The 288,358-nt window shown below is 39.0% G+C and overlaps 3 protein-coding genes and 1 long non-coding RNA gene across 9 annotated transcripts in view; 2 read left to right on the forward strand and 2 right to left on the reverse strand.

Annotated features, from left to right (window-relative positions):
• The window catches only part of atf2 (activating transcription factor 2), a 101,945-nt gene extending 31,250 nt beyond the window's left edge, over window positions 1–70,695 (reverse strand). For 2 of the 6 annotated variants that reach the window (XM_052024422.1, XM_052024453.1), the window contains exons 1-9: window positions 70,623–70,695; window positions 61,110–61,149; window positions 43,150–43,219; window positions 42,362–42,458; window positions 37,452–37,570; window positions 35,369–35,497; window positions 11,701–11,876; window positions 6,799–6,910; window positions 4,560–4,667 (exon numbers count right to left, since the gene is read on the reverse strand). In XM_052024422.1, the coding sequence (XP_051880382.1) occupies window positions 4,560–4,667; window positions 6,799–6,910; window positions 11,701–11,876; window positions 35,369–35,497; window positions 37,452–37,570; window positions 42,362–42,458; window positions 43,150–43,197 (789 nt within the window). In that variant the 5' untranslated portion in view covers window positions 43,198–43,219; window positions 61,110–61,149; window positions 70,623–70,695. The other 4 variants (XM_052024428.1, XM_052024438.1, XM_052024413.1 and 1 more) reach the window with 4 other exon arrangements.
• A 2,214-nt stretch (window positions 70,696–72,909) lies between these two features.
• On the reverse strand, window positions 72,910–85,377 carry LOC127572237 (ATP synthase F(0) complex subunit C3, mitochondrial-like). The gene is made up of 4 exons (XM_052019193.1): window positions 85,100–85,377; window positions 79,939–80,016; window positions 77,408–77,607; window positions 72,910–73,156 (listed from the first exon to the last, which is right to left on the reverse strand). The coding sequence occupies exons 1-4, from the start codon at window positions 85,139–85,141 to the stop codon at window positions 73,042–73,044; spliced, it is 435 nt and encodes a 144-aa protein (XP_051875153.1). The 5' UTR covers window positions 85,142–85,377; the 3' UTR covers window positions 72,910–73,041.
• Window positions 85,378–93,585: 8,208 nt separating this feature from the next.
• On the forward strand, window positions 93,586–211,541 carry LOC127572227 (juxtaposed with another zinc finger protein 1-like). The gene is made up of 5 exons (XM_052019183.1): window positions 93,586–93,786; window positions 190,547–190,619; window positions 203,725–203,921; window positions 207,358–207,527; window positions 210,692–211,541. Exons 1-5 carry the CDS (start codon window positions 93,672–93,674, stop codon window positions 210,866–210,868), a joined length of 732 nt encoding a protein of 243 aa, XP_051875143.1. The 5' UTR covers window positions 93,586–93,671; the 3' UTR covers window positions 210,869–211,541.
• LOC127572245 (uncharacterized) lies at window positions 116,525–119,825 on the forward strand. Its single transcript, XR_007956612.1, has 3 exons — window positions 116,525–116,604; window positions 116,800–116,852; window positions 119,541–119,825. It is a non-coding gene; the product is annotated as an uncharacterized LOC127572245 (long non-coding RNA).
• Window positions 211,542–288,358: the final 76,817 nt, after the last annotated feature.

Consider the following 288,358-nt stretch of genomic DNA (forward strand, 5'->3'; position numbering starts at 1 on the left):
TCTCATCTTTGGTACTATTTTAACAATTATTTTTACATCCACTCCAAGTCCTTTTTAAAGTCTGCTTGGTACCCAGAATACAACATGATCCTCAAAATTTTTAAATGATGTCCTGCAGAACCAAGACTGGGATATTAAATGACAACAAAAGCAGTTGTGGTCCTAATACAGATCCCAACAGAATATCACAGTATACTTTACTCCAGACTAAGAAACAATTGCTCCCTGCTTTCTATTCCTTAGCCAATTTTCCTTTCCACATAGGCAAAGCCCCTTTGATCACGTGGCCTTTAATTTTGATATCAAATCTATTGCATGACTATAAATTGATTAGAAGGGACAGAATGGGGATAAAAGAAATACAACAGTTTGGTGGGATTTGACAAGTGGGGTTCCCCAGTTTTAAGCCCTCAAGCTTTTACACCGTTATTAATGACTGAGAAAGGGAAGATTGCATACACAAATCTGCAGAAGGCACCAGGTTAGGATGGATGGCAAACTGTTCATATGGAGCCACGAAGCTGCTAAGAGGCACAGACAGATTAAGTGAACAAATAGAGTTCAGTGTGGACAAGTGCTTGGTTATCTACCTTGGACCTAGGTTAGTACCTTGAAACTGTCATTTGAGAGGGAAGGGTGAGAAAAGAAAATATTTGTCTGACACTTTCATCTCATACTGCTCTTCTTCTCAGTACCTCAATTGAAAATTGACTTAACTCAGAGTATATTGAATTTGTAATAACTTCTTGGTCAAATCACACTACATCATGCACTCAAGCATCATGAAGTGCTTCAAGAGGCTGGCCATGGCACGCATTAACTCTAGCCTCCCAGACAACCGTAACCCACTGCAATTCGCCTACTGCCAAAACATGTCTACAGCGGATGCCATCTCCCTGGCCCTACACTCATCTCTGGAGCAGATGGACAGTAAAGACTCCTATGTTAGACTACAGTTCATCGACTACAGCTCCACCTTTGATACTATAATTCCAAGCAAACTCATGACCAAACTCCTACACCTGGGAGTCTACACCTGGGAGTCAACACCTCCCTCTGCAGTTGGATCCTCGACTTCCTGACCAACAGACCGCAATGTAAGGATAGGCAGCAACACCTCTGCCACAATTATTCTCAACACTGGTGCTCCACAAGGCTGTGTCCTCAGCCCACTACTCTACTCTCTACACAATCATGACTGCATCTACAAGTCTGCAGATGATACCATCGTTGTGGGCCATATCTCAAATAACAATGAGTCAGGAGTACAGGGAGGAGATAGCTTAGTAACATGGTGTCAATGACAACTTTTCCTTCAATGTCAGCAAAACAAAAGAGCTGGTCATTGACTTCAGGAAGGGGATGGTGCACATGCTCCTGTTTACATCAACAGTGCTGAGGTCGAGAGGGTTGAGTGTTTCAAGTTCCTTGGCCTGAACATCACCAATAGCCTATCCTGGTCCAACCACAAAAATGCCACGGCCAAGAAAGCTCACCAACGCCTCTACTTCCTCAGGAGGCTAACAAAATTTGGCATGTCCCTGTCGACCCTAACCAACTTTTATCGATGCACCATAGAAAGCATCCTATCTGGATGCATCACGGCTTGGTATGGCAACTGCTCTGCCATGAATGCAAGAAACTGCAGAGTTGTGGACACAGCTCAGCACATCACGGAAACCTCCCCTCCATGGACTCTGTCTATACTTCTCACCGCCTCAGTAAAGCAGCCAGCATAATCCAAGATCCTACCCACCCCGGACATTCTCTGTTCTCCCATCGGGCAAAAGATACAAAAGCCTGAAAGCATGTACCACCAGCCTCTAGGAGAGTTTCCACCCCACTGTTATAAGACTATTGAATGGTTCCCTAGTGTGATAAGATGGACTCTTGACTTCACAATCTACCTCGTTATGACCTTGCATCTTATTGTCTACCTGTCCTGCACTTTCTCTGTAGCTGATACACTTTATTCTGCATTCTGTTATTGTTTTTCCTGGTACCACCTCAATGCACTGTGTAATGAATTGATCTGTATGAACGGTATGCAACAGAAGCTTTTCACTGTACCTCAGTACATGTGACAATAATGAATCAATTCCAATTACACTAACTGGGAAATCTGACAGAGTTGCTCCTCCATGAGTCATCCTTGGAACCCCACATGATTTCTGTGCCAGGAATGCTTGGGCTGACATCATTCCAAATTTAAGACTTCTTTTGGAGTAGTGCAGGAGAATTTGAAAAACATTGTTCCTGAGATTGTCCCTGAGGGCACCTGCCACAGGGCATCCCCTGGAAAAAGCATGGTGATAATTCCACAGCGTTTACATGGGAGACCAGCAGATAGCTGAGAAATTTACCTAAATTATCCCCCTCACACTTGAAAAACTCCCACAGCAACACTACAGACCACCCATTCACTGACTCTCCCCCCTTCCCACTTTGGAGCTATTTTTGGATGTTGGTGTTCCCATTTAACACCTCCCCCATTTCACTAGGAATGATGGCCTCCCCGATCTTCCTTCCCCTGATGACTCAAGCCTCCCTCACAACCCCAATGCATCCAGGTTTTCATCTTCTTTTTATGTTTCTAGGCTTTTTCCCCTCTTGTCTCTAGTCAGCCTGATCCCAATTAAGCTATCCATGTGCTGTGGTCCATGTCACTCCCTCACCTCGTGAACTCTGCAGTCATTGGCAGCAAGGGAAGTTTGATCCACTGGACAGTAGCCAAAATGATGCAGGGTGCACGGGAGTTTGTACAGGTACACCCACATTGCTGCTGGACAGGGAATTCCAGATTTTTGACACAACAATAATGAAAAAAAGGCAAAAAATTTCCAAGCCAAGATGGTGTGTGACTTGGGAGGGGAACTTGTAGGTGGTAGTACAGGTCATGGTTTTGGGAAGTGCCGTTGGAGTAGCCGAGGTCTCTAACCATAGTGTATTTGTAGATGGTACACTCTGCTGCCAGTGTGCATAGCTGCTGGGGGAAAGGAATGTTTAGAATGATGGATGGGGCACCGATTAAGTTGCTGCTTTGTCCTGGAGGGTGTCGAGCTTCTTCAGAGTTGTTGAAGCTTCACTCATCCGGGCAAGGGTAGACTGTTCCATCATGCTCCTGACTTGTGCCCTGTAGATAGTGAAAAGGCTTTGGGACATCAAAACGCAAGTCATTAGTTGCAGGATACTGAGCCTCTTATATGCTCTTGTAGGTACAATACTCATGTGGCTAGTCAAGTTAAATGATGACCCTACGATACTAAAGGTGAAGGACTCAGCTATGGTAATGCCACTGAATGTTAAGGATTGGTGATTAAATTCTTTCTTGTTGCCTGAACATTGTTTAGAACTTGCTACGTGCAGATGTGGACTGCTTCCCATGCTGAGGTATTATGAATGGAATTGCACATTGTGTAATCATCAGCAAATATCCTAACTTCTGACCTGAAGCTAGAAGGAAGGTCACAGATGCCCTGAGATGACTGACATCCATCAACCACTTCTATCTTGCCTGAGAGATCTAAAAGTTTTTTGTGTTTAAGGAGGTTACAGAGATTGGGAGTATTGAAGCTACTGAGATGTTGAAAAACATCAATTAGGTACTTAAAGATCAGACATAGTTGAACCAGGAGCCAGTATAGCTCAGCAAGCAATGTGGGTGAATAAGACTTGGTGCAAGATAAGAGATTTACCTTTGCTCCCTCAACCTATTTCCAATTAAAATGCCATGCGCTTTCCGTCCTGAGCCAAAAGTCATCTGATATTGTCAATGTTTGTTACTGCTCAGCTACAGTCTCTATCCTCTGCAATCATCACCTCCCTCCTCAAAAACTCACATTTGACCCCTCTGTCCTTGCAACCTACCATTTCATTTCAAACCACCCCATCCTCACTTTCTATCACATTCTTGGTCAATTCTTAAATCCATGCCAACTTTCAAACCATTCCAACTCTGAATGCACCTTATCGGTTTTCCGTTTCACTATGACAGTGAAGCAACCCATATCAAAGTCTCAAATTATATTCTACGTGGCTGTAACTATGATAAGCAACCCTTTCTCAAACTTTTCAGTAGATAACCAAGCTGTTGTTTTGACACAGTTGACCAAAGCACCTTCCTTGGTCTAGATCTAACTGGTCATTTAAAAAAAATACAAATATTAACTGCCACTATTTTTGTCAAATGGAATTCCAGTATACAATAAGTAAAACACTTTTCAAGTTTAGGACCAGTTTCATACCAGATGCCTACACTAACAGTCTGAAAATTAATGTGGAGAAAGTATGGTCAAATAAAAAATATGGAACATAACCAGAAAATAGTTAAAAGTGACCAATAAATATTTCACAACCAACCACAGAAATTAGTGTCCACTTATGCTGAGATTTTATCAGAGAGAGAGGATTGAGAAAAGTTGTTGATTAAAGATCGCGCTCTTTCTGGGTTTCTTTCTGTTTTTTAAAGCACTATTGATTTTATACTGAAATATAGGGAAAGGGTATTTATGTTAATACAAATAGCAACAGAATTATTTGTAGATTTTTTTTGCTTTTACCAGTTTGGCTTCTGACTGTAGAGGTTGTGGTGAAGGAGGTTCAATGTTGTTGACTGGAGGACCTGGAATACCAGGAATATTAGGCACCATGGTGACAGGCCTGATAATCTAACAAGACAAGATGAACCAATATGAATACAAGAGGCAAAAAAACATTAACAACAACTTGCATTTATATATTGCTTTATGGTAAACAATACATTCCAAAATACTTCACCTTCAGAAAAAATTGCCATCATGTCAAAGCTGGAGATTTCAGTAGCGAGAACTACAGTAGGGTGATTGAGATGGGTTTTAATGGTGAACCAAATGGGAGAAGGAGGAAATGGTAGGGAAGGAAATGGAGAGGCAAAGAAATTTAGGGAGGAACTTAAAGGGAATGGACGTGAAAAGAGAAGAATGGCTATCAGTGATGGGATGAGGTCTGTAAAGGTCGAGTGGAATGGACAGGAAGCCACAATCACTGGAAGGAAGATGTTGGAAGGTTATGTTTGCATATATAATGAGGCCACGTGGAGATCAAACACAAAATGTAAATTTTAAATGTGAGGTATAGGGGAACAGGAAGCCTGGAAATAAGAATCCCACCATCTGCTCAGAATCCCAATACTATTCTTGCATCTCTCCACTTATCTTTACATTAGCATTCATAGCAGTTCATTAGATACTATATGCAAGATTCTAAAACTTTCCATAGAACCATAGAACAATACAGCACAATACAGGCCCTTCGGTCCACCACGTTGTGCCGCCCTTCAAACCACACCTAAGACTATCTAACCCCTTCCTCCCACATATCCCTCTATCTTAAATTCCTCCATATGCTTATCTAACAGTCCCTTGAACTTGTTCAATGTATCAGCTTCCACCACCACCCCAGGCAGCGCATTCCATGCACCAACCACTCTCTGGGTGAAAAACCTCCCTCTGACATCTCCCTTGAACTTCCCACCCACCACCTCAAAGCCATGTCCTCTTGTTTTGAGCATTGGTGCCCTGGGAAAGAGGCGCTGGCTATCTATTCCTCTCAATATCTTGTATATCTCTATCATGTCTCCCCTCATCCTCTTCCTCCTCTCCAATGAGAACAGCCCTAGCTCCTTTAGTCTCTCCTCATAATTCATACTCTCTAATCCAGGCAGCATCCTGGTAAATCTCCTCTGCACCCTTTCCAATGCCTCCACATCCCTCTTATAATAAGGCGAACAGAACTGGACACAATACTCTAAGTGTGGCCTAACCAGACTTTTGTAAAGCTGCATCATCACTTTGCGGCTCTTAAACTTGATCCCCCGACTTATGAAAGCTAACATCCCATAAGCTTTCTTAACCACCCTATCTACTTGTGAGGTGACGTTCAGTGATCTGTGGATATAAACCCCCAGATACCTCTGCTCCTCCACACTGCCCAGAATCCTGCCATTTACCTTGTACTCCGCCTTGGAGTTTGTCCTTCCAAAGTGTCTTATCTGGATTGAACTCCATCTGCCACTTGTCAGCCCAGCTCTGCATCCTATCAATATCCCTCTGCAAGCTTCGACAGCCCTCCACACTATCCACAACACCACCAATCTTTGTGTCATCTGCAAACTTGCTAACCCAGCCTTCCACCCCCTCATCTAAGTCGTTAATAAATATCACAAAAAGTAGAGGTCCCAGAACCAATCCCTGTGGGATACCACTAGTCACAGCCCTCCAATTCCAATGCACTCCCTCCACCACAACCCTCTGCTTTCTACAGGCAAGCCAATTCTGAATCCACACGGCCAAGCCTCCCTGGATCCCTTGGCCTCTGACCTTCTGAAGAAGCCCACCATGCGGAACCTTGTCAAACGCCTTACTAAAATCCATGTAGACCACATCCACTGCACTACCCTCATCAATCTTCTTGGTCACCTCCTCAAAGAACCCTCTCCTTGCTCCAATATCTACCTTTCCACACAAACCTTAAACATTTTTTTCTAATCTCTCATTTCCCTGCTTTGTCTTCAGTTCTAATGTCTTTCAAAAGATATCTTGAGTCACTTCGTGTCTAAAGACAATCAAAGTATTTGTACATCCTACTACTAATAACTCATGAAATAGCTTTTGCTAACATGCTACCAATGCTAGGTTCTGATTGTGCGTAGAAAACATCTCTTAATTAAGCAAACTTAACTAGGTTAATAAATGTCATGAAATAAATAGCAAAAATATATAAGATTTAAACAAGGTTCCTAATGCATTTTTGTCCACTTACGGGAACTGTTGTATGAATACGGACGGGATTTGTGATTGATGCAGGAATGGTGACAGGCATCGTCTGTCCATTAGGTAGCTGTAATAAGAGAGGAACTGAACCAGATACTGGTCTAAAAATAAGCAAAATTTTAGAATTACTGTAACTATATTTCGAATACATATTACAACAATTGCTAAAAAAACATGAATTTAAATATAAAACGATGCAGATAAAGCATTTCAATTCTGACTGCAATCAGTAGTATAAACACATGTATCATACACTCACACGATTCAAAATTGGTTTGTGAATAAATATATATTCAGAACCATGCATATTCTCTCACATCTTTAGCTTCTTCTTGTACTATAACCATAAATTAATTAACAGCCTTATTAGCAAAACTACAATTTGTATCTTTATTGTTCTTTCTTGGGACGTGGATTTTAATGGAAAAGCAACTATTTATTGCATGTCCCGAATTCCCATCAAGAAGGTGATGATATCCATCTTCTTAAACCACCCACAGCATTCGATCTGTTGAAGGTACTCCCACACAACTAATGGGGAGGGAGTTCCAGACCCAACAATAATGAAAGTTTAGGGATATATTTCCAAGTCAGAATTAAGTGGAACTTTAAGGGGTAAATGCAGGTGGCGGTGTTCCTTTATTCCAGGTAAAATTGCCCTCCTGGGGGTAAATGGTAAGGTTGCAAGTTTTGGAGGTACTGTTGAAGAAGCATGTTGTGATGCACAATGTGATTGATCACTGTATACTGGTGGTGGAAGGACTAAATGTTTAAGTTGGTGGACAAAGTGTCAATATAGCAGATTGCCTTTTCCTGAATAACAATGAGCTTCTTGAATGTTGTTGCAGTTGCATTCATTCATTCGAGTGAACAGGATTCCATCACACTTGCCTTGAGAATAATGGAAAGGTTTGGGGGTATTAGGAAGGGATTTAGTCACTGCAGGGTATTCAGTCCCTGAACTGTTCTATCCACAGCATTTTGTAACTGGTCCAGTTCAGTTTCTGATCAACTGTGACCACCAGGGTTGGGTGGTGGGAGAGTGGGTAACAGAAGATTCAGTGTTGGAGGTGAGAAAACACCTTCCTCATGGGGACAGCTATTGTCTGGCAAATGTATGGCATAAGTATTCATTGCCACTTATTGGCCCCAACCCTAGATGTTGTTCAGGCCTTGCAGGATGCACGTAAGAACTGTTTCATTACCTACAGATTTGGGAAAGAATTGAACACTAGAACAATCAGCAAACATTTCCACAAGATGAAAGGAAAGTCACTGATGAAGCAACTGAAGATAATTTGACCTCAGACATTATCCCCCAATTCCCACTAACTTCAATTCTACCAAACCCCCTTGATGCGACGCTCAAGCATGAACTGCCTGAGCAATCATAAGGGAAGTTACTCACCTTGCCTCCAAAATTTAGCTTTTTTATCTATGTTTGGACTAAGATTTTAATGCAGGCTAGAGTAGAGTGGCCTTGGAAGATGCCATGCGGAGGATGAGTAAGAAGGTTCTTCTTTGAGTAAGTGTCATTTGATCTCGAAGATATGCTGGTAGGTTAATTGGATACTGTAAATTACCCGTTTTGTAGGTAAGTAGTAAAACAATCAAAGGTTATTTTGAGGTGTATAAGAGAGAAAATAAGGAGAGGGGAATGAGACCAATGGGATTGCTCTGCTGGCAGCTAGCATGGACTCAATGGGTTTAGTGGTCTTCTTCTGCAGAATAATGAGTAAGCACTATTAATGGCACCTTTTATCACTGAGCTGGTGGACTACAGATACCAAAACTGGTCAGGTTATATTTGTCCTACTCTTTGTGAACAGAACATGCCTGGGAAGTGAGACATTGATGGGTTTGCATTTGGAGTACTGCATACAGTTTTGATCTTCATTTTTAAGGAAGGCGACAGGTGAGAGAAGGTATATTAGGTTAATTCATGGAATAAACGGGTTGATTTACAAAGGGAGGTTGAGCATATTGCACTTATATTTATTGAAGTATGGAAAATGAGAAATTATCCTATTGAACCACATAAGATTCTGAGGGGGATTGACAGGGTAGATGAGGAGAGGATGTTTCTCCTCATGGGGGTGTCTACATTTAGGGGACATACATTCAGAGTAAGAAAGTTGTTTGTTTAAAATGGAAATGAGGAAGAATTTTTTCTCTTAGAGGGCCATGAATCTTTAGAATTCTTTACACCAGACAACTGTGGAGAGGAAATCAGTGAATATATTCGAGGTGGAGATTATAGACACAGGAGTCAGAGGGTATGGGGAGAAAGCGAGAAAGTATATTGCAACCAGACTGGATCAGTCATGATCTGACTGAATGGCAGATTAGGCTCTGGGGGCTAATTGGCCTACTCCTGCAACTATTTCTTCTGTTCTAATGAAGGTAGGACTTCATTACCATAAGAACTGTGCAGTGATCGCTAACTTTGCTAGTTATGCAGCATCTGCTGAAAAGGATTATCAACTTTTCAGATTAATGACCTTTCATCACCAGGGCATCAACCTGAAACAATAACTTTGTTTCTCTCTCCAAAGGTGCTGCCTGAACTGTGGAGTGTTGCTAGATTTTCCTGTTTTTAATCTCAGATTGCGAACATCTGTTGTGTTTTACATTGGGATTATATTCTTTGGGATTTGACCAGCTCAGTGAAAGGTGGTGCTAGCAAGCAATTGCTGACAATGGATGAAGTTCCCCACCCAGACTACAGTTTTGCTTTTTGATTTTTCCAGGTGGCTTTAAACATGGAAAAATACTAATTCTTCAGCTGAGGGGAGGTGGAAGTTGGTAATCGTCGGATTTACTTCCCCAGGTCTGGCCTGACGTTAGGAGATTTCAATGATTGGGCAGTCTATGTTGAGGACTCCCAGAGCCACTCTCAATGATACCATTGTGCAATCACCTCTGTCTTGCAGGTGGACAGGATGTAACTAGGAATGGTGATGGAGCAGTCTGGGAAGTCATGTTTTTGTGAGTTCGATAGGCTGTGGGGCAGTCCCAATGCCAATGAGAAGCATTTTGCAGAATCAATGGGGCTGGTTGTGCCACCGTCTTTAGCATACCTAGTGTATGTGATTTTATTGATTAAAAATGATGTTGGAACTATTCGTTGAATCTTATTGCATCTTTGAAAAGGGAAACATTCATTTAATTTCTCAGTTTAGATACCTCCAGTATTTTCAGTTTTGGAATCCAAACTTTCAGCATCTGCAGCATTTTGCTTTTATGCAATTATTATTACTGAATATTGAAACGGTTGGGTACAACTAGGTGGCTTGCAAGGCTACTTCAGACACCAGTTGAGACTCAACCAGATTTCTATCAGTCAGGAGTAACACCCTGGACAAATTGTGTAATGGTGTTGGTTTCCTTTCTTGAAGGACATGAGTGAATGAGATAAATATTTATGACAATCTGATTACAATTACTGATATCAGTTTTTTTATTTTACATTTAATTAAGTGAATTTGAAGGCCCCATCTAGTATGTTGGGATCCAAATATGTCTCTGAATCATTAGTCCAGGCCTCAGGATTACTAATCTAATAACATATCCATAATACTACAGTACCCAGAAATTCAATAAGAATACTATTAATACATTCTCAAGATACAGATTTCACAACTATGTTTAATGCTTAAAACATGGCAGCCATGGCCAGGTTTTCCATTTCTTTATGAGCAACTTTCTTTGCCATCAGTGTTGCTGATCTCAAAGTAAGTTACTCATAAAGATATTGAGATCTTTGATGAGGCTCCTTCTTTTCTGTTGTGTATTAATTCAAAGGGAACCCATGTGGTCAGCAATGGTGATGTCATTCATGTTAGAGAATTCTCACAGATAGTGAACGAGGATGGAAAAAGCAATTTTTTAGCAAATATTTCAGACATTGTTAAAAGATTGGAGCATATGTATAGGTTTAAGGTAGATGCTGAAATATCAATATTTAAAAATACAATAAAAGATCTTTTGTGTTAATACATATATGTGTGGGATTGGCAAATAACATACTTAGCTTTTTTAGGAAGAGCAAGGTTAACAATAATTATGTCTTAAAGCTTACAGACTTCAGTAGCAAAACATATCATACAATGCAATTCATAAACACTTAAAATTTTCCTAATTTCAACTGACATCTTTTTGATTATGGTGAAATGGGTCTGTGCATGAGGCCTGAATCACTGGCACCAAATTCATGATTTCTATAAACTAAGTATGAGAGGAAACTCTACAGTGGTTGTCACTTCTATGGTGTAATGATGGCAAATGCTTCCAGCTTCATTATCACTGAAACCACACAATTCAGACCAAAATACACCAAGTAGTCAAATTCAACATAACAAGATCCCATAAGTGGCAAATGAGATGAATGACCACCTTTTGGCATGTTAGATTAAAGATTGTTGGTGGATACCAAGACAATCCCTACCTTTCGAAAATTAGTGCCACATGTTTCATATCCACTTCAACAAGCAGGTAAGATAGTGCATTAAGGATTCATCAAAATGTCAAATGTCTGGCAATGCAGCATCTTTTTACACTGAACTGACGTGTCAGTCTAGATTATATATGTAAGTCTGAAATGAGGACTAAATCCAAAAGTTTCTGACTGGAAAGAAACATTCTACTTACTGATTTTACCTGACAGATTTCTATTTTTATATCAAATTTCCAACATTTGCATTTTTTAAAATCTCATTTAATTTGTGAGGTCCACATTTGATCAATTTGTTTCACTATAATTAAGAAGCATTCTAGGATGGCTTTATTTTTTGGACAATCAGATGTTGAAGTCACAATTAACCAGTGTCTTATCGAGCTATTATTTATGCATCTAAAACAATGTAATAAAATAGGTCATCTCAATACTTACACTATGTTTCTGTTTGTTGGTGGAGTCTGTGTGATGACAGAAGTAGAGGTTGGAGAGGGCAAAGCTTGTTGTATGACAGCACCAGTTTCTGAATTTGCAAGGAGCACATTGGGGACTTGCAATGATGCTGGACGAATTGTTGATACAGTTTGTGTTGTCTGTTGTAATGGGACATCCTGTACCAAAATGCCAAAATGACATTAACTTGATATTTACAAGTACTAGAAGAGTTGAATTTAATAACCATAGCAACTCTCTGTGCTGTTTTTAATGGCTTGATACAGGATGGGAGGTTTCATCTCCTGTAACACTTAATGTGTTATCAGATCCACTAATTCCTAATAATTGACATCAGAAAAGGGTGCAGGGCATAGGACAGTGAATGGTAGCAAGAGGGTATAGAATGAGACAAGCGTACAGGATAAAGGGTGGGGACGAGGGCTAAGAATAAAAATAGGGATGGCAGAATGAGAAAGAAACAACATAGAATGGAGATGGGCAGGATGAGGAGGGAGAAGAGAGAAGGCTGGAGATAGGGAATTAAGGTTTTCTTGTAGGTTTGTAAGGCTGGGGTGGGGTGGTGCGTGACAGTGCAAATTTCCCTTCTAACCTCCACCAACCATGGCTCAGTTTACCAATGCTCTTTTTGTTCACTCCATCAGGGTTTGAACATTAATTACAGTTACAACACCAAAGCTGTCCATGGTTTGGTGAATGTTTACATAGGCCAAATCTTATTTACTGTATGATCCCTAAACTAAGAAAGGAATTAAGTACTGGAGTGGGGTCCTTTGAGAAGGCTACTAGAGGATCCTCTGCTCTGCTCATGGGATCTTTTTAGATATACCATTTTTCAGCATCACCCATTTTATTAACTTGTGAGTAAAGAACTTTGAAGTTTGTACTAAGATGATTTTTGTTTTTAGATAACTGAAGAACTTATTCAACAAATAGTCCTTTTATTGTAACAAATGAAACAGTCATTCTCAGGAGTATGGACACTGAGTTCCAGAAGTAGACTATAGGATTTCAGGTAGATTTTAAAGACCATTTTTGACAAAAAGGCAAATCAGTTGAGGGAGGGAATTCTAAAGACCAGGTCCAGGTAGCTCAAGGCATGACCACAAATGATGGAGTCACTAATACCAAGAATATGAGAGGTCAGAAGTGAAGAAGTGCAAGATCTCAGTGGGCTTTCAGGATGAGGTTTGTTACAGAAATGGGGATGGGCAAGGTTACTGTAAAGGAGAATGAAAATTCTCACTGAGACGTTGTCAGAACTGATATCATTTTAGTTCAAGTTTATCATAATTTCAAAATTTATTTTTTCTATAAAAATGTATTGCTGCAGAGCCAGAAAAAGTAGTTATGTGACTAGTTTGTGGTTTTACTTCCCAACTAATAACATCTATTTTTAACTTTGCATAGTTCTATCACATTTATAGTTGAATCTCATTCTACATCCAATGTTGACATACTTAGTGGATTTTACTGATATAGAGCCTGATATAGGAGTCTTTTGCATGATGAGCATGAATGTATAATATCAGCATAAATTTACATAAGTGGTTTCTAAATGTGTGCATAGAAATTTATATAAAAAAAGACAGAATTAATGGCTTTAAAACAGGAACAGAAATAGGTGCCAAATATAAGATTTACAGCCCAGATTTGAGAAGCAATTCTGTCCAATACCCTGATGTACTCCACCTCTGGACTCCCCATTGACTCTGGGTCCAGAGGTGGAGCAGGATCTTGTTGAGATTCCCCAGCATCTGTTCTCAGATCTTGTGCCAGGAAGATCTGGTTCTTGATTTATTTAAATATGGATTTTAGGTCTGTTGGAGAGAACAGGAAGAATACTGAAACTTTAATACTCCAGAAATATTGAGAAGGCTTGTCTTCTTTGACAGGCGGCAAAGCTGAAGGAGGGGCTTTGCTGGCTATTAAAGCCTTCCAAAGGAACTTTGTAGGTGGGACCTGTTTTTGGCCACCTATGTAACTCCAATTTGTTGTTCAAGTTCACGCTGCACCTCAGAGCCTGAACCTAGATCTGTACTGGCAAGACATGTTGACCTCCCCAATCCATTAAAGATGAATTTGGAAGAACAGGGAATGTAGTCTACAAGTGCAGCAGCTGACCCTATTCAGGAACATCCAAATCACAATATATTATCAGTATTAAACAGCCTGGTGCATTACCCACAATCAGCTGATATATTAGATATCTTTTACATATTCTTAATTTCACAGGGCTTGGGAGACTTATGAAATGATTTCCATTGAGCAATGATGATGATCAAGGCTGGCAATTACTTCTTGATAATTTATGCTGCAAAATCAGCTGAACAAAAAAAACTCATCAGAAATTTACAATAATTCTGTTGAAGTGAGTGTGAATATTGAGAGTAGAAATATGGTTGACAGGAAGTAAGGTTTGTGGACAGGACCTGATGTTGTTTATGACTGAGTTGCTTATGAGGCCAGTTCAGAGGATATTATAAAAACTGAGATGCTTATTAGGCAAATTAAGAACATACGAAATAGAAACAGGAGTGGCCACTGGCCTCTTATGCCTGCTCCAGGATTCAGTAAGATCATGGCTGGTTTTTTACTTCAGCACCATTTTCCTGCACCAGCCCCAAATCTCTTGATTCAATCTTCTGAGGGCATTTCAGTGAACGTATTTATCGTGGGATCAGTGGTATGTGCAGCCCAGACTAGACAAAGGTAGATTATTCCCTTTCCCGAAGGACATTTTTGAATCAGTTGGGTTTTTACATTAATCGAGCTTCAGTGGGAGTAATTTTTCTTGGTGCTAGTCCATAAATTACCAGATTTATTAAATTCAATTTCAGAACTTTCTGTAATGGGATTTGAATTCACAATGTCTAATGCACATCCCATGCAAGGCTGTTAATATATTACCATAGATGGTAACACTGAACAGATTTTTGAAGAAGTCAATGGAGACCATGAGTTTAACTTGTTAATAGGATACAATGATCAATTTTAATATATATTCCACATATATTCAAAGATTTATAGCATCGTTTTGCTGAACCAAGGTTTGTGGTCCATCCATTTTAAAGCCATTAAAATCATACAATAAATGCATCTCAGTCTCATTACCATAAATTTCAGGAGAATCTAGTCAAACCTGATGACAACAGCACTGTAAATGTACATTGCATATTTTCTACATGAAGTATTGATTTATTTACTGAAAATTCATTAAATAATATGCAATAAAACATGTGGAAAGCATGCATGCATGGTAGAATGTAGTACATGTTTTCAACAACTTGGGGACAATATGTACTGTGCACCCAAAAATCTTTTCAAAAATGTCAAATTTGACTGAATATTGTTGTAACTATTAAATATTGTAGATTATGTATAATTATACAGTCAGAGACAAGGTCTTAAATGCTTTCAGAATCCTGATCTATTCCCTAAATTGTATAACTGAGTGGCAAACTCCCACTGTGCCCTCCAAACTCTCAATCTAATTTCCTCACTCGATTGGATATACAGTGCTGTGCTCATTATTTCTTGCTATTCATTCATGGGATTTTGGCCTTGCTGCTATAGCCAATAATTGATACCCACCCTTTATTGTTTGAGAATGTGGTAATGAGCATTTTTAAATTGCCAGTGTCAGATGGCAAAGGCACGACCAGAGTGCTGATGGATAGGGAGCTCCACAATTTTCACTCAGGGACAGTACATTTTCAGGATATTGACAGTGGGAGATACAGTGATGGCAATGCCACCGAAGGCCAAAGGGACATTTTTAACCTCTCTCTTGTCGAAGTATGATTACTTGGCACTTGTATGATACAGACTTGCCACGTATCATTCCATGTTTAAATCTCATCCAAGTCTTCCTGCATTTGGGAATGGACTACTTCGTTATTGGTGGAGATGCAAATCGAATTGAACATAAGAATCACCAGTAGTCATCTCCTCTTCTGGGTTTATAACAAGGGGCAGGAACTGAAAATAAGTGGGTCTGGGATACTGCAATGGAAAACTTAGGCAGTGATATCCTGGAGCTATGATGATTGGTCACCAAAAATCACAACCATCTTTTTTATGACTTCAATCAACTGAGAGTTTTCTAGCAACTGAAAAGCCAGGATATTGATGGAAAAGGTGATGCGATGAATATCAAGAGAGGATGGTTAGGCTTTTTCTAGTTAGCAATGTCATTGCCAAGAACAACACGAGAAAATAGGAGCGGGGGGGGGGGGGGGGGGGGGGTAGGGCATCTGGATCCTCAAGCCTGCCCTGTCATTCAATGTGATCATGCCCAATTTACTCCAGGTACCATCTCCTCTGTGCCAGATCCCCATAGCTCTCAATTCCCTGATCTTTTAATAAATTACCTAACCAAGGTCATGGTCATTGTGTAAGGTATAAGAGCAACAACTGGAATGTTGTGCCTGAATGCTCAATGGCTCCTTCATGCCACAGACAGTCAAGTGCTGCCTTGATATTAAGGACAATCACCCAAATTTCACCTCTGGAATTCAGCCCTTTGGTCGGTGTTTCAGCCCAGGCTGCGATGAACTTCAGAGCCTGGTGAAACACAAATTAGCGAGGGGGTTATTAGAATTAGTGCTGCCTTTTAAGCAATGCTGAGAACACCTTCCATCACTATGCTGACCGAGGGTAGACCATTTGGACAGTGATTGTCTTCACTGGTTTTGTCCTGGTTTGTTTTGCAGGTAAAGTAGGCAATTTTCCACCTTCTCAGGATGCAAATTTACTGGACAGCTTGGCAAGAAAATACAGCTGGTTTTGGAGTGTATGTTATCTGGTTTCGTAGCCTTTGTTATATCCATTGCTCTCAGTCATCTCTTTGTATCACATATTTGCATTGGTAAAGTTCTTAGGAGGAAGCCAAGACGAATCATCCATTCAGCACTTCAGGCTGAACACAGTGAATACTTCAGCAGTTGTCAATACACTGAGGACCCACAGTCACTGAGGAAAGAGGAGTTCATTGTACCTCCTCCTCCTATTAGCTGTTTAATTGTCAATTACTATTCACAACCAGGTGTGGTATGACTGTTGGGTTTTAACTTACTGAGATCTCTCTAATGCAAGTTGTTAATATGTTTGGCACACACATATACTGCAGCAGCTTCACCAGATTGGCACCCCATTTTTAGGTAATATATTAGCTCCCAACATGCTTGCCTATTTGCATTAAGCCAAGATTGATCACCTGGATTAACTAACGTTGAGTGAAGGAATATGTTACCCTACAAGGTTGCAGATTGTGATGGTATGCATTTCTGTTGCTGCTGATGATCCACAGCATTTCAAGGATGCTCAGTTTGAACTGCCAGATTTGTTCCAAGTCTACCCCTTTTGGGATGATTGTAGTGCTACACAACATGATGGAGAGTATCCTTTGCTCACTCCAATCAAAGCTGTGATGAAAAATGCATCTGCAACAGGTATGATGAGTAATTGATGAGATTCTTCCAAATGGTGTTCAACATGGGAGAGCAGTGATTCACTAGATGAATGAGGACAGCAGGTGATAATCAGGAAGAGATTTCCTTGTCCATTGAGGACTCTCAGGATTTTGCCATCACACCTGCACATCAATGTGTGAGCACTGTTTGCACTGTTCTGTCACTGGGACAGGTCATAATCCAAAACTGTGGAGGAGTCTGGCAGGTTGCCTACAAGGTATAATTCAAGTATGACTATATGAGACTGCTCAACTAATTTAAAATTTAGATCTCCAACATCTGCAACTTTTTTAATTTTCTACTAATTTTGACTCCAGCCCATTTGACTTGACTGGATATAGTGCCCCATTGGATTCTTTTTGTGTTTTGAAGTAGTGGTTATGATAACATTGAGTGGTTTGCTAAGCCACTGCATGGGTTAATAGTCAGCACACTGCAACAGGTTAAGAGTCATATATAGGCCAGACTAGGTAAGGATACAGATTTCCTCCCCTGAAGGACATTAGAGAATTAAGTGGATTTTTATTAGAGAACTAAATGGATTTTTATGACAATTAGTTTCATAGTTATCATTACTAAACTTAGTTATTTTTTTAAAATTCCATATCATTATTAAGGGAATTTAAATTTTTGACATAAATTGTCTTAGATGAAGGAGGGTACAGTCACTAAATTTGCTAGTAACACACAAGTAGGAAAGTACACGGTAAAGAGGACAACAAAGTAGCTGCAATGGGATACAGATAGCTTGAGCAGATTAAGATCTGGCCAATGAAGTATAAAAGGGAAAAATGAAATTGTTCATTTTGGCAAGAAAACTTTTTAAAAATCTAAAAGGCGCGAGATTGCAGAGCTCTGAGCTGCAGAAGGATCGGTACATTCTAATACATTTATGCAAAAGGCTAACGTGAACATATAATGTACCATTGAAGTTCAGAAGTTGATTTCCATCATTGTAACTCAAATTTAACACCACAATGCAAGCCAAGTTCTGAGAATTCACAGTAAATCTCAACACAGCTCAATGCTGATGGTCAAACATCTTTAACAAATCTATCTCCTTGGTTAGGAAGAAAACAATATGCAGGTACATATACACTGAGCATGACAAAAGTAACTACATTGCAGTATCTTCTGAATCACTGAGCACATACCTAATTATGAATGTGCATGCACAAGTCACCTGGTATTATGCATGATCTGTAGGCACCAGGATGGAAATAGATCAAATATATATACTTGTAGAATTAACTGTAAAATTGTCATTTTTATATATATATACTGAAGGAATTAATAGGTGGGGGAAGGCTGGAAGTTTGATTTGTGAGAGCCATCTCCGAAGTACTTTAAAAGTTCAGTATAAAATTATTTACTGCAAACTAAATCAAAAGCATTGGAAGTTTATATGATTCATCATATATTATATTAATACAACACAATCAAATCTTGGAAATGAGCAACTTTTTACATGAAACTGAAACTTAGTTTGTGTCTGCTGTTATGCCATTTTGTAAATGGTGAAGTCATTCAAATAGCAATGAGATGAATCCCTAGTTAATCATTTTGATGGTGATATGTGGAGAGGAACTGTAGATCAAGATATCCTTACTATTCATATATTGCTACAATTTTCTTTAAATTGTTGATTTGATCAACACAAATTGTTGCATCTCAGTTGAAAAGCAATTTGCTACTATACTGAACGTTTAATTATAGAAACTGGTTAATGACATCTTTACGGAATCGCAAATACAATGTTAAGCAAAAGCAGCAGACTTTAGTATGGGGAACAAACGTCTGACCAACAAAAGTGCATCTTAAAGCCGAAGAGGAAATTATTGGCCAGGATCAGACTGTGGGTTGGGAAGTGAAAGGGGTAGCAAGAGGGTGGTGGAATGTCATAGAAGTTGGTGTTGATTGGGCTTTTGGGAGTTGCAGAAGACAAGGCAATGATTCAATTTCAAGACCAGGATCAAATGTTTCAATGATTGGAAGCCACTTTAGGTCAGCATGACAGGAATCCTAAGTGAGCAAGGTGTGATATGGGCAAGTGTTAGATGAGTGAATGTTTACAAAAAGTGAAAGATAGGAGATCAGCCAGGAAAGCATAGGTATAATTGGAGAATACCATCTCTGATGGTCAATAAATATTAATCAAAGTTTCAGTTTACAATGTGCTGAAGTCGCAGAATTTGGATTGGAACCAAGCTTGAATACAAGAAGGTTAAGATAGTTTTATTTTTCATTGCTGCTGGAACCAACTCCTGTAAGATCCTACCCAACACCACAGTGGGAGCATCTTCATCAGAAGGATTGCCATGGTTCATCACGGTAGCTCACCACCACCCTCCTGAGGGCAACGAATGCTGGCCTTGCCATCGATGCATGCATACCAAAAATAAATTAAATAAACATGCATTTGACTTTGTATAACAGCATGATTTACAAGTATTGCTGTAATTTTTAACAAAAGCTTGCACTTTGTATATTACATGGCAAACTTATTTCCCTTACAAAGATCAATGATAAAAACAAAAGCCAAATTATTTAAAAGGTAACTTGAATCTTACAGTAGTTCGCTCACTTTCTCCTTCGGTGATCTAGCAGCATTTCAATCTACTTTAAACTTTTATCTCTACTGTTCAACTTCAATGGAAATGATCCCAAATATTTGATATACAATGCACAATAAATAGATGGCAAAAGCTAACTGTGAACAGAGGCACAACAATATCAAAAGGGATCACTGGCAGTGGATAGTGCCGAGAGCTAGGAAGGTACACAAAACCTAGTGGGAGCACTAGGCAGATTTATTTAATTCATTTTCTGGCAGTAGAAATCTTGTGTTTAGGAGATGGACACAGTAGCTATAGTGAACAAGTGACTTTTGCAGATGTTTACAGTGTAGTCAAAGCACACCTGTGGTGGATGGGATACTAATTCCTGGATGGTGTCAAACATTTTAAGTGTCATTGGAGTTGCAACAACATTCAGGCAAATAAAGAATTCCACCACATTCCTGATTCAAAGGTTTGGTTGGGTGGTGGTGGTGGTGGGGGGGTGCGGTGTTACAGATCAGTCACTTGCCATGGGGAACACTGATTCGGATGGGGTCACAGTATGTGTGTAGGCTGGGTCCAGTTGAGATTTTGGTCAATGGTGAATACCAGGATGTTGATGTGAGGAACTCTGCAATGGCAATGCTGTTGCATTGCAAATACAGGTGATTAGACCCGCTCTTGCTGGAGATGGTCATTCCTGGCACTTTTGTAGCAGAAATGTTTATCAGCCCATTCCTGAAAGCCTTGCTGCAAGAAGAAATGGATTGCCTCATTTTGCTGAAGAGTTGCAAACTGAACTATTATGCAATCAGAGAGCATCCCAAAATTTGACCTTCTGATGGAAGGTTATTGATAAAGCAACTGAAGGTGACTGCTTCTAATACACTATCCTGAGGAACTTTCCAGTGATGTTCTGGGGCTGAGATGACTGACCTCCAACAATCACAGTCAATGGAATGATTTCCCCTTGATGCCTATTAACTTCAGTTTTATCAGATGCCTTGATGCCACAGTCAAATACTCCCTTCATATCAGTAGTAGTCACTCTCACCTTAGTGTCTTTGTTCCACATTTGAACCAAGACTGTGATGAGGGCTGGACCCTGGCAAATATAGGACCCTGGTCAGACCCCAATTGGAGTATTGTGCTCAGTTCTGGTCACCTCACTACAGGAAGGATGTGGAAGCCATAGAAAGGATGCAGAGGAGATTTACAAGGATGTTGCCTGGATTGGGGAGCATGCCTTATGAAAACAGGTTGAGTGAACTCGGCCTTTTCTCCTTGGAGCGATGGAGGCTGAGGGGGTGACCTGATAGAGGTGTACAAGATGAGAAGCATTGAAAGTGTGGATAGTCAGAGACTTTTTCCCAGGGCTAAAACGGTTGCCACAAGAGGACACAGGTTTAAGGTGCTGGGGAGAACATGTAGAGGAGATGACAGGGGTAAGTTTTTCCACTCAGAGAGCGGTGAGCGCGTGGAATGGGCTGCCAGCAACGGTGGTGGAGGCGGATACGATAGGGTCTTTTAAGAGACTTTTGGATAGGTACATGAAGCCTAGAAAAATAGAGGGCCATGGGTAAGCCTAGTAATTTCTAAGGTAGGGACATGTTCAGCACAGCTTTGTGGGCCGAAGGGCCTGAATTGTGCTGTAGGTTATCTATGTTTCTAAATGCCAACAGGCATTAATAAGAATATTATTATGGTAGAATAGGCGAGGCTTGATAACACTGTTGGTAATGCCTTTCAACATTCTGCTAAATAATGAGAGCAGGTGGTTTTGGCATTAACTAGCTGGGTTGAGTTTACAGAACATGCCTGAGCAATTCTCCACTAGATACAAAACTAGTTACATTTCAAATAAATAGGAAGAGGCAAGCTAAAAATCAAAGATTGCTTTGAGAGGCAAATTTAATAAAGTCAAATGACAATGTGGGTGAAATGTAGGATAATGAGATTAATAAAGGAAAATAAAGAGTGGGGAATGGAAACAAAATAGGTATGGGCTGTGTAATACCTTGCTGCTGGTAACTTAAAGGTAAGAGCACGTAGCAGCTAACTTGATCTTGGGGTGTATACTCAGAATGCAAACTAAAGGAAGAAATTTAGTCCACACAAGCCACTGGGCAATCATATTTTGAATAAATGTGAAATATTCTGTTGCTGTACAACTACAGGTATATTGAGCTGGTGGAGCAAGAATCAAAAGTGGTACACAGCTGAACTTTTGAGCAGCCGGGATTGTTTATGCTGAGGATACTAATAAAATGTCCCATTAAAGTACTCAAGATATGTAAAATAATAAATTGAATTCCAATGTTTCAGCTTGCTATGAACTGATGCAAATGGAATTGACCTGTAAGAGCTAGACTGCTTAGATATAATTATTTTGATACAGATACACATTCATATGTGTATTATCTATTGTACAGGAAGACAGCATGGATTTTCTCAAGAGAAAATACAGAAGAAACGTAAACCGAATAAAATTCATTTTGGGGAATAACAAAGATACTACAAAATATCTTACTTTATACTCACTAAGAACCTGAATAAAATGACTCCAACTATGTAATTCTGATTCTTCAGGGCTTATAATTGATATAAAAAATAAAACCTGTTGCACCTATGCAATAAGAAATAGAGCCTGAATTAATATTTCAGGTTAATGACCTTAAATCAAAACTGGTAATTATTAACCTTATTTTGAGATGCAGAGAATAGATTTGAGAACAAGACGAAAAGTCTACGTTCAGGTGAAATGCAGATAGGAATAAATTACTAAGGGAGTGAAAGCACAAGTTGTACAGAAAGGTGCTGTTGGGAAAGGGAATTCTTTAAGATGGAACCAGAGCATCTCCAAAAAAAAATACTAGAGAAACAAAGGAATCTAAATGAAAAAACAACAAGATGCTGGAAAAACTCAGCAGGCCAGGCAGCATCCATGGAGAAAAGCAGGCAGTCAGTGTTTCGGGTCAGGACTCTTCTTCAGGACTGAAGATAGGAAAAGGGGAAGCTCAATATATAGGGGGGGAAAAACAAAGCAGTGATAGGTGGACAAAAGAGGGGAGGTGAGGGTGGGCACAAGGTGGTGATAAGTAGATGCAGGTAAAAGATAGTGATAGGCAGGTGCGAGAAAGGAGGGGAGAGCAGATCCACCAGGGGAGGAGGGGGAGAGCAGATTCACCGGGAGATGGGTTAAAGGTATGGAGGCAGGCAGCATGGGGGGAGGTGAGGAGAGGAAAAGGAGAGAGAAAAAAAATGGTGAGGAGAAAAAAAAATAGGCTAGGAAAGGGAAGAAAAGAGGCAAGGTAGGGTGGGGGGTGGGGTTGGTTTACTTAAAGTGGGAGAATTCAATGTTCATCCTGCTAGGCTGCAAGGTCTCAAGACAGAAAATGAGGTGTTGTTCCTCCAGTTTGTGTTTGAATTTCTCCTGGCAGTGGAGGAGGCAGAGGACTGACATATCAGTGATAGTGTGGGAGGGAGAGTTGAAGTGACTGGCAGCGGGGAGATGCAGATCGCAGTAACGGATGGAGCGTAGGTGTTCTACGAAACAGTCACCTCATCTGCATTTGGTCTCGCCAATGTAGAGGAGGCCACACTTGGAGCACCTAATGCAGTAGATGATATTAGGGGAGATGCAGGTAAATCTCACCTGAAGGGACCATTTGGGTCCCTGGATGGAGGCAATGGTGGTGGTGTAGGGGCAGGTGTTACACCTATGGCGGGGGCAGTGGAATGTCCCTGGGGGTAGGAGCGGGATGGGTGGGGAAGGAGGAGTGAAATAGGGAGTTGCGGAGAGAGCTGTCCCTACGAAAGGCTGAAAGGGGAGGGGAATGTACGCTTGGTGGTGGAGTCCCATTGGAGATAGCGGAAATGGCGGAGAATGATATGTTGGATACGTAGGCTGGTGGGATGAAATGCAAGGACAGGGAGGACCCTATCCCTGTTGGGTCTGGGAGGGGTGGCGGTAAGAGCAGAGGTGCAGGAAATGGCAGAGATGTGGGTGTGAGCTCTCTCGACCACAGTAGGAAAGGAGACATGGTTAGTAAAGAAGTTGAACATCTCTGATGTCCTGGAGTGGAAAGCCTCTTCATGGGAGCAGATGCAGCAGAGGCAGAGAAATTGAGAGATAGGGATAACATCCTCGCAAGAGACAGGGTGAGAGAAGCTGTATTCAAGGTAGCTGTTGGCATCAGTGGGTTTCTAGAAGATGTTGGTGGATAATGGACCTCCTGAGATAGAGAAAGGAGAGAGAGGTATCAGAGATAGTCCAAGTGAATTGAAGCACTAGGTGAAAATTAGTGGCGAAATTTATGAAACTGTCGAGTTCCGCACGGGTGCGAGAGGTGGTACCAATGTAGTTGTCAATACAGCAGAGAAAGTTGAGAAGTGGGGCCAGATTAGGCTTGGAACAGAGACTGTTTAATGTAGCCAACGAAAAGACAGGCGTAGCTGGGGCCCATGTGAGTGCCCATGGCTACACCCTTGGTCTGTAAAAAGTGAGAGGAATTGAAAGAAAAATTGTTTAGAGAGAGGACAAGTTCAGGCAGGCAGAGGAGCGTGATAGTGGAAGGGGACTGGTTGTGTCTGTGGTCGAGAAAGAAGCGGATGGTGGTGAGGCTGTCATGATGGGGAATGGTGGTTTGCAGGGACTCGATGTCCATGGTGAAGATGAAGTTGTGCGTGCCAGAAAACTTAAAGTTATGGAAAAGTTGAAGAGATGGAGAGCGTGTGAGGTGTCATGGATGTAAGTGGGAAGGGACTAGACTGGGGGTTGGGTGGGGGAGTTGTACACAGAATAGTGTCCAGGTACAAGGATACGAGCTCAGTGGGGCAAGGGCACACAGACATAAAAGGTCTGCTGGGACAGTCCTCCTTGTGGATTTTGGGGAGCAGATAGAAGTGGGCAGTCCTAAATTGCAGGAGTATCATGTTAGAAGCTGTGGAATGGGGGGGGAGGGGGGGGGGGGGGGGGGGAAGGTGATGAGGTCAGTGATGGTGCGGGAGATAATGTCCTGGTGGTCCTCGGTGGGGTCATGGTCCAGGTGTAGGCAGGAGGAAGTGTCCGAGAGTTGGCATCTGGCCTCTGCAAGGTTAGAAGTCACTGTGCTAGATTACCACGGCACCACCTTTGTTGGCTGGTTCATTCAGTGCTCCAAGTGTGGCCTCCTCTACATTGACGAGGCCAAACACACACTAGGTGACTGTTTCATCGAGTACCTACGCTCCGCCCGTAACAGTGATCTGCATCTCCCCATTGCCAGTCACTTCAACTCCCCCTCCCACACTATCACTGATATGTCAGTCCTTGGCCTCCTCCACTGCCAGGAGAATTCCAAATGCAAACTGGAGAAATAACACCTCATTTTCTGTCTTGAGACCTTAAAGCCTAGCAGGATGAACATCGAATTCTCCCGCTTTAAGTAAACCAACCCCAGCCCCCCCACCTTGCTTCTTTTCTTCCCTTGCCTCTTCCTCTTCTTTCTCCTCACCAGTTTTTCCTCCTCACCAGTTTTTCCTCTCTCCTCCCCTCCCCCCATGCCACCTGCCTCCATACCTTTGGCCCACTTCCTGGTGGATCTGCTCTCCTCTTTTCCCTTGCATCTGCCTATCACTAGCTCTTACCTGCCTCTATCTTTCACCACCTTGTACCCACCCCACCTCCCCTCTTTTGTCCACCTATAACTGCTCTGTTTTCCCCCCTATATATTGAGCTTCCCCTTTTCCTACCTTCAGTCCTGAAGAAGGGTCCTGGCCCGAAAGGTTGACCATCTGCTTTTCTCCACGGATACTGCCTGGCCTGCTGAGTTTTTCCAGCGTCTTGTTGTTTTTTCATCTTTGAAGAAAGGCTCCTTTGGAATGCTGAGAGGAGAGGGGATGATGTAGCAAGTGTGATTTTAAAGTTGCAGGTGATGGATAATACAGAGGGGAATTTGTTGAATGTGAAGACTACTAGGCTATATAGCGAGGACAAAGGGAATACTATCTCACTTTTGGGAGTTGAAAGAAGAGGCAGGAACAGAAATGTGGGAAATGGAACAAACACTCAAGAGCCCTATCAATCATGTTGTAGGGGTATCCATGGACAAGGGAAAGTCATACTGTATGCACTGGTATTGGTGATTAAAAAGCAGATTCAATTGAGAAACTGGTAGAATGAAATGGAATCCTTATAGGAGGCAGGATGGGAGGAAATTACTCAAGATAGCTGTGGGAGCCAGTGAGCTTGGAATAGATACCAGTTGCTCACCTATCCCTTGAAATGGAGAAAAAGGAATTGAGGATGAAAGGGAAGAATCAGAGATGGAGGTGTAATGGTGCGAATAGAGTGGAAAGTGGCAGCAATGGTGATGGAATTTTTTGGTCAAATAGGCACATTACAGCCTTCTGAACAACATCTGAGTTCAACAATTTCAGACAATTAGCAGTTCCAGCATATTTATTCAGATTTCAAGCCTTCTCTCCAATTTCAGGTAATTATTCATCATTGCCTTTCACCATCTTGCCATATCACCCTGCCTTCCACTCTATCACAGACTTTTCATATTTCTTCCCCACTTTCCAAACAACTTAATACATGCTTAATCCCAGTTCTGATGAAAGGTCGTCAAGCTGAAATATTAATTGCTTTTCTTTCCACGGATGTAGCTTGTCCTGCTGAGTATTTCCAGCACTGTTTTGTCAGATGTCTAGCATTTGCAATGTTTTGATTTTTATTACAATAAATGTGAACCGAGTTGGCAATGTAGAAGTTGAATATTTACATTATTTAGCACAACATGAGCTAATATACTCAAGATTCCTGGAAATATAATTGAGCCAGCTCATCTTCTATTTGTCCTGCTACTCTCACTTACCTCTTGTGCTATTCCCAAGGCAATACTTTCTATTTGTGGCCCCGCCTAGGTCTGAGCGTTATGGAGGCCTGGCTGCCAAAGCCATCCCATGGAGTCGAGCAATCTGCAAGCAGCGACCAGACCTCTGAGGTGGACCCTGAAGCCCCAATTCCCAGATTGCCCTGATGGTTTTTTGACAGCTCGCTGACAATCAGAGACATTTTAAAAACTGTTCAAATTAATTTAATTAAACTTATTAAAAAATATAAATTTACTTTCAAACTAAAGAGATAGAAACTAAACATCAAGTAAACAAACAACAAAAAAAAAGCATTTATCTGCACTAGCTCTTCAATAATGCTAAGTGACCCCCATATGCCACCCAATCCTGGTGTAATGTTGAAAAGCTGGATACAAAATACATCCATCTCCTCAGCTGCAAACATTTTTATGCTCTGCCCTAGACTCAGCAGCGAGTGCAGTGGCAGAGGAGGTGGTCAGATACCCCAGCACCTGACCTCCACTTGTTTCTGACTTACTGTATTTCTGACTATTTGTCTTGTTTCTGACATATTGCCAAATGAAGGCACAGAAATCTGAAACTAGTTGACCCATGTACTGCAGATAGATGGAAATTGTCCACCGATTGGGCCAACAGAAGATCCATCCATCAAGTTCTCAGTAATACTTGTTCTTACATTTCCTTTCTAGGACCCTTAATCCAATCTATTTCCCTTTCTGTACCTAATACGATACTGATACATACCGGCAATCTCTCCTATTCCCTCTCAGTCATGATGCAGGATCTTGACCTGAAATGTCAGCTTCCACCTTTTGCCTCCACAGATGCTGATTGACCTGTTGAGTTCTCCCAGCAGCCTGTTTTTGTTCTGGATTTCAGCATCTGCAGTTTCTTTTGTTTCCACCTTTTCTGTCACTTGCTGTGCTTCCACCTATATCTTTTCATCAGATGACATCGACCATTGACCCAAATGTTCAATGGTCCAAGAAGCTGCATTGGCATTGCTGACACATTATTAATGTGCTTTTCCAATAACATGCAGCATTGAACTAATTATGTTAGGGATGATTAGAAAACACAATTCACAGTTCTCACCACAAGGTGAGCTACTCCATCAATTTCTGCACCATTATTCTACATCTGCCATAAAAGCAGTTGAAGCATTTACAGTATTTTAAAGTGTGTTTTCCATATAAATGCTTACTTCTACACAAGTTGAACAGGACCTAATGATTCATCAGCAATCTGGTCAAGTTAAATCTGTTACTTGGGTTGGGTCTTACTTGGTTTCTACTGTGGTATTTTTCCAAGAAAAAGATTGAATCTCTATTCAATTTCATGATATATTAGAAACATTTTTTTTCCCAACATTTCTTTCTCCTCATCTGCAGAGTATTTCGTAATTCACCCATTAACATCTGTTTATGGTTTAATTTTCTCTCTATTCCTATGGAGGAAATTTTAACCCAATAAGAACAGATAGAAATAAATAGGTGCCAAAAATCAGTTTTTTGGAATGGGATCTTAACCCTGTCTGATGTGTTGTCTTCTTAGTTTAAGAGGCATAGCTAGGTCCCAGCAAGAATCCAATTCACCAAAATTAGGGATGCCCTAAACTTGATTGTGAGCAAGCACTTATTGACACATTTACTGTCTGTGTGAGAAGTTATGAGGCACTTTAAATTTGTTTATAACTTGACTCCATCATTTTCTTGTGCAAGATTTCCCAGGGCTCAGTAAACTGAGCAGAGAATCAGACAACTTTAAGTAGCAGTTCAGGTGGGGCTTTAAATTTGTACCATCCCATTTACTTATGGCTGGTCCTTTAGTTTCCTTTGACAGATTTTTGTTGAATGTGCTTATGTGAATACAACTTTTTTTCCTGGCTGCTGGCGATTTCAAATTGACAAGGATTGGGGAACAGTAGAAGAGATGAAAAATGGTTTGTCTTGAACCTGCTGGAGAACACATCAAAAAGGGGAACACCTCCAATGATTGTTCTACCCGAGGGGCTGATTTTGGACCTCGGGAACAAGGCAGGACATCAGGGAAAAAGTTGAGAAGGGGGGAGCAGAGTGCAAGTAGATTTCTCGCCCCCATGTGCCTCTTCATCCCTTTGCTTCTTCTGGACCAGACCACATCACTTCAGTCACTTGTTTTGCAGACCACAGTATTGTGTCACAGGTCATCTCTAATAAGTATAGAAGTGAATGAGTTGGTATTCAAAACCAGAACAGTTGGTTTGTGATCTCTACAGCTTAATCTGGGAGGTATGCGTGGAACTTCACGCAGGCAGACTCTTGCAGTTTCCTTAGGACCCTTCCATCCTTTCCACTACCATGTGAAGAGCACATGTTGATCAGTACATGTCTAGATTACATTCATTAGTGATGCATGTGAATGTACACATGCTGCAAAATATAAAATAGCTGTAAACGTTATTAATTGCACAGCTGCATTGTAAACTATCTTACTACGAAAACTTAAGTTACCTTCTTGAAGACCTAACAGATTTTTAAAAAAACTAGTTGTATTTAATAATTTTATTTTCTGATTACAATGGTTGATGTTGTTCTAAATACAACTCACTGTAAGATTTCTAAATTTTTCCAAAGATTTAAGTTGTATTTAATCTCAGTTTTATGAAAAAAGTTAGCTGTAGAACTTATCATTTAATTTCTATAAACATCAACACATTAATACTTAACAGTGAATGCAGAAATATTTTCTACAATAAAAAGTGCATTTTCTTCCCTAAAGGAAAATTGCATGCCTTCCTACCTTTTGGTTGATGTTTCCGACTCATCCACTATATCAGCTGAAAATTACAAGTGAATTGTTTCACAAGGTAAACACGTAATGTGTAGCAATTCAGTAAATGAAGTAAAATTAGTCACCCTCCAACTCTATCAAGAGCTGGTTGCTTTAACATTGTGTGAGAGTAGAGTACAAAAAAAATCCCAGATTCACACCTTCAATTATCCAAAAGATAAGTGGAGATTGAACTCAATATGAAAAGTGAAAAATTCTCTTTCCCTTCCTGCTTTTTTGGAAATCCAAATACTGGTTCTAGGATGGAATCAGCAAATGTCTAGGAGTAGGTTCTTTTGGTCAGGATGTGGAATGTGTTTTATTTGCTGTCCTACCCAGCAAATGTTCAACTATGTTATTACTAAGTCACAAATACATGTGGCTAGAAGTTGCTGGAAAATGCCAAAAGTCCCATAATAAATTGCTGGCATAATTGTCAGAAAGTTCAGGATCCCCACATGAATGCATAACTTACAAAACTGCTGACTGCTCTTTGCCAGTATTTTGCTGACTGCTCAAAAATACTGGACCCCTCATGAAACTCAAAGGAGCACAAATTTTTAATAATTCCCCTGCAATTACACCAGGGAATCTTCTTGTTGAACTTTTGTTGGAACTGCAATCTTTTTTCTTGCAATGGAGAAAAATGGTTATGAGAAAGAAGAGCACGTATTAAATCATTAACAATTTTGAATCACATTTGGTCATATGTTCATAGTTGTTTACAATTGTGTTAAGTATTTTATTTTTTGAATTCTCTAACTGATTTTTCTTTAAATTATTTTATTGTTCCTGAATGACAGATGTTGAAGTATCAATATTGCATGATAGGTCAGATAACTGGTAAAGCTTGTGGTGTGCAGCTGAGCTAAAACAGACAGAATTTTTTGGTTTTGTGGGTGGAGGCTGCCCATGCCTCCCAACATAACAGTATTAAACCACATAATGCCCTGCCACCCATCAAAGTTCCTTTCACTTGTTTTGTGCACAAGTTTCACCTGACCTTCTGATGTGATGGCATTACATTTCACAAAGTCTCCACTGCTCAGGGCCTTGCTACTTAGCATAGGGATGGCTTTGTACAGCAAGTTGACATCAACTGATCCGAGAAGACAACTTTCATAACTGTTGTAGGCGAGCAGCAGGCATGGCTGACTCAGTGTTGGAAGCAAGTTCTGGCTCATTATATTACACAAAGGTCGATCTCTTTAAAGTATCGTGCATTTCTATAAATGATGCTTTTGCTGGAAGGATTAGTAAGTGAATAATAAATTACGGAATATAAAGTCAGGTTTGTTCTATCAGGAAAAAAAAAGTCAAACCCTTGACCATCTTCTTGAAATGAATAAAACACACTCAAAGCTGACACAAAGACAAAGTTTCATTTTCTATACTGAATATCCATTACAAAATGTTGCTTATCAAAGACGTTGAAATACTCCTAACCCTCATTTGGAACTTTTTTCAACACTAGATTTGATCATTCTCACCAGCATTCAATATTCTACTGTCCATAAGCTCAACGTTATCCAAAACTCAGCATTCTACTTTCTATAGCATACAGAGTTCTGTTCACCCTTCATTCCTCCACTTCCATCTTACACTGGCTTCCAGTTAAACTACACCCTGGTTTTAAAATTCTTGTATTTGTTTTCAATTCAATGGCATCATATTCCCCATGCATTTTAACCTCCTCACAGAACCTTTATTAATCTAAACTTGTTTAAATCTGGCTTCTTGATCATTTTCATACTGAATTGCTTCATAAATTTCAACATTACTTTCTAGGTGGCATGATCTTTACAATTCTCTTCCTAAATAGCTCTTTTACTCTTCCTCTTTCCCCAAAAACCTTTCAGATTCTCCTCAAAACACACCCCTTTAACCAAGTTTTTCATCATTTGCTGCAATATCTCCTTAACTGACTTGGTGTCAAATTTTATTTAATAATGCCCCTGTGAAGTGCCTTGACTTTGTGCTACATTAGCTCCTGTTGTAATAGCCAATCAATTATATTTCATGCTTATGGTATCCATAAGTCATAAATTTTGTAAGCTGTCTTTTACAGAAATACAGAATGTTCACCTGGACCAGGCAACATTCAATTGATACTTCTCATGTTTGGAGAAGTTTTCCATTGTTCATTCTTCTACAGAGAAGTGTTAAATGTACTAAAATAAAGACTCTCAATGGCTGTCATCAATGCATTCTAATCAGCTCCAAGGAGCTTAAATTGAAAACAACTTTGGTCATTCCCTCATTTCTGAAAATAGTGAATATCAGTCTTCAGCTAAACTGGCCTTCTGAGAATGAGGAAAAATAAATCAGAGTCTGAGTGACAGCCTCAAGGGTCTTGGTTCTGACTAAAGCCCTCGTCCTACATCAGCTGCCAAAACATTTAACTGGAAATCCAACAATATAAAAGCAGATAATATTAAATAAAATAATTAAAATGAAAACCTCTTCTGAACTTGGTTTCCGTCAAAATTATTTCTTCTGACAAATCCTTCCTGAGGCACATTTTCATGTGGCAAACATGCAGTTTATTCCACAACTAATATCTGCAGCATTGTAAAGTACATAATTTTATCCCTAAGGAGTTCAATCATGTTGTTTTTTCTAATGAAAAAGAACACATTTGGAAATTAAGTTGTTGCAATCTGTTGCATGTAATAATTGTGAAGATTTTGCAGTTATTTTCCTTATAAATTTACTCACTTCATAAAACAATTTAATTGTAGAAGCATTTATTACTTATTCTTACTTGTATCAGTTTTATTTACGCTATCTTCTTATTACTTAATCTCTATTACTTAATCTTCACTTTCTTCATAAAGTTTCAACCTACAACTCAAGAAATTTCTTAATATAGACCTAAAGGGAGCAAGGCGACCCTTAGGAGTTCAAGGATTACAACAAGTGATTAATTATAATACAGGTAACACATCTACATTGTTCTATGTGCACCATCCAGCTGGACCCCACATAACAACTGCTAGACACTCAACAAGAAGTCAATATCTTCAATGGTTCTCTCCAATGCTTAAAGGAACCAAGTGAAGGAGAGGCAAAGTGTGACTACAGCACAAGTTCATCAGACCTGAGAAAAATCGAATGGCAGAACGTGTACCCTGTGGTTTTTGGACACTTAAGTAAAGGAGGTACAAAGTAAGAGACATCCTGCATCTTCAAAAGGCCCAAACATGCACTCAAAAGGCAGTGAAAGCAGATCGCTTTGGACTTCAGTATCACAAGTAGTCTCCAAGGACCAATGCTGCAAGTAGTTCAATGACTGCAAATCAATAGTCAAGCTTTTTGAGACATATTTTCACATATCATATACTACCAACTGCTCTACTAGTGTCAGGCACTGTTCAATTCACCATATTTGGATCACTCACCTGATAATAATCAGGACCTTCAGCTGAAGTTAAGATACTTAATTGACTTTCACATTTAGCACTGTTGCAAGTTTCATACCCAAATTTTGCAGCTTGTACCCTATTTACCATGATAGTCACATCACTCAAATAGATTGAATTACTCATTTAAATTCTTCTCCCTCTCTTGCAGGGCAAGATGGAACGTAATCAGAGCCAGTAGGGGAACACCTGTATCTGCATTTCTCAATCCGCATGGAATAAATATTATTGGGACAGCAGCCAGTGGCAGTTTTAAAATCAAAGACCACAGTATCCTCAAACCAAGCATAATCCTCCACTTCACATCCTATTTTCCCCTCAACTTACACTCTTTCTGAGTGACAACACTGCAGGTGGTGCAAGTTTCCATCTTAGTTTCCCTACTCCCCACACCGCAGCGTACATTCGCTTCTTTTTACTTCAGATACCCAAGCAATTGAGAGATAGCAAGAATCCTGTGACACAATCAGACCATCAATAAATTTCACAATTGCAGACATCAGCTCAGGAACTGGCATTGACTCCAATTTAGAAGATGGTATGGGAGGCACGGTCTGCACATAGCAGATCATTGAGCAAAAGCGTGCTGCAGCCAGGGAAAGAGCAAGGCGCCAGCTTGCCAGAGACCAAAGCTGTACAAGATGTCCGTTGCAGATTCTCAGATGAGTTTAGTGGGATGAACTAGAGAAGATAGAAGGCAAGAAACAGAAGCAGAATGCCATTTGGTCCCTTATGTCTGATTTGAAATTCAAACAGCTCATTATCATTTTTTTACCCCAGCACCATTTTCCTCCACTAACCTATCTCATGAGTCAAATCCCTCTCTTGTCCTGAATATACTGAGTGACTGAACCTCCACAACCCCCGGGGAAGAGAATTCCAAAGATTCGCAACCCTCTCGGTGAAGAAATTTTTTCTCTCAGTCCAGAATGGCCGACCCATTACTTTGACACTATGACTGCTGCTTCTAGGCACTCCAGCTGGGAAAAGCATCAACCCTGTTAATTCCATAAGAACTTCCTATGTTTCAATGAGACAACTTTTCATTCTTCCAAACTGTGGGCCGTATAAGCCCAATTAACTTAATATCTCCTCATAAGACAAACCCCAGGTATCAATCTGGTGAATATCTGTTGCATTCCTTCTGTTGCCAGGTTATCCTTCCTCAAATAAGGTTTTCCTGAGGATAAAACTGTACACAACATTCCAGATGCATCTCACCAAGGCTCTATACATTTCCAGAACAACACTTTCACTCTTGCTCACAAATAATGCAATGAAGGCTAAAATTCCATATGCCTTCCTAATTGCTTGCTGTGCCTGTATGTTAAGTTTCAGTGATTTGTGCACAAAGCAACCCAAGTCCCTCTGTATACCAATACCTTTCAATATCTCACCATTTAAAATTTACTGCGTTTCTATTTTTTTTCCTACCAAAGTGGATGATGTAACATGCCCCACATTATATTCTATCTACTATACCTTCCATTTTCACTTAGACCATCTGTTTCTCATGTTGCCCTTCTGCATCATCCTCATAACCCACACTGCCATCCAGCTTTGTATTAAAGGGGAATGTATAATAAAGTGCTTTGTGCAATGAGAATTTTGTGTGCAGGGTGTCTGGGAACACATTGGAGTCTGGAATGAACTGGCCTCAAGGCTTTGCAGAAGAATTTAGAGGTCATCCGTTCCAATGCTGAAATGGTGGCCAATCCACTGACATTCTCTTGGACCTGATTAAGATGCTGCATCCTTCAATGTAGTAAGAACAGAACCCACCCAACATATTAGAAGTGCTGGTAGGTTCAAACTTCTGTCACACAAGGCAAGATGCAGCCTTCAAGGATTTAGATTACAATGAACAAAGATGTTTACAGAATCTCATAGCAGTCTTGGAGTCCGATTCCAATATATCACTCGGAACTGCTGATGAGAGATTAGTGGTGGCTCCAAGGAGCATGAACCCTTTGACCTATCTGACAAAGAAAGTATGTCATCCCATCCTTGCCACACCCTTATTGTCTTTCCCATCATCTGTTAGCCAGCCTACCCTTACTGATGGAACCACATCAAAATGGTGTTCTCTGTAGCCAAGCTTCTCAGACCAAAGCTGATTGAGGTCACCCTCTATGTCCATCTGCTTCATAAAGTTGAAACAACTATGTAATATACCAAATACTTGCAGAACCCAAACAAATAGACAGAAGCAATTAATCAGAAACTGACTGCTAGTTAATGGATAACCCCATCAAATAGTGCTGGTAGGGTGTCCAACCCACAGCAGGTTTTTAAATAGGCATTATCCAGAGCATTCAGCATGCCAGTGAGAAATCAGTATTTCAAGCTGATTAAGTCACAATCCATTGATGCCACATACTTTCAATGAATGTTCACTGTGCATGCTACCATCTTTTTTTAATGTGGCATTTTATCCGATTTTTCACATATATGTGCACCTATGGTGCAGAAGTTGTAGTACCCAAATTTTATGCACCAACAATCCTAATTTCTCACAGAGTACCTTTTCATCGCTGGTAGTTGACTCTGGGTGAGGCAGGGGACTGTTTTGATGGCTGCTTTCCACAGTTGGTGTTTCTTCTACTTTAGTCCTAACTGCTGGTAATGCAAGTGGTGACATGTCTAATGGTATCTGTGAAATTAGACCAAATTAAAACTTCAGGTGAGAACTAAAACCACTAATAATTAGACATTTAACTTGATTGAATTTGCAAATCTCATATTCAGTTATATTATAAATATATTAGCTGTGCTCCAACATTGAATCAAGCAAGAATTCCTTATCATAATGCCTGACTTATTGAGTCTAGGCAACTGTACTAAAAAATACACTAATGTTGCAATTAAGAATGAAAAGCCTTTATAAATTAGTACACAGATGCCAAAGATGTAAGTCTAGGAAATTGATGGTGCTGCACCTGATCAACAACTGCGAAACCTAGATGCACCTTCCACCACATTGATAATAGCTGCTCAGTTGGTGTGGTACTGAAATTCTCTCTTTTTCAATCTTTTTATTAGTTTTCAAATTAATACAGATTAATATACAACATCAATGTTTGTACATGTAATGCAAAGAGATCAGGAGAACAATCATGGCCTAGATAATCATAAAGAACAATAAAATAAAAAAATCTGTAGATCCCATGATCTCTGAGTAAATGAATATAATAAAAGGAAAAAGATTTATTATATATATATAAAAAAATATATATATATAAAAATAAAAGTAAGAAAAAAATCCCCAAATCAATAAGATAAATTATAAACAATATATCAAACCAAACTAAACTAAACAGAAAAATTTCAAAAAAAAACAAGAAAGAAAAGGCTGGACTGAAATTTCTCAGTAGAAACAGAGAAATATTATGTCGTCAACTCAGTTCCTCTAAATTGGAAAGTTATTGAAAGGGGATCTATATCATGTGAAAATATTGAATAAATGGACTCCAAAGTGTGGTACTGAAATTGGCTTCAGGTTCACTACATATGCAGATTATTTTCAGGTGCTTTTACTTAACTGGAGTACAAGTAATCATAGCAGGCACCATGTAATCAGTTTCTTCAGGCACTCAAAAAACCAAACTAATGATTTTTAAACACATTACATTTTAAAAAAAAACTTATTTTTTGTGGATCCAGGCAGAAGAATACTCATAGCTCATTAGCAGATTGCTATTCTGCCAACAGCCTCATTAGGTGGCTGCAGCACATGCTGTACCGGGGTTGTGCCAAAAACAGCCACCACGTAATTACTAGACCATGATTTCTAAATCATTGGTTTCTTGGGTGAAATTATGAAATTCACTTAAAATATTCAGTTATCGGTGTATTGTAGATTTGAATAGGAGTAGAAAATGTTAGGTCTGGATTTGATTGGTATTACAGTGATACAATTAGATGAAGAAAAGGTTACCTTTAGTTTAGAATTGCAGAGATTCTCTAATATTTTCCAATTAAACAATTTGTACACATTTTAACCATGTCCCAGCCATAAGAATTTTGTCTAGTCATTGCAAAAACTATCATCAATGAAAATTCATTGATAGGCAACTACAAGGAGGAGATGTAATATTTAATATATCGTTAAAGCACCAGTAGCTTTAAACAGAGATTTACAACTCAAAAAAAACAATCACAAAATATCATTTTCCACATTTCCTTTGGACATAAAGGGAGGTATAGAAGTCTATACCAATTCACAGAGTAACCCTATTGCTTCATAGATTTTCCCTGTAACCTATTCTCACCACATTCCCATCCACTCCCCCTTAGTCATTGACACACTTGGGGCAATTTACAGTAGCCAATTAACCTACTAAACCACGCATCTTTGTGAGTCCTTGGTTTCCCCCAGATGCTCAGAGAGAGCATACAAACTTCATAAAGACAGCAGCAGAAGTCAGGATTCAACCTGGGTCTCTGGAACCATAAGCTGGCAGCTCTACTAGATGTACCTCTGTGCCACCCACTCCATTAAACGAGCACTAACAGTGATCAGATGTCTTCTGAAAATGAGAATCAACTGTAGCTTTGAAATCATGTTTCAATCTTGAAAAATCCACAACACAAATATATTTAATCACCTTTTTGATGTCATCTTCTGAAGCCTTCTTAAATTCATTTTCAAACGGACTTGCTAGTTCATTAAATAACCCGACCTCTTCACAATTCTTTAGAAAACGAGTTGGAGTTGGAGTTTGGTCTAAAAGGTTTCAAAATGATAAAATCATGGCACTTTTAGAAACAACTTTGTTAGAATCAACTCCATTAACTTGCATACTAGTTATTGCAAAAAGAATTAACACAGTAATAATTTATCTTGGGTAATAATCTATTCTCCAGACTCTAGAATTTAGATGCAAAGAATAAGACAAAGAAAAACAACAATTATGCTTCAAATAATTCAAGACATATGGCAGCTCATAATGCTATTGGGAGATAAGGTTCCACTGGTAAATTATTTACTTAGAAAACTAGTGGTTATTTGAGTTTATTAATCTTTTGAATGGCTACTTTCACTACTGCCCCTAATCTTGAATACAACCTGATTATTGCTCAGTAGATTTACAGCAGTTAATTTTTTTCATTAAATGAGAAATTATAATTCAAAAGGTGACAGTTTTCATGTGCAAAGATATTAACAACTGAATGCTTTGTGAGAACCTATTTCTGAAGTATCAATGTAAAACAACAAAAATAATTCCAAAGATGAAATATACACTTTACATGAAAAATGCTCTTAAATTATGATATGGTCAGTTAACGTATGTCTTGCATATGAGAGCCTTGCATATGAAGAAATTAATTAAAAGCAGGAGGCCATTGAGTCACTCAATCCTGCTCCATTTAATAATCAAGTAAGAGCCAAGTGTAAACTCGTCAGCAATCCAATCTATCTGCAGTAACTTTTCACTACCTTAGAGTTTCTATCTACCTCTGCTAAAAGATATTGAAACTCTGTTGCTTATTTTCTACCTCTGCTAAAACATATTGAAACTCCGTTGCTACCATGCTTTGAGAGTTGCAAAGACACAAGAATCTCAGAAAAAAAATTCTGCCTTGTGACTCATCTCCATTTTAAATAGACAGCTCCTCATTCCAGATTCTTCTACATGAAGAAAAACTCTGCATATCCACCCTGTCTATGGCTCAATCAAGTCAGCTCTCAAGCTTTCTTAACTCCAATGGACACAATCCCAGTTATTAGTGTAGTAAGCCTCCTCTGAACTTCCAACAGATAGACATCCTTCTTTAAATGTACACAATGCACCAGCTGTGGTCACACTAGTGTCCTATATAAATAAAGCATAACCTCCCTACGTTTTTATTCTATTCCTTAGTAATAAATAATATCATTGTTAGCTCCTCTACTGTTGCTTTTTCTGCATACACACCTTCTGCAAAACTAGAACACCCAAGTTCCCCTGCATTTCAGAACTCTGAAATCATTTAGATATTATTCTGACAACCTTTTCTTGTCATGGAAATGTGTCTGCTCTACAGCCACTCTATCTTCTGTTTGAAGATCTCAATTTATTATTTTGCCTAACAATGTTTGATTTAAATCCACCTCAACCAGATCCTTTTGCAACTCACTTTGGTTCTTTTCCAATTAAGTGTTCTTAAACTTGACTGTTCCCTGACCTATTATAAATATGTTAATACGATCACTGCATCTAAAGTTTTTCCAACTAAAACATGCTCCAGTGCAAAGCTCTGTTGAGATTCAATTCAATATCTCATCAACAAACATTTACCCCTGATTATCATCAACCTAGTATTTAGTGTGGGTACCGAGCAGAAATTTCACTGATGGGAAAAGGAAGGTCAACTGAAGACTGAATCTGCAAATGAATGAAGTTCAGTGGGGTCTAAATGTTCCATTGCATGAATCACAAGAAGTTAGCAGGCAAGTCTAACAGATAGTTAGGAAGGCAAATGGCACTTTGGCTTTTATTGTGAAGGGGTTGGAGTTAGAATATAAGAAACAGATTCAGAAAAGAAAATAGAATGGCAAAGATTATAAGCTAACATAAAATATAACTAGTATTATTATATAAACACATAAATTGGGTAGTCAAAAAGGGGGAAGGGTAGGGCCAACTAGGGGCAAAAAAATTAATGTGGAAGCAGAGAGCATGACTCAGGTACTAAATGAATATTTATGTTTTAACCTGAGGAAGTTGTCAACAGTAAAGGAGGAATTAGTGTTGGATAAACGGAGGCAATAAAAGATCTGTGGTCCTTAAATTCACCTGGTGTAAATGGGACTCATTCCACATTACTGAGAAAAGCAAAAAGGAAAAATCAGGAAGACTATGGCCAAAATCTTCACACCTTCCTTGGGAACAAAGGTGAATATTAGAGGACTGCATATTTTTACCTCATCTCTAAGATTTGCAAGTCTTTGGAACACTTCTTAAAGGATGGTGGAATAGAGTCTTCTGAGTTTTTTTTAAAAAAGTAAATGCAGAATGATTGATGATTAGGGGATGAAAGGTTATTTCAGGTAGACGGGGATGTGGATTTGAGATTGTAATCAGACCATGGTGGAGCTTAAGTGGCCTACCCATCCTAACTTGTTTATTTGCATTAAACCAGGCTTCACATGGACATTGATAAATTAGTAAAATTGCAGTCACAAAGCAGATGAAGTGAATGCAGAGAACTGCATACTGGTGGGATGACTAAAGATGGGCAATGAGAACTAAGCCATTTCATGTTAAAATATTTGCAGGAACAGAAATTTTGTAGTTGTAAAAATAACTTTGAAGGTAGCTGGACAGGTTGAAGAGGCTTGGGTTTATAACTTTATTAATAATAAGGAATCAACTTAAAACTAGTTCATTTCTGGGCACCACAATAATGTGCAGTATGACAAAGCTCTAGAGAGGATGCAAATGGCATCCACAAATGGCAGCTGGGTTGGAAGACTTTTCTCATGTGGAAAGACAAAAGTTGGAGTTGTACTCTTTATAGGACAATTGAAGTGCAGATTTGGTAAGGGTATTCAAAAATCACAATCTGTGACTGTTCACTGTGGCAAAAAGATTGGTAACTGGTGACAGAAATTTAAGGCAACTGGCAAAAGAAACCAGAGATGCTTCCTTGGGCAGAGAATTCCACAGATTCACTACTATCTGGGAAAAGCAGTTCTTCCTCATCTGTGTCTTAAAGGTACTCCCCCTAATCTTGAGGCCATGTCTCCTAGTTCTAGTCTCACCTACCAATGGAAACAACTTTCCTACCTCTCTTATCTATCCCTTTCATAATTTTATGTTTCTATAAGATCCCCTCTCATTCTTCTGAATTCCAGTGAGTATAGTCCCAGGTGACTTAATCTCTTCTCATAAGCTAACCCCCTCATCTCCGGAATCAACCTGGTGAATGCCCTCTGCACCACCTCCAAAGCCAAAGCCAGTATATATATTCTCAAGTAAGGAGACCAGAACTGCATGTAGTACTCCAGGTGCGGCCTCACCAGTACTATGTACAGTTGCAGGTTAATCTCCCTGCTCTTAAATTCAATCCCTCCAGCAATGAAGGCCAACATTCCACTTGCCCAAGTCCCTCTGAACAACAGCATGCTGCAATCTTTCATCATTTAAATAATAATCTGATCTTTTACTTTTCCTTTCAAAGTGGATGACCTCACATTAACCAACATTGTACTCCATCTGCCAGACCCTTGCCCACTCACTTAACTTGTCTAGATCTCTCTGCAGACTCTCTGCATCCTCTGCGCAATTTGCTTTTCCACTCAATTTAGTGTCATCAGCAAACTTAGATATGCTACACTCAGTCCCCTCTTCCAAATCGTTGATCTATCATGAACAGTTGCAGGCCCAGCAACGACCCCTGCGGCACCCTGCTCAGCACTGATTTCCAACCAGGAAAACACCCATTTATCCCAACTCTCTGCCTTTTATTGGTTAACCAATCCGTAACCCATGCTAATACATTACCCCAACTCCAGGCTTCCTTATCTTATAGATAAGTCTTTTCGCGGCACCTTATCGAACGCCTTCTGGAAATCCAAGTATACAACATCCAGCTGTTCCCCTCTATCCACTGCCTCATTATATCCTCAAGGAATTCCAGTAAGTTTGTCAAACAGGACCTGCCCTTCCTGAATCCATGCTGTGCCAGCCTGATGGAACCATTTCTATCCAGATGTCTCACAATTTCTGTTTAATGATAGCTTCAAGCATTTTCCCCGACTACAGACGTTAAGCTAACTGGCCTATAGTTACCTGCCTTTTGCCTACATCCTTTCTTAAACAGCAGCGTGACATTTCAATCCACTTGGACTTACCCAGAATCTAGAGAATTTTGGTAAATTATCACAAACGCCTCTACTATAACTTCTGCCATTTCTTTCAGTACCCTGAGTGATTGTATTGAGGTCCTCACCTCCCATCACATCCATAACATCTCTCTTTGGCATATTAGCTGTGTCCTTCACCACGAAGACAGACACAAAATAGTCATTCAAAGCTTTGGTCATTTCCGCATTACCCAATATTAATTCCCCCTTCTATCTTCCAAGGGACCTATGTTCACTTTAGCCACCCTTTTCTGCTTTATATCATTAGAAAAACTTTTACCATCTGTTTTTAAATTTTGTGCTAGTTTACTTTCATAATCTATCTTCCCTTTCTTTATTGCTTGCTTAGTGGTTCTTTGTTGCTTTTTAAAGTTTTCCCAATCTTCCAGTTTCCCCACTGCCCTTGGCAACTTTGTAGCATTTAGAAAAGCTTTTAAATTCAATATATTTTATTATTGTGCGTAATGAACCAAGCATAGTAAGCCATCAGTAAAATAGGTTTTTCTATCTGTTTGGTCATTAAATCTTTTATTGTACCAAAGTATTATATACTGTAATATCTTTAATATGAAAGGGTCCCTCATTAAAATAAATATTTGATCAATATTTCATTAACTTTCTGAAGTTTGGATTATTTTATATGGGTGAAGAGAAACAGATACTAACCAGCCACTATGACACTGTCATTACGTGCTGGACCAAACTTTAATGTCATCTCATGTTTGTGCTTGTGAACAGCCAAGTGATCCTCATTTGTGAAGCGCTGCAAAAACATTTTAAATAAATTAGTTTGCAATTCACACTTAGCAATAATAACTTCTAGATATGCAAAACAACCACAGGTTTTCTCTTTCATATTTTTCTTCAAAATGTTTCCATGACTGAGTTTTCATAAACCATGGAAAGGTCATGGAAGAAAGTATTCCAACACAGAAGTAAGGCTCAAATGTTCCCATTTTCTACTTCAGGCATGCTGTGACATCTCCGAGCAGGTCTACCAATTAAGTTGAACAATGTGGGTAGTGTATGCAATTAAATTTGGTTAATTAAAAATTGGATAACACTACTCAAAAGTTACATCTTCCAGTATCCTGTAATTATGAGATATAAAAAAAATTCTATTCCAACTGTAGGACTGTACTCAAAACAATATGAAAGACCAGGATTTTATTTGCAAAAAATTATAAAAGTCACTGCCAGCACAAGCAAGCAAAGTCATAGATTGAGTTACAATGATGCAGCCCCAATTCTGCAAAAGAAAAATCTGTCAATTATACTTAGAGGTTTCACACCAGAATGAAAAACTATTTGTCTCTACATATCCCACTTAACATGGTACCATGCATGTAAGGATAAAATATGCTGTTGTATTGCTTTTTAAACCTTGCAAATGAATCTATATACTTTTATATACAGTTGAACATCAAAACAAAATTGAATAAAATTTGTGTTACCTGACCACAACCAGGAGCAGTACAAACAAAAGGTTTGTCATCACTCATGTTCAGTAGATCCTTGCTTCACCTGTATCAACAATCAAATATGTAATAAAAAATACAATAAAAGTACTCAATCCAATTATTATCAAGTCATGGACACTTTGTTGTTGACTCAGACCAAATGGATAAATAGATCAAAACTAGGAAATCTTAATTCCAACAATCTACACCTGATTTAAAACTAGACATTCAAGAATGAAAATATAATTTTTTTTTGAACACACTGTATTCCTCAAGTCTTTGCTCCCAGAATTGCTATTCCCCCCACCCCCCAAAATAGATGTCTAATTTTCCTCAAGTTGTGATGTATAAAATGGTAGAGTACAAATTACACATGATTAAACTATCAAGAGGCAAAGAATAAAATTACATTCAGTGCACATTTTTATTTCCCTTTAACTTGAATATACTACATATTAAAACAATTAAAACATTATTTGTTGAATTTTCTTTTAAAGTTTTTCTCAAAGTTATCCCAGAAGATTTATATACCAGTTTATAAACTGAATTTTAAACCCGAGATGAGACTCTGATTTCAACGCTCGGTGGAAAACTTAACAGGAGCAGTGTTGAAATGGAGAATAAACTTGCTACCTGTTATTGCTCCATCTCTATTACTTGCAAACCTTCAGCTGAGTGCACAAGACATTCAAGTGAATCTGGTGGAACTCTGATTAATCCATGCAAATTTGGGATTCTATGACAGATACAGGATCCAGACGTCATCTTATCTGTGCATTGGGCAGAACAAGCATCGTGCATAAACCACTCAGACCCCAAATGAATTATTCTTAAACTATTTGAAGGGTAGGAGTGCTTCTCTGGGCATTATAATATTAATCTACTCTGCTGACACCCCAGGCTTTTCCCTATCGTATTTTATCCTGTCCTTTCACTCATGATCTCCATACTTCCACTGTACTCTTTCTCTTCCCTCAGCATAGCCATCCACCCAAGGCTGAGGTTTTCTGAGTAGATTTGAGCTCTAAGCCAATGGTTCCCAACCTTGGGCATACACCCTCACCTCAGGAGGGTGCACAAGGATTCTAGGAGTGTGCAAGACATTAACGATAGAGATGACATAATTAGAAAGTTTACCAAAAAAAATTAAAAATGGACTGCACACAAGTTGCCCTGCCATAGGAGAACAATACTAATTCCTTAGGAGGAGCGGCATGTGATGTCATCAGGCATGGTGGATGGGGGGGGGGGGGGGGGGGGGGGGGGGGGAAAGAGGGAGAGAGTTGTTTTTTTTAAAAAACAAGAGTGAACGAGTCATGCTTTCATTCAAAAAGAGTGAACACCATATTTTGTCAGTTGAGCAAGCATCTTCAAAATGCTGATTAGGTATCTACATATGTCAATGAAGTCCAATCCTCAGCCTAGATTGGCTGCTGGCTTTGTCATACAACTGAGTAATATGGCTGTGGCATTCATTTACAGGATGCCAACGTTGTTGGCAAGGTCAATATTTATGACTGATCTACCCATGTTTGTGCATGAAATGTGACTAGTCAAATGCGACAAAATTAAACCAAGTAAACACACACATAGGAATTAATATTACAAAGTGACTAATTGTCTCCCAAATCTTTTCTTTCCCTGAAAATACTTGCCAGTACATCTAAAAACAATCACTCCTCTGGGAATTCCTGAAAATATCAGCATGCACCTTGGGATCAGTCTGCACAGAATTATGTGCTACATACACAGTAAACTACAGAGAAATAATTTCAATCCATTGATGGGCAGCACAGAGGTGGAGCAGCCAGTACTGCTGCCTCACTGCTCTAGGGATCCAAGTTTGATCCTGACCTTAGGTATTGTCTGGATGGAATTTGCATGTTCTCTCAGTGACTGCGTGGGTTTCTTTTGAATAGTTTGGTTTCCACCCACATCTAAAAGATGAACTTGTAGGTTAACCAGTACAGTAATTCAGACCTTAGTGTTGAGGAATTGATGGGCATATGCGAGAGAGAAATAATCTGTGAGGCACAGGGAAATAAGCAGAGGGGATGGAACAGCCCCCGAACCTGATGGACTGGGTGGTCATCACCTGTATAGATGAGTAAAATGCAGATGTTGTGTAGATAGGGACCACCAGTCCCTTTTTCATTACCAATCAACCCTTTTAATGCTTCTCTGGGATTGATGGCAAGCCTGGCACAGGACCCAAGGAGTGGGCCCAAAAGGGAGGCAGCTCTGCTTTTTCATTGCCCTAGTGCAAATGTGAACTCTGCATCAGAAAAATATTACATTCAGAAATGCAGTTGTTATTTATGAAAGTGTAGACTTTGAGATGGTGTGCTTTTACAAAAGCTAATTTTTGTTTTAAAAAAGCCTAATGTAACCACTGTATTCTCTAGTTTTGAATGAGAGAAGATCTCATGAAACTTACAAAATTATTACAGGTTTTGGTGGATTGGATGCAGGGTGGACGATTGCCCAAGCTATGGCATCTAGAACCAATGGTCACAGTTTTAGAATAAGAGTTAAGCAATTTAGGACTGTGATGAGGAGAAATTTCATCACAAAGAGGGTAGTGAACTGTTTGGCATTCTCTGCCTTGGAAGCTGTGAAGATTCCATCAGCCAATCATTGAATTCATACAAAATAGAGATCAATAAATTTCTGGATATTAAGGGACTCAAGGTAATTGGTTTATTATTGTCCCATGTACTGAGATACATGTGACACGAGTATATCAAGGTAAAACAAAAGGAAAAGCAGTAACAGAATGCAGAAAACAGTGTAACAGTTACAGAGAAAGTGCAGCAGGTCAACAAATAAAGTGCAAGGGCCATGATGAGGTATATTGAAAGATCAAGAGCTCATATTTATTGTGCAGGAGGTCCATTCAAGAGTCTTCTAACAGTGGGATAGAAGCTATCTTTGAGCCTGGTGATGCATGTTTTTAAGCTGTTGTATCTTCTGCTCAATGGAAGGGGGAAGAAGAGAGAATGAATGGGGTGGGAGGGGGTCTTTGATTACGTTGGCTGCTTTCCCCGAGGCAGTGGGAAGTGTAGACAGAGACAATGGAAGGGACGCTTGTTTTCAGTGCAGATCAATGGACCACGATCTTGATGAATGCCAGAGCAGATTTCAAGGACCAAATGGTCTACTTCAACTTTTATTTCTTATGTTCTTGCTCTACCCTAATCTCCAAAAGGTTGCTGGAACAAAAAAAAATTCCAGATAGTGGAAATCTAAAATAAAAAAAAGAATGCTGGAAGCACTCGTCAGGAAAGGCTAGATCAGCAGGGAGAGAAACAGTTGATATTTCGTTCATGGGCCTTTCATCAGAACAGGAAAAGTGAGAAGTCAAGCATGCTTTAAGCTGCAGAGAGAGCGAGAGCGAGAGAGAGCGAAAGGTGGAAAGAAGAAAAGGAATACATGATAGGATGGATTCTACCACCAGAAAACACTTGCCTTCTCTTTCTGACATCACTATCACCACCCCTGAAATACGTTAGCTACCAACATCCACTATAAAACACAACAGCTCCCTCAGCTACCTCGAATGCATCTTCTCCCATCCTGCTTCCCACAGAGACTATTCTATTCCTCCATTTTCTTTGTCTCCATCATATCTGCTCTGATGAGACTTTCCACAGTGCTGCCCATGTCTTTTCTTTTCCTTAATTGTTTCATGCCCTCTTCCAAAACATGACAAGGCTCTCAACCCCTTTATCTTCATTTCAGCATTCCTCACCAACCTCCACATTCACAGATCATCCTTCATAATTTCAACCATCTCCAAAGGCATACTACCACCTGACACACATTCTCTTTCCATCCCAGAATTCCAAAGTAACTGTTCCCTCTGTAACATCCTAGTCTACCCTTCCATCAATCAAACATTCCCTTTCTCACAGTACTTTCCCATGGAACTGTGGAAGGTGCAATATCAGCCCTTTTGCCTCTCCCCTTCCAACCATCCAAAGATCAACAGAATCCATCCAGATGGAGCAGCAATTCACTTGCAATTGAGGAATTGCAATTCAGTGCACCATATTTTGTGCTCATGATATGACCTCCTCCAGACCGAAGAAAATGAAGGCTGCTTTGCACAACACCTCCATTCAGTCCTCAAGAGCAATCTTGAGTTTCCAGTTACCTGTTACTTTAGCTCTCCCACTCTGACCCCTTTGTCTATATAGCTTCCGTGACGCTAAGGGGAACCTCTAGGAACACCTCATTTTCCAAATAAGAGCATTACAGTCCTCAGGATTTAAAATTGACCTTAATAATTTCAGATAACTCTCCTTTAATTCCCCCACAGATATGCTTCTTTCTATGTTTTTTTTGTTTCAAATTATTTCTTCATCATTTTTGTTGCATTTGGCCATTTTTCTGAACCAATTACAACCATGACAAATTTCTTCTGCACCATCACAGATATTTACTCTCTCTCCCCTCTCTGTAACTTGAAACATGCTAGACTTCCCACTTTCCCAGTTCGTGCCCAAAACATCAACTCTGTTTCTCTCCTACCAATGCTGCCTGACCTGCTCAGCTTTTCCAGTAATATCTAATTTTTGTGCATGATCACAGGGAGTAGGTCCAGGGTCATGCCTGGTTTGATCCAAGTTAGTGATCAGGGATCTGGGAATCAGTAGTGATAGCGGGGTTGAGTAGTGGGGGTAATAGTGGTCATTAATTGCCTTAACATGGAGTCTGGTAAGATTGGTTAGCATATGTGGCAACGACTGATCATTTCCAGATGAGCTTCATGCCCTTTATGCATACTTTGATAGGGAGAACTATGACACATCCACACTAGGCTCCACATCTGCGGATGACCCTGTAATCTCAGTCTTTGAGGTCGACGTCCAGGCATCCTTCAAATGGGTGAATCCATGAAAGGTGTCTGGTTCAGACGGTGTACCTGGCCGAGTAATAAAGATCCATGCGGATCAACTGGCTGGAGTATTTATGGATATATTTAACCTCTCCGTTCTGCAGTCTGAGGTTCCCACCTGCTTCAAAATGGCATCTATTGTACTCGAGCCCAAGCAGAGTGTGGTGAACTGCCTCAATGACTACCATCTGGTAGCGCTTACATCAACTATAATGAACTGTTGAGAGGTTGGTTATGGCGCGAATCAATTCCTGCCTCAGAGATGACCTGGATCTGCTTCAATTTGCCTACAGCCACAACAGGTCAACAGCAGATGCAATTTGTCTGGACTCTTCACTCTGCTCAGGACCATCTGGACAACGGGAACACATGTCAGGCTGCTGTTCAGTGACCACAGCTCAGTGTTCAATACATTCATCCCATCCAAACTTATCATCAAGACCAAGGCCTCAGTCCCTCCCTCTGCAACTAGATCTTTGACTTCCTTATCAGCAGACCTCAATCAGTGAGGATTGGTAACAACATCTCCTTCTCAGTGACCATCAACACAGTTGCATATCAAGGTGCTTAACCCACTGCTCTATTCTCTATACACACGATTGTGTGGCTAAGCACAGCTCCAATGCCATATACAAATTCACCGATAACAGCACTGTTGGACGAATCACAAATGGTGACGAGTCAGCGTACAGGAGCGAGGTAGGACACCTGGTTGAGTGGTGCCGCAACAACAACCTCTCGCTAAAAGTTAGTAAAACTAAAGAATTGACTGTTGACTTCAGGAAGGAGAATGAACACAAACATGCTCCAGTCTCCATTGGTGGACCAGCAGTGGAGAGAGTCAGCAGCTTTAAATTCGGATATATATCGAATTTATCGATAACATATCGGATGACCTCTCCTAGGCCCAGCACGTAGATGCAAGCGCAAGGAAGTTGCACCAGCGTCTTTACTTTCTTAGAAGGCCAAGGAGGTTCGGCATGACATTGAACACTAACAAACTTCTTCAGATGTACTGTTGAAAGTGCCCTGAGTGGTTGCATCATGGCTGGTACATAATTTGAATGTGCAGGAACGCAAGAAACTGCAGAGAGTAGTGGACTCTGCCCAATACATCACAGGCACATCCTCCCCACCATTGGAAGTATCTACACAAGGCACTGACTCAAGAAGACAACATCTATCATCAAAGATCCCCCAGCATCCAGGCCATGCCATCTTCGTGCAGCAACCATACAGAAGGTACAGAAGCGTGAAATCCCACACCACCAGGTTCAAAAACAGCTACTTCCATTCAGTTCTTCAACCAACCTGCACAATCCTAATCACAACCTCAGTATAGCAACACTATGACCACTTTGACAACTTTGTACTACAGATGACTTTTTTTGTTCTAATTGCATTCTTTCTTGTATAATTTATGTTTATTTGTTTTTCTTGTGAATGTTGCATCTATAATGCTATGTGCCTGTGATGCTGCTGCAAGTAAGTCTTTCATTGCACCTGTGCATATATGTACTTGTGCATATGGCAAAAAACTCAACTTTCACCTTGACTTTGATGGACCATTCCTGTAAAAATTAGCAGGAGTAGGCCTGCTCCAAAATTCACAGAGATCATTGTGGATCTTATGCTTCATCCATTTTCCCTGCACATTCCTCCAATGCTTTAATTCACTTAGTCCATCAATTTCAGCCTTGAATATACTTGGTGACTAATTATGCACAGTTCCAAGGTCAAGAATTTCGAAGATTTGTATCCTCTGAGCAGAAAAAAATCTCTCCTCCTATTAGTCGGAAATGGTCAACCCATTAATCTGACACTATCCTACCTACTTCTCAATTCTCCAGCAAAAGGAAACAGCCTCTCAGCATCAATTTTCCTCAGAATCTTGTATGACTTCATTAAGTAACCTCATACTCTTCTGAACTTCTTTAATTATAGGCCAATCCTACCCAATTCACCTCATAACAATCCCCTCACCCCTGGAGAAAATTTAGTGAATCTAAACAGCACTGACTCCAAGACAAGAATATTCATTGGATACCATTAACTCAGGATCACAATCAGGTTTATCGTCACTGACATATGTCATGAAATTTGTTGTTTTGCAATGGTAGTACAGTGCAAGACATAAAAATTACTATAAGTTACAAAAATAAATAAATAGTGCAGAAGAGGAATAATTAGATAGCATTCATGAACCACTCAGAAATCTGATGGCAGAGGGGAAGAAGCTGTTCCTAAAATGTTGAGTCCGGGTCTTCTGTACCTCCTCCCCGATGGTAGTAACATGAATAGGACATGTCCCCGATGGTGAGGGTCCTTAATGACGGATGCTGCCTTCTTGAGGCACCGCCTCTTGAAGATGTCCTTGGTGGCGGGGAGGATTGTGCCCATGATGGAGGTGGCTGAGTCTACAACCCTCTGCAGCCTCTTCTGATCCTGTGCATTGCAGCCTCCATACTAGGTGGTGATGCAACCAGTCAGAATGCTCTCCACAGCACATCTGTAGAAATTTGCAGGAGTCTTCGGTCACATACCAACTCTCCTCAAACTCCTAATGAAGTAGAGCCGCTGGCATGCCTTCTTCGTGATTGCATCAATGTGTTGGGCCCATGATAGGTCCTTTAAGATGTTGACACCCAGGAACTTGAAGCTGCTCCCCCTTTCCACCGCTGACCCCTTAATGAAGACTGGTGTGTATTCTCCTGACCTCCCCTTCCTGAATTCCACAATCAGTTCTTTGGTTTTGCGGACATTGAGTGCACGGTTGTTGTTGCGACACCAGCCAATCTATCTCACTCCTGTACGCCTCCTCATTGCCATCTGAGATTCTGCCAACAGTGGTGTCATCAGCGAATTTATAGATGGCATTTGAGCTGTGCCTAGCCACACAGTCATGAGTGTAGAGAGAGTAGAACAGTGGGCTAAGCACGCATCCTTGAGATGCGCCTGTGCTGATTGTCAACGTGGAGATGTTACTACCGATCTGCACTGATAAGGAAGTAGAGGATCCAATTGCAGAGGGAGGTATGGAGGCTCAGGTTTTAAAGCTTGTTGATTAGTACTGAGGGGATGATGGTGTTGAATGCTCTGTAATCGATAAAGAGCAGCATGACATATGTTTTGCTGTTGTCCAGGTGTTCCAAAGCCGAGTGGAGTGCTAGTGAGATTGCATTCGGTGTAGACCTGTGTGGTGGTAGGCAAATTGCAGTGAGTCCAGGTCCTTGCTCAGGCAGGAGTTAATTCTAGCCATGACCAACCTCTCAAAGCACTTCATCATAGTAGATGAGAGAGCTACTGGGGGATAGTCGTTGAGGCAGATCACCCTGCTCTTCTTGGGCACTGGTATGACTGATGCCCTTTTGAAGCAGGTGGGAACCTCCGACTGCAGCCATGAGAGGTTGTAGATGTCCTTGAACACTCCAGCTAGTTTATCGGCACAGATTTTCAGTACCCTGCCAGGTACACCGTCAGGGCCTGATGCCTTGCAAGGGTTCACCCTCTCGAAGCATGTTCCGACATCGGTCTCTGAGACAGAGATCACAGGGTCGCCAGGTGCTGTGGGGATTCGCACATGTGTAGTGTTATTCTCCCTTTTAAATCGTGCATAAAAGGCGTTGAGCTCATCAGGGAGTGAAGCATCACTGCCATTTATGCTGTTAGGTTTCACCTCATAGGAAGTAGTTGCATGCAGAGCCTGCCACAGCTGTTGTGTATCCGATTGTCTCTCTAACTGCACACGAAATTGCCTTTTCGCTCTCATGATGGCTTTCCGTAGGTTGCATCTAGCCTTCTTGTAGGGTTCTGGATCACCGGTCTTGAATGCCTCAGATCTAGCCCTCAACAGACTGTGAATCTCCTGGTTCATCCAGAGGTTCTGGTTTGGGAAAACTCAATAGGTTCTCGACGGCACACACTCATCCACGCAGGTCTTGATGAAGTCAGTGACGGTCGTGACATATTCATTCAGATCCAAAGATGAATCCCTGAATATGGTCCGGTCCACCAATTCAAAGCAGTCCTGTAAGCGCTCCTCCACCTCCCTTGACCATAACTTCATGGTCCTCACCACTGGTGCTGCAGTCTTCAGTCTTTGCCTATATGCTGGGAGTAGAAGTACAGCTAGATGATCGGACTTGACAAAGTGCGGGCACAGGATGGCACGGTAAGTGTTCACAATGGTGGTGTAACAGTGATCGAGTGTGTTGGCTCCTCCGGTTCCACAGGTGACATGTTGGTGGTAGATGGTCAGAGACTTCAAGCTGGCCTGGTTGAAGTCCCCACGATGATTGGGAAGGCATCAGGGTGTGCTGTCTCATGATCACTGATCATGGCTCTCAGCTCCTCCAGTGCCAGCTTGACATTTGCAAGGGGTGGAATGTACACCGCTACCAGGATGATGGCGGAGAACTCCCTCAGCAGATAAAACATACAACCGCCAGATGTTCCAGGTTGGGGGAAACAGGACTGAGACAGAAGTGCCACGTCTGTGCACCACAATGAGTTAATCATGAAGCAAACTCCGCTGCCTCTGCCTTTACCTGATGTCACTGCCTGGTCCATGCGGTATACTGTATACAGTATTCCAAATGATGTCTCACTAAATCCCTGCACAGCCATAGGAAGATTTCTTTCTTTCCTTACTGAGCTTCTTTATAAAGCCTGCCAGGTGATTGCCAGAGCTAGTTTGTTCAAGTACAACCACTAGTGTGCAGGTTCCTCCAGAGCAAACCAGTCTTACAAGGGGTAACTTTAACAACCATTAAATCCACTTAGAAAGGGCCAAATATTTAAAGTTAATTGGATATATGAAGGAGCATCTCCTTTACAGATAAAATGTACAGTTCTGATTTTTAAAAAAAGTGAAGCCAATCATTGTGGTTCTGGTCCACAGTGGCTCTTATGTATTTCTTGACGGTTTAATTTATTTTTAGCTGGTTTTAATTAATCACAAGATAACATTCCACTGTGGGTAAATGTGCCTTCTTTCATAATACTGTATTTATAAATGGTTTTCTGCAGCTGGATACCAGTAGGTCAGAGCCCTGAAATGTGGAAACAGTTTCCATGCTAACCTCAGCTGCTGTGTCCCATTGTTTGAAATACCCTACTCATTTGGGTTCTAAAGTTCGCTACCCAAGTATGACCAGTTGTGCTTTTTCCAAATCTGACATATCAATAGCATAGAATCTGATGGATTTTGAAGATAGTTTTGCATGGAATTTCTGCCATTTCTCTCTGACGTCAGCAAGCTTAAGGATTCCATGCAAATGCAGCAGTCCTGAACTTACTGACTGCATTCAATCACAAGCAAGTGCCTTTTCTAAAAAAGTTAGGTTTAATGTTTTTGAACCATATAAGTATTCTGAAGTGTTTGTCCTTAATTTTACTTTTGATGATACATCATTAAAATTTTACATCTGTAGTAGTTTTTGAATGTTTCTAAATGTTAGAGACATTGATATTTTGGAAAACTTAATGGCTTTTACAGATGATAAAGCTGGGGCTCCACTTTGCCAGCTGTCAAATGCTTCCATAGGTGTTTCATGGGTTGTGCTTTTTCTGGCCCACCCACATAACCAGTTACATTGCTCAAGGCCCTATTGATACTCAGAGCTCTAAGGCCTGGCTCCAAGATGATCTGGCCTTCCAGATGCAGAGGAGTTTGGAATGCAAGCAGGGAATAATAGCACAGGGCCCCACTCAAAAAAAATCCAGGCCACTCTTCTTCAAACTGTAAAGTGTAATTAGCTAGTTTGACCTCAACATTGCAGAGTTCCATTTTGCTCCTCTAGACTATGGAAATATAATCAACAACACAGCAATAATGTCAGAAATCTTTAAGTAGTATTCTGAAATATTCATTACATTGTACCAGCCTGAGAAAGCACCTGGCATTCAACACAGTTCTACTTGTGGAACATTTCTGACTGTTTGGATGCAAAGAATATTTATCTCATTTATATAAAAATGAAAGTATATGTGTGTCCAATTATAGTTAAATCCATTCTATTTGTCTTCTGGATCCACTGCACATACTAGTTCAATTTGAGACAGTGGAACAACTTCATTTAAACCTTCCAATCAACATTACCATCCGTTTCATTTGAAGTGCACAGGAAATAATTACAGATCTGTCAACTCAGAGATGCAAGTTGGTTTAATGGGCAATGGTCCCAGAAAAATCATGCTGGATGATTACCACAGTTCAGGTTGCCTGTGCAGGCAGCAAGGTTAAAGATGCACAACATCTGAGATATTTGGGGACTGCTGATAAGGAAATCAATCCTGCGAAGAAAAATATCTCAAATTTAAATTCAAGAGTTCACCTGCTTAGGAGAATTCTTTGGTCAGAAGACTGGATCTTGCTGACTGATATGTTCACTTTAGGTGTATAGTTAACTTACAAGGAAAACAGAGCAAATAAATCAACATTTATGATAAACATCACTAATTCTTTCATTTTTCATGGCAAAAGAAACCATGATGTATTAGACCTCATCTCCCTAAAATATTATTACAAACTGTTAAACATTATTAGTCTATTGTTCAAAAAACTGTCCAAATGCACATAGCAAGTTTACAGTATCCTGGTTACATAACAATTGAACAGTGCTACAGCTCTTCTAAAATCATGCTCAGAAAACTAGACACAAGTCAGTAATGATAAACGGTGGACCATGTGGCACACGAAGTCTGCTCGTGAGAAAGATCTGACACTGAACGGGAGAGGATATCTAATAAAGGCTTGAAATTTGCTGTTCAACAGTTGTGAACATAAATTTAGTTTAACATGATTTTCAAATTTTAATTGGTTCTGTTGTGTGTATCCAGGGGATCATTTACCATATTTAGATGGTCAAGTACTGTGGGTGACATCAGAGAAAGCACTGTCCAGATATGCCATGCATGAATTAAAAATTGGATAAGTCACTAAATTACACAGCAAGATATTACATAGTCCATAGTAATAGAAAAGGGAGAAATCCTTAGCTCGAGTCAAGTGAGCCTGTTAGGTTGTGCTTGATTTGTCAATATCCAGAAATTAGGTTTTATGTGCTAATTGCTCAACATTCTGAACACTCCAAGACTAAATATTTGTTCAGTCAAGTCTTGTGTTTTTAATTTCTTTCAGGTTCTTCTCTGGACACCGAGTCTGTGGTCACAAAAATGCCCAGGGCTTTTTGAATGATTGAATGATATCATAATAATTTTTGTGTTTTGTCCTATAAGACTGAATGGCAGTTTTGTATTGATCCCTCTCCGTGGGAAACCCTAAAAGGCATTCATTATACTTCCATATCTGTTGCTTCCATCCTTGGTGGGGAGAAAAAATATCTCCCCTGCAATAGAATTTATGGTTTATGCATTTGGGTAAACACAGCCAAAATACTTAAGTGACTACTAACTGTGTCAGGGACATCGGCAATCCTCAGAATGTTCACATGTCTGTTGTTGTAAATCCATTACTCATTATCTACACTTCTAATGACAAATAACTAGTACTCTATAATTAGCAATTTACTGTGGACTTCAGTATACAAATATGTCTTTTCTAAAGGTCTAGGATGCTTAAGAAACTAATAATTATCTTCTGAACTGGCTATTGCACAGCACAGAAACAGGGCATTGAATCCTTGGACCATTCTTTTTTTAGCTACTACTTTCTATAACATTATTTGGACAATTTAATTTGTTTCTCTCTTGTCCAAATTTAATCTTGCAAACCATGTTCCATTGGTAAAATTACCCTTGAAGGCCAAAGAAAGGGGAAGTCCTATCTTTTCCTCACATTCTATCATCTTATCCAGATGATAATGTTTTCTTATCAAGAAAACATTGAGGTCTCCACTTCTTATCCTACCCGGTACATAAATCTGAGTGACCAGAAATTATTGCCATGGCCAATGCTTTTTTTCTAGCAGTCTAGTAAGCAGAATACATGCCTTTACAAATAGAGGCTTAGAATACCAAAGCAAGGATATTAAGCTAAACCTTAATAAAACACAGGATAGGACTTATTGATGCATTCAGGGTGCCACAGCTTAGGAAGAACATCAACCCTTAGAAGATGTGAGCATATTTAATAGAATGCTACCAAGGATGAATGTTATGTGAAGGAGCTAGGGAATGTGAACAATTAAAATTCTCAATGAAGCTTAATATAAAGATCAACCAATCAGTTGTGTGGTGACTTTAAGGTCTCTGTCAAAGCTACATTTGAATTTCAAACCCAAACAGCTAAGATTCAAGGCAACTTAAAAAGGGATAACTCTCCTGGTCTCTCTGCCAAGCAGTTTGGCTGAATGTATAACATTATTGAACACAGTGTACATTAAATCAAACAATATCATTTTTCAGCTTGCGCTCTCCTAATATTTTCAAACATAATCCTATTTTGTTTTTAAAAAGAATGGTGACCAATTAAAAAAAGAATCCTCAAATGTTAAATATGCAAAACAGTTAACTGAAGAATTTAGTATTCCAGACAAATTTAAATGCAAGGAAGCAGCTCAAGGTTCATTTTGCTGATGTTCATGGACACTACTCAAGTTGGGAAAGCTATCCCAATTACTAATCACGTAACACAGTGATTTCACAGAATTTGATCCAACCAACAGTATGTCCCAGATACTTAACCACAAGCCCTGGGTACGTCTTATTCCACAACCAAGGCAAACCCAAGAGGTGTGTGAGTTTACAGTGGTGTAAAGTCATGCAAAATGGCCCAAGGATTCTCAATATGAAATTTCATATCTTCAGGTTGAAATAAGGCTGAGGAAGCTTCCTGTTGATTGTCAACTCCCACCCTGTCAACTGACTCCTTCTCAGCCTCCTCCTGAAATTCCCACCAAAGCTGCCAAGCTTCAGCCAATTCAATTCATTACAAGTGAAGTTAAAAGAGACTCTGTGTGACAACACAGCAGACACAACTGGCCCCAGCAAGATTATAGGTTTAAACACTGAAAACCCAATCTGCAAAACTGGCCCTAGCCAAGCTATTTCAGTACAGTTACAAAACTAACATCTGTTTACCATTATGGGACACCATAGAATATTCTGTCCATAAAAGAAAGTATTAAGTACAACCAATCAATTCCCCAAACATCTGAAGATGCATTGAGTATTTGGCAGATCGGGCAACATCAATGTAGAGAGAAACAGAATTAACACTTCAAGTTGATGGCCTTAATCAGAAGGTCAGTAATGTGAAATATTAACACGACTTGTCCATCCACTGATGCTGGATGACCTGCTGAATATTTTCATTATTTACTGTTCTTATTTTAGATTTTCTGCATCTATAGCATTTTGCTTTGTATTAAGAATTAACATGCTACTTCCTAAGAACTGAAAGATAACATGACAGTCTAGCAGCACTTACACACCAACAACCTGCTCCCTCAAGCTTACTTGGGGCTTTGCCAGTAATATTTGGCTCAAGTCTTCATTACGGCTATAACTAAACATTGATTTTCAGAATTTCAGCTCAATTTCAGAAGCAAGGTGTATATGATGACCTTCGACAGCCATGCTGCCTTGATGAATATTCCTTACTAGCTTGCCTTGTCAATGCCCACATTCCAAGAATAAATAAGAAACTCTAGCACCAGAATTATTGATCCCTTGATTTTAATTGAGACAATAATTCCCTCTCTTCTTCATAAGCTGGCAAACAGCTTGACCAGATACTACCTACCAACAGAAAACTGGCAACCTTTCTCCCCAATGACAAAGATGTTATTGTTTGGGCATCAACTTCAAAAACGCTCATTAAGATTAAAAATTGGATTTTTTTCAATTCTTCCATATAACATTCTCAAAAAAAGAAAGTGCAATCATAAGTGTGTAATTATCTATTAACATTGATACAATTTACAAATTCCAACTACATTTGCTTTATGTCTCAGTTACTTGCTTGTTTTTAAACTTGTTCTGGAATCTGTTATTTTAAACATTCAAGGTCTCTATCATTACCTAAACATGGGAGAACACAAAACACAATTCCACAGTGCAGGTGGCCATTCTGGCCATCTTTCTCATGCTGGCTCTTTGCTACAACAATCTAGTTTAGGCTATGAGGAAGATACAAAAAGATTGACAAGGAATATAAACTGATAATGGAAGCAAGAATGTGGCAGATGGAACACAATGCAAATAAATCCAAAGCTACCCAACTTGGTTTAAACAAAATCAAAAAATAATGTAACTCAGAAACAATGGTATTCTAGTAGATCTGAGATTCATTGTACATGAATAACAAAAATAACTTCTACATACAAAAAAATTAAATCAATATTTTTAAGACTTTATTTCAAACTTAGAATAAAGTTATGGTACTACAATTACAAAAGATCTTGGTGAGACAACATTTGGAGTACCATGTACATTTTTAGGATTTTTGCCCAAGAAAGGAGGCATTTGCCTTAAAAAGGAGCGCAAGAAGGGTTTACTGGACTGACTTCTGAGGTGAGGTGACAATACTGTACAAAGAGATTAAGCAGACTAACCCCAAATCTGTTAAAGTTCACAAAAAATAGAAATCCTACACAATTTGAAGAGATCACAACTAAGAGCCCTGGAATTATCCCCAGGGCTCTTAGAAATTCCAGGTTTGAATGAGTCTTATATAAAGCAGTTTTTCCTGATTAGCCCTCCCATTGCTGGCTGTACTTTTTTAATGAAATTTAAAATGAGAACAGTACTTCTAAAACAGGAAATGTCCAGTGTAGACAATAAAAACAAAGATAAGGAAGACCAGAGAAGTTTAAAGAATATAAGTTTAGAATCCAAGCATGACTTAAAAATTTATATAAAGAATAGAAGCACAGGAAGGGACAGCAATGCGTGTGTTTTTTTTCAGGATATGGGAGCTGGCAGCAGATGTTGTAATGGATTGACACATCTGTGGGAACTTTCTGAAATGACTTAACCTCAATCTCAGAAAACAGAACAGGGTTGGAGGCTATCTAAAATTCCAAAGTGGTGTGGCTACTCCAAATTTTCATGGCAAAACTTTAGAAGGTAGTTATTTGCTGATAGATAAGGTGTGGGCAATGACAGGGGAGAGGGTTGAATATGCACATTCTAAACCAGGAACCCAAGATTACAATATTCTTTCTAATGGATTTAAAACTCGGGCTACCTTTGGGTTGGATAGGATTCCAGAGATATAATGGCAGCAAAAATATAGGACAATTAGGGATGATGGAAGAATATTAGCAATTCAAATATGAATGCAGTACGATTTTAAGTCCTGATATGGTCCTACGTGCTTTGCTGGCTCCCTTAGGCTGGGTATAGGGAATTTCAGAAAGAACAGGAAATACTACAGAAAAAGAACTTTTACTTTCCAAAATGCAGCCAATGAAGCACTTTATGGTAAATGTCACTGTTAAATAGCCTAGAGTGATTAGCAGTTTTGTTGGCTTTCAGGTGGTCCACAATGACTGACATTTTTCCCCTTCCGAGTCACTCATTGGCCATGATTTGATTTGGCATCAGTCTCGGTTCACTCTCACTTCTGAGATCAAGATTACTGAAAGAGATTAGTCTATCATTCATTTTGCTTCTGTTTGTGGAAATTTAGTGTGAACAAGTTAGCTGACATATATTTCTTACATGATAACAATGACCACACTCCAATGACTTACAGCACTTTGGAATGCGTTGAGAACATGAAAATCCCTACATAAATAAAAAAATGCCAATTCATTATCTTTTCCCCTAATTTCAACTATTTTTTGGGTTCCAATTTACCTCATCTTTTACCAAAACCTAGCATGTGCAACAAAACACTAAATTAGATTTACCAAAGTGAATATATGAATTGGATATTAAGCACATATAGATGGGAGAGACCTGGTTTTGGCTTTGTTAAATGGATTGCTCACAAAATTTGGCAAGAAATACATACATGTTGGAAAGTGGAAACAAACCAGGTAGTTAACCAAACGTGCTCCAGCATTAACCATCAATATAAACCACCCTACTTTATTACCTCACCAGTTTAGCTAATTAAACTCTTATCGCACTACCTTTTAAGGTAAATGCATCCTTTCTTGGGCAAATATCCCAACAATGTACACATTATGGGGAGAGATTGGATAGGCTGGGCTTCTCCCCCTAGAGCAGAAGAGGCTAAGGAGCAACCTGATTAAAAAAAACTATGAGAGGCAGAAAATAAGGGCTCATATGCTATTAAAAACTCACAACTAATGATTTATGGATGTTTATTGTAGCTTCGTTCTTTTTGTATTCCATACCCTAAAGTCCAGGACTCCATATCCTCTTTGCTGGGGCAGAAAATCTTTTCAATTTTAATGCAATCACTTTGCCTGTACCATATACCCCCAAACCCCACAATTCTTGTGCTCCTACATCTTTATGAAAATGCTCATTTATGTTGCCTGTTATTCATCTGATCAAAATTTATCATTTCATATTTCTGTGTAGTAAGCTCCATCTGATTTTGTCTGCCTATTTAAAGAGTCTGCATCTTCCTGGTCTGCTACTAACATTTTCATAGAAAAAAAAATTAAGTGCTGTCTACAGATTTAAGTTCTACCCAGTCCTGTCCTTCAAAAGAGCAATAGGTTGGGGTGGGGTGTTAGGCTGCCGAATACTTCCATGCAGAATAAAGAAAAATATCACTACTCCTTTCAGTTTTGGACCCATGTTGTCATTTCCTAATTGGTATCATGCCATATTCTCTTTTCAAAAATCAATCACTCGTAGAACATCCCATGATAGTGCTTCAAAAGAAAATATTTCTATTTTTTCTCTTTATTCTAGATCTGACAATTTCACATTCATTTCACCTTGCTACAAATTCAATACAAATCAATGGAAAGTATTTACTATGATGGCCCAGATGAACAATGCATCGTCAATTTGGAGAAAAACTTGAGCCTAGAATTCTGTGAGAAGATGGCCCTCTCAGGAGAGGCACCCATTTCCCACATGATTTGCACATTTGTACAGATTTGTTTAATTTCACTGAGTATTTCAGTTTTATTTATGTGAATACTAGATATTGTGTCTTTACCTTTATAGAGTACCAGATGGTTGAAGAATCAACATGATAGCTGAAAGAAAATGGGAAATATTTCAGTGATTTGACTGATTTGCTTTGCTGCATCTGTCAATTCCAAATTGGTTTTGAAAACATTTAAGCGATTTGTGTGTCTTTATGTGTCAATTCACCTACTTTCGAAAGAAAAAGTAAATATGGCTAACTTAACAAAGGATAGCTCATATGAATCAACTTTATGCACTTGTGGAACTTCAAAGTTTGCTTAATTTATTCATTCATGGGATGCAGTCATCACTAGCTTTTATTATCTATCCCTCCCTAATTATCCTGGACTGAAGAGACATTCAAGAGTCAACCACATTGGTGGGCCTGGAATCACAAATACACCAGACCAGGCAAAGATAGCAGATTTCCTTTCCAGTGAACTAGGCAGGTCTTAACAACAATCCAGTAGTTTTTTTTTGCTGTTATTGACATGATTTTGTTCCCCCAAACTTCAGGACTTACTTAACCATTCAAATTCCCCAGCTTGTATAATGGGATTCAAACTCATATTTTCAGATCTATGGTCCAGAATTCAGACTTCTTGACCTGTAATTTATACCACTTTCCCACCACATCTAAAAATTTAGTATATTATCTCCTGACATGTCTTTGATGCAAGATTTGTGCCTTATAGGGTACCAGAGCATATATTGCTCTCCTCATATTACCTGTAGATAGCCAGTGGCATTTTGCATGGAATGTGCCATACATAGTCAAGAAGTGACAGTCAAGCAAGAAATGCAACACAAGGCCAAGATTATAATGCAGCATAGTTCCGCTAATTAGAATTAGAATGGATATAAAACGAGTCAAAGCAGGGCAAGTGCTGTTTTATGTCTCATTGGAAGCTCTAAGAACTAGGCCTTCGGTGGATTCATATCTTGGTGCAAAAATTATTAGCAAAGATACTTTTAAGCCCAAACCAGGGAGTACTTAAATTGTACAGTTTTTGGTTCTACACAATATCGAGTACTTGCTATTACTGCATAATGAAAAGATTCCATGGATTTAGGTATTATCCGTTCTTTTCCATTGCCAAGCATGGGATTAGGGCAAGTCATAGCAATAGTGCAAAACATACAAACAACAATTCCCAACATACTCTAATTAGATCTGCAGTCAATAAGATGAGTTATGTCATTCCCTTATAACAAACATAGCTATCCATTAAACTCAGAAGAGGTCTTCACCCCGGCTTGACAACAGCTAGAGGACCCTGGTGCATTCTACCAGTGGTGTATCCAAAGGAGTTCTTCTACCTCAAATGGGATTTAAGTCCCAAATGCAATAGGGAAATATTAATTGAGGGGGTTCAAAAACCAAAAGCAGATATTTTTCTTACTTATTTGTTAGAATTCTTCAGGAGAATTTCATTTAATGCTCACCAAATTACACTTTTGTGTAAAAATTAAACTGCTGGAAGAATTCAGTGGGTCAAGCAACATCTATGGAGGCCATAAGATAGTCAACATTTCTGGTCAAGACCCTGGATCAGGACTGAGAGTGTAGAGGGAAGATGGAAAATGTATTGATGTGAGAGGTATGGGTGAGACAGAGAGGCTAGTAGGTATTAGGTGGAAACAGATGGGGTGGGGAGATGATGAACGGATGGGACCAGGATTGCTGAGTCAGAGGCTGAAAGATAATCGATGCAAACAATACAAAAGATACAAATTAGGCAGGTGTAGCTGGGTAGGGGAGAGAAGGGGGAAGGGTAAAGGGTAAAAACCGAGGCTGGTAGGTGATAGGTGGAACCAGATAAAGGAGGTATGATGCACAGATGGAACCAGGTGGGGGAGGAGATAGGAAAGGTGAATCAAGGCAGAAGAAACCCAGGTTGATAAGTATGTGGGTGATGGGCAGATGGGGGAGGGTAAATAGTCTAGGTAATGACGGGTTGAAATGGAATAGGAGAACAAATGTAGAGAGACTCTGGGTGGACTGCTGACATGAGAAAGGAACACAGGAAGTGGGTTACATGAAACTGGAAAATTCAAACGTTCATAACATTGGTCTGAAGGCTACCCAAATGGAAATCAAGGTACTGTTCTTCTAGTCTGCGTTTGCCTTCACCATGGCAGTGGAGAAGGCTGAGAAGAGACAGGTCATTGTGGGAATGGGAAGGGGAATTGAAGTGACATGCAACCGGAAGCTCAAGATGGCCATTGTGGACAGAGTACAGGTGTTCTGCAAAATGGTTGCTTTATCTACACTTGGTCTTGACAAACATATCTTGAGGCCATTTCATGAGCATTGAATGCAATAGACCAGGTTGGGGGAGGTGCAGGTGAATCTCTGCCTCACCTGGAAGGGCTGTTTAGGTCCCTGGATGTTGTGAGGTAGGTAGTGGAGGGACCAAGTGTTGCAGGGAGATGTGCCAGGGCACTGGGAAGAGATGACTGGACCAGGGGATCAATGAGAAAGTGGTCCCTGCAGAAAGCAGGAAGGGTGGGGGGAGGGATTAAAGATGTGGCTGGCAGTGGGATCCCATTAGCAAAGGATAATATTCTGGATGAAGAGGCTAGTGGGGCGAAAGGTAAAGACCAGGAAAACTTTCTGTGTTCTGTCTTGGAGGGTTATTCAAGAAAGGATGTGCAGGAAATGGAGGAAAATGTGGTGTGAAACATTGTTTCTGCATCTAATCACTATTTCAAACTTATGCTTGCAATGTGAGAGAATATCTGGGAAAAATAAGGGTTATCAACAAACTAGATGGCAGCAAAAAGCACTGTAAATTGTTTTACCAACTTCCTTTGTCCTTGCCAGATAATAACAAAGGTTTGCTGACTTCTGATTGTCAAATGGAATGTCTGTACCCTTTTATTATTTATACAGCTTTAAGTTCTGCACCTGCTAAACTGCAAATTTTATTCAATTCCAGCCACTGTATACAACCGCTTTCATAAGACGCAAGTGTTCTTGTCCCATGTAAGTGTGACATTTTAACTTGTGGCACATGCTAGCTTCAAGAATTTTTTATTTTTGTATTGCCACTTACAGGTATCACACTATCAGAAAACAGCAGCATACTCGGTAAGTGACATTGTATTACAGAATCCTGCTCCTTTAGTTCTCTATCTCTGATCATAGCATGTTAGTTGTGGTGTAAAAGCAGAAGAAAAATTGTTAAATGACTGGCATTGCAAAACGGTAGCAGAATTCAGTCAGGGATATTGGACCAAAACTGGCACAGACAAAATTTCTTACAAATAATTAAAGCAAGCAATGACATTTGGATTCAAGCTAAGAAAAATACAATAGTTACCCCTAGAACATCTGAATTCTAAACCAGATTCATCAAAATAAAAGACAAATATTGTCAATTTGAATTTAAAAAATTCTCCCTTGCTATAAACACGACAATAACTTATCAACTGAATGCATTTCCCATTACAAGAGAAGATATTTATTTATAAGTCACATGTACATTAAAACACAGTGAAATGCATCTTTTTGCATTACTGAGAATGTGCTGGGGGCAGCCCACAAGTGTCGCCACTCTTCCAGCGCCAACATAGCATGCCCACAACTCCTAACCTATACATCTTTGGAATGTGGGAGGAAACTGGAGCACCCGGAGGAAATCCACACAGACACGGCGAGAATGTACAAACTCCTTACAGACAGTGGCGGGAATTGAACCCGAGTTGCTGGCGCTGTAATAACGTTATTTTGGTTCGTTACTGACCATCACGAGGATACAAATTTGTAATACTATGAACATCTCATTTTGATGCCAAAAGACTAACATTTGATTCCAGTTGATACTTTGACTCGAATTCTACAAATTGCACCCAAATAAACCTAGATGGTTCTGATAAACACAATGCACAACCTATCTGCTGACTTAAGAATACAACTCCAACTATTTTAAGAACATAAACTTAACTGGCAAAGAAACATTTCATGGGAGTTTTTTCATATTTATTTTGTAATTTTTTTTAAAGCCTTCTTTGTTCTGTATCAAAGCTTACAAAGCAACTCTGACCAAGAGGTGGTAGTTTACAAGTTTGAAGGACATTCATACATACTATTAAGATTAGATTGGTATTAAAGTATAAGAGTTGGGATATCATATAGCAGTTGTAATTGAGCATTAAAGTTGGGACATCACATTGCACCTGTACAAAACATTGGTTAGACCACACTTGGAGTATTGTTTATAAATCTAGTCACCACATTACAGGAAGGATGTGGAGCAGAATAGATTCACCAGGATGTTGCCTGGAATGGACAGGTGTAGTTATAAGGAGATTGGATAGATTGGCTTTATTCTCACCTGGAACATAGGAGGCAGATAGGCGACCTTTTGGAGGTTTATAAAATTATGAGGTGCCTAGATAGGAAAGATTATCAGAATCTTTTTCCTCAGGGCAGGGGAGCTTTGAACCAGAGGGCATAGATTTAAGGTGAGAAGGAAGAAATTTAAAGAAGATCCCAGGGCCAAGTTTTACCAGAGAGTGGTGAATAACTGGAACGGGCTGCCAGAGGATGTAGTGTAGGCGAATACACTTACAACGTTTAAGAGGCAGGTACTTGGATAGAAAAGACAGAGGGATGCAGGCCTAATGGGATTAGTGTAGATAAGCATCATGGTTGGCATGGACAAGGTTGGTTTCTGTGCTGTACGTTACTATGATTTCTTTTTTAAATCTAAAAATATTTATCTAGTTTGAATATTTTAGTTTTTATTTTTGATTTCCATTATTTTTCAGTTTATATCTTTTGATCATTTTTTAAAAAAATTAGGAGCTGTATCTACTAGGTACAATTGTATTGAAATTGGTAATAATGGCAACACTTCAAAGATTTATTAAACAGTATCATTTAACATCATTTACCACATCACTACCAATCTACCACTGATCAGCATCTCCCAGATACTTACAATAAGTAGGCTTTGGTAACAAGTGGCAACTTTGAAGCAATATGAATGAAAATTTAAATACTGTAATGACTGACAGGTATTGCATGCATGGATTTTTATTGGTGAATAATTTTTCCACTTAGGCCCTAGGAAGTGTTTATTTTTATTTAAAACAGATTTAAAATCCAAATTTTCAAACCCTAATAATCTTCTGGATTTACAAACAAAATTTTCACCAAACCTGCGTAAAGTTTGTAAAATTTAATGATCTTACATACTACTTTCAGCACAAGATTTCTAAACAAGACAAATCTAAACAGTCTACAACTCTTGCATTTAACTCCAAATGGCTATTTCCCACGAGAGAGTTAGACAGCAAAACTGGTAAGGTATTAGACAAGTCTAATCACATTTTCACCTTGAATCTAGTCAGGAAATTTTAAGGGGAAAATCATTGGACAGCAATCAAAGAAAGGGAGACAGACTTACATTTATCAATGCAGCTTGAAATTTTTAGTGTTTATTTTTTATTATATTTTCATGAGCAAAATTGGCTATCTTTTGAGTTTAGCTATTTCAACACATCCCTTCAATGAATTGGTTTGAAATAAGTTATTCTGGTCAAGGAAAACCTGATTGATTCTGCCTTATCTCATCCAGAGATACTAAGTACAATTCTAAATACTTGTGGAATCAGTTAATTGAATGAAGATTGGGGAATAAATCCCAGACTCTCTCATTTATGTAACTCAGTATTGAGTCACAAATAAGAAAGCAATTGTTCACTAACCTATAAACCAAACTATGGTAAAACAAGTTTATTTTCCCCATGAGTTAAACAGAATATAGTTTGTGATGCATTTCTCCCCCAACCCTCACAGAGAGTATGAGAGAAGTGCATAAATGTTTTGGTATACAATTTTATAGAAGTATGTACCTTCTTACAGCACACAAAATTATAGATTTCATAACTGTAATTCTCTTGTACTCACTGGATATTATGCAGATTTAAAGAATGTTAAAGTACAAGACCCAGCTATTAAGTAGAAAACATTATTATACCTCCCCAATTTCTCTCAAGGTGTTGATCCTCTGAGTTCAGTTCCACGGCCCCAGCATGCTATTAGTTCATTTATGTCATCATTCAGTTGTGAATTTCAACAGACACATATCCTAATTGTATTCTCCTTTATCATAACTCCAAATTATACCAGATAACTCTACAACATTTGAGATGTAGAACTGAAACATCCCAGATCTGCACAGCATTATTATCTTTTAGATAACCATATGATCACACATTAGAGTAAGATATAGTCCAATCCATCTGCTAAGGTTACTACCATCTTCACGTCAAAGTCCTGTTTCATTAACGTGATGTCTCATTACAAAGTATCTGATCTCACCAATCTCCATCCCTCATTACTCATTGGAAAAACAGAGCAAAACTGGGTGATGGGTCATTGCACACTGGAACCCAAAGCTGCAGAACTGCAATAAAAGATGGATTCTGCAACAAGATTATGGAGTTTTATAAAACCAAACTACTGTGTAGTGATGCATTTCATATGATGCAACATCTTTTTCTTAATATTTTGTTATGGCTACTTTTGATTAAATATGTACAAAAATCATACATTAATATTCTCTATCTTAAATATATCTATCTTCCTACAATCGTATTTATCCAAGATCTGCATTTTACAAGGCCTTTATTAGCCTAGAATTTTGGGATGCTGGTAAAACACTGGTCAACGATGTTACCAACTGTAAGTAGAAGAAATAAGAATATATTTTAGGGCAAGGTATGTTAGTTACATTTTCCAGCATTCCTGTTGTCCAGACTGATGAATATGAAGAGCAATCGAAAAACAAAACCTGCAGATGCTGGAACTCTGAAATAAAAACAGAAAATGCTGGAAATACTCAGGAGATCAGGCAGCATTGAAGAAAGAAAGAGGGTTAACACTTCAGGTCACTGACCTTTCACCACATGTGAAAAAGGTTAATTTTCATTAAAAGATATCTACATGCCAGGCAATGATATTTCATAAAAAATAAAATACTCATGTGAAAATATCCCAGATCTGCCTTCTGCATACAGGAATGCCTGCACATGGTCACTAAAGTGGATAAGACAGATCCCAAAGTCACATACTTGGGAGCTGTTTTCTTTCTGAAATGCCAAAAGTACCTCTTCAAAAGAGATACAGCTTTATACATGTAAAAAGTATGTTTTTTTGCCAATAAATGGTTTATTTTGGTACATCGTCACAAATATGGCAGATAAACACTTTCTTCTCTTCAACCTATTCCATCCCCATCTTAAGCAATTTTCCTACTTTGGATTATTGTTAATTCAATACAATATGATGTAAGTTATTGCAAATACCAAAGAACTAAAAATTATTGACACAAAAAATGTATTTAAATGGTTATATTCATTGCACTTAGCTCCACAAAACAAATTTCCATATAGATTTTTTTTAATAGGTGCAAAATGCACATATCTTGTATTTATTATACTTTTTGCCAATTGTTAAGCTTATGACTTGAACTGAATCAAGAAACAGCAACTGCAAGCAGTAGAGCAATTAGAATTTAGAAGAACATAGAAGGTTATGTAGCACTTTGATTACATTTACAAGATATTCATGGGAACCGATAGAGTACTGAGAAACAATTTTTGTTGGGATTAGTGAACATAGTCTAAATATTCAGGCCTTTCAGGACTGAAATTAGGAAACATTTCAAAACATTAAGTGTGATACAAATGTTTAAACTTTCTTCTGCAACTATCATTTGATATTGGGTCAATCGTTAATTTAAAATCCAAGGCCAATTCACGTTTGTTACCTAAAGGTAGGAAGGGTTATGGGATAGGCCAATGGAGTTGGGTTACAGGTCAGCCATGACCTCAATGAACATGCTCTATAGGTTAATGGTTCACTCCTATAAAGTCAAATGAAAGACAAACATTTTGGTTAATTATCCATCCTTAGATTTCTAAAGCTTTTGACAAAATCTGGCACCTTTCATTTCAAAATTATACATCATTAGGCCTCTTTTCAAAATATATTTTCTGTCTCTCTTGTTCCCTCTCAATCACCATTTTCGATGTAATAGATAATTCTCCTTTAACTTTTCATTAAAGCAAGAGTTTCCCTGGGCTTTTCTTTCTCCCATTTTAAACCTTCAAAACTTCTATTCATAACCCAACCCAATGGTTGCTATGATGACTCCATTTTATATTTTCCTTTAGAAAATGCACTTGGTGCTTGCAACCAGACCTCTTTTAGTTATGTTATGATCTGCTCAAAGGCCTTCCAATGGGGCAACAGAAATATTTTTAATTTTTCAATACTCTCCTGTTACTCCAGCAATTATAATTTAGAGTTAGAACATTTTTGCACCTAATGCCTTCACCTACTGCTCTCGTCTTTTCATGAATATTCTTGAACTTTACTACCTTTTAGACCTTAAACTACAGTTCCCATTTTATTTCAACAATAGAAATGTGGTTTCTTTCATAAGTTTTTCACTTCAAACCAAAAACATACAAAATCCACATACACTTAAATCTCCAATATTGCTCTCATATTTTATTACCTCTCCTACACACCAATCAGAAAAATTGTTTGTCAATTTTTCCCTTTACTTCGTATTATGATACCTGCTCCTTGTTGTGCCAAAGTTTTTTTCCTTGTTTAATCTTAGTTCCAAATACACTGTCCTTATTTATCTTGCCTCCTCTTCGTAACCATTCTTCTGCAGTTTCTGTGAAAGTTTTCAACTTGTTCCTCTGCGTTTGCTTCCTTCTACTGTCTACATAATTTTAGACACGAAGCTGGTTGTCACCTAGGATTCTTTCAATTTCCCTTTTCCCCAGCTTCTTTAAGGCTGGCCTATGGAACTTTGTCTGAGCTTCCCAGTAATAAAAACATTTAGCTTACAGATTGAAAAATCTGCAAAGTTAAAAAATACATTTCATAAAGCAAAAGAAATAGATGCCAGTGGCCCCACTTATCTTTTCCTCATGTTCCCAATCTAGCTATAACATTACCAGCAATCATTTTGTCTTAGGCGAAGCAGGTTTTTATTTCGAACGTTGTTAGGCACGAAACATATAACCTGAAATGCTTTAACATCACCAATGACTGGCTTAGTTTGCTGTACAGCAGTACTGATGAGAGGTACTAACAGCCTGTTATGAAATTATATAGGCCGGATGATCAACATCACAGACCATTCAACTCATACAAACGTGTCCGCCGTGAGCACCACCACGATCAAAAACCAGACCAAGGTCACTCCCTGCTGATCAAAACTGGGTACTTCTGATCGTGTGCGGCACAAATTCACAGAACGGGAGTGAGCTCGACCGCGAACCCGATGCAGCTGACGGCATCGCGAATCCCACCCCAGGACACGGCGGCCGGGGAGCGTCGCCATATTAACGAATAAGGTCTGCGAACACACCCACCCGCAAAACACCCGAGCACCGCCGGCACGCCCGCAACCACAACTCATTCCCAAAGTAAACGGCATTCCGATCATTCCCGCCGGCAGCACAAGCCGTCGCAATCACCGTTTAACGTTGTTTACAAACTTACCACAAGGGCTAATTCCTACTGACAACCAGTCGTGCGAGATCGGGCCAGAAATCGCGAGGCTCGGCGCCCTGCGTCGCGGGGGTCACGTGACGGCAGCTTTCGGCGCGGCCTCTGCGCAGAATCCGCTCTCGCTGCTTTTCAGCGGCCGTTCTCCCCGCCGCATCAAAGCAAGGTGCGTGTGTGTGCTTTAGCTTTCAAACAAACCGGCAACAGGCTGAGCGGGCAGCAAAGGTGACGACAGAGATTTAACACAAGACCATGGGCTGGGTGGTGGGGAACCACTTCACACCGGCTTTGAATAGACTTCTCCTGACTTTCAGTGGCAAGAAGTGCACCGGCGGAGATGGTACAGATATCGAGAGTAGGCAGCTTTCTGAGGAGGGAGAGGTCAATGGTGTTGAAAATTGTTTCTTTTTGATGATGAGTTGGGAAAATAATGATGCAGGATTTGAAAGGAAGTTGGCATCAGTACGCAAGGGGATATATTTTGTTTAAATCCTTTTTTTTAATTGTTAGATCTTATCTTTTTCCATCAACTTGCATCTGGGTCAGGAAGTTGAGGAGTCTGCAGTTTGGAGCCGGGTGGGTGGAGACAGAAGATCAGGAGAGTAGGATCTGTTAAGTGATGGCAGGGAAATGAAAGATGCAGGGTTAGAATAATGGCAGCAATGGATTTTGGGATAAGTGACTTGATGACAAAAGATCATCCTCTCTTAGAGGAACTCAGTAGGTCAAGCAGCATCTGTGGAGGCAAAGGGATGGTTGACGTTTCGAGTCGAGACCTTGCAGCAGTCCTGCTGCTTGACCCACTGAGCTCCTCCAGCAGGTTTTTTTGCTCCGGATTCCAGCAACTGCAGTCTCATTTATCTGCGTTATCTTTTATCTGATGGTAGAAGAGTGACTTTTGCAGTTACACTTCAGATTGGTTATTAAACCAAGATAAACCTTTCAGAATCAATTAGATATTTTCCCTTACTCTGTTCTGATTAATTTGTTGGAGTAGGCCCCTTTTTTGCCCAAATTTGTTTTGTTTTTGACAGTATAAGCTTAAGCTGACCCTTGGTCAAAGGAATTTTCCTGAACCTTTTTTGTCACATAATTCAGCTCCAGTTTTGATGAAGTGTCATCAACTTGTTTTTCTTTGCAGCTGTTATCTAATCTACTTGGAGTTTAGTGTGCACTTCTGGTTGCTGCATTACAGGAAGGATGTGGAGGCTTTGGAGAGAGTGCAGAAGAGGTTCAGCAGGATGTTGCCTGGATTAGAGAGTATTAGCTATAAGGAGAAGTTGGACAAACTTGGATTGCTTTCTGTGGACCGTAGGAGGCAGAAGGGGCGGCCTGATAGAACTATATAAAATTATGAGATGCATAGATAGGGTGGATGGTCAGAGTCTTTTCCCCAGGATGGAAATGTAAAATACTAGAAGACATAGGTTTAAGATGAAAAGGGGATATTTTAATGGAGATTTGAGGCTTTTTGTTATTCAAAAACAAAACACAGAGGGTGGCAAGTGCCCTGGAACACCACTGCCAGGGTAAGTGGTAGAAGCAGATACCTTGGGCAATGTTTAAGCAGCATTTAGACAGACACACGAAGAGGCAGGGGATAGAGGGATATAGGATTAGTTTAGATTGGCATCATGGACTGAAGGGCATGTTCCTGTGCTCTGTTGTTCTTTGTCTCTGGTTTATTATCCATTTCCAGTGATTTCTGATTACTTCATTTTTTTTAGCATCCATTGTTTTCATTTTTCTTGTTGCTTTTGCAAAATATTTAGGTACTTGAGCACAGAGCCTATTAAAACACTCTACCCCTCACAGCTAATTTGAACATGATTCGTGGAAGATCCATCTTTGTATTTTGTATTAAATTTAGTCTCTGATTGTTGCACCACCCCTCCCCCCATTCCTTTCATGAGATCTGCACAGATAAAACGAGGGAGGAAGTTGGAAGCTGATTAATTTGCACTGTTTGTAAAATGCATGACTGTGGAAACTTAAGAATACTGATTCTAATACCATTCTCTGGAATTTACCTACACTGAATTTTACATATTTGCTTTTGTAAGCACCCCAACAGTTTTAGCACCGTGGTTACCTACAGTCCGCCTGGAATCTCATTTCTTCAACACATCAAGGAAAGTCAGGCAGCTAGCCCCATTTTAAATCCATTATAACAGATTATTGCACCTTCAAATTGCTCCATTAAATAAGTACTATTTCCACAAAAATCAGCTAGACTGTCATGCATTTGCACTTTCAAGCAAAAAAAAAATCACATTTTTACTTGTATCTGTATTTATTGGAACATATGACAAAAGACATGAAACATACACTTTAACAACTCCAACATAAATGAGAGCCAATGAAATAATTACATTTTCACATGATTAGACTATTCTACTCATTCATTAAATTTTTACATAGCAAATAAAATTAGAAAAGCAACCATTAAACAGAAGAGTCCCATAGCTTCAGACAGGGCAAATCCAAGGATAGCATACGAGAACAACTGCTGTTTCAGAGAAGGATTTCTAGAAAAAAAACAAAGTATTATTGATATGTTAATATCGAATACAATCTCAACTTAATACCCTCTAATTGAAAGTAGAAAAGTTAGTTAGTTTATTTTGGACTGCCAATGATCACATTAAAAATATTTTACAGAGATGGCAGGATATTATTTTAAACAGCTGGACAAAAAAAAGTCCCAAATTCAGGTGTTCTATCATGATCTTAGCCTGTTTTCATACAGCTAATTGCACAAAACAATGATATTAACAAAATATTGTGTAGCCTCAAGATCTAAGAATAATAATGGGAAGGGTTAGAAATCAAAAACTTTATAAAATAACTGCAATTTTTTAGTAAATGGTCTTCAAAAGGCAAAACTAGCACACTAAGAGTAAATTAAGGTAGATATTGGTTTTACCTGTGTTACATTCAAGAAAATAAGGGTGCTGATTTAATAATGGGAGGGCTTGAAAGAGTGCATACCGTGAATTTTCCAATTATACAACTGTGTTTGTATAAAACACCTTGAAATAAAATGTTTAGATTTGCCTTAAGGGAAGTTAAATGCAACACTACACAATTATTTCATTTTGAGCAGAATTTCATAATGAGAATAAATTCCTTTGTAACACAAGTACATGCTTTGCTGACGTGGCATCACAGGTAAACAGGGTTGTGAAGAAGGTGTTTGAGCACGCTGGCCTTCATCAGTCAGGGCATTGAGTTTTGGGGTTGGGACGTTACGTTGCAGTTGTATAAGATGCTGGTGAGACCCCACTTGGAGTACTGTGTACAGTTCTTGTCGCCATATTATGGGAAAGACATCATTGAACTTGAAAGGGTGCAGAGATTTATGAACCTGCTGCCAGGTCTCTAGGGTCTCAATCACAGGGAGAGGCTGGGCAGGCTAGGACTATATTCCTTGGAATGCAGGAAATTGAAGGGTGACCTTATAGAGGCATATAAAATCGTGAAGGGTATAGATAGGGTAAACACATATAGTCTTTTTCCCAGGGAAGTGGAACTAAAACTCGAGGGCATAGGTTTAAGGTGAGAGGTGAAAGATTTAAAAGGGACCTTAGGGGCAAGTTCTTCACATAGAGGGTGATGTGTATATGGAATGATCTGCCAGAGGAAGTGGTTGAGGTGGGTACAAAACCATTTAAAAGTTATTCGGATAAGTACATGGATGGGAGGGTTTAGAGGGATATAGGCCAAATGCGGGCAAATGGTACTAACTTGGTTAACATGGATGAGTTGGGCCTAAGGGCCTGTTTCCGTGCTGTATTATTCTATGACTCCACGTTTCAAATCCATTGTTCAAATTATTTTCCCAGCTTACATTATAGCATTCCCTCCATATGGAACAATAAAATATAGGGCAGCATGGTAGTGTAGTGGTTACTGTGACGCTATTACAGCGCCAGCGTTCGGGGTTCAATTCCCGTTGCTGTCTGTAAGGAGTTTGTACGTTCTTCCCGTGTCTGCATGGGTTTCCTCCGGGTGCTCGGGTTTCCTCCCACATTCCAAAGACTTACGGGTAGGTTAACATGGGTTTAAATGGGCGGCGCGGACTCATAGGCCGGAAGGGCCTGTTACCGCTGCTGTAAATGAGTTTTAGAAAAATAATTTGCCTTGGGGCTGAGGTGGAAAAGAGTTAATAATTGAATATAAAGATGGGAAAATGGAGAGGGGTGGAGCATATAAACCATGGGAATGATTTAAAAATGCTTTTTGGAAATGAAAGTGGTTTTGCTAGAATGATGCCCTAGAGCATGGTATTTAAAGTGATTGAAAAACTGGCTTATTAATGTCAGAATGAGAAGAGAGCAGAGAATGAAAAGTGAAAAATGTACATTGGGATGAGAGATAAGGATAAAAGTTGTTCAGATTTTCATTTTCAGTTTCTTCATTTATCTTTCAATATTCTGGCAGAGGATGCCAGTGCAATTGATATGGTGGAGACTGTTTCAGCTTCTTTCAGCCCTATTCAGAAGTTTTTTTTTTAAAAGGAGTTAATTGGAAAAAGCCTATTCTCAATAATTTCAACTTTTTCTAATAAAATAATATGTTTGGATGAATGAGGATAGCTTTCACTGCTCATTATCTACAATTGACCTTCAAATGCTTCATCCCTTCTTATGATATAAAGCCTTTCAAAAATAAATTTATAAAAAGCATTTATCACTTGCCAGCTGATTTCTTAAAGTGAGTAAGAAGATATTTTTTCTGTCAGTGGTCAATAAATTATGCTACAGATATTTATGATGCTTCTGCAATCTCAAAACTATATCTATGTCAATTAATATAACATCTCAAAGAGGTGGAATTTTGAAAGGAGGTAATTGTGACAGAAGATAATCAGATGAATCACTGTAAAATCAACCTTTGTGAAAATGATCACCTTATCATTTCCACGTTACTGCAAATATGGTTTCTGATCTTCAGTTACTTTTTAAACTCAGCTGCTGTGAATCATTTTCAATATCTTCAATTTCTAAATATTTTACTTTCTTTCTTCCCCGATCTGACGTACCAGTTGGGTGTCTTGAATTTGATGATATCCTCACAATCCATGATCACTAAGACTAGTATATAGTATAAGTAGCAAAAGTAGTATAAATGTTATTTGTGTTAGGGAAGGGAAAAAATGGCAATCACTCATGATTCACATCCTGAGTGCCCTCTGTGCAGAAATTGATGAAGAAAGTATTGGTTGCAGTGTCCAGTGGTTATCACCAAATACGGTCTTAGTGCCATCAGGAGTGAAGGAAAAACTTTCAAAATAAAAAGTGCAATTATAGAACATCTTTACTTAAAAAAGTATATTTCCCACATAATGCAGTAAGTGTTAAATGGTTAATTGCAACAGTTATTTCTCACAAAAAAATTCCACGGGCCTTTAATTATCAGTTCATCAATTTTCAGTGATGCTTGTTTAGGAAGAAATTTTATCCATGTTACCAAAATAATATTTTGCACCTCAAGTAGTGAGATGAGACTCTTAGTCTAATTGGACCGAGGAACAGATAACTGGGTCCTCAGTTTAACAGCTTAATGCAAGATCTGCATCTTTCATATTGAATAAATACGGCACTTGGGAGTCTGTTTAATTTATAGGTTAAAATTCAGTGGCATGCATTTGAACCATAACTTTCCAACTCAAGCACTGAAGTGTTGTTAACAAATAAAGTGAAATAAAGTTGACAATGCGAATTCCAGAACTGAAAACTTAATTTTTTTTAAAAAATGTCCTAATAGAACATACAGATTGCTTTGGGGGCACTGCTCTGAAAAACAACATTATTACAAGATCATAATACAGATAAGGGCATTGTTATTGTATTTTAATACTTTATTTATTCTTGAAACTCTACAGGGAGCATTGTTAGGTTAGGTCAGGTAAATTTTCTGTAAAGATCTTACAGTTCAACACAGTGAAACCAAATGATCGTTCAACCAAAATTACAAGTTCACTGAATATTTGTTTTTTCAAAAGAAAATATGGATTGGTCAATACAGCACTAATTAACCCGTTGCTTGGTTATTAAAAGTATATCCATTTGTTGCAATACAAATGAGTGGTCATATTCATTACTGTAATTTATATCCTTATTAATTGTATTTTACTCTTTTTACCTACATGACTTTTGCTTCTTGTCAGCTCTGCATTACTGATAACACTTCCACAGTTAAATTAAATGATTAAAATTGCAATGCTTTACCAATTGCTTGAGCCTGTAATCTAAGCAAATGCCCCAATAGTAATGCAAGAATGGTTCGCTGCTCGACATATCAGTTAGTTATTTTTAAACAAGTTAGTAATCAGAAACTTGAAGTACCTTAGTGTGGGATACAGTGTCTTGGTAACATTCCAGCCCAAAATCTTGTAATATTTCCTCATATTACTTTTAAATTAGATACTTTAAGTGGGTCAGTTATTATGTTTTAAAGTTATATTCATAGATAGCACTGAAGCAAATCCTTCATCAGAAGAAATACTGCAGTTTGTTATAATCTCCTGTATTGTTCAGCAGTGCAATAAACTAGCAATACACCAGCACTCTTGGACACCGATATTCAACAGCATTTTGGAACTCAAAATATAGAACCTGTTTTGGTGTTGTCTGTTTTGTAACATCATTATTTGAATATTATACACATTAGAGTCAGTTTTTTAAAAACACATTAGTAGTATGCTTAAAAGGTTATATGCAGGTTTTCTTCACAATGATCTTCTGGAGTCCAAGCATTTTGTTAATTAAGATTACCTGGCATAGCCAATGATAAGGCTACCAAAAACCGTTCCAATACCAGCTCCAGAACCAGCCACTCCGACTGTGGCAGCTCCAGCACCAATAAACTTTGCAGCAGTGTCAATGTCCTGGCTTGTAGAACTTGTCTGAAAATCTCTGAGTACTTCTTGAGTAAATGAATTTTTGCCTTGACTCCTCAAAAGTGCAGTGTTTCCCTGGAATTAATTCAGAAATAAACATTTTAATGAAATTTATAGTTTTTTTCCCTCTGAGTTTTAAAATAGTATATTTGTTTTGAGTATTAATCTGAGTAGCACATCCATATCTACATCTATGACTTCTGATTTCTGAACTTTTAATATAAGGATAGTCATTGAAGCAACAGCAAAGGGTGATTGGACCTAGGAAATTACTCAGAGGAACTACACCCCTCTAACCTAGAGCAAAGTACATCAACTAGTAGAGTATTTTGCCCCTAAAGCCCAATTGATTTCAGCTTTACCAAGGCTCCTTTATGTTATGTTCTGTCCAATCCTACCTTGACTTGAGCAAAATTGACTAAAGACTGGCTTCTCTAATAATGGAGACCTCAAGAGGAAGCCGAGATTAAACATCCACTCAGAATAGTACTGAACTGTCTGATCCAGAGTTCATCGCATTTAGTTTGGCGTTAGTTTTTCCGCAATTTAATGAAGGTGTTGTTGGTGTGAATAGGACTTTGTGTCCAGGACAGTATATTAATCACTTGTATCAAATTTGTCATGGACAGATATATCTGCAACTGTTACGTTTACCCTGTGTTGGTTCATTCACAGAGTCAGCCAACTTAATTAGCAGAGTTTCTATCTAGCCACTCTTGACAATGGGCATTAAACTCTTCTACCCAGAGTACATTCCATGCACTTGCCACTTACAAGTCTGCTTCTATGTATTATTCATCATAGAAAACTACCGGTTCATTACACAAGGGAGGACAGAAGATGGTAATAATCAGATGTTATTATCCTTGTTCTACCCAAAGCCATGAGACCTCATAGGGTCTGGAAACAATGCCGTGTACTCCCAAGGGCATGCACCCCCCACAGGTAAACTACTGTGTCTTCACCTCTGATATGTCTTGTGGGTGGGACAGGAAATTTAGACAAAAGTAAGATATTTTTCAGTACAATTTGGCAGGTTCAACTGAGCAGGGACCATCTTTGCCATCTCCAAATCCAGTGCCTAGGTTAATGCTGGTAGTCCCTCTGGTTTCATTCTTAATTTGTTTCCAGCACAGTGATTTTCATTGAACTAGTTAGAAATTTTCAACAATGTGTCAGTTCTTCCGATGCATTTACTGATGCCAAATCCTGTATTTCATTCAAATCCAAACAGAACGATATTAGACTCTTCAAGGTATATCACAGAATTACTATTACACAAGATATCATGACAGATGACCTAAAATGTACCTCTTATGACCAAGGTTTAAGGAATGTCTTGAAAAAGGAAAGGGGTTTAGGACCCAGGCAACAAAGGTTGTGGTTAATGGTAAAGCAATCAAACTCAGGGATTAGCAATTGGCCAGAAATGGAGGCCCACAAAGATGCAAGAGGGCCACAGGGTTAAAGAAAGTTACAGAGATAGAGAGGATCAAAGCCAAGGTGCAAGTTTTAATAATCGTAATGCTGCCAGACTAGAAACCAACAGTGGTTGCTAAACACAAGGAACGATGGGTGAATGGAACTTTGTACAAGTTAAGGTGCAGATAACTGAATGTTGGATCGGCTCATTTATAAGACAGTGGTGCAAAGTGGAAAATCAATCGGGAAAGCATTGGAATAATTTAATCTTAAGGAATACCTTTAGCTAAAGAAAACAAGGTTGTTTTTGAGGGTTTGAGCAACAATTAAGTGCTGGAGGAACTTTGTGGGTCAGGCAGCACCTGAGGAGGGAAATGGATAGTTGACGTTTCAGGTTAAGACCCTTCATCTGGATTGAAAGAGTGGAGGGGAGATGGACAGTATGAAGAGGTGAAGGAGTGGAAGTAGAGTTGGCAAGCAGTAGGTGGATCCAGGTAAGGAGGGAAGAGTGGAAATAGCGATAGAGGGTGGGAAGTGATCAGTGGAGGCCACAAAGGGCTGCTGTTGATGGAATCTGATTGGAAGGAGCATGGTATGGCATCGATAAGCAAATTTACAGAGCTGGAATTCATGGCCTCAGGGATGGAGAGAAAATGAGATTAATAGCTCAGTTTTGGGCCAGCTTTGCATATGGTCTGGTTTAACCTCAGAATAGCTGGTTACAAATGGAATACTTTTCAGTATTGAACAGTTTTGCACAGGTTGGATGTCAGAGATATTCATAGTATAAGACAGTGCAACCAGTGGATACAGTTAGTTAAGATATGAGAAATTAAACTAGAAAGTTGGTGAGTGGGGGTTAAAAGTGAGAATCATGTGATGCTTAAATTAAAAAAAAATCATACGAGTCATAAACATATCATTTCAGGTCATAAAATCATACAGATAAAAAAAACATACACATCATGAAGTTTCTTAACCTACTTTTCCAGACTGGGCCTCTGGTTTGTGCATTACTGACACAAAAAGTGGTCTACAAAGAGGTGCAGCTCCATTGCGAACCTAGTTAAGAAAAGACAAAAATTTCTGAATGTCTTTGTCAAGATTTTTTAGATGACCCAGCAAGGTCATACATTTGTTTCTTAGCATGAATATGTAGATTACTCGAATGAAAGTTGTATTCAACAAATGCTCATTTTGTCAAACTGAAGGTGCCAAATCCAATAATTTCTCTGACTATCGAAACAAAAGTGGAGGCCAAGTAATTAATTCAGAAAGAAGAGCAACTAGAAAGGAAGTCAGCCATTTACCATATTATCAGTATATTACAAAATAAAAGTGTTTGTGGAATATGGGATGAAAGTGCACAATTTTATTTTCAGAGACAATAATCACATCAAAATGATAACTTCAAAAATCTGGGGTTGGCATACAAGCTCAAAGAAGTAAATAGAGAGAAGAACATGGGCTAGTGAAATGGGCAGACTGTGCAGAAATGAGATATAGTTCAATGAAAAATAATTGGCAGCAACATAAATGGCACCAGATACAAATTAAATGGCACAAAAGGCAACACTCATCTACACGCAATTTAAATTGGTCAATTAACGTACCAACCATTACTTCTCTGGCACGTAGGAGAAAACCCAGAGTACCCAGTCACAGGGAGAATGTGCAACCTCCACAAAGACAGAACTGCAAATCAGCATTGAACCCAGGTTGCTGGAGCTGTGAGATAGCTGCCCAAATTCAGAGAATTTAGTGCTTCTTATAGGAGTAAGGCTTCAGTAATCAGCTAGACAACCCAGGCATATTTCAGGGTCATTGATCAACACAACATTACCCAGGAGATTAAGCCGTAGATCCATCAGCTGAGGGGCCAGTCGGAGACTGCAACCTAGCTCAAACACAGCATGAGTGGCTGTCCTCTGTGCTGTTATTTACTTCATGGTAGACCAAAAGGGCATGGGGATCTTATATAAAGTAGCGTGTAACTACTAATTTTCCACAAGTCCCCTTGCTGTGTCATTTTGAAAAGTTTTTCTATTATTGATTGTACATTGCATGGGTTTAAGTTGGTGCTAGTGAAATTGAGAAATATGTTTGCAGTTTGCCAATGTACTCAGCACCAAGAGTTTTGTAATAAACAATCACCAAGTGTTTTGCAAAGTTATTTAAATGTGATCACTTAGATGGAGCTTTTCAGTTTAGACAAAAGTGAAATACCACAAATACTGGAAATCTAAAATAAAAACTGAAAATAGTAAGATCATGCAGCATCTATTCTGATGGTGTCAACCGCCTGAAACTTATATTCGTTCCAATACAAGTGCCTGAAATATATACACATGAATTAGGAGCACTAGGCCACTCAATCCCTTGTGCCAGATCCACCATTCAATACGATCATGACTGATTGTAACCTCAATTCTGCATTCCTATCTGCCCGAGTAACCTTTTGTCCCCTTGCTTATCAAGAATCTATTTACCCCAGCCTTAAAAATATTCAAAGACTCTACTTCCACCACCCTTTGAGGTGAAGTATTTCAAATACTCATTACCCTCTGAAAAAAAATTGCATCATTTGTCTTAAATGGGGTCTTCTTTATTTCTAAATAGTGATTACTCCATTTCCACATGTATCCCAAGACCCCTCAGGGTCTCATATATTTCAATAAAGTCACCTTTCAATCTTCTAAACTCAGTGGATAAATCTAACTTGTCCAACCTTTTCTCAAAAGACAACCTGTCTACTTCAAGTATCAATCTAGTAAACCACCTATAAACTGCTTCCAATGCATTTACATCTGTCACAGTCATAGTCATACAGCATGGAAAAAGGCCCTTTGGACCAACTCATCTATGCCAACCATTGTGCCCACAAAGCAAGTCCCATTTGCCTGCATTTGGCCCATCTCCCTCTAAACCCTTCTTATCCATGTACTTATCCAAATGTCTTTTGAATGTTGTTATTGTACCTACCTCAACCACTTTCTCTCACAGCTCATTTCATACACACACCACCCTCTGCATGAAGAAGTTGCCCCTCAGATCCCTTTTAAATTTTTTCACCTCTCACCTTAAACCTATGCCCTCTAGTTTTTAGTTCCTCTTCCCTGGGAAAATGACTGTGCGTGCACCCTATCTATGCCCCTCATGATTTTATACAACTCTATAAGGTCACCCCTTAATCTCCTACACTCCAAGGAATAAAAGTCCTAGCCTGCCCAACCTCTCCCTACAACCGAGATCCAGGAGATCTGGCAGCATCCTCGTAAATCTTCTCTGCACTCTTTCTAGTTTAATTATGTCATTCCTGTAACAGTGCAACCAAAACTGTACACAATACTCCAAGTGCAGTCTCACCAATGTTCTTAAATAAGGAGATCAACACTGTACTCAATACTCAAGATGTGGCTTCATCAATGACCTATATAACTGAAGCACAACTTCCCAACTTTTGTATTCAATTCCCTCACAGTAAACAAAAACAGTTAGCTTTCCTAATTACTTGCTGTACCTGCTACTAGACCTATTGAACATATCTCTATCATTTTGTCAGAAAATGTACCTGGTTCTGTACCTTGGGACTCTACTAACATAACTCCCTTGTACTATTATGACAATAATCATTGTTCTCTTCACTCTGCCTTTGCTCTATTTTTGCCCACTCAACCCTACAGGAAGAAAGATGGGTATTCTGAGTTTCACTCATAGTATGCTTCCATGACCAGAAAATATTCTAGTTTGTCACCCATGAGCCTTTTATTATACTATCACAACCAATCCGATGAAGGTCAAGGCTGAAAAACATAAAACGGAGAAATGAGAGTTATAATAAGGATGCAGAGAGGAGTCAAGAGGATATAGACAAGCTGAGTGAGTGGGTACCAACATGACAGATAAGAGTACAATATAGAAAAGGTGACATTATCAGTTCAGTGGAAAAAATGGAAATACTTAATTGTTTTTAAGTGAGGGATTGGGAAATGTTGATGCTCAAAGCATCCTGGGTATCCTTGTTACCATTGTCCTGACTCCTGATAGCTAACATGCAGGTGCAGCAGGCAATTCAGAAGGTAAATAATACATTTCTTGCCTTTTGTGCTAGATAGTTTGAGTACGAAAGTAAAGACATCTTCCAACAATTATAAAGGGTCTTGGTGAAGCCACAGTTGGAGTAATGTGTATAACTTTGGTCTTCTCCCCTGAAAAAGTACTTGTTCTAGCGGGAGTGCAGCAAAAACTCACCAGATTGGTTCCTGGGATGGTGGGTGTCAGTCATACAAGAAGAAATTCAATAGGCTAGAAGGTGGGAGAATGAAAGGTGACCTCACTGAAACACACAAAATTCTCAGAGCCAGTACTGGGTATATATGGGGATGTTGTCTCCCCTGGCTAAGGAGTCTAGAACTTGGAGTCACAGTCTCAACACAAGGTGGCTGCCCTTTAGGACTGAAATTAGGAGAAATTTCTTCATTTCAAAGGGTGGTGAATCTTTGGAATTCTCTACCCAAGGCAGCAAGGCAGTCATTGATTGCATTCAGAACCAAGACCGATAGATTTATGTCAATCTCTGCCTCAAATACATCTCTATCTCATCCACTTGCAGTTCTGTAGACTAGAGAGTTCCAAAAATACCCCCACTAGGGCCAACATTTTCTCAGCATCACCCTCAGAACCTTTGTGTTTCAATAAGATTATTTTAAATTATTCCAAATGCCAATGAGTAGAGGCCAAACCTTTCATCACACCAATCCCGTCATCGCCTTCACTGCTTCCAGTGCAAAAACATTCTTCCTTATATACAGACCAAAACTGCACATAATGCTTCAGCAGCCATCTCATTAATTCCTTGTAAATTTGCATTAAAACTTTATACTCTTTACCCCAGCAATAAAAGTCAACATTCCATTAGCCACCTTACTTGCTCTCACCAAATGCTAACTTTTAGTATTTCATATACTAGAACCCCCAGATCCCTTTGTACTGCAACATTTGCAGTTTCACTCTGTTTAAATACTAATTTGCCTTCCATTCTTCCTTCTAAAGTGGATAACCTCACAACAATACTGCCAACTTCTTTCCCCACTTACTTAACCTATCTTTATCCCTTTTCAGGCCCTCTTTACAACCCACCTATTTTTGTACAATCAGCAAATGTGGCTACAGTACACTCAGTCATTTCATCCAAGTCATTATTATACTACAAAATATTAATCTGATCAATTTAAAAAGGAAAACTCCCATAATCTGCAGAAATCCCAATCGTTCAGCATCTGGCTCACCAGGTGATGTTTGCCATGCTCCCTTCCATCCTGGTGGTGCCCCAGTTCCCACACACTCTCAATTTACCAGGACCCCGTTTCCTTTAAACTTACGAAGTTCAATGCATAATGTATATTCTGTAACATCTAAAAAAATCAAATTAAATATGTGTTAGGGTATGAATTGGAATAATATCCAATAGTCCCGAAAATTTGCTAGTCTGACATCAAAGTCCCAGGTATGCTGGATTATTTGAGTTTTACTGTAAATTATACTGAGGTAAAATATCAACCGAATGGCCTACTCCTGCTTCTATTTCTCATGGAGTGCTGAATCGAAAGATGAGGTAGTGTTGCAAGTTTATAAGTGTAGGTCTAATTAAACCCATGTTCAGTGCATGTATGATTTAAAAAGAAACACTTCTAGGTTCTAATATTTTAGATCTGCTAAATATGTTGGAAGTCATAATACGCTGCAAAATACTTAAAATTCACATTACGTTTCCAACCATTTACAAGGACGGACGAATGTTGAGTCCCAGTTTAATGTACTAATCCAGATGACCTACAAGCGGCCAAACTTAGTTTATGACAGGACAGTTAACCTCCCTCAAACTCTCGGTCATGCGGAAACCTATCTAGTATTAATAAATATTGACTGAATAATGTGTTTCAATTATTAGACCAAATTCCTGCTCTAAAGATTAAAGCGATAAATTCAAATCCCCGGCCCAAGTAGTTCGCTCATACAGAGCGAAGAGGTGAGGGGCGGGGCAGAGCTCGCCAATCGGAATCATCTGCAAAACAGACGGACTGGGACCGGGCACCCGCAGCCGGTCAGGGGCAGGGCGATGGCCTTCAGCTCGATCACCACTTACCTCCGCTGCGGCCGACCACGCTACTCTTGAGCAGGCAAACATCGTAATGGCCGAATCCAGATATACGGGCGATCACCAGCCAAGATCTGTCGGCGAAGCCTGGCGTCACCTTCTTCTTTCGAAAGTTACCCACACAAATGGCAGTCAGACTCGTTCTTACTTGGTGCACAGCCGCGCAGGCGTGTTAGTGCACTCCGGCTATCACCCGGATCGGACAAAGACCATCCAAGGTCATGTTCGGGACGTGATCTTGCCCCAGATCTTATCTCTGCGGTATTCGGAGGCCAAATGCTGAGGTGTTTAGAGTCTTAAAATTAAAAAAATACTCAATGTTACGAAATGGTTTTAATTAAAAAAAATAAATTAAATGCCTTCCTCAGTTCAATCTGTGCTGTATGGTTTAGGTAGTCTTGTGGCAAAGATAAACTACTTAAAATATGTTTTTGCAGATTAACGATAAACATGTTCATCAAAATTTATGGGCAAGTGCCTTCAAAAGATCTTGTAAAAACTCGAATGAATGTTTTGATTTGTCGTATTTCTAGTCTGCAAAATTCGCGTGGAATATTGAAATGTGAAGCGTTTTCGGAAGTTTTTATTTATAAAAGTTTAATTATTGCTAAAATACTGAAAAAGATTGCAAAAAAGAATTAGAAGGACAATGCAGCTACCTAGAACGATTGAGCGGCCTTGCAGGTTTAATAGAGGTCTTTAAAAGTAGGAAGGTATTCAATTCTCTAACAAGGTGGATATGATGAAGCCCTTTCCATATCTAGGTGAGCACAAAATAAAAGGACTTGTCCAGCAGTGGAGGCTGACTTTACTTAATCTGTAGAAACTCGACAAAAACAACTTGTTGAAAGGAACGACTTAGTGTGAGTCAAATGATCCTAGTTTGTATCTGATTTTAGTTCTCTTACGTTTTGCATAGTCAGTACAGCTGAATATTGGACAGGGTCTCAGAGCACCAGGGGTTAGGGGCAAATCCTGGCAACATACTGAGATTGTAGTGGTTTGTCTGCCATTTGGATTGAGACTTTAGACTCTAAATTTACCTGTCCTTGTGATATGATGGCCTTGAAAAAGATTCTTACTTATGAAAACATATTAGGAGGCCATTCAGCTCATCAAATCCAAGTTGGCTCCTAGCAGAACAATCCCATAACCATTGCAGGTAATGGTATTTTTATGTGCTTGCTTTTCAGGTTTGGAGGAAGCAGCTGAAGAGGCCTCAGTGATTTTGTAGCTAGTACACACTACAGAAATAGTGCAATGATGCTGAAGGGTGTGAACATTAAGGATGGAAGCTTGGTGCCAGTTAAGTGAGCTGCTTTGTTTTGGATGATGTCACACTTGAGTGCCATCAGTACCACACTCATCCAGGCAAGAGAAGAGTTTTCCAAAACATACCTCAAGTGTTTTTATAGATATGGAAAAGCTTGATGAATCGGAGGTGAGTCACCAGCCTCTGACCTGCTCTTGGGGTCCCTTAATTTATACTGTCCAATGAAGTTTCTGACCAACAGTGACTCTTGTACGTTTGATGGCATTGAAGTTAATAATTGTAATCTCATTGAATGTGAAGGGTAGATGATTAGACCTTTTCTTGTTAGAGATGGTCATTGCACTTGAGTGCCACAAAGGTTACTTGTCTCTCATAAAATGTTAACAGAAAATGTTGGAAAGTACTGGAGAGTAGATCAATGGGATATTATTTGGCTGAATATTTATTACTTAGCAGGAGTGAACATCACCAATCGTCTGTCCCGGTCCAACTACATAGATGCCACAGCCAAAAAAGCTCATCAGTGCCTCTACTTCCTCAGGAGGCTAAAGAAGTTTGGCATGTCCCCTTTGACCATCACCAATTTTTATCGATGCACCATAGAAAACATCCTATCTGGATGCATCATGGCTTGGTATGGCAACTGCTCTGCCTGTGATCACAAGAAACTGTGCATACAGCTCAGCACATCATGGAAACCAGCCTCTCCTCCATGGACTATCTATACTTCTTGCTGCCTTGGTAAAGCAACCCACCTGGACATTCTCTCTTCTCCCCTCTTCTATTGGGCAGGAGATACAAAAGCCTGAAAGCACATACCACCAGGCTCAAGGACAGCTTCTATCCTGCTGTTATAAGATGATTGAACGGTTCCTAGTACAATAAAATGGACTCTTGACCTTTCAATCTACCTCGTTATGACCTTGCACTTTATCATCTACCTGCACTGCACTTTCTCGGTAGCTGTTACATGTTATTCTGCATTGTCTTACCTTGTACTACCTCAAAGCACCGTGTAATGAATTGATCTGTATGAACAGTATGCAAGACAAGTTTTTCACTGCACCTCAGTACAAGTGACAATAATAAACCAATTCCAATAATATTTCAATTCCAATTTGTCCTGTTTTTTATGACCAGGCCATACCTGGGTAATTTTGGATGTTATTGGGTAGATGCCAGTATTGAGTTGCACTCAAACAACCTGACTAGAATTGGGTCTTTTAACTGCTGCACATCTTCAGCATTACAACCAAATATTGGCAGGAACTTAACTTTTTCTTTATAACCAATGTTCTCAGCCAATCCTTAATACTACATGGATGAAATGAATTCCTGGGAAATTGATCTTAGTGAGGGCAGAGTCCCCAGGAGGAAGCCACAATGGATCACTTTGTATTTTTGGATGAAGATAACTGCAAACATTCTTGTAGGTTTTGAAACCTCCTCCTTCCATTGATCCATTGGACCATTCATGACTTTGTGGCAGGATGGTAGAGCTGTGATCAGTTTCATTGATTGGGGGATTACTTAACTCTGTCCAATGTACATTGCCTTCACTATTTATCATGGATAGAGTTCAACGCTGAACATTGTTCCAATCTGACACCTCATTTTTAGATACTCCTATTGCAGCTCCTGGTATCTGTACTTCTCAATGAACTAAGGTTGATTCCCTGCCCTAATTATAATGATAGATAATGCTTTTGCTGATGTGATGCTACATAGATGCCTAAATTTGTGCTGCTGGATTTGTTTTCAATGTATTCCATTTGGTATAATGGTAGTGCACAACAACACAATACTTACTTGCATATTACGACACAGATGTAGGATAACAGTCCACCTAGTTGATGCTAACTCCAAGCACAGCTATCCCATCAATCTCATTCTCCCTTGAATTATTCCCCTGAAACCTATTCTCTCTCACCTGCCCACCAACATTGCCCTTTTTACAATAAGGCGCAATTTATAGTATCCAATCAACATACAAGCACATTTTTGGAATAGATAGAACAATATAGCACAGTACAGGCTGTTTGGCCCACGATGTTGTGCCAACCTATATAAACCTACTCTATGATCAATCTAACCCTTTCCTCCTACACAGCCTATACCCCTCCATTTTTCTTACATCCATGTGCCTATCTAAGTGTCTTTTAAATTTCCCTATTGTATCAGCCTCTACCACCAGACCCGGCAGTGCATTCCAGGCACCCACCACTGTCGGTAAAAAAAACTCTTACATCCCCCCTAAACTTTCCTCTTTTGACCTTAAGCTGGCGTCCTCTGGTATTGGCTATTGCCGCCCTGGGGAAAGGGTGCTGGCTGTCCACTCTATCTATGCCTCTCATAATCTTATACACCTCTATGAAGTTGTGTCTCATCCTGCATCACTCCAAAGAGAAAAGCCCTAGCTTGCTCAACCTTTCCTCATAAGACATGTTCTCTAATCTAGGCAGCATCCTGGTAAATCTCCTCTGCACCCTCTCTAAAACTTCCACATCCTCTCTACAATGAGGCGACCAGAACTGAACACAATACTCTAAGTGTGGTCTAACCAGAGTTTTATAGAGCTGCAACATTACCTCGCAGCTCTTGAACTCAATCCCCTATGACTAATGAAGGCCAGCACACCATACGCCATCTTAACCACCCTATCAACTTGTGTGGTAACTTTGAGGGATCTGTTCCTCCACACTGTTAAGAATCCTGCCATTAACCCTGTACTCTGCCTTCAAGTTCAATCTTCCAAAGTGTATCACTTCACACTTGTCTGAATTGAACTCCATCTGCCACTTCTCTGCCTAAATCTGCATCCTGCCTATATCCCTTGTAACCTACAACAACCTTCTACATTATCCACAATACCTCCAACCTTTGAGTTATCTGAAAACTTAGCGAGCCATCCCTCCACTTCCTCATCTAAGTCATTTACAAAATTCACAAAGAGTAGGGGTCTCAGAACAGATCCCTGCTGAACACCACTAGTCACTGACCTCCAGGCAGAACACTCTTCACTTACTACTACCTGTGGGCAAGTCCATTTTGAAGCCACGCAGCCAAGTCTCCATGGATCCCATGCATCCTATCTTTCTGGATGAGCCTACCGTGGAGAACCTTGTCAAATGCCATACTGAAGTCCATATATACCACATCCACTGCTCTACCTTCATCAATTTGCTTTGTCACCTCCTCAGAAAACTCAATTAGGCTCGTGGGGCATGACCTGCCCCCTCACAAAGCCATGATAAGACTCCCTAATAAGACTTTGCTTCCCCAAATGCTCATAAATCCTGTCCCTCAGAATCCCCTCCACTAACTTCCCCACCACTGATGCAAGACTCACTGGTCTATAATTCTCAGGGTTATCCCTTTTACCTCTCTTGAACAATGGAATGACGTTTGCCATCCTCCAATCCTCTGGTACCACTCCTGTGGCCAGGGAGGATGCAAATATCATCGCCAATGCCCCAGCAATCTCTTCCCTCACTTCTCGTAGTAACCTGGGGTATATTCCGTCCAGTCCCAGGGACTTATAGAATCATAGAACAGTACAGCACAATACAGGCTCTTCGGTCCGCAATATTGTGCCGACCTTTAAACCTTGCCTAAGACTATCTAACCCCTTCCTCCCACATATCCCTCTATTTTAAATTCCTCCATATGCTTATCTAGCAATCTCTTGAATTTGACCAATGTACCTGCCTCCACCACCACCTAGGCAGCACATTCCATGCCCCAACCACTCTCTGGGTAAAAAACCTTCCTCTGATTTCTCCCTTGAACTTCCCACCCATTACTTTAAAGCCATGCCCTTTTGTATTGAGCATCGGTGCCCTGGGAAAGAGGCGCTGGCAGTCTACCCTATCTATTCCTCTTAACATTTTGTACACCTCTATCATGTCTCCTCTCATCCTCCTTCTCTCCAAAGAGTAAAGCCCTGGCTCCCTTAGTCTCCCCTCATAATGTATACTCTCTAAACCAGGCAGCATCCTGGTAAATCTCCTCTGCACCCTTTCCAAAGCTTCCACATCCTTCCTATAATGAGGCGATCAGAACTGGACACAGTACTCTGTGTGGTCTAACCAGAGTTTTGTAGAGCTGCATCATTACCTCGCGATCTATCCTAATGTTTTTCAGAAGCTCCAACATTGCCTTTCTTAACCTCAGCATGCTCCAGCACATTAGACTGTTCTACACTGACCTCACATTCATCAAAGTCCCTCGCCCTAGTGAACACTGAAACAAAGTATTCATTAAGGACCTCCCCTACCTGCTCACCCTCCAGGCAAATATTTCCCCCTTTATCCCTGAGCAGTCGTAGCCTCACTAATCATCCTCCTGTTCCTCACGAATGTGCAGAATGCCTTGGGTTTTTCTTTAATTCTACTCAGTAAGGCCTTCTCATGTCCCCTTCTAGCTCTCCTGAGTCCCTTCTTAAGCTCCTTCCTGGCTACCTTATAATTCTCAAGAGCCTTGACTAATTTTTGCTTCCTAAAGCTTAAGTCTGCTTCCTTCTTCCTCTTGACTAAGTATTTCACTGCACTTGTCAACCATGGTTCCTTTACCCTACCATCCTTTCCCTGTCTCAGTGGGACAAAAATCTATCAAGAACCCTGTGTAAGTGTTCCCTTAACAGCCTCCATACTTCTTCTGTACATTTCCCTGAGAACATCTGTTCCCAATTTACCTTCCCAAGATCCTGCCTAATACCATCATAATTAGCCCTCCCCCAATTAAAAACTTCCCTATATCATCTGCTCCTACCTCTGTCCATGGCTATGCTAAATGTCAGGGAGTTGTGGTCACTATCTCTGAAATGTTCAGCCACTGAGAGGTCTGTCACCTGACCAGGTTCATTACCTAATATTAGATCCAGTATGGCCTCTCCACTAGTCGACCTGTCCACATACTGTGTCAGGAATCCTTTCTGTACACACCTAACAAAATGGGAGGAAATGGATGTGGGAGGAAACCAGACTTCCCCAGAAGAAACCCATGTAGTCACAGGAAGAATGTGTAAACTTCACACAGTGGGCACCCAAGGTCGGGAGCAAACCTTGGTCTCTGCAGTCAAGGTCATGTAGTTTTATTCCTTGTACTGATTTGCTCACTATCTGTCACACACCAGGTCTGGTAACTGGAGAGACAAAGGACTGCCGATGCTGGAATCTAGATGAAAAACACGGTGATGCTGGAGGAACTCAGCAGGCCAGGCAGCATCCGTGGAGAAAAGCAGGTGGTCAATGTTTCGGGTCAGGACCCTTCTTCAGGACTGAAGATAGGAAAAGGGGAAGCCCAATATATAGATGCAGGTAAGAGACAGTGATGGGCAGATGCAGGGGAAGAGGGAAGAGCAGATCTATGGGGGGATGGGTCAAAGGTAAGGGGAGAGAGAGGGGAAAAAAGTTGGAAAAAAGAGGCTAGGAGAGAAGAAGCATGGTGGGGGAGGAGGGTGGATGTTGTGGGAAAGGGGGGTGGGGTGGGGTGGGGTATACTTAAAGTGGGAGAATTCAATGTTCATGCTGTTAGGCTGTAAGGTTCCAAGATGGAAAATGAGGAGCTGTTCCTCCAGTTTGCACTTGGAATTCTCCTGGCAGTGGAGGTCCCATCCAGGGACCCAAACAGTCCTTTCAGGTGAGACAGAGATTCACCTGCACCTCCCTTAATATCATCTACTGCATTCGGTGCTCCAAGTATGGCCTCTTCTACATTGGTGAGACCAAATGCAGACTAGGTGACCATTTCACAGAACACCTGCACTCTGTCTGTAACCGTGATCTGCATCTCTCCATTGCCAGTCACTTCAACTCCCCCTCCCACATTATCACTGATATGTCAGTCCTCGGCCTCCTTCGCTACCAGGTGCAAACTGGAGGAAGAGCACCTCAATTGCTGTCTTGGAACCTTGCAGCCTAATGGCATTAATATTGAATTCTCCCACTTTAAGTAATCTCCACACGCACCCCCACCATGCTTCTTCTCTTCTTCCCTTTCCTAGCCTCTTTTTTTCCAACCTTTTTTTCCCTTTCCTTATCTTTGACCCATCCCCAGTGGATCTGCTCTTCCCTCTTCCCCCGCCTATCACTATCTCTTACCTGCATCTACCTATCAGCACCATGTTCCTACCCCGCCTCCCCTCTTTCATCTACCTATCACTGCTCTGCTTTTGCCTCCTATATATTGGGCTTCTCCTTTTCCTATCTTCAGTCTTGAAGAAGGGTTCTGACTGGAAATGTTGATCACCTGCTTTTCTCAATGGATGCTGCCTGGCCTGCTGAGTTCCTCCAGTATCATCGTGTTTTAGGTCTGGTAACTACATCAGTACACAGCCAGCTTGGACAGTGATGGTCCTAATGAGACCCACCCACAATCCAATTCTTTGTCTTTGTACTGCTGCTTCCAAGTAGTTTACAACATGGATATGAATGTCTTCTGAAGGAAGTAGTAAGCAGCAGGACTTTTTTTCATAGATTGGTAAAGGTAAATTTTGTGTCAATTCTTTGAGGTGATACTAATGTGGTAGATAAACAAATATCATTTAACGTTATTTATATGGATTCTCATGGCATTCAACAATTTCTATATAAGAAAGTGTTAGCAACATTTAGAATGTATGGAGTTGGAAACCACCAATTAACTTGATTAGGAATTTGGTTAGCTGGGAAATGACCAAAAACATTAGGAATTTTAGCTACATACTTAAACTGGCGGGAGGTATCTGGTGTTATCATCAGGATTTCTATACTGGGGATGCAGCTTCTCATCATTTTTATGAATAACTTAGAGGAAGGGATGGAGCCGTGTCCCTCATTTTGTTGCCAGTGGTAAGTTATGAAGCAAAGTACTGCTGGGAATGAAATCTGCAGAGGGACGTTGATGGATTCAGCAAGTGGGCAAGAACATATTAGATGGAGTCCTGTGCAGGAAATTGTTTGAGGTGATGCACTTTCAGTCTATATATAAAATGTAGCCCGAACGCCAGAGGCTCGCGCTCGACAGCCCCTGAGCCCCGAGCCGTTTCTATAGTGAGCGCACATGCTTATTGTGGTCACGTGGGCAGCGGAGCGAACCTGGGTTAAATGAAGGCGGCTTCGGGCAGCTCCTGACGCCGGCGATGGGCCGAGCCGGTTTAACGGCGCGGGAGTGAGGGCGAGAACCGGGGGGGGGGGGGGGGGGAAGGAAGGGCGTGTGTGCGCGCGCGCCCAGCTCGGCGGCCTGGCAGCCGCGGAGTCGAGCGGCGGTCGGCGTGAGCGGGGCCGGAGCGCCCAGGCGCCGGGTATCATGACAGCGTTAGCCGCCGCCTCCTTCTTCTCCAACATCTGTAATTTCGGTGGATGCGGCCTCACCTTCAACACCCTGGCAGAACTTATCGAGCACATTGAAGACATCCATATAGGTAGGTGGCAGCGGCGCTGGTTGGCACCGCAGCCTGCACTTGAGCTGTCAGCGCGGAGCGGCCGAGGCCTGGCCTGGCCTGTGATGGGTTCGCGGGAAGCTGAGCGCAAGAGGTCTCCGCACTCTAGTTATTAGTGACACTTCATGCCTGGTTAAATGCACCGACAAAAGCTGCAGCTGTGAGCAGGTGGCGCCGGGAGGGAAGCATTGTCTCTGGGTGGCCTCAGGGCGCGGAAGTGAGAATAAATTGCAGAAGGGGAACTGCCCAACCTTTGAGTCTTATCTTGAAACATACCTTTCTCACCTGATGCAGGACGGTCGTAGGTGAGGATCCTTTTAAGGAAGGGGCAAGGAGAAAGGGTGTGCACGCAGAAACCGTGTTTAAACCTCCAATTTGTTCTCTTTTTCTTTCCACTTAAAGGGCTAGTGTGCTTATTACACATCTATTGCAAGGACACGAGGTTAGCCTTTCTGGATGTTTTCTTATGGTTATATTCAGCAGCGATTGCTTTGGTTAATTGGGACTCCCGCTCCTCTTTTTGAAGACATTCCAAAAATATCTTCATGCTGTTAAAACGGATTTTGTTTAATACACTAAAATAATTATTTATATTGCTGGTATATTAAATGAGCTGGACCCTCATCTGTTTTCATCCTAACTGAAGATTGGCTTGAACCATAAAAATCAAACAAATCTTTGATCTGTTTTGAAAAGCTATCTTGCTTTTAAATATGCTGGGAACTTGCAGACCTCCTTGCCTTAATGTTATTTGAATTTCATAAAGTTACTCAGGCACCTTGCCTTGGTCACCTTTAAAATGATTAACTTGGTGTTGACAGTAATGGGATCAATGTTATTAGTGTTATAAAAAAACTAATTGATACTTGGTTAGTCTTTGTTGGCCTGATAGTTTTTCATCCTGTAAAAAAAATACTAAAGGTTTTGACAACATATTTATTTCAGGACCTCTTTTAAAAGTTATTGCAAAGTTTTGAACAATTGTTTTTGTGATGGTGCAAGAGTGCAATTTCTTGTGGATAAAAGTTTCTTTCCTGATTGTCAATTTATCTGTCTGAATTTTTCAAAAGTAATGTTTGTTACTTCACCAGAAAATGTGATAATTTTGTACAAACTAATTTGTAAACAAGAAAGTACTTCAGTTGTTTGGATACAGTGTTGCCTATATAAACTATGTTGAATTCATTCATCTTGGAATGTAATGAAGATGTCAAAGTCAAGTTTATTGTCATATGCACAAGTACCTGTATGCACAGGTGCAATGAAAAACTTATTTGCAGCAACATAACAAGCACATAGCACCATGTGAGCAGCATTCACAAGAAAAACATAAATTAAACATTAATTATACACAATTTTTGCAAGAAAGAATAAAATTAGAACAATAAAAGTCAATTTTAATGCAAAGTAATCGAAGTGGTCATACTGTTGCTAAACTAAGGTTTTGCCAGTTGGTTCAAGAGAAGTAGTTGTTTTTGATAAATCTGGTGGTGTGAGACTTCAGGCTTCTGTACCTCCTGCCCGATCGTAGCTGTGAAAAGATGGCATGGTCCGGATGGTGAGGATCTTTGATAGATGTTGCCTTCTTGAGGCAGTGCCTCCTGTAGATACTACCAATGGTGGGAAGGGATGTGCTTGTGATACACTGGGCAGATGTCCTTGGCTGTTAAACTGCTGAGTACAACAAGATGTTTAGTTTCTTTCTACATTGCTCTGGGGCTGCAGACAGATCAGAGTTTTAGGTTTAATTGAGAACAAATTAGATTCATAGAGCCCACTGAGTCAGCACTGAACATCAATTACCTATTCACATTAATCCTAAACTAATCCCATTTTTATTCTCCTCACATCCTTGTCAATCCACCCCCCCCCCCCTCCCAGATTCTACCACTACACACAAGAGGCAATTTAGAATGGCCAATTAACCTACCAACCCGCATGGAAACTGGAGCACCCAGACTCAGAATTGAACCTAGGTCCTTGGTGTGTGAGGCAGCAGCTCCAATAGCTGCACAGTTGTGCTGCCCATAAAATTAGTAGTTTTGTTCATGCAGTTGTATATGATTGCAGTGGGATAGGGATGGTCTTTTCAGGTCAAGTCGCATGGTTAAAGAATGAAAGGGATTCTGTGCTGCCATACTTTGTGGGTATTTTTTGACATTGGGTAATAAAATACTTGTATCATTCTGTTATTCGCTTGCCTCTTTTTCCTCTTGTGCTTTTTGAGTTCAGTTCTAAAGCAGTATTCTCCACACATCCTTGTGTGTGCACCTAGTCAACTATTGATTATAAGCCAATTCTGTAACTAGGGGAGGGTACTGGAGGTAGGTAAACCAATGTGGTCCATAGAGGGACATTTCCTTAACATGATTACTTGATATATAAGTATTAGGCATGTATCTTCTCCTTATTCCTCTTATTAGTTGTCTTATTTTCCAGAACAATGGGTTCACAGAGTACTGTAAGCTGATGACAGATGTAGTCAATTCATTATCACCTGGGGGGGGGGGGGGGTAAAAAAGACATTTCTCTGATTCTTTTAGTTTTAAATGTATGAACAACAAATAAAACTAGAAAGTCATACATTTTCTCTCGCTGTTTTCTCCTTTCTTTGGAAAACCACAATAGGGTTCCCCTTGTCCCTGCCTTCCAGCCCATCAGCTTCCGTGCTCAGTGACTAATCCTCTGTGGTTCTTGGCTCATTGAGCATGATTCTACCATAAAATACATCTTCCCCCTTCTTTTCCTTCCTTTTTCTAACATCCTGAAGAAATTGTTTGCTCCATGAAGTTCTGGCCCACTTTTCAGTCACCATCAATACCCTACCTCTTTCCCTAAAAAGCCTTTCCATGCATGCACAGGAGATATGATCCTTGGCCTTGTATCTCCCAATTATCACCACTCCAGCCTTTTTAAATTCAGTATATTGCTCCCAATGTTGTCTTCTTCTGAAGGCATCAAACACAAAATTTTGTGATTGCATTGTAGAACACATTCATTCAGTCTGAAGTGCAATTCCAAGCTTGCTTTATTTTGCTGTCCCACTCCCATTCCACCTGTCTTCAGCCTTCACCCAATGAAGGTGAAAGGTTTCTGTTCAAGGAGCAGCAATTTTTTTTTAAACAAAGCACAATACCATCTTGAAAACACATTAGGTTCAACAATTTTAGTTTATGATACAGCTCTTCCTATCCACTTCTGCTTAACTCATTTTTGCACCTCCTTTTGACTTGCACCATTGTCTCTTCTGTCAGTTAACCTCTACAGGTTTCCAATTATTTAATCCTTCCATTCCCTATGCTTTTCCTCTGCACTTCAAAATATGACAATAAATTTGACTTTATTTATAACTTTTCCCTTCTGATGCTGCCTTGCGTTGAGTATTTCCTGCATTTGCAAATGTAGGATACAGATGAATTTCTGAGGGCAGTAGATTTGAGAAGAACTCTGCCAGGTGAGTAACTGCAGTATATTTTATGGACATGGAAATTAGGAGCAGTAGTAGGCTGTCCAGGCCTTCAAGCCTTTTCTGGCATTCAAGATTATCATAGCTGATCATCCAAATTCAGCTTTCTTCCCCATGTCCCTTGATCTCTTTAGCCATAGGTACTTGAATATATTTAGTGATTTGGCTGTAAATCGTCTTCTGTAAGAGAGAATTCCATAGATGTGCTACTCTTCAGGTAAAGAAATCTGTCCTCATCTGGATCCTAAATGGCCTGTTCTGTATACCCCTGGTTCTAGACTTGCGGAACTTCATGCCTATATCCGGTTTGTCTTGTCCTGTCAGAATTTCTATAAGTTTCACTTTTCTAAGCTCCCAGTGAAAACAAGATGAATTGTCTCAAACTTTCTTCATCTGTTAATACCATCAACCCAGGAATCAATCTGATGAACCTTTTGTTGTACTCCCTCATTACAAGAACATCTTTTCTCAGATGAGGAGATCAAAGTTGCACAACCAAGGCCCAATAAAATTGCAGTAAGACATCTTTGCTCCTGTACTTCAATCCCTCTTAGTATGAAGGCCAACACATCATCCACCTTAAGCACCTGCTGCACATCATGCTGACTTTTGTAAACTGGTGAACAAGGATGCCCAGGGCTTGCTGCACCACTCCATTTCCTAACCAATCACAATTTGGATAATAATCTGCCTCTAGTTTTTGTCACCCAAAGTGGATAACCCCACAATTATCATCATTGTAGTGCATCTGCCATGCACTTGTCCACTGACTCAACCTATCCAAATGACTCTGAAGCCCCTGCATTCTCCTTACAGCTGAGTTCCCACCCACCTTTTGTGTTGGCTGCAAACTTGAGATGCTACATTTAATTCTCTCAACTAAATCATATGTATGTGTACTACATATTTATATATGGGACCTTGTGAGGAAGTAAAAGGTTAAGGAATTGTTACTGTACATATAACTAATGAAAAAAGTACCATGCACGCAAGCCCCTGACTCAAGACCAGGTGGTTGTCTTAAAGTAATGAGCTTGATGGTTGTCTTTGTATCTTAGGCTCCCCAATTGAAATTGGTGTAGCCGCATTGTTTAAGTGTGTGACAAGGACTGTATAAATTAATGCCTGCCCCTCTGTATTGTGGAGACCTCCAATAAAGACTCTGCATGAGTTAGAGGAGAATTCTCCCTGGCAGTATACTGCTAATAAACACGTTTTAACAGAATTAATCCCTGGCACTATGTGATTTTTTTTTGCAGCAGGCAGGAGTGGGAACTTAAATTGGGATGACACTTGTTAAAAGCCTTCTGAAAGTCCAACAACATCCCATCTACTGGATCTCTCTCACCCATCTTCAAAACATTCCACTAATGTTGTCATGCATGATTTCCTTTTGCTCTGCCATTACACCTTTAATAATGGACTCTAGCACTTTATTCACAACCAGGTGCAGACTATAGGCCTTATGGATTTATCAGCCTTCAATCCCATTAATTTCCCTAATGCTATTTCCCTACTAATATTGAAATCCCTTCAGTGCCTCCCTTTAATATAGATCCTGAGTTCCCAACGTTTTTGGGAGTTTATTCGGGCCCTCCTTTGTGAAGATAAACCCAAAGTATTTTTTCAATTGGCCTGCCATTTCTTTAGAGACATACAGCATGGAAAAAGGCCATTTGGTCCAGCTGACCAATGGGCACCTATCCGTATTAATCCCATCTTCCAGTGCTTGGACCAAACCCTTCAATATCTAGGCGATTCAAGTGCTTGTTTAGACACTTCAATGATATCAATGACTCTGCTTCTGTCACTCCCTTGGGCAGTAGATTCCAGGTACTCTCCTCTCTGGGTGGAAAAAAGTCCCTCTCAGATTCCCTCCAAATCTCTTGCCCTGTACCTGAAATCTGCATCTTCTTCCTATATCTACCTCTCAGGGGAAAAGTTTTTTGTAGTCTACCTTGTCTATACCCCTCAATTTTACATGCCTCAGTCATGTCCTCATCTGATGCATGGAAAAAAAGATGTAGCCTCTACAGTCTGTCCTCATAATTGAAATGCTCCATCTCAGGCAACATCCTGATGAATCTCCTTTGCACCTGCTCCAGCACTTTCACATCCTTCTTACAATTGTGACCAGAACTGCAGGCAGTATCCCAGCTGAGGTCTGACCAAAGTCGGAGCATAACCTCCCTGCTCTTGTATTCCATGTCTGAAGTAAAGAAGGCTTTGTTCCCCATTATAAATTCTCTTTATGACTAAAGGGCTTACATTTATCTTTCATCTTTTTGCATATATGTAATATATGTATCCTGTCAATCCTTTCTCCAGTCTAAGGTGTCTTGCACTCCAGTTGGTTCCTTAATGTATTGGTCCTGAAAAGCATCCCATGTACACTCCACGTTTTCCATTTTGTTGGGTAGAATTCCAAGACACAGTAATGTTAACAATTTGGCTAGCCTATTCTACATGTAAATTGAAGTCACCCACAATTACAACTGTATTCTTATTAGACACTTCTCTAACTTTCCATTTAATGCCAACATCACTGTTTGGGAGCTTGTGTACATATCCCACAAATGTTTCCTGCCCTTTGGTATCTCTTTGCTCTACCCCAACAGATTCCACTGTACTCAGTCTAATATCCTTCCTCAATTTTGCAAACATTTCTTCTAAGTAGCAACACTAATCTACTTCCTTTTCCTGTTTGCCTGTCCTTTCTAAAGATACCATCCTGGAGTCACATTTGTGACTGCAGACATGCTGTCTGTTTCTCTTGCAGTTGAATCCTCCATTGTAGCTCTATCAGTATGTACTGTAGTCACTGTGTGCTGGTAGAAGGGATAAATATTTAAGGTGGTGGATGGGGTACTGATCAAGTAGGTTACTTTGTCCTGGATGGTGTTGAGTTTCTTGAGTTGTTGGAGGCATGTGCAGAGTATGCAATCACATTCATGGCTTGTATCTTGTAGATGGTGGAAAGGTTTTGGCATATTAGGTGGTGAGTGATTCATTTGTTGAATTTATGTGGCTGAGGTTCTTGTAGTGACCACCAGAATGTTCACCGTGGGGGAACTCTGTGATGGTAATGCTACTGAATGCCAAATGTAGGTGGTTAATTCTCCTGTTGGAGATACCTGGCATTTTAGTGATGTGAACGGAACTGAACATTGTTCAATCACAAATGGTTATTTCCAATTCTAACCTTCTCATGGAAGGTCATTGAAGCAGCTAAAGATGATTGGGCATAGGACATTGCCCTGAGCAACTCTTGCAGTGTTGTCCAGGGGCTGGATGGTTGACCTTCTAACAAGCACAACAGTCTTCCTTTGCATGAGGTATGATGCCATCCATTGGAGTGTTTTACCTTTTGTGCTCATTGACTTCAGTTTTACCTTTATATCTGGTCTATTTCTGCCTTAATTGGCAAGTGCAGTCACTCTCATATCAACTGTTGGAGTTTAGCTCTTAGTCTGTGTTTGGACTAAGGCTGTGGTGATACCTTGAGCCAAGCAGCGCTGGCAAAAACAAAACTGAGCATCAGTGAGCAAGTTATTGAAGAGTAAATGCATCTTGATGTCGTGTGAATGACATGTTCCACCATTTTGCTGATGATTGAAATTGGACTGATTGCATGGTAATTAGCTGCATTGGATTTGAACTACACTTTGAGAAGAAGACATACTAAAGCCATTTCTCATGTTGTCAGATAGATGCCAGAGTTGTATCTGTTCTCGGAAAAGATTGACTAGAGGCCTGGGTGGTCCTAGACTACAAGTCTTCAGTTCTAGAGATTGGATGTTGTCTGGTTCCATAGCTTCTATGGCCAATGCTGTCAGCTGTTTCTTGGAGTCACGTGAAATGAATTGAATTTTCTGAAGACTGGTTTCTGTGGTGGGGATCTCAAGGGGGAAGCCTAGGTAGATTATATACATGGCACCTCCTGGCTGAATATGCTAGGGAAGTTGGGGGGGAATCTGAGGGACAAGATCAACACATGGAAAGGAAAGGATTAATCAAAGATGGTCAGTGTGGCTTTAAGGGGTGATCTGTTCATCCAATTTGATTGAATTTTTGAGGTAACAGAATGCATTGGTGAAGGCAGTGTAGTTGATGTTCTTCAGAACATGATGGATTTCAGAAAGGCCTTTGACAGTGTCCAGCATAGCAGACAGGTTGGAACCCACCGGATCAAAGATGTTGGCAAATTGGATTGAAAATTGGTTATGAAATAGGAGGCTGAGGTGGTGGTGAAGAGTTGTGGAAGCCTGTGGCCAGTGGTTGTGCCACAGGGATCAGTGCTAAGACCCTTGATGTTTGTAATATCTATTAACAACTTGGATGTGAATATGAGATATGATTAGTAAGTTTGTAGCTGATATGAAAATAGTGCAGTTAATAGTGGGAAGAATAGTTGAAAGTTACAGGATGATATTGATCAGTTGGTAAAATAGGCAGAGCAATGGCAGATGGCACTTAATCCTGATAAGTATGAGGTGATGCACTTTGGGGAAAGCTAAGGCTAGGATATGCAAAATGTATGGTAGGGCCCAAGGGAGTATTGATGAACAGAGGGACCCAGGGGTGTACAAACCCAAGGATTCTTTAAGATGGCAGTGCAGGTAGAAAAGGTGGTGAAGAAAGCATAAGGGAAATTTGCCTTCATTAGCTGGGGCATAGAATATAAAAGTGTAAAGGTAATGGTACATGTTTATAAAATATTGGTTAGGCCAAATGCAGTTCTGATCATTACACAATAGGAAGAACATGTTGAACTGGAGAGAGTGTGGAGGAGATTCATCAGGATGTTGTCTAGGATAGAGCACTTCAGTTATGATGAGAGACTAGATTGGCTGGATTTGTTTTTCTTTGGGTGGACAAGGCTGATGGTGCCTTGATAGAGGCATACGAAGGGGGAAAGAGGCTTTGAGGAGATCTGAGGACGATCTTTTTCATCCAGAGGATGATTGGAATCTGGAATACACTACTGAGTGGGTGGTGGAGACAGGTACAGTTACAACTTTCAAGAAGTATCCTGATGAGTTCTTGCAAAGTGCTGGTAAATTGGATCAGTAGAGATGGGTTCTTGATGTTTGGCATGTGCACAGTGGGCCAAAGGACCTGTTTCTGCTCTGTATGACTCTATGATCATACAGCACAGAAATGCCCTGTCTTGAATTGCTATATGCTGAGCAGTATCATCATTCAGGATGCTGTTGAAGCGTCCTCCTTCCATGATTAATTGTTCACCATGATACGCAACTAGATGTGGTGGTAGTGCAGATCTTTGTTCTGATCCAAACTTAACTCTTTTATTGCATGCTACTTTTGCAATTTAGCACTGTTGCAGTTTCACCAGGTTGGGACCTTAATTTTAGGTGTATATTTTTGGGAAAGAAGATTTAGAAAGCTTCCTGAAAATAGTGGAGGAAGCCTAGAGTGAATGAGGAACTAAAAGAAATTGGAGATATTTACTAAAACATAATTGGAGAAATTTAATGGGATTAGAAGCTGGTAAATCCACAGGTAATGATCTGTGTCCCAGGATTTTGAAGGAGGTGGTGAAAGCAATAGTGGAAGCACTGTTTGTTATCTTCTGAAATTCCACAGATCCTAGAACGATACTCACATATTGGATACCCAAATGTAACTTCACTATCTAAGAAAAGAGGAAAAGAAAAGTATATGTCAATTAGCTTGACATCAGTAGTAAGAAAAATGCTCAGGTTAGAAGACTAAGTACAAGAGTAAAGAATTCCTTATTAGAATTACATGGGGCCTTGATGAGACTGTACCTGGAATATAGTGCACAGATCTGGTCTTCCTTCTGAAGAAAGGATATACTTGCGATTAGGAGTGCAGCAAAAGATCACCAGATGATTGGAGGTGGGGAAGAGGTTGTCCTGCAAGGGGAAATCATGTAGATGGGGATTAAAAACAGAAAATGCTGGAAATACTCAGCAGGTCAGGCAGCATCTGTGGAAAGAGAAACAGTTAATGTTTCAGGTTTATGATCTTTCTTCAGATCCTAATCAGACTAGGTCTGTACTCTGGAAGAATGAGAGTTGATCTTGATGCAACATGTATAATTCTTACTGGGCTTGATAGGATAGATTCAGGAATGGTGTTTCCCTCGGCTGGGGTGTCTAGAATCAGCTTCCTCGGTCCCAAAATGAAGAGTTGGCCTTTCTGAATTGAGATGAAAAGAAACTTCTACACGCAGAGGGTAATGAACCTTTCGAACTCTCTGCCCAAGAGGGCTGTAAAGACTCTGTTGCTGAAAATGTTCAAGACAAAGATCAGTAGATTTATGCACAAAGGCAATCAAGATAATTGGGGGTCAGTGCAAGAAAGTAACTCTGAGGTGGAAGATGAACCATGATTTTATTCAGTGGCACATCTGACATGAGAGGCTGAATGGCCTGCTTCTGCTTCTATTTTTTTTTGTTGATTTATTGAAGTTCAGCTTTGACTTCTGACTTGCCTTTTCGGTAGCTTTCAAACTTGCAATCTTCTGATCAATAAGAATGTAACCAACTGTGTTCCAACGAGCTAACAAATATGAAAGGATGGCTGATCATTGAGTTAAATTCTTTTGAGTTGAAAAACCTGCATCGATCCCTTTTTATGCAGCTTGTGTAATGTAATTTTGCCCCATTTTTAGCAATAATTCCAGTCTATATAAAGAATTATTTTATTGCTTGTAAGGTAGTTTTCAGTAGAAATACATTTTTCTTCATAATGCTGTCTCCAGTTCCCTATTTAAGCTTGTTGCAATTGTCACATGTTGCTACATCTTGCTGGGATAGCTTCCATATTTTAGTGTTTACTTGTAAATGATAAATCAAAATATAGTGGAAAGTAAGGGCAGAATGTATAATCTTAAAAGTCAGATTTTGTCACATCTCTCTCTGCTCTTTCTATTTTTGGGAAGACTATATTTAATTTTAACTAGAATATTGAAAAATTTTGGATGTGGTGTACTCTGCCTGTAACACCTTTTAGTCAAGATCATCTTCTCAATTACTGAACACAATCTTAATACCTCTACATGTTGGAATGATAAACAGTGTGTAAATATTTGGTGTTTGTTGGTGGATCAGTTCAATCCCCTAAGTTTTTGGCTATTTTTTTTATTTCTCAGTATCTAGTTTTGGACCAGAATTTACTTTCAGAATAACAGTGAAGCATATGGTGCTCACTTTTATTTATGCACAACTTGTACAGCCAGTTCAGGTGAGGGAAGTTGTGTGATTAAATGGTAAAATCTGGAAGTTGTCTGAGACGTTGCATTTCCTGACTCCTTTGTAAAAGTGGCATCTTATTGTCTGAGTTGCCAGTCAAAAGCATTGAGTGACATGAAGATCCCAAATCTGTATAGTAGATATTAACAGAAAATTTAGTGCTTGCCTATTAAGGACACTTAATTTTATGGTAAATCATAATTGCTGAAAGTGGTCTCTCTCAAGCTTTTAATTATTATCCTTTGTTCAGACTCTGAATTGTTCATTTCACAAAGCTTTAATCTAATTGGGTAAGGTGATGCAGAAGCACTAAATGCCTTTCAGACCATACTGCACAGTTTCATCCTTCTAATTGCAGCATCTTCAAAGTTTTGTGCTTGTCCTGCTGTTTGATTAAGAAATGTTGGGTGCCATTTTGTGTATTGGGTTTAGTAAGCTTGGAGTCAAAATTCAAGTTTTGAACAGATTGAAAATTCTAAAATGGTTGGTCAATGCTGAGACCACTGATTATAATTTGATTCACAATTAGGGCTCAAGAATTAGACATACAACTTCAGAACTACAGAGCACTCGACTTGGGTTGGTACAGTAATTATTGCAGTTGACAGTGCAGTCATATGAATTTGTAAAATCCTTGTGTAATTGCTAAATTAATTTTAATACAGATAAGTGTGAAGCCATGTATGCCAAGTGGATGATCCATCTTGGATTCCCCGAGTTCCCCAGCATCAGATGCCAGTCTTCTGAAAATTAAATTCACTCCACATGACATCAACAGATTGCCAAGAGTGCTGGATAGCAAAGGCTATGGGACCAGACAATATCTCAGCTGTAGTACTGAAGAACTTCAGTCCAGATCTGACTAAGTCTTTAGCCAGGCTGTTGTAGTACTTACAACCCTGGCATCTACCCAACGATGTGAAAAATTACCGAAGTACCTGTATGTGTTGTTCAAAAAAGCAGGACAAGTCCAATCCAATCTAAGTTGCCATCCAATTAGCTTACACTCAATCATCAGGAAAGTGATGAAAGTCATGTCTGAACCAGCATTTGCTCACTGATGCCCAGTTTGAGTTTTGCCAAGATCACTCTGCTCCAAATGTGGACCATTGAGCTGAATTCCAGAGGTGAGGTTAAAGTCACTGCCTTTGACATCAAAGCATTATTTGACCAAGTGTGGCAAGATGAAGTTCCAGTGAAATTGAAGTCAATGGGCATCAAGGGACAACTATCTCAATGTTTGGATCGTACCTTGAACAAAAGAAAATGGTTGTTGGAGGTCAGTCATCCAAGTCCCAGAACATTACTGCAGGAGTCGCGGAGAAGGACCATCTCCAATAAGAGAGTCTAACCAGCTGCCCTTGACCTTAATTTCCATTATCTGTCACATTATGGGAATGAATTGATTACCTGTGTTGCTGCTTTGCATATAAAATGTATGTGCTTATGTTTAAGAAGAAAGTTTTCCTCAATCCAGTTTAAGGTTTCAAAAGAAAACCTCAAGATTATAAGAAACAGAAAATGCTGGAAACACTCAGCAGATCAGACACCATCTGTAGAAAGGGTTGATATTTCAGGTCAAGGACCCTTTGTCAGAACTGGGAAAGAGAAACAACAAATTAGCTTTAAGTTGCAGAGCGAGGGAGGGATAGATAAGATAAAGAGAATGTCTGTGATGAGGTGGGGCCAGGATTGCCATGGTGATAAATTTTAATGTAGCAGTCCAGTTGCCCTCCTCAATCTTTGAACCAATAGTTTATCGTCACAACAATCCTGGCCTTGTCCTATCAGAGAGATTCCCTTTTGTTCCTGTCCATCCCTTTTCCCACCATCTGTAACTTAAAACTAATTTGTTCTTTCACTTTTCCAGATCTGATCAAGAGGTTTCAACTTGAAGCATTAACTCTGTTTCTCTTTTCACAGATGCTGCCTGACATGCCAAGTGTTTTCAGCATTTATTTCAGTTTTACAGCACTTGCAGTTTTTTCTTGATTTTCATTCATCTTGTTATCTGTGGATTCTGATGTCCTAAATTTTAAATACTGGCCTTGGTGTTTCTCTCTTTTTTTCTGACCCACTGGAAAGTTTGATCTTCATTGACTACAGCTTTTTATAAATTCCCTACTCTCTTTTGTGTTATCGTAAAAAGCTCTGCCTTAAAACTCATAGGCTTAGTGGCTTGAAACTTCCTGCTTTAAACCACACAACATTTAAAGCTCTCCTTTAGACCCATCTTCCTACAAAGCTCTCAAATGCTCCAACTATTATCATCACTTTCTTAATGTCCATTTTTGTGAAGCACCTAGGAATGGCTTCCTTAATGTTCTTTATAAAATTTTTGCTGTTCCACAGACAGGCATGTCATAGACTTTTGGGACCTAAGCAGTACTTGGTCTCAATTTTTGTGAGAATGGACCATGAGCGGCTCTTTAAGTACAGAATACTGATGAGCAGAGAAGATTTCATTGAGAATATTCTCGCTATGGCTATGTGTTTTTGAGAACAACGATGTAGCACCTAGGTGGGAGTTTAAGCTTGAAAGCTTGACCTAGAAACTAGCCTTGAAGCATTGGAAGGTTTAAAAATAAATATAATTGTAATCAAAACTGTCTAAAATACAAGGTGGTTTGGAAAGTCTTGTCTTGAGACTAATAAGATTAATGAAAAGGATGTTGAAGGAAAGAATGACAGGATGAAGAGGGAGTACAAAGAAACACATGTTTGAGTTGCTGTTAATACAAATGATTATAATTTAAATTAAGAATTTAGAGGCACTAATATGATGTGGCTTAGTGGAGTGAACTGCAAACTAAATATTGGCTATAAAATTTCCAGCAAAGAAGAGAAGAAAGGGACCTGATGTGGCTTTATAAATCAAGAGCCTAATTATGTATTAAAGAATTTCTTTTGCATGTAGCTTGTGTCATTATGTTAGAAATGCAGTGAAGAGGATCAAATAATGGAGAAACAAAGGTGATTTGGCAATGTTGATACATTTATTGCAGGGAAAAAAAATGTAATGGAGTTTGTCTACCAAAGTAAACTGGCACATTTTAAAATGAAGATGCATTGGAATTAGAAAAATGTATGTGGACAAAATAGGAAAGGGCTTCTTGACTCACTGTTTCCATAAATTGTTGGCACTTGTGCTGGCTAATCATGCAAGGTGCAATTGGGATCTGCCATTTTGGCCATATGCATTAATTTTATAGAAAATATCTTGGGTACAATACAGGTAAATTTCATTTAACAAATCTTTCCCACCATTTAGTAGAAAACTTATCATCCACCAAGTTTGGAATTTGAGGGTAATTTTATCAGCTACAGAATATCCTTGTACTGGCTTTAGATATTTGTCCAGTGACACAAACGTTACTTTGTTCAGTTGAAGGGAGTCAAGAATGATACCTAGCACTAAGGCAGTGTGTAGGGACTGTGAGGGCTTGTGTTAGGCTAGTTAGGGCAAGCTGTGCAACTACTCATTGCTGCAGTGCAAAGCTCAGGGGCTGTGCCATGGCCAGCACGGTGAGTGCTTGCAATGCTGTGGTTATCGATGGCTGGTGTCGATTGACAGACTGGATCCTACATTCTCTCTTGTCACTTCCTATTGGATGTGATAAAAGCTGCTCTATGTTGGATGGCCAACAACCACTAATGTAGCATAAAGCAGCAGCAGGGAAGGCAGACTTGTTCTGGATTCAGAGCACCACAGTGCAATGACTGAGCAGATGGCATCCATGCAGTGTGCAATTGTGAGCATTCAGACTGGACAATCAAGTGCACTATAACTAATCAGCCCACTAAATCAGTGCACTGCTGTCCATCCAATTTGTAGTTTGAGGCTGCTTTTTTTTGATTTTTGCTTTGTGTTGGTCTGAAGTAGTTTACTGATTGGTCAGAATGAAAATAATGACAATTCCTATATAAATACAATATTGGTGGTATTTTCCTGATGCTGAAGTTAAGCATTTTCAATTATGTAAAGCATTGTATCAGGTAATAAGCAGCAATCTCAAAACAATGACTTTCATTCTGAGTTTACCAACAATTCATTTGAATCATATGCAAGGCAAGTTTGAGTTATGATTCATTAGGCTTGAGTTGCTAATAGTGCAAAGAATTGTAACTAGTCACTCGACTAATTTTGGTGGAGCATGGACCCAAGTTAAATGTTTTAAAAATAAAAATAACTGATCAAGCTTGGGAGAAATGTTTTCAGATTTTTGAAATTAATAAAATGCAGATTAAGTATATTCTGACCAGGAATGAAGGCAATGAGAAACACTCTGATGTTGGAGGAACCCAGGCCAGGCAGCATCTGTGGAGAAAAGCAGGCAGTGAACATTTTGAGTTAGAACTCTACTTCAGGACTGCCTGGATGCTGCCTGGCCTGCTGAGTTCCTCCAGCATCAGTGTTTTTCATCTAGATTCCAGCATCTGCAATCTAGGGGTGAAGGCATATATGGGAGAGTTAGGCTCTGTTGTTTGAGTGAACAGAATAGCATTTTGCCTTGGATTTTAAAGTGAGAAGTTTGTAAAGTTATTAAGTAGGAAGTTAGTTAGCACCTTTCTATGCCATGTGCAGAAATATGCAGAAATCAGCAAATTAATGTTTGTTGTCCGACTGTTTGAGAAATTGGGCAATGTTGCACTCACACAAAAAATTTCTTTTAAATTTATATGTAGGTAGATTCTTGCAAGATGCACCAGAAAAAGTTGCTTTTTCTATTGTGGGTATTTTTTTATATATGACATAGTAAGTCTGAATTGTTCTTTGTTGCTTAAATCAGTTTTAATTTCTAATAGTTTGTCTTTGTAGACTAGCAGATGTCAAAAGATTTTATTAATGTTAAATTTCTGTTTTTCAGAATGTTTCTGGGGGAAAAGATGATACTATTTTAATATATTGACTCCTATGAAAATTGCAAATGACAAGTTGCCCTGGCCTTACACGTGCTAGTCAGGGCAGGAATCGGAAGATGGAACAGATGAATGACTGGCTGAGGAACTGGTGTGGGGGCAGGGTTTCAGGCTCTTCTGGGGCAGGGGTAACCTGTACAAGAGGGACAAATTGCACCTCAACTGGTAGGGAACCAATATCCTGGCTGGGAGATTTGCTAGTGCTACTTTGGAGAGTTTAAGCTAGTTTGGCAGGGGGATGGGAACCAGAGCATTAGGTCAGAAAGTGGAGGGATTAAGAGGAAGGTAGATGTCATGACCAGTAATAACAGGCAGGAGCAAAGTAATAGACACAATGGGATGGATGGGCTGAAGTGTGTGTATTTTAATGCTAGGAGTATTATGGGTAAGGGTGATGAACTTAAAGCATGGATCGGTACATGGAACTATGATGTTGTAGCCATAATAGAGACTTGGTTGAGAGAGGGACAGGAATGGGTGCTTAATGTTCTAGAATTTCTACTTTTTTTTAAAGAAAAGATCTATAGAGGAGGTGGGGGGTGGTTGCTACTAATCAAACAATATCACAGCTGCACACAGTGGGGACATAATGGAGGGCTCATTCACTGACTCTACATGGGTAAAACTTAAAAATAAGAAAGGTACAATTACTCTGATGGGATTATACTACAGACCCCCCAATAGCCACCGGGACATTGAGGAACAGATATGCAGACTGACTATGAAAAGGTGTAAAAACAACAAGGATGTTGAAGTGGATGACTTCAACTTCCCTAATATAAACTGGGACCTCTTTAGTGCAAAAGGTTTAGATGGGGCAGAATTTGTTAGATGCATCCAGGAGGGTTTCTTAAATCAATATATAGATAGTCTAACAAGAGGAGGGGCCTTACTGGACCTGGTTTTGGGTAATGAGCCTAGCCAGGTGACTACCTTTCAGTGGGAGAACAGCTGGGGAACAGTGATCACAACTCAAGTCTGAGATAGCTTTTGATAAGGATAAGTATGGACCTTGCAGGAGAGTATTAAATTGGAGCAAGGCAAATTACGAGAGCATTAGGCAGGAACTGTTGTATTTGGGCAAGTCCACATGTGATATCTGGAGGGTGTTTAAAGACCACTGCACAGAGTATGGGACAGGTATGTTCCAGTAAAAAGTAAGGACAAGGATGGCAAGGTTAGGGAACTTTGGATGATGAGAGAGATGGTGGATTTAGCCAAGAAGAAAAAGGAAAGGTATGTAAAGCTTAGGAAGCTAAGAGCAAGCAGAGTCCTTGAGGATTATAAGGAAGCCAGAGAAGAACTCAAAGAGAATTAGGAAATCCAGGAGGGGCCACGAAAAGGCCTTGGCAAGTAGGATTAAAGAGAACCCCGAGGCATTCTATACATATATCAAGAGCAAGAGAATAACTAGGGAGTGGGTAGGACTACTCAAGGATAAAGGAGGGAACATGTGCTTGAAGGCAGAGGATGTGATTGAGGTTGTATATGAGTACTTCCCATCAATATTTACTAAGGAGAAGGATGGTGAGATCAGTGTGGAACATACTAATTTGCTAGGGCATTTTGAGATAAAGAAGGATGTAATGTTTGGTCTCTTAACATTAAGGTGGATAAGTCACCAGGGCCTGATGGTATATACACCAGGTTATTGAGAGAGGCAAAAGAGGAGATTGCTGGGGCCTTGACCAAGATCTTTGTGTCCTATCTAGCCACAGGCAAGGTCCCGGAGGACTAGTGAGTAGCTGATGTTGTTCCATTATTGAAGAAGGGAAATAGGAATAATCTTGGAAAATATAAACTGGTGTGTCTCGAGTTAGTGGTAGGGAAGTTACTGGAGAGGATTCTTAGGAATAGGATTTATGAGCATTTGGAAAACAATGGCCTAATTAGGGGCAGTCGGCATGGATTTGTGCGGGGCAAGTCGTGTCTTACTAACTTGATTGAGTTTTTTGAGGAGGTGAAGAAGATCTGTGGATGTTGTCCACATGGATTTTATTAAGGTGTTTGACAAGGTCCCTTATGGGAGGCTCATCCAGAAGATTAAGATGCGTGGGATCCATGGTGCATTGGCTGTTTGGATTCAGAATTGGCTTGCCCATAGAAGACAGTTTAGTAGTTGATGGGACTTATTCTGGCTGGAGGTCTGTGACTAGTGGCATTCCTCAGGGATCCGTACTGGGACCTCTGCTGTTTGTGATGTATATAACTGACCTGGATGAAAATGTAGATGGGTGGGTTAGTAAGTTTGCAGATGATACGAAGATTGATGCTGTGACTATTGTAGAGAACTGGCAAAAGATGCAGCGCGATATAGATCAGTTGCAGATATGGGCAGAAAAATGGCAGGTGGAGTTTAACCTGGCCAAATGTGAAGTGTTGCACCATGGGGGACCAAATGTAAAGAAACAGTACACTGTTAATGGCAAGACCCTTAACAGTGTTGATGAGCAGAGGGATCTTGGGGTCCAAGTCCATAGCTCCCTGAAAGTGGCTACACAGGTTGATAGGGTGGTAAAGAAGGCATATGGCATGCTTGCCTTTCATTAATCGAGGCATTGAGTCCAAGAGTCAGGAAGTTATTCTGCAGCTTTATAAAACTAGTTAGGCCACATCTGGGGTATTGCATTCAATTCTGGTTGCCCCATTATAGGAAGGATGTTGAGGCTTTGGTGCAGAAAAGGTTTACCAGGGTGCTGTCTGGATTAGAGGGCATGTGCTATAAGGAAAGGTCGAACAAACTTGGGTTGTTTTCTCTGGAGTGGCAGAGGCTGAGTGAAGATCTGATAGAGGTTTATAAGATTGAGAGGCATAGATAGAATAGACAGCCGGTATCTGTTCCCAGGGTTGAAATGCCTAATATCATAGGGCATGCATGAGTTTTAAAGAGATGTGTGGGGCAAGTTTTTTTTTACATGGAGAGTAGTGGGTGCCTGGAATGTGCTGCCTGGGGTGGTGGTGGAGGCAAATATGATAGGGGTGTTCAAGAGGCTCTTAGATGGGCACATGAATGTGCAGGAAATGGAAGAAAATGGACATTGTGTAAACAGAAGGGGTTAGTTTAGTTGGGCATTTGATTACTAATTTAGTTTGGCACATCAACTGTTCCTGTGCTGTACTGTTCTATGAATTTAAGTCATGGGTTTGAGAGAGAGCAGTATACCAGATATGAGAGAAGATTTGCTTGGTCGAAGAAGCAAAGATGAGGGTGGAGAGCAAGTAATTGGGTTAACTAGCAGGTTAGATAGAAAAACAGCAACATGAAAATGGTAAATAAGGATTCAAAATGGATCTTCTACCAAATGAGCTATCTTGAGGATTAACAAGAAAATATATGAAGCTTGAATTTCAGCAAGAAGCAGCAATATTTTTTTGAGATTGGGGTCATGTTAAGACTAAGTTTGTATTGAAAGAGAAGTAAATTGATTGTTATAAAAACATGATTGCCATTTAGTTAGCTGGTAATATTGGACAGGAAATGTACATTCTATACTTGAAAGCAAGATTAAGAAGCCAATAATGTGCTTAATTGAAATTGGCGTATATCGATTACACTTGAGGTGATCTAATAGACTGCTGTTTTGACGTATAAATATCAATTTATGGGTCTACTTGTATATTGGCTGTAATAGTTCTACAATAAATGAAGTATTGTTCTTGAATTTGTTAAAGGCAGGATTAGAAATCCTGTGGTAATTTTTGTAACGTAGATCCTAGAAAATAGATAGTCTTCTGGTAGGTCTTAAATAAACAGAACTGTGCAAGATTTTTAATTATTGGAATTATTTTGAAGATATTCAATTTGTAATGGATTTCAGGGAAATTTCATTGCAACTGGAACCCAAGACACATTGAGAATGATTACATTAAAGAAATCCTTCTGGCATTCTGACCGACTTAACAACATTTACCTGATTCGTACTGTTAACAGCAGCAAAGCATTTCGTAGTATAACTCTAATGTTGTCGAGAACTCTGCCATCAAGGTTCTGATATAGATACATATTGGCTTTCTACTCTTATTCTTCTTGAGCCTGGTAACCATCAGCACTGTCAATCTTTTAACAATTGAAACGCAACAAAACTACAGATCCTGGTAGTCAGCAGATCAGGGAGCAAGTATGGAGAAAGAAATGATCAGTATTTCAGGTTGATGTGTTTCCTCAAAACTGGGGAAAATTGGCAAAACTTGTAGAGAAGGGAGTTGGAGAGAACAAAGGGAATATCTATGACAGCGTGTTGACTGAAGGGGTACTGAAGCCTTGCTGCTGATGATTAATTTGGCTGGAGGAGGTGTAACTAGAGGGGGGAAATGAGGGGGAAAGTCTATTAGTTGCTGGAAATCTGAACATGAAGGAGAACGCTGGGAAAGTGCAGCAGGCCAGATAGTGCCTGTGGAGAAAAAACTAAGTTACATCAGAATTATCCAGTGATTTTGGGGGAGGGAGGGGGTGGGAAACTACACATACTACAAAACAGATACTATAAAACTTATACACAAACAAAAAGTGCTAGGAAACCCTCAGAAGGCTGAGCAGCATTCGTGGAGATGAAAACCAAGCTAAAATCCAGGCTGACACCACCCCGCCCACCCCACTCCCCATGAGAGAGAATCAACCCTGACCACAACTACAACCCACACCCAGCCCCCAGCTCTCTTATAAACATAAGCTCTGTTTTTCTCACTCTGCTTCCTGGTCCTTTTATTGGGTTTGTCTTGCTCTTTGGAACAGGATATACCTGATCAATTTTCCATATTATCAGTGGATGCCAGTTTTGTTACACTACTGGGACATGTTTGGTTTGAAGCATTATTTCTGGACTGCAAGTCTTTAAATACCACAGATGCAATGTTGTCTAGTCCCATTGCTCTTGCAATATTCAATATTCTTAATCATTTCTTGATATCACCAGGAATGAATCAATTTGGCTGATGAATGGGATATGGGAAATGCCAAGATGGATCATCCTCTGGGAGATTTTGACTGAATATGATTACAAGTTCTTCAACTTTGGTATCACATACTGGCCCCAGCTATTAAGGATGGGGATATTCTTGGAGCCGCCTCATTTCATCACTTATTTATCACCATTCATGACTGGATGTGACAGGACTACAGAGCTTTGATTTATTGGTTGTATGGTCATTGTCTATTGCATGGTGTCTTTTTTTTCTGTTTGGCTCAAATCTTGTTGCAGTTTCACCAGCTGGGACTCTTTCTTTTTTGGAAGTGATGAATCACATCTTTCTTGAACTTGTGCTGTTTCTGATGTATTCCATGCATCTCATAAGGTTTCTAATTTGATCTCAGATTTGGATTGTAAGAAATTTTATGCACAGTATACAATTATAGATAAATCACTTATCCTTCAGTTGTTTCTTGAGTAGAGATGTTCTGTAGCGTGTCCTTTGTGGTTTGCTGATTGACCTACCTTCTTAATGAACATTGACAGATTGTGATCGGATTCTTACCACCTTTCGACAGCCAAAATTGCATGCCATTGGGACATAATGGTTTGTCTAGTTTTAATTCCTGTTACTTGTTTCAAAAACTTTCCTACTTCAAAAATCATCCCATATCCCCTAGTGTCCTCATTTCCTCAATGATTTTGTTCACTGCCATTCACTTATTTACTCTTATTTGCCATTGGTTGGTCCTTCTTTTTCTTTCTTGCTCTTGTCATGCCTCAGCAGCTTGGGTCTTAATACTATTCAAAACTCCTTTTCCTTGTTTTGAAAAGTCACTCTTGGATATCTGTGTCTAAGTTGTTAGCTTGCATTCCTCATTATTTCCATTAGTTCAACATTCATTTTTGTTTTGGTTTTGTGGAGTTAAGAACCTAGAAAGTGAAAGCAAGCGTGTAGGCCATTTGGTCCCTTGTACCTGCTCTGCCACTCAATTGCATCATGACTGATACTTTACCTCGCACTTCTCCCGTATTGATCCTGAATCCCTTGATTTCCTTAATACCCATAAATCCATCAATCTGCCTTAAATATACTCAGTTCCTGAGTCTCCACAGACCTTCTAGGCAGAGAAGTCCAAAGATTCAGCTCCCTACTGGTGAAGAAGCTTTCCTTCATCCTGTACCAAGTGGCCAACTACCACCAGCCCAGCCCCTTTTTAAAAAAGAGACTAACTTCCAGTTCCAGACAACCAAAACGCTCTTTAATTCCTCTGCTTCTTAGCACTTTTTTCTTTTTTTTTCCTTATCCTACACTGCTTATCCACTTATGCTATTCCTTTGCCTTCCTGTTTCTCTTTGCCTTGCCATGATATCAGAATAAAACTCCTCCCAGAGAGTGATATTGGTTTATAGCGCAGGGAATAGTCTTGCCCAGAGTTGTTTCCATATCCCAGGAATCTGAATTCGTTCCTGCTCCACTCTCCCGAGGTCAGGCTTTGTCTTCCATTGTTCTGCTGTTATACAAAGGTCCATGTGATTTTGAGTGATCTCATTTTTAGCACCATGTTTCAAGAGTCAATTTTTTTTCCTATGATTCTTCCCTAAAGTCTAGCACAACAGTACAGTTATAAACCAGTGGGGCAAATCTAACTAGCTGAAGTTGGTTCCCAGTGGCTCAGGGCTGAGTGCTACATTTGTAGTTGTGCTTAATCGCTGGATTGCACCTGAAGTTCAATGGTGGAGCCTAGTCTGAGACACTTTTGCCTTCAAAGCTGCTTCTTTGTACAGATGAACTCAACCAGGTTAATTTCTTTTAAAAGAATAAGTGAGCTGTGCATAACAAATTTTATGCAGTCCAATTTTAAAGTACAGTGACGTTTGTTTTCCTCCCACCCTCCCCACCTCAAAATGTGTATTGTGTATACACCTAAGTGCATTTCACATGCAGGAAGGCAATCACCTCCTCAATCTTATCCACTGGAAGGTTTATTGAAGGGGTTTTGTTGAATTCTTTCTCAATTGTTTCTTATGGGTAGATATCAGAGATCTACTTGTCAAATTAAGTTCAAATCTCTGAAGTTAATAGGGTACAGGGAAGACTGCAAGCATGGGAACAGCAAAAACAAAAAGTTCAGTTTAATAAAACATTCCATTCAAAATTCCCAGCCATTGCCAAAAAAAAGGTGGAAATTGAGCTAGGGCTGAATTGAGGGTGGTCCAGAGACTCAGAAGATGGAACAAGGACCATCATTCATCAATAATTGCGGTAAGTTCTTGTTGATTTGATTTCTCTTTTTAATCTTCATGTAGTGCAGCCCTAAAATTTTCGGTGTTTATAAAGTGTATGCAAAAGTATGTAATTGGTTAAGTTTAAGATGATCAGCTTGTATTGTTCAAGTCTCTGTAAAAGTGTTTGTGAGTTGCATCATTAATTAAGACAGCCTTCCTCTTATCTCAACAGATAAATTAGCCAAATCTTGTTCTGGAACTGAAAAAACAGCAAAGAATTTGGAGGTAAAACCTGTGCCTGAAGAAGCCTGTATGACCAAAGTGTCCATAATAAAACAAGGGAAAGGGAGGCAATCCTGTATTGGGAGGGAGCAGACATAATAGGGATTACTGAAAGATGACTATAGACAAACAGAGACTGGGAATTAAATTAAACATTCCAGAGTATAACAGATGGAAATGTAAAGCATAGCTGGAGTCAGGAAATTAGGATAACACAAGACCAGTAAGAAAAAGGGACATGTCTGTGAAGGAGACAAAATAAAAATCCTTTTGAATTGAAGTCAATCGTATTAATAGTGGAAGAGTGGTAGAGAAAAAATATGCAGACAAATTAGGGAAATGATTGTGGGGGAGAAACATGAGATTCCCACATGATTATTATTCCAACCTCTCCAGAAGATTGAACAGGTAAGTAAGGTGAATAAGGCAAGGGCTTCTTTCTAACTTGATACAATTTTTTTTAAAGAACCAGAAAGAAAAAGAAAGTAAAAGTCAAGGAACATCTAGCCAATGGTGTCGTAATGTTAAATGCTCTAAGATGACAATAGAGCTTGACAAGAACCAGGTTAATTAATTAGAGAAAAGTTGATTTTTGAGGGACTAAAAATAGAATGGGTGGATGAAATGTATGATCATATTTGTGAACAACAATGGGAAACATTTAAAATGGTTCAGTTGACTGCAGGAAAAGTATATTCTGCTGAAAGAACAAATTAAACACTTGTGAAACTCCATGGTTGAATAAAGGTACAAGTGAACAACTGAGGGGATGGAAAAAGTCAGATATTAAATACAAAGACAGCAGAAAAGTCCTTGGTGAGAAAGAGAATATAAAGGGATTAAAAATGAGGAAAGGCAGAATTAAATTTATATATTTTTTGGGGGTGGGTTAGGAAGTGAAACACAATTTTTAAAATAATTAACAGGGACATCAAAATAAGGTTGGGTTAGGAATAGGGCCACTGAGGGATAGACAGGATGACACCACGAGTAATGACATGGAGATGGCAGCAATTAAATCATCATTTCATTTTTTACAAAGATACAAAAGGTGGGTGTGATTTTGAATGATGAGATGAGGATTGAGATACATGCATTTAAAATGGAGGAAAGAGATTATTAAATAAAAGGAATATGAAATGTACAAATCAACCTCAATTGGATAAAACACCTGGTCTGAATGGATTACTTCCATGCATTTTAATGAGATCTTTGAAAGAAATGGCAGAGGCATTACTGTACACATTTAATAATTAGAAAAGGATGCACTGCTAGAGGTCTGATGGTAGAGGGTAGGTAATGTAATAACTATATTTAAGGAGGAGGATAGTACGTGTCCTGGGAACTACAACTAGCCAGTTTAACTGATAGGAAAAATAACAGTATTTCTACAAAGGGAATGATTAGAGAAACATCTAGAAACAAAATATAATGATAAATATTTGGCTTGGATTTTATAGGGAAAGGTCATCTTGACCAAACTTTATTGAATATCTTGAAGTAACAGAAAGAGTAGACAGTGGTAATGCGATAGATGTAATTTATCAAGCTTTTGATAAGGCCTTTGCTAAGTGACCCCATAATAAACCAATGTAGAATACAAGAGAATGTGTTCTGGGAATATGTTGCAGAATATAAGCTTGCTTTTAGAACAGAAAGCACAGAATATTAATTTTGGAAGAAGTTGTGATGTGGTATTCCACAGTGGTCATCGCTGGGGCCACTGCTGTTCACTATTTGTATCTACAATTTAGAACTTTGGAATCAAGAACACAATTTCTGAATATTTGGGAAATAAATATAAATGGGAGAAAGTCAATACCAAGAAGATCTACAACAGGTTATAAAGGGCAGATATTTTGATAGGAAAAGAGAGATTACTTAACACTTGGATTAAAGGAATAGAAGATCTTGGAGTACAAAGTTGTGCTGCAGGTTAGCAAGGTCATAAAGCAAACAAAGTTCTAAGGTTTATTTCTGGAGAGAGAACTGAAAAATATGAATGTTTTGCTAAATCTATATCAAACACAAACAGTTCAGGTTGCCCTATTAATAAAAAAATGTGAAGATTTGCAAGGATGCTGCTGGAAATGTGCAGCAATATGTATCAAGAAAAAAATGAACAGAGTGGGTCTTTTTCTCTCTTGAGTAAAGAGACTGAGAGGTGACCTAACAGATCTTTAAAATTACAAAAGGTTTTGATGGAGTGGATGCAGAGAGACTGTTTCCAATGAGAAAAAGAACAAAACTGGAGGTTGTCAATAGGAGATTGTTACTATGAAATTCCTCATGGAATTCAGAAATTACTTCACTTGGGTGTAGTGAGAATATGAAACTTGTTACCACAGAGTGTGGTTAAAGTGAATGATATAGAAACTTTTCAGGTGAGGCTGAACAAGCATATGAGAGAGAAGGAAATAGTGATGTAGACAGATTAAGATGAGGAAAGACAGAAAAAGGCTTGATTAAAGCAGAAATACTAGCTTATTGGGCTGAATGACCTCTCCCTCTGCCATATCCTATGTAATCCTTTTGAAATCACAAGTATTCAATAAAGTGATTTGAGGGAACAAATGTTTGAATGTGTTTTGGAAGGGTGGGGAAGATATTTTCAGTCATATGAAGTAATGTTTCACAACACCTTTGCAATTGAAGTTTATTCACAAACAATATCTATTTTTATATTTCTAGAATTGACAGGATTTGACACTTCACCCCAAGTGCACTAGCTAGATACACTGATTTTCACTATAATTTGTCTTCCATCAATTAAATATGCTTAGTGTTGTATGTCTTTTGTAATGAGGAACCTAGTTGTTTGTCATTGACAATGCATGCACATGTGAGGAATCAACATGCAACCATTCAAATCTGGAGTCAGATGTGAAATGTCAGTTTAACACTTGGGAGCAGTGTGCCTAATGGGAAAAGGCATATGGAGGTTGTTCCGGAGTGTATTCATTAAGGATTCCTTTGAAGTTCTTCATCTAATATGTGCAGTCAACAGACTTCTAATAAATTGTCTACTTTAGAAGTTTACTGTATTTGGTACTTCATTTTGTGTTGTCTTGAATTACATTAGCATTTTACTACGTTGTGGACTGACATTTTTAAATTGTTATTACCCATTTTGAAATAAACTTGGTGCAAATTCAGTTTCCTGACATTAACCCATGGCACAAAAATGCTCTTGATTTGGCAACAATAATATAAAATTGGCTTTTCATACAGGGTGCTAAAGGGATGGGGGAAATGAAGTGTGTTTTGGTAGGGGCAGACTTCTAAGATTGAACTATATCAATATGCAATAATTCTATAATCTACTCTTGATATTTCTCAGGGTCCAGCACCACTGATTACAGTGTAAGCCAATTTTATATGCTTTCTTTGGTTGTTTACCTTGCTTGCCTAGTTATCTAATATGAGTTGAAGCTGCATCAGTTAGTAGTATGCAGTATTTTTAATCCAATGTGCATGGGTTTCCATAATCTCCAAGAGGTGGAGCTGTTGAGTACTTTGAGAAAAGGACATCAGAAGTTACGGAAGTTGGTGCATCTTGTAGGTTAATTTGTATGATTTCAAAAAGTAGCCTTTCCATTTTCTGTCCTAGCATTGGCCATCAGCTGGAAGAGTTGTTAGTTACACAATTACCATAACAACACCTCTTTGCCACTCTCCCCACAAAGGTTAAAGATCCTAAAAATAATCCCTGCCATTACTAATTAATGGTTTTGAATAGGTTTATCTAGACACAATATTTTGGATTGTCAAAAGAGGGTCTTGATGGTTTAAGCTGAATGTGATCAAAGTATGTTTGTACAATGAGTAAAAAATCTCCTTTTACTCTTCCAGCCCTGTGGTTGCAGTGAGGATTTCAAACCAGTGTGAGCAAAATTTAACTAACCAGTAGCTCTTCAATATTAATCATGTCCAGACTATAACATACATTTCAGAACTGCTGAGGCAATTTCAAGGGAACTTGATTTGCCATCTAATTTAATCCTGTACCTTTCCTGGGGCTGTTACTTTTTTTTATTGTTGCTCCCTTAAATCATTTGAAGAGAAATTTTTGGCTTTTAACACAGTACACTGAGTATTGGCTGTCTTGCTCTGGTATTGTGCAACTTCCAAACAAAACAGCCAGTGGAGATGTTGTTACCAACACAATATCCTGTGTATGAGGAAAGTAATCAATTGAATTAACATTTTTTTAACATCTTTTCTTTTTTTTTTTCTCTCTTGTAGCCCCTGATCTTTGTCACACATCCTTTGTGCAAGTGTTAACATTTTATTACAACTGATAGTTATTTTATTATCCAAATGAAGGAAGTATCAGAGTCCTTGAAGCACATGGCTGGGATATTTAATATTCTAGTTATTTGATTCTCCTGCAACAGACATGGAGATCACAGTCATAAAATGGTCACAGCACAGAAGTGGACTATTCGTGAGAAACTCACTAAATCCCTGGCCTGATCTTTGTACCTGCAACATTTTCTTCATGTATTTATTCAATTCTCATTTGAACACTATAATGCAATCCCTCTTCACCATATCTGCAGGCATTGCACTCCAGATTTCAACCATGCACTGCATAATAAATAAGTTTTTCCTAATGCTGCTGTCCTCCTTTTATGCCTGTAGGCTTTAATCCTTAACCAACTGTATCAAAGAGAACAGCTCCCTTGATATTTTGTATATTTTTATCAAATATCCTGTCAGCCTTCTGTCCAGTCTCTCATCCCAGAATCATTTAAATTTCCTCTAGATCCTCTCTAATATTTTCACATAATTCCTATAAAGTGGCAATCAGAATTGATTACGATACTCCAATTAAGACCAGACCAGTGATTTATAAAGATCAAGCACTACTTTTACATTTTTTGTATCCTATGCTTCTATTGTGTCTTTTTTAATTCCTTTCTCAACCTTTTCTGCACTCAGTTGATCTGTGTGCACATGCCCCCAGGTCTGTCCATACAAAACAGGAGCAGAATTAGGCCATTCAGCCCTTCTAGTCTGCTCTGCCTTTTGATCTTGGCTGATTTATTTTTTTTCCCCCTCAACCCCATTCTCCTGCCTTCTCCCTGTAACCTTTGACGCCTTTACTAATCAAGAACCTATCAACCTCTGCTTTAAATATACCCAATGAATTGGCCTCTGCAGCTGTCTGTAGCAATGAATTCCACAGATTCACCACCCACTGGCTACAGAAATTCCTCCTCCTATCTGTTCTAAAGGAATGTCCTATTCTGAGGCTGTGCCCTCTGGTTCTAGACTCTTCCACCACTGGAAACATCCTCTCCACATCCACTCTCTCCAGGCCTTTTAATATTTGGTAGGTTTCAATAAGATTCCCCCTGTCCTTCTAAACTCCAGCGAGTACGGGCCCAAAGCCATCAAATGCTCCTCACATGTTAACCCTTTCATTCCTGGGATCATTCTTGCAAACTTCCTCTGGACCCCCTCCAATGCCACCACATCCTTCCTTTAGTTATGGGGCCCAAAACTGCTCTCAATACTCCAAATGTGGTCTGACCATCACCTTATAAAGCCTCAGCATTGCATCTTTGTTTTTGTATTCTAGTCCTCTTGAAATGAATGCTAACGTCGCATTTGCCTTCCTTACTACCAACTCAACCTGCAAGTTAGCCTTTAAGGAATCCTGCACGAGGACTCCCAAGTCCTTTTGCACCTCCAATTTCTGAATTCACTCCCCATTTAGAAAATAGTCTTCGCCTTTCTTCCTCTATAAAAGTGCATGACCGTGCACTTCCCTACACTGTATTCCATCTGCCATTTCTCCCAACCTGTCCAAGTCCTCTGCAGACTCCTCAACACTACCTGCCCCTCCACCTATTTTTGTATCATCCGCAAATGTGGCCGCAAAGCCATCAATTCTGTCATCCAGATCATTAAGATATAACGTGAACAGTAATGGACTTGACACCAACCCCTGGGGAACGTCACTAGTCACTGGCAGCCAATCAGAAAAGGCCCCCTTTATTCCCACTCTTTGCCTTCTGCCAGTCAACCAGTCTTCTATGCTCATGCCTTTCCTGTAATACCATGGGCTCCTATCTTGTTTAGCAGCCTCGTGTGGCACCTTGTCAAAGGCCTTCTGAAAATCCAAGTAAACAACATCCACTGACTCACTTGTCTATCTATCCTGCCTGTTACTTCCTCAAAGAATTCCAACTGATTTGTCAGGCAGGACTTCTCCTTAAGGAAACCATGCTGACTTTGGCCTATTTTATCATGAGCTTCCAAGTACCCTGAAACCTCATCCTTAATAATGGACTCTTAACACCTTACCAACCACTGAAGTCAGGCGAACTGGCCTATAATTTCTTGTCTCTTGCCTCCCTCCCTTAAAGAGTAGAGTGACATTTGTGATGTTCTAGTCCTCTGGAACCATTACTGACTCTAGTAATTCCTGAAAGATCACTACTTAATGCCTCCACAATCTCTTCAGCTACCTCCTTCAGAACCATGAGGTGTAGTCCATCCAGTCCAGGTGACTTATCTACCTTTATACCTTTCAGCTTCCCAAGCACCTTCTCCTTAATAATAGTGACTACACTCACTTCTGCCCCCTGACTCTTCTGAATTTCTGGCACATTGCAGGTGTCTTCCACAGTGAAGACTGACACAAAATACTTATTCAGTTCATCCCCATTTCTTTGTTCCCCATTACTACCTCTCCAACGTCATTTCCAGCAGTCCGATGTCCACTCTTGCCTCTTTTACTCTTTATATATCTGAAAAATCTTTTGGTATCCTCTTTTATTGGCTAGCTTACCTTCATATTTCATCTTTTCTCTATTGCTTTTTTAGTTGCCTCCTGTTGGTTTTTAAAGCTTTCCAAACTTCCAAACTAGCTTCCCACTAATTTTTGCAATATTGTATGCCATCTCTTTTGTTTTTATGCTGTTTTTGACTTCCCTTGTCAGCCACCGTTGCCTCATCCTCCCTTTAGAATGCTGCTACTTCTTTTTGATGACCTGATCTTGCATTTTCTGAATTACTCCCAGAAGCTCCTGCCATTGCTGCTCTACCATCCTCCCTGCTGGGGTCCACTTCCAATCAACTTTGGCCAGCTCCACTCTCATGCCTCTGTAGTTACCTCTACTCAACTGTAACACTAATACATCTGATTTTTAGCTTCTCCCTCTCAAACTGCAGGGTGAATTCTATCATGTTATGATCACTGCCTCCTAAGGGTTCCTTTACCTTAAGCTCCCTAATCAAATCTGGTTCATTGCACAGCACCAAATCCCGAATTGCCTTTTCCTTAGTGGGCTCAACCACAAGCTACTCTTGAAAAGCCATCTCATAGGCATTCTACAAATTCCTTCTCTTAGGATCCAGTACCAACCTGATTTTCCCAACCTACCTGCATATTGAAATCTTCCATGATTGCTCCTATATCCCTTTTTGATTGGTAAACATTATTCTTTAGTGTCTTTCTTCATTCTTCCTACCAAAATGCATCATCTCACATTTCCCTGCGTTAAACTTCATCTGCAATGCCTTTGCCAATTCCACCAACCTGTTCATCTCTTGCAAAGAAAAATCGTGATAAATTGCAACATTTTACAATATTGCTAGGCATTGTGAGACTCAGATTTAGGAATTGTTGCTCATGCCCCCAAGTTTGTCATTAATATACTGTAGATTAAAAAAGCAATGGTCTTAACACCAGTTTTCAGGGGAATACCACTATTCACCTTCCTCTAGTCCAAAGTAACAACCAGTTAACAATGACCCTCTGTTACTTGGCCTATTTCGTGTATGCATTACTGTTACTTGAAAAGCAATTCAAGAGTTCAACTGAATGGAATGACTATAAAACTATAGTCAAGTTTTATTTTACTTACACGGAAAGAAGTTTTTAGAAAATTCTGTTTTCTTTTAAGAAGTTGCATTTGCTCAGGATACCTTGAGGGAAGGGTACCTATTCCCAGTCCAGACCTAGTCAGAATCAAAGGTTGACCGGGGGGGGGGGGGGAAAGTGAACCAAACAATAAGGATAGTGTAATCTATTTTGGAGTGTTCTTTGAGTTTTTGTAATTAGTGATATAAAAATTCACACCAGTTTCTTTTCTCTTTGTACAATAAAACAGTTTAACAATTTGTATTGGGCTTTGTCTCAAATAAAAACAAATGCTAGAAATATTCAGCAGGTCAGGCAGCATCTGTGGAAAGAGCAACAGAGTTAACATTTAGGGCTAAAGATCCTTCAACAAAGTTTGAGCTTTGTCTCGTTTGGTTTAGCAGTCCACTTTCAGAAAAAATTGGGAAGTATGTGAAAGCTCCATTCAGTTCTGATTTCATGTCTTTGTTTATTGTTCCATTTTGTCCAAGAAAATACTTCCAAGTGATTGTAGCATGTTATTTAGATAATGTGCTTCACTTGGTAGTTTGATATATTGTAATTGTCTTGCTTCATACTTGGACTCAAAGTATGTGCATATCTCCTTCACAGACTGATCCTTTCATGTTTCAAATGACAGATCAGTTACTATCATCCATGAATTCCCAACTAAATTCAGAAGAGTTTCTGTAAATTGCACAATACAGGAGCTTCTTATGGAAATGACAGTCCTGGGAGAATACCTAATTTTGTTATGGCTGCATAAAATTAGGAATAAGCTTTTTAGTCTTTTGAGACTGTTCCACTGTTCACTGAGATACTAGTTGACTTGTGACCTACCTCTATGATCCCTTAATCCCTCTTAGTTAACTGAAGAATATTAGTATCTGATTTAAAATTAATTATTAATCTGGCATCAGTTGTGGAAGGCTTTCAAAATTTTCCCACCCACTGTATATAGAAATGTTTCCAAGCCGTTGGCTGTAAATTTTTAGACCATGTCCCCTTCTCCCAAATATTCCAACCAATGGAAATACTTTCTCTCAGACTACCTTTCTCATTCTCTTAATTTTATTTAACTTGGAGGTATTATTTCTCAACCTTCCAACTTCCAGGGAATAAAATCCTAGTTTGTGTAAATTATGAGATGAAATTATAAGTCATGGTATTGTTCTGAAAAACCAATACACCATTCCCCCAAGGCCAATTTAATCTTTATAAAGGTGTGGTGCCCCAAAGTAGACAGCACTGATGCACTGTGAACAGATGACGTTTACTATAACTACAGAGTATCTTCATATGATTATTTTCTGTTGTGGATTCAGCTGCCACTGGAAGAGGGGAGCTATAGTTGTTGATTGCCTTGATCCATACGAGCATGCAGAGGAGTTCTGATGATAATCCACCCCGGAATCAGAATACATGGTAGTTGTGTAATTTGAAACAAAGATGATGATTAACAATCAGTCATGTACAGGTTTGACCATTTATGGTTCTATGAGGTAAAAAAAAACTTGGCTTATCTCATTTCCTCCAAGTGGGTCTGAGAGATTCACATGCATCATCTCCAACCTTGTTTAATGGTCTTGGTTTATTATTGTCACATGTACCTAGATACTGTGAAAAGGTTTTGTTTACATGCCACCCAGAGAGATCACTCCACACAAGTATGTCAAGGTAGGAGAAAGGAAAACAATGCGGAATATAGTGTTGGAGAAAGTTCAGTGCAGGTAAACAGTGCAAGGGCCACAACAAGGTCAACTGAGGTATTAAGAGTTCATCTTTTAGTGTAGGTCAGTTCAAGAGTCTGATAACAGTGAGATAGAAACCTTGAGCCTGGTGGTACGTGCCCTCAAGCTTTTGTATCTTCCGCTCAGCAGGGGAGTGGAGAAGAGAAAATGACAAGGGTGGGAGGGGTCCTTGGTTATTTTAGCTGCTTTCCCAAAGCAGTGGGAACTGTGGACAGTCAGTGGAGGGGAGGCTGGCTTTTGCATTTGGTGCTCTCAGTGTGGCCTCCTCTACAGCAGTGAGAGCAAGTGTAGACTAGGCAACTGCTTTGCTGAACACCTGTACTCAGTCTGCCATTCCTTTCTGGATCTCCTGGTTGCCAGCCATTTTAGTTCCCCTCTCCATTCCCACACCTTGTCTGTCCTTGGCCGCCTCCACTGCCAGGGTGAGGCTAAATGCAAACTAGAGGAACAGCACCTCTTATTCCACCTAGGTAGCCTATAACCCAGCGGCATGAATGTTTAATTCCTGAATTTCAGGTAACCTCCTCTTCCTCCTCTTTCCCCTCTTCTCTCTCTTCCTAATCTACTTAGTTCCTTCTACACCTACCCTAGCCCCCTTTCAACTGGTTTCTTTCCCATCCTCTACCCACTCCATCTGTGCATCATCCACGCATTCACCACTGGGTCCCCTCCCCCTACTGTCCCCATCTGCCCACCCCACCTCCCTTATTTGGTTCCACCTTCCACCTTCCTTTCATATCAGATTTCATCTGCAGCCTTTGTTGTCTCCATCTTTCACCTCCCAGCCTCTGTCACTATTTCCACTCTTTCTTCCACCCCCCCCCCCCCCCATCTGCCTATCAACCTTCACCTGGATCCACCTATCACTTGCCATGTCTTGTTCCACCCCTTCCTCTCACCTCTTTACTTCTTTTATACTAGCTATTTCACCTCCACCTTTCAGTCCAGATGAAGGGTCTGGACCCAAAATGTTGGCTGTCCATTTCCCTCCACAGATGCTGCCTGAGCTACTGAGTTCTGTGGTCTGTTTTGGTCCTTCATATTATCCCAATTGGAGAAGTACCAGGTACCTTCACTTCTTCATGATTGTAAGTTTGCTGCTGAGCTGATTTTACCTAATTTGGCTAGACTAATCAGACTGCGTTTTTTTTCAGTACATCTGTTTACTGTTAATGGCTCTTTCACCTGTATATATTGTTTCTCATCCTTATTATATTCTTGGTTCTCAAAGCTTCATTCTGATGTTGACTGATGTTTTAAACCCTGTTGAGGATTGAGCTGGCAGAATCCTCTCTCATTTTGGCTTGATCAGTATCTCCACATAACAAAAACTGAAAATACTGGAAGCACTCTACAGTTCAGATATCATGTGTAGAAGGAGAAAGAATTAATGTTTCAAGTCTGAGACCCTCCTCCAGAATGGAGAAAGAAAACAAGTTAGTTTTCAGTTGTAGAGAAGCTGGGGGAGGGATGTGTACAACAAGGGTAATATCTCCAATAAGGTGAGGCCAAATGGGTTAATGTGGCAGTTAGAAGTGCTTTACGTTGCTTTTTCTGTGTTATATTTTGCTAATAGCAGGACTGTGGGATATTGCCAGCAGGCCAAACTCTACTAATCAAGAGGAAAAAATGAGCTACAATCGCAGATGGGTGACTGACAGAAATGACCATGTGATAGAGACAAAGAGACACAGTTGCCTAAATTTGAAGAATTCAATATAGATTCTGGTGTACTGCAACATGTCCAGATGGAAGTTGAGTTGTTCCTCAAACTTGCATTGGGTCATGTTTTAACAGTGTAGGAGGCCACAGACAGAGTGGGATGGAGAATTAAAATAGCAGGCACTCGGAAGCTTCAGAACACTGTTGCAGACTGAACGGAGGATCATTTTACAGTTGGCCAAGTATCCCATTAGGCCTCTAGATCTGTTTACATTCACAGTTCATTATCATGCAAGTTTGTATATAAGATCAGAATTTTATTACCATTTCACGTTTGCATATAATTTTCAGTGATCCTGAGAGTAGATTGCATGCTGATGTTTTCTAGTTAGCATTGATGTAGCACCTCTCCTGCTAAACTATATTCATAAATTGCATCTCTCTACCTGCACTTTCTGCCCCTATCATTGGCATTTAATAATTTTTGCACATGGACCTCCAAGTCTCTTTGGATATACACTGCTTTTGCCTCTTCACAAGGTAAAATCACTTCAAAAGTAGAGAATATATTGCTCTGTCCCTTTTTGGATAGTTTCATATTTGCCTGCAGTGAAATGCACTTTCCACAGTTTGCCCCATTTGCTTAATCTGCTGCAGTGTTGGTTTTCTTTGTGACATTGGTAAAATCAGAAATGTGGCTTAACATCCATCATCTAAATAATTTGTAAACAGAGTGAATAGTTAGGTTTCAACACAGGTCATTGCAGGACATTTACTAGTATCTTCTGAGTATCTTCCCATCACTTGTCTCCTGGCGTTCAGCCAATTTCATAGCCATATGAATAATTTACCTTCAATTGCATGAGTGTCCACAGGAATGACAGTCTCTAATGCCTACAATGCCATCTGAACTTCCATATAAGTAACATCTATAAGCATTTTAATGTCCACTACTATAGTTGGTTCTTCAATAATTCAATCAAATTCCTCAAGTGTTATTGAGATAAATGAATAGTCATAATCATACTGAATGGCTTATTCCTGATCCTATTTTCTTTGTCTCTAATGACACCCCCTTGATAAATTCATTCAAGCAATGAAAAATTTCAAGCAGATCCTATTAATTTGTTGAACCCAGGTGTTAAGCCAACTAGTCTATAATTCTAGTGGAGAAATGTGCACAATTTTCCAGTTCAAAAGAACTGTTCCCAAGTCGAGATGTCAAAATTGGTTGTATTTCAGTGTGTGTGTATGTATGTATGTGTGTGTGTGTGTGTATATATATATATATATATATATATATATACACACACAACTCTTTGTAATTCAGTTAGCAATTCTTGTGAAGTGAGAAAGCGTAGTGGAAGTGTGTGTAAAAGCAGGTCACAAACAAAAGCAAACAAGAAATCTGAAATAAAAAAAACTCTGGAGAGCATCCTTGGAGTTGGTTGATATTTCAGTGAGTAGGACTTCTGCTTACCCATGGTCCAATCTTGGAAAAAATTTTGGTTTGCATCCCAGATCCTCCTAGGCAGTTTCAGTGCTGGCATGGGAATAGATACAACCCTATTTTTGGGCGTATGATGGGCAAGGAAAGAAAAGGGCAGACTAATGGAATATTTCTCGTGATAAAATGTTTGGAACATATTGATAACCTTAACCAACACCCTGTTTCAGCAGACGGTCAAACAAAAGATTTCATGCAGCAACCCCAGTCCAAGCACTGGAACATGTTAGATTATATCATTGTCTTGAAGGAGGAACCATAAAAATGTCTGTCACCTGCATTATGACAGGTACCAATGACAACTGGATCGATCACCACCTAATCCACTCTATTATCTCTATCAATCTAGTCCCAAAATATCATCATCAACAGAAATTTTATAGAAAGAAGATCAATATCAAAGATCCTTTTTCAAAAAAAAACCATAAAAGTAGCACTCTCAGCAGTGACTTGCAGATAACATATACAGTGGCAGATAACATATACAGTACACCTGGTTAAAATTTGTTACTGTGAATAGCTAATTGAGTAAAAGATGACCTGATTTCCAAAAGGCAAAGTTAAACATGACACATATCTTTAATATTTTAAGCAAGATTACTTTTTTGTTTCCACCTTTTACAGTTTCAAAATAACAAAAAAGGAAAAGGGCCTGAAGCGAAAGTTTGGGCACCCTGCATGGTCAGTACTTAGTAACACCCTCTTTGCCAAGTATCACATCTTGTAAAATGCTTTCAATAGCCAGCTAAGAGTCTTTTAATTCTTGTTTGGGGGATTTTCGCCCATTCTTCCTTGCAAAAGGCTTCTAGTTCTGTGAGATTCTTGGGCTGTCTTGCATGCACTGCTGTTTTGAGGTCTATCCACAGATTTTCGATGATGTTTAGGTAAGGGGACTGTGAGAACCATGGCAAAACCTTCAGCTTGTGCCTCTTGAGGTAGTCCATTATGGATTTTGAGGTGTGTTTAGGATCGTTATCCTGTTGTAGAAGCCATCCTCTTTTCATCTTCAGCTTTTTTTTTACAGACAGTGTGAGGTTTGCTTCCAGAATTTGCTGTTATTTAATTGAATTCATTCTTCCCTCTACCAGTGAAATGTTTCCTGTGCCACTGGCTGCAACAGAAGCCCAAAGCATGATCGATCCACCCCCATGCTTAACAATTGGAGAAGTGTTCTTTTCATGAAATTCTGTACCCTTTTTTCTCCAAACATACCTTTGCTCATTGCGGCCAAAAAGTTCTATTTTAACTTCATCAGTCCACAGGACTTGTTTCCAAAATACATCAGGCTCGCTTAGATGTTCCTTTGCAAACTTCTGATGCTGAATTTTGTGGTGAGGATGCAGGAAAGGTTTTCTTCTGATGACTCTTCCATGAAGGTCATATTTGTGCAGGTGTCACTGCACAGTAGAACAGTGCACCACCACTCCAGAGTCTGCTAAATCTTCCTGAAGGTCTTTTGCAGTCAAATGGGGGTTTTGTTTTGCCTTTCTAGCAATCCTACCAGCAGTTCTCTTGGAAAGCTTTCTTGGTCTTCCAGACCTTAACTTGACCTCCACTGTTCCTGTTAACTGCCATTTCTTAATTACATTACGAACTGAGGAAACGGCTACCTGAAAAGGCTTTGCTATCTTCTTATAGCCTTGTCTTGCTCTGTGGGCATCATTTATTTTAATTTTCAGAGAGCTAGGCAACTGCTTAGAGGAGCCCATGGCTACTGATTGTTGGGACAAGGTTTGAGGAGTCAGGGTATTTAAAAAGCTTTGAAATTTGCATTACCTGACCTTTTTCTAATGATGACTATGAACAAGCTATAGCCCTAACAAGCTAATGAAGGTCTGAGACCTTGGTAAAAGTTATCTGAGATCTCACATCTCTTGGGGTGCCCAAACTTTTGCATGGTGCACCTTTCCTTTTTACACTCTAAAATTGTACAAAACAAAAATAATACACTAATCTTGCTTAAAATGTTGAGAAGAATGTTTCATCTTTAACTTTGACTTTTGGAGATTAGTTCATCTTCTACTCACTTAACTGTTCACAGTAACAGAAATTTTGACCAGGGTGCCCAAATTTTTGCATGCCACTGTATACTCCCAGCCAGCAGGAGCTGCAGAATGTACACAGTATGTGGGCTTCTCTGCTGCCCAACATAACTGGTAGCTGTGAACAGACTCTGGGTCTCTCCACCAATAAGAACAAGGACTGGTTTGATTTAAAAAAATGTTTGAGGTTGGGGAGCTAATTAGCTGCAAATATAAGCATTCCTGGATTGGAAGTTTCACTTTTTCTTAAGGGAAAATAAACTCTTCTATAGGCACCTGAAGGCAGAGGCCTGCAGAAATCCTGTGGACTAAAGAATAGATGGTGGTTAGAAAGAGCACATGAATCTCAGCAACTCACCTGATGGCCACGAGGTGTACATTTCTTTAATTCCTTCCAAGACTATTTGCAGCATAGGTACCTAAGACTTCATCCCACTGAGAACCAGGATAGCAACAGAGATGCACTCAGTTTCACTGGAAGTAACACTTTGAAAACCTTCTCAACAGTGACTCTGTCATTGACATGAGTGCCCTTGACTCCATCCCACAGCAGCATATTCAATCCAGCCTTGTCACCACTCCTGATTGACAAGGTGTTGAAAAGGCTATATTCCAGCTTAAAAAAAGAAACAACAAAGCCTTTACCACAGTTGATATCCTGCTGAAGATCTAAATCTTGGCAATGAAGAACATCTGTCATGTCCCATATATGGGGGAATAAAGGAAATGCCAGGCATCTCAGAGATGCCAAAATTGTGACCATCTTCAAGAAAAATAATCTGACCGATAATACTGAGAGATCTCCCTGCTGTCTGCCACAAGTCAACACCAGAGCCCTTCTAAACTGCCTTCTCCAGTAGCCAAAGAACTGCTTCCAAAATTGCATTGTAGATTCAATACACTTAGAGGTACAGTGGATGTGATCTTAACTCCAAAAGAAATCTAGGAAGCAGTACCAACCACCATAAGGCTGTGGAGCACTCTCTTCACATTTGACTGCCCATAAAAGTTAGCCCTCATCTAATATTTTGCTTCCTGATGGCATGCAAGCCATGATCCTAACCAATGGGTCTATAGCAGAGACGAGCTCAATGCCACGCCATTGCCCCAACACGGTTTTTCAATCTTGCAGCAGGGCTGCACTTCCTCTCTGCCAAGCTTCCCATAAGAATGGAGCTAATAAGATAAGACATCTTTATTAGTCACATGTACATCGAAACACAGTGAAATGCATCTTTTGCGTTGTGTGTTCTGGGGGGCAGCCTGCAAGTGTTGCCACGCTTCTGGCGCCACATAGCATGCCCACAACTTCCTAACCCATACGTCTTTGGAGTGTGGGAAGAAACTGAGGAAACCCATGCAGTCACAGAGAATGTACAAACTCCTTACAGACAGCAGCTGGAATTGAACCTGGGTCGCTGGCGCTGTAATAGTGTTACGCTAACCGCTACACTACTGTGCCTGCCCACACTTCCGATGGGAAACTGTTCAACATACAGTGCGCACACTCCAAAATAAAGGTTACACCTACCTCAACTTACTACTACAATTGATACTTACAGTTGCATAGGCTTAGAGGCCAAGCTATTATCAACTCGTTCACTGAAGCATATAGAGGCAACATCTGTTAGAGAAATTTTCTCTACCATCTAGCCCCCACTGTACAACATCATCCTCTGATAATTATTGGTCATGGATGAGGCCCTGGAAAACAAGGACCATTCCTCATATCCCAGGAGCTACCTCTCAGCAAAGGTCAACATTGATGACATTCACCATTGCTTTTGTCAATGTAACTGTATAGCTTTTTAGTAGATTGAGCAAAAGGGTGTTTGAATGTCAAGACCTCTCTTTTGGCATAAGACCTTTTGTGTACCAAGCAGTAATGATCCCTGTTCTATGTGCTTCTGAAATGCGGCATGTATGCAGCAGCTACCTGAAGGCACTAGAAAGATACCATCAATGCTGTGTCCACATTCACTAGAAGAGTAAGTAACATCTCCCAGGCCAGCATCACCAGCATTGAGGCCCTAATTACACTGGTTCTGCTCTGATGGTGAGGTCACATCAGTCATATGCCTGACATGAGACATCTAAAGCAGACACTCTATTGCAAGCTCTGTCACAGGAAAAGATTACCAAATGGCCAGAGAAAAAGATCCAAGGACGTGCTCAAACACTCCCTGGGGGAAAAAAATGCAATATCCCCATCGACTCTTGGGAATCCCTGGTCCATGAATGCTCAAAGTGGAAAAGATGCATTTGGGTTGGTGTCGAGTGCCTTGAGTCCATGCATGGGGAGCACACTAAAGCCCTAAATAAACAATGGGAGGTGCAGACTTCCTCACAAGCATGTCTTTCCCATCAGGCTTTCCTATCGCCAAAGTCTATGGTTCCCACATTGGCCTCATCAGCCTCCTCACCAAAACACAAAACCACAGTGGAAGTGGGTGATCCATGATCCCAGAGGACTGCCTAAGAAGAAGAAGATAAAGAAAAGCAGACTGGAAATATGAAGTAAAAAAAACACTGAAGAACATGCAAGAGAGAGAGTTGATATTTCAGGTTGACAGCTTTTCAAAAAGCTGGTCATCTATTCAAGCTAGGGTATTCTAAAATGTTTTGTGCATTCCAACTGTGAAAAGATCCTACGTATGTAAATTAACTTTTTGTTTTGGTTTGAGAAAGCACCTGGTAAGAATATTATCACTGGGTGCCCAGAATGGCGAAAGCTCTCATCTCCTCTAGCACAAACAGCTTTCAGTGTGATTAACACAATTTACAAAGTCGTGTTCAGAATTAAATTTAAGTCATTCATGTGTGAATACACTGCTCTTCTTTTGCAATTTGTTGCTGTAGATTTTTAGAGAAAGTTACAGCAATGATAGACTCCATTCAGCCTGCAATTCCTGTGCTGGAGCTCTTGAAAACAGAATTGTGCTGCTCCTCCTCCTTTTTGTGCAGGAGTCTTAAGAGCTTCATTCTCGAGTGCTTGTCCAACTCTGTTATCAAGTTACTTCTGGAATCTGTTTCCACCAGCCATCCAGATCCCCACAGCTTTAGGTATTTGCCAAAGACTAATGAATCCATGACCTTTAGCCAGTTAACCACTCACCAGAGGAGAGATTGGCCCAGATTTTCCAATAAATTGGTTGACTTTGCTTATTCACTTGTCAAATTCACTCTTACCTTGAGCAGTCAGAATGTTTATAACATACACAAATGTTCAGAAAATCAGAACTATTTAAAAATTAAACATACCATTTGAGATTATTGCATTTAAAAATAAATAAAGTATTTTGATGAGAGTAAGAGACCAAAGGCAAATCTGTTGTAAACTATGCAACTGACGTTAGAAGAAAAAGACAAATGTTGAGCTAAAAATATGCAATCACTTGTATGTATTTATATCCTTTGGTTAGAAGAGGTTTAAATTTTGGAATATGTGATCCTTACGGTAATAGAAACAGATTTGCTTACTTAGATATTAATATTATCCATGTGGAGAGTGTAACAATTCATTTTAGGAACTTTATTTGCTTGATTTATTACATTGCAACTCTGCAAGCAGAAAGCCAAAGGGGTATGAGTAATTAACTATGAGAAATATTACATATAGAACTGACTTCTCCATGAGGAGTACAGATTAATTTTTTCCAAAATTTGAGTCAAAGCAGATGCAGCATCAAAATAACTTCTGTTATGGACTAGGTTACTATTGGTGAATGTCCCTTTAAGATAGAGCATAGTGGTGTGTGTGTGTGTGTGTGTGTGTGGTGTGCTTATGTCAACAGAAGATAAAGGACGTAATGACGTTTTTGAAGCAGTCAGTCTGAAGGAGAGAGAGAGAGAGACAGCAGCCTGCTAGTCTCTATCGATGGATGAAAAACAGTAACTGTGTCTGTCACTACAATCCACGTATGGATTTTTGTAGTAATCCGGTGGAGTCCACTTTGTTGTTAACCTGTAGAGGGAAACAGGTATTTGTGTGGACAGCCACATCTCGGATGCCTTTTGGGGTGGTAGATGCTTCGGAACAAAGCAGTGGAGTTCACTTTGTTGTTGACCTGTAGAAGGAAACAGGTATTTGTGTGGACTGCCACGATTCAAGAGCCTTTCAGGGTGAGGCAGATGCGGTGGAGTAGTCACTGCTGAGTAGACACTGAAGTGTCGTGTGGGTTCCAGAGTGGAACATTTGGATTTCATAATTACTGTCTATTTTCTCTCTACATCTACGTTTTGTCTACAGTCAACGGTGGTTTTGAAGAAGCCCTTGCTCACGTTTTACCTTACAGCTTGCTGAACTGAACTTTAAGAACCATTCCTGGACGTGGAGTTTGGGAATTTGCCACACACAAACACTACGAGTTTAGTTTTTGGGGTTAATGTTTAAGATTTAACATTTTTACTTCTAACGTTCTAACATTTTTACTTTTACTTTTCTTATTATCATAAGTAGTTATTAATAAAGTAGGTTTTAACACTTATACATGACTCGGTGCATTTCCTTTGTTGCTGGTTTGTAACACTTTCTTTTTGATACTGTACTTTTGATTCTCCTTTTCTACCATAATTACATGTGGGTGAATTTACCATTTTGAAAAGACACAACAAATATGAGATTTATGTTACGAGTAACTAACTTTTTTTTTAAATGATCAGTTTTGTGTGTTGAAAATTGTTTCTTCCTTACTGTTTTGCAGGAGCAATGTGTAATTCTATATAGAATATATGCATTAATAAATACCTGATACGAAGAGTCTTCTCTGATTAGAAAGTGCAATAATCTGAAAGAAATTAATGAACAAATTATACTTAAAAATTCACAGTATGGAGTGGGCTGGGCTCTCACTTTTCTCATTATTAGCTAAGTTTGGGCAGCTTCAACTCAATTTCATTTGACAAAGCCAACAGTCTAACATCAGCACTTCGTGTACTTGTGTTATTGAACTAGTAATGCAGAAGTTAGAACATAGAACAAGGCAGTGCAGGAACAGGCCATTTGGCCCACCATGTCTGTGCCAACCATGATGCCAATCTAAACTAATCCCATCTGCCCTGCACATTGTCTGCATCTCTCTATTCCCTGCCTGTTCACGTGTCTGTCTAAATGCCTCTTAAACATCTCTATCTATCTGCTTTTACCAATTCCCCGGCAGTGCATTCCAGGCACCTACCACTCTTTTTTTTAAAAAACAAAAAACAAACTACTCCTAGCAGGTCACCCCTAAGCTTCCAATATTATATTGAAAACAATCCAAGTTTGTCCAACTTCTCGTAGCTAATGCAGTCCAGCCCAGGCAACATCCTGGTAAATCTCTTCTGAACCCTCTCTAAAGTCTCCACATCCTTCCTTAAGTGTAGCAACCAGAACTGCATACAATACTCCAAATGTGGCCTAACTAAAGTTTTATATAGCTGCAACATGACTTCTCAACTTTTATATTCAACGTCCCGACCAATGAAGGTAAGCATGCCTTTTGCCGCCTTTACCACCCTATACACTTGTGTTGCCACTTTCAGGGAGTTATGGACCTGCACCCCAAGATCTCTCTGTACATCAGTGCTCCTAAGGGTCCTGCCATTTACTGTATACTACTTGCATTTGACTTCCCAAAATGCAATACCTCACACTTAGTCCAGATTAAACTCCATTTGCCATTCCTCTACCTAAATTTCCAACTGGTCTATATCCTGCTGTATCATTTGACATTCTTTCTCACCATCCACAACTACACCAATTTTCGTGTCATCTGTAAATTTGCTAATCAGACCCCATACATTTTCATCCAGATTATTTATCTGCATATCGCAAACAATATTCATCTCAGCAATGAATCTTGCGAAACACCACCGGTCATGGACCTCCAGAGAGACACTGCACCACCGCTACCCTCTGTCTTCTATGACCAAGTCAATTTTGTTTCTAGCTTACCAACTCACTATGGATCCCATGTGACTTAATCTTCTGGACCAGCCAACCATGAGGGACCATATCAAATGTTTTACTAAAGTTGGAATTTTTAAAAAACTGCATATGCTAGTAATCGGAAACAAAAATAAAAAATCCTGGAAGCACTCAGTAGTTGAGCAGCATCAGCAGCAAGAAAACAGTCAAGATTTCAGATCAAGGACACAAGGATCTGGAAAAGGTAAGATGACAACCATGTGTTAAGTTACAGAGAGGGACAGAAGTGGAGAAGAACACAGGGAATATCTGTAATAGAGTGCCGACCTAAATTGCCAAAGTAACAAGTACTTAAAAACATTGAAGTGCGTTGGCTGTCCTGTCATCTTGGTATCCAGGTCTGAGCCCAGTCCAGACTAATACCATCTTTCTGTACAGGCTAAATTTGGGCACTTATGCTCTTATACTTTTTTCCAATTTAGTGTATTGCATTCTGTTCTAATGATGAGGTCTCCTTTACACTGGAGAAACCAATTTGGTGACTGCTTTGCAGAATACCCCATTCAGTCCACAAGGGTGCCCCCGAGCTTTCACTTTCCTATTACTTTAATTATCTGCCCCACTCCCAATATGATCTGTCTTTTGCTTCCTACGTTGACACCCATTGTAAACTCAAGGACAGCACCTCGTCTTTCATCTTGGTACGTTGCAGCCATCGTGACTTAATATTGAATTTAACAATTGCATTTAGCTGTGCCCCTCTTTTTTTCTCTCTTTTGGGTTTCAATTTGTTTCAGTTTTCTGTGTACAACTGCCTGTTTTTAAAGTATTTATTGCCTTGAGAACTCTTGTGCTCCATCATAGACATTTCTGCCCTCTCTTTGCAACTTGCAATTCAAGTTTTCAGTTCTGATGAGGGGTCCTTGACCCAAAAAGTGGATTCTGTTTCTCTTCCCACTGATGCTGCTTGACCTCCTGAGGGCTTCCAGCGTTCTCTACTTTTGTTAGTAATACAGAAGCTTGGATAATAACCCAGAGACTCCAGGTTCACATGCTGCAATGTATGTTTGTGTCTGAAAAACACTATGATGCTGGAGGAGCTCAGCAGGCCAGGCAGCATCCATGGAGAAAAGCAGGTGGTCAACATTTCGGGTCAGGACCCTTCTTCTGGACTGAAGACAGGTAAAGGGGAAGCCCAATATATATGAGGGAAAAGCAGAGCAGTGATAGGTGGACAAAAGAGAGGAGGCGGGGTGGACACAAGGTGGTGATAGGTAGATGCAGGTAAGAGATGGTGTAGAGGAGGAGGGGAGAGCAGATCCGCTGTGGGACGGGTCAAAGGTAAGGAGAGAAAGGTTTAAAAAAAAGGTAGAAAAAAAGAGGCTAGAGAAGGGAAGAAGAGAAGAAGCATGATTTGGGGAGGGGCAGGGTGGGGGGTCGGAATCCTCAACTGCGATCTGCATCTCCCCATTGCCAAACACTTCAACTCCCTCCTTCCACACTATTACTGATATGTCAGTCCTTGGTCTCCTCCACTGCCAGGAGAATTCCAAGCACAAACTGGAGGAATGCACCTTGCAGCCTAACGGCATGAACATCGAATTCTCCCACTTTATGCAATCCCTATCCACCCCCACACCCCCCCCCCCCCCACACCATGCTTCTTCTTTTCTATCCTTTCTTAGCCTATCTCTTTTTTTCATCTAGATTCCGGCATCTGCAGTCCTTTGTTTCTCTATGTTTGTGTCTGAATTTGGTAAGCAAATTGTAAAAGTTGTTTAAGTAGTCACATAAGTCTAGATAGCTCGTAATGACCTAGTTCAGATCAGACAGTATTGTAAATGTGACTTCATTCCCAAACTGTTAACTGACTTTTCTCTCTGAAGTTGCCTATACCTCTTCAATTCCATCTCCAGCAGTTTAAGGCATATCATCTTCACAGGCCAACTAGAAATGGCAATAAATGCTCAACCCTTGGAGTCTGTTGGTGGCGCTCCATGGACTAAGTCATAATTTGGCTTTGGTCCAGGCACTTTTCAATCTATTATTTACCACCCTTTAATAAGTCTTTTACAATACTGGCACCAGTTTAATCTTGATTTTTAACTGTGAAAATGACCACCAGATCTAAAGCCTCTGCTAATGGTAAAGGTAGTGGAGAACAACCTACTTTGGAAGCTATTTCTAATCTGGACAGAAAGTTTGATCGGAGCTTTGCCGAATTGAAGTCTATTTTAAAAGACTTTGAAGAAAAGCAAAATAGACTTATCCAGGAAAACTCCAAACAAAGGCAATTAATTGCTGAACTCGACCAAGCTGGTAAAGAGAGAGATGCCAAACTCCACTCACTTGAAAAAGCCTTAATTATGACCAAGCAAAACCTGGAAAAGCAACAACAGAGGATCATCGACCTGGAAGGACACAGCAGGAGGAAAAATTTAAGGATCATCAATTTTCCAGAAAATACCAAGACCGGTAACCCTATGGAATTCTTCTCTAATCTTTTGGTCGATGTTTTTGGTTCCGAAATGTTCCCTCGTCAGCCCATTTTGGATAGGACTCACAGAGCATTAAGATCCAAACCTGCTCCGGATCGAAAACCTCGGCCAGTAATACTGAGATTTCATTTTGTCAGCATCAAGGAGCTCCTGATTCGTACTGCTCGTAGACGTGGAATGATTCAATTTAAACAATGGAAGTTTCGAATAGTTGAAGATTACACCCCAGAAGTTATGAAAGAAAGGCTGACCTACAAACCAATTATGGCTCGTCTTTATCAAAGCAATTATCATCCTGCATTATTATTCCCAGCAAGGCTGCGAATTACACTGCCTGATAAATCTCGTAAATGGTTTAAATCTATTCAAGAAGCCGAGAATTTTCTTTTGAATTAGCTTTTAATTTTAGAAGCTAAGAAATTGCGGAAGAGACACAGTGTTTTTCCTTTGATTTACTAACTACTTGTTTTATTATCTAATTAATTTTTAGATTTAAACCTTTCTTTTTTCTTCTTTTAATATTTTTAATGTCTTGTTTTAATAACAATTAAGAATTTAACAAAATAACTGATCGTTTGCTTTCTTTTCGAAATAATTATTAAACCATATTTTTTAACTGTCGGCTGTTAATGCCCTTTGGCTCTGTTTCAATCTCACAACTATGTTGTGAGTTCGTTATCTCTGTTTGTATTATGTTGTTCATTTTAAGACAAAACATGGGTGGTTTATATATTTTTTCAATTTGGACTGTTGCCACCAATAGAACAGTTCAATTAGAGGGTAGCATACTGGCTGCCTATTGGCCAGTTTTCGGGCTGTTGGGGGAGGGGGATGGGTTTTTACGGTTTTTTTCTTCTGGGCTAAACTACAAATTTTTCTAAATTGTCATCACATCCGTTTCCTCTTTGAATATTTTTTTTACTTCTTCCTGTTGGTAAGACTTGGAAATATTAAGATTAACCCTTTACATACCATATTTTTTTAACCTGTTAAAATGGATAAGACTATTAATTTTATTTCATGGAATGTTAATGGCTTAAATAATCCACTTAAACGTAAGAAGATCTTTAAAGTTTTTCATAGACTAAATGCTCAGATTATTTTCCATTCAGTAGACTCACATCAGGAAGAAAGATAATCAATGTTTTTTTTAGATTTTGGAGGGGTTAACAGTTCCATTCGAATTCACAAGCAAAGGTGAAAGGAGCTTCTATTTTTATAGACTCCTCAATTTTGTTTGTTCATCATGAGACAATATCAGACCCAAATGGTAGATTTTTATTAATCACTGGTCTGCTTCATAATAAAAAAGTTGTTATGGTTAATGTTTATGCACCCAATGTAGATCACCCTGAATTTTTTAAACATCTATTTGCATTTTTTCCTAATTTAAATGAATACACTTTGATTATGGGTGGAGATTTTAACTGTTGTCTAAACCCTTCCATGGATAGATCTGTATCAAATCCTGCACTTCCAAACAAATCCGCTGTCTTTATTAATTCCTTTTTAGTTGAATCTGGAATTTTAGATGCTTGGAGATTTCTACATCCATATGATAAAGAATTTTCATTCTTTTCTCATGTTTACCATAACTACTCGAGGATTGATTATTTTTTTATTGATGCTAGATTAGCTCCACTTACTATGGACTGTAAATACGATGCAATTGCCATCTCTGATCATGCACCATTGATTTTATCAATTAAATTACCAGATATATCCTTTGATGTCAGACAATGGTGATTTAATCCTTCTCTATTACAAGACTCAGATTTCATCCAATTTATCAAAGAACAGATTTCATTTTTCTTTTTAACTAATTTTACTGAAGAAATTTCCAGTGGGATAATATGGGATACTTTTAAAGCATATATCCGTGGTCAAACTATTTCATATTCCGCTGGCTTGAAAAAACGAACTAATAATGAAATACATATATTGGTTGACAAGATTAAAGAAATCGATAAAAAATATTCTGATACTCCGAATCTGGAGCTTTTTAAAAAGAGAACAGAACTCCAATTACAACATAGTTTATTATTAACATTTTCAATTGAAAATCTACTACTTAAAAACAAAAGTCAATTTTATATACATGGTGACAAATCCGGTAAATTATTGGCCAACCAATTGAAAGCTACTTTATCTAAACGTCAGATTAATAAAATTTGTAAACCAGGTGGTACTTACACGATAGATCCTGTTCAAATCAACAAATCCCTTCAAGAATTTTATTCTTCTTTATACCAATCAGAATCCCCTGAGGATCTTACATCAATGTATGAATTTTTAAGAGATCTGAAGATTCCCCAACTATCTTTAAATGAATGTTCTACATTAGATGCTCCCATTTCGGAGGAAGAAATAAAGAAAGTAATATTTTCAATGAGCTCGGGTAAAGCACCCGGCCCTGACGGATATACAGCTGAATTTTTTAAATCCTTTTTTGATATTCTTGTTCCCTGGTTAGCCAAAATTTTTAAAGATGCCTTATCAGTGGGTAAACTACCACAATCTTTCTATGAAGCAACTATTTCTTTAATTCTTAAAAAGGATAAAGATCCCACTGATTGTGCATCTTATAGACCTATTTCTTTATTAAATGTAGATTCAAAAATATTTTCCAAAATATTGGCCTTTAGACCGGAAAAGGTTCTCCCGCAAATTATCTCTGAAGACCAGACAGGATTTATTCAGAATCGTTATTTACATTTTAATATCAGGAGATTAATGAATATTATATATACTCCTTCATCCCAAATTCCAGAATGTGTTGTTTCACTAGATGCTGAAAAGGCGTTTGACAGAGTCGAATGGGAATATCTATTCACTACACTTCAAAAATTTAATTTTAGCCCTAAATTTATATCTGCGATTAAAATGATTTATTATATACCTATGGCTTCAATACTTGCTAATAATCAAAGATCTCCTTTGTTTAGGCTTTTTCGAGGTACTAGACAAGGTTGCCCGTTAAGCCCTTTATTATTTGATATTGCTTTAGAACCCTTGGCTATTGCACTTCGGGACTCTTCAAATGTATGTGGCACTACTCGCGGACAGATGATTCATAAGATATCTCTCTAAGCCGATGACCTGTTACTTTATATTTCTAATCCAGATGAATCTATCCCCGCAGTACTATCACTACTAGATCAGCTTAGTGTTTTTTCTGGCTATAGATTAAATCTTAATAAGAGCGAACTTTTTCCATTGAATATGCAAACCCCAATTTATAGCCAATTACCTTTTAGATTGGTAACTGACTATTTTATGTATTTAGGTGTTAAAATTACCAAGAAACATAAGGACTTATTTAAAGCTAATCTATTGCCTTTAATTGACCATGTTAAACAATTATTTACTAAGTGGTCTCCACTGTCGTTATCATTGGTAGGCTGAATTAATGCGATTAAGATGAATATTTTACCAAAATTTTTATATTTATTTCAAGCGATTCCAATTTTTGTCCCGAAATCTTTTTTTGACACAATTGATTCTAAAATTCTTTCATATATTTGGCAGAATAAAAACCCAAGGTTAAGTAAGAAATATTTACAAAAAATTAAAAAAGGATGGTGGTTTGGCCTTGCCTAACTTTAGATTATACTATCGGGCAATTAATATTAGATATTTACTTTTTTGGATACAAGATTCTGATGTAATTCAATGCCCCAAATGGGTATGCCTTGAGAACCGATCAGTTCCTGACTTTTCATTAGTTTCTATTTTAGGTGCTTCTCTCCCTTTTGTACTTACCAAGTTAAGTAAACATACGACTAACCCAATTGTTAAACATACAATACGAATATGGTTTCAATTTCGTAAATTTTTTGGATTGAATAAATTTAATTTGTCAAGTCCCATTCAATCTAATTTTTTCTTTCATCCATCTGGAGCTGACTCAGCTTTTTCCATATGGAAAAGGAAGGGAATAGTATGTTTTCGGGATCTATTTATTGATAACTTTTTCATCTTTTGAACAATTGTCTAATAAATATAATTTGCCTAGATCACACTTTTTTCCATATTTGCAGATTAGAAATTTTTTAAAAACTATACCCTCTTTTCCGACACCTTACAAAATTGAAACTATGGAAAAAATTTTAGGTCTTAATCCTTATCAGAAGGGCTTGATAGCAATAATTTATGATTCAATTATGAAAATACGTCTAGAATCGTTAGACCAAATTAAGAATGAATGGGAAAGTGAACTCCAGACATCTGTACCTATAGAGACTTGGAAGAAAATTCTTCATTTAGTCAATACATCTTCAATGTGTGCCAGACACTCGTTGATACAGTTTAAGGTAGTCCACAGGACCCATATGTCCAAAGATAAGTTAGCTCGTTTCTATAACCATATAAATCGTATATGTGATAGATGTAAATCGAATGTGGCTTCTTTGACACATATGTTTTGGTCCTGTCCTCTTCTGGAAAAATATTGGAAAGATTTTTAACATTATTTCAAACGTATTGAAGATTGATTTACAACCTCACTCTATCACTGCAATTTTTGGGTTACCAAGGATAGAGTCTGGCCATTTATCTCCTTCTGCTAACCGTATGATTGCTTTTGTTACATTAATGGCCAAACGATCCATTTTGCTTAAATGGAAGGATCCAATACCCCCTACTACTTTTCAATGGTTTTCTCAAACTATATCATGTTTAAACTTGGAAAAAAATTAGGAGTGGTACTGTTGATCCTTCGCTTAAATTTGAATATTTGGAGTCCATTTATTCAATATTTTCACATGATGTAGATCCCCTTTCAATAACTTTCCAACTTGGAGGAACGGACTTGACGACATAATATTGCTCTGTTTCTACTGAGAAAATGTAGCCCAGTTTTTTTTCCCCTTTTTTTGTTGTTTGCTTTTCTTTTGAAAAGTTTTTGTTTAGTTTATATTGTGTATAATTTTTTTTATTGATTTGTTTTTTTAAATTTATATAATAAATCTTTTTCTTTCCTTTTTTTTATATTATATTCTGTTACGGACTCAGTGAAAGTCCCTTTAAGATAGAGAGTGTGTGTGTGTATGTGTGTGTGGGGCGTGCTTACGTCAATAGAAGATAAAGGACGTAATGACGTTGTTGAAGAAGTTAGAAGAAGAAGAAGGAGAGAGAGAGAGAAGGGAGAGAGACACCAGCCTGCTTGTTTTCTCTATCGATGGATGAGAAACAATATCTGTGTTTGCCACTGAAATCCATGTATGGAAGTTGGAAGTAATCCGGTGGAGTTCACTTTGTTGCTGACCTGTAGAAGGAAACAGGTATTTATGTGTGGACGACCACGGTTCGGATGCTTTTCGGGGTGAGGAAGTCACTACCGAGTAAACACTGAAGTGTCGTTTGGGTTCCATCGTGGAACATTTGGATTTCATATGTACTCTCTCTATGTTTCTCTATGTCTACGTCTTATCTTCAGACAACGGTGGTTGTTGAAGAAGCCCTTACTCATGTTTCACCTTATGGCTTGCGGAACTGAACTTTAAGAACCATTCCGGAACTGGGAATTTTGGACTTTGCCACACACACACACGACGAGTTTAGTTTTGGGGTTAACGTTCGAGGTTTAACATTTTTGAATTCTAACATACTAACATTTTTACTTTTATTTTACGTATTATCATAAGTAGTGATTAATAAAATAGTTTTTAACACTAAATCATGCTCAGTGTGTTTCTTTTGTTGCTGGTTCGTGACAATTCATTTACTAAGAGATCGTTGGATCTACAGTTTTAAAAAATATTTTATTGTTCTTTATGATTATATATGCTATGATTGTTATCCTGATCTCTTTGTATTACATGTATAAATATTGATGCTATATATCAGTCTGTGCTAGATTGAAAAAGAAAGAAATGCTCAACTCTCAAGAATGAATGATAACATTCAATTTGTGTATTCGGCATTTTCATTCTAAACTTAAAAGTTTGCTTGATGTGGGTAAAAGAAATGTCACACTGAAACAGTAGAGCAGTTGTTCTTTTGAGATTAAGCCCACACTTATGGCAGAGCATCTGTCTGATATGATGTGGATGATCACTTTCTTGGTGTAGATCTTCATACATCTGTTCAAGGGAGACTGATGGGATCTAGCTATATTTTAGGGACCTATAGTAATGCTGGAGTTTAATCGATAAAAATTGTGAAGTTTAAGCATGCGGAGTACTGGTAAGCTTTCTGATACCAGTTAACAATAAGACAAAGCAGCAATTAGAAAATATCTGGGAAAATTTCTTCAGTGCTGAGGTATTGGTTTATATTCTGCACTCTTGGCCCAGAATGGAGTTTGATCTCTGTGTGACAGAAGACCCACCATTTTCAGAGCAATTTCAATGTGAGATAGCCTTCACCAAACATATTGGGATATGATCTGCAAAAATCTATTGTTCTCCTTCACTTCTGGTGCTGGCTCTTCTCCAAAAACTTTCAAATGGTTAGTTGTTGATAGTGTAAAGATATACAGTGGGTCCCCCTGCTCCTGGATTATTGAATTGGACTGACTTAATTCTGTTATTGCTTGGGATCTTGAAGTAAATTTGCCTTCAGTTTTGGTTAGAAATTGCTAACCAGTTCTTTTCCTTGCTATGTGGATAGCTTGCACTGGAGACGACTTCTATCCAGCATTTTACTTTGAAGTGCTCGTACATTCACTGCATGGACAAATACTGTGCCCCTTTTGAATGAAGATTGGACAACTACTTAAAGCTCTCTGGTAATTGATTCAAAGAGATTTAAATTTAATAAAGTTCATATTAATTATTTGAAAATTTTATAAATTTAGTTAAAACACATTAAAATACTGGTATCACTAAACACATTAAAATGAAGTAAAATAACTAACTTGAGCACAAACCTACACTTACCTGTTTCCAGGGTCAGCAAGTAGGGTTGTTCTTTGTAGGCCAGCACTTCCTGCTGTAAAACTAAGGGGCTGAATGTGGAGCATCTTTCCCCCTCTCCAGTGTGCTGGTTCTCTGCCACTGGTGAACTGCCAGTCAGTTCAATTTGGGTCATTATATTGCCACATTCTTTGCTTCTATTAGGACTCAGAAGAGCATTGATTAAGATCAAAGTCTTCTTTGTTCCTCATTCGAACCTGCTTCAAAGAACATATCCAAGCAAAAGTAAAAAATTTGGACAAAAAAATGTCACTTTTACCTTCCAGATATCTTTTGAATCATGCTATCTGTATCTGACTTTCATGGATATAAAAGTTCACAAAATACATTTTGTGAAATAGAACAACTAACCTACTCTTTATATTTTCCTGCTGAATGGTGTTTTATGTTGCAGACTATTGTGCCTAATTTAAAGCAATGAACGCAAAATGCTGGAGGAACTCAGCAGGTCAGGCAACATCTATGGAGGGAAATGAACAGTCAACATTTTGGGCCAAGACCATCCTGATGAAGAGTCTCAGCCCAAAATGTCGACTGTTCATTTCCCTCCATATATGCTGCCTGGCCTGCTGAGTTCCTCCAGCATTTTGTGTTCATTGCTCCAGATTTTCAGCATCTGCAGTCTCTCTTGTGTGCCTAATTTAACTTGGTTTCCTTGCCATTGACAATAGATTTAAACGAGAAGTTAAGTTGGTTTTAATATTCTGCTGGAATTGGGAATGTACCTGCATTTATCAAAGTAGAGCTCCTTAAGGAATTTTGCTTTATCATAGGATAAAGTTGTCATTGCAATTTATGGAAAAGGAGAGACCACTTATTTCCATCGTTCAATATTCTTGAAATTGCTGAACTTGAGTATATCAAGGGTTTTGAACATTTGAATACACGATTAAAATTTGACATCTTTACAGTAGAAGCTAATGTACATAAAGATAATTGCAAAATAACATGCCATCATTTGTTTCAGCTATGGTTGGGAGCAGCACACTTCCCTGAGCCTGTGCACCATTGCCTCAAGCTTTGGTCCAGGACATAAACATATAATTTTGGCTGATACTTCACTATGTACTGAAGAAGGCCTTATGGGCCCTTTTGGATAGAAGTAAAATAAAACTTGATTTTACGATTTGAAAAAGAGCAGAGGAGTTTTCCCATGGTTTTGCAATTTAAAAAAAAAATTAACGGATGCTCATGACAAAATAAAATCCATTTTTAATCATTTATTGCTGATGACAAAAATTTCCTATACTCAAATTGGCTGCCATGTTTTGTTTAAAAGCAATAATTCATTAGCGGTTGATGTATTTTGGAATATGCTTGAGGTTATGGAAAGTGCAATATAAATTCAAGTTAATTTTCTAGATTATTCCATCCTTGTGGAACTCTGGGTTAAACAGACCAGCATGACTCTATTTGAGATTTGATTTATGACTAAAATTTCAAATCCAACTTTATGAAGTTTTTTCTCAAGCTTTTAAATGAATACAGATGCCACAAAATAAAACACTAAAATTCAGATTTTCTGTGCAGTATATGTTAATGTTTGTGAAGACCTGGGGTTCTTTATTAACATAATAAATGTAATTGTTCAGGTGTCAGTAATCTTTGCTATTGTACGTTAATATTGCCAACACATACTACTGTAAAATAGATTTCGGCACCAAACCACATGTTATACAGGTACATCATTATTCAAAATGGATACATTTTACTGTAAGGAGTATTCCATAATGAGGTATTTTTTAGGATTATGAATTAAATTAAAGCTGATGTTTCCAATTTTAGATTTGAAATTTCTAACGTGTGCTCTTCCATTTGGAGAGTACATGTTCAAGACTATTGAGTTGCTTTACTCTAACACATTGTCAATTCCCAGCTGCTTGCTTGCTTCTGGAAGATAATTACCCAGATCATTTTTGCTTTAATCACTTATTTTGGGAAATCTATGAAGTGAGATGCAAGTTCATATTTTTGTCTCTTGCACCATTGTTTATGTGATCTACTCACTCTGAATCTTTGAAATATCTTCATTTTGTAAACAAACCATGTGAATGATATATAAAAATACAAATCTTTGACATTTTTAAAGATTACTTGAGGTTAATTATTTTTAAGAGGGCATGATTGACTTTGGTTCTGTGCACAATCCTTGTAAACTGAGGGCAAAGGTAAACTGTGATTGTTGGCTTTCCTTTTGCTTATTCTCACCTGAAAGGGAAAAAAACAGGTCACTCATAGTTCCTTTCAGTTTAATGGTTTAAAAACTCCTTCCAATTGTTTTTAGTTTTGAGCTGCCATTTTTCTGTTGCTTCACTTATACTAATGTGGATGATAAATCGGCTTTAGCTGAAAAATATATGCCCAGAAGTAATTAACCAGATAATGACTCTATGTACTAAGTATAGGGTATTTACATTTTCTTTTTCTCTTTCCAGCAAAGCCTTTATTGGTTTCCATCTTGATCATTCTGTATGGAATGACATTCGTTTTCACATCCTCATGTTTTGAACAATTCATGTTTGATTTATATTTGGTGTACAAGAGGCTTAGCAATCCACTTTCAGAGCTGTCTAGATTATATTAAGCACAGCTGCGTCTGTATTCACTAATCAAGAGTCATCTTTGGAGAATAAGGTAGCTTCCAGTCTCTATTCTCTTTATGGATTATTTTGTTTTAATTTACTCCTTTTTGTTTCTTGAATCCAACAGCAGGTGTGAGAAGCTTACAGACCAACTTTGGCACCAAGATGAAGACTGTCCATTCAGCTGTATCTGCAGCATCGCAATTCCTCTCCCACCCCCTCCCCCCACCGTTCCTCACCTAAACAGACTAAGCCCCATTTTCTTGGTCATCCCTTGCACTCTAGCATTGAAATTGCATCAGCCTTGTGTCCCTCCCCTCATTATTCTCTCTATAAGATTACTTATTCTCTACAACCATCTACAACCATTTTCACAAAACTGGCGACCATTAATTTTGCCTTCCTGGTTATTTTGTTAACATGTATAGCACATGGTTTCCTTCGCTCAGCAACTGATTTCCCCCCCTTTTAAATATGAGAGAACTAACCCTTACCACAGTCATAGACCATGGTTTCTGTTACTGACTGTTATCCAATATCCTTTCATGTTCTTGACCATATTGCTGCCTGTGATTGTTCTAACACCATTTCCATTACCTCATTTGCTGTTTAATTTGATGGGGTTTCCCTCTATCAGTAACCTCCCCCCAACCCACAACCTGTCGATTTTTAGTTAAACCATATCAATCTATTGCTTTTCTTCCAGCTCTTCACAATTCCATCCAGAGTTCCCCATGAAACCATGCTTAGTGTTCCTCCTTTCTGTCATTTTCATTTTCATGTTTCATCCTGACAACAACAAAGCTGCCATCAGCTATAATCTACAAGTTTAATTACATTTTGCTCCCTCTTTCCATCACTATTCTTAGCCCATCAGTGCCACATTTTATCCTTTCAATCTTATGATTGAGTTCCTTCAAGGTGCCATTCCTGCATATTTCTATAACACCTTGCTTTCATACAGACTTCTCTGCTGCTATGATTCTGGCTTCTGTTGTATCATCATCTCCCTGTTCCCAGTCTTAAATGAATACATCTCATCTATAATAACCAAGGAGAAAGACATTGTAGTTGCAGATTTTGGTGGGGGTGGGGGGGTGGGGAGGGGAGATGTGACAGGGATATTCTGGAGCAAGTTAACATTAAAAAGGAGGGTGAACTTTCAATAGTATAGATTTCATGCTGTAAGTTCACTCCATAAACCCATCTGTCTCTTCTTTCTCCATAAAATTCTCCTTCTATACCTCTTTTACCTGGCTTTTGGTAATGATTCACAGTATCTCCTCTCCTTCTATTTGATAATACAATGTCAGTTGAGGTACTATCAGTAATACTAGCAGGACTGGCAATTCAGTGCTTCAGGGATGATAAGGGAGGACATAAGATGAAGGAGATTGCAATATTAGTTAAGGAAACCATCTCTGCAGTAATGAGGGAGGATGTCCAAGAAGGCTCTCCAAATGAGGCCAAGTGGGTAGCATTCAGGAATAAAAGAGCGGCAATCATTTTGCTGGGGTAATACTACAGGCCTTCCAACAGTCAGTGGGAGATAGAGGAGCAGGTATGTAGGCAGACACAGATGTGTAAGAGCAATAGAGTCATAGTGTTAGGGGATTTCAACAATTGCCTTAGTGTGAAAGACCAGAGGTGAAGGAATTTTTAAGGAGAGCTTTTTGAGCCAGAAGGTGAATACTCCTAATGGAGAAAGCGCAGTACTGGACCTAATCTTAGTGAAGCTGGGAAAGTGGTTGAACTGAGCGGGTGAGCATTTTGGGATAGTGACCATAACTCTTAGTTTCAAAGTAGTTATGGAAAGAGATAAAAATGGTCCAACAATTACGGTCCTGAGTTGGGGGAAGGCCAATTTAAATATCATAAGACAGGAATTGGTAAAAGTAGACTAGAACCAACTACTTGTGGGTAAATCTAGTGGTAACCTTAAAAAATTAAATAGTAAGAGTACAGGGCCAACACGTTTCTGTAAGGGTGAAAGATAAGGAAGGCAATCCAGGAAACCCTGGATGTCGAGGGATATTGAGGGTTTAATAAAGTTTTTTTAAAAAATGCTAATAGCAGATATAGAGTACTGAAAACAAATGAGGCCCTTCAGGAGTATAGAATGTGAAGTGGGAGGTGGACTTCAGTAAGGCCTTTGGCTGGATCCCACATGGAAGGCTGGCTCAAAAGGCTAGAGCTCATGGGATCCAAGACCAGTTGGCAAATTCAATCCAAAATTGGCTTGGTGATAGGAGATGGAGGGTGATGATACAATGGGCAATGGCAGGTGGAATTCAATCCTGATAAGTGCAAGGTGACATGTTTTGGGAGATGTAAATGCACTGGCTGAGAAGGTGGTGGATTCAGGTATTCTCACAAGATTTAAGAAGTGCTGGTAAATGGGATTAGTGTAGAGGAGTATATGATAGTCGGCATAGACGGTGAGCTGAAAGACCTGTTTCTGTGCTGGATGATACTATGACTCAATGACTTATTAACTTGAATTTGGAAACTCATGGATTCCAATTTCATTTCAGAGACTTAACACAAAAAGAATTGGCTGATTCTCCAATGTATTATTGAGGAAACACTATTGTCAGAAGTGCTGTCTTTCAGATGAAAGGCTAAGCAGAACTTTTGAATGCTTTCTTTCCCAGATGAAAGTAAAATGATCCAATGGCACTACTCTGAAGGAGAGTGGGGGAATTATCTGTGATTTTTCACTTGCTCAACATCATAATAAAACTATGCAATAACTAAGTTATTGCAGAGTTACTAACGAAGGCAATAAAACTCTGACAATCTGGCACCCTTGGGACTTTAGTAGTGTCTATTGACTATTGAATGTTACTACTTATAATACCCAAACATACTATTTCACATTTTTTAAATGTTACACAGTAGTATAATAAATTTTCCAGTGAACCCAGTGAGTTTAAAGAGAGCAGGAAATATGGAAGCACTCAAGATGCTGGCTCCAGCTTCAAACCTACCCATTTTCCAGACTCTGGCTCTGGCCCTGGCCAAACACCTCACTTGTACTCTGGATCCCTAGCTCACATTCCAGACTAATGCTTAGCTGGATGCTGACCCATCAGGATTTCTGAACAATCAGATGCTGGATTATTGGAGTTTTATTTTTAGTTGCTTCTTGTGGGATTTTGCAGTGCACAGGTTGGTTGCCATGTTTCTTGCATGCCAGCAGTGAATTTGTTGGTTGTAAGGCCCACTTGGGTGTTCCAAGGTAGTGAAAACCAGTAAATGAATGCACTTTCTTTTTCTCTGAATGTTTTTTTTGAGACATTTCTCTATGCAAAACGGCTGAAGAGAAAAACCTGTTACAGTGTAGTTAATCACTGGACTGAAATGTACTTCTTGGCAGTTTTGTAAAGACCTGTCAACGTGATTCTCTTCATAGGTCATCTCATCTCTGACTTATGTGTATGCTTACAATGTTGGAATCTCAGACATTTTGGAGTTCAGTTGCATATGACCTCCTGTGCTGCCCCAGAACTCTGCACTGAGTCCAAGGGAAGAGCACAAATGTTCTGAGCTAAGGGGCTAAATTAATTTGAATAGTGTCACTGACCTTGATTGAAAGGTGGTTTATTTCTTTAATGTTTTTGATTAATTTTTAATATGTACAATAACATATGTACTATTTATTTAAATCCTTTTGAACTCCTATAAATGTCTCATCACCAGAAATACTTAATAGTTGTTCATAGCAAGTTTCTGCTCTCATCAGCAACTCAGCTTATGGGACCAGTTTGGCCATCGTGTTTGCCAATTTATTTGTTTAATCACAAACATTAAAACTTCCATGAATCAAAATAATTGGGCAGTGCAACACAGTATCATTTGTTTCTCCTTCATTAACAAGTATTTCTTGAAGTACTTGGGAGAGAACCTGGTAACATTTTATTAATGTTGCTTAAGTGGTTATCACCAGGAATATTTTATACTAATAATATCCACTCCCTCACCTGTGAGCAACCTGATTTTTAAAATCATTGAAAATTACATTACCAAAAAAAGTGAAAACTAAACAATTTTATCGCTGCATTGACACACTGTAATCAGTTTCAGAGTAAATTAGAAAAAAAATTGATATGATTAATTTTTTAAAGGTTTTTTAAACAGGAATGTTTACTGTTAAATAATCTGGGATAAAAAGCTTGAATCAATAATGGAAACCATGAAGCTACTGAATTGTTGTAAAGACTTGTCTACTTTTCTGGTGTCATTACAAAAAGAAAATTTGCTGTCCTTGCCAGATCTAGCCATCTATGTTTCTAGAGATGCTCAGTGTAATTGACTTTCTGTCCCATGAAATGGTTTAGCATGCCACTCAGTTGTACCATACAGCTACCTCAAGACATTAGAATAAACTAGGCAGCCCACCCATCATCGACCCAACCACCAAAAATATATCAAAGAGAACTGAGCCAGTTGAAAATGTACAGTTCTACTTGTGAATATCTGGGCCTTCAGCTATACCACAGACTAGTCAAACAGCAGCCCAATGAGGTTATATCCACAGTGTCATACCTTTTAGCCAATGTCCCAGTCTCCATCATAATCCTTGTATACGAGATATTTCAGTGGAAGGACAGACCTTCCTGACATGGTGGCATAATAATAAATGGTCAGGAACGGTTCCAGGAATCCATCAATGTTGATTCTGTGCCCCTGAAGTCTTGCGGCATCAGATGGAAGCACATGTAAGGAAACTTGCTGCTGGCTTCCTAAGTTGCTAAATCAGCACTCTGGCTTGGTGAACACAGCTTAGAATAGGTAGTGAGGGTGGGAAAGGCATAGAATGTTCTCTGGTGGGAGTGAACATTTGGAGATGCAATGCTTAATAGTTTATGATGTGTTGTGTGACAGATCAAGCAATTTAAAACTGTGTAGCATGAAGCATAGTGGGCTGTCAACAGTAGAGCTATATGCCATCAGAGTCTGGAAGTTTATGGCCTGTCATAATATTTGGTCTACTATTGTACTGAGATTGGACCCCATTTGTAGAAAATCATGCTAGTAATAGGACCAGGTGAAACTGATCTGGTTAAATTACAACACAGGATTACGTGCTCCATTATGGTGATCACCCATCCCTATTTTGGCAGAACTGCTGGAAGTGGAAAGATCAAATTCTAGAAGCAAAAAATGCTGGAAATACTTAACAGGTCAGGCCACATTTGTAGGATGAAAAACATAATTAACATTTTGGGTTTAAGACCTTTGTTGACCTGAAATGTTAATTATCTTTCTCTTCCCACACATGCAGCCTGACCTATAAGTATTTTCAGCATTTTCTGTTTTTATTTTAGACTTGGAGCATCAGCAGTTTTTGTTTGATTTTCAGTTTAAATTCTGGGTCAAGTTTCAGTGATTCCATGATAGCAATGGTCTTGGAGTCCTCAACAAACACCCATCTACAGCTGTAGACAATCTTCCTAGGCTTGCAAAAATAGAGATCAGCAGTTGTAAGTAGGAGAATCCAGGATTGTTTCCTAACAGAGGAGCATAACTCCCAGATGCAAAGTATTTGGGTTTGGTTTCTCTCTGTAATGACCATTTTAAAATGCATGCTCCCCTCTTTCTATTAAGGGCCATCTATTCTGCTTTTTTGTTTTAAAAAGGATTCTACAGATAGTTAAGCAATCCCACAAGCTGCAGAATAGATTGTTTATCTGTGATCCTGACATAAATAGGCATGTCAATTGATGGACACTTAAAACAGCTAACAAGAGGAGGATCATCCATGAGTATCCCCATAATGAAGGTGGAGCCTAGTATGTGAATCATAAGGACAAGTTGAAGCATTTGCAACAATCTTCAATTTGAGGGATTGAGAGAATAAGCATCCTGGGATTTTCACCATTACAGAAACTAATTCAGTACACTGATATATAGAATAGACTGAATGCATTACATATAACAAAGGCCAGGGGCTCTGGCAACATCCTAGCTGTTGAACTGAAGCCTTTTGTTGCACCAGCACTACCTAAGTGTGGAGACTTACCCAGTTATGCCCGCTGTTAGAGAGCAGGGTAAATATGGTTAAGTCAATTACTGTGTCTTCAGCCATTTATGTCATCAGCAAAGTGATGGAAGATGCAGAGCTTGCCAACAACCTGCATGTTCCTTTTGAGTTCCATTTGGCTCCACATCTCCTCACATCCTTGGTCCAAAAATGAACAATAGAGCTGAACTCCAGAGGTGAGATAAGAGTGCTCTTGGCATCTTTTTACTGAATGTGGCGCCACAGAGGTTTGGGCTAAAAGTGAAGTCAATGGGGATTAAGTGGGAGGTTCTGCATGGGTTAAATTCAGCTAGAGCAAAGAAAAATGGTTGTGATTATTGGTGTTCAATCATTTCATTTCCAGGACATGACTTCAGGAGTCTGTCATGGCAGTTTCAGTTGCCAGCCATCTTTAGTTGCTTCATCAGTGACCTTCCCTGCAACATGTTTGAAGTGGGGATGTGTCCTGGTGATCGAAGTGATCTGTTCCACTTACAACATCTCAGATAATCTAGGCCCTCATACAGAAAATATCATTCATGCATGAGCTGATAAATGACAGGTAACAGTCATGCCAAATAAGTTTTAGACAATGAGCATCTAACTACTTCCCTTTAATTCAAATGGCATTACTATCATCAGTTCTCCTATCAACAATTGGGATCACCATTGGTCTGGAACTTAACTGGACTGGTGCATAGATAACATGGTTACAAGAGATGGTCAGTGGCTTTGTATTCTGTGGAAAGTGACTTGTCTGCTGACGACTCAAAGCTTTTCCACCACCTACAAAGCATTAATCAGGATTATGATATAATACTGAAGATAGGACATTTTGCAGCATGCTACCGCCTCAAGGGCTTTTAGGCATGGCATTAAATGCTGACTTTCGGTGACATCTGCATACTATGCATGAGTAATAATTAAAAAAAAAAGTGAAATCAGTGAAGAATTCCAATTTTGACTGTGGTGTGTTGTTACCTTTGTAGAAGTGGAAGGTGTTGACCTCTGGGCAAATTAAGTTTTGAGCCAGCTGTCATGAACCAGCAACAAAAGAAACACACTGAGCATGATTCAGTGTTAAAAACTATTTTATTAATCACTACTTATGATAATACGTAAAATAAAAGTAAAAATGTTAGTATGTTAGAATTCAAGAATGTTAAACCTCGAACGTTAACCCCAAAACTAAACTCGTCGTGTGTGTGTGTGACAAAGTCCAAAACTCCCAGTTCCTGAATGGTTCTTAAAGTTCAGTTCCGCAAGCCATAAGGTGAAACATGAGCAAGGGCTTCTTCAACAACCACCGTTGTCTGAAGATAAGATATAGATGTAGAAAAACATAGAGAGAGTACATACGAAATCCAAATGTTCCACAATGGAACCCAAACGACACTTCAGTGTTTACTCGGTAGTGACTTCCTCACCCCGAAAAGCATCCGAACCGTGGTCGTCCACTCACAAATACCTGTTTCCTTCTACAGGTCAGCAACAAAGTGAACTCCACCGGATTACTTCCAACTTCCATACATGGATTTCAGTGGTAAACACAGTTATTGTTTCTCATCCATCGATAGAGAAAACAAGCAGGCTGGTGTCTCTCTCCCTTCTCTCTCTCTCTTCTTCTTCTAACTTCAACAACGTCATTACGTCCTTTATCTTCTATTGACGTAAGCACGCCCCACACACACACACACACACACACACACACACACACACACTCTCTATCTTAAAGGGACTTTCACTGAGTCCGTAACACCTCCCACCTAAAAAAAAATTTTTCCCAAGAAAAATTTAACCGCGCATGCAGTTAGTAATGTTAATGATTATCATGCTACACAACTACAGACTATCAGATTAGTACAGATACATGTTTCCCATTTAACATCAGGAAAGACAATCAGCAATCACATTATCTTTGCCTTTAATGTGAGTTATCATGAGATCAAACTCTTGCAAAATTAAACTCCAGTTTAACAGCCTTCTGTTCTTGTTTTTGACTCGGCTCAGAAACACCAATGGGTTATGATCTGTATACACAGTCAATGGTTTCTGAGCGGTGCAAACATATACACTGAAATGTTGCAAGGCTAAAACAAGCGACAGTAATTCTTTCTCTATGGTGGAATAATTCTTTTGATGCTCATTAAATTTCTTTGAAAAGTAAGCTACAGGATGGTCAATATCATCAAGGTCACCCTTCTGCAACAACACAGCTCCTGCAGCTTCATCACTGGCATCTACTGCTAATGAAAATGGCTTTTCAAAGTCAGGTGTTTTGAGCACAGGATGGTAGCATAAAATGGCTTTCAACTTCTCAAATGCTTCTTGACAAGAATCTGTCCAAACAAACTTTACTCCCTTCTTCAGAAGACTAGTTAGGGGAAGAGCAATATCAGCAAAATTTTTACAAAATTTTCGATAATATCCAACCATTCCCAAAAATCTTCTAACAGTCCTCGTACCTGTGGGAATAGGGAACTCAGATATTGCTTGAACTTTTGCCTGAACAGGAGCTTGCTTGCCTTGACCTACAACATAACCAAGATACGTCACAGTGGCATGGCCAAATTCACTTTTAGCCAAGTTAACTGTAAGGTTAGCCTTGGAAAGTCTTTCAAACAACCTTTCTAACGCAGAGATGTGATCTTCCCAAGTATCATTCCCAGTCACTAAGTCGTCAATGTAGGCATCTGTATGTTTTAACCCATGAATCACTGAATTAATCATTCTTTGAAATGTTGCCGGAGCATTTTTCATTCCAAATGGCAAAACATTGTATTCATACAATCCAGAAGGGGTTACAAAGGCTGAAATTTCCCTTCCTCTATCTGTTAATGGAACACACCAGTACCCTTTTAATAGGTCAATCTTTGTAAGAAATTTTGCCTTTCCCACTCTGTCTATGCAATCATCCACCCTAGGAATAGGGTAAGCATCTGACTTTGTTACAGCATTCACTTTCCTGTAATCTGTGCAAAATCTAACAGTTCCATCAGGTTTAGGTACAATAACACAGGGCGAACTCCAATTTGAAGTAGAATGTCTAATAATATCATTTTCCAACATGTATTTTATTTCCTGATCAACAAGTTTACTTTTTTCCACATTCATTCGATATGGGTGTTGTTTGATTGGTTTTGCATCCCCAACATCAACATCATGGGTAATTATCGATGTTCTGTTTGGAACATCTGGGAACAGATTTTTAAATTTTAAAATTAATTCTCTCATCTGTTGTTTTTGTGAAACTTGTAAATGGTCCAACTTCGTTTCAAGGTTCTCCATGATATTTTGGTTTTTTAGTTTCGATGGAACAATATTTGGTCTAAATTGGCCTTCCTCAACATCAACATCAGGCATTCTAGAAACAACCTTTACATCATCCACCAAGGCCACAACTGAATCCCTCTCATAATAAGGTTTTAGCATGTTTACATGACAGAGTTGTGTTTTCTTGCGTCTATCTGGTGTTTTGATTATATATGTTAGATCAGTCACTCGAGATTCAATAACATAGGGTCCAGAAAAACGAGCTTGCAAGGGATTATTTTGGCTAGGGAAAAATACCAATACCTTTTGCCCCACTGCGAATGTCCTAGGCCGAGCACGTCTATCAAAATATGTCTTCATTCTTATCTGGCTTGTTTTCAGATTCTCTCTCGCTAGCTGGCAGACTCTCTCCAACCGAGTTTTAAATTTTTGGACATAGTCCAACAGACTCAAGTGAACTTCCTCATTAACCCATTGCTCTCTTAACAAATCCAAAGGTCCTCTCACCCTATGTCCAAACACAAGCTCAAACGGACTAAATCCGATTGACTCCTGGATCGATTCTCTAACGGCAAACAAAAGTAAATGGATACCTTCGTCCCAATCCTTTGTGTTTTCAAAGCAATAAGTCTTCAGCATATTTTTGAGAGTAGAATGAAATCTCTCCAGAGCTCCTTGAGATTCTGGGTGATATGCAGATGATACAATCTGCTTTGCTCCCAGCTCATAGACTATTTGTTGAAAAATTTTTGACATAAAATTACTACCTTGATCAGATTGGATTTCTTTTGGCAAACCAAACAAGGTAAAAAATTTTACAAGAGCCTTTGACACCGTCTTGGCCTTAATATTTCTAAGGGGTATTGCCTCTGGAAATCTAGAAGTGGCACACATGATGGTTAACAAATACTGATTTCCAGTCTTAGACTTTGGTAAGGGGCCAACACAGTCCACAATCACCTTCGAAAAGGGTTCACCAAAAGCAGGAATTGGTTTCAAAGGAGCCACAGGGGGTTTTTGATTTGGTTTACCTACCATCTGACATGTGTGGCAGGTTCGACAAAACATCACCACATCTTTTCTCAAACCAGGCCAATAGAATTGTTTCAAGATCTTCCCTACAGTTTTATTCACACCAAAATGACCACCCAAAGGCATACTGTGGGCCAGGTTTAAAATCTCATCCCTATAAACTTTTGGAACAACAACCTGATGAATAACTTCCCATTCCTCAGTAACAGGAACATGAGGAGGTCTCCATTTCCTCATTAACACTCCATTTTTGACATAGTATCCAGTTGGCACCTTTTCAATCTCCTCACATGAGAGAGCTTTTTCTTTCAATTCTGTCAACTCAGGGTCCTTTGTCTGTTCCACCATAAAATCCTTCCTCGACAAAGACAAATCTTTAAATTCAAGCTCACTGTAAGGATGTTGATCCTCCAGTGAAGACAGAAAAGTCTCAGATAAGGCATCAAAATTTTCTTCCTGTTTAGGACTGTCACAAGGAACTACATCAGACTGCACCGGACTGTCTGTCTTGGCTAATTCTTTAGCTCTAGCTCGAGTCACCGCACATGATGGGTAAACATCTGAATCATCCTCAGACTCATCAATCCTTGGTTTGGTTGTTAACCGTACCACAGGATCACTTTCTCCATTTGCAAGGTCATTTCCCAATAACAAAGAAACTCCTTCCACTGGCAAACTAGGTCTTATCCCTATCTCGACTGGTCCTTCTACGAACTTTGACTTTAAAATCACCCTGTGAAAAGGGACAGACATGGTCTCACCTGTAACGCCTCGTACTAGATTTACTTCACCAGTGTCACTTTCTTCACCAAAATTTAAAACACTGTCCAGCAAGAGAGATTGACTAGCCCCAGTATCTCTAAGAATTTTCACTGGCACCTGGGGTGACTCATCATTCAGTGAAACAAAACCCTCTGATACATACGAACGGAATTCCTTTCTCACCTCCTCCAACTTTTCCGCTTTTCCCTCTTGCAAGGACTGATCTTTAACAGCATCTCCTAAACCTTTTTGATTTTTAATTGCCTGAAAGCAAGCATTGGGCCCAGCTTCCTTCTTTTTCTTCAAAAGGGCACAATTAGATATCACGTGGCCAGGTTTCCTACAGTAATAACAAGTACGCTCAACAGGTTTCTCCAGCCCTGGCTTCTTTTCATCTTTTCCTTTTTGATTACCTCCCAATTTAATCTCTGGTTTACCTGGATTGTCTTTGTAACTCTTTTGAAAGGTTTTAGGTTGTCCCCATTTGGATTTATGGGTTAAAGCATAATCATCTGCCAACCTAGCAGTTTCTTGTAAAGTTTCCACTGCCTTTTCATTTAAATATGTTGTTAATTCAGCTGGAACACATCTTTTAAAGTCTTCCACCAGTATCAATTCTGTCAATTTATCGTAATCCCCATCTACATTTTTAGCCAGGCACCATCGTTCAAAACATATTCTCTTTCCATTGGCAAATTCCATATAAGTCTGATCTGCAGATTTCCTCAAGTCTCTGAATTTTTGTCTATAAGCCTCAGGGACCAATTCATAGGCCTTCAAAATAGCTTGTTTTACCTTGGTATAATCAGCTGCATCCTCAACAGACAAAGCAGAATAAGCTTTTTGAGCTTTACCTTTAATCACACTCTGTACCATAAGAGCCCATCCTTTCCTTGGCCAGTTTGAACTCATAGCAACCTTTTCAAAATGTTGGAAATACTGATCAACCTGATCTTCTTCAAACGGAGGGACTAATCGAACCTCCCTGCTGGCTGAAAAACCATCATCAGAATCAGATTCCGAACTCCTACGCTTCATTTGTAACTCATGCTGCCTCTGTTTCTCCTTCTCCTCACTATCCAGCTCCATCCTCTTCAATTCCATCTGCTTCATTGCTAGATCAGCCTCTATCTTCATCTGAGTTAGCTTTTGTTCAGTCTCTAATTTCTTTTGTTCGGCCTCTAATTTCTCTCGTTAGGCCTCTATCTTTAACTAGGTCTGCTCTCGTTCGGCCTCTATCTTTGCCAGCTGCACCTGTGCCTCAGAAATTGCTATTTCACTGCCAGGAAACTGTTTTAACACTTCCTTCTCAAACACCTTCTTTTCCACATAATGGCCAGCTATCAGTCTCTGAATATCTGCCTTTCTCATAGACTGCTTTACTTCTGTAAGGTTTAGCCTTGTAGCAATCTTTATCAGATCATCCTTTTTCGCCACCTCCAATCCCTTTTGGGTTGGTGACTCCAAAAATGCCTTAATATCCATTGCTGCTGGTTTCCACACACACAAGCCAATTAAAAAGAATCTATCAGACCTCCCTCAACAATCTTTGGATTGAATCCCGGACGAATCTCGTTAACCTTGGGAACTATCCCGGACGAGCCCCCAATTTTGTCATGAACCAGCAACAAAAGAAACACACTGAGCATGATTCAGTGTTAAAAACTATTTTATTAATCACTACTTATGATAATACGTAAAATAAAAGTAAAAATGTTAGTATGTTAGAATTCAAGAATGTTAAACCTCGAACGTTAACCCCAAAACTAAACTCGTCGTGTGTGTGTGTGACAAAGTCCAAAACTCCCAGTTCCTGAATGGTTCTTAAAGTTCAGTTCCGCAAGCCATAAGGTGAAACATGAGCAAGGGCTTCTTCAACAACCACCGTTGTCTGAAGATAAGATATAGATGTAGAAAAACATAGAGAGAGTACATACGAAATCCAAATGTTCCACAATGGAACCCAAACGACACTTCAGTGTTTACTCGGTAGTGACTTCCTCACCCCGAAAAGCATCCGAACCGTGGTCGTCCACTCACAAATACCTGTTTCCTTCTACAGGTCAGCAACAAAGTGAACTCCACCGGATTACTTCCAACTTCCATACATGGATTTCAGTGGTAAACACAGTTATTGTTTCTCATCCATCGATAGAGAAAACAAGCAGGCTGGTGTCTCTCTCCCTTCTCTCTCTCTCTTCTTCTTCTAACTTCAACAACGTCATTACGTCCTTTATCTTCTATTGACGTAAGCACGCCCCACACACACACACACACACACACACACACACACACACACACACACTCTCTATCTTAAAGGGACTTTCACTGAGTCCGTAACACAGCTTAAAGGATGGCTGAAAACACAAACTTGAATAACTTAAGGCACAACTTTATATGTGTAATCTTTTGCATTCATTCATCTGTTTGTGGATGACTAACACTGTACTTACAAGAGGAAACGTTTCAATTAATCTTTTGGAGATGCATTTATTCTTGACCATAAGAAAATAAAACTTTCAGATTAAATTGTGTTGGAGATATTGCCACATACATTCATAATTGGTGGTTTGACTTTTGTTTCTTCCAATTCTTCCAAAGAACTTTATCCTCTTTTGTTTAATAATGGATTGAACTTGTAGGAGGATTGAACCTGTAGGAGGGTCTTTTATGAGTGCAGCTGTTTGTCAAAACCAGAGGCTTAAACTTCAATTTACTGCCTAATTTGTGATGCAATTCTAAAATGCATATTGGTGAGAAGCCAAAAAATCTAAACTTAGAAATAGGAACATATAGTAGATTCCATTTCAGGAATTCTGAATTCAACAAAAAAAGTCGTGCTGAATTTAAAACAATCGCTTTTCATACTTAATGCAGATGTACCTTTTGGGCAGATCAGTCTGAGTACATCACACATTTTTATGCTTGATTTAGGACTCGGTGCATAAATGTTTCTTTCAGTAAACAAATCTACCCACTTGCTGGTTGTGTTGTTGAATCAATTAATATGGCAATGTTGTTATACTATGTAGCCTCTTTTGTTGAAAACTGTTCAGCTAATGAATAGATGTGTGCACTGGTTGACAATTGTATTGCAGCTGCCAAATAAGTCTTTATCAGAAGGAAAGCCCAGGTTATTCCCTGGTGCTGTTGACTTTGTCTCGCAGCATGCTGCTAAATGAATTGCAGTTCTCAATGACTCCTATAACATTTTGTTGTAAAAGTAAATGGTTGGCAAAATTTAAACAGAGGTTTTGTGTAATATCGCTTTTGGGAATTGTGGTTTGGACTTTCTCGTGATGCTGCTGGTTTTGTGTAAGACAAAACCTATGTATTGCCAGCAGATGGAGCTGAGTGAAAGTTGTCTACGGTATTCTGTTTTCAATACAGCAACTGGAGTTCATAGTTTTTGCTTCAGATATATGCTTTCATTTATATCTTGATAAGATATAGTAATATGACAATAAATTTTGATATTAAAAATTAAATTGATACTGTTTTGGTAACAGATGTTTAGTTTCATCCCAAATGATATTCTTGTGTTAATGGAAATTAAGGAGGAAATTCTCAAATGGCTGGAGTCATATCTATTACAAAGTAAGTAGGTTTCATTTAAGCCCCAGGATATTGCTGCATAGTTCCCCTGGGGTAGAATCCTGGGCTTCATCAATGGCTCTGCCTCTCTCATTGGGTTAGAAATGAGAATAAACTTTGATTTCATTCACAGTTTTTCAAAAATTGAAGTAGCACATTGCCTGTGTAAAGCAAGATCTGGTAACAGTTAAGCATGGTTATGTGGCAAGTGTGACCTGACTATTACAAGTGCCAGGCAATGACCATTTCTGTCAAAAAAAAACGAGTCTAATTATAATCCCAACACCAATATTTTGGGAGTCGCCTTTGATTAGAAACACAACTGAACCAACCACTTAAGTAGTGTGGCTAAAAGAACAGATCAGAGGTGGGGTATCCTTTTACCAAGTGACACTTTCTGACTCAAAGCATCTACAAGGCACATCAGGACTGTGATGGAATAATCTCCACATCTGGGCAGTTCCAACAGCACTTGAGCTCTACACCATCCAGAAAGAACAGCTAGCTTGATTGGCACCCTACTGGTGCATTGTGGCTCCAATGTGTACTATCTATATCATGCTCTGTGGAAAATTAATTAAGGTCTCCTCAACAGCATCTTATAACTCCCTAAAATGCACCGCAGGAGTTGTCCCTTCATTGACACTGAATTTAAATCCTGGAATTCCCTACCAGTGGCGCTGTGGGAGTGTATTCACTAAAATGAATGTAGCAGTTCAGAAGAGGGATAACCTTCTTGGGTAATTAGCAATGGTGGCCTTGTCAGCATTGCTAATTAAAAAATCAGTGAGATTTAATTTTTATTGGCAAATCATGATCATTAACTACTAATCTAACCACATATTTTGATTGCTCTTTCAGTTGATTGGAAAATATTGCATCAAATATTTGTGGCAGCAATGTTTTATTTTCTTAGTCACAAAGAACACACAGGGAGAGGAAGAAGATTAGGAGCCTGAGGTCTTGAAAGCCAAAGACATGCCACAAGGGATTAAGTTTATGCAAGAGGTTAGAGAAGAAAGAATATAAAAGCTTTCGAAAGGTTGGAGGAGACTGCAGAGTCATGGAGGGATATGAACATGTAGGTTGCAGCCCACCCAGGTAAATATGAGGAAGGTTTCCACCTCAACCACCATTCGAGGCAGTAACTTACAGAACTCTGTGCAAACATTTTTCCTCTGTTCTTTCCAATCCTTCAACCAATTACCTTGCTTAAATTAGGGAAGAGGATGGATGGATGGATGAAATTAACAAATCAAGGTTACAAAGCAATCTGAGTGGAGTGATCTAACCATGGTAGTGCTGTGTTTATAGAGCAGCTAATGGTGTGATTCCAATAGCTACAGTGCCAGCTTGAGCTATACAGGTCTGTTGTTACTGCCAAGCTTCCATTGCATTTTGTCTTCCCAAGGAGAAAGCTATGTATATGCTGCTTTCTTCCAATCGTAAAGCTTCTGTGTTAGAGAAGTTAAAAATTAAATGTTCTGGAAGTCCAAGGAAACTCCTGAGCATTTATTTAAACTAGGTTTGAGACCTCATTGATGTTAAGCTTTGAGTGCTGTTAAATTCAAACTATGTAAATACCTCTGAGGGTTTCAAAGACTTTAGTTCTACTTGACCCCATTGTTACATTGCAGTTTTACCACTGCTATGAAATAAAATAACAATATTATAAAGTATCCTAACTACTGGACCATGTGTTGTATACGATAGCATAGGAAAAACTGAAATAATCTTGAAGCAACATTTTAATGATCTACACTATTTAACATTTTAGTATGCCCTATAAGGTACAGTGAATTGAATGAATGCTTTAAATTACTCTATCAAATATATTTTGGGAATCACTAATTAGGTATTATTTGTTGTGACAGAAAATAACTATCACTTTTTCTTCAACTGCAAGAATTTGCCCTTTTTTTTAACAATTCAAAAAATGAGTGGAAATTGGTAAAGCTGTCATTTCTTCACATTGTTACTGCAGCTCTGAAATATAACATGGATTTTGAAAACTTTCTGGGAAACTTGGATTAATTTCTGCTTTTTACAGCAAAAATGCTAATTGGAGTGCTGCCACTGATCAAGACACTGCTGGAAAGCAGTTGGTACTTGTTAATTTCCATTGTATTCCTTTTATATTGCATAACATTGGTGCCAGATTTGACAATGGCCAGTTGTGTGAATTACATGAAAGTAGAGAGTAAATTAGTTAAATAATTGCGCTCAATTAATTATAAATAAGAAAATAAAAGCTAGGGAGATGCCTGTGGAGAAGCATCCTTTCATGCCAAAATTTTGAATTTTTGCACAAGCTAACTGCACGAGTATGGAGGGGAGCAAATACACTGTGCTTGGGGTTAACTACTTCTAAGTGCTCCTTGAATCTCAAATGCTTCCTCCCAAATACCGAAATTCTTTTGGATTCATGGGTGTGGGAGCCTGTCATGAAACATGACCACACACCATGCTTCATGTAACTGCAGATTTCATCAAGTTTATCTGGCAGGAAATGTCCTCTCCTACTGGAAAGTTGAAAGCCTGAAGTACATGATCTTATCCAAAGTGACTAAGTGTTGATATACCCTTTGAAGAGGGGAAGTAGTGGGGCATTTATTCCTCCTTTCAATTAGGTGCGAGACATGAAATGTACTTATAATAGCAAATAGTTTATTGAACAGATTTTTTCTTAAATATGAATTTCATAATTCAAAAAAGGCAGTCATAATCATCAAAGATTGCTATATTGCAACATCAAAAATAAATCCAGCGAACAATGCATATACTTTTTGGTCAATTCCCATAATCTCTAATTTTTTAATCAATTCTGGAGAGCACCTGCAAAAATGTGTGGTTGACTGGCATGGCAACATGGTGATTGTTTTACAGCCTCATGCTTCCTTAATAGTCTTCAAGGTCATGCAGATTTGCAATAAAATCAATTATAGTTCCTTAATAGGATGTGTTAGAACAGAATTTTTTAAATGGTTTAAAATTTGTTAATAAAATATGTCTGACTTTTACAATAATGTAGCATTGTTGTAATAGACTTGTAAATTCGGCTTTTGCTTTTTGGTATATATAAATATTTAAAATACATACTGCCTTTGAATCTCTTTGTGTCAAGAGGCTCCTTTCTATATTTGTCACAAAAGCACTGCCAACTATGTCTGCAGTTTTTCTGCTTTGACCTTGATGGCCTGACCTCCTTTTTAGTTCAAATGGCTAATAAAATATGGTCTTTGTAAGTCCTGTAGCTGCACAATGTCAATAGCGATTAATTAAATAAAGCTTTAACAGATCTTGGAATGTACTGGAACTGTTACTGAATAATCCACTTTGTATTTAGAAACACTAAACAGAACATGCAACTTCTGATATTTTTCTGCAGACAAATTTTTCGCTTGTATGACCTGATGTATCCTACACTTCTTTTGTAAACTTCAAATAATGACGAGCATCACAGCTTTACAAAAATAAAAACAATTATGCAGATTGCCCATATTTGACCGATTGTGTTGTAATTAAGGAATAACCCAATTTATCCCTAATTTATTTTTTACTTTGCTGTATTTGCATAGGCAATTAATTTATATCAGATGACTAACTTAAAGTTGCAGTGGCTAGTCTTTTTGGGAAGCAGCGAAACACAGTTTACCATTTCGTACTTTATTGATCTCAGTGCATTTTTCTCCATTTATTTATTTAAATAAATGTAAAGGTTTGACAAATAACAACTCAAAAGGTGGAGTTCTTTTTTGATTCCAAAATTTAGGTCATTGCCAGGATAACGATGGTTGTCGTAAACATAATTTTTGAGGTGTTAGGTTTTGTAAACACGGGATAAATTGTATTCTTTTCTTAGTTTAATGTTGTGCAACCTTGAATTGTACTTTTGATATCGAAAATGCTTAACCTTTGTAATTCTTTCATTCAGATGGTATGTATTTCCACAAATATCTAGACATGGTGAACTACATGGACTCCATTTCCTATGCTTTAAGTTTATAAATGAGTAGGATTGACTTTTACTTGAAATGCATAAATTAGACTGCATAGGATAGAAAGTAACTGTTTGAACTTTCAATTGAACCTGTATTTCTGTTGAGAAAATTGTTATTTTCAATAAAAACTATATTCTTGTAATTTAGGTGTTCATTCAAAAAAGATATATTTGACTGCTGTTTCAAAATGAACTTGCAGTGAAGCTTCCTTTTATCCATCCTCTGCAATAATGTTTTTAAAATACTGTCATGCAACACTTTGGTAACGTGAGTTCCATGAGTCAAGAGATGTTGGATTGTATTCTTTTGAGAGGAGCTAAATTATAAGGTCAGTGATTTCCAATTGCACAAATTTTGTTGTTTGTATAAAGTATGTTGGATATGACAACAAAGATCAGAATTAATTCAGTCAAAGCGAAGGCACATCAGATATTTTTTATTGCAGGGTAGATTTTTAAGAAGCTAATCAAATAACATACAGAAAGATATTTCCCTTGGCTGGAGTGTCTAAAGTGAGGGGCCATAAGTTTCAAAATAAAGGATCAGTGAGATGAGATGAGAATAAGTATCTTAACCCAGAAGGTAGTGAATCTTTTGGAATTCTCTGTCCAAGGGTGCTGCAAAAACGCCATTGTTGAGTACCTTTAAGGCAGAGACTAATGGATTTTCGGATATTAAAAGAATCATGGGATATGGGGTTAGTACAGGAAAGTGGTGCTGAGGTAAAGGTCCGTAACAAACTGATTGAATGGGGGAGTAGGCATGAGGGGCATGTGGCCTGTACCTACTTATATTTCTTAAGTTTTTAAAATATTTGGAGTATTTTGGAGTGATAATTGGAGTATTATATGCAGTTTTGGTCTCCTAATCTTTAAGAGATGTACTTACCTTAGAGGGAGTGCAACAAAGATTCACCAAATTGGTTCCTGGGAAGAAAATCAAAATAAAACCCTGAAAATCTGAAAAAGACAGAAAATGCTAGTAACACTTGGCAGGTCAGGCAGCATCTATAGAAAGTAAAACAGAGTCAGAGACCCTTCATCAGAACTGGGAAAGAGAAATTTAAAAGAAAATGTGATTTGAAATCTTTTCTAGTTCTGATGAAGGGTCTCTGACCGTAACTCTATTTCTCTTTCCACAGATGCTGCCTGACCTTCTGAGTGTTTACAGCATTTTCTTTTTTGGTTCCTGGGATGACCGATTTCCTGCATGTGGAGATTGAGGAGACTAGGCATGTATTCTCTAGACTGTAGAAGAATGAGAGGTAATCTCATTGAAACTTACAAAATTCATACAGGGCTTGATAGGGTTGATGCAGGGGGTTGTTTTTGGATGAGGTGTTACGTTCCAAGGTCACTGCCTCAGAATGAAGGGTAGATCATTTAGAACTGAGTTGGGGAGAAACTGGTGAATCTTTGCAACACTCTACCTCAGAGGATTGTGGAGCATCTGGAGATTAAGGGAGGCATGGGAAATGGGAACAGTGCAGGAAAATGGAGGTGAGGGACAAGATCAGCTAGATTTGTGCTCCTAATTCTTGTGTTTGTTCTTATGTTACAGTAATAATCCATTAGTTCAAAAGAAGCAGTTATTCAAGTACAGTTTCTTGTCATGAGATTTTTCTGTAGGCTGGGTTAATTTCTAAAAACTGACCCATTACTGAAGAGTGATGCTGGTTGCATGTCAGTTTCATGCAGCAGAATGAATAATTTTACCATATACAGTATCTGAACTTACTTGACATTCGTAAGCATTTGTTGCATCCAATGCGGTTGTACTTCATCTCCAAAGGCAGGCTCCATGCTATTCATAAGTTCCACTAAAACTAGAACAAGACCAACCCCTCACTGGAAGTCCATAACACTTCACATATTTTTAAAATAACTCTTTCACAAAATATATTAATATTGTAAATTGAAGGATCATTGTTTATGACTGTATAAAATGCATCTTGAAAACTATAATGTACAATTCCTAAGGAGCCTCTTGCTAGTCAGAACAAACCATAAATCTGTTGGGACACATGCTATTATTGGTCTTAAAATATACTTTTACTGCTAGTTACTGAGGCACTTATCTCTTAGTTTGACAGTCAAAAAGTACTTCACAATTATTTAAATTTTGCTCTGAAAAGGTATTAATTATATTTCTGCTCAGTTACTGCTGACTATTTTCACTGTATCTGACCAACAAATACTACCAACTCATATCAGTAATGAAACTACAGTTCTTTATAATTTAATACAGCCTTCAACTAATAAAGCCACCTCAAAGACTTTAAGGATCATAAAGTTGGGAAATTGCTGACATGAAAATTTTAATTTGCGAAGTTTATTCTTCCTATCCTTATCACTAAGTATGATCTTTCCTCACTTGAGAACTTGGGAAAAGATATAAGTGGAGACTGGGGAAGTAGGGCATTATTATTGTACATCTTCTCTGTGATCTGAAATTAACTTTTTGTTAACAGGTATTTAAATATACTTGGAGACACTAGAGTTTAGATTATGAAATCTGGAGCGAAGAAACAAACTGTTGGAGGTCAAGCAGCATTTGTGGAGGCAAAGGGATGGCTAATGTACCAGGTCGAGACCTTGCATCGGGATTGAAAGTGCAGACGGAAGATAGCCAGTATAAGTGGATGAGATGGGCTAGTAGGTGATGAATGGAACCAGTTGAGGTGGGGGAATGATGAGCTGATGGAACCAGGTGGGAGGGGGGAAAGGGGAATTATGAGACAAATGCTTGTGGGTGATAGGTGGAACCAGATAAGGGGGAGGAAATGGGTGGATTGAGGTGGAAGGGGGAAGCTAGAGACAAAGGCAGGAAGGTGATAAGGGAGGGTTGATGGGCAGATAGAACCGGGTTGGGGAGGGGATAGGTAAGGTAGGCCAAGGGAGAAGAAACCTAGGTGGATAAGTGTGTGGGTGATGGCAGATGGAACTAAGTGGGGGAGGGTAACAAATCTGTGTAAAGGGAGGGGGGGGGCCACGATGGGGATGGAAAAAGTAAACAAAGGGAGAGGGAACCTAGGTGGACCAGTAGAAGCTTAAAGGGAACACAAGGGGCATAGGCTACCCGAAATTGGAAAATTCAGTGTTCATACCATTGGGTTGTAGGCTCCTTAAGTGGAGTATGAGGTATTGGACAACATTGCTACATCAAAGGCTGCATTGGTGCTGCTTCCTGCATGTGCGTTTTATCACCTTTGCTACTAGCTTCCAGCCTGCACTTCTCTCCCTTTTCTGGATCTCTCTCTGTCTCCATCTCAGGAGACAAACTGTCTGCTGATATCTACTAAATCCACATATACAATAGCGTTCTCTTGGTCCTTACCTTTCACCCTGCCATGCCTCCAGATCCAGCACATCATTGTTTGTCACTTTCCCCTGCAGCCATAGGAGGTGCAACACTTGTCGTTACACCACCATTCCATGTGATTCATGTGCACCTTCTCCAACTTGAACTATTGCATTTGGTGCTCATGATGTGGCCTTCTCTACGTCAGTGAGACCAAGTGTAGACTAGGTACATCGGTGAGACCAAGTGTAGACTAGATGAGCATTTTGCAGAGCACCTGCACTCTGTCTGTAATGGCCATCTTGAGCTTCTGGTTGTATGTCATTTCAACTCCCCTTCCCATCCCAACACTGTCCTTTGGTGCAGCCAAACACAAATTAGAAGAACAACACCTAATTTTTCACTTGGGTAACCTACAGCCCAATGGTATGAACATTGAATTTTCCAATTTGGGGTAACCCACACCCTCTATGTTCCTTTAACACTCCCACCTGTTTACCCATTTTCTCTCTCCCTTTGTTCACCTGTTCCATTCCTTGTTCCTCTGAGCTAGAATCATTACACTCCCCGACCTTCTTCCATCTATCCATCACCCTGACACCTATCCATCTGGGTTTCATCTCCCTTGGCCTACCTTTCCTATCTCCATCCCCCATCTGGTTCCATCTGCCTATCATCTCCCCCTTATCTGGTTCCACATCACCTTCTAGCCTCTGACTCTACCTTCACTCCCCCCTCCCCCCAACATCTGGCTCCATGTACCCATTTTTTCCTCATACCTGGTTCCACCTTATCTATCATCCCCTATCTCAGAACTCCCTCTTTCCCTTCCTCCATCTGTCCATCATCATCTCTTCACCTGGCTCCACCTGCTCCTGTTTCAAAACTCCCTCTCGCCTCTATATACTGGCCATCTTACCTCAAACTCTCAGTCCTGATGCAGGGTCTCGATGCAGAACGTCAGTCATCACTTTACATCCACAGATGCTGCTTGACCCGCTGAGTTCTTCCAGCAGTTTGTTTTTTTATATATCTGCTGGTTCTTATCAATAATTTATTTCACATCATATTGTTCTTTAGACTGTAATCAAAAGTTTTTTGTTCTGGACAAAGCACTGTGAAATCTTGTAGTTTTATTTTTAACTTTCATGATGGTTTCAAAAAATATTTTATTTCTTAAATTTAGTAGGACTGAAACCACCTGTGGGGACAGTAAAGAAAAGTGCTCAGTTTAAATGTGTTTTCTGCGTAAATAAAACTCATTTTTATTGATATCTTGTACTGTAGAGTTATTAAACATTTTCAGTATCATTCTTGTTTAATATAGAATATATTTGTCTTATTTTATGCAACTTGCTACAGCAGTTATTTAAATGTCCTTTATCAGCTAATACTATAACCAAAGGTAACATCAATGGGCTAGAATATTAATGTTGTTTTGTGGTTTCAATTCAGAATCAGTGGATTATATTGTGATGAATTGCTGAATGGTTCATTTCCTCAAACAATTTCTCACTAAGCTTGTCTGACAGCTTCTATATTGCTGTTCCCAGTAATTTGTAGTACAATAATGGTTGCTGCGAGCTGTCTCTGTACCACTCCTATGACCTTTAATAAGGATTAACACCCTCTGTAGGTGACAAAATGCAATTACAAACAGGCAGTGTCCCAAAGAGAAATAATTAACAGCTGCAGCCAGTTCATTACTTTCCTAACCACTGCAGTTAAAAATGATAAATACAAAGATGCAGACAAGCTATCAGAAATATCTAACATCTGAATTTTTAATTGCATGATATGAATCCATTTTAATGATTAAAATAACAATAATTATATTGCTCTGATGCACTTTAATTGGTCTTTGTCCATCCTTGGAGATCATTAATTTATGTTTTAAGGTTTATTGATAGCATTACTTAATGAATCCAAATATTATTATATTTGATCTAGTTGTTGCAGCAATTTGTGTCCTTAGCAGCAGACTTCTAAAAGAGCAGCTGTTGCATTTTCAAATCTTGTCTTCCACAGGGAAAACATGTTTGCAGTTGTCATGGGTATACAGCAAATGGCTGGTGCAATAAAGCACAAGCTAAAGCTTTTGAATCTTTAAAACTATATGAATTTTATTACTCATGATAAGTGCTTTGATCTCTGTTCTGTACTTAAGCCTGTAATTATGTAGTGTAATTGCTAAGTGCATTTTTCACTATAAATCCTCCTTGTGATTTGTAACTGAGTTCAATAGCAGGTCTGTCCTTTTAATTAGATTGAATTATTAGCTTTAAGGTGATTCTGCAATTACATCCTGTAATCCTATTATCATTTGCAGATTTCAACAATCTCATTCAATTCTCCTGACTCTCAAAAATTGTAAATTATGGGTAAAATGAACAATAATCATGTGCCATCTTTTTCACACAAGAAATAATATATCCAGCACTATCAAGTTTCAGTCCCACCCTAGAATACTTGAGTTGGAATCACATCTGGCAGATGAAGTTCAGGTTTTGTTCAATCCTACTCTCTGAACTAAAAACCATAATAGTTGGTCACATGAAGAGTTTTACCTTTTTATATGTTGGAAGAGTCCCTAATGTTGCCTGTTCCTGAAATGTATTCAAGTTATTTTTATTGGAGCAGATCTATTGCCTGAGGAAATAAACACAGAACTTATTGCAAACACTTCATAAGCTTTTTATTCTGTATTGAGGTTTTGAATAAAATTCATCCATATTTATAAAGCACAGGTTATGAATTTCAGAAAGATCAGAGAAGGACATTCACATGGAGAAGAATGAAGCTGATCTTTGCTTTTTGGCTTAGCTAATCAATGGTATTCTCGGTACATTTGAGGATATTTGTTGCACTATGCATTACATAATTTACAGTATTTCCTTTCCTAGTTCATTCTAGGGTCTGGTTTCGGTAGCATAAATAACCACAAGTGGCTTAAGTGACGATGTTTTGGTGCGAATTTGGAACAGGTTAGTGGTAGAAGTGGATCTATAAATGTTTCCAGGCAAAGCTGACCGTCTAATGTGACATCCATAAAGTTACTGTTTAAGAGATGCTGCCAAATGGTAATCAGGGCAGGAAACTTGCCTTTTTTCCTACAGTCTTTCCGCGCCCCCCCCCCCCCCCACCCACCACCCTGTCCCCACACACCCCTTGAATGTCAGCAAGTGACTAAGAGAATCAGATTCCAATGAGACACTATCCTCTTTTATTTTCACCAGCTAGTGTTTGATAATAATTGGGAATAGAAACCACAGACAAATGTATACAAATACATAATTACAGTTGGGTTGATCTGTGCCTTCCAAAATAGTGGGCTAGCTGAAGTCATTCAATGGACCCAAGTCTTTCACACCTGCCGGTCTTGCTGAGAGTTTTTAACCTGCAAACCTGGAACCTTTTAATTTTTCTAGGAAGCCCTATTTGACTATCCTTTACATTTGTATGAAATGAGGAAAGAGTACTTACTTCATTGTTGTACTTCTGTAGGAATGAACAAGCCTGTGTTTTGCAGTGGCACCAATGTACAAACTTCAGACTCCCTCATGTATGAGGCAGAAGGTTCCTATAATGACAAATTAGTAGATACTGTGTGAGGTGTTGTGCTCCTGTTATTGATACAGGGTTCTCAATACCATCCCAGATGTGCCTTCTCTACCTTGAGCAATCATGGGCCGGGGATTTCTAAGGGTCAGTGAGGATACCGTATTTCTTCAAGGAAGTTTTGAGCACATCCTTGAATCTTTTCCTCTGAGCACCTAGTAAGCTTGGAATTATGTTGCTTGTGTCAGAATGAGCTGAAGTTTCATGAGGTGTATGCTTATTCCGTGGGGGGAGTTGCTGAGGTGCTGAACTATCTCATTCTTGATGGCATATCTCCTTCAGTGGAAACAGTGTTCCTCTTCTGGTTTACTCCTCCAAAAGGTGGTGCTTTCACAGCCTTGTTTTTAAACTTTGTTATTTACTGCTCATCATTTCTCTCAGTGTGGTGATATTGATGTCAAAGTGTCTGAGTTCCGTTGAGGTCAGTTGCTGTTGGGATTGCCCATATTTTGAAGTGGAAGTTGCACATTTGTAGTTTCCTTTAATGTCAGGTAGCCATTGCACACCAGCTACTATATGGGCTTCACAGTGCAAGTTCTTGATTGAGTGCCGAGGAGAAGCAAGATGACAAGAGACAAGGCGCTGTACATTGATGGGTCAAACACACACCCGTGCACTATTCTCTCATGCAAGCATGTGCGCATGTGTATACCACCCCCCCCCCCCCCCCCCCCACACACACACACATACACACACACTTGCTTCAGTCTAGGACACCTTGCCCACTGCTTCCCTCCTCACTTCTCATCCCACTCTTCCAGTTACCCTGCTGGCTATGCTGAAGTCTCCATTTCCTGAACTTGGCTGCATTCCCAGCCCTGTTCCCAGTCCCTCGCTCCAGCTGTAAATCTACACAACTCCGACTGCACACCTTTTCAGGGTAATGTAATAGTTGCTCATAAACAAACATCCAAATGTTTTAGGGTGTCCATCTTGGTACTACACAACATTTTCTGAAAAATAATAGTTCATATTTCACATCTTACGATTTTATGCAATCCTTTAATCCAGCAAAGTAGCGTGCATGCAGGTAATTGTACTAAATGTCTCCCACTTTATAATTTTTTTAAACATACATTTGTTTTACCTTTCCTGAGTGAATTTATAATATTTGTATATGATCCTTTTTTGCTACAATCTTCCTCTTCCATACAGATGGTGACGTGATAGTGTTCCAAGGCAAATTTATTGTTTTTGTTTTGCCTATAGTTGGTATTACACTATCTGGGCAATGTGTAATCCACTCTGTGTTGGGTCTGTACCCCGGATCTGCTTTTAATGCATACTGAAGTACCTAATGTTCTTCATATAAAATTGATATAAGTGTCGTAAAGTTTGTCAACCCAGAAATTCTAGATCTGATTTTGATCTCCTTTGGGCTATTCAGCTTGATTTTCAGTAACTGGATGACATTGATTCCTAATGTCTTGAGCATGAGAAACACTATTCCAAGTCAATGTGGAATGATTTTGGATAAAGTGCCAAATAGATGGCTTATCAGTAAAGTTGAAACACTTAGCATAAAAAGAACACATTGGCTAAGTAAAATACAACAGAGGATCGCGGTAAATCATTATTACTCAGACAAGAGGAAGGTGAATAGTGGCATTCCCCAGGACCAGTGTTGGGGCCATTATTTTTTTTTATCTATATTAACGACCTGAACTTCTGGGTGCAAACCACATTTTCTTAGTTCGCTGATGACACAAAACTTGGCAGTATTGTAAATTGCAGTATTGTAAATTGGATAGTGATAGATTGCAGCAGGATATAAACAGGCTAGTGGAATGGGCAGACAAGTAACAGATGAACTCTAATGAGGAGGTGAGGGAAAATAGTTTGGGGTATGTGTGTGGACAAATCATTGAAAATGGCAAGGCAGGTTAAGAATGCTGTTAATAAGGCGTACATAGTTCTAGGCTTTATTAATAGAGGTATAGCTTATAAAAGCAGAGAAGGAGGCATGCTGAACCTTTATAAAACACTGATCCAACCTGAAGTGGGGTATTGTCACCAATTATAAGAAACATGTGAGGGCATTAGAGAGTGTCTGGAAAAGAATTACATGAATGGTTCCTGGAGTTAGGGACTGCAGTTATAAGGATAGATTAGAGAGGCTGGGACAGTTTTCTTTGGAGAAGAGAAGGCTCGGGAGATTTGATAGAAGTATGTAAAATGCTGAGTGGTCCAGATGGAGTGACTAATGGCAGGATGTTCTCTTTGAGGGCTAGAGATGACAGATATAAAATAAAGGGAAAGAAAATTAAGAATTAATAGTGACATGAGAAAAGCATCTTTATGGAGCATATGGTTGGAACCTGGAACGCACTGCCTGGAAGAGTGGTGGAGGCAGATTCCTTTGTGGCCTTCAAGAAGGCATGGAATAAATATATGGTGGAGAGAAATTTGCAAGGCTATGGAGAAAGGGTTATTGTGTGGGACTAGGCTCTGATAAAGAGCTGGCACAAGCATGATGTGCTAAATATCCTCCTGTGCTGTAACCATTCTATGATTCTGTACTCCACCAAGGGAACACTTATCCCTCCATTATATCCTCTTTTCTCTAAGTAGTTCCTTCAAACTTTCAGTGCACGAGAGTATTCACCCTGGAAGTACTTTCAGTGGGCCAAACCATGCAAGGTTAGTAGGCTTGCAAACGATTCGGGGCTTGAAAATTGAATGAGGTGGAGTTGAGTATAATTTTACCAGCTGATCAGTGGCATATAATCATGCCCACAAAACTTGTGGCACACAAAAGACAAAAGTTCAGCTTAAAGTACATTGTAGCTGTAGAGACCTAATGTTTCAGGATTCATGGTTTCCACAATATCACAATTTAAGTGGAGTGCTACAAATAACACACAATAAATTTGATATTTGAGACTTTACTAGATCAATTGGACCATCACAAAAATAATAGTCACCTCAACCTTGATGGTCTATTCTGGAGCCACACCCTAAATGGCAAGCACCACTCTTTTTTCTAAACCCAACTAAGGTATACCTTCCTGCTATATTCTGAGATGTTGTATTCATATTTAGTTGCTTCGTTAGAGGTAAGTGTTCAACTTCTTTACTGCTCAATTCTATGACATTTCTTCTCCATACTCCTTCCTATCCATTTAACTTGGAACAATTGTTCCACACTAACCTCCCCAGTTTTTCACTTCTATTTTTCTCCCTTGCTTGCATTTCTGCTGGGTTCAAGCTGGAAGTTGCCTGTATCTCCAGTAAAAATGGAATCTTAATCCACTGCTGGTTCATGCTTGAGTTCATTCTCCACCCTCTTCTTCCTGTTGGGCCTTGAATTCAGTGTGAACTGGTTAAAATCATTGTTAATACAAAGGAAGCCAATCATGTTGGCCTTTCAGGGCTGTTCTGTGGCCTTCCTAAGGGAAGAATCCCAGGCCCAATTGTGTTATGAATAACCTTTACCATGTGGTCAAAAATGGGGATGTGTGCTGATAATTGCAGTGTTCAGTTCCATTTGTAACATCTCAGATGATAAAGTATTTCATAACCACATGAAGCAAACTTGGATAACATTCAGGCATGAACTGATCAGTAGCCAGCGCCATATACATCTCACATGCACCAGGCAGCAACCAGCTCCATCAAGAGAAAACAACCACCTCTATTTGAATTCAGTGGCATTCTAGTCCAATTAAGAATGCCTAGTCCAGTTAAGTTTCTAACCATGGTTACCCAGATATGGTGGTTACAAGAGGAGATCAGATGCTTGTTATTTAGCAAGCGAGGGGCCACCCGTTAATTCCCCAAACCCTTTCCACTATACTGTAAGCACAAGTTAGGTGTGTGAAAGAATATTCTCCACTTGCCCAGTTGATTGTAGCTAAATCAGTACTCAAGAAGCTCTGCACCATTCAGATGAAAACAAACTACAGCTAAGATCCTATCTACCATCTTAAATAGAAGCTCCATCTGCCATAAGTGCACCCTGGCTGCAGTTCATATATTTAGATGATGCACTGCAGCATCGTGCCAAGGCTTCATCAACAGCAACTGCCAAATCACTAGCCTCTACCATTTGGAAGCACAAGGTCAGCAAATGCATGGAAATAGCACCACCAGTCAATTATACACTGTTCAGACTTATGCATTTTTCCTGTCCTTTATCATCACTGGAAAACCAATGGAACTCCCAAACTAAAACCTCTGTGGGCTTCACCACGTGGACCATAGCTCTTCAAGAATGCAGTTTGCCGTTGCCTTCTGGAGAACAATGGTAAGTAATGTTGACTTTGGCAGTAATGCCTACATTCCATATATACATTAAAAAGTACAGGTGATCCATTTTCTTCTCACTGCTCTTCAATTAATGTTGCCCTCTACTTCAATCCTGCTCAATTAATAGCAATCCCCTTTCTTTCCTTCAGTTGTATTTCTCCTTCAAATCATGATCCAAGCCTTTGCTGTAGAATGATTAATGAGATGTTCCATGATAATGCTAAAGAGAAGGTAGAAGTAGTTCTCCTCATTAGAATGGAAGGTAAGTCCATTGGAATTGATTCATCTAAGCAAACATGAATCCAAAAATGAGCACTATATCTCATTCTTTGACAGTTTATTTTACTGGATTCTACCCCTACTAGCTCTTAATAACTAGCATAATTGTATGTTTTATTTCTTCTAGTTGTAGAGTGACTTAAAGGGGATAGGAATTGGGGAGATCAGCAGCTCCTAAATGGCTGATACTTTATGAAAACATTTTTGTTTTGGTTTCTTGGAGTGCAGAAATGCAAGGCTGATAGGAATAAATGTGTTGAACCGTTTCCCTCCATGAAATCTTAAGAGCTGTGCAAAGATAGTACACAGAAGTCTAGTGGTCTTTTGTGAGTAAAAGTTTTCTGGTTTTGGTGAATGTACAGGATACATTGCAAATGATGTTTTATAATCAACTTTGTTTTTAGTGTATATGGATCATTGGGGTGGATGGAAAATAAATTTCAGCTCAAGGAGAGTGCCAAAATAAGTTTACCCACAGTGGAATTCTGTGAACACAAATGGCACAAATACTATTGTCTGAATAAACTACAAGCTCAACAAAGGAGCATGGGAATTGGTGCACTAATCTGCATTACTGTGTTCCTGCTGGAAAAATAGTTTGCACCTGCTGGTCCAGATCATAATAGCCTGGATTTCATGATTTCAGACAATGGTGAGGCCATCAGGCAGCAAGTTGGACATCTTTTAGCATTGGCAAATCTACAGAAATGAGGAATTACTGCTGAAGTTGCCCTGGTTTTCTGTAAGTCTTGTCAAGAGATTTGACATTCAAATGTATGAAGGTCATGGAGTTGCCATATATAATGACTAGTTATTCACTAAATACTTAAGAAAAACTTAGGTTCGGGTGTAAGTGAATTTTTAAATGGCATGATGAGTCATAATTATTGTTAAAGAACTTCTCTGGCCCTGAAAATTAATTTTACAAATGTGGGTATCAGTCCTTCAGAATTTAAATATGTTTGATTTTAAACAAAAATATATATGTTACTTTGGCACGTTTATGTCGAAATCCTAACGCGGTTTATTTATTTCCTTTCTGCTCAGGATTTTTTTATATTGAATTAAATATTCTAATTTATTATTCACAGTTGGACTCCTGTTTAGAAATTCAATTGCTAGCTTTTTTCAGTGTTACGCCACTGGCAATTGATTTTTTTTACAAAATGAAATGCGATAATGGTAATTTCCCAGTCATTTTGTGTCACTCCAGAGATTTTGAACTGGGCCGTTCCAGGCAAGAATTGCCTTTGCAGTCCTGAAATAATTTCTGAATCAGGGTCCCATGCAGTGCTGTTATTCCATTGCAATGCTTCTTCTGGAGTTTTCTGAGCAACTTCTACCATGTTCACAAGAGTGTGAGTATTGTTAACTCTTGGGACAAACTGGTCATCACAGTGCTGTGCAGGATTGGGACTCTTTTCTTATGTTTAATCCCTTGGACCCTGTGCTATACAACATCCACCAGCTCCAAATATCATAAACTATCCCACACCAGCGAGACCCAAGTTTTGACTCTCCAATCTCTTGAAACCGCCGGCTTACAGCACCCCCCTTCCCATGTGCTCCTGCTCCAGTGATCTGCAAAGGCCTCCTTTTATTTCCCTCTTCTGCCACTTATCTAATTCTTGGCTCAGTCATCTCTCCTCTTCCTAACAACCCCCACCCACCCCCCACCCCCCCCCCCCCCCCCCAACCCTTTCACTCCACAGTATAGAACACACCTCACTGCCAACCCGATGAAACCGAGACTTCGGACCAACTATCAGGCAGCATGTGTTCAATCAAGAAAATGTGCAATTGAAGTTTGCATCAGATCATTAACACTTCATTGTGTTGCCCTTCTAGCACATCCTTTTCTGTATGCTTGAATATCTAAGCCTGTTGCATATTTTGCTCGCACAAAATAGATCCCCTGTAGAGGGAGCCAAGCTGAAAAGGCTCTTTAATAACTGTGAATGTCTGCTTAAAAGGCCACAAACATATCTGCGTATACACTGATGCAATACACTGTGAATGCCATTCTTTTCCTGCTGATCTCGAAGTCTGGGTCCACTTAACACTGACAGCTTCTTTCATTAGGTTCTGATGAGTCTTCAAAAATGAGCAGATGGGTTTGACTGGGCCTTAAAACCTGACTTGTTGGTTGAAGGCAACTTGCTGTCCCAAGTTAAAGATGAATTTGGGTGTGCATTAACTCCCCATGCATGCAAGTTGGCTTTCTCCAAGTCAAGAACATACCATATTTACCACTGTGGTTTCTGCAAATGAAGCAGTTTCTGTTGGCAGTTGTGGTTGGAAATTTGTTTAATCAAAATTAACTTAAAAATGTACCAATATAATAATCTGTTCAGCCCAGATAACAGATAAATCTGTTCGACCCGACACGCTGACTGTCCGTTTCCCTCCACAGATGCTGCCTCACCGCCAGCATTTTGAAAATTTAGCTGAAAGTCCCACCAACAAACCAAGTTATAAAAGAGATATACAGATGTATCTGAAAACCATATATAAGAAAAGAACCTCTTTTCTAAACTTTATGCAATAGCTTTGACAAACTTTCTTAAGGCAGTGTACCAAGTGCCAGCAATGCTAATTTTAAATGGTCAAAGAGAATCAAAAGAGGTGAGAAACATCAATAAACAGTTATAGGACCCATTAACATATAATAATGCTATAAAAAGGCTTTTGCATCATCTGTGTAAAGCTTGTATTTTAATATCTGGAAATTAAGCTCCCTGAAAATTGGTGCGTTCTTCTGTTCACCCACTTTCCACAATGCAAAAATACCCTGTTAGTGATCTACAGCAGAATTACTGTGATTATTTTTGAGTCCAAAGAAAAGATATTGAGGAATTATACTGATTAGAAAAATTGATGATAATACATTTAGTGATGTGTAAAGAGTAATGTGACAAAATAATGTGAAATGAGTGAATGCAGGATTGGGATATGATATACCAAGATTATAAAGTGGGTAGAGTAGTAGTCACCAATTGCTGAATCTAAGATATTGTGGAGGGATCCTGAAAACTTAGCAGCAAACATAGTGATATTTGAAGAAATTGCTCTATTTTATACAGGTTTATTTAATTCCTTTCCTATTCCTTAGATTCCCACTGGTAAACCTGTTCTTCATTACATCATCTATAATGAAGCTGAGCTCTTTTTCAATAGAGCCCTGTTCATCTGAAACACTTTTTATATACTAAAATTATGTTCAATTGTATTTGAACACACAGAAGCAAAATACTGTGATGCAGGAAATCTGAAATTGAAGGGCTTATAAGGGACTATAAAGGTAACCTGTGTACAGAGCAGAGGATGTGGATAAGGTTCTTAATGAATACACTGCAGCAGTCTTCACAAAAGAGGGGGATGATGCCAATTGTTGCAGTTTGGAAGGATAGATTGGACTTGATAAACATTGTAAAAGAAGTATTAGGGTTTTGTATATTTGAAAGTGAATAAATTACAAGGCCCAGGTGATATTTACACCAGGGTGTTAAAAGTATGAGGGGAGGAAATCAGAGAATCCAACAACTATTTTTCAATTTCCCATGATTACAGGTATGGTGCCAGAGAATTGGAGGAAAACTAACATTATCCTGTTGTTTAAAAATTTAAACCAAGTAATTTAATTGAATAATTTGAGGAGGTAACAAGGGTCAATGGGAGCAGTGCATTTGATGTAGTCTATGTGGATTTTACCAAGGCTTTTGACAATATATTACATAGCAAGCTGGTCAAGATCTTTGGGATCCAAGAGAGTGTTACAGATTGGATCAAAAATTGGGAGTCAGAAACCAAAAGCTAATGGTTGATTTTACTGATTTTTTTTTGTGTGGATTCTACGAAGCTCAGTAACCTGTCTTGTACTTTTTGTATTGTATATTAATAATTTAGACTTAAAAGTCGGAGATACGATAAAGATGATTTGAAGATGATTGTCCATGTGGCTGACAATGAAGAGGAAAGCTTTGAACTGTAAGAACATATAGAAGATCCAGTTAGCTAGGCAGAAAAGTGGCAAATGGAATTTAATCCTGGGAATCTTGAGTAATGCATTGGATAGGTGCAACATAGCATTGGAATATATAATAAATAGGAGGATGTTGAGTAGTTTGGAGGAACTCAAAATACCAATGAGCCTAGATGGAGTGACATGGAAGGATGTAGTTCCATTAGCAGACAGGTTATAAACCAAGGCAGTAGATTTAAAGTAATTGGTATAAGAATTGGAGGGGAGATGAGGGATTTTTTTTAAAACCCAGAGAATGGAAGAGATCTGGAATTCGCTGCTGATAGATTGGTAGAGGCAGATCTCTTAACACATTTAAAAAGTACTTGAATGTGTATTTGAAGAAAGGCTGCAAGCTGAATGCAGGAGTGGAATTAGAATTTCAACCAACAGGGGGGACAATGGGCCAAATAGCCATATTTTGCATTGTAAAATTTCAATGATTCTACTGTTCCCAACATAGCTCAATGTAAGCTTGAGTAACAGCATCCCATTTACTAGTTTGACACATTATAGCCTTCAGAACTCAAGATCAAATTCAACAATTTCAGATAATCAGCTATTCCAATCTTGTATTTCAAGTTTCCAGCATTCAGTTTTATCCATCCTGTTCTCGTAGGAAAAATTTAATCTGTTGTCTTTTATTTACACCTCCCACGGATATGCCTTTACCACACACTATCAGCTGGTAGCATCATCACTTGTGTCAAACAACCTGCCTATGTCTCCAACTCGTCACAGACCTTCCCTTTCCTTTTCCACCAGACTCTGGAACTTGAACTTAAAAACTTGATTCATTTCAAACTTGTGAAAGTTCTGATGAAAGGTCAATAACCTGAAATATTAATTTTGTATTTCTTGCCATGGGTGTTGGCTGAGTAGTTCCAGCATTTTCTGCTGTTATTTTAGATTTACAGCATGTACAGTATTTTCCTGTGGCTGGGTGAAGGAGCTGCATCCAATCTCAGCGTCTCAAATTGCAGAATACATACTCTGCAGAAAATAACACTGGTAATCATCCAAATTGCTTAACACTTCAATTTTGGTACATAATTAAGGGATTATGATTTCTGGTGTGACTGTCTCTTTGAATGGAAGCCAAGAAGGTCTAGTTTCATTACCTGTTCTTGATTGCTAGGATGATCTCAACCAAAACTCCAGTTGGGTTCTGTGCTGAATGATCCTTTTGACCCATATTTTGGGCTTTCTGTTCTCATCACTGACATCACAATAATGTTCTTTCTTACCTTGTGCAGTCTTCCCATTATGAACTTGTGGTGCTGAGCTGACTCCAAGGGTTACAGGGAGGCTTAGCATATTGGCAGGACTTTTCATGATCTAATTCCATCACATGGATGGGACCAGAGCAAGCCCCATCCACAAGTATGAGATAAACTTTGATAGCTGGTTAAGCCACATGCCTTGGCTTAGCTGGGACTGTTAAAAACAGTACCAAAGTTTCTGAATTCTGAATAACATACAGAAACATTCAAATCCTGGTTTAAAATTGGACTGTACAGCAAACAGGAATATTTTATTTTCTTTGTAGGGTCCCCTAATGAAATTAACTGAGCTTTGAGTAAGTTAAAGTCCATGGCATAAAACTGCCACTAATTTGATATCAACATGTCAGAATCAGTCTAGGAGGGAATGAGGTTTATGCTAATTCCATATGTGACAAAATAGAGGGGAAAAAAAAGCTTTAGTGATCTTTACTCACCACCTTGTATTTGTTGCCAGCACTAAATATCTGAAGTTCAGGTAGATAATCACAAATAAAATTATCAAAGTTTTATGGACAAACTAATTTAATTACTATTATCACTTGTGAAGTAACCATTTCTCGGGTTAACTAATGATACTGTTCAATTACATTTTGAAAAGTTTCATTAATTAAGTACTTCCATTAACTTTTGGTGTTTCATCTGGGATTTGAGAAAGCTGTTACCTTTCAAGGCGTATTCTCTGTTTTGCTTATTTTCACAATTCTATTCTGGTGGGTCATTATTAATTAAATTTAAGCACTTTCCTTTGGTTAAGTCAAGCTACACAATGTCTTGGATCTTGCATTCCCACAGGTTTTGAAGTCTTGGTCACTCCAGAGGGGCTTAGACTGGCTGTGGCACCTTATGCCCTGCCAACTGAGATGCTCCTGGGCTGGGAAGCCTGCCCACTGGAACCTCTGCCAGGTTTAACCTGGCATAAGCACAAGGAATAATCTGGCTGCCAGGAATAAGTCTAACTTATTTTATTTAAGATGGCTTTAGTGTTTTTAATTGCTTTTAATACTGACCTTTACAAGCATTCAGTATAGTGACAGCTTTGAAAGCTGTTTGCCTGGTGGTGGAGCCTCAATAGTTGACAAAGCCACTCAATAAGTGCAGCGAACTATCCACACTGAGACACCCTATACATTGGATTCTGCCTTGCTAAAGTGCTGGGAGCTGGCCAGGATGATAAAACTTGTGTATAAATCAGCAATAAGAACTATTAAAGCATCACTACTACCAAAGCTTTTTTAAACTACAAGTACATCCATCTGAAATAAAAGATACTGCCTTTGCGGTGCTTTTCATATGGGGCCAGATCAGGTACTGTGCAGTACCTCCATCCTCTGCTGTTCAAGGCTTTGATTTCTCCATCTGCTCCATGCAGCATGGAAATACAAAACCTGCTGGAAAGCAGAAACTTGTATATCTGACCTCCTGCTCTGCTGCTGAACTCCACACTGAATTTGGGATACAGCTTGACTGTGCTGAACTGAGAGACCAGATACACTTATTACCTGGTCTCCTAGCTTTATATTAGCCATGTTGGCATATCCAGCACAGCCCATTCTTTTGAATGAGTTTGCTGACCTGGATAGAAAAGGTTAGTGAGATAATTGTTGTTTACTTCTTTATTTTAATTAATATTAATGTTTTAAATTATTTTACATCTGTTAGATAGTTGCTTTTAATCTTTCCATAATTTTTAATTCTATAAATCTATTTCAGCTGTTTTTAAACATTTGTTGATTGTCAGAAGCACTTAGAAACAATTGAAAAGGTCTTGTCAGAAGACTATCGGTGTAGTCTGGAGGTGGGGACTTGGATTCCATAGACTTAGGCCTGCTTGTTGGTAGTATACTAGAGACTGGTTCACTTGATAGGAAGGCTATTAAAGCAAGGCTTCAAGCTTGATTAGACCAGTGGGGTTGCAAAAGATTAGTGAAGCTACCGGGATCAAATAGGAAGTGTGAGGTGGCTCAAGCCTTTTTCATTTGGAAGCTGCGTGTTTAAGAATGGATGCAGGATCACAGAATTGTAGAGCATAAAGGAAAAGTTACTGGCCCAGCAAGTCTGTGCCAGATCTTTCAAATATATTGTTTTAATCATTCAAATTAATTCTTCTAAAATGTTATGGCTCTTTTTGAAAACATTATAATTGTGTATACTAAGATGTAGTGCAGTACCCATTGCTTGTCTACTGATAAGATTTAGACAAAATAGGCAATAGAAGATGGATAGAATTTCCAGGACTTAAAAAAAAATCACTCTAATTATTCACCAGTATGTTTCTGTCAAGCTTCTGCAGCACACTAGGACTCAAAACCAAAAGTGACTCCAACTATTATACATAATTCGGCTCCTTAATTGGCAAGAACGAGGTGAGAAGTGGGATAGGGGAAATCCACAGAGACTAATGGGGCACATATCAGTGACTTCATCTGTACAGAAGTCCCTTAGGTGACTGAAGTCAGCAAATATTTCATCAAGAGAAATATCAAGGAGCTTCATTCGCAAAATCCTGCCTGCATGATTATTGAACAACTTATTTCAGGAGTTTTACATAAACTCTATATTTATAGAAAAGAGAAAGAAATGATTGATACTAATGCTGCAAAATTTTATGCAGCTGAATGCTGCACACATAATAACATAAAACATTTGAAGATAAGGTCAAGAAGACAGCACTTCCAGATGTAATTCCAAATAAGAACAAAACGGCTACCAAAGCTGTAATTTAAAAAAAAATTGATGTTGAATCTGTACAGTTTCCGCCTTTTGGCAAACATTAGTTTCTCAATGTTTGTTCATTTTAATAAAGTCTTATGGATAGATGAAAAGAGTGCACCATTTCTGATTTTGCTGATGATCAAAAGTCAGGGAGGGCAATGAATTCTGAAGCAGCTGTAAAAACATCTGCAAATGTATATAGACAGGGTAAGTGAGAGGGCAAGAAGTTGGTAGATGGGGTATAAAGTGGGAAATTGTAATGCTGTTTGTAATCCAATGCTGTTTGGTTTAATATGAAGAATCAGTTAGGAATATAATTTGACAGTATTAATTTTAAACAGTCAGAAACTAGTGTTCAGAGGGATCTTGGTGAAGTGGCTCATGAGGCACAAAGAAGGCATTCATACATAGCAAGCATTTGAGAAGGCAGGTGGTATATTGGCCTTTATTGTAAGCGGTTGGAGTACAAAAGCACTGCATTTGCAAGAAATGTCTAGCAGGTCAGTCACCATCTGAGGAGACAGAAAATATGAATTAACATTACAGGTTGACCTTTCATCAGAATTACCCAGTTCTGACACAAACCCGAAAGGCTTGTTATCTGAAAGTGTTGAATTGATTATTGAGTCCCGAGGCCTGTAACATGCCTTATCAGAAGGTGAGATGCTATTTCTTGTACTTGCACTGAGCTTTATTGGAGCAGTGTAAGAGACCAAGAGTTTAGAGTGTTCATGGCATGGAGAGTTATTGAATGTGGTCAATCTCAAAGGGGTTTCTGGTCTCCTATTTCTTCTATTTATTATGTTCTTATGCTATTGAACACTTTCTGGTGTGTCCTCAGGTATAATTAACATTTAAACTTGCTATCATCAACTATAAACAAATAAAAGTGGTGCTTGAGGTTCAACTCAGATGTCTGCTTTATTTCTTTTGTAGAAGTTCAGTGTTTGCTGCATAATAAAATTGTAGTATTGAAGATTAGGAATAAAACTATGACAAAAACATCTAGATGATGTTCATGTAAGTAAATGCAAACATCCTGTCAGAAAAAGCAAAACTGGAAACTAGCAATTTTTTGTAAATTTTACGTGCATTGGAAATAAAAGCTGATCACAACTGATTACCCACCAAAGCAATAAAAGGTACTATTGGATTCAACTGAAAGACTTCATATTCTTTCAGGAATATAATTTGCATAACCTATTTACAGAGGAATTCAACAATAGTTCTCTGAAAGTTGCAACACAAGTGTATAGGGTGGTAAAAATGGCATTTGGCATGCTTGCCTTCATCAGTTGGGGCATTGAGTATAAAAGTTGAGAAGTTGTGTTGCAGCTGTACAAAACTTTGGTTAGCTGCCACAATATAGGAAGGATGTGTAGGCTTTGGAGAGAGTGCAGAAGATATTTACCAGGATGTTGCCTGGATTCTAGTGCATTTAGCTATAACAAGAGGTTTGACAAATTTGGTTTGTTTTCCCTGGAGTGTCAGAGGCTGAGGGGTGACCTGATAGAAATGCATAACGTTATGAGAGTTTTTTTTTTCCCAGGGTGGAAATATCAAATATGGGAGGTCATATGATTAAGGTGAGAGGGGAAAGTTTAAAGGAGACGTGTAAGGCAAATTTTTTTTTTAACAAGAGTGGTAGGTGCCTGAAATGCACTGCCAAGCAAGGTGGTAGAGTAGATAAAATAGCAACATTTAAGTAGTATTTAGACAGACATGTGGACAGGCAGGGAATAGAGGGATATGGACTGTGTTTAGGCAGGTGGTATTAGTTAGATTGGGATCATAGTCGGCACAAACATGGTGGGCTGAAAGGCCTGTTCCTCTGCTGTACTCTTTTATGCTCTATGTCCTGTAGTTTGTCTACCTCTGAGATGGTTTCTTGTAGTCTACCCTGTCTTTACCCTTAGTAATTTTACATACCTCAACCATATCCCCTCCTAACCTCCTCTGCTCCAGGGTAAATAGATCTCCTTCAAGGAAACAGCTTAGAAAGGTGCATAGTTCAGGGCAAATTAGAGATGGATAATTAATTACTCTTTTTAAAAACAAACACACTGGACCTGCTTTTAAATTTTTTAAGTTTCATTTTCAATATCCATCGGATAAATAGGAGAGAATCTTGTCTCCATCCTGATGAAACTTGCTCAAGGCCCTAACAATGTCAGGTTTTATTAGAATAATATCAGTGAAATATGGGAAATCAGCAGATTCACTAGTGTTAAGGGCAAGGCTGAGGCAATCCTGAACGGAAAGGGATGTCAAAAGGCAGGAGGAGTTTTTGAAGCCAAAATGGCCGTCCATACTCTTCCTGACCATATCAAAATCCTTAGTAAAGTGAGTTGAGATTACTTGCACCTGGTTCATTGCTTGGTACTCTGTTTGATCAGGCAGATGGTGCTCGTCATCCAATGGAAAGTCAGGGTTGCATCACTGTCCTAAGTACAATAGAGGATTGTGATTGGGATATTTTGAGGAGATTGCTGCCTGCTTCAGTGTGAGTAACAGACGGTTATTTTGAGGTTTGCTTCAAAATTTTATCGTGGAACTCTGTCGCGAAAATGGGGCTATGGATTTTTTTTGTTGTCTCACTGCTCTACTTCCCCATTTGTGCTTTAAACCTGGGTATGATGATGCAGATATCCTCCTCTACAGTCACCTGTCTTGTGTGAAGTTATGTACTTAAAAAAAAAAGTTGCCTGATGTATCAATTTAAATCAACTGTTAGCTAATTTTAAAATTATATACTGTAACTGGAAGATTCTCATTAATAAACTATTCTTTATTCTTTTAACAGAAAATGATCCCAAGGTTTTGGAAAGGCAAGAACAACAGCAGCCATCATATATCGCACTAAGTTACATCAACAGGTATGAATTTTTGATTTTACCATTTAAAGTTGATTTGGAATTTGCATTCAGCAGAACCTACTTGCAAGGTACAGTAAAACTCCAGTATTCCTCATGTGACTATTTGCAAGTCTCAGTGGTTCAGCATCTGGTTCACAAGTTAATATTTGCCATGCTCCCTTTTCCACTCTCTTGAGCTCTGGTTCCCATGCTCCCTTTTCCACTCACCAGGACCCTGGTTCATGTGCTCCTTTTAAACACACCTGCTGGGAAAATTTATTGTAGTACTGCCCTATATCTCAAAAAAGTGAATTAAAAGTGTGTTGGAGTATTGATAGAAATAATATCCAATAGCCAAGATAAAAAGCTAGTCCGACACCACCAAATTCCTGAATGTGATGGATTCTCAGGAATTTTTGCCACATTGTTTTAAGACAGGTTATTAACTACTTTAAATACTTTGGGAATATACTTGAAGAAGGAAGAATCAATTCATAATTTAATGAGAATGTAAGAAAATAGGAGCACCAGTAGGCCACTTGGCCCCTCAAGCATGCTGATCATTCAACATGATCGTGGCTGATATGTCCCAGGCCTCATCTCCTCTTCTGTGCCAATGAAAATAATTGTTTAATATTGCCATAATTCATTTCAGCAGTTTTTTATTAAATAGTACATGTTTTCATCTTGTATTTAAAAGATTTGAGCTGACACTTGCATTCTAATAGTTCATATTGTACTTCATGAACTTGACTTGCAGCATTTCTTTTCTTGCACTTCACTTACCTTTGTTTCTGTGTTAAAGTGTGCCATATCTTTGTAGTACTGGTGTTATTCCCGTTGTCTTATGTATTGAAATCAAGTTGGAGGTTGAAAAGAGAGCAGGAGGTAGTGAGACCAGGGATGGCCTTGACATAAAATACTTAATAGAAGAAAAATGTAAAGTATATCTCTGTTGGAAGAAACAACAACAACAGTTTCTATTTAGGTACTGTCTTTAACACAGCGAAAACAACCCAAGGTACTTAACATTAACATTATCAAAAAAATTTTACATTTAGTCACATAACGACCCTTTAGGACAGACGATTAAAAAGCTGCATAATCAGGTTGCTTTTCAGGTGTATCTTAAAAGTCATTAAGTGATGGGTAAATGGGATTTAAGTGTGAAATATGACACAGGCAGAATAATTTTGCATGATCTCATGGTTACCACATGTGGGACAAGGGAGAATGGCTGGTAGAGCACTGGAAAAAAAATCAGATCCCAAGGTAACTGAGGGATGGATGAGGGTTTTAGCAGCAGATAAGCTAAAACAGAACAAAGTTAGGCAATATGGAAAAGGTATATTTTCTGATCGGATTATTCTTTGTAAACAAGTTGATATAATAAGCAGGCTTATTTTCATTTTTCAATGGGTTATTGAGGGATTTTGTCTCTTTGGATTGAAAAGAAAGCAGTTTGATGAGAATATAATTTGAAAGAGATTGTTGTTTCCTCTGTGCAGTGCAAGGTGTAACTTGATGTATTTATTTTACAATTCTAATTGTCCTTGTGGCATTTGTCTTCAGACTATTCTGGATGCCTTTCTTGAGATCTTGTGCCATTTGTGAATGGAAACAAAAGCTGTCAGAGAATAATCAGTTATGATGTCTCTTCCCTCACAGAGCATTCTTAGAAATGCTTTAACTTTTATCAGTTACATAATCAGGATTGAGATCCTTACAATCCTGGAGACTGCAGGAGTGAACCCATTTCCTTGCCATGGCATTGACTTCAGCAAACCATGCCACTTGGTTTACAAGCTCAGTACCCCCTTATTTGCATTGAATATTTTAGCAATAATAATTTTCTGCAGAAAGCATGTGCTTTTTCAAAATATTGACCAAGAAATTGTAAAAAAAAAGTTGTGTTAAATCAGCAATTATGCAGTAACCATTCCTTGTTTATGCAGCAATTATGCAACAATCTTCAGGCATTGTGCAATAGATTGAGGCTTAACCATGCACAAATGTTGTTCCTCTGCTAGCTCTGTGGTGGAAAATGGCTGTGTCATAAGTAGGGGTCGGTTGAAAAAGGCTTGGGGTGTGTCGAGTGGAGGCAGTGGGGAATGTCGGTTCTTCAGTCGTGGGGACGGGTGTTGAAATTGAGATCTCAAAGGTTGTGTTGCGGCTTCAGAAATTGGGATGTGATCGGGTTGGGGAAGGATCTGGGATGTGGTTGAATGGGAGTGGTGAAGAGAGCCTAAAGGACATTCCCAGTGATGGGAGGGATGGTTTAGAAGTAAAAATCTAATCAGATACCTACCTGCAGGAGAAACAATGTACTGGACTTGACAGCTGCAGACTTGTTCAGGCTGTTCCTCTTTAAATACTGTAGAAGCTTGAATGGCTTCTGCATCCTTATGAGCCGCCTTTGCTGATGGTAGGCCATGTGTGTGCAAGGAAGACCCGGCACAAATTTAATGACATTCAGTGAACACTAAAATCCCAATCCCTAAATTCTGTCAGGTTTTTGGTTAAATTTCTTCAGTGAAGTATCATGCTACACAAAAGGATTTCTTAGCCCAAGTGATCTGTAGCAAATGACTCTGTGAGAGTAATTAATAGACCTGATGCAGGGCCCTGACCTGAAACATCACCATACATTTTTTGCCTCCACAAATGCGGCTTGACCAGCATTCTGTGTTTTGTAATTAATAGTACATATGGAATGGCTTTGACCCATTTTTAAAAAGAAAGATAAATTAGAACATTTAATAAATGTGAACTGCAATGTGGTCAAGAATTTGGTGATTTAGTATTCGACTCTGACAATTTAACAATTCTGACATTGCAGTTTTAGAAGAGTTCCATCCCTGATAAAGGGTGAATTATTACATGTTGCAGCCAGTAGGAAGCATTGTTATATTTTTTCTGAATATGTTTCTGGAAATCACTAGCTCAATAATTAGTACAACTGCAGGTACAAGTTGAATTGAAAATATTTTTACAGTTTTTAAGTGACTTAAAAATCCATAAATATTTATGGAATTTTTAAGAGTTTTTAAATAATTATAAGAACAAAAATTAAAGCACATAAGAATATGAAATGGCAATATGGGGTGGTGGCAATGACAGAAAATGTCTCAAAGGGCAGGACTGAGTATTAAATATTCCTGGATACAAAGTATTCAAGAAGGAAAGAAAGGAGGAGGCATGGCATGGACATGGGTACATTCTATCACTCAGAATTGAACAGGAGAAGGGAGAAAATGCAGGGAGACTGCAGAGAAGTACAGAAACTAGTTCTGAGAAACTTTGATATAAACTGTGTTAGTAATAGTGTTGAGGACAGAGAGAGTGAAGAGTTTCTAAAATGTGTCCAGGGTGATTTTCTAGAAAAGTATGTTTCTGGTCCAATAAAGAAGGAGGCATTGCTGGATCAAGTTGTAGGGAATGAAGTGGTCAAGAGCACAATATGTCCATTAGGTAACATTTAAAAGAGAGAGATATGATAATCATATGATTTAGGTTTAGCTGTTAAAAAGGAGCAATCTGAAATAAAGATAATTAATTGGACGAAAGCCAGTCTCAATGGTATGAGGGTGGATCTGGCCTAGGTAAATTGAAACCAATGATTGATGGCTAAAACTGTAGCAGAACAATGATCTATCTTTTAAGGTAGAAATAGTTCAGGTACATTAGAGGCAGATTCCCATGAAGAGCAGAGGAGGAGCAAACAGACCCTGAGCTCCCTGAATGACTAAAGAAATATTGAGGAGAATAAAATGACAAAAGGCAGCTTTTAGCAAGTGTTGGGTTGTAAATACCAGAGTGCACCAGGCTGATTATAAAAGAATCGGGGGGGGGGGGGGTGAAAACTGAAGTAAGAGAGGCAAAGAGAGTGTATGAGAAAAGATTAGCTCTGACGTGGGATCCAAATGTGTTCCAAAGGAATGTAAATAATAAAAGGTCGTACATGGGTCTATTAAGGACTTGCACATGGATGCTGAGGGTAGTGTTAAAGTACTAAATGAGTACTTTGCATCCTTCTTCACCAGGGAAGAGGGTGCTTATAAAGTAATAGTGAAAGTGGAGATAGTTGGGACGGTTGATTCATTAAATGCTGAAAGCATGGAGATATTAGAAAATTTATCTGAACTTAACATGGGTAAGTCACCAGGACCGGATGGGATTCTGAGGGAAATATGGAAGGAAATTGCGGGACAAAAACTTAGTGTTCTTTGGATTGGGGGTTGTGCCTGAGGAATGGAGAATGGTGAATGTTACTCCCTCACTCAAAAAAGACTATGGATGAGCCCAGCAACTCCAGGCCAATCAGTTTAACCTTGGTGGTGGGAAAGCTCTTGAGAACAATGATCAAGGAAATAATTAATGTCACCTGGAGGAACATGGATTAATTAAGGCAAACCAACACTGATTTGCTAAGGGCAAATCATGTTTCACCAATTTGATAGAATTTCTTGAGGTAGAGTTGATGAATGCAACGAAGTCAATGTTATGCACATGAACTTCAAGTAGACTTTTAATATAACATAATAATTTGAAGCATGTGGTATATAAAGGGACTTTGATAGCATGGATACAAAGTTGGTTAAGTAACAGAGAAAACAGGGTTACGGCGAATAGAATTTTTGGAAGTATATGAAATAATGAGGGGTCTGTTGGAGAAGGGTCCAAGGTTTAGAGGTCACAGGGATGGGATAAAATAAAAGGAAAGAGAAATAAGTGTGACAGTAGGAAAAACCTTTTTACACAGCATGTCATTGGAATCTGGAATGCACTGTCTACAGTTGTGGTGAAGAGAGATTCGATTGTAGTCTTCAAGAGGGAATTAGATACATAACTGGTGAGGAAAAGCTTAAAAGGCTATCAAGAAGAGAGCAGGGGGTAGAATTAGTGAGTAGCTCGAGTAGAAAGCTGGCATGGATGCAATGGGCTGAATGTCCTCCTTATAAGTTATAACCATTCTTTGATTCTGTGAAAAGACATAGGAACAGCAGTAGGCAACACATGCTCCTCAAAAAAAAGTTTTCCCTCATATCGCTCATAATTCTCTTTCCCTTTAGTTCATCTCTGCGATCACTAAACCTTGACCACTTCCAATGTTTGCCCACTATACACTTTTCATCAAGATCATAGCTGATCGTTTAACTCATTGCCATTTTTCAGCACTATCACAGTAATATTTAGAAATCTATTGATCTGTTTTGAATGAATTCAACAACGGAGCCTCTATGGCCCTCCAAGATAAAGAATTCCAAAGATTCATCATCACCTGCATGAAGAATTTTCACAGGTTGGTAGTTCCCTGTTTTCTGTCTCCCTGCTTTCTTAAATAGTGGGGTTATATTTTCTATCCTTCAGTCCACAGGTACGGTTAAGGTTTCTGTGGAATTTTGGAATATGATAGCCAGAGCATTCACTATCTCTATTGCCACTTCTTTCAAAGATCTAGCGTGTAGATCATCAGGACCTTGGGATCTATCAACTTTTAGTCTTGCTACTCATCAAGTACTTGATTTTTACTAGTACTTATTTCTTGCAGTTTCTCGTTCTCATTCGATCCTTGATTCACTAGTGTTTCTGGGAGATTCTGATTGAAGACTGACTCAAAGTAGTTGTTTAATTTCTTCGCCATTTTCTTTTTCCCAATTATAAATTGATCTGTCTGCAGAGGACTCGCATTTGCCCGAGCTACATTTTACATGCGTAAAGAAACTCAAAGTTTTGCTTCTTGTCAGTTCACTCTATCCTGCCTTTCTTTGGCAATGTATTGATCTTTGCTGAGTTCTAGAATGCTCTCAATCCTCAGGCTCAGGCTCAGTGCTATTTCTGGCAATCTTATAAACCTCTTCTTTGCATTCAAACTTAAAATTATCTTCGCAGACATTGTTAGTCCACATTTCCCATGGATTTTTGTCCCTTAAAGGAATTTTTTTTCTGCAAATTATGTATTTCTTTGAATGCTAGCCATTTACTGTAATACCTTTCAATGCATTTTCCCAATCAACAATAGTCAAGTCTTTCCTCATACCTGAGTGTGCACATGCTAGGGGCATATACATGTGTGCTCACCATGTGTAACCAAAAATACCCATGCAGCAGAACACTGTCTCCAGTTATCCTGGTCCCTCCTGTCACAGGATCAAGATTTTTGTTTATGCAGTCCATGTGGCAGCTGATGTACAAAGGCTACACCGTGTTGAAAGCAACCACGCCCAGCACTTTAGTTCCACAACATGAAGTTCAGGACTTGGAATATTGGCACCCTCCTGAATGATTCCAAGATTGACAGACCTGAATGCTGCTCTGCTATCAGAGCTCGGAAACTTGGACACCTTGATGTTGACATTGCCACACTGGTAAGCACGTACCACCATACTTAAGGACAGCTTCTATCCCACCGTGATAAGATTATTGAACAGTTCCCTTATACAATGAGATGGACTATGACTTCACGATCTACCTTGTTGTGACCTTGCACCTTATTGCACTGCACTTTCTCTGTAGCTGTGACACTTTACTCTGCACTGTTGTTGTTTTTACCTGTACTACATCAATGCACTCTGTACTAACTCAATGTAACTGCACTGTGTAATGAATTGACCTGTACAATTGGTATGCAAGACAAGTTTTTCACTGTACCTTGGTACAAGTGACAATAATATACTAATACCAAGTAGAAGAAAGTCAGTTTCAGTTACAAGACATAGATACAGCATGTACAGGAAGGTCAAACTGGAAGAGAAACACCCTTTTCACCAAGTGAACATTGCCAAGAATGAATTAGTCTGGTGTCTCAGTAACTTCCCCTGAGGAATTATTGAACACCTGACCCATCAGGTCTCTAACATGAAACCAATACATTACGTTCATCAGTGCTGACATTCCAATCCTAGAAGCCTGAGATGAAGCCAAGAAGGACTTTGACTCTGACCTTGAAAAATTCATGGTCCACATCCCAACTGACCCTCATAGATGACTTCTTCACTTGGTTCATCACCATGGGTGATTTCATTACCATCCAAAGGGTTGCAATCCTCCAGACTGGCATGATCAGCAAGGAAAGAATGGGGAAGGCTGTCTCCTGTGGGATCCTATTCTTGACATTGTGCTTGGAGAATGACTTTGTCATAATAAGTACTCTGTTTCATCAGAGGTAAAGCACAAGGTGTATCATGGCCTCCTGATCCAAGCATTGGCAGATGGTAGATTATATCATTGTCCGAGCAAGAGACTGCAAAGCTGCCCGCATCATGTGCCCCGTAATGAGTACCTATGACTGCTGGACTGACCACAGCCTAATTTGCTACGTTATATCCAGTGACCTGGCCCTCAAAACATCAAAACAATTGAAGCATTACCACAAGAAAATTAATATCAAAGCTCTCAAAAACCCCACAAAAGTAATTAAGTAACTGTTCTCATACACCAACTCATAAACAATATGTCAATTTCCAGCTTGCAGAAGCTGCATGGTGTCCGCAGCTTATGGGCTGCCCTGCATAATTGGCACCTGCAAAGAGTGCTTTTCTATCACAAAGGGTCAGGACTGGTTGAATGATAATGACCAGGAGATCGAGAGGCTAATCAATTGCAAATATAAGGCATCACTTTTCTCAAGGGAAAAGAAAGCCACCTGTGATCGAAACACCCAAGGCCCCACCTCTCTGAGAGCAAAGAATGGGGGAGAACTCATCAGGGCCAAATAGGCAGCCATACCTGTTGGAAGGAACACTTGAAGACCTACTGAACCATGGCTCTGCCTTTGATGTGAATGCCCTTGATCCATCCCACAGCTGCCTCTTCAGGCTAGCCTTGCTGCTGCTGCTTCATTACCAATTCAAAGTCAAGAGGACCATATCATAACTAACAAAATAACAAGGTCTTGGGAGCAGATAGCAAAAACCAGACAATTTTTTCATGTAAAAAAAAGTTTCCCTCGTTTAGATTTCTGACTAAACTACATCACTTTCAAACTCATCATAAAATTTATGCTGTAGTTACTTTTCTGTAAATACCTTATACAATAAGATTACCAATAACCCTTTCTCATTGCACAAAATGAGACTTAAAATGGCCCTTTCTCTAGCAGGTTCCTCCACATATTGATCTAGAAAACCACCTCAGATACATTTAATTATTTTAGTTTTTTAGAAAAAAATTATCAATTAAAACATACTAAAATACTTATAAATCAATAAAGCACTTCTTTTTCCAAGCCAAGAAATCTCATTGAAATGAATAGGGTCTCCAGTTCTGACTTTGGAGTCCAGTGACAAGATGAAGTGACAGATGCATCAGGTGCTTGAGAGTTCATGAGAATGCCTGCATGCCTTTATAACTTTTGGCCATGGTCAGCTGAATTTGGCTCAATGATTTCATCAAATCAACAATTCCATCATATCCCTAGTAAATAGAGGAAAAGGTTTTACATCCCTAAATGTACTCTAAAATGGTCCATAACTTGTTTGTTTAAAAACCAATGGCTCATTTTTAAAAATTGGTGTGTGTTGTGACAAGATTGTAAAATCAGTATTTTAATTACTTTTTCTATATTATTTGCTCCACAGAAAAAAAAGACATGCTTTATATGATTGTGCACTTCAAACTGCAGGAGCCTTTCTTTCATCAGCTTAAACTGCAATTGAACAGTGGCAGCTTTCCAGGTGTACTTTGCAAATTGGGGTTTAAATGTGGAACACATCAAATTAAAATTCAATATTAATTATTTTGTCTTGTTGCAATTCTGAGTAGCTTAAAGCAGCAAGGGTAATCGTCTAATTCATTCTATGTGTTTTCAGTGAACTTAATCATTATGTCAGTTCCCTAATAAAAGGTTATTATAGAAACAGAGATCCCAATTTTACATATGGTAGGCATGGGAGAATTGCAGAAGCTGGTCTCTAAGGTAGACTTGAGCATTCTTGACAAATGATGCCCATGCTGTGATCAGATACTCAACAAGAAATCTCGTTATTAACTAGGGCTGTATAGATAATTAGCACTTGGGCTTCAAATTTTAAATCTGATTTGAGATGTATAATTTATCAAAAGCTGTAGCTTGCTGTCAGAACCCTATAATAAGTGTACATTATTGATGAAATGAGATTAAACCAAGATCGAAGAGAATTTGGGCCATAGGTTGAAATTTGAAAGATCTGATTTCAATGTTTACAGTGCTAATTTGCCCTTTTGGAAATAAAGTGCCTAAAAGATGAGCTGCTGCAGAACAAAACAGTGTTTTTAAGAAGAAAAATCTATTTTTATTTATTTCTATTATTTTTATTATTTTTCTGTAATTCTCAAGCTTTACTTTTAAAAATTAACTTTATTTAAAGAAATTTGTTTTATCTTTTTTTTAGGACATAATCTGTCTTAAAGTTGAGGCTTCAATGTCATTTTCCTTGTTTTGAGAAAAGTATAATGCTGAAATTAGACTTAGGTGCCTTTTTTTTTACAGGTTCAAAATAAAGGAACATAATGGAGTAAATGTTACCCTCTTATACCAGTTGTTCACTGGGTATGCCAATGAGGGTGAGATCTAAGAAGAATGCCTTTATTTGTGACATTTAAGTTTTACGATACCTGTATGTATTCAGATGTGGGTTGCTGTTGTGTTCAACTCTGTTTCTGGCTGTCCACTGAGAATAACCACATTGTATATTTGCCCCTTAACTGCTGGAGGAAACTTGCACTTCACCTATCTTTTGGAATCTTACATTTTGTAATTCTTTGATACTTAAAGTGCATATTTTATTGATAGTTTAATGCTTTCTTTTCTTATGAAGGTTTTAAAAAAATAAGTTTAGGAGGAAGAACTAACACCCTTCAACCCCATTGCACCAGTGCACTGCATAGCATTTGTGAGATTCTGTAAATGAAGTGCTTATCTTTCAGTTTAACTTATATAGAACAAGACCGACATTGTTGTAATCTTGGATTTATTTATTGAATGGCAACCCTCAGAAAACAATCTTAATTTCTGGTAGCCTATTTGATAACATTAGTCATGGCATTCTACTTATCAGAATGGTCTATGAGAAAACAGTTACCTTTCACTCCTCTATTCTCCAATCTTAGACATTTGGCATATTTTCTGTTTAACCCACTTTAGCATGATCATTTAAAGAGGCCATATTTTAAGAAAATCCTAAGTCTTTGCTGTACAATGCCATGGGAACAAAGGTAGAAATATATAAGAGGAACTGGACTTGTTAGTTAATCTAGGTTCCAATGATGCATTGGATCCCTACTGGGCCTTGTTGGGAGTGGGTTAATAGGCTGCCCAAAAAAATGTCAGGAGAGGATGGAGAAAGGAAAGAGCATGTTATCAATCTAAGTGTCTTAGTCAATGAGGACATATTTGACACCAGTACAGCTGATGGGACCAATCATTTTTCATCCTGGTATTGTGTATATACACCATAAAGCTCCATCCTTTGCTAACTTGTGTTCTTTATTACACATTGCTCCTTGTCAAAGCATTAACTTGCAAATGTAGGTTGTCAGTTCTAGTGATCTGTTATTAATCTGGTTCCATAACAATTCAATCAATGTGGTACTTGTATGGAATCAAAACATGATGGAGCAAGAGTTTTCTACAAATTTAAATCCCATTCGGCTCATATTTAAAACTCCGTACTTTCAATCCAAGTTGCACATCACTCTCTCTGCTCATGCAGGTGAACCCCAACTCTGCGGCACCTCGTTTGAGACAAAATCCTTAAATGTTCTATATCAACTGAACAATTTAATTGAATTGCCACCATATTGCTTGCTTTCTTCACTTCCTCTTCATTGCTTCTGTAATCTTTGTCTGTACAATCAATAACTTCAGGTTTTACTACACTACCTTCTTGGTTTTCCAAACCATGCCCCACATCAGACCAACTAAAGCTCCTTCATCCATATTCTATCTAACCAGATTTCATCTATTCATCACCAGTAACGTCACCTGCAGATACTGCCAGTATCCATTCCCTTATTTCCAAATCCTATCAAAATCTCCCATCCTCATTTGCAAACCCTATATTAAAAGATAGAATAGTACAGCACAGGGACAGGCCCTTCGGCCCACAATATTGTTCCGAACCAATTACATTAGTAATAAAATGCCCAACTAAACTAATCCCTTCAGCCTACACAATGTCCATATCCTACCATTTCCCTCACATTCATGTGCCTATCTAAGAGCTTCTTGAACGCCCCTATTGTATTTGCCTCCACCACCACTCCAGGCAACGCATTCCAGGCATCCACCACTCTGTGTAAAAAGGAAACTTGCCCCACACATCTCCTTTGAATTTATCCCCTATCACCTGAAGCGCATGCCCTCTGGTATTAGATATTTCAACCCTGGGGAAAAGATACTGGCTGTCTATCTATGCCTCTCATAATCTTATAAACCTCTATCAAATCTCCCCTCACCCTCCACCACTCTTCTTGTTAAAAATATAGAGTATTATATAATTATATATATTCTATATCTAACAGAATATTCTCTTGCTAAGCCCATCTTTATAACTTGACAGAGTTCAATTTCATCTGGAAGCAGAGTAGACTATATTTTAATTCTCACTGACACTGAAAGCCAAAAGCATTATGAACCCCTAAGTATAATTTCACAAGATGCTAGAAGAATAACATGTTGGATGGTTATCTATTTATTTACAGGATGTGGGCATAGCTGGCATGGTCAGGGTTTAATGCCCAAACTTAATTGCTCTTAAAATGTTGTGAGACTCTTTCTTGAACAGCTGCAATCCTTATGAAGGTATTTCTACAATGTTTGTCAGAGAATTCCAGGATTTTGATTCAGCGACAATTAGGGGCTGTAGTAGTTAAATCGCTTTGCTGGTAATTCAGAGGACTGGACTAATGATTCAGAAACATAAATTCAAATCACACCATGGCAGCTGGGGAATTTAAATTCAGTTAATTAAATAATCTGGAGTAAGAATCCAACATGAGTAATGGTAACTGTAAAACAGCAAAATTGTTGTAAAAACCCATCTGGATCACTAATGTCTTTAAGGAAAGAAATCTGTAATCCTTATCCAGTCAAGCCTTTTTGTGACTCCACACTGAAAGTTATTCCTGCACCTGAAATGCTGTGTTAAGCCACCCAGTTTTACTAAACTGCTACTGCTGAATAAATTAATTACATATTTGCCATTATTCACAAGAACCCTTAGGAGTCTCTGGTACATCACTGGCTTTTTGTTCATTTTTTTCATTGATAGCTTTCTGCAATCAAAATCCTCTTGTTTTTTTTAATGCTCTAATGGATGAGGGATCTCAACAAATAACACTTATCATCCTGTTTTGTACTTCTTAAACTAAGAGCAATTTTTATCCCTGTTTATTGTAAGTTTATCAAGGGAAATTGTGATATTCCCAATGCCCAGGGACCATGCTGTCCAGATATAGTGCATCACTGTGTACCAAGTTAGCTCCGGAGGCTTTTGAATTTTAATGATGTTGGAGATATTGTGTGTCCTTCAGCTTGTTAAACTGACATGGTTGCTCCATAAATCATAATACCTGTGTATCATAAAATCAATACAAAAATGCCAACTCAGCGTAAACCCTTAAGTATTTTTTCTCTTGCAAGGATCTAACAGTTTAAACTTCCAATCAAAACTGACTAGTTGGTTGAATTGGATCAGAAAATGTATTAATTTCTATTGTCAAAGAAACAAACATTCTCAGTCAAACTTCAAGAAAATATTGCATTTTGGTGTTTACTTTTGTGATCCAGCTATCCATGCTGCAATATTAGTTAAAACTTGTGCATTTTTGTCCTCAAGGAAAAAAATGGGGGAAGCGTTAAGAGTTAATAAATGTTTATCCATTGAAATATCTTGCGAATAATTGAAGATATTTGGAATGTTTGGTTTCTTTGTGACTTGAATGTGACGATCCCCAGAGTTGGTGAATAAAGCTAGATTTCACCCCTCCCTCGAAACATCTTCATGTTTAACCTCAATTTGTAGATGTGGTAAATGGCTAAATATTGGAGGTGACCACCAAAAATGGGATGGAAGTATCTTTGAATGTGTCTCTGCTCTTCAAGCTCAGTAACCACGTTGCCATTTATATTCCTGAATTTTATCAGGTTTATGACTGAAGCTGCTCGCCGTGAACGGGAACAAATGAGAAAAAGACATCAGGCCAAATTAACACCAGCTCTTTCCAGTCCTGTGGGAAGAGGAGGCACGCCTGCATCACCTCACCCTGGCAATGGGACCTCAGCTTTTCCAGGAACACCGCCAGTTACACCATCTTCTTCTGCCTGCAGTGGAACTCCAACTGGTAGGCTCAATTAATCAAGTAAATGTGAAGTAGCTTGACAACAAACAGCCTGGTTTTGATAATTTTGTAAAAAGCACATTACTACATTGTGTGCTACGTACATTTTAAATTGTGTTTATGCAGGATATTTTTTGTTAAGTAAGTGGGACTTAATGAAACATCAAATAGTGAAAACTCACCAGAATGCATATGCAGTGCAAGATAGATTTTTGATTCCATTAAATTCTAATTTGGCTGAATTCTGCCAGCAAAAGGATGCAAGACAGCCATAAATGATGGTAGATTTGTTTGACCCAAATAATTTGAGGTGGGTATCCCCTCCATGAGTGATAGCTAGGAATACTGGTAGAACTGTAGTGATTATGTGACATTTAAATTTAAAGTAATTCAATAGGAATAAAGTGGCTTTATTAGTTGAATAGAAAGCAGAGGAAATAATAACAATAACTTCCATTTTTAGATCTCCATTAACAAAAAAATTTCTGCATTTCTTTGGTAAAGATGAGAAAATGGAGATCAGGACAGAGAGACCAGAACCTTGAAAATCAAAAAAAAACACAATGCTGGAAATCTAAGATAAAAATTGAAAATGTTGAAAATACTCAGCAGGTTAGGCTATATCTGTGGGAAGAGCAACAGAATTAACATTTTGCATCGAAGACCCTTTGTCAGAACTGGGAAGGAGAGATCAACAAGCATATTTTCTCTCCTTCCCAGTTCTGACAAAGGATCTTTGACTTTCAATGCTCTATTGCTCTTCCCACCGATAAGACAAAAGCCCTGGGGAAAGATGGATTTTATGGAGGGTGTTAAAGGAGAAGGAGGTGAAAGGTTTTAGGGGAAAAAAATTAAGGATGGGAATGTAAGAATTTGACAACTAGTTGAATAACAGACTGAAGTTTGGACAAGTATTTTGGAGCTGGAACAGATCTGGAAATCAGAAAAATCCATAAATTTAAGATTAAGACTTACCAAAGAAACAGTGACAAAAATGAAATTATTAAATTCGGATGTTAGTTGTAGAATATTTAAAAATGGCAATAATGCAACAAGAATGTGTTTATACATATTAGGCTGGTCCTTGATTTGCATTGGTATAATTAATCTAATTAGAATTATGGAAGTTTTACCACATTGAGGTTTCTTGTTTTTGCTGAATGTATACAGATATAATAGCTATTTCCTCTTGTTAATCCACCATTGACTGAATGTTACAAAAAGAACTTGGCAGCTAATACATTGCCTGTATATGACAGATATTCCTATAGGATTCTTGGAGTTATAATGGTCATTGTAGCTTTATTTTTGTGTTGCATTTTTTGATGGAGATGAGAAAAATGGTTGGCATTTATATCATCTGCAGTATTCTAGTTTTTAAACTTACAAGTCATAAGCTTCAGGGAGAATCAATGCAAATTTAAGCTTTCTTCCTCTTCCATAGAATATACATTTGTGAATGTGCAGCTGGTTATTTGAAGAATGTAACATAAGCCCAAGATATTAACCATCCAAGTAAAGTGCAGTGCATTCAGATTCTCTGCATACTTGGTAGATCACGGTGTGCCTTCTTTGATTGATCACAACAGCTAAAGAATGAAAGTTAACATCTTGATAATCTGATTTTATATAATGTGATCATTTAAAGCAGACCATTTTTGATTCAGCACAAAGTTATGCTTAATGTTTGCATAGAGGGAGGTGTACTGTGTAGAGCTTGGGCTCTATAGTAGTCTAATAAGGTTGTAATCAGATCACCATGCCAAATGCTACAGCTTTAGTTGCTTGCACGCAAAGCCACACACAAGTTACTGTAGGTTTAGCATTTTCTGAACAGTGATGTTTCTGATGCAAATGTACGTGATCTTTAATTGAATACAGTTTTTAATGAACCAGTTTTGTTTTAGGAATTATACTGCATAAAATATTTTAGTTGAAAATATAGCATCAACATAACCTTATTAAAATGGCCATAATTATGATTGTATCTAGTTATTTTAAATCTCTGTTGGTTGAAAGAAGCCTTGTTTACATTCTCAATAGCTAGATTTTGCCAGGTAAATTCAAGCTGAAATATTTGGACTCCCAGTTTCATGTACAATTCATGGCATGTATCTTGTTGCACAGCTGTGCTGCACATTAGAGAAGGCAAATTAACATTTGAATGTCTTCTGAAGTGGATGCTAATTGCCGACTGTTAATTACTGTCATTAGATAGGCTGCTAAGAGGTGCAACAAAGCATCAGACTCATGATCTTGTTGTTTGAAAATGATCTCCATCCAATGAAAAACATGTCACTTACAGAAAATGTAAATGCAAAATTTGCTGATGCAGTTGAAATTTCACCATCAGTAGCTGCCTTCTGATGGAAGCATTCTTGACACTCTTTCAGTGTTTAGAGTCTGAAAATAATGAGTATCAATGTTCTATCATCAGAATATGCAAAGCTGAAACAGCTCCTACATATCTTTTAATTAAGGGAAATGTGAGCAGACATTTTGCACTGTTATGTGATGGAACATGATGATTCAGTTTCATATTTGGTTGGCGTTCAAAACAAGACTGTGCCAGGCTGCCAATAGGACCTTAATGACCATCTACATAAATTTAAGTTAGAAATGGGCTGTTTGTAACAATGTTTACAGACTATTATAATGCTAAACAGAGAGGTTCCATTGTTTCTCTATTTTCGATTGATTCTATTACATAAAGCAATTATTATGTTGGTAGTTTTTGTTTACATGTTGCTTCTGATTTATCAGATGATGTAACCTAAAGTAGATTGCCTCATAATTTGCTGATCACCTCACTGCAATTATTTTACAAAATTTCACGAGTTTGTGGTCTTCCAAGTGAAGAGTGAATATTATTTTGTATTCCTTGTACATTTTGCTCCTGACAAATTCCTCTTTTTCTGTCAAAAATGAAAATTTCTTCATTTTCTATTTGTTCATGTTCTTTTACTTTTTCCCACTTCCCTCTTTTTTTTGTGCACATCACCATGGACTTTGCACATGTGTGTGTGCGTGTGCTGCTTGTTGAATGTTTGTTCTTGCTTCAGTTGCTTGGTTAGTGTGCTGCTAGTTGAAATGATTCATGGCCCTGACAGATGTCTGGTACAGCTGGATGTGTCCTTGATCATCCCAAAAGTCTGGATGGCACTGTCATTCACCATTGCCCAAATTATCTCTGTATTGACTGTAGAACCCTCTGTGACAGAACTGTAATGGCTAATTACCCAGGATGCCTTTGGCAGTTCAAAACATAAGTGCGTTTGCAATAGGTTTTTGGAGAGTTGATATGAATGCCATTTATTTATTATGGTTTCAAAGAAGAGATGAAATGGACAAGAATCTTGTTTTAAGCAATTCATCTAAATATGGATCCATTAAAAAAATAACCTTTTCCATGTGTGTATTTTTTTTACTGAAACTTCAGGCAGTGAATTAGATGAAGAAGAAATTGAATGTGAAGATTCCGACAGTGATGAATCATGGACAACAGAAAGTGCTATTAGCTCTGAGACTATTCTAAGCTCAATGTCCTTGAATGGGGATGATGAGAAGCCATTTGCTTGCCCTGTACCTGGCTGTAAAAAGAGGTACAAGGTATGTATTGTGTCCAGCCAACAAGCTGTCCTTGAAGATGTCAATAAAAAAGCACTTAAACAAAAGGTGGTGCCTTTCTGTTTACGCTGCTCGACAACGAATGGTAGATAACAAGATCAATAATTTAATTTCTCAAAAGTTTACAAATTAATAAGCTTTTGCCTACAGTGTTGCTATGAATCATAAATGTAATAGAATGAGGTTTTGGAGAGGGAATAGAGGGTACAAAATCCCATTCTGACTGTTAGTGAAGATGATGAGTTCCCCAGAGGGCAGACAAACCATAGTGGGAACAGCTATTCACACAAAGAATACAGTAATTTGCCACATCCTGTCCAGGTCCTGTTTGAATGTCAGTCCTGTCTTAATTACCAGTATAACAAAGCTATTCAACGTTATTCTGGAAATCTTTCTGGCTCCATGTCTGATGCACGAGAGCCGTCCAGCTGAATTGCTCAAACATCATTATTGAAAGAGCAGGCAGACTTGGCAGATTAATAGTCTTTGGAATGCCTGGTACGATGGAAGGAACAACAAATAAAGGGTAATGGTTTTGACGGAAGCCTAAACCAGATCCTCAGTAGGGGAAAATGCAAGGCAAACTTGCTGTATTTGATGAGCTGCTAATATGTACTGGAACGGAGCTAAGTTTAATTAATTGCACAGAGTTTTTACATTAAACTAAAGTTTTAATTTTGCTCTTCCAGGGCAACTGGAATACAGTTGTTAAGCATGTAACTTTGTTAGAAATTAATTATGCTGCTATATTTCAAAAAGCTAACTTCCCCAATTTCAGTTTGAATTTTTGTCTTAACTGAATGTTGAATCAAATTTTGGCAAATTTGTTACCACTTTATGGATATAAATGTTTGAGGGAGATCCCCTGAAAAATTAAAGTGTTAACTTTAACTATTTTCCATGTTAATAACCTGTTCCTTGGATCACAGCTTCAGTTGTTTTTCTTCTTTGTTTAATGGGCAACTGTGGCTGACCTTCAAGTAGTGGCAGTTATTACTAAATACTGTAGCTTCACATTACTTTTCAGATTGTGCTGTTAATATTAGCTTGCATTTTGGTTTTATAACCATCAAATTGAAAATATTTCTGGCATTAAGAAAAGGTCTACATACCTATGATAACTATAGGAATGACATTAATGTACACAATTTGCTGCTAAACTAGATTTGTTTGTATTGTTTTCTAAAAGATCACTCAATATAGCAGCAACTTGTAATTTAATGTATAAAACAAATTTCCTCATGAGCTTCTACTTCTGAAAGAATGGAATACATCAATATCTTCCCTTAATTACTTTGTCAACAACCTGATTTTTTTAAACAAAATAAAGCAAAACTCATATCAAAGACTGCAAATGTTATTTGCATACATATTCTATAACCAAAATTAAAATACTTCATACTTTAATTTTTTAATTTCCCTCCCAAATTTTTTGGAGCTTCCACTGATAACAATTATCATTAACTTATTAAAATTGTAGAATGGTTGTATTACTATATATTTAATGCATATTTAGCTTTAGATGTGGATAAAGACTAACAATATAACCATTTGGAACTGAGATACTTTGTTTTAGAATGTGTAGCAGCCCTAGGGTTTTTTGGTGTATTGACCTCAGCTTCAGTATCATTGTTGTGAACATAATTCTGTTGAGATAAACAATATCAGTAGTGAATTATATCAATTCATCTCAAAATGTTTTGCTCATACTTAAAACTTAATTATAACAGAATCCTCTGCAAAGTCCACCTCCAATTATTTCCAGCTAGGTACCTCCTCTATACATTTTGCAGTCCCTTCATTCTGAAGGAATCATTTACTTTTTGCAACTTTTTAGCTGAATTAAAAAAATCTAATTTTTGTAATTCAAACTTCAGAAATCCATTATTGGACACTTAGGAATTTTTTAAAAAATATATGCTCCATTTGATTTCATTATTTTGTATTTTTGACAAGAGATATCTTGTCAATTTGATGTTACTAGATTTCGTTAATCTCTTGTCTGTTGATAAATATATACGTTGTGTGTGTGTGTGGGATGGGGGGGGGGGGGAAGCAAAACCACCACAATTTTTCATTAATTTGTTAATTGGAATACCTTTTTGACAGCAGAGAAACTTAATCCTTTCGTCTGGTTCCTGGACAATATAATTGTTAAAAGGTGCTTAGAATTCCAAGTATTTCGTGGCAATTGGAGGCAGAGCTTAGCCCACCCACAAGTGGAGTTAGATCTATTAGAAACCTGTATCGCAGAGTTGACAGGGTTACTGCTTGTTAAATATATTAAACACAAAACATACCTGGGGAGGAAATGGGTGAATGAGAATAAAATCTACTCAAGAAAAAAAAGAATGAAAATCAAAAGACAAAACTATTTATCAAGAAAACCATTGTAAAAATAGGTCAAATTTTAGAATAATTTTCCTTTTTAATAATGAGTCTAACACTTTCTTCCTGCAAACTTTGTTTTGCTGTTGGAAATGATTACTTCATTTTGTGATGGGAGGATTGATGGAGGATATTTAGAAATGGAAAATAAAGAATCACAAATATCAGTTTTGCATCCTTGATAATGCAGGTGTATAGGAAGATGCATTGTCTCTGGCTGATTATAACAACAGTATTAAAACTAATGCTAATTAACTTTGTTATACTAACAGATAAGTTTCAATTAGATTGATTTTGTGAAGTTTACTTATTGTGTTTTATAAATTGGAAGTACTTGTTGAGTTGGTTGTTTAGGAGTTCATGTTTTGTTATGGTAGAATTATTAGAGGAATTTTCTGATGTTTATATTTGGTAATGTTATCAAATTATATTTAGAGAGAAGTTTCAAATGCTAAAGCCTAAAATGTAGTCAAGAGTATAATTTTATGCAAACTTTGTTAATGAGACCCAAGCATTTGTACTGTGAAAAAGAGGTAACCAAATTTTAACTTCCTGCTGGTACTTTTAAATAATCTCTAGTTTAGTGTAAAGGGTGTTTATTAACTGTAAACTTTGGACATGGATTAAAAAAAAGTGGTGACGTTGATCAAATTCATCTTAAGTCTATGTGATTATGCAAACTATATTAGATGATGTTCACATATTGCAATATCCAAACAAATTTTTAGATAATTTTAACCATTCTTCACTTCTGTTAGAATGTTAATGGAATCAAGTACCATGCCAAGAATGGCCATCGTACTCAAACCCGTGTCCGGAAACCTTTCAAGTGCCGCTGTGGGAAAAGTTACAAGACTGCTCATGGGCTTCGTCACCACACCATCACCTTTCATCCACCAGTGTCAGTTGATATGCTTAGAAAGATGCAGTTGTGAGGCATTTTCCCCCGTACCTGACTGAACTGCTAATTGCAGACTCAGTGATCTGCTAACAGGGGTGAGTGAAGAGATTGAATTTTCCCTCAAAACTAATTGTTACAAATCTTGAAAAAATTGCTCTTTATTCTTTATTTTTAAATGAACTGTTTCTGTATGAAATAAACTTTTTTTAGTTAGAAAATTGTGTTCCCATAATGGCATCAAATGCTGCTAACAAATTAGATACAGTATTTTAAATATTAATTTTGAATTCCAGTGATAGTACTTGATTATTAGTGCTTCTAAAAGCACTTTTTTTTTCTTTATTAAGCTACAACATTCAATTTTAGGTCACAACTTAAAATTGAGGATACAATAATTTTATTTTTTTTTATTGTAAAATGTTTTTAAAAATGTTACCGGTTGTATACTAAGGTGCTGCTACACTTTAGACCGAGATGTTACAAACCTGGGGTCTAATTAAAGGCAAGCTGCATTCATCATTATCATTTGTAGAGTAGCAGTCTACTTTTGTGGGGAATCACACCCTAACCGACCTTTCTGTCATATACCACTAGATTGAATGTCATGCTGTGCCAGAATTGTTTTGGGGTGAGAAGTGGGGAAGCAATCCTCTTACCATATAATAAAAATTTCTCTGGATCAATTCTTGGGTACATTGACAGTTGTTACAAAGTTGTCCCTATACCAATAGTCCAAACTAATCTTCTTTATCTTGAAGAAGAAAAATATATATTTAAACAATTTCAATTTAAATTTGAAATGGGATTAAATGGAATCATTTAATGTTGGAATCTAAGGTTGGAAATTAGATTTACTTGATCTGGAATTCCAACACAAGAAGTCACATTAGTGGTTTTGTCATGAAAATAGGAAACAAATGACCACACTAGTGAGGTAGTTCATAAAGATGCGTAAAACTAAATGCATTGTTCCCAGGTTAAAAGATACTTAATTTCTTGAGACATATGTTGGCCTAAATCAGTGTGTGTGTTTAATTAAAGCAGCACGTGCACCATATGCTTCTACATAAGGTTTGCCTGTTTACAACTAAATAATGTACTGTTGCATTAAAAGAAATTCTGTTGTCAGCAAGTTAAGTCATGGCAATTTGGTTACTTATTGGATGCCTGCCTAAAATGTAATCTTGACCTCGTTCTGCTTTTATAATGCAGTATCAGCTCTTTGGAAGTTTTAAGAGATTTTTTTTCAAGATCAGCACAACATCGTGGGCCGAATGGCCTGTCCCATGCTGTACTGTTTTATGTTCTATGTTTCTATGGTTTAGAAAATATGAATATGCCATAATTTATTTTGGAGAATTAATCTTGACCTGGGCAATCTCTTTTCCTTTCTCTTTTCCTTCTTGTTTGAAGTAAAAGGACTGACTTACAGTTTCAGATTGGCAAAGCTGTACACCCAGTTCTCTTTAGTATAATGTGGTTTTACACATTATAATATTACATGTCAATGCCTAAAATTTGATCAATGGTAAGATTTCATTGGGGCATTTGAGAAGAGTCAAAACTGCTTCTTCAAGTTTGAAAACACTATGTATTAGTAAGTATTTTGCATGGAATAATCATTGGCTAAAGGTGAGACGATATCTGTTTACTGTTATCCCTCCCCCCCCCCCCCCTTCTTTCATGTTTTCCAAATGAGAAGAGTATAACCATTTAGATTCAGTACTTTTATGGATGCAATCAATGTGACTCTGTGTTAGTTAATAGAGACTATATTTATCTTCTGGCTTTCTTCCTATCCTGGGAAAGGAATTCACAACTGCTGTAAAGTGCTCTAAACAATGTTGCTGACATTTGTCAAAACTCACCCATAGGGGGTAGCAGAGGTCAAAAGACAGTCAAAAGCAGTTTTGAAGCAGCCTCTGAATGGATTTTGGCTTCAACAGCTTCTTTCACCTAAAGCAGAAAGCCAAACTTCATTACAATTCCCTGTTTTTTTCAATATAGATCAAGACAACAAGAATTGATGTATTCTCTTCAAAGTGCAAAGGTGCAACCTATGCTTGCTCTTTAATGAAGATGTGCAACAATTTATCATTTTTAATCAGAATGTGAAAGATATTTAAAAATTGAGGCCTCCTTTCATAAATATTAAATAGTGAGATCACTTTATTATGTAATAGCAATACTGACAGAATTTTCTAATTCCTCATCAATCACTGAGAAGTTCTTATTGCAAAGAACTTGTTTTGGATCTGTTATTCAAATCTATGCTAAAATTAATCTTTCTATCTCACAAAATATAGATCTTTAATAAAGGCTATTCAAAAATTGGGAAAAGATGCAGTCAGGTGAAACACTGTAGTTGAACAAAAAGCTTATTAATTCCATCAGCTTTAAAAATGTACATATCTTTGGCAGATATGTTTTGTATAATTTAGCCCTGTTAAAATCTCAACTTTAATCCTGGTCCCAGAATACAATTGTGTCCTCCAAAGAATAAAATGATTTGAAGTGGCCTGAATTACCTGAATATAGAAGTTTGCATATGATGTATTGAGCAACAGATGGCTGAAAACTACAGGACTCTCAAATTAAAGCTGCCAAAATCATTGTAAAATGTTGTCCAAATTGGCACTGGAGTTAATTCCCAAGTTAACTTATAAATAGCAAAGACTTGAAAATTTTCAAGGAATAAGATTTATGACATTTGTATCATTGTTATCATATTTGAATTAACCAGATATCTTGAGTATTGTTTTCTTGTTCTATTGAACTGCTTACTGGCTGCATTTAATCCCAGGCAATTATCCATTTTATTGATCTGGTCAAATAGAAAGCAATCAGAGGACCAACATTACATGAACAATATAAAAATTAAGATAAATAATTTTAATGAATTATTAAGGTTCAGAGTTGAAAACTCTTTTATTTCTCAGAAAGGTTCCTTTTTTTTAGTGCTGTGTACTTTGGTTTTGAAATGGATTTTAGATGGTCTTTGCCTCACTCACCCTTCTCACGTCATCTCTCTCTCTCACTCAATTGCCCTACCTTATTCACCTCACTCATTTTGTTCCTCCATGTGTTTTTATAGCATATGGGTGAATGACAATAAAGTATAACTTGAACATTTGCTTCACTTTGCTCATATAGTCACCTCACCACAAAATTGCTCTTTATAGCACAATATCTGTTTGAGTTTTTATGCCACTTTCCAGTGATTAAAAATAAGTTGATTTTTTGAGGGATGGAAGGGCTTGGATAATAAATCTTAAACGGTGTGCTCTTTAAAATAGTCATATTAAAATATATTCTTCTCAAGGATTAAAGAGTGACCTTTCTTGGGTTACATTTCAAATTACAATGGCAGCTTCCAGAATGATGACAATATGACAATATAAATTCACTGAAAGAATTGTTGGCTTTGTGGTTTTTCAAAAAATAATCACTTTCAAGCCACATTTAGAGACTCTCAGTAATTAATAGTAGACAAAATGTAGGAAATGCAAGATGGCTGTCTTATATTTATGCAATAGAAAGAGAAATTGCAGGCCTGCCAGCATCTGTCAAGAAATATAGTTAATGTTTTAGCTTGATGACCTTTCATCAGACTATTTAATTGAGCATTTTGAGTTTTAAAATGACTAAAATAATTGTGCTTGATGCTGAAACTGCCAAACTTTATTAGTTAAATGTGCTAATAAGTTTTAGTCCAGATTTGTTTCCATTGACTATTTGAATGCTCTTTGCCATTTTCAAAAGGTTTTTATTCACTTTGATGTTCCCCAGTTGTGATCAAGTAGAAATGGCAAAAATTTACAGAACCACTGAATACATATTTAGGCAAGAATATTAATCCAAGCTAGAGGTTTTGTATTATAGTTTTTATGTTGCTTGATGAGTAATTAGTGGTCTGAACTAATAATAGAAAGGAAGACCAAATGGCATTGTGACATTTTGAGAATTTGGTTTAAATCAGGAACATACTGGTATCTGGTAATGTGATGAAGCTCTTGGATTGTGAAATCTCCATCATCATAATGTCCTTTTGGCCTCTGTAGTTCCAGTCCCACACCAACATGGTTGACTTTTAACAGAAAAATGAAATGAAGAATCACTGTTATACCACTGCAAAGGAAAAATTTTTTGTCTAGCATTGTCAAAGCATCTTTGTGACACAAATATCACCAGTTCAGGAAAACAGCAGGGCAGAAATCCAGAGCAAATATGACTCGTCAATAAATGACAGCTTTACCAGCAATACCCACATTCCCAAGAATGAATAATTCTTAAAAATGCACTGAGATATTTAAAGATTAATTGAAATTGCACCTCTATTTCTGGAACATTTTTGCCTTTGTGGTGTATCTTAGCAATTATTTAAATCATTCCACTATCAAAGTAATACAATATACAACGGCAGTCTAATGCAAACTACAAATGTGCTAACATGAATATGCACAAGATTCTGCAGATGCTGAAATCGGAAGTAACACATACAAAATGCTGGAGGAACGCAGCAGACCAGGCAGCATCTATGGAGGGAAATAAACAGTCAACATTTCAGGTCGAGACCCTTCATCAGGACTGGAAAGGAAGAGGGCAGAAGCCAGAATAAAAAGATAGCGGGAGAGGGAGGACCACAAGCTGGCAGATGATAGGTGGGTCAAGGTGAGAGGGGGAAGCATCACCTGCCAGCTTGTGCTCCTCCCCCTCCCCCTACCTTTTTATTCTGGCTTCCACTTTCTTCCTTTCCAGTCCTGATGAACGGTCTTGATCCAAAACGTCAACTGTTTATTTCCTTCCATTGATGCTGCCTGACCTGCTGAGTTCCTCCAGCATTTTGTGTGTTGTTACAAGTGTGCTAAACTATGTTTGACTGTGAAATAAATTTTCTACTTCTTGCTTGGTTGTTAGTTAGTACTTACTGGAATGATTTCACAATTCATTTCATATTTCGACAGAGGAGACCATTTAAAACATCGAGTCCATGCCGGCTCTCAGAGCATTCCTATCAGTCCCATTCCCCCATTTATTTTCCTGCACCCTATTCTCCCTCACATTTCCATCAACTCCCCCAATTGTCTTGTCACCCACCTGCATTAAGGGATAATTTCTGATGCCAGTTAATCTACCTGCACATTTGTGGGATGTGGGAGGAAACTGGGGCACCTGGAGGTTATCATACATCAACAACAGGATCGAACTCGGGTTGCTGGAGTTGTATGGCGGCAACTCAGACTGCTACATCACTGTGCCACCCTGCATTGTCATGTAATTGGACACATCCATTTATGAATAGAGATGAATTATCTAGATTTAGTTTTGCACCTATAGCACTAAATCATATTATTTTCATTTAATATGATTAACTGTATAAATAAATTACATATTCCTGCATTTTCTATGTTCTGTCAGCTTAAGCATAATTTTGGGGGAGCTACATTAAACAGCCTTTGGTACCAATGACTTGGGTGGGCTGGGGGTGGCTCTGAATTTCCTTGAGTGTTTGGATCACTCCTGAAACTTTGCAAGAAGAGCTATTGAAACTCTGAAAGAATAACTTAAATACTGAAGCTACATTTCAGAGAAAAACATTACAGAAATTTGCCACGGAGGTACATGATTCCTATACAAGGTGATGAACTTCATTTCATTGTGTTAATTACCAACCAAGGAAACGTTACAACACTGCGGTTATTTACACCCAATCCTGCAGTATCTAAAGTTTTTTTACTGCTGCAGCACCTATCATGACACAGTTGACCCTGACATCCTGCTGAAACAGGAATAGCTTAAAAGCATGCTAAGCTGCAGCCACCACCAAGATGTGCTTAAAAAATCTAGAGCACGCTTCAAAGACATATCACAGTCGTATACCAGATATCAAAAGAAAGTGGATGTGGAGACAAATATACAAGGCATGGGATGTATAACATTCTATAATATATTATTGGATTACTCTTGCCCCATTTTAACAACTGATATTTGGACCAATAACAAAGGAGCTGCCTCCAGTCAAATATTGAGTTAAAATCGATACAAAAATTTGTCTCGTGACCCCTATTTCCTTCAATGCTAGAAAAGATTACATACTTCTCTATAAACAAATTAGTTATTAATTGTTTTTAATGACTTAGGCATTGGACACATTTGAAAAGTGATTATAGTGTCAATTTTCATTTTCTAGACAGCACTAAATGGGTCACTCCAAAAATAAGTAACCCCAATTCAAATGCATTCTGATCTTCATGCGCCAGAAAACAATCTTATAGTTGTAAAGCTATAAAATTGATGTGTTTAGTTCTTGATGACCATTTATTATCTATACCAGCATCATTTTGATTGCTTGTTAAAATACATTTAATTTCAATTGTGTATAGTTTTTGAATACCTTTTATTTTGTAGGTAATTTCCTTGTGTAGTTCGTGCATTTTATGTCGGAAATTTGGGTTAAGTTGAGTTCTATCAAATTAAGCTTTCATTTATACAAGCTATAAAGATTCTAAATGAAATTTGATTACAGAAATAGCCAGTTCCAATTTTGCTCTGGGTCCATAGCACAACACTGCCAGTTAGTACCAATTTGTGCCAAATTATGATCGATCCAACTCAGTAGCTGTAAGGATGGTTGGCAAAGAGAATTTTCGCTTGGCATCTGGCTCATGATGAACTTGACCTGACAATTGATGTTGACAAGGAGTGCCTAAAATGTTAAAACCATCCATTCCATACCTTAAAGAGCAAAATCAAATCTAATACATTAATCGGAAAGGTACTTCTTGAATTTTTTCCAAAGATTGTACTCTCTTGTTCATGCTTTCCAAATCTATTGAACTCAAAATTTTTTGTAACTATTCTAGTTCTATCAGGTGGAGACAATATAATAGTTGAAATATTTTTTCTTTCCCCATCTGAATATCATGTTTAAGTTTAAAAATTGTTTATGACTTGTGCTTTGGTTGATTTTATGTATGAATGTTTTGGTTTTCTTTGGACTCTCTGCTTAAGGTATATATTGCCCTTTCTTCATTTCCCTGTGACATATGAGGCCATGAAGAACAGCTGATTCAAAATATGTTGATTAAAAATTTCTTGTCACTGTTGCCAAAGCACAGATGAGGCTGGCAAATCTCATTGTGTAGGTGTCTACAGGAACAAACCAGTGATGTGCAATTATTAAAGATCATCAGTAACATTTGGGTGCCTTCCTAGAATTGGTGCATACAGTTAATTTGTTTTACTCCTTTGAACAAAACTTGGGAAATGCAATTCAGTTTTTCAAGGGCTAGAATTCCATAGTAGACTACTTTAAATATATAGTTAAATAGTCTGTATTGATGATATCATAAGTTTTTCAGAGCTCCTTGATATAAGGCAGCTGTTTTAATTGAAGCAAAGAGAATCCTTAAATTTGCTAGCTCTTTAGCCTACATTCATTTTAAGTTCCGTTTCTGAAATGTAATTACAAAGTAGTGTCAAGTAATGTTTTAAAAATAAGTAATACAAAGGACATTTTGTTATTAAATTGTTAAGGTGATATTTCTGTAAGATTTTGTTACTGCAGTGCATCAGGTTAAAAGATGCATGCTGGAATCTAATGCATATTTTTCTATTGACTGAAATATAGGAAACTATCCTGTTGAGTAAGTTATCCGTAGTACCTATTTAAATTACAGATATTGCAGATACTGCAATATCAGGCTTCTACTGCAATGGGCCAGATCATCTAATCCATTAACCATATGTTTCAGAACATCACTAACTGTCCTCCTGAGGTAATCCTGGAAAAACTCAGGAGATCAGGCAGCATCTATCAAAAAAGAAACAGTCAGCATTTTGGGTGACATTTCAGAAACCCTTTGTCAAAACTGAGAAAGAAAGAGATTCAATGTGGCCTCCTCTACATTGGAGAAACCAAATACAGATTGGATGATCACTTTGTGGAGCACCTGCACTCAGTCTGCAGGAATGCCCCTGAACTTCTGGTTGCCTGCCACTTTAATTCACCATCCCTCTCCCATTCTGATCTCCCTGGCTGTTGCCTCCTGCACTGTTACAACGAGACCTAATGAACCCAAAGTTCAAAGAACAACACCTCATCTTCCATCTGGGCACATTGCAGCCTTCTGGACTCGCTATCAAATTCTCCAACTTTAGATCATGTGCACTTTCTTCCTGTTTCTATAAGAACCATTTCTGCCTGCCAACTTTTTTTCTTTTCGCCTGCTTGGCATGTCCCAATATGTCAGAATCACTTGGCATGTCCCAATATGTCAGAATCACATTAGCAACAAATTACAGAGCCATAGCAGCTTAATGTGATCCCATCTGCCATATGACTTCAATCTATCAGAGAAATTCTCTTTGTTCTGCCCTTCTCCCTCCCCACCTTCACTGCTGCTGAGGCTATCTTGTTTCTCTCTTTTGCATGCCTGATGAAGGACTCCTCATCTGAAACATTAACTGTTTCTCTTTCCACAGATGCTGTCTGACCTGCTTAGTTTTTCCAGTATTATTCATTTTCTGTTTTATATAATGTTAGCTCAGTTTTTCTTATCCTACTCGTGTGAGCCTAGCTTGCTGGGCTAGTCCCACAACCTTACAATTAACAACACATTACATGAACCAAGAAGCTTAATGTGCTAGTAACTGCTAACATTAAGCCATCTCGCCCTATCACAGACATCCCCTTTGCTCTCTCCCTTCTCTCTCATTCCCAATTCTGATAAAGGATTGCAGATTCAAAACATTAACTGTTCTTTCAACAGATGCTCCCTGACCTGCTGAGTTTTTCCAGCATTTACTGTTTTTACTTCAGATTTCCAGTATCTGCAGTTTTGTTTTTTTCCTCCTCCTGGGACCTTTGGCTTCTCTCTCTGTCTCTTCTGGGTCTCAGATCTCTCTCTTGGCTACTTCTGGGGCCTGTGTTCTGTATACACCATCCCAAGCCTATCTGTTTCTGTAGAAGACCCCACAAACCAAACCAATCATGTCTTTGGAAATTGGAGTAATGAACTGTGAAATACCAGGTACTGATTGTTAAATCACAGAGTTTATGTGGTTCATGCTTTATAACTATGTTATTCATTACAGACTTCTTTAATTTAAAACTTAAGTTTTCTTCCAAAACTTGTATAGTGTGCTCCACCTTAAATATTCCATTGTAAATAAACTTGGAGCTACTGTTGCAGATCTATAGTCAATAGCAGATTTTCAGTTATATGTGATGGGCTTTTTTTCAATTAGATTAACAGATCAGCAAGTCGGGTATATTAGTTGAGTACCTGTGCAAGCTTCTTCAATGATGTCTATGATAATGCTGCTGAATAATTAAAACACAGAATATAGATAGAAACTCAATCAACTAAAAGGGTACGCCTCCAAGTCATGATTTATTTCCAGCTGTACTAAATATTTACTTATTACTCTCAAAAAGAGGCCATTCAACTCATTTCTGCTCTTAGCAGATCAATCCCATCAGTCCCACTCATACTTTTATTTTCCTATAGCCCTGCAACTTGTTCCTTCACACTTACCCATGAACTCCCCTTTTTAATTCTTTTGCCACTTACCTACACTAAAGGGTAATTTACAAATTAACATTCCAACACATCTTGGAGATGTGGTAGGAAACCAGAGCACTTGATGGAAACCCACATGGTCTCATGGAGAATGTGCAAAATCCATACAGACAACACACAAGGTCAGGATCAAACCTAGGTCCCTGGAGCTTTGAGGTAGCAGCTCTAACTGCTGTATCACCATGCCGCCTATATTCTATTTTACTATTTATGATATCATCTTCAATTCCACAGAAATATTAACACATTAAGTGAAAACTTTGGTGCATTGTCATTTCTATAACAGCTACATTGACCACTAAAATTACAATAATATTCAAGTGTGAATGTAATTCCCATGCATATCATAAGGACATTCTCAATGTTATCCCTACACCAATGATTAGTTTCTTTTTACACGTATAGACACATATTTGAAAAAAATAGACTATTAGATGGTTCTTACTAGATTTTATGTTGAAATATTAATTTTTGCAGAGTGTAGAATATAGATTAAATCTTGCTAAAGATAACTTTAGCATGGTTGTATTTGATAAACTGGCATCCAAAAGTGCTTTATTCCATAGCTTTTTGTTTTAGAGTTACCAAATTCAATCAATATGTGGTATCAGTTTGTAAATGACAAATGACAGATTAAAATAGCTGTTGCAAAACTGTTGTTTAAGATTTTAATATCTATTACTAAGTAGTAAGACAACTCAAATTATGCTAGAACCTGGGCATAAAATCACAATGACCAAACAGAAAGACTAGGTATGACCTGGAAGATCTATGGTACCAAGTCCATAAAAGCAGAGAGGAAACATTCAAGCAGAACTGATTTTCCTTCAGTTGCTCTTGCAATATGCCTTAACCAGCGAGTTTGTTTTGTGAAACACGTACTGAAGTAATATTTGAATTTTAAGAATATAGTTGGCATTCACATCCTGGTAATATAGCTCATTAATGCATAATTGGTTGATAATGTATTGAAACTTTCTATCATATCCTAGACCTGCTTCATTCAGAGTGAGTTCCCTTGAAATTTGTACAAATGCCAAACAAATATAGGATATTTTCTTGAAACAAGTGGAGGGAAAGGCAATGCACACCTTAGAAGTTATCATAAGCTCTGGGGAAAAGTTCCCTGTTTGTGTCCTTTAAGGTGCTGGAAAGAGGAATAGAACTTAAGAAATTATTCCAAAAACATGAGTAGAAATTTCATATAATTTGGTAATTGGTTTATTATTGTCACATGTACCAAGATACAGTGAAAAGCTTTTGTTTGCATGCCATCCAAGCAGATCATTCCATACATAAGTACATTGAGGCATTACAAAAGGAAAACGAAACAGAATGCAGAATATAGTGTTGTAGTTGTAGACAAATGAAATACAAATCTGATGCAGCTGTTGTATTTGTAAGGTTTACAGTGATCAATTTGTCTCTTGTATTGCAGTCAATAAATAGTTATTACATTCCTGCATGAAGTTAGAGTCATAAAGACATAGCATGGAATCAGGCCTTTTGGTCCATGAAGTTTGTGCCCATCATCAACAACACTAATCTTACATTAATCCCTTTTTTTATTCTCCCCACATTCTCATCAACTCTTCCCAGATTCTACAACTCACCTGCATGCTAGGGGCAATTTTCAGTGGCAATTTAATCTACCAACCTGCATGCCTTTGGGATGTGGCAGGAGATATCATCCTGGATTATGCATATAAATCCCAGGAGTGGGATTTGAATTCATAACCTTCTGATTCAAGTAAGAGTGCTATCACTGAACTTAGTCCGGCACTTAATGTATACGGCAGTCCAGATTTTCCTATGGAATCTCTTTTGAAGTATTTGAAATTTGGTTTCTGGTATTGAGAGGCAGTGACTCTACTAGCTCTGCCACTGTGCTACTCTTATGGATGTTTGCTGTTTGAAAGTACGTAATTGAGGTGACAACGTTGGTATCCTTTCAAATATTTCTTGAAGCAATTAATGAAAAATAATTAAGGGAGGAATTAATTACCAGGCCCATATTACGATTTCAAGATGCCTCAAAGCATATTACGGTAGTGAAGTGCTTTTCAGAAATCATATTTACTATTATGTTGGTAAATGGGACAGAAAAGTCCTTGAATAAATGATGTGATATTGACCTGATACTTTTCATTTTGACATGATACAGGCCGAGAGATGAATATTGGCCAGAATGTTGGGGTGAGTTTCCCACTGTTCAAACAGTCCCATGCAAATTTAAAAAGGTGTATTAGATTTAAAATTATATGGGAACAATGGCATCCCTAATAGTATTGCGCTCTCTCACTACCTCATGGAGATATCATCCAGAATTATACATATAAATCCATGGGGTGGCATTTGAATTCATAACCTTCTGATTCAAGTATGAGTGCTACGACTGAACCTAGTCCGGCACTTAATTTATACAGCACAGATTTTCCCATGGAATCTCTTTTTTGAACTGTTATGGTGAGGATGTGCTAGAAAGGAAGTTGTAGGTTCTTAGTAAGAGCTAAAGAAAGAACTTTTCACCTTTCATGTGTCCTCCACACCTCATCTCAAATACTATACAGCCAATACATTTCTTTTGAAATGTGTTGACTTGCTTCATTGGTGTAATCAGAATCCAACTAATGCATAACAAGATCTTTCAACAAGAATAAATGAACAGGAAATCCATTTCTGTTGATGTTGGTTCAGATAAGAGGAAAATGCCCTCATAATTTGTTATTTTTGATATAATTGTATATTGGACAAGGAGTGTATATTGGTTAACAGTGAATACTGTATGCATTTTTCTCAATTGTTCAATTAATTAACTTTAAAGAGAACTGAAGGATGTTTTCATGTTGTGTTGAAATCTCCACACTGACATTAATGGACATTTTCCCAAGTAATACCATTTAGCTTAAATTTCTGTCTGGAAGCACTTCTGTATCACATATTGCTCAAAGGTCCTTCAAGTGGGTTTTAATTTGTTCAAAAATACTTTCTTTAAGTTAGCTTTTCAATGATAGTCATTTATGTGAATCTTAGCGTTTTGGCATGCTGTCATTTTGATGGTTTCTTAGAAACATTTTTTACAGAGTTAACTTGTACATTATGTTACTGCACAATTGTCTTCCAGTATTGCACACATATCCTGCACCATATGTGTATGAAATGCTTAGTCTGTATGTAGATTTACATGCTTTTTCACTCCAGATACATAAGCTAAACATTAACTGCACTGAAATCGATAATGAAGAGGGGACAATGCAGTGCTTATGAAAATTGTGCTTACAAACCTAAAGCTGCATTTTTGTGTCTTTTGTTTTTAATTTTGTTACTTCTCTGTCAGTCAGTAAACCAGGCTGAACATTTCTATTTGGCTTAGATCTCTCCCATGAGCATTTTAGAAGAAGAAAATAGGGATATTGATTATCAACCTTCTTCAGCTTTTCTTTCTAGATTTACACAGGGTTGTATAATATTTTGAAATTTTAAACAGCATATCCATAATCAATCTAAACGTTGACATTTTAATACAGCTAGTTACTTCTGTCAAATGAAGCATTAAGTGTTTTTGATGCTAGGCAAGGAAAAATACAGGCTAATGTCCTGCTAAATTTCTATTACTGCACATCGATATTTCAAAAAAAAAATCAGGGAAGCATGCAGATATTTATATACCAGTGTTAGTGAGCTGTAATGTACCAAACAGAGTGTGTTTCACTTGTACAGTTAATTGTTCAGTATAGACCAAACTGAGTGAAATAACTTTGTATTGTTGCTGCTAAAAAAAAACTTTTGTTTGAATGCTGCTCTTACGTTGTGATACAATTTCTTTATTGTAACTTTATAAAACTTTTGGCAGAACTTTTTGGTCAAGCCTTATTACAGTGTTTTACCTGTATCAAGAACTTGCTTCAAACAAATTTATTTCCAAAAAATATACAATTCGTTAAAGAAATGTAATGTGTGGCCAAATGAGACCTAGAAACACAAAGCCTTAAAGGATGCTTCTGTTTAAACATATTGTACATGGTCTGTGTAATGTTTTTACATGTTTAATAAAATTCTTAAGAAATTCTGCAATTGTCACGTGTTTTAATTTTCCATTTGGACTTAATTATTGTACCAATTGTTTAGCCTTTGTAAAAGGCCCTATCTTCTGGTCAGGTAATGAGAATTTATTACCAATGGCGGAGTAAAAGAACATTAAATTTAAGCAACTATCAAGATTTTTCATTTATCAAATCTCTGGTAAATATTTAACTTTGCTTGACAGTACTTTTCAGAATGAAATGTTTATATGTTAAAATCTTATTTGATTTTAAATCGTGTCCTTCCAGCCTAATGTCCTGTCAAAAAATGTCTAGTGGAACTAGTGTGCCCCACATTTCTCCTCAGGCTAGCCAAGATGGGAACATTCTAAGTAGAAAACTGAGCCAGAAGTTATTTCTTCCCAATAACATACTGTATCGGTTGACACTTTTAGGTATATGGGGCTAGCAGTTTGGATGCATGGAATGATCTGTGACCCTGAATGGTGAGTCTCTTGGCACAACTGAAATTAGGGTATACCCCTCACTACGATTGAGCAGGTAAATACAGACAGTTTGACAGCAAAGTAGAATTGAAGGTTGAGTTAGTGCAGTGCCATCAGGTTAGTGAGGAGATTGGAAAAGGAGCAGGAATGGGCAGCAGCAGCCTCCTTTTTTTTTGAATGTGGGGCTCTTCCCACCAGATTCAAATAAGTATATTTGAAAATCCCATCCATTGAATGCAGCTGGTTGGGTCACATGGAGATGTGGGTTTCCTGATTTGTAGCTGGAACTAGATGCCTCAGGACAAACTAATTATGCAGTGAGAACTTTGACCCTTTGAACAGTAAAGAGCCTGGCTTGAACATTGTTTGCTTTTTCTATTGGCTTTATCAGAATTTCTGGTAATCAACATCTGCTTTCTGCCTGCTGTACTAGTGACTGTTCAGTGCCCCAAAAAATGGACATTGAAAGAAAATTTTCACAATGCATTCAAGAAATAAAAACATTCAGTATCAATGTTTAAAAGCTTTTTTTGTTAGATACACATTTTTCCATATTTATAACGTGAATGTTAACATACCCCTCCAGTTGTATATTATTCTTCACACAGGCAGAATATAGTATTTAAAGGCACTATCCCTATCCAAGCATAAAATTTTCCAATTATTTAGATTTGCATCGCTCAGCACATTGAATATTGTCAGCCAAGCAGATGCCAATCATCTTTTACATGGTAACCATCTAAACTGTACCCATTCTGTATCTTTTAATTTTTATTCAATTGCATCATAAGTGATTCAAATGGGCTACCAGTGGTACAAATTTTATTTTAGTCAGTTTACTAAAATATTGGTCAATGCTGAACTTAAATCTATAGCCATGAAAACTAAAATATGTGGATATCATCAATGCATTGAGCATAAGCAGACCTCCTACACTCTGATCCTGGGGGGGTGGGGGGGGGGTTGGTGGAGGAGGAGGAATCGAGCTTTCACAAAAAATGCACTAGCTTATCCCATTTATATATAGTTTCTGACGGCTGTGTGACTCCATTAAATGATGATGCTTAGGTGACGACCAGCAGTCCGACATTGGTATTTTAGGTTTGTTTGCAATGTCGCACTAATGCAGCTGCATAAGGTGACCATTAGTAGAGCTTGTATGTGAATGAGATAATTTGTTATCCTGCTGCTGTGGGCAGCTTACTGGCTTAACCCTTTGGCCTTGCTGTCTTAAGTGATGCTTTAAGCATAATCTATCTATTTTGTTGCTTTTTCTTTTTGTTCTTTCTGCCAATTAAGCACTTGGGAATTTTATTTTCCATGAAAATTATAATGTACTAAAGGCAGTGACCAACACTGAAATCGTCTTTGTGTTCTTGATTACTTAGTGGATAAATTTACTTTGACTTTTGCAGGTATATTAACATGTTAAGCATGGTAATATAAGTATTAACTTTTAGAGCTTATAATCATGCAAAACACCAAAACTGGATATCACAGTGAGATGAAAATTGCTGTGTTATTCCATGTAGGCTTGATAAACAATTCCTAACACTGGCTCCTGTCCGGTTCTACCAATAGGGGGCTCAGGGGGCTCAGGATGTTGAATTTTTGTTATACTGATGAATATTAATTCTCCAAATATACATATATATACCAGACAAGGATTGTTCCAGATATTTCTCCAAACAAAAATATTTTGCAAAAACAAATATGAATTTAGAAAGGAAATGAGTCTCAATGATACCTCTAATCTCCACAATTATTCTACATTTGCCCTATTTCTTATTCTGTTGTGAATGATCAGGTGATAAAAATCTTACATGATATAGTGTTTAAATTATTATTATTTATTTATTATTCCCACTTATGAAGCTATTTTTGCTGGTAATTAAGCCAGTCTGCATTTCTTGTCGTCTTGACATAATCAATAAATAGACAATTTATAGAAACTGCTTTCTATAGGATGCTGTAGGAATCCTAAATTACATTATTTTTACATCCAACAAAATTTATAGTAAGCATTTCATGTTTTCCACTTTTTCAATATATTTCATATTAAACCAAGCAAGTTTTGGAGCACAAGAGTTGATAATGAGTTTATGGAAAATGTATTTCCCTAAAGGGCATTAGTGAAAATAATTACTACACAAGATAAAAACTGAAATTAATGCAGAAGTGTTGAAAATCAATCCGATGCTTAGCATTTGAATGATGGGCAAATGCATGTTCTGTTAAGTTCCCTTCATCAAATCTTTCTCTTCTGACTGGAAAAATCTATAACACCACCTCTTTTCATTTCTGATTTCAAGCATTGGTTTTCTCTTTTTGTCTTTTTAGAAACGTTTGTATACATTAAAATTCTGTGACTTTCCAAGCTGATGACAAATCTGCATTTTATGTAATCTAGATTTTTCAATATTTTCATTGAAGTAAAATTCTACAAATATGTTCTTAAGTCAGATTATAAAAGCATTAATGTATACCATGTGACAAATTTACGTTTTGCCTCAAGAGTCTCCATTGACTCCATTGAGAAAATCAAAGCTGAGTTACTAATCACAATTGACTAACATGTAAAAGCAGCAATCAAAACCAGTAACCATTTAAAAGGAAAACAGTGGCTGTGAAATTCAGTTCAGTTATGTCTGGCATTTGGATGTTCTGGGTGTTGATTTGCTTGCATTTTCTGCACAATGCAAGTGTGTGCATTGATTCTGTGACTTGTGCCATTTGTTGTATTGAGAAGGGCCATTTGTGTGAAGATTGCTATTGATTCTATATCAGTACCACCCAACTGAAATGGCCCAGTAAGCCCCTTGGTTATCTATTAACCACCATTTTAAAACTGTGTGGGAATGAAACTGGACAGACTGCCTGCATAGACCTAGACCAAATTTGGACAAAGCAAAGGTACTCTCAAACTGGCGACTGAGGATTAAATTGAGAGAACTGTCCCACAGGCTACTGACATGGTTACTCTCATAGTATTGCACTTCGTAGACAAACTCATGGGCCAACACAACCCTCACTCTACCATTACAATCAAGCCAGATGATCAACCCTGGCTCACCGAGGAGTGGAAAATTACTCAGACGTGACTTGTCCACAAAAATCAGACAAATTCAATTGGGCTGATTACCATCCTATCAGTCCACTCTCAGTCATCAGCAGAGTGATGAAAGGTGCCATCAATAAGGCTATAAAGCAGGATTTATTCTCCAATACACTGGCTGTATTTTGCCCAGACTACACAGGTCCAGACCTTGTAACAGCTTTAGTCCAAATAACTGAATTACAGAGGTAAGATGAGAGTGACTATCATTGTCATCTTAAATTACATTATTTTTACATCCAACAAAATTTATAGTAAGCATTTCATGTTTGACCGAACCCTGACAAAACTGAAGTCAGCAGGCGTCAAAGTTTAAACACTCTAATTTTCAGATCTTACCTTGCACGTGGGAAGATGATGCCGCTTGTTGTTGGTCAATCATCCCAGCACTAGGAATATTAGTGCAGGGACTCTTAAAGGCAATATCCTAAGTATAACCACCTTGAACTACTTCATCAATGACTTTCCTTCCATCCGAAAGTCAGAAGTGGGGTGTTTGCTCATGATTGCATGACATGCAATTTCATTTGCAATTTCTGAGTAAATGAAGCAGTCTATGCTGCATGTAGCAAGACCTGGACAACAATAAGACAAGGACTGTTAAATGCCAAATAACATTCACTCCACACAAACTCCACACAATGATCACCTCCAACAAGAGAGTTCATGACATTACCATTTCTGAGTCCCCCACTGTCAATAACTTGTTGCTCACCGCTGACCAGATAGTCAGCTGACCAACCACATGAGGACTGTGGTTACAAGAGCAAGCCAGAGGCTGGGTATCCCTGAAGCAAGTGACTTGCCTCTTGACACCCCAAATCCTTGCCTCTATCTATAAGGCACAAGTCAGGAGTGTGATGAAATATTGTTCACTTCCCTACAATGAATGCCACTCCAGTTGATTGCTTCAGTCATCAGTATAGAAAATAAAAGTAACCTTCTGGAAATGGCTGTAAGTTGGGAACTGGAAGGGAGGGAAGAACCCTGGAGCTCTTGAAAATTACAAACACCAGGTAGATGGTACTGAGCAAATTGTTAGAACTGTGGGCTGACAAGTCTCCAGATCCTGATGGACTCCACCCTATGATCTTAAATGAAATGGCTAGTGAGATAGTTGATGTCTGTTTTAATTTTTCATAGCTCCTTAGGTTTGGCAAAGGTTCCAATATATCAGAAAATAGTAAATGTATCTTCTTTATTCAAAAAGAGAGGGAGCTAGAAGGCAGAAAAGTACAGGTCTGTTAGCTTAACATCTGTCATAGGTAAAATGTTAGTAGCTGTTATTAAAGACATTATAGCAGGGCACTGAGAAACATTCAAGATAATCAAGCAAATTCTACATGGCTTTGCGAAAGAAAAGTAATATTTGACCAATTTATTGGAGTTCTTTGAAGAAGCAACATGAACTGTGGATGAAGGAGTCCCAGTGGTTGTATTGAACTTTGATTTCCAAAAGTCATTTGATAAGGTGTGGCATCAAAGGTCATTGCAGAAAATAAAAGTTCAAAGTGTAGTAACATTTGGCATGGAAAGAAGGTTCGTTAGCTTGCTGGAAATAAAGTAACATACATGAATCTTTTTCTGAAAGGCAAGATGTAATGAGTGGCATGTCACAGTGATTGATGCTGGGGCCTCAGCTCATTGTAATTTATATAAATGACTTGGATGAAAGCACCACAGGTATGATTGTTAAATTTGCTGATGAGCCATAGAATCACCAGGTCCATACCAAACACCCCATTTACACTAATGCTCCATAAATTCAAGTTTAATTTTCCCACATTCCCATCAAATATTCCCAGATTCTACCACTCAAAGTTATATGGCATGGGAACAGGCCCTTTGGCCCAACTCATTCTTTCTGACCAAGTTGTCTACTTGAGCCTGTCCCATTTGTCTGCATTTGGCCCAAAGCCCTTTGAACATTTCCTATCCATGTACCTGTCTAAATCTCTTTCAAACATTGTAATTGTACCCACCTCTACCACTTCATCTGGCAGGTCGCTCCATATACCAACTACCTTCTGTGTGAAAAAGTTGCCTATCAGGTCTCCTTTAAATCTTGATTTAGACTCTCCTACCTTGGGGAAAAGACTGACTGTTCACCTTATCTATGCCCCTCGTGATTTTATATACCTCTATAAGATCACCCCACAGCCTCCTATGCTCCAAGGAAAAAAGCTCCAGCCTATCCAGTCTTATAACTCAAGTCCTCCAGTTCCAATAACATCCCTGTGAATCTTTTCTGCGCCCTTTCATTGACATCCTTCCTATAGCTAGGTGACCAAGTGCATTCTCACCAACTTGTACAGCTGTAACATAACATGTCAGCTCTTGTACTCAATACCCTGACTGTTGAAGGAAAGCATGCCAAACTCACCTTCACCACCCTATCTACCTGTGTCACCGCTTTCAGAGATTTAGGTATGTGTACCCCGAGGGGTCTCTGTTCTACAACACTCTCCAGGGCCTTGCCATTTGCTGTGTAAATTCTACCCTGGTTTAACTTCCCAAGATGCAACACTTCATACTTGTCTGAGTTAAATTCCATCTGCCATTCCTTGGCCCACTTTCCCAGTTGATCTAGATCCTGTTGTAATCTTAGACAACCTTCTTCACTGTCCACGATACCACCAGTTTTTGGTGTCATCTCATCTCTGCATTCTCATCCAAATCATTAATATAGATGACAAACAAATCGCCTACACACTAGGGGCAATTTACAGCAGCCACTTAATCTAACTTGCACATCTTAGGGATGTAGGAGGCACCATGTGGTCACCAGGAGAAGGTACAGTTCCATGTGGACAGCACTAGAAATCAAGATTGAATCCATGTTGCTAGATTTGTGAGGCTGTATCATAGGTGTTAGTGCATAGGTCGGTGGTAGAATCTGAAGGGAGTTGAAGGAAATTTAGAGATGAAAAATGAAATTACTGTAGGCTTGGTGTAACTGGGTGTTTGATGGTTGTGTGGATAAAAGTGGAGGAGCTGAAAGAAAAATTACAAAAAAAAAGGCAATGGTGGAACTGTGAGGAATAAACTGGAAAGGATGGTTATCTCAAATTGTTGAATTCAGTGTTGCGTCCTGAGGCTTGTAATGTGCCCAGTCAGAAAATGAAGCCCACATTGAATTGGTGCTTCCTATTCACAAAACTGAGCCCCAAGGTGCTGCAGTGAGGTCAACAGTGGGGTTAACCCTGGCTGATCACTCACGCTGTGTTAATGACTTTGCTGCACTGGGTTATCGTGCTTAGCAATCCCTGTATCTGTTTTCCAATATAGTCTCTACCGTCTCGTCATTCAGAAGCTGCCAATTGGTGACAAGCGCAAAAGTGGCCAATTAATTTCCCCTAATTATTTAAAGTGGCCATGTTGATTCCTGATTCAACATATTCTATCCAGATAACAAATAGTAAATAGTTGCAATGAAGAATCTTTAAATTGGTCCACAAAATTCACTGATAAAATTCTCCCTAATACCTTCATTCCAGTCCTGATGAAAGGTCTCGACATGAAACATTGACTGTCCATTTCCCTCCACAGATGCTGCCCAATCCGCTGAGTTCCTCCAGCTTTTTGTGTGTTGCTCCAGATTTCCAGCATCTGCAGTCTCTTGTGTCTCCCTGATACCTTACTGGGTTAATCCTTTCTATCTCAAGATTCTTTAGGGTTAAATTTGTATGTAATCCCGATGGGAATGTTTTAACTTATTACCCTTGTTCTTGGGAAAAGGGCAGGGTGACCTTTAAAAGTAAGTCACTCTGTTTCTTGCTGCATTCCTCTGATATCCATATTCACTGAATTAAAGAGTGAGATGAGCTGGCTGCAAGTGGGAGATGAATGCCCTCAGAAAGTTAATGAAAATAGTGGCTTATGACATCAATGAGCCCATAATTGCACTTTAACCAAGTCAGGAATTGCCAGAAGCATAAAAAAAACTTACCCAAGTGTAAAGTTCTTATTCACTGAGCTAGCAAAGGTGGCAGTATACCCATCTGAGGCCCTCTTGAAATCACCCTTTCCTCCCTGCGACTTATCTTCTTGCTGGCAAGCATCGGAATACAGACAGGAACCTGGAGTTAAAATGTCCTGGCTTCAAACTTGTGCTAGTGAGTGCCTTTTGTTTGTGTCACATACCACCTGCCTGAAACTTGCAAGGGTTGAAATCTGTCTTGTCATGTTCCATCCATCAAGGTCAACAATGTGTCAGCTCATTCATGCTATTACCCCATTTTGTCATGCCTACTCTCAAGCTTGTACAGTCTGCTAACTGATTAAAACCTTGGCAAAAGGTTTTACTTGACTGTCTGATAGTTCTTGTGGCTGGCTGAGGGAATACTTTCTTTGTCCTGGGGCTGTGATCTGGAAGAGATCCTTCCTAGGCCCAAGAGCAACAAGGATAAGAAGATCAGAGGGAAGATGAGTGATGGTAGGTAAGATAGGGTGGGGGTGGGGAGAGGATGCAAGGAAGAGTTTGTCAACAACAGCAACTGTGTCTGAGCTCACACGTATGTCTGCACGTGTTGACAGGCTTGTGTGCTTGTCTGTGTATCTGTCTGCAGTAATGTGTTAACATCCATGCCATGGAGCCTGGTCACCAATCACCTTGGGATTCCTTGCCACTTGACTGTGGATAATTGGTGTGCAACAGCCATTGTACATTAAAAGGAGCTCAGCACAGGAAACTTTCACTTCTCAGTATGAATTTTGGGCCCTGGAATGTCAGGACCTTCATGGACAGCCCCAACAGTGACTGATCTGAATGTTGCTCCACAGTTGTATCCCAGGAACTCAAATACTTTGATGTTGACATCACTTTGAGTGAGACATAATGGGCAGGAGATGGCCAGCTCCAAGAACAAGGCACTTTCATCTGAAGGGTTAAATTAGAAGAAGGTGGTGTCTTCACAGGTGGTTTTTCATGTTAACAATGAGCAGGCCTTGCATCTGGTTAAAGTGAATATCGTGTGACCCTCCAATGCCCTCTAATATATTTCAATGCAATATGATCATCAGCACATTTGCCCCAACCCTGGAAGCTACAATGTGGTCAAGGAGAACTTCTTCTCCAATCTTAGGGAAAACAGGGTATCCCTGGGAAACTTCAATGCCAAGTTGAAAAAGGCACAACCCTCTGGAAAACTATGATGGTCAGAGAGTAGGAAGGGGAAAGTAACTCCAATGGGGTGATGCTCCTGATAAATTGCTTGGAACAAGATCTGAAGATCATATCGTTACCAACACCCTGTTTGGAAGAGAGACAAGCACAATACCAACCCCCACCCCCAATTCAGGCACTAGTACCTGTTAGATTTTTTCAATGTCAAGGCCACAGACTGCAAGGATGTGTTATAAAAGGCACCAATGATTGTTGGCCTGACCCCTATCTAATCTGCTCTAATTTCCATCAACCTAACCCAAAATAACAACAGCATCAAAAATGCTGCCGCAAGAAAATCAATGGTGAAAGTTTCAAGGACCACACATACATAACTCTTCTCAGACACCACCTCACAGACAACTTGACAATCCCCAGTCAATAGAAGCTACAGAGTTTCCAGAGAATATGGACTGTCCTGAAGTCCACCATTATTGAAAGTGAAGACACTTTCTGCTTGTCTAGCAGAAAACACCACAACTGGTTTGATAAGAATGACCAGGAGCTCCACCATGCCTTGAGGGAAAAGAAATAGCCTACAGGCCCCTGGAGGCTGAGGTCCAACAGAAAACCCGTGACCTAACAAACAGAAAAGGATGGAAATAGCACAGGGCATCCTGCAACCTGCTCAGATACCATGACGTGCACCAGATTCTTCAGTGTTGTCAAGACCATCTATGGCCCAACACCCCAGGGACAACCGTACTGAGAGGCAAACTCGTCATGGACAGAGAGATAATAGGGCCTTCTGGAAAAAGCACTTTGAAGAACTGCTTAGTGTCCTTGACTCCATTCTATAGCAATCTTTCAAATCCAGCCATTTCCACCCCAGACTGACAAGGTCAAGAAGGATGTATGCCAACTGAGAAACAACAAGGCATTTTGACCAGGTGGAGAGGAACTTTGATCACGAGGTATTATCAATGTCATATCTTCCACATCCACTGACAGGATAAATGTATCAATGCAAGTGTCCTCTCCTGGGCCAATACCCCCAGAATTGAAGCCAATGGCTCTTATGGGGAGATCGTACTGTTTGCATGGCCAGAACAAATATCCTGCTCCAAGCTTTGTGATAGCAAGAGATTACCAGATGGACAGAAGAAAGGATTTAAGGACGTTCTCAAAGCCTCCTTGGAAAATGTAACATCCTGCCTCACCTATGGCAGTGTCTGTCAAGTCCCACATTGGGTTTATCAACTATCTCAAAACCCAAGAACTGGAATGGAAGCAAGTCATCATCTAGCCTAAAGAAAAAGATGAAGCCGAATCCAACAAAGAGAAAGAAAAAGAAGACAATTTGTGCCTTTGGCACTGATTTAACACTTATATTGTGTCTTTTATTACTTCCATTTGGATGCAACTTGGTGAAAGCTTGTCCGGAATACACTTGAATGTTCATATTGTAGACAATTGTTAATTTTATCCTCTTATTTTGTCTTTTCAGTGGTGGTGAGGTTGGAAGGTGGGAGAACAAGAAAATAGCAGCAGAAGTAGGCCATCGGGCCCTTCAAGCCTGCCCCGCTATTTAATATGATCAATGCCGGCCTCACCTTCTCTTCTGCGCCATTTCTCTATACTCCTCTATTCCCTGATCTATCAAATATTTATCCACCTCCAATTTAAATACTCTAATGATCCAACTTCAACCACCAGCCAAGGCAGAGAATTACAGAGATTCACCATCCTCTGTGAGAAGAAACTTCTACGTTCCTCAGTTTTAACTAACCAGCCCCTTATCTTGTAGTTCTGTCCCCTCATTCGAGACTCTCCTGCTTGTGTAAACATCCCAACATCTACCCTGTCAAACCTCCCCCCCCCCCCACCCCACCCCCCAGGATCTTGTATGTTTGAATAAGGTCACCCTTATCCTTCTAAACTCCAAGGAATACGGGCCCAGCAGGGGGGTATACAGATTTCATATTTTAAAGTTAACTTGGGATAGATTCAAAATCTTAGCACCATTACTATCTATCAGTTTTTAATTGACTAAATTGTCTAAAAATTGCACTTACCTTTAATTTGCTGGAAGCTATGACTTAATGCAGTTTAATATATTGATTCCTTTTACTAGGGCTTGGAAATGATTTTAGAGGATGGCAATATGGAGGAAGCAGATTTAAAATGGTGGTGGACTTGCTGACCAGATTCTGTATCTTTGTTGGGATTTTCTACTAGGCAGCAAGCTACCTGCTGTAAAACCAAAACTATCTCAATAGTCAGGGATTTACAATTTGTCGTAGTTTCAACATCCTTGTGGGTGGGGCAACTTCTGAGAGCATGCTTCCTGAAAACATCTGCAAGGGAATCAAAGGAACCCTCAAATTCTTTTGGCAGGTGCAGGAGCTGTTCTGGGCTACAACAGAATAATGTGGGCTACTGCTGCCCCGAGGCTCTTCAGCAACACCCCCTGGATCTTATATGATGCAATTTTTGACTACCCAAACCAGTGATCTGTGTCACTGAAGGTGATAGATTATGTTGTTTATCAGCAGTATATCAATGAATCCCTTCTCTAGAAATCAATTGGTCCACCTGAAGCTCAGCAAATAGTCTTCCAAAACTGTGTATGTGAATAGCAACATTGTCCAGATGAGCATTCGTTTTAAAATCCCAGTTAGCTGCAAGGAAGTAGTTTTTTAATTAGCTGCTTTTAGGTATATAGGATCCTGAACCTATATCATATTGTCTGATATTGATCCTTTTCTAACTTAATGTTTGAATACACACTTTCCATCAAGATTATTTAAAAATAAATCTTTTACTAGCATGTATACTTCATGGGTAAGTCCAATGTTTTGATTAGCCTAATGTAAAAACGTTAAAGTCCCAATTACTACTAAAATAATATATTATCTTATTGTATGTTCTAACCATCAAGTTCGAGACAATCATTAACTAACCCAGAGTAACCCCTGGACTTCCTGTAGATTTCCTCAAAGTATATTCACCTGCTGGATTACTACTCATTTTGGCTGGTATTATCTTCGTCCAAAAGGAACAGTGGTTCCAGGCTGCTGCCAATGAAATGATAACACACCAACCACTGACAAAGCTTATGAATACTATTGGCGCTGCCTGTAACATGGTATTGCAAAAGACTTTGCTAATCAGCATCCCAAGTGGGATGGTGAAAAAAATTGCAAGTACTATTGGCATTGCTACTAGGAGAGGAATAGTCTTTTAATGGCAAACTTTTGGATTATGGCGTTGTCATGGTGAGCCCTGATGGGCAATTTTTAAAAAGTGTAACCTTGTTAGCAGTATTGTATAATAAAGGAAACTTGACATCCAGAAGTCAATTCCCTGTACAGGTGCACACTTGTTGAGACTCATTAGCATGCTCCATTTCTAGGCCAGTTTATTTCCACATTTTTCGGAATGGCTGAATTCAAGCATTCAATTGTTCAGGTAGTACAAGGAAAAGTGCTGAATTTCTAAAGCTGCAACATTCACTTTTGAGCTTTTGTCATGAATTGGAGGATTCTAAATGTTTCTTTCTGTTTGTGTGTTCAGGAGGAGTAATGCATGTCCCCGTTCTTCACCTGGCGGCATCTCCATATATAAACCCTCACTCCTTTCAAATGACTGGCAGCCCTCATTCTTCCCCTTAACCTCCAGGGATATGAAAAACTGGTACTGATTCAGAAGTTATGTGCCAACGGCTCCCCTTTGTTCCCAGTCACATCCCAAGTGTTACCAAACCTATTATTTTCCAGAATAATTTGCTGTACCTTGTGTACTAAAGATTTTATTTTAAGAAGTCCACCACTTTCTTCAAGCACTAAAGTATCAATCTTCACCATCTCTTTGGATGTCCTGTTCCATAAGTCATTCACCTTCTGACAAAATTATAACTTCCAGATGTCCAGCTCCCTCTGTTTTCTGTTCGCAGTTATTTCACACTGCAGCTGCAACTATTGGTCCCTGTTTTGTCCTGGATTAAAACAAAAGGGCTAGCACCTTTCATGACTTCAGCATGATCTATATAGCACCATAAAACCAGCAAAGCACATGTGTAACATGGCAGCCAAGAAGCACTAAACATTATTGAGATTGATGACGAGGTTATCTGCTTTGGGTATTGACTAAGGCATGTATATCAAGAGAAACTCCCCAGCCTCCTCCAAATAGTACCAACATCCTTCAAATCCACCTGAGAGATCAAGCGAGTGGTTCATTTAATGCCTCATCTAAAAGACAGCACCTGAAACCATGCAGTACTCATTACTATACTGTAAAGCTGTAACTATGTGAGTAATTCAAATGGGATTTGAACCCATAACCTTCTGATTCAGTTGGAGTGCTACCATTGAGCCAAAAATGGTACTTTTGCAGGGGGTATAATACGCCAGGAATTAATGTGGAGTTTCCAGCCATTGGTCCACTGGCTATCATTTTAATTAGATCACATATTTTAAAGTGCTTGTCGTAGCTGTACAATATTTGCATCTCAGAAGGGGCTTCTGGCAACATTCTTTTCTCTTCATTGGGATCCTTCTGGCAAGAGAAGTAGCAACAGATGGAGCATACAGAGTTGTATTTGTAGAAAGACCAAATAGAATGATGTATGCTCACAGGAATCCTTCTGATACCAGGGCAACATGCATGTAAAATGATTTTTAACTGTTGTATAATAGGTGTATTCTATAATTTGAGATAAAACCTATACTTTATAATGTTTTTTTAAAAATAAAAATACAAAATGCTGGAAATACTCAGTGGATCAGGCAGCAACTGTGGAAAGAGAAACAGTTAATATTTTCAGGTCAATTGCCTTACAGATTTTTTTTCAATCTGAGGTGATGCCATTAATATCCTCTGTACTTGTATTTTCATATTTCTCTGCCGTTATATTGTGCCGTTTACCTTTCAAATATAAATACTGCAGTTTTTAATCGAAAAACATTACTTCATACATACAGATATTAAATTCTAGCAGATGCTTTTTAGCTTTTTACTCCGTTTTACCAATTACTCATCACAGATCCCTTTTTGTAGATTTAATAACTGCTGAGGGCCATAGTCAACAGCAGAACTGCACTGCAAAACAAACCCTAACCTCATACCTTGCCATTACTACCAAGCTCGGGGACAAACCTGCATCAATGATAAGTGCAGAGTACATTCTGGGATTTGCCAACCATGTGAAGTTACAAATTCTCTAGTCTAAGCAATCCCATAGCCATCAGATTAGATTAAAACTACAGTGCTGCCATATTCAGTCTTAGGAGAAGGTTCCATGGAAAAATCCTATCCTGATTGATGGTGCTCTCAAGTAGAAAAGGCAAGGCAAAATTATTTCCAACTACCTTCAGCCAAAGTGCTGAGTAAATTGCTACGTCTATGTTTCTGGGAGTTCATGAAGGTGATGGTGAGAATCTTTGCTTTAATAAACAATCATCTGGTTAATTTAAGCATACTAACACACCCGTGTTATTGATTTTATTCCTCCACTCTTGCTAAGAGGCAGCAAACTGCAGCACAATATTAATTTAGGATGCACAACTTCCTGCCTGTATACTCAAAAATGTTTGACTTCACTGGTGAAGCTCTAGACACTCAGCATCTTGACGTTGTGCATCGGAAGCACACAGAGACCCTACATAAGCAATAGAAAGAGAAGAACACCTTGCATACTACCAACCTGCCCGCCCTGTCAGCCACCATCTCTCCCATCTGTAGAAGAGACTGTCATTCCCACACTGGCCTCATTGATCTTGGAACCCACAAACTGGAGTGGAAGTCATCCTTGATGGGGGGGGGGGGGGGGGGGGGGGGGGGGAGCGGCTATGAAAATGACTTAATTGTGCTCACATCAGGCCTTCTGACTACCTCATTAGGTGAATGCAACACATACTCTACCTCATATATGCACCCCACTAAATTCAAGCCTAAAGCGTCTGAATCCACTGTTCCACCATATCTGCTCAAATTTCAACTAATGGGAAACATTACAGTATATACCACAGGAGTGTGTACTTTCTAAAATATAACATGGAAGCAAAATCAAAGAAAAATAAATATTGTTAAGTGTTGGAAAGTTTTACCTCAGCTCTTAATAGTATATGTCAAACAACCTTTTCTCAGTTATTTTTTGATACCAGCTACTTTAGTATAATATATATACTTCTTTTTCTTTTGTCCAATACTACAATCACAGTCCTCAGTGAAATGAAGCTTCTTAGTTGTTAGGAATACATATAACACATATTAGAGGCATTGCAAACTAAATTGAAGCCATTGAACTCTTCTAACCATATATTGACTGAAATCTAAGTTGCTTGGTGAACATCAGGGACTAAAGGTAAATGGATATGCCAGCTGTGCCTTTTAACAACTTGTATTTATAGTAGAAATAAATAATGTAGCATCTAAACTGGATAGACATGCTAGTTGGCCTTGGGAATTTCAGCAATTATTGCAAAGCACAAATACTATTACCAGAAAGATTCTTCGATTCCAGAATTGAGATCATATATAGTTTAATATCTTTGTTTACCTATCCATTTTAATGTTTGACACTGTAGCATATGCACAAAATCATTTATGTCTACCAACGTTAGTCTTTCCAGAAGAGTTATCACCCCCCCCCCCCAATATTTAGTTTGTGCTGAGAAAAGAGGAGAGATCAAAGCTTTTAGTCGGCAGTAGATGTTAAGTTAATTTCATCTCATAGGTTGGCATGTATCACCAGGGTTTCATTCCCATCCACAGGATGAGATAGAAAAATAGGCTTGCATTTACATGATACCTTTTACATCCTTTTCAGAACCTTTAATAGTACTTTACTGACAATTAAGTATTTCTTGAAATGCTGTCCGTATTTAAGAATAACAACAGAAAATCCTGGAAATGCTCAGCAAGTCAGCTGTGCTGCAGGTTGTGGGAAGAGAAACAGTTAAGTTTTTGGATCGAAGGCTCAACTGTGGGAAGAATTGTAGCTGTGGGAAGAGAAACAGGCCCTGCATTATACTGTTCTATAGTCTGACGAAGGTCGAAGGCCCTTTGTCAGACTATAGAACAGTATAATGCAGGAACAGGCCCTTCGGCCCACCATGTCTGTGCCAACCATGATGCTAATCTAAACTAATCCCATCTGCCTGCATGTGGTCCTCTAACCATTTATTCCTTGATGAAGGGTTTTGACCCGAAATGTCAACAATTCCTTTCCTCCCACAAATGCTGCTCAACCCACTGAGTTCCTCCAGCAAATTGTTTGTTGCTTCACATTCCAGCATCTGCAGTCTCTTGTGTCTACCCTCTATTCCCTGCCTTTTCAATTGTCTGTCAAAATGCCTCTTAAATGTCACTATCATATCTGCTTCTCTCACCTCTCTTGGCAATGTATTCCAGACACCTACCACTCTCTGTGTAAACAAAAAATTTGCCTGGCGCATCTCCTTTAAATTCTCCCCCCTCCCCCCACCTTAAATCTATGACCCCCTAGTATTTGAGATTTCCACCCTGGGGAAGAAGACTCTTACCCTATCTATGCCTCTCATAATTTTATATACTCACCCCTCAGCCTCCGATATTCCAGAGGAAAAATTCCAAGTTTGTCCAACATCTCCGTATAGCTAATCCAATCCAATCCAGGCAACATCCTGCTGAACCACTTCTGTACCCTTTCCAAAGCCTTCCTATAGTGTGGCGGCTAGAAATGCACACAGCACTCCAAATGTGGCCTAACTGAAGTTTTATACAGCTGCAAGATGACTTCCCTACTTTTATACTCAATACCCTGATCAATGAAGGCAAGGATACCATACGTCTTCTTTACCACCCAATCCTTAGGAGCATTGATGTACGGAGGGAGCTATGGACTTGCACCCCAAGATCCCTCCATACATCAATGCTCCTAAGGATCCTGCCATTTTATTGTATACTTTCCTCTTGCATTTGACCTCCCAAAGTGCAACACTTCACACTTGTCTGGATTAAACTCCATCTGCCATTTCTTCATCCAAGTTTCCAACTGTTCTACATCCCACTATATCCTTTGACAACCTTCCTCACTATCCACAACTCCACCAATTTGTGTGTCATCTGCAAACTTACTAATCATATCATTTATATAAAAAAAGATGAAAAACACTATAACGCTGGAGGAACTCAGCTGGCCAGGCAGCATCCATGGAGAAAAGCAGGTGGCCAATGTTTCGGGTCAGGACCCTTCTTCATCATAGTGTTTATCATATAGATTCCAACATCTGCAGTCCTTTGTTTCTCTTATATCAATTGTATATATCACAAACAACAAGAGGTCCCAGCACTGATCTTTGTGGAACATCACTGGTTACAGACCTCCAGTCAGAATAACCACTCTCTGTCTTCTATAGCCAAGCCAATTTTGTATCCAATTTAACTCACCATGGATCCCATGTGACTTAATCTCATGGACCAGCCTCCCATGAGGGACCTTGTCAAGTGCTTTACCAAAGTCCATTTAGACGATATCCACTACCCTACCCTCATTAATCAGCTTTGTCACTCAATCAAATTTGTGAGGCAGGATCTCCCCAAACAAAATCATGCTGACTTTCCCCAATGTCTATGCTTTTCCAAATGTGAGTATATCCTCTCCATAAGAATCTTCTCCAATAATTTCCCTACCACTAATGTAAGGCTCATCAGCCTATCATTTTCAGGTTTGTCTCTGTTGCCCTTAAACAAAGGAAAAACCCAGAATTGAGGAGGAGAAAAAAGAAGCTCATTAAACTGCAGGGAGGCGGGGGTAGGGGATGTCTCTGATAGGATAAAGTGAATGGGGATAAGATGTAAACAAGATTATCTGGTCAATGAGTGAATGGGAGCAGTTAATGAGTGAGAATATAGACAAAAGGACGTAGGAGCAACAAACAATCAGTTGGATGAACTCAGCAGGTTGAACAGCATCTGTGGGAGGAAATGAATTGTTGATGTTTTGAGTCAAAACCTTGCATCAGGATCCTGAATGTTGCAGTTTGGTTGTTGCTCCAAGATTCCAGCATCTGCAGTCTCTTGTGTCTCCAAAAGAATGTAGGAGTTGTGAAATACAGAGCAAGAATGTTTGAAATGTTGATTTAGGAATAATTGTTGGTCAGGACACAGAATAACTCTCCTATTCATTTTAGAAATACTGCCATGTACATGTCTTGAGCAGGGAGCCTTAGTTTAATGTCTGATTTGAAATACAACATGTCCAGTAGTGCTGCACTCCAACATTACTGTACTGGAATGTCAACATTGATCTTTTTGCTGAACTGGTTGGAGAGGGACTTGAACAGCAAACCTCCTGACTTCAAGGTGAGCATGTGAACAACAGAGCCATGGTTAATAGTGGGAGTGGGGACATTTAGTGCATTGTGCTTATATATAAAACAAGTGAAAGTGACTATCAAATCTAAGCATTAGAGGGGGTGCTTGAGATAACTTTGCCGCTTCATATGAAATCTGGAAAGATGTGCGAAATCTGAAATCAATGTAGTCACTACATTTTATAGAAGTAAATGTGATTTTGCAACCCGTATATACTTGTGTCTGGATCAGCCATTATAATACCCCAAAACATAAAATTAATCATTTTTTGAGATATGCAATGCAATACCAGTAAAATGCATACCTTTCAACAAATAAGGGAAATTCACATCACCACACATGACATAATTCTATGTTCATAACATACAGAAATTATGTGCATTATATTGGCATTGGTGGTGTTAAAAAAGATGAGAAGTGACAGTTTACACATCTAGCTTCAATTAACACATTGATGGCATTTTGCCTGGCTCCTTGCAGCGATAATGCTGTTGTCAAATGTGTTTAGTGCACCAAATCTCCTGGAGCCTTCAGTAAGGCAGCAAGCTTCTGACAGATTGAAGGTTCAGAGATAGGCTATCATGACAGATGGAAGCTGGCATCGATGTTCAGCTTTTGCCTATCACAAGGGACCTGCTCCCCTTTATTCTTCAGGGCTTAGCTCAGCAACCTTACCCACATTCAATGAGAGCATTGTTAAATAGTGCATCTGTGTGTTAGGCACTTTTGATGAAACATAAGGCAGAAGGTCTGTGAAGTGAATAGAGCCTCTCTATGCTATCACTGCATTTCATTTCTGCTAGTGTATTGTCTTAATGTGTAGATGCTGCTACGTTCTCCAATTTTTACTCTCGCTAGCCTTTATTTTCAAGCAGCATACTGCGGCCCATTTGAGGTATGATAATCAGTTGATTAGCCAGTGAAGTCGTTTTCCCCGAGGCTCTTTTGTGTGCAAAATCCTCGCACTCAATTGACATGTGGACATCATAAAGCTGATGAAATGCAACTATAATGAACGAGAGGGAACAGCATATGCAGCAGCTGAAATGAAGGGACCCTTCCCACTCGACATGCTAATTCACAAATCTGCTCTCAACTTGTACTCTCCAGGGATCAGGAATGGATATGAATCTCCACAAATGCATATTCAAACACTGCATTGGCCTATGTGCTGTGAAATTCCTGTGTGGATGGGTGATGCTAATTTCCAGACAGATTATATTGCATCAAATGCAGTAATGATCTGACAGTTCATTTGCGCAGAGCCTTATGATCAAAGTTTAATGCATGGATAGGCGCAGGTGTGCAGTAAGCACCAATGAGCTCACTCAGATAGAACCAGGGTCCACTGTCAAATTATCAGTGTTAAAAAGGCTGATGCATGAGGATATTTGAAAGACATTTAAAAAATTAATGTATTCATATTCAAAACATATTGTAACAGCAGTTCATTAGACACAGCGTACTCTACTCCCATAAAACTGACATACGACCTTTAACATTCAGGAAGAGTCATACAATGAACACCCTTACCGCACACTCATTCAGGAAAGATAAATGTAATTACTAATAGTAATGGAACCAAGCCTATTTTCATTGGGTGTTATTAAAACTGTTGATATTTTCACATGTCAGTTGTTGCATGTAATAGATTTATTTTAAAGATTTTAATTTTTGATTAAGAAAAAACATAATCCCATAAACCAAGAAGTTAGAAGAATTAATAGAAAAAAAATCAGACGTCTCAAAAGGTATAATGGCACTGAAATGTCTAATGGGCTAGCCCTCACTTTTGAAGTCCAATTTCTATGTTACAATTCATGATACAATTTCTATGTTGAAAGAATGATTACAGCTAGGAGCTACATATAAATTCTTCAAGGTGTGAATTCATCTTCCTGTATCAAAGTGAGCTTAATTACATTCTTTCCTTTGGAGAATATGATAAATTAAGGTTTCCTAATCTTGCATCAAAATAATGGCGTTGCATTAACATTTAAAGCAAGCTATTTTTTCATTGATCACTGATACATTTGAAGAGCTATAAGAACATCAGTGTTCTAAAGGTTAACCAGATAATTAGTATTGAGTTAACCCGCAGTGTTCTGAATAACCTTAGCATTCAAATCCTTCTGTTCACATACTGCAGTAAAAGTTACTGTGAAACCACAATAAGAAAATGTATAGAAATGCATTTTCCAAATGTTACTAAATAAATCAAGATCATGTTTCTTTTTTGATTTGAATGTCAATATCATTACAGTTCTCAAAGAGTTACGGAGCTTACTTCACACCTCTATGATCACAGGTTCAAGTGCTGTGGAAGTGACACTCCAACCTGCTGACAAAGACATGTGATGAGTGTTGCGAGTACAATAGCTTACCACAGGAAGGAAAAGCATTTATACCATGAACGTGACCTGTGCAATACAATAAGATCTGAGCCAACACCAAGCCTGACAATGACAAGATTTTATAGTAACATCCCGACTCAGACCTCATTGTCTAGCATCACGGACCACTGATTTACCTAAGTGTGCTGTTGTATTTAAAAATAAACAAAATGTACAAAGCAAATCTTTGTATTTTCACAAAGAAACTGATTTTTTTTAAAAAGTGTGCTCCAAGCTAATTTGGTTAACCTGTTAGTAATCAGGGGAGTGGCTCTTGAAATCTGGCATCTGAATCACAATGAAAGATTAATCCATGTTTATCCAGTGGGAATGCAGGTAGCACACCAGTTTCTTGTTGCCTGATCAATCCCATGATTGTAGAACCCAGACAGCTTTACTGTTCATTGGCTGCTTGCTTCAGCAGGGCCCAATATCATGAGTAGCTTGTGTCAATTAAAGCCAGCCAGCATTGTTTAAAAGCAGGCCTGTACTGCCTAAAGGGGAGATGCATTGTGGCTGGAGCAGATGTAAATAAGCATTCTATATCTGAAGTGGAACCAAAAACTGCTGATTCCCTGGATTCCTGATACTGAACTGGAGGCCTTGGTGCAGAAGGTGAAAAGAGGAGAGAGTTGTTTTTTATCTGCAGTGGTTGGATAGCACTCCAGACACAGGCTCAGAAAGAAGCAGATAGCTCTGCAGGTCCGTTCTAGAAATTATGACCCAAATCCTGGAAATAGTGCTGCAAGAAGTTTGGTGACCTCATTCACATGTTAAATTGCAGAAGAGTTCTTCAGAAACCTCATTTGAGGAGTTTAATAAAGCAGCCTACAGAAGGCAACTCATGAGTATGCACGATGAATACTTGCTGCACTTTCAATCTGGCAGAAAGCCAATGGGCAATCTCAGAGAAGATGGAGTCCAGCATCATCATGACACAGGGCTTTGTGCAGAGATTGGAGTAGATTCATCCTGCCACAAAACTGGAGGCCAATTCTATTTGCACATTTGTAGTTAACTACCTTGCAATATCTGATGGATGTTGTAACTGTCTCCATTGGATTCTGTTCCAGAAGCAGCAGCCACCCAATATCTGAATGCTTTAGTGGATGCAGTCTGAGGCTATGAAAGCTCAGAGTGATTGTAGGGAATCACAGTGGGCCAGCAACCTGTCGTCCAATAGATGACTAGGCTTGCTGAAGTTCTTAGCCCAGGGAGCAACTTACACTGGCTCCATGTTTACTTGGAAGGAGGCCAATTAACCTATCGAGCCTATGTTGGCTCTCAGAGCAATCCTGTTCCCCTACTAATTTTCCCCATAACCTATTCTCACACTCCCCTCCTCAAGATTCTACCAGTCGCCTACACATTAGGGAGAAGTTGCGGTGACCAGTTAACCTACCAACCTGGAACATTGTGTAGGAAGAAACCAGAGCATCTGGGGGGACATCCACACAGTCATGGGGAGAATGTGCAAACTCCACACAGACAGCACCAGAGGTCAGGATTGAAGCTGGGTCATTGGATCTGTGAAGCAGTAGCTCTAGCAGCTGTGCTGCTCCATGGAGCATGAAGATGCTGTCATTTCTCAGGAAGGCGCATTCATCATCCCATTGCACTGACATTCTGCCACTGTCCTGGCTCTTGTTTGTGGTCACCCTTCATAGCAATTTGCAACCTACAGTACTCTAAGTGAGCAACCATCCAGCAGCTTGCTTGCAGCTATTTTGAGCTCACCTTATAGAAATAGTACATCAGGCAAAGACACGCAGATGACAGGTAGTAAGGAACTGCACCAGGATACCCGGTGAACAACTGTATGGGGTTGCTATTGATTGGATGTTGATTTGCCCGAAACTGGCTGCCATAGTTTATGCTGAACGACACTCAGATGATCAATAGTAAAGAGATGGGAACCATGTCACAATGGGATCTGGGCTTTCTCTTTGTTCGTGATCTCTTGTAAGTGTTGGCTGTTGCTGACGGGTTTTATTGTTCATCGTTACTTACCATAGAGGCTGATAAGGGGCTGTTACCTCACCGTGTGGCAGTTGTGTGGGGGAGTTCTGACATAACTGTTGTGGTAGGGGGAGGGTGCACTCCTTAAATAGTAAATGAATAAGCGCACATGTTGGGGAAAATTGGTTTCCCTATGTGGATGCAGGATATTTTGGATTCCACCATGGGGTTATGTTACAGTTCAAGTGACAGCTGCCGTCGGCTTTTCTAGGTGCTACATGCTGATGCCTTGCCTTGTGATGCCTCTCATGAGTTGCTGCCACCTAATATGAAAAACATACACAATTTTGGACCACGGAGCAAGATTTGAGTGGTTCGTGGGAACGGGAGTGTTGGTGTTTGCTTTGTGCCAAATAGGATGGAGCTTTGTTCATTGAATTTCAGGCTGTATTCACAGAGGTAAAATTAGAACATGTTTAGCATCTTTGCATTTGAGGAAAGGTTGGTAGCTCTGAGCCTGAGGAGAACATTTTTTTTGCAACCCTGGCATGAGACTGGTTGAATAGCCCCATAGAATTCCCTCACTGGGATATTTGAAGCTTCTGAAACACTCTTGTGATCAGAATAATTAATTGGTAATTTAGTGGTCAGTGGTGATCTCCAAGAACAGTTCTTATCTTCCAAGAGCTATCTATCCATTTGCTGGCTGAAATATGGCAGGTGCAGCGAATGATATCAGAATGAAAGTTTCATGTGAGCATTTTGAATACTTTGCATTAATTATGTAGATTTTTTTATTAGGTCACAGTACTATCTGTACATTTAGGGAGTGATAAACTAAGCTGTTTAAGAGTATAGCACCCCATGAATGCTGTATATCATGCACTGAACTTCAGGAAAGCTCACAATTCCAGCAAGTCCTCATGCTTGCTCATCTCCTTCTTTAGTAGCAAGTATCTCTGACATCGTGTAGGTAGCAGTGAATGGCAATTCGTGAAGCATTTGCATGGTTGGAGTTCTACCTGCAGCAGGCAACACATCTGCCATTCATGCTCTATTGTATTTCTTTTGTTCCTCAAACAATTGGAAGTAGGAGCAATCTTCTCAGAAGACTCCTGAGAGAAAGGCCATCCCAACTAAAACTCCCCTGCCCTCTTTCCATGGTCTCCTTTGCCAATTAGGTCTCATCTATGGTCCTCCTCCTCCAGCAATAGTATTCTACCATGTAGCAATGGGAACTCATCCTTGAGCTCACTTTTCTCTTAACTTGCTCCCAATAGCAGCTTTCAGCCCATTTTAATGTAATGAGCTATACTTCAAGTCATTCATCAACAAATCATCATGTAATTAAACAGCACTAGTGCAGGCTTTCCCTGCTATTCAGACCTACCTTCCTATACATGATTGAATGGTTAGCACAATGTTAAGTACATATCCACATAGCTCTTGCATTCATAATTGTGATTCAATTTCAGAATTTCATGATTGGACGCTGCATGCTGACTGATCTCACCTATTTGTGTATAGTGTAAAAAGCACACCAAGTACACAAAATTTTGCAATCATTAATCCCTTTATACACCATGCTTGCTATAAATTTTAAAATCTGGTTTTGCAATCATTTTTAATAATAAAAGGCAATTTTGTAGTGCTTAAAATTATGCATCCTATCAATGAGTTTCTCTTTTATTTTTTAATGATGTTAGTTGTAGGTGTTGCTGACAAAGCCAGCATTTATTGCCCATCAGTAATTGCTCTGAGGAAATGGTGATGAGCTACTTTCTTGAACCTTGTTCTTCTAGTGAAGGTGCTTCCACTCTGCTGTTGATGCAAGAGCTCTAGAATTTAGACCCAGCAACAATAAAGGAACAACAATATATTTTGTTTTTAGATGGACCCGCTGCCTTTGCTCTTATTGGTAGAAGAGCTCACAGGTTTGAGGGGTGCTTGTTGGAGTATACCAGGAAATTTTGTTCAGGCTGCACACTGCAGTCACTGGAGGAAATGAATGTGTGGTGTGGTATATCCAAGTGTGTTGCTTTGTCCTGAGTGGTGTTAAGATTCTTGAGTGTTATTTAAAGCTGCATGCATTCAGGCAAGGGAGAGTGTGCCTTGCAGATGGTAAGAAGGCTTTGATGTGTCAGAGAAGCATAGAAAATAGGAGCAGAAGTAAGCCATTCAGCCATTGGAGCATACTCCACCATTTAGTAAGAACTTGGCTTATCATCTGTCTCAATACCATATTCCCATTCTCTCCCAATATCCCTTGAATGCCTTTTGAATTAAGGAAGTTGTCCCACTTAAATGTATCCAGTGTTTTGTCCTCCACAGCCCTCTGTGGTGGCAAATTTTACAAGTTCCCACCCTCTCTTGGTGAAGGCAAACATTAATAAGAAAATTTGCCATTGCCTTCATTGTGCCAACACAGCCTTTGGTTGATTGAAGAAGGGGATATTTGATGATCAAGACCCGAGACCTGGCATAAAGCTCATTGTCTACTGGGCAGCAATGATTCCTGTCCATTTATATGCTTCTGAGACTTGGAATACTTACAGCAGGAACTTAGTGGGACTGGAAAGATGTCTCTGCAAAGTACTCCAAATTCACTGAGAGGATAAGCAAACCAATATCAGCATCCTCTTTCAGACTAACACACCTAACATCAAGGTGTTTAGTCATCTACATTTGGCAGGCCTCACTGTTCACAAGCCCAAGGCTAGACTCCTGAAAGGCTCTCTCTATTTCAAGATTACCATGCAGACGGAGGAAAAAAAATCAAGGATATGTTTAAAGCCTTCATGAAGAAATGACACATTTGTACTAACTCCTGGAAATCTCTGGACCATGATTGCTCAAAATGGACAAGGAACATTCAGAGTCGTATTGAGAACCTCAAGTGCATACTTCAAGAGTGCACGGGTGCCTGACGTAAGTGACAGGAGGAAATCACTACCCCCAAACTATCCACCCAACCACTGCACCAGGTACCTCCTGCCCCATCTCTGGCAGGGTCTGCAGTTCTCACATTAGCCTCCCACAAAACCAGAGTGGAATCAAGTCATCCTTGATCCTGAAGGACTGCCAGAGAAGAAATTTCTCTTCATCTCCAGCCTAATTCTCTTGCCCTGTAACCTGAGATTAGAGCCCCTAATTCTGGACATCACAGCCAAGGTAAACACTCTCCACTCATTCAGTCTGTTTAACCCTGTCATAATTTAGTAAATTCAGGTTATATTCCCTTTCATTCCTTTAAACTCTGGTAAATACAAACCTAGTGGACCTAATCTCTCCTCATATTAGCTGTCTGCCACTCCTGTAATTAGTCTGGCGAATCTTCATTTCACTCCCTCTATGGCAAGTATATCCTTTTTGGATAAGGAGACCAAAACCTCATACAGTACTCTATGTGTGGCCTCACCAGGGCCCAGTATAATTGTAGCAAGTTCACCTTGCACCTGTACTATGAAGGCCAACATGTTAATTGCCCTCTTAACTGCTTGCTCCACCTCCATGTTTGCTTCCAGTGACTGGTATACAAGAACACCACAGTCTCTCTATACATCAACATGATTTAAATCATGCATCGCCTTTCAGCTCTTCTGACCAAAATTAATGTACATCAGAAGTAAAGTGATTGTCTTGATGCATAGTCTCAGACCTGTTCTTGTAGCCATAATATTTATGTGACTGGTTCAGTTCAGTTTCTGGTCAATGACAATGCCCATATTATTAATAGTGGATGACTTGCTCCTTGTAATGCACTTGAACCTCAAGTCTCTCTCATTGGAGATTGTAATAGCTTGGCAGTTTTATTGTGCAAAAGTTATTTGTCACTTATCAGCTCATGACTGCATATTATCTAGATATTCTGCATGCAGTCATAGAATTGAACATTGTGTGATCACCAGCAAACATCTTCTCTTCTCATTCTGTGCCAAAAACTATTATTGTTTTTATGAACTAATAAAATCACTATATTCCTTGACCTGTTAGGCAATATGTGATTTTTGGAAATTGCCTACGTTTTGGGTTGTTCTCAAATATCTACAAGCTAAGATGATTAACCACAACTATCTTCCTTTTTTTGCATTGGAGTGTTCCCCATATCCCCATTGACTTGAGTTTTACTCGGCCCCTTGATCCCACGTTCAGTTAAGGGCAGACACTCTCACCTCACCTCTGAAACTCAGTTTGGACCAAGGCTGTGCTGAGGTCTGAAGCCAAGAAGTCCTGGCAAAACCCAAACTGGGCTTCCTTAAGCTGATCATTGGTGAACAAATGCCGCTTGGTAGCATTGTCAATGCCATCTTCCATCATTTTGCTGATGACTGGGGAGAGCAGGGACAGGTAGTTAGCCAGTTTAGTTCTGTCCTATTTATAATGAACAACATAAACTCAGGCAGTTTTCTAATTGGCCACACGATTGTCATGATTTAGGAAACTAAGACTGAGGAGGGATAATCCAAAAAAATAAAACTAGGCCATTTAGGAGATGAACCTTTTCACAAAAGAAGTAGTTGAAATTTGGAATTGTAAACAATACCTACCCCAATCACCCAACCTTCCCTACCTTAATACTCCAACATTACCCTGTCTCAATAATTAGGGCACAATTAAATCTTTCATGACTAAGATTGATACATTTATGTTGGTTAAGAGTATCGGGGATGTGCATCTGGGGTAAGAAAAATGTTGAAAGGCAGAGTAGGCTCAAAATGGCTGAATAGCTGATTTCTATTCAAATATGTCCTGCGTAACAGACCATTAATGGAATATAGCAACTTTATCTTCAGAAAAAATTGTGAAAACAAATTTGTTCATTTTTATATAACATAACTGCTGATACTACTTGAAGGCTACCTGCAGATTTTCCAGCAAATATTTTGTTCTGTCCCACAGTTTAAATGAAGATCCAATGATGCATTAATGACCCACGAAAGCTGAGTTTTCCTGTTAAATTTAAAAAATAGTAAATAAGTATTTAATTTTAATTTGCAAAAGTGTCTGCAGCTCTTGTAATATCTACTTTATTTGTATTTGGATTTTTCTTTGCATTCTGCTACATGTCGGAGTACCCTATATGTGATTGGGGGCGTAATGAGCTCATAGTATATTTCCATAAATTAGATGCACTCCTCCATGTATAACACATAGTTGGGTACCTCACACAAACTGGTCCCTTTCAGATGTTTTACATTTTCTAGTCTGTAGTGTCTTCCTGTTTACCCTAGGAATTAGAATACCAGGCCAATCATAGTGGCATATCACTGTCAGGAACCCGCAGAGGGAGGAGTGATCTGGGGGCATTTTGATATCTGGTTACCATTTAAACTATTTGATATCTATGTAAGCTGCTGCTTTATTGTGAATTATTTTGTTACAAGATGAAGGACACCCATAAATTTAATGGTACAACAATAAACTGGACAACATGTATCGATTCTTACTGTGCTTTTTATAGCATATTGAAGTCATGGCTTGCAGAGACCCTCAATAAGAAATAAATAGGAAATACACTTGCACTCCAAATTCCAATCACTTTGGCATAGGTAAATAAGAAGAGAACTAGAAACCATAAATGAATTTAAGCTGTTTTTTATGTCATGGGTTGAACAGCTAACAATACAGAGACAACTGAGTACTTCTGTGTCTCAACAGTTCGATATACATCAGCAATGCTAAGGTAATAATATGGAAGCATCTTTGCATGGTATTTTAAATGTAGGAGATGTGCTGATTATACAAATCTCACAAAAAGCATAATTATCTAAAGCATCTTTATAATGTTTAAAATATGAAGTTGACAACTTTAATTTAAAGCTACATTGACAATCTTTCATGGGAGAAATAAATAACTATATTATTTTGGGGTGTTTGTAGTGACCACAAATCAGCTGTAAGAAATCATGTTTTTTGGTTATGTAATGAAGTTTCAATGACTGACTTCATTAACTTGTTTTTATTTGCTGTGTATTGCTGCAGAAGCTTTACAGCCCATTAACTGGGGTCTGGTGCCATTAAGGTTTAACATTAATGAACTGCAATTAGCATATGATATGTAATAATCACACACTATTTCAAGCACACATTATAAGATGCCAACATTACACATTTTTATATTATATATCCCTTTGCTATTGACATTAGTTTGTTTCTGTGTTTTCATTTTAATGAAATGCATTAGTGTTTTCAATCAGGGATCTTCTTGAGTACTGTATTTATCAATATTAGAGACACGTTGGAAATCACTCTCAATGAAGGTCTGTAAGTTTTGGAATTTTTCTTGAATTCTTAATTATGCCATTTTACTCATTAATTTACTTAGTGTTCTGTGGTTTATTTGATAGTGATTAGTTTACATGCAAAGCAGAACTTCGGTTGCCAAAAATAAATATTAGGACAACATGTTTCCTTTTTCATTTCTAAATACCAATCAATTTCTATTACAACATTTAGCAAGAGTTATTTTTGAAGTATATGGTGTGTAATATTAAAAGTCAAAATACATTTAAAAAAATTTACAACAGCAGAAATTGCTTTTATCTGTGGTACTTCAGGATGTTAACCCCTGAGCATTGTGGTTAGGAACTGAACAATTATCCAAGCTGTGTACAATATCTCAATTTTAATGATGTACATTTATTTATATGTGTCATTTATCTCAACTGACTAAATGCCTGATTAAAGTATCCATCACTGAGTGCTCACAAATGTAAAACAAAATACTTGGCATATTTTTTTAAAAGTTAGATATAAAATGCCAATGAGTTTCTCAATTGATTGATGGAAATAATTGTATATTTCGGGATATCTGAAAACTTTTAACTCTAATTCCTCTGTGAGTTTCTCTTGTGAATTGTAATTTACCATGCAATGAATCTGAAATATTGTTTTAACTTGCTAATCCCTCCAAAAGATTTTGCCTTGATTTGAATTCCAGTTTTATCTTTCATATCAAGTTTTAATATAACTGAATGTATCTGTCATAACCTAAAATTATGAATGGATATTACACATATAATCTATTTCCAAAATCAGCTTTATTTTTTATGGAGGAGATAGTTTTGTTACAAGTAAATTATATTATAAATACTTACAAATAAATACATTACCTTTTGTAATGGTCTATCGAACTGTGGTCCAGTGTTTACAGTGAACACATTGGAAAAATTGACTTGCTAATGGTAACTTTTATTCAGTAACCATGGGTTACCGTGTCATGTGATATGACACCAACTACAGACAGTGCTGATTAGTAGCATCCAGTTCTGTCCATCTCTGTGCATCAGTGAACCATCTGGTCATTTATTCACTAATAAGCCCCTAATGGCCCAAATATTCACCAGCCTGTCATCGTGACATGGCATAAAATGCCTACATCTTTCAACTTGCTTTGACATGTTGCTTGTTTCACATCAGAACTCGTCACTTACAGGAAAAGAGCTCAGAGGGTAAAAACTTGACCTAATCGGCAGTGTTAACATAGAGACAGTGTCTTTGTTATCAGTTTGCAAGCCTGCGATCATGTAAATTACCCTTCTTTGACGGCCCCATTTTTTCAATATTCCTGAAAATAATTTTTGACTGCCCATAAATTTAAAAAAATCAACCAGTTAGATTTCAGATTTTTTTTTAATAGTAAAGATATTTTAAAAAACTTGTAAGCTGGGCAAAATAATATTGTTTTACTGTTATTTTATAAAATGTACTACTCTTTCAAACCATGATCTTTTTTGATATGGCATAGCAAAATTGCATTGTGACATGTCGAAGTTTATGAATGATATTTTCAACAAAATCTTTCACTCTGAATTGTCAAAGCTGGGTCAAGCTCAGTGCAGTGCTTCCATGGCTTACAAAACTACAGGCTTTTTTTTATATAAAAACATTGATTTGACTGTTGTTCTTTCTCTTGGAAGTCTCATTCAGCAGAAAACAGCATTCTAGAACTTCATCCAGGCCCTGGACTTCAAACTTTGATATCCATGTTAAGAAAGTAAGATTCGACATAAGCTTTTCCTTTACAGGAAAAAGCTCACATATTAGCTGCTTGGCACAATTAACATGTCAGCATGACTCGTTATCTTGCACTTTTCCCAGAACATTGTTAAATACCAGCTCCTTGGGATCCAAATGCACCACTCCATAAAGCATGATTGTATGGTTGGAATGTGTAGTTTTCAATTTTCTCCCAGAAAATGGATTTGGAGCTTGGGAACCCTGTCAGATTTGTGATGGAAATACCCTTGGATAACATAGTAATAAGAGAATAAATTTGAATCCTCGGAATACATCAGGAAAATTTTAAAATAATCATAATTCAGCACTATCTATTTTTCTAGATGAATTTACAGAGATGATTGGTCTCAATTTATGGACTTAAATTGGTATAATGAATAAAGCAGGGCAGAGGACTGATACCGATCTGCATGAGCAATCAGACCACAAAAAAACTGGTAAGAGGTATTTTGTGGGTGGTCTGGGCAGGTGTCTGAAATAAGATCCTCAGTCTTTTAAGACTCAGAATTGGTTTGCCCTATTCAGAACTTGCAGTGCATAAGATCAGACTGATGTTTCCTATTGAGCTGCCTTACTAGTGGTCCTTAAAGGGCTGTTGGATGTCATTCAAAATTGGCCAGAAAACTTTGCACACATTTATAATTCTCTGGAGTTGGCAGGAACAGGAGTGCTCCATCCTGCAACTATAAAATGCTGCTGGTGCAGACTCGACTGTCTGCCTTGACCACTTCTGCCCCAAACCATAATCATCAGGGATTTGCCTCTTGGCTTTGGTGCAATATATTTTGGTGCAGTCCTCAACAGGTTGCTGTATTGAGACATCTGATTAGTGCTGCCACACAGCCTGACTTTAGTGTATTGGCAAAAACAGAAAACGCTGAAAATACTCAGCAGGTCAGGCCACATCTGTGGAAGAGAAACAGAGTCAACATTTCAGGTCGGAGACCCCTTGTCAGAGCTGAAAAGGAGAGCAGAGTGAAACCTCTTCAGGTTAGGCATTCCTGGAAGAAAAGTGCAGTAAATTCAACAAGTAAAATGAAAATCAAAACAGTGTCAATGCCAGAAATCTAAATGAAAAATAGAAGATGAAAATTTTTGATTTTCACTTGCACGTTGAATTTTACTGCCATTTTTCTTCCAGGAATTCCTCACCTGAAGAAGTTTCACTCAGCACTTCTTTTTCAGTTCTGACCTATCCATGAATTTCATCATCTATATTATCAAACAAATGTACCATGTAGCCACTTTCCTCCACACTTTTCCAGGGCTGTTCTTGTATTCCTGTTGTCAAGTTCAATATGTTATATTATTTTGATTCTTATATTATCATTTTGACCTAGTCTGCTTTCCTTTATTGGTTTTGATTCTGACCTATCTGCCAATGCAGAATTTGTAAAAGAATCAGCCTGTCATTTCAATTGTAGCTTAGTTTTCTCAATTCATTGTTTTCTCAATAAATTAAGTTCTTATCTGCTTTTCTAAAAATACAATTGATGACAGGCCATTCTGGGGATCAAAATCCACGGCAGGAAAACAATAATACATTTTAAAATTTACTAGCAGGATTATTAAGTTTAGAATTGCCTTTTTTAATTAACATTTATAAGTTTCATAAATTGAAATACAAGCTTGTGGTAGGTTTCTAGAATGAGCTGCTGGAAGAAGTGATAGAGGCAGGTACAATTACAATGTTTAGAAGACATTTAGATAGATAAGAGGATAGAAAAGGTTTAGAATAAGACTTGCTCGTTGGACAACTTGGTCTGCATGGACGAGTTGGGCCGAAGGGCCTGTTTCCATGCTGTATAGCTCTATGACTATCGGTATGTAAGGAAAGGAGTAGGTGGAAGCATTTTACTGCTTCTTCTGATTTCAGTTTCCTTTTACTACTTGGGTAAAAGCAAATGACAATAAAACTATCCAATAACACAATCTGTGTTGATATGTTTAAGCAGTTTCACCAATATTTTCTGACTGCAACTGCTGTGTTAACAGCTGGAGGTGTAGTTACTTCTGCTCTTTTCTTTTGGGTTCAAGTGGTTAATTTTGACTGTTGCATTCGGTTTTATTCAATACTATGTCTCTAGTTCTGAATTAGTATTTATGTACAACTTCACAAACTCTCAATAATTTACATTCATTTTTTAGCACTGGCTTACTCTTCGTTGATGGTAACAATCCTCATTACGTTTGTACCAGGATATCTCTCAACATTTACAACTATAAACAAAATAACACACAAAATAACACATTTATCACATATCACTTCTCCATTTGACTGTGCTTTCACAGTCGCAGAATGCTTTATGGTGTTGGTTTAAGATTATATTACTGTGTTTTGTGCCAGTAGTTTATTGAAAGGCATCTCACAACTGGCCTTTGTGCTCTGTCATTAGCATCTTAAAATAAAGTGGTTGCAATTAATATATTTTTTGTAATATTTAACTGGCAAAACTCTGTAGATAAACATAATACTATGAATGCTGGAAAACTAAAATAAAAATAGGAAAAAAAACTGTAAACAACTAGTCAGGCAGCATCTGTGGAGAGAGAAGCAGGATTAACATTTTATGCCAAAGACTTTTTATCAGAACTCTTTAGCAAATTTCATTAAAAACTTGGTAAGGAATGTCATACTGCAGAATTTGAACTCAGCCTACAAAGTCACCATTCTTCATACTAAAAAGTGACACCTTAATAACATACATTTTACTCTGGTGCTCAACAAGAACTATTTTGAATAGAGTTCATGTTAGGCAGATATCTTAGAACGTTTAATATTATAATGTGTAAATGCTGTCTTCTCTTTTATAACTGCATAAATCTCACCCTGTGGTGAAAGTCTGGGCAGAATCCATTTGCTACCAAGGTATAGCTAATGGATAACCTTCCGCAGGGTACAGATCAACAGTGGTTCTAACCTTCAGCTGCATTCCAGGCCTTCTAAACCACTGCCTGCCATTTAATATTACAGCTGGATTCTCCATGGCTAGGCACCAATTCATTTAATAGCATTCCTCAAAAAGCAAGTTCTAATTATGTGCCTTTTTCCTCAAAGCTTGCAACAGAACAAATGCCCAGTCTGATGCCTGATCACAAAGTCTCCTTTACATAAACAATAACTGATAGGTAAAGCTATCACTTTGGAATTGTTGGAAAACACTGCTCTGTAGGATTAACTTTGCCTGTGGATTGAGAGCAGGTATAAACCTAATGCTGGAGCTGGAACCTTATCTTTACCCCTCAGCAGAGGATTGGCTTCAGGATGCATTAGCCTTGGGAAGTATACACTGGTTTCCAAAAATTGCTCATTTATTACCTGTAAAACAAGCCTGGTGAGATCCAATTTCTACTCCATGAATTTTTCTGCATTTACACCTAACGAAGTTTTTATTTTGTCTGAACTCATTTGGCTGAAGTGCCCTGTGATTCTGTAGAATATTTTGGGCTAAAAATGAATCAAATTTATAATTGGAGTCTGATGAATAGAGCAGTCTCCTAATTTGCTGTGCTCAGGACTTCACAGTAATCTTAGCTACCCCAGCTGAAATCAACTTGGAAGGAAAAAAGCAGTTGGTTGTGCATCCATGTGCAAGTTGCTCTTATCCTGCTTGGAGGGATCATGGGTTTGGGAGGTACTGTTGGAGTAGCCTGGGCAAGTAACTGCAGTGCATTTTATAGATACTATCTAATGCAGCCATTGTGCACTGGTGGTGGAATAAATTAATATTTGCAATTTTGATGAGATTGCCAATTAACAAGGCTGCTTTGTCCAGGATGATGTTGAGCTTCTTGAGCTGTTGGTGATGCACTCATCCAGGCAAAAAAAAATTAGTATCCATCACACTCCTGAATGGTGCCTTGTGCATGGTGGGGAGACCTTGGGTGTCTGGAGGTGAATCAGTCACCGCCACATGATATTCCAGCCTCTGAATCCCCACGTAAGCCCATTTATGTGGCTGCTCCTTTTGAGTTTCTTGTTAATAGCGATTCCCAGGATATTAAGGTGGGCAACTCAGCTATGACAATGCCATTAAATGTTAAGTGTCAGAGGATAGAACATAGCACAGGAACAGGCCCTTTGGTCTTCATGCAGTCATGAACTGCTTTATTCGCTGAGGAAATGTGAATGGAATTGAGTAATATGCAACAATCAACATCCTATTGTTGCTTTATAGCATACAAGCATTTCTGTATGGCAACTTCACGAGACCAGTTTCTCCTCATTGTTAGGTATGATTGCTATGGAGCCAAATGACTGATAGTGTCAGCCCTGATGCTGAATGTCAGTGGACTATTCAAAAATTCTGGAGAGTTGGGTACACACTGTGTCTCACACAATGTCCACCTGGAACTTCCAATAGGTTATTGGGAGAATAATAGATTTAACTTCATGGTTGATTTTCTTTTACCTAAACCAAGTCTGGCTCAGCTGAGAACAGATACAAGGTTAGGCCCTTGGCTGCGAGGACAATGCAGCAGTGTACCCTGATCTTGCTGATGATGTAAACATCAACCATTTAGCAAAAGCTAAGCTTTAATCCTGGGGTTGTGTAACTTGTCGCTGAATAACCTTACTGAAGCATTGGAGAGCTTAAATTTGATGCATTTTAAGTAAATAGTTGAACAACATTAACAATGCCCAATATGATGTCTTTTGAGGTAGTTTTAGCAATCTAATCTTGAATGTGTGGTTTCCTGAACGTAACCAGCTCTCTGCACAATCAGTTTAGACATGAGTAAGGCATTGTCCACCACCATGATTAACAAAATTGTTATGATCAGAGCTGGAATTTGACACCTTCTTCATGACCTCTCCAATAACCCTTTTACTAAGCTTCACTACCAACAGTTCAGGGCAAATCTCTCCTTTGTGCCTGTCAGCTTTAATAGACTGAATGTCACTTCTGCCTGTAAAAAGTGCCTGCACTTCAGCTGTCAGTCAGCCCTTGCAGTGTCAGCTGAGAGCATGGCTGGAGCCTGCTGGATTAGAGGGTAGTTACCATAGCTGTCAGACTACTGACAGCCTGAAACCCACATTCAACACTTCCTTCCATTCCCTGTGTAGCATTTTAGAGCTTTCTTAAAATGAAGAATACAAATCACATTTTCTCCTGCTCTGACACCTCCTCATTTCTTCATCCACAACCAGGCCTTTGACCTTAGATAAGCAGTTTTATTATGTATGTATAAAAATAATGAGCATTTCTGTCCAAAGAGAGTTAATGTGGAGTACTTACTAATTATAGTTTGTTATGGAGGATGAGGTTAATATTCTTTCATGTAGTTCTGATTTTGTTTCCCCTCTTGGCCCTGGCAAATCTTAATGAAAGTTTTTGAGACTTGACTGCAATAATAAGCAGACATTCACATGTCCTCTGTGTCAAAGCTTGAGTATTAAGCTTTTCTTTTTTTTAACAACAGTTTGCATAGCCTAAAGCATCTATTAAAATCCCTTGTAAAATTCATAACATAAAGAGTGCAGTGCGGGTTATGCCTAAAGGGAGAGAGAGTAAGCTGCTTATTAGCAAAAAGTCAGAAACCCAGGGCCAATTACAGATCACAAAAAGCAGGAAAATTAAATGACAGGGGAAATTTTTTTTAACTCAATGGGCTCAGGTGAAGGAAAAAAAAACAAAATTTAAAACAAAATGTGCTCAAAACATGTAATTAAGCAGAACTAGAGCAAAGCAAATGGTAGTAGTATCTCAATGAAATCTATGCAAAACAATCCTTAGCACTTGCTGGTCTGGCGCATATAGACTAAATTGGTAGGATTTAGATGCAGTCCCTTAAGAAGAAAAACAGGGCTGGGAGGAAAAAGACTGAGCTCAAGAGATGCATAAGAAATCTCTGTGTGGAATTTGAAATGCCACAAATTAGACTAAAAATTAGCCTCTTCCCCCTTGAGCTGGTGGAAGGAGAATAAAGTAGCATAAATAACACTAACATTGCTGTTCCTTTAATTATGTCCCTCACTAATCCATTGCACACAACAGCTCAAAAGTTTTCAATGTGCCACTAAGTTCCAGTTGCTGCAAAGTTGGTTTCCAATTTCGATCTTGTTACATGAGGATTTTTATAGCTCATTTTTTTTATGGAACTCTGTTCAACTTGCATGCACTTAAGAGGGGTATGCGGTGTACTTCAGTATAATACACCCCTCGTACCAGTAACAGATTAAATTGTAGTTCTTCATTTACACTTACTGTTTTGCAATAAATTGATCATTCAACATTACGGATTTTCCAAACGTGACTTTGCATTGAGGTAAACTGTCCAAATATCAGTCACATTAGAAATTTGATTATACATGGAGCAATAACCACTGAATCAGGTCTCACTATTCATCATTAAAATAATCACAGAAAATGCAACACTTCTCAGCAATAAACAGGAGAAAGGAAGTGATGAAATATTTAATCTGGGTGTGCACTGAGGGCTGAATAGATGCCACAGGGATGAAGTAAAGAACTGCAAACATCACAGTATTGATATATTTACATCCTTATTATTTTGATTTCACTGCTGTTGTGCAGAACAGTTTATACATCCAAAACAAGGTAAAATCTCCTTTGAGACCACATTATCTGGTACTTTTCACCCCCTTGCAAATATTTATTACATTTTCAAGAATTTTCATGTATATTTTATCAATCTTTTGTATGTTTTGATTAACTGCTGATGGCAGGGAGAGTACTCGGCCACATCTAGGTTTCTCAACAAGATTGCTTCTATGCTACATGCTGATGGTCTTGAATCATGCAGTGCAGGTTTGTTGGGGAGTAGCTGCTCCTGCTAATAGTCTTGTTAATTATACCACCTTGCCTCTTAACAGATGGCCTATGGTCAAATTTGCTGTTGATGCAAAGATAGGTGGGTTAGCAAGTTGTAAGGAGTACAAAAGAGCCTGCAAAGGGAAATAAAATGGTCAATTAAATGGACAAGAATCTGGTGGATGGAGTATAATGTAGGAAAATGTAGGCTTATTCACTTTGGAAAGAAAAATTATTTATATAGTGTGTAATATGGTACAAAGGGATCTGAGGGTCACAGTGAACAAAACAGAGTTGGCATGCTAATACAGGAGGTAATTTGGAAGTGTAATGAACTGTTGGCCAGGGTGATGCAGGGTTTCAACCTGAGATGTCAACATTTCCTTTCCTCCTACAGATGCTGCTGAACTCACTGAGCTCCTCCAGCAGGTTGTCTATTGATCCAGATTCCAGCATCTGTGGTCTCTCATGTCTCCATAAAAGTAGAGGAGTCTTGATGCAATTTTACAGGGTGCTAATGAGACCATATCTAAAGTACTGTGCACAGTTTTAGTCTACGTATTTAAGGATGGATATACTTGGAGGTAATGCAGACAAGGCTCACTGGATTGATTCCTGCAATGTAGGGCTTGATCTATGAAGAGATGTTGAGCAGGTTGGGCCTATTATTGGCATTTAGAAGAATGAGATGTAATCTTATTGAAACATAAGATTCTGAGGCCAATTGACAGAGTGAATGATGAGAGGATGTTTCAACTAAGTGGGAATATCTATAACAAGAGTGTCACAGTTTCAGGAAAAGAGGTCACCCATTTAAGATATGAAGAGGAATTTCTTCTCTCGGAGAGTTGTCTTACTTTAAGATTCTCCACCCCAGGAGCTTGAGGTGGAGTCATTGAATATATTCAATGACTGACAAACACTTGAGCTACAAGGGAGTCAAGAGATATGAGGCAAGAGCAAGAAGATGGTGTCGAGGCCAAAATTAGATCACCCATGATGTTATTAAAAATGCCACAGGAGGCTCAAGGGTCCAATTGGCCCACTTCTGCTCCTGCTTCTTATGTTCTTACATTTTTATAATGAGAGAAATTTATTGAACCTTCAAGAGTTGGTCTCTTACTGCTTGGTGGTACTACTTCAGTTGCCAACAGAGGCTGAACACTCATTGAGTTAACAAGGTCAAAAGTCATTAAATGTTTTCCTATATTTCCTCTGGGTATTCAGAATTTTGCTCAGGACTTTGTTGTTGGTGACCCTCTCTAATTGTTCCTCCTGGCTTGCTGTTCACAAACTCACAGAGAGGTTACTGCATAGGAAGAGGCCTTTCAGCCTATCAAGTGTGTGCTGGCTGTATGCAAGAGCAATACAGCCTGACCCATTCCTCTGCCCTCTCCCAAAAAGCTTTCATTTTTTCCCTTTCAAGTACTAATGAAGTTCACTTTTGAAAACACAATGGTTCTGCCTCAAATATCTCCCAGCAGTGCATTCCAGAACCAAATCTGTCATTGTGTAAAAATGTTTTTGGCTGTGACTTCTGTTTATTTTTTTTTCTGCCAATCACTTTCATTCTGTGTCCTTTGGCTCGTGATCTGACCATCAATGGGAATGGTTTCCCTTAGTCTGGACCCTTCATCATTTTAAATACCTCAATCAGAATCACTCTCAACCTCTTCTCTCAAAAGGACTACAATCCCAGCTTCTCTAGACCACTGCAGCACCGAAGTCCCTCACTCCTGGGAACATTCTAGTAAATTTCTTTTGCACCTTTTCTATCACTGTTAAAGGTGGTGTCCAGAACTGGACACAATTTTCCAATTTGGCCACCCCAGTATTTTATAAATGTTTACCATGACTTCCTTCCTCTTTTGCTCTTGCCTTGGGTAAGTTTCACTCTTGCCTTGATAACTGAGAGAATATGGCACACAGATCAGGTCAAGCTGCCAGCATGTCTAGGGCACAATTCTCAACCTGAACTTCAGCCAGGAATACTGTGTAAGGTATCAGCAATTCAGAAAGATCATCCTCACTAAAATCAGTCAGCTGCTACAACACAACTACAATCACAGAGTGGGACAAATATCTCAGTATGCCATCCAGTGCTATATTAGGAAGTCAATGATGCTCTCCATTTAAGGGAGATGAGTACAATTCATTCTCCCTTGCATCTGCAGGCTGTTACTCAGATTTTATTTCCCTTTCCTTAAATATAAGTATTAGCAGTTGTCTAGTGATATACATTTTTCAAACAAATTATTAAATTAATGTAGCGATGCCTCTGCTTCTCTTCCCCAGCTTCTTTAAAAATGGCTGGATGTAATCCATCTTTACCAGGGATTTAATCCACTTTGAGTTTTATTAGTTTGCTCAGCGTATCCCCTTTTTCTATTTAAAAGGCACGTACTTGATCACACAGTGTATCATTCAGAGTTCTTTCTCTTACTATTTCCTTTATCTCCCTGTCATTACCTGTGGTGTTGTCCTGTCTCCTCCCATTCTAGTCTTCCTTTTTATATTCAAATGTCTGTAAAATATTTTATTATTTTGTTTTATGTTCCATAGGGATTTCATTTCATAGTTCCTCTTTACCTTCCTAATTGTATTTTTGACAGTTTTTCCAACCCCTCGTACTCTCTCTTATTCTGGACAGCTCTGCTGTTGATGTACTTAACTTTTGCTTTATGCTCAATTCTTGTCCAATTTGCTTAAAAAAAGATTACCTAATCTACCTGGTTTGCCCACGGGGGAGGTTAGTCATGACCAGGTCATCACTGTTAAACATTTCCTCTCTATCAACACTTACGACCCCAAACTTGTGTGATCTCCTGGGAGCAGTAAAACAAAGGGATAATACAGGGAAAAATACCCTGGAAAATTCCTCTTTGACCCCATTGGCAATCAAAATGATTGATGGGCATCTTTTTGACTGGAACAACAAACAGTCTGCTGGAGGAACTCAGTGGGTTGAGATTCCATCATCTGCAATCTCTTGTGTCGCCATTTCTGACTGGAACTTCTGAGTAGGAATCGGTGCCTTGCTTATTGTATTATATATGTTATATATAAATGATTTAGACAAATATAAGGCTCATGATAAACAAGTCTGGAAATGATACAAAAATTACATGTGTGGTTGACAGCGAGGAGAAAAGATTTAGATTGCAGGAAGATATAGATGGTTTGACAAGTTAGATAGAAAAGTGGCAATAGTATTTAATCCATAGAAGTATGAGGTAATGCATTTGAAAAGGTGCAACAAGGCAAGGAAGTGTACAATAAATGGGGCAATAATCATGATGTGGAGGAACAGACTGACCTTTGACTCTATGTGCGCAGATCTTAATCTGAATACAGCATTATTTAGGCCACAGCTTGAGTTCTGTCCACAGTTCTGGTCACCATATTACAGGATTGTATTGTGTAAAAATATTTTTGGATGTGACTTTTGTTTTTGCTAATCACTTTCATTCTGTGTCTTTTGGCTCTTGATCTGACCATCAATGAAAATGGGTTCCCTTTGCCTAGACCCTTCATTACTTTAAATACCTCAATCAGAATCACTCTCAGCCTCCTCTCTCAAGAGGACCACAACCCTAGCTTCTCCAGACCACTGGATCACTGAACTCCCTGGGAACATTCTAGTAAATTTCTTTTGAAAAGGTGTGGAGGAGATATAAAAAAATGTTGACAGGACTCAGAAATTGTGGATATGAAGAAAGTTTGGATGTTGGCGTTGTTTTCTTTGGAATAGAGGGGGCTGAGGGGAGATTTAATTGAGGTATGTAAAATTCTGAAGGGCCTTGATAAATAGGAAGGATTTATTTCACTTAGCAGAGGGTTCAAAATCCAAGGATCATAGATTTTAAGTTATTGTTAGAAGGATTCTAGAGAAGATGAGGAAATTATTTTTACCCAGAGAGTGGTATGTGTCTGGAGCTCACTGCCTGAAAGGTTAGTGGACATACAAATCATCATCCCATCTAAACAGCACTTGGATGTACAACCATTGACCTAAGAGATGGAAAGCGGAATTAAGCTGGATAGCTCTTTCTCAACTAGCATGAAAGTAATGGGCTGAATAGCCTAATTCTGTGTTGTATCTTTTTATAGTTCTATGAAAACCAGGATAGGAGATCACATGGATTATTTGTTATCTATAATGACACATGAAGTGGTTCCTGTTCCATTCATTAAACAGTATAGGTCCTTCTGGAAGGGATGCAGGGACTCTACACCCATCAGACTAGCCTAAAGTCTAACCCAGAAATTCACAGTTCTCTCAAAAAAGAACCATCCCATTACTCTTCTTGCATCATTTGAACTTGTGCCCCCCAGTCCTTCCCAATCTGTTTAACTAGAGTAATCCATCATTTGGCTCACTTTCTTGATTAATTTGTCAGGTCTGTTCTAAATCTAGAACAAAATGATACAAAACGTGGAAGTAGGAATAGGCTGTTCACTTTCCTTGAGTATTCAGTAAGATTGTTGCTGATTGTGTGCCTCAAGCTGATGTTACTGCTGGATCATATCCCTTGATTTCTTTGATGTTCAAACATAAATCGGTCATGACCTTGTAGGTACTCAGTGAATGAACAGTCACACCTCCTGAGATACAAATTCCAAAAATTCACCCTTTGACATTCCAGAGTAGATAAACGTAGATTATTGATCTTCTCTGACAGACCACTCTTATAGATCTCTGCACCTTTTTCCATGCCAAAATATTATCCATCATGCTAGCAGACCAGAATTGGCAGTGGCACCCCTGCATGCTATCATTGTTTTTGTTTAAATAAAATGAATTCATTAATGCAAATCAGAAAATTGTTAGCTTTAGCTTCAGATTTTTTTTACACTAGTCACGTCACGTACTTTCAGTGAACTGTTCACAAGTGTCCAGACCTTTCTCTGTCTCAAGCTCTTTCAATGTTACATCCAACTTTCAATTTAGCCACCTGCCTACTCTGTTCCTGCCAGTCAGGTAGATTTATAATCAGCCCTGTTGCTTTTCAACAAGCATTGATGGCTGTTTCCACTGCTAATCAGATCGTTGTTTATAATAATCTATCTACTAATTATTGTTAATTGGAGAACATATGTTTGATGCTCAGTGGGGTAGGGCTGACTGTGCTGGGGAATAAAAATATGGTATTTTGTATTTTGCTTACAGTTTGCACTAGAGTCTTTTCTAATTCATTAGCCTGGATTTTGCTGGGAAATGGTGATGGTTCCAAATGGAACTGTTGGGAATTATTAGTCAAATGCAAAAGTCCCAAACTTAATGTATGAAATGGGGCGCTGTATCTTTGAAGATGCTCGGTCCTATGGCAGAGCTCCAATCTTACTAAGATTTCCCAGCATCCATGCCAGTGAATTGTCTCTTGGAATCTGTAACAGGTTGGTTCAATATCTGTGACTCTCTTAACTTCAATGGGGGTTATAGGGCCTTGGAAAAGAAAGGCCTTCCTGATGGAGTGAAGCTAAATGGCTATTCTACTATGGTAGGCATCAAAGCTGAGGCAGACCCTACAGATTTGTTTATTTTCACTAGAGATTGCTAAAGAGTGATCAGCAGTGAGTGACTTGATTGAATTACCTCTCCTAATCCTGGTACCTTTTAGCAAACCAATGGATTCTGACTCTGTCACATCAATTAATGTATTCTTGGGATGTGGGTGACACTGGCAAACCAGTATTAATTGACTGTTCCTAGTTGCCCTCAGGGCTTCTCACCAGAGAAAAGTCATACCAATAACTGTCAAGCAGAACCATTATGTTATCAGTTAAAGAGCACTTCTTCTAGCACTTGGCCTGGAGAAGACTTGCATTGATATGATGCCCTTACAGGGTGGGCTTTACAGCCAGTGAACTACTTCTAAATTATAGACTTTGCTTTATTGTAAAAATAAGCTGGCTAATGTGCACATAGCAGGATAGGTTGAGCGAGCTAGGGCTCTTCTCTTTGGAGAGAAGGAGGATGAGAGGTGACTTGATAGAGGTGTACAAGATAATAAGAGGCATAGATTGAGTGGACAGTCAGAGACTTTTTCCCAGGGCGACAATGGCTAACACGAGGGGACATAATTTTAAGGTGATTGGAGGAAGGTATAAGGGGGATGTCAGGGGTAAGTTTTTTACACAGTAAGTGGTGGGTGTGTGGAAAGCGCTGCCGGCAGAGGTTGTGGGGGCAGATACAGTAAGGACATATAAGAGACATGAGTTATAGAGAAATGGGGAGTTATGTGGGAGGGAAGGGTTAGATAGATCTTAGAGCAGGATAAAATGTCGGCATAACATTGTGGGCCGAAGGGCCTGTACTGTGCTGTAGTGTTCTATGTTCTATCCCACAACATCAATGTGATATTGACAAAGTAACCTGCTTTTGTGATGGTGGTTGATAAGATAACTTTATTAGTCACATGTTCATCGGAACACACAGTGAAATGCATCTTTTGCGTAGAGTGTTCTGGGGGCAGCCCTCAAGTGTCGCCACGCTCCCTGTGCCAATAAACCAATACCAATGATGTTGGAGATGTGGATTCCCCACCATCAATGCCTAAGCAGATCCAGGAAACCTCCAGGATGAGAGAACTTTGGAAGCAGATGTTCAAATCTTCTGGTCTTCCTGAAAATGATACATGCTGCCTTTCAAATTATTCACACAAGTTTATGTACAAGTCCCCTGCTCTTCTTTGGAATAGTACAATGTGATTAATTTATATGCATTTGCGAGAGCAAGCTGAGCCTCAGTTTAACATTACTTATAAAAGAAGGCACCTACAATAATGTGATAAGCAGTCACTGTTGCATAGATCTGCCGCCAAAGATATTTGTGCCCAAGTTCCTAAATTAAGAGCTTCAGCAGAAAGGCTGTTTGACAGTTGTGTCTTGCGACTTCTGATTACCTTGACTCCTGCAGTGTTTACAGTTCTAGAACACAAGAGATAGCACTTCCTATGTTTGCTGAATGGAATATTAGAGGTGAAAAAGATCTCACTCAAATTCACTTTGCTTTTACAAGGGGAGTTTTAGATACCTTGAAATTTCTTCAATAAAATCACTGATTTCCTAAAACTATTGATACTGTATGTAAGGGCAGTATCTCTGTCTCTGAGTCCTTGAAATGGAAATTTACAGTGGGCATTATATGAACTGTGAACTAGTTGGCATGGTAGACTATAGAGGGTGTGATAGCATCTTTTATGTCTCAAGATGCTGGAGTCTTTATTTATCCTCATCCTCTATCATTTATGTTTATCTCAGAACTTTTCTTACTCCTTCTTCCTCCTTTTGAAATTAACCCCTGTAATTAACACACCCCCTTGTCACGAGCCATAATCGTTTGCAGTGATGTGAAGCAAAGGCCATTGAGGGAGAAGAATACAGCACTGCGTAGTGTTCTTGATGTGAGGGTATATCTTTAATCATTAGTTGTGCTTCTTAACTCTCAGAATTGTGGATTATTGGCTGCAACTTTCAACAACAACTTCTTGCACTTGTATAGCACTGTTATTCAAATTGGGAGGACAAGGCCACAAAGGGATGTGAACACAAAGATGAGAATTGTGAAATCAATCAGAGGTTGTTTTCAGAATGGAGGCCTGTGACTAGTGGTGTGCTGCAGGGATCGATGCTGGGTCCATGGTTGCTTGTCAAGTGTATTAATTGTTTGGATGAAAATGTAGATGGCATGACAAGTCAGTTTAAAAATGACATCAAAATTGCTGGTATAGTGGATGGTGAAGAAGGTTGTCTAAGGTTAGAACAGGATCTAGACCAATTGGGAAAGTGGCCAAGAAAATTGTAGATGGAATTTAACTCAGACAAGTGTGAAGTGATGCATTTTGGAAGTTAAACCAGAGCAGGACATACACAGTGAATGGAAGGACCCTGGAGGGTGTTGTTGAACAAAGAGATCTTTGGGTGCAAATACATAGTTCCTTGAAAATGAGAACACAGGTAGACAGGGTGGTGAGGAAAGCATGTGGCGTGTGTGCCTTCATCGGCCGAGGCATTGAATGTAAGAGTTGGGATGCCAACCTTCCTCTGCTGCATCGCACTGCTGTCTGGCAAACAGGTTCATGGGGTGCCCTTGGAAAATGTGAACCACTTCTCATTTCTCCTTCAGTGTGGCAGCACAGCCTTTTGATTGATTGAGGATTAAGTGTTTGAAGATTAAGACCTCAAACCAGGCACAAAACTATTGGACTACTGGGCAGCAGTGATCTCTGTCCTCCTGTATGCTTCTGTGACCTGGCCTACCTACACCAGGCGTCCCAATGCACTGGAAAAATACCACCACTACAATCTCCAAAAAATCCTCTAAATCCAACCAATGTTACTGTCCTCTTCTGGGCAACATCTCCAGTATTGAGGCCCATTTACACTCACTTGACTACATTGGGCAGGCCAAGTTAGTCTCATGCCCTACACCAGACTCCCAAAACAGAGGCTCTATTCTGGAATCTATCATGGGAGAAGACTACCAGGTGGACTGGAAGTTTAGGACTCGCTCATGAGATAAGATTTCTTAATTAGTCATATGTACATTGAAACACACAGTGAAATGCATCTTTTGCGTAGTGTGTTCCGGGGGCAGCCTGCATGTGTTGCCACCCTTCCGGTGCCAACATAGTATGCCCACAACTTCCCAGCTCATACATCTTTGGAAAGTGTGAAGAAACTGGAGCACCCAGAGGAAACACACGCAGACACACGGGGAGAACGTACAAACTCCTTACAGACAGGGGCGGGAATTGAACCCGGGGCGCTGGCATGTGGGAGGGTGGTGGATCAGATAATAAAGATACAAGTTGCCAAGACCTCAATAATTCATGTATCAGAATCAAGCTATTCATGAGAGCCTGGAAAATGCTTTCCTACTTCTTATTGGTATTAACACAACATTATGGGTCACATGAGCAATGTTTGCAAAAGTCCCAGAAAAATCAATATCTTCAGTTGCAGGGTTCATAGAACAGTGTTGTCAGGTTTCTCTGGGTAATTCTATGCTGCATCAGTTTCAGTGTGCCTTTCTTTAATAATCTATTGCAAGTTCTCATAACTGCCAGCATTTAGCCCAGCATGTAGAATTTCTGCAGCCAGTTCTTAAATACCTCAATAAAAGCAGCTTTATTTTTTAGCCACAGGAGAGTGCTGCTACTTTATGAATATCCCCAAGTTACCAATGACCTGACTTACGAAAAACCAACTTGATGCAAATTCTCCAAGGCATTTTTACAACATTTTTCAGGCTAGTAATAATAATAAAAAATGTTTCATGGTACTCATTAACGACTAGATGCAGTGTATATCCCATTAGTTTAATTATGGGTAACACTAGGGTGATTATTCAATAAAATGAAAGAATTAGTGTGCATGTAGAGCAATACAATATGGGTAGCTATAGAAAATGGTCGTTTCTGACTTACAGAAAAATCAGCTTACAGACAGTTCTCAGGAACAGAACCCTTGCATAACCTGGGGACTGCCTGAAGATGCCAGAATGGCGGGAGTTTGCTCCCACAAGGTCAGAAGGATCTGGACTGTCTGTTCTGTAAGAAAATGAGAACTGTTATTGTTTAGATCAATGAGTTTGAAACTCATGCTGAGGATGAACTTTGTGTGTTTACCTGCAGTTGACATCTGGGAGAATTCTATACTGGAGAAAAGAATGCTGAGACAAACAAAAGTCCTGCCAGAAAATTAGAGGTCAAATTTCCCAAAGGGTGCCAAGATACCAGAATGGGTGCAAGATTGCTCCATCCTGACCAACGCCAATTTTCAACTGCACTGTGATGTTTGGCTTTGGAACTGTGGGAAGGAATTTTGCGGCCAATATTTTTTTGGAGCCATAGTACTCTATTTATTGATATTTGCATTTTAATTTAAATGAATTTGATTTTCTCTCCTCTGACACTGTTACTCTCTTGCTGGCACTATAATTAGATCTTTAGGGTATCTTGGGTTTTTTTTATAGTTGCTTTTCTGGTTCCAAAATGACGTCAGATGCATGTGCTCGTATTTGTCGAGTGAGTCCTGTCATACATCCCTATTGGGGAACACATTAGCTTGTTCAAGCTAAAACCTGCTAGACTGTGACACCTTTGCTGATTTGATGCCACCACTGTTATTGTGAAACTCCACTCTCCAGCTAAAGGCCTCTTTTAATCACACAACAAGAGGAAGGAAGGAAAGATCACTAGCAGCATTTAAACGAATCATCAGCCACCTTTTACGTTAGTTGCTGATTGATTTCAACTGACAGCAGCCATGATTATAAAAGTGTTCACTGCTTTCCAGAGTTGCCAAAATTTACAGGGAGTGGTGCGGATGAAAAAGAAAGTCCTGATTTTGAAGCTTCTGTAGAACCGATTCCTCCCAGATCGGCATTCATTAACCTTGATTAAAGTTTTCAAGACATCAGGGAGCAATGAGGAACTGGTTAGTGCTAATTTGGGGTGGGCAGGTAGGGATGGTCTAGGATTGCGGGGGCCGTAGTCTAAAACTCAGAGCTAGGAGTTGGGAAACGCTTCTACTTGCGGAGGTTGGTAAAGGTTTGGAATTCTCTTCTTGAAGAGACAGTTGATGCTTGGTCAATTGTTAGCTTTGACTGTAGGATTGATGTACATTTTCTTAACCAGCAGTATTAAGTAATATAAAGCAAAGGTAAGTATAGGGAGTTAGGGAATAGATCATCCATGATCTCTGTGAAAGGCAGAACAGCTTGAGGGGTTAAATACCCTACTCCTGTTCCTATTTTCCTATCTTCTTCTGACTACACTACAGAATTAATTGACTGTAAAGTGTATTGCCAGCCCAAGGATGTAAAAAGCACTATTTCAATATAAGTTCTTTCTTTCACCTTTCAATTTGTAGCGGAGATAAATGCCTCCAAAGGAAGCTTTAGAGAAAGGCAGAGATTGACTGTAACAAAGTCTTCCGTTTACTATGGTTCTCATTAGCACTGAGTCGCACTTTAAAGTGAGCCAGGCCACCAGCTCAATTACCAAACACCAAAGGTGAAACACAGCAGGAAGACGGATATTTTTGTATCCATCTTTGAAACTCTACTGCAGTGTCAGCTATAAAGAGTGCATGTTCAGCCCTTAAATGTCATCGGATAGTAACATGCTATTTATGCCATATTTGTCAAGTGCACTGTAAACTTTATTAAAACTGACTTTTACAATGAGTTCAGATACAGGCATTCTACTTGGACTCGTCGAATCAAATGAAGTAGGCCATTTGGCCTGTTAGCTGTATGCTGGTTCTTTGAAAGCTATTCAAATTAGTCCTTGGTCCCAGCCTTTTTTCTATAAATCTGCAAATTAGCTCTCTCCAAGGGCATGTCCAATTCTTAAGGACAATTAGGAGGGGACAATAATTGTTTGGCTTTGCCAAAGATATCCAATTCCTAAAAAAAATTAATAATTTTTAAAAAATTGTCTTTTGAAAATTCCTATTGAATTAGATTCCACCACCCTTTCACGTAGCACATTCCAGGCATAATAACATTGAGATGAAGTCATTTCTCCTCAGTTCCCTGCTAGTGCTATTACCAGTGATTTTAAATCTGTGACCTTTGGTTATTGTTCAACTTGCCAAAGGATTTATTTTACTTTGTTTATCAAAACCCCACATCATTTCATTTTAAAGATCACTTTTTGGCCTGTTAATCTGAGGAGAATATTCGCAATTTGTTCAGTCTCTGCATAAATGAATTCTCTCATCCTGGTATCAGCCTGTTAAATCAGTGCTGTACCTGCTCCTCCTTCCTTAATTGTGGTACCCTGAAGTATTCTGGCTGAGGCCCAACAGGGGATTTGTAATGGTTTAGCATGACTTTCATGTTTTGTATTCAGTGCCCTTATTTACAAAGCCAAGTATCCCATATGCTTTTTAAACTGCCCCATCAAGCACTCACTGTCAAATATTTCTTAAAGTACACCCTCGGGTTTCTCTCCCTGTACAGCACTATTTCGATTAAAGCTCCTCTTTGTGTTCTTTCTCCTAAAATGCACCTCTCATTCTTATTCACAGTAAATTGCATCAGCCACACATTGATGCATTTCACCAGTCTGGTATGTCCTTCTGAATCTTGCAACTAACCTCCTTTCTAATTACATTGTTGCCAAATTTAGCATCATTCACAAACTCCAAAATGTTGTTCCCTATGTACATCCAAATGTCCTTTACATGCAACAATAAAAAAAATTGGTACTACTACTAATCTAATGATGCAGATACACATTTACTTTTTTTCCGGTCAGAATAACTTTGATTCATCGCTATTCTCTCTGCCCCATCCCTTAGCCTATTAGTCTGTTAGTCAGACTGATTTAATACTCTGGCCCGATGCTACCTGGTGGGACCTGCGTCATTGAAATGCATCATTTTTGCATATTGATCTTGCATGCACTTGAGAAGGTAATCTTGCCGGACAAAACTATCTTGAGGCTGAGGGGTAGGACCCTAGATAGTTGGGTTACATGAGTGGGTCGGAACTAATCCCACCCTCAAATCCTGTGACAGATATCCTAAATGGTCTAATCCTGGTGCAGGGTCTGAGATCACCCTGGGATAAATTACAGCACATGCTGAAAAATCCTGAGACATTTTGACAGGGAGGATGTGGAGAGGATATTCCATTTTCTGTGAGTATCTAGAACTAAGGATCGCTCTGTAAAAGTAAGCGGTCACTTATTTAAGACAGAAATGAGGCAAAATCTTTCCTCCCAGAGGATCGAGTCAAACAGCACAGAAACTGACTTGATGACCCACCACGCCCATGGTGACCATCAAGTACTCATCTATACTAATCCCATTTACCAGCACTTGGTTATAGCCTTCTATGCCTTGGTGATTCAAGTGCTCAGAAGGATACCTTAAATAATATGAGATAGTTGCCTCCACTACACACCCAGGCAGAATCCAACCACCTTCTGGGTGAAAAAGCTATTCCTCAGATCCCATTTAAACCTCTTACCCTGAACCTATGCCCTCTTGTTTTGGACATCTCTGCTTGGGGAAGTTTTCTACTATCTACATTATCTATGCCCTTCATACCTCCATCAGGTCCCCCTTCAACTTGCTTTCCTGGATTATCTGTCCTGGATAATGAAGGTAAATGTTGAAAATGTCTTCTCTCTCTTCCTCCTCCTACTTACCTACTGTTCCTTTTCCTCGTCTTCCTTCACCACTTCCACATTTTTCCTATTTCTGTTCCTCCTCCATTTATAACAGGGTAGTGACACAAATTACTGGAGCAGTAATCCAGAGACTCAAGTTCAAATCCCAACACTGCAGCTGATGCATTTAAATTAACTTAACTGAGATTTTTTAGAAGTAGTATCACTGGTGGTGATCATAAAGTTGTCATGAAAGTCCAAATCGTTGTCTTAAGGGGAGGAAATCAGTAATATTTACCTGGTTTGGGTTATACGTGACTCCAGATACTTTGGCTCTTCTCCCCTCCCACTCTCTCCTCTGTGGGTGTCCATCTCCTTCTCCATAGTCTAGTTGTGTGGCCACCAAAGCACCCACATCTGGTGTAATTGATCTTGGGTTCAAGTTAAACTCTAATTTAAGCCACAACACTTTCTCACAATTTCTCAAACTTCAACATTATCTAGAACATAGAACAAAACACAGCACAGTACAGACCCTTTGGCGCATGATGTTGTGCCGACCTATATAAACCTACTCTATGATCAATCTAACCCTTCCCTCCCACACAGTCTATAACCTTCCATTTTTCTTACATCCATGTCCTTATCTAAATGTCCCCATTGTATCAGCCTCTACCATCAATCCTGGCAGTGTGTTCCAGGCACCCACAACTCTCTGTGTAAAAAAAATCCTCTGACATCCCCCCCAAACTTTCCTCCTCTGACCTTAAACTGGTGTCCTCTGGTATTGGCCATTGCTGCCTGGGGTAAAGGTGTTGGCTGTCCACTCTATCTATGCCTCTCATAACCCCTATCAAGTCGCCTCTCATCCTGCGTGGCTCCAAAGAGAAAATTCTTAGCTTGCTCAAACTTTTCTCATGAGACATGTTCTCTCATCCAGGCAGCATCCTGGTAAATCCCCTGCGCACCCTCTCTAAAGCTTCCACATCCTTCCTGTAATAAGGTGACCAGAACAGAACACAATACTCCAAGTGTGGTCTAACCAGGGTTTTATAGACCTGCAACATTACCTTGCGGCTTTTGAACTCAATCCCCTGCCTGATGAAATCCAGCACACCATATGCCTTCTTAACCATCCTATCAACTTGTGTGGCAACTTTGAGGGATCTATGGACTTGGACCCCAAAGTCCCTTTGTTCCTCCACACTGCTAAGAATCCTACCAATAACCTTGCACTCCAGCTTCAAGTTTGATCTCCCGAAGTGTATCACTTCACACTTGTCTGGATTGAATTCAGTCTGCCACTTCTCTGCCCAATTCTACATCCTGTCTATATCCCATTGTAACCTACGACAACCTTCTACACTATTCACAACACCTCCAACTTCTGTGTCATCTGCAAAGTTACTAACCTATCCCTCCACTTCCTCATCCAAGTCAATTTATAGGAATCACGAAGAGCAGGGGTCCCAGAACAGATCCCTGCGGAACACCACTAGTCACCGACCTCCAGGTAGGATACTCTCCATCTACTACCATGCACTTGGGATTAAAGCAGAGAAGTTTGCAAGGAAGCTGTGAAAAAATTTGGTGTATACATATCAGAAGAAGATGAATAGGCTGGGTCTCTTTTCTCTTAAGAACAGAAGGTTGAGAGGGGAGTAACCTAATAGAGGTCTTCAAAATTATGAAAGGGTTTGATAGAGAGGATGTAGATAGAACGTTTCCAATGTTAGACGTCTTCTTTATAAGACTGTCACCAAAATAAATACAATAGATAATTCAGAAACTACCCAAAAAGTGGTGAGAACATAAAATTCACAGGGTGCGACTGTGATGGGGCTACTTAACCAACTCCACTAAATCTGTACAATCAATGCTGCTTTCGTCACCAACAAACCAAGTCATTGAAGGTTCCTTTAAACAGTATAAGTGTAGGGAGCAATGATGTTGGGGCAGGTGTCTTCCTTGCTGCTCAGTGCCATGTTCCCAGTGAGTGCATAACACATGACATTAGCTGGACTGTTGTGGTCTAATTTAGAAGTGCTGGCGTCAAATCAGCATTGCATGAGGATTGATATCGTGATCTGCCTACTCTGCCACTTCCACCATGCATGAATGATGTACAGTCTACTGCACTTAATTTGGTGGATGCTATAAGCTGTGCTTAAACTGTGATTAACTATGAACAAACCAGCCAAACTGCGGGAGTTGCTGAGCCCATTTCCACAGATCAGGTATTTTGCCTTAAAGGAAGATTTTTAATTGTCTGAAACAAAATTGATATGATAACTTTCATTTTTATTTGCTTAACTTTTTAAATTTGACCCCTTTGGAAAAAATGAGTGAGAAGGTATTTTGTCTCTGGGTTGTCAATTTAACAGCAGGACACCTTCATCAAATTAATATGAGGCAAGTATTTTGCCATTGCATTTATAAGTGGTGCTGTCCTAATTAGTACCATTTGATTAATATGTAAGATACGTTTTAAAATTAGTAGCTCATCACTTCCAGCGATGATCTGTAAAATAAAAATAACGTAAATAAGTACTGGTATATAACCAATACTTTCAAATGATTAGGTAGTCACTCTTTCGAGTAAACCAGATAATAATATGCGACCAGTACTGAATATGTGGGAGCACAGCAATGAAACCATTTAATTGCATTGTAGTTCTTTTCAGCTTTTAAAATTTTTCACACTAATGAAGTGTCATACAAAAAAAAGTTGTATTGATTTTTCCGCCACACAGCTTCAACCACAAATATGTAATTATCCCTTTTATATCTGGCAGGGGATTAAAGTAATCTATAGTGCATAGTCTTTGTTCATCCCTGATGGGTTTCATGGTACTTTTACCCTTTTCAAAATATGCAGTCTTTTGATGAATGAACTTTAGGCAACATGCTGCCCTGATTTCTCATTTCTTCTAAAGAAATGTGGTGTCCAATTTGCGTTTAATGTTTTCTCAGCTTGTTGATGCCTTTTTCAAAGCAGTTGAGGATAAAAAGAAAACAAAAGGAGTTCTACTGTGATCTGTTGTTTCATTGGTTCTTTTCATATTTTGTGATTCTGCACTGCATTCTAGTTTAAACTACCATGTTTACATGGTATTTGGGCTATTGTAAGATACATGACTGAGATGCAGAGGGATCAGGGTGTCAGAGTGCATGATATGCAAAAAACTAGATTGCAGTACATTAAGTAACTAGTCTACAGAATATTAATGTATACTACAAAGGAAATTGAATAAAAACAATGGAGAGGTTATGCTCATCAGTAATATGTAGGGCAAGGGTGATACCACTTCTGGAAAACTATGCACAACATTGGTCTCTCTCTGTTTATATAACAAAAAAGGATGTTAATGTGTTGGAATTATTTCAGAGAAAGGTTACTGGACTGAGACCCGGAATGGGCACGTTGCCTTGTGAGGAAACGTTGGAAAGATTAGGCTTGTACCCGCTTTATACAGCGGTCTTATTCACTCTCTGTATAAAGAGTGAAAGGTGACATGATTGAAATATATAAGATCCTGAGTGGCCTTGATAGGATGCCTGTGGAGGGAATGTTTCCCCTAGTGGGAGAATTTAGAACAAGGGGTCACATTTTAAAAAAAATAAGAGATTGCCTTTTTTTAAATATAAATGAAGTGAAATTTGTTCTGTTAGAGGGTTGCGTCTTTGGAACTCTCTTCATGAAAAGGTTGTGGAAGCAGAGTCTTTGAATATTTTTAAAGGAGAGGTAGATAAGCAAGAGGTGGGAGGGGGAATAAAAGGTTACTGGAGAAAGGCAGAAAGGTAGAATTGAATTGCAGTCACATCAGCCACCATCTTAATTTATTGCAGAGTCAAGGGGTCAAGTCAGTGGCAGCATGGGACAATCAAGAGGCTGGTGATCTATTCTTGCTCCTAATTCGTATTGTTTCAAATTAAGTTGTGTCAACACTAACGATTTTTAAATGGTCTTTTATCGTCTTTTTTGTTTCATTTGTATGTATAGTATGTGCATAATGTAAAAGCACAGTGTATCCCAATTCTCCTGCTTTAAGGGAATTTGATTAGCTGGTTATTGTGTGGTAAAATGGCTCTTGTTGAATGATGTGCAAAACACTCTAGTTGCTGTCTTACAACATTTTCTGAGTTCATGAATGATAATGCACATTCACTGAAGCCAGTACATGAATAAGCAACTATGATGGACATCATCACTGAAGATTGATAACTGCATAGAGTTGACAAAATGTGAAAGTCTTTTCAGGAGCTGTAAGCTGAATTTTTCTCTCAGTCACACCCAGGTGCATCAGATCAAAGGGTGTGATGGAACACTAGGTGGGTGAGACTAATAATGCCAGATTTTGACCCAAATGCACTTAACACAGAATTCCCTGGGTTTGAGGAAGCTCCTACTTAAAAGAGGAAGCTTGTTAACAATATTCAAGAGACATGGTAGTGACACCATTACACCTTTTGCATTTTTTCCTGACCTCAGTACTGGAATTACACAATACCTAGACTAGTTGTCTACCTGTTTCAGTTAGCAGCCCGGGTCTCCTATGATGAGGATTCTGCTGAAAAAAAGACAGCCACAGTGATGGTGAAATTGGTATGATAAGTTGGTTGCTTGGATTTCCTGGAATATATTACATTTTTATGCAGAGAGAAAGGCCATAAAATCTCCTGAAGGTTTTCTCAAGCCTTTTTTTGAAAATTGCTGTTGCTTTGATGCACATGCAATAGTGAACAATATTCAGAAACCAGGGTATTGTGGAGTGCTTGTTCACAGATTGGTGAAGGGAGCAGGACATGTTCTTAAGATGGTTAGGAAGGCATAAGGAATACTGGCCTTTACTGATAAGGGATTGAATACGAGAGCAGAACCAAGGTCAAGCTCAAAATCTGTAAAACACTCATTAGACAATAGCTTGAGTACTGCATGCATTTCTTGTAACCATACTGCAGGAAGAATATGATAGCACAAGAGAAAGCTTTGGTGAGTGAGAAGAAAGTATTTATTATTTCATTTTAATTTTATCCTGTTTAATTGTCAAAGCTGGCTCTGACTAGACCAGTGCTGTTTGAGTGTATAAAAAGGGAGGCAAAGAAAGTGTAGCATGTTTTCTTTTCACAGCAGAATGTGGACTTTAGTGGGTGAGCAGACTTTGGTGAGGAGGGTCTGTGGGAACCTCTCAACACTGGCCTTTGGTTGGACATTGTGACATTGGTGCAAGTCATCTAAGTGGTTGGCTGGTATTTTCACTTTTTTGTAATTCAAATACAGTGTGAGAACAGGGGTTGTATTATGTTTTAAGGGGCCCCTTCTAAACGAAAAGTATGGCAGTTCAGTCCAGTGTGTTATACGGCTTGCAGCATGTGTTAATTCTGGTCTGGGTGATCACCGTGCAGGAGGTGCCTCTGGTTTGGCCAACTTGAGCACCACGTTTCAGAGCTTGAGTCCCATCTGGAAGCAGGACAGGGCATCTGCAAGTTTGAGACGTGTGGATAGTGTGATTTTAGAGGTGGTAACAGTACAGCTTAAGGAGAGGCGGTCAGAGAAGGAATGAGTGAGCACCTAGCAGTGAAAGGGAGGTAAGCGAATCTAGGATGATGTGTTCAAAGTCGAGTTTATTGTCATGTGCACAAGTACATGTATGCACAGGTGCAATGGAAAACTTACTTGCATCATCACAGGCACATAGCATTAAATAAGCAGCATTCACAAGAGAAACAACAAATTATACACAATTTTTACAAGAAAGAACACATTTAGAACAAAAAAAAACAAAATCCATTTTGATGCAAAGTGGTCACAGTGTTGCTCTACTGAGCTAGTGATTGACATTGTGTAGGTTGCTTGCCTCATTGGTTTATTTTCCTCCATGGATGCTCCCTGACCTGCTGAGTTCCACCAGCACTTTTTGTGTAATGCTCCAGATACATCCAGCATCTGCAGAATTTCTTGTGTCCTGTGCCTCATTGGTGCCATGTCCATAGATGTCAGAGAACCATTGCAGGCCATTTTAAAGGGGGGGGGGGTTAAATGGCCAAATGTTGTTATTCACATTGGTACGAACAACATGGGTAAAAGGAGCGATAAGATCCTTCAACATGAATTAGGGAGCTAGGTAGCAAACTAAAGAGTAAGACTTCAAAGGTTGTAATCTTTAAATTACTTAAGGTGCCACATGCTAGCAAGTGTAGGAATTGGAGGATAGGCCAGATTAATACATGACAAAAAAGAGATGGTGTGAGGGCACCTATACGTGGAGACAGAGGATGTAAGTGAGGTCTTAAAATAATTCTTCTCATCTGTATTCACAAAGGAGAAGGACTTGTAGTTGGAGAATTCTGGAAGGGGGACCGTTAAAAGACATTACTATTGAAAAGGATGTATTAGATGTTTTAGTGAGTTTAAAAGAAAGATAAATCCCCAGGACCCTATAAGATGTATCTCAGGCTGCTATGGGAGCAAGGGAGGAAATTGCTGGGGCTCTGACAGATTTTTATATCTTCGCTTGCCGTAGTTGAGGTGTCAGATGAATTCAGGACAGCAAATATGGTACCTTTTATTCAAGAAAGGCAGCAGGGATAAGCCAGATAGTAATAGGCATTTTGGTCTGCCATCAGTGGTAAGGATGTTTTTGGAAAAAAATCTGAGGGATGGGATTAATCTAATTAGGAAAGGCAAGGGTTAATTAAAGATGGTCAGCATGGCTTTGTTAGGGGGAGATTCTGTCTGACCAATATGATTGAATTTTTTCAAATATGTGTAAGTGTATTGATGAGGATAGTATGGTTGATATAGTTGACATGGACTTCAGTAAGGCCTTTGACAGGTCCCACATGGGAGACTGGACAAGAGGTTAGAACCCACAGGATCCAATGCAACTTGGCAAATTAGACCAAAATTGGTTTCGTAATAGGAGGCAGAGAGTGATGGTGGAGGGCTGTTTGTGTGATTGGAAGCCTATGATCAGTATTATACCAAGGGGGTTGGTGCTGGGACCCTTTCTGGTTGTTATATATATTAGCCATTTAGATGTAAATGGAGGAGGCATGATGAGCAAGTTTGCAGATAACATCAAAACCGATGGTCTTGTTTATAAGGGTAGTCTTGGGCTACAGGTCGATCAATGGCAAATGGAATTTACCCTGATAATGGTGAGGTGTTGCATTTTGGGAGGGCTAAATAAGGCTAGGATGTACACAATGAATGACAGGGCCCAAGGGGGTATTGAGGGACAGAGGGACCTTGGGGTGCAAGTCCAAGGATCTGTGGAGGCAGCAACGCAGGAAGATAAAATGGTTAAAAAGGCATAAGGGATATTTGTCTTCATTAGTGAGGATACGTAATAAACAAGCAAGGAGGTATGGCACAATTACATAAAACGTTGGCTAGGCCAGAGTTAGTGTGGAGTTCTGTTTGCCACACTTCCAGCAGGATGTGATTTGACTGGAGAGAGTGCGGGGGAGATTCACCAGAATGTTGCCTGGGATGAGAGTTTCAGTTATGAGGAGAGATTTGATAGGCTGAGGGGAGACTGGATTGAGGTGTAGAAAATTATGAGAGGCCTTGTTAGGATAGATATGAAGAAACTTTTCCCCATAGCAGAGGTATCTAAAACTATAGCACATGCATTAAAAAAAAGTTTAGTGGGGATCTGAGGAAGAATGTACAAAACTTGGTGAGAATGTGAGTTGCAAAAGGGTTGCAGAGACGTTTCAAGGTAATTTAGACAAGTCAAATGAATGGGCAAATATTTGGCAGATGCAGTATTATGTGGATAAATGTGAAGTTAACTGGGAGGGAAAAAAAGAAAGGCAGTGTATTATTCAAATACTGAGAAATTAGAAAATGTTAATGGACAAAGACACTTGGATGTTCATGTACACCGTTCACTGAAAGCAAAGCCGCAGCTGCAGCAAGCAGTTAAGAAGGCAAATTCGTTGCAAGAGGTTTTGAGTACAGGAGCAGGGACATGTTGCTACAATTATGCAGTGCCTTGGGGAGACCTATCTCAAGCATTGTGTACAGTTTTGGTCTCCTTACCCAAGAAAGGATATGTTTGTCATTGAGGGACTGCAGAAAAAAATTCGCTAGACTGATTCGAGGGAGGCAGGAGTCTTGTATGAGGAGAGGTTGAATTGACCAAAACTATATTCACTGGAGCTTAGAAGAATGAAACATACAAAATTCTGACAGGACTTGGCAGGCTGGATGCAGAGAGAATGTTTCACCTGGATGGGGAGTCTAGAATAATGGGTCCCATTCTTGGAACATGGGGTATGGGACAAGGACTGAGAGAGGGAGAAACTTCTTCACAGAGGGTGGTGAATCTGTGGAATTCTCCACCACAGAAGGCAGTGGATGCCAAGTCTCACACACACATATTTAAGAAGGAGATTGATAGATTTCTAGATACAAAATGCATTAAGAGGTATGGGGAGAGAGTGGGATGGTATTGGGATAGGGGATCAGCTGTGATTGTATTGAATGGCAGAGCAGGCTAGAAGGGCCAAAAGTTGTATTGGTTTATTATTGTCACTTTTACCGAGGTTCAGTGAAAAACTTGTCTTGCATACCGATCGTACAGGTCAATTCATTACACAGTGTAGTTACATTGAGCTAGTACAGAGTGCATTGATGTAGTACAGGTAAGAGCAATAACAGTACAGAGTAAAGTGTCACAGCTACAGAGAAAGTGCAGTGCAATAAGGTGCAAGGTCACAACAAGGTAGATCGTGAGGTCATAGTCCATCTCATTGTATAAGGGAACCGTTCAATAGTCTTATCACAGTGGCGTAGAAGCTGTCCTTAAGTCTGGTGGTACGTGCCCTCAGGCACCTGTATCTTCTACCCGATGGAAGAGGAGAGAAGAGAGAATGACCCGGGTGGGTGGGGTCTTTGATTACGCTGACTGCTTCACCAAGACAACGAGAGGTAAAGACAGAGTCCAAGAAGGGGAGGCTGGTGTCCGTGGTGCGCTGGGCTGTGTCCACAACTCTCTGCAGCTTCTTGCGGTCCTGGGCAGAGCAGTTGTTGTACCAAGCTGTGATACATCCTGATAGGATGCTTTCTATGGTGCATTGGTAAAAGTTGGTGAGAGTCAAGGGGAACATGCCAAATTTCTTTAGCCTCCTGAGGAAGTAGAGGCGCTGGTGAGCTTTCTTGGCCATGGCATCTACGTGATTTGACCAGGACAGGCTGTTGGTGATGTTCATTCCTGGGAACTTGAAGCTCTCAACCCTCTCGACCTCAGCACCATTAATGTAGACAGGTGTTTGTACACCGCCCCCTTTGTTATATTTTTGTAACAAAGGAGTCTGAGGGGTTATTACATAAAGGTGTATAAAGTTATGAGAGGCAGAAACAGGGTGAATAGGAATAACCAATTTTCCTTGGCAGATAGGCTGATAACCAGGAAATACAGATCTTAATTAAAACATCAAAGCATTCGAGGGGAATTAAGGACATTTTTTTGCATAAGTTGTGGTAAAGATCTGGAACCCAAGTGAGCACTTGAAATCTGTAACCTACAAGGTTTGCACTGTGAAATAGGCAATAGCTCTTCTTCTTGACTGGCATGGTTACAGTGCCAATTGGCCTTGTGTGTTATGATTTCTGTGATAATTCTATGGTTAATAACATCAAGGAGCCATCAGTGGAAACACCCATTTTATTAAGTTTTTGCGGAAGAAAGAAGAGGAACTGTGGATACCACACACACAAGTGGTGTCAGAATTATACTCTCCTGACATTTTAATCCCCTCATATAAAATTTTGCATGACAATAGACATCTCTTATCTTGGTAAAGGATTAATTTGTGCAGAGTCTCCTGTTCTTGGATTTCTTCCTTCTCATTTTTGTTCATAATCCTCTTTTCCTTTAGCATGTGCAAAGGCTGAGATCTTTTACGGGCTTTCTGAAATCTACCAATATTTAACTTCTGAAGCTTTCCACTTCCCCTTAATTGTCAGCATCCTTTAATTTTTGCCTATACTCACAGCACAAGAACACAAGAAAATAGGAGTAGAAACAGGCTACTATCCCCCTCAAGCTACTCCCATTCAACATGATCATGACTGATCTATACTGGCCTCAACGCCTCTTCTGTGCCTGTTCCCATAACCATCAATTCCTCAAATCTTTTCAAAAATGTATCCACCTTCACCTTAAATGTATGTAATGATCTGGCCTCTACAACCTGCAGGATGGAGAATTCCAGAGATTCCCTACCCTCTGAACGAAGAAGTTTCTATTCACCTCTGTTTTAAATGACTGAGCCTTTATTTTGTAGCTATGTCCCCTTGTTTGTGACTTTCTTACTAATGAGAACATCTTAACATCAACCTTGTCAAGTCCCCTTATGATCTAAAATGTTTGCATAAGGTCACCCCTCATTCTTCCAAACTCCAAGGAATACAGACCCAAACTGTCCAGCCTCTCTTGTTAAGTCAACCCTCTCGTCCCAGCAATTAGTCTGATGATCCTCCTTTGGATGGCTTCCAGTGCTACTCTGTCCTTTCGTTTAGGTAAGGGAACCAACACCCCGCACAACTGCAACAAAACTTCCCTATTCTTAAACTACAACCCCTTTGTAATAAAAGCCAACATTAGAGTTTCTCTAATACTTTATGAAAAACACCATGATGCTGGAGGAATTCAGCAGACCAGGCAGCACCTGTGGAGAAAAGCAGGCTGTCAATGTTGCAGGTCAGGACCCTTCTTCAGGACTGAAGATAGGAAAAGGAGAAGCCCAATATATAGGAGGGAGAAGCAGATCAGTGATAGGCGGGGTGGGCACAAGGTGGTGATAGGTAGATTCAGGTAAGAGATAGCGATAGGCAGGTGTGGGGGAGGAGGGGAGAGCAGATCCACCAGAGGATGGGTCAAAGGTAAGGAGAGAGGAAAAAGGGAGGAAAAAAAGATAGACAAGCTAGGAAAGGCAAGAAGAGAAGCATGGTCGGGGGGTGGGAGGGGGAGAGATTGGGAGAGAGGGGTGGGCATTACTTAAAGTGGGAGAATTCAACATTCATGCCGTTAGGCTGCAAGGTTCCAAGACGGAAAATGAGGTGCTTTTCCTGCAGTTTGCGCTTGGAATTCCCCTGGCAGTGGAGGAGGCCGAGGACTGACATATCTGTAATGGAGTGGAAGGGGGAGCTGAAGTGACTGGCAATGGGGAGATGCAGATCACAGTTACAGAGCGCAGGTGTTCTGTGAAACGGTCACCTAGTCTGCGGTTAGTCTAACCAATGTAGAGGAGGCCACACTTACACCGAATGCAGTAGATGATGTTAAGAGAGATGCAGGTGAATCTCTGTCTCACCTGAAAGGACTGTTTGGGTCTCTGGATGGAGGTGGTGTAGGGGCAGGTGTTGCACCTATGGCGGGGGCAGTGGAAAGTTCCTGGGGTGGGAGCGGGATAGATGGGGAGGAGTGAACTAGGGAGTCATGAAGAGAGCGGTCCCTGTGAAAGGCAGAAAGGGGTGGGGAGGGGGATATGCTTGGCAGTGGGGTCTGGTTGGTGATGGTGGAAGTGGTGGAGAATGATGCGTTGAATACATAGGCTGGTGGGATGAAATGTGAGGACAAGGGGGACCCTATCCCTGTTGGGTCTGGGAGGGGTGGGGGTGAGAGTGGAGGTGCGGGAAATGGTAGAGATACGGGTGCGAGCTCTCCCGACCACAGTCAGGGGGAAGCCCCGATTAGAAAAGAAGTTAGACATCTCTGATGTCCTGGAGTTGAAAGCCTCAATATGGGAGCAGATGCGGCGGAGGTGGAGAAATTGAGAGAAAGGGATAGCGTCTTTGCATGAGACAGGGTGAGAGGAGCTGTAATCGAGGTAGCTGTGGGCATCAATGGGTTGGTAGAAGATGTCGGTGGATAAAGAATCTCCTGAGATGGAGAAGGAAAGATCAAGGAAGGAGAGAGAGGTGTCAGAGATAGTCCAAGTGAATTGGAGAGTAGGGTGAAAATTAGTGGTGAAATTTATGAAACTGTCGAGTTCCGCACGGGTACAAGAGATGACACCAAAGCAGTCGTTGATATAGTGGAGAAAGAGTTGAGGAATGGGGCTGGAGTAGGCTTGGAACAGAGATTATTCAATGTGGCCAATGAAGGCATAACTGGGACCCATGGGAGTGCCCATAACTATGCCCTTGGTCTGTAGAAAGTGAGGGGAATTGAAAGTGAAGTTGTTAAGGGTGAGGAAAAGTTCAGCCAGGTGGAGGAGAGTGTTAGTGGAAGGGGATTAGTTCTGTCTCTGGTCAAGAAAGAAGCAGAGGTCAGTGAGGCTGTCATGATGGGGAATGGAGGTACTGTATATAGGGACTGCCCGCTTCTATCTCCTCATCAAAATCCACAAGAAGGACTCTCCTAACAGACCTATTGTCTCCACGTGCTCTTGCCCCAAGGAGCTCGTGTCCATGTACTTGGACACTGTCCTGTCCCCCCAGTCCAAATCCTTCCCACCTACATCCGTGACACATCACACGCTCTCCAACTCTTCCATAGTTTTAACTTCTCTGGCAACACACAACCTCATCTTCACCATGGATGGTCAGTCCCTATATACTTCAGGAGAATTCCAAGCACAAACTGGAGGAACAGAATCTCATTTTCCGTCTTGGAACCTTGCAACCGAATGGCATGAACATTGAATTCTCCCACTTTAAGTAATCCCCACGCACCCTTCACCAATCTCCCCGCCCTCCCCACCATGCTTCTATTCTTCTTTCCTTTCCTAGCTTGTCTATCTTTTTTTTCCTCCCTTTTTTCTCTCCTTACCTTTGACCCATCCCCCAGTGGATCCACTCTCCCCTCCTCCCCCACACCTGCCTATCACTATCTCTTACCTGCATCTACCTATCACCACTTGTTTCCACCCCGCCTCCCCTCTTTTGTCCACCTATCACTGGTCTGCTTTTCCCTCCTATATATTGGGCTTCTCCTTTTCCTATCTTCAGTCCTGAAGAAGGGTCCTGGCCCAAAACATTGACTGCCTGCTCTTCTCCACAGATGCTGCCTGGCCTGCTGAGTTCCTCTGGCATCATCGTGTTTTTCAACCTGATTCCAGCATCTGCACTCCTATTTTTCTCTCTAATACTTTATCCCTCATGATTGGGAGTTTTACAAGTTCCTCTCTGTTATTTGAAGTTAGTCCATCTGTTACCTTAGGGATATCTGCTGGGTCCATGGTGAAGATTGATGCAAAAAAAATTAATTTAACATATCTGCCATTTCATTGTTTCCTGTTATTAATTCACCAGCCTTGTCTACATATTTGTTAGCCACCTTCTTCCTAAATGTATATCTGCAGAAACTCTTACTGTTTGTTTTGATATTATACACAAGTTTTCTCTCAAAATCAATTTTCTCCCTTCTTATGAGATTTTTAGTCTTTTGCTGCTAGATCCTAAAAATGTCCCATTCCCCTGACTTACCACTAGCCCTTGTCACGTTTTATGCTCTACTTTTCAATTTTACATTATCCATGACCTCCTTTAGTTAACCACAAATTGTGCCTCTTTCTCATGGAATCCTCCTTTGTAATTG

This window comes from Pristis pectinata, chromosome 1 (genome assembly GCF_009764475.1).
Source record: "Pristis pectinata isolate sPriPec2 chromosome 1, sPriPec2.1.pri, whole genome shotgun sequence".
NCBI lineage: Eukaryota > Metazoa > Chordata > Chondrichthyes > Rhinopristiformes > Pristidae > Pristis > Pristis pectinata.

Bases quoted from the DNA above. Each gene is read 5' to 3' on its own strand.
- LOC127572237 (XM_052019193.1), bottom strand. From the start codon at position 85,141: ATGTTTGCCTGCTCAAGAGTAGCGTGGTCGGCCGCAGCGGAG. The intron at 80,017-85,099 runs GTAAGTGGTGAT...TTTCTTAACTAG, and splicing joins CGTGGTCGGCCGCAGCGGAG to GTTCGCAATGGAGCTGCACC. The intron at 77,608-79,938 runs GTAGGTTAAGAA...AATTAATTCCAG, and splicing joins CAGAGGCCCAGTCTGGAAAA to GGAAACACTGCACTTTTGAG.
- LOC127572227 (XM_052019183.1), top strand. From the start codon at position 93,672: ATGACAGCGTTAGCCGCCGCCTCCTTCTTCTCCAACATCTGTAATTTC. The intron at 93,787-190,546 runs GTAGGTGGCAGC...TTCTTTTAACAG, and splicing joins CATTGAAGACATCCATATAG to AAAATGATCCCAAGGTTTTG. The intron at 207,528-210,691 runs GTATGTATTGTG...CACTTCTGTTAG, and splicing joins GCTGTAAAAAGAGGTACAAG to AATGTTAATGGAATCAAGTA.